Source organism: Lichenostomus cassidix, chromosome 4 (genome assembly GCF_008360975.1).
Source record: "Lichenostomus cassidix isolate B80296 chromosome 4, HeHo_3.0, whole genome shotgun sequence".
Classification (NCBI taxonomy): Eukaryota; Metazoa; Chordata; class Aves; order Passeriformes; family Meliphagidae; genus Lichenostomus; species Lichenostomus cassidix.
In genome coordinates, this window is record NC_139484.1 from 34,211,075 (window position 1) to 34,499,432 (window position 288,358).

Here is a 288,358-nt window from a genome sequence, read left to right on the forward strand (position 1 = left end):
TGCCTTAGGTCAAACTTTTGGTTTTAACTTAGGATTTTTTTGTGTGATACAGCACCATGTTCTTTATTACCTTTTGAAGCCAGCGATGAGTTTTCAGCTTTTTTTTTTTTTGTTCTGTTCAGAGATTAATGTGGGGTTCGACCCTTCCATGAATTTTTTCTTTATTGGGTTAAACTTTTGTTTGCCTGATCACTTCAACTGACCAAACTAAATTAGGTGCTCTGAGAATACACTCATAGAAAAGCATCTTTATATGGTTTCTCTCATAAAAGTTTAATGCACTGTATAATTAGAAAAGGTTGAGTGCTTCCATTAATTCTGCAGTGTTTTCCCACCCGTTTATTCTGATAAACCAAATATTTTGCTGACAGGATGAATATGGGCTCAATTAAAGGGTTATGCAAATACATATTTATCACTGTACCCCAGAAACAACATCCCTCAGGAAGTGAAACAAAGCAGGAGTTTTATGAGGTTCAGCTGACATTTGCTGTCCTCTCAGAGCTTTAGGGATGATGGAGCACTCTATGGGAATGTTGAAGTCTGGGAATCCCAGATATGTGGTTAATGGAGTTGAGTGATGTGCAGATCAGTAAAATGTCCCTGAGGAATTGGGGCCTCTCTGTTTTTGTTGCCAATCTCTTCCACTAAAAGCAGAGCCTGGGCAGAAGCCATGATGTTGCCACAGTTGTGTAGCACCAGCAGCAGGATAAAATTTGTAAGAGTTAATCCTGCTTGCAGCATCATTAATTCCTAATGGGGGTTGTGGAGAACAATATTGTAGAGATCCTCTCCTGTTTGAAATCCCATGCAGTCTAATCCCTCAGTGTACTTGTAATAGTAGTGATGGAAAACTATGCATGGATCTGGTTTTTTCTCTTCTATTTTGCTCTCTGTTTATCTCTTATTATTGAAAATTTGGCTAAAATTAGGCTTTTTCAGGAATTTTCAGAAAGATTTATCCTTAGGATTACAATTTCAGGATCCTGAATACTATGTATATTGATGCCTGATGGGTTTTTTGTCCTTTTTCATTATACTTTTATACCCTTTTTACATACTTTATATACTTTCCTATTCCTGTACTTTTACGCCCTGTACCTTAGCCCCACATGTTTATAACTCTTATACTATAGCCTAGTTCAGAATTCTTTGGAGAAGATGAAACATCCCCACAATCTCAAGAACATGAGGCACCAACCTTGAATGGAGCCTCATCCCTGGAACATGTTTTTGTAAACTAAGTTGTAGCCTTTTTGGAGGGAGGTAATTAGAGGGGGCAATTACTTCATTTGTTAGGTTTCTTCTTGGGGAATTTTAGGTAGGTATGCTAATTGGTGAGGTCCATAAAATTGTATACGTGTGGTACCGGCCCTCTCTTTTCGTCGTGGTTCCACCTTTGACAAAGGTGCACCTGGGATCCTATTAAACCAAGGTAATACCCTTTTCCCTATACTGCGGTGTCTGTGTCTCAATTTTTACCAGCATTTTAGGCATCAATATTTCTCCTGCACTTTGCGATTATAACAGCTTCCAATAAATGTTGTAGAGTACTTTATAATTTCTTACTGAAATAATTTTAATACAGTTTCCAAACAGCACTGTTGTATTCAGAAAAAAACTAATGTGGAGCAAATCAGTCTATAAATATGTCTGTCTTACAACACTCCCCCTCTTCCTTTTTTATTGTCAAGTTTCAATGCAAGATTTCACTAGAATGCGTACATTTTCATATTTTAGTACACAAAGATACAAGGTGTCTTTAACACAGACACCTTTGATCATCTCAGGGAGATGATTTCATAGTCTCTGTTGGGTGGCCTCATAATGCATGTGTGAATTCTTGACTATTCTGAACACAAGAGAACAGAAGCATTTTACCTCTCCTTAAAATGCTTCAGAGTCCTTGGCAAAATAACACTTCAGTGATTCCTGAGCTGGTAAATTGGCTGCTGCAGCAGTTCCTGGCAAGGTCAGCACTGCAGTGTGTTGTAGGTAATGGAAGGCAGCTCTTACAGTGAATGTACAGAGAGTCCCTTAGAACTATTTCCCTCTTCTGTGCTTGTACCTGGGGCTGGGGGGTGTGTGGTGTGTGCATGCACTTGCATGGGGAGCTTTCCTCCTTAGGTTGAGTTAGCTCATCACTGGACTATGAATGTGTGGAAGTTAAATAACTTCATACCTTTAATAAAAATTCCCAATAAGTAAGCACTAAACATAGGGTCAGATTGTTCTGTGCTCCTTAGTGCTTTAAAAGATGCCTGTCCTGCTCTCTCCCCTATCTTACTCTCTGTGCACATACAGGGGGACAAAGGATACTCAAATGAAATTATCTATCTTTAAAAATATTTCCCATTTTTTTCAGAAAAAATAACTATATTGCAATATTGCTGCAACAATATAATTCTGTTCCCTGGACATGCACCCAGATTTTCTGAAGGGCCAGGGAAAGAAGAAGCAAGGCAAAATAGCCAACTGTCTTCCTAAGAAGAAAGCTGGCAATATTTTCCTAGAAGAAGTGGAACATTAACCCACAGCCAGATGTCCCAATAGCTAGCTGTTTCTGTGGATCAGGTTTGTGAGCTTATTCCAGTGCTTTTAATTTGTTGCAGATGATCCAGCACATAGGCTATAATAATCTCTGCCATGATGCCATTGATATTCTTCAGGGATATCAGGAATGGATTTGGCTCCACTGTTTGTTGGCCTTTTGTACTTTGTCAAAAAGATTTTCCATTGTCCTTTTCCCAAAACAGTTGTGTCTTTCCATAGATGTTGTACTGAGTCCAAAGGAGTGGCAACAGATGCCTCATCATCCACTCCAATTAAAGAGTTTTTAGAGGGAAGGAAATCCTGCCATGGTGCTTGAGTCACCCGAGCTAACATAAGGGACCAGGATCTTATTCCCATTGTGTATTGTATAAATACTTCCTGATATAATTAAAATTTTATCACTTTTCCTACTCTTAAGGATGTGGAAAATTTTTCGTGGTTCCTTGTTGCATTGTAATGGGTGTCTTTTACTGAAATTTTTGATAGAACCTGGAAGTACAAATATTCATGTGCTTTCTGATCAATTTTTCTTAAGCAAATTTTGTGCCACAGGTTCCACATGTTTGTTTCTTTTTAATTTTGTCTGCTTTACCATGGGCTGCAGAGGAATCTTGGCTTTGGTGCCTGGAGCACCTCCTCCCCTTTCTTCCTCACTGACCTTGGTGTTTGCAGAGTGGTTCTTCTCACATGTGCTCACTCTGCTCTTCTCCAGGTGGAAAATTACAACTGTGCCACAAGCTTTGTTTTGATTTCTTCTTAAACATGTTATCACAGATGCGTTACCACCATCTCTAATTGGCCCAGCCTTGACCAGCAGTGTGTCCATCTTCAGAGCCATCAGGGATTGGCTCTGCTGGACATGGTGGAAGCTTCCAGCAGCTTCTCACAAAAGCCACCTCTGTGGCCCACCCACTACCAAAAACCAGATTATGGTAACCCAATACAAAAAAAAAAAAAAAATTGGAAAGGAACACACAGGAAAAAAACCCCTAAATTCCTAAAGCTCTATTTGCCATGATTATGAAGAAAACCTTAAAAATATGTCCCAGGCTTGGTTATATGTTGTTGTTCAAGAACGGCTATTTCTGAATAACTCCATATGTGGGTATTCTTGTTCCATAATTAGCATGACTCTCATTTTTAGCTTACCTCCTTTTCAAAGTACATTAAGTTGAGCAAGAGCATATCTGTTTGGTTAAAGGAAGTGAAATTTAAAACTAGCCTCCTGAAGAATGCCTTTCTATCTTAGTGTAGTCAGTTTACAGGATGCTTTGAAGAAAGAAGATGTGAAAGATCATACCAAACCCACTGTGAGCCCAAAGCAGTGACATTATTATCATGGTTGCCATATCAAGCTAGTAATAAACTACACAGTTATTTTTTATGATAAAAATCTACAAATATGCAAAATGGACCATAAAGTTTAGTTGAGAAATGCTTTGAACTGAAACATGTAGTGAGTCATCAACAGGGACAAGGGAAGAATACTATCCGTTGTTGACAGAAAGGGCTGTGTAGTGGATTGACCCTACCTACCAGGTGCCCACCAAAGTGGCTCTGTTACTCCCCTCCTCAGATGGACAGGGAAGAGAAACTATAATAAAAGTCTCTTGGGCTGAGATAAGGAAAGGGAGAGATCTCAGCAATTAGCTTATGGATCAAAGCAGACTCAGATTGGGGAAATTAATTTAATTGATTGCCCATCAAATCAGAGTAGAATAGTAAGAAGTAAAAGCAAATCTTCAAAAACCTTGCTGCCACCCATCTTTGCATTCCAGGTTCAGCTTCACTTTTGATTTTCTCTACCTCCATCCTACCAGCAGTGCAGATGGATGGGGGATGGGGGTTGTGACACATTGTTTCTGCTACTCCTGCCAAGAGCCTGCAGTTTCTCCACGGCATCACAGCCTCCTTCAGGAATCCACCTGCTCCAGCGTGGGGTCCTCTGTGGGCTGCAGGGGCACAGCTGCCTAACCATGGTTTTCACCATGGGCTGCAGAGGAATCTCTGCTCTGGCACCTGGAACACATCCTCCCCCTCCTTTTCCACTGACCTCAGTGTCCGCAGGGCTGGTGCTCTTACATATTCTCTGTCCTCTTTCTGGCTAAAATTGCACAGTAACTTTCCCCCTTAAATTTGTTATCCCAGAGGCACTACCACCATCTGCAGTGGGTCAGTCTTGGAGTTGACTGACCTTGGCTCTACTGGACACAGAAGAAGTTTCTAGCAGTTTCTTGCAGAAAGCCACCCCTGTAGCCCCCCTGCTACCCAAACCTTGCTGTGCAAACCAAATACATGCTGTTAGGCATAGCCAGTCAAGCACAGGACATGATACCTTGTCTAGCAAAGAGGTGTTTTTCCACTCCAAGGGAGTCAAACTGTGCTTATTTTAACAAAGTGGAAATGGTCAACTGATATTGGGGATAAGGTGGAAAAAAATATGGCTTATGACCACTGGCTGGATTTTATATGGGAGGTAGCTTATAGAGGATATTGTTCCCCAGCATAAGACACTTTTAAATTATTTTTACCCAAGATGTGTGTGTTACTGAAAGAGGGAACCTTTTGTAAGCAAAATCTGCCTACTATTCAACTGAACAATGAAAAAAAAGGTGTAGGTAGAAAGATGCTTTCATGTGCATCTTTAATTTGCTTAGTGCTAAGAGTGATTCTGAAGTAGCTGGGTAATAAGGAGACATTCCACAGCCAGAACTGTGGTGCCTCTAAAGTCATCACACCTATAGGCTGGGGCATCAGGGATGTTGGAGCGAGTGCCTGTGTGTTTTGCAGTGCAAAGGGCAGCAGCTGGCCCATCCAGGTTGAGAGCATGGTTTACTGGGGTCTAAAGAAGAAGAAAGGTTTTCTGGTGATGGGTCAGAGTTGATGGCAGAACTCACTGACAATCAGAAAAATAGTGGAGAGCACTTTTGGACTCGGGCTGCCCCAAGGAGAGTTTACTAGTCAGCAACTGCTGTCAGCTGGCACAAACTGCATTTTCAGCACCTCCAGTTTGCCTGAGCTGTAAAGAATATAAGTATCACAAGGCACAAAATACAGACTCCACACTCCAGTATGGAGGCAACAGAAGAGTGGTTATAGGGAAACACCTAACCCTCAACACACACAACAGAAGTATGTATAGCACAGGGAGACTTTCAGAGTTGGCCTCAGTGTCTTTATCAAGCCTTTGGAGACTCTGTAGTGGTTTTCATGTGTTGAAGCAATTTTCTGCTGAAGTGATGAAAATAATCAGGGGAACTTTCATGGAAATAACATGACGAAAAAACTCTGAAAAACACTGACCCTTGTTTTTTGAGACTGTACTTCCTCTTTATCCATGAAACAGAAAAAGAGTAAACATTGCTAAGAAGTGAGGAGTTTCATACAGAAGGAGGTTTTATTTTTGTATCAGTCTGTTCCTCTTTAGCATATTTTAATTGTTTACCTTTTGCTACTTTCTTTCTGTTGCCTGGAAACATTTAGTAAGTTGCTAGCACCACAGCATCAGCTGATTTAAGATTCAACTCAAATGAACTTTAACACAAAAGCTTATCATCTGTTTTTTTCAAAATATCCCAGGAATATTTAATTAAAGAGCTTTGAGAAACTATGAATTAATTTTATTAGGACAACAGCACTGAGTGTACTTTTACAGTAATATCAGCTTCTTGTTCTTGACCTTGTATGCCTTGCTGAGCCAAAATTTCTCACCAAAACCATTATGCCTTTCTCTGAGAACCAGACTGGCGATGTTGCATGCATTACAAGACACTAATGCAATGCAATTTTAAAAAAAATTGATCTTTCAACTTTCTTTTCTGATTTTAATCTCAGAAAGCTGAGAAATCTGCTATGTGATACCAGCACTTTGACTCTGCAAGGCTATGAACTATGCTTCCTGAGCTATGCTGGTAACTCCCACTAGACTTTATGAAAGTTTTTGACCAGCACTGGTATTTCTGCTATACTTATAGTATAAGAAGTATAGCAGACCATGGTGCACTTTCACACTGAAATCATCCAGTGTGAACTTGCACCATGTCGGGCACATCTGTAAAGAGTTCACATCTGGCAATTCCAGAGTAAATACCACAGCAGCACTTATAAATGTCTGCTTCAATATGTGGGAATCTCTAAGATTCTGTAGCCAAAATGATGATATTTGAAATTACTTTATTATATGAAGTTGTTTCCAGGAGAATTCATGTTAGTGATCAGTCTCAGTTAATACCTAACTGTAAATGTTTATTTTACTTATGGGACTGTTTGAACTATATTGATATCTCTCCATGAAATACACACCACTGCTCATAGGCGAAGGAATAGGTTCACAATATCATAAAATCCACACTATTTAGTTTTAAGTAGTTTTGGTTTAGAATATTTTGTGCTTAATGTCCCAACTATATTGTAACTCATAAACCTTCCCTACTTCTTCTGCAGTGGTATTTCCCTAACTAAACAAGCTACCAGAATGAGCTTCCTAAAGTTCAAGTTGAACTAGCAATCTATCCAGCTGTTGTTCTGGTACATGTTAATTGGTTGAGATGGAAAACAATGCTGAGAACTTTCTGACATCTCATTTTAAACACAGTTGTATGTGTATTAGTTCATCTTAGCTGAACACGTCTTAGTTCATCTTAGATCCCACTCCCTTCAGTTCTGAGTATGATCATATGCATAGACTGTACCTGGTTTTGAATTTACAGGGAAATCTTAGAATAAACAGGAAGGCCACATGCAGTAGTGGGGAACAAAGAAGCAATAGCAGGGAAAAGACTGATGGCAAATATTGGGGAAAACCCTGCATACAGCACAATGGTGCTATTCATAAATATAAATCATGTGCTCATGTGTTTTTCTGGATCTGGGCCTAACTGCACAACTGGATTTCTTTCAAGTGGCAAGTAAGTGCAAGAAAAAGCAGAACACGAACATAGATTTCTCTGGTGGAGGATGTAGCTCAAGCCCACAAATTAGAAAGTCATGGACTATAAAGGAAAGCTGAAAAAGACATAGAAAAGAGAAGAGAGCAGAATGCCACTTTGTGCAACAGTAGTTTATTGTTAGTATTTAAAACTGAATATGCTTATCTGGAGAGTTTGAAGGTTCATTTTCCACCTTGTGTTAATCTTTGGTTGTATTTTAAGAGAATGGGACTGGATGTGGACTAAAGCCCTTCTGAGGTAAAGAGCTAGGCTATACTTTGGTCTCTGAGGAGGATGACTACTGTTTCAGTGCCGATTAAGGTTTTGAAAGGTTTTGTAAGAGTGCATTATGAAACCCTGAATTGGTATTGGATGGTGACTGTGAAAGATATCAAGAGTGTGGGATGTGGTAACAGATTGCTGAATATCCTGAGTGCTGTGCACTGTAGAAGTAAAGCACACACAGGTCACAGCAGATCCCCTTCAGATCTGAACAGTGCAATTAAGCAGAAGGCAGAATAAAGCTTGTTCATCTGATGGATCAGAGATCCTGCTACCTTGCTTAATCTGTTGTTTTGTCAGATAGCCAGTTGGCAGTCTAAGCTATGAGCCATAGATATTCTTATTTTTAATGTTTTGTGTTGCATAATAAAAGTATAAGAGGTGTGGAAATAAAATTGCAGCTTGGTCAGCTTCATTTTGAAGCAGATCATCTGAGTGGAAAATCAGTGGCTCTTCTACATACTGTGTATTTTCCTCTGCACATACATACATGGAAGTAGAAGAAGTTTGTATTAATTGATGATGATACATTAATCATAATCACACATAATCATCTAAAGATATGGTGAAACAGGAAGATAATTGGATTAGTGAGTAAAATACTGTATTTGAGCCCAACAGATCTAACAAATGTGACACTGTGCCTTATCTAATAAGTGTAAGTGGAATCTCTCATGAGATTGGAGAACACAGTACTTTGTACTGCATAATCTTCCATTCCCATCCCTACCAGATATGGCTATGTAGCCATAATCATAAGTCATTCATGACAAAAATCAATGATCTTAGTTTTTCTGACAGCTTTTGTTCACTGTTCCTAGGCAGTGTTTTCTATCTTTTCTCAAGAGGGTATTTAGAATTTAAGCTCCCTCTCTCTACTTGTTTATGTACAGTGCTGTTCATCTGCCAAATGATCGTGGTGCCAAGTTCCAGCTTGGCATTTGTGGAACATTTTCCTTTCAGCCCCTTGAGAATACATGCTTTGGCCTTTCTAAAGCCAGCAAATTTTCAACACTCTTATGAAGTAGCATGGTCTAGGCTGAAGTGGACAAAAAAGTTATCAGTATCTGTCTCATTGTTTGTGGCTACAACATGGCAAAAACTACATACATACTACAAGAGCTTTTGAAAAAAAAATATGAGGGGAGAGTTTTTATGATTCTGTAATTGGATGGGTAGAGCAATAAAGTTTTGTAGTACGTATTATGTCCTATAGCAGAGTGTTAAAAGAAAAAATGTGCAGCAGTAGGCCAGACTTGTGAAAGATTGTGTAATTCCGCTCCAGTAAAATTGGCCTTTTACAATCCGTTATATGGTAAGTCAATATAAAGTCAACAGAACTCATTTACAAAATGGGAATCCCCAGTGTAGTTACTTTTCAAACAGGGTACCTGATCAAAAGCATTTGCTATCAATTCTGCTAATTGCCAGTTTCTTAAAATCTTTTATTCTGTTACCTGGAGGCAAGCTGAGGACAACCACCATCACTGAGAAAACATTGATTTTTCTAGGATATCCTGCATTTGTTCTGCAAATAGCAAATAGACACAGAATACAGTTTATGTCATGGTGATAAGAAAATGTTGTGATTAAGTCTAGAATCTGTGTTCTCTTAACCTTTCAGTGCTCAATTTTTACAGGTTAAAAGAAAAAATATAAAACACTCTGTTAAAACACAGCAATAGGTCATGTTGTACTTTGTTACATCTGGCCAGTATTCTTCCATTACAGAATGAGAAGATGAATAAACACATGGGGCTTAACCAGAAAGAGGCTTTAAATCTATTAATTCATCTTGATGAGCTTAGCTTCTGAACATCCTCCTTGAAACAGAATAGTCAGTCTTTTGGGTCTCTGAGGACTGGCTTTTTACATGCGTGCTGCCAAGTGAATCCCATGCCTTCTTGTAAATTAGTAATAGGGAGAGACAGGGCAAGAAGAGTCATAGCAAATATCTATTAGGATTAGACAACCTTGTAGCTGCTCAATAAGAACTGAAAACTGGTTGGTCAGAGCCTGAATAGGCAGGACAAGGAGCTGTTGCTGAGCTGCCAAACTGACATACTTCTTCAGAGTAGAGGGGATAGGGAAAGGGAGATGATTTTGCTGGAAGTGTTTTTCAGTAATAAGCGTGGGACTGTCATCTTAATTCCATGTCTATTGAACTGCCCTAGTCTGCCTCCAGCTCAATCCCTCCCACCTGTTCTCATCTGCTCCTGGTTTGTCCAGATTCACAGCATCACAGTCCTTTTCCACTTGGATGCTGGCAGGCCTCTGGGAGAGTCTTTATCTGGTATGGTACAAAGGCAAGCGCACACTTGCCAGTACAGCTCTTTCCTCTGTGCATTCACGGGGTCTTCAGCAGTTGCCTCACTGAAGAGCCCACGTTTAGTTCTCCTTGAAGAACAACTATGAGGTAGTGCTACAGCGAATAAAGAAGGCAGGGGTACTTTGGCCACAACATCAAGCCAAAAGGAAAGACTAGGAGTCTCGCGCAAGGGTCTGACTCCACCATCACAGCAGAGTCTTTGGTGATGCTCCCAGTGCCCATCTCTAGTCAGGAAATGAGCTTGAGTTTCAGATGCAGCACAATCACCTGAGCAGTCTGGGGAATGCATCTTGCACCACTGTCCATAGTGTCCTGGACACTGCTTATTTACATGATCTAGGATAACATTTGTCTCCTGACGGTATCATGGATTACCCTAAGAAGTGTCTGTAGCTACTGACAACTGACAGCTGCCTATTGGGATGAGCTTCCCTGCTGCAGTCACCTTCTCTCTGGAGGTGACCTCTTGGGTGATATTTTAGCTACTGCATCAATTTTACAAGGCCCCCAATAATTATATGCGTTTGGGTTTTTTTTCCCCTGAAAAACATGTGAAATGTTAAGTCCTTCAGAGGCTTTCATTCCCTGCTTCCCTGCAGAGAAGAGATCGATTTTTTTTAAAGTTTTTTTTCTGAAATTGGTGTAGAGTAGGAACATAGTGCTCAGTGGTGTGTATCATATAACATTTGGCTAATGCTCTGGGGCTATTTCTGGTAGCTGCAACAGGAGTTACAGTGTCCGGGTAGGTGTATTATATGTTCTAATAAAATAACTAGTAGTCAGATACATGAATAACAGAGATTTGGAGCCTTTCACCTCATTTGGGGTGCAGATATTAAAGTATGAGCTCTGTGCTTAACAGAGATTATACAGGGATTATGAAATGTAGAAACTGTAGTTGCAAAAAGCAGTTTTATTCAGCAGCAGATTACTGTCATTTTACTGCATGCTTATGAAAACTGGAGTTTTTAGTTAAAAACAGACTCCATTAGCGTGTAAATATTAGCAAATGTAGAAATACAGCATTTCAGTTAAAAAAAAGTGGAAAAGCATCTATCAATTCATTTGAAACTCTTATAATTTATCAAGTGTCATGAAGCTGCTTGCAGTCTCTTCAGAAATATCTGATGTAGAGAGGCCCCTGCACTTGGCAATCTATCCAATGAATAAGATAAACCAATCAAGGTAATGGATAACTGATGTATGAATGATGCAAATGTGCTATTCCATCCGTGATGGAAAAAGAAATGTGTTAAGGCAGAGATGTATCATATATTACTTTTTTTAAGTGAACACACAAAGAACATAACATGCCCGTAGACCCACAAATGAATGAGGGCATTTATTCCACTTGTATCTAGGGAATTATGGATTTACCTTTTCTCTTGATGCTGTTCTGCAAAAAATCAGCAGTCTATTGATTACTTCATCATGCTTTAACTTGGGAGAAGTTAATTGTATGTCTGGCTGATTAAAATTGGATCACACAATTGGGTGTGAGTGATCCTGCCCCAAAACAGGCAACTGAAAAAACCACTAGAATCGTCTGATTTATTTTAAAATGGGAAGAATTTTAGGGCAAACAAAACAAAATCCAAGCAGTAAAAAAACCCCACAAAATAAGGTTTTGGACTCGGAAAATCAAGCAAGAAGATAAATTCAATGGAATATTGATTTTATCCACAAAAAGAGATCACACAGAGTAGAGAATATTTAACCAAGAAGCAGAAAAGAAAGCACTTCCACCACACCCATAAAGAAGCTGCAGTCACCTAAGCAGAACCATAAAAAGAACTAAAAATATCTTCCCTGATAAAAGGCATCCTAAGAGAAGGACTGGGAAATACGTTTCATAGTTTTGTGATAATTTATTTTTACATTGGTGTGTGAAAATTTCATTATTTTTAGGAATCTCCTTTTTCTTCACTTGAGTATGTTTATGGTTAAACAAGTTAGAATTTAATATACTTTGAAGATAAATCACCTCTGGATGTTTCCAGTGAGGAAAAGAATTTTCCATGTTAATCTTCTTAAATTACTCTCTATTTTTTACTGCTTTTTCCTGAGGCTGTTTACTCTGCCGATATTAGAGAGAAGGATAACAAAGCATTTTAAACAGGCAAGGTCTATGCTTGTTGCCTTAGAAGGGAGCTTTTTTTGGCTGGCTTTTTTTTTTTTTTTTTGAATCCTGTTTTCTGACTAAGGTAGTGTTCACCAGCAGGAAGGAGTTAAAAAATACCCAAACAACTCAGGAGCTGTCTGTCAGTTAGGGCTAATTTTGAGGCAGAAGCAATAAGAGATTTCAGAAAGAGAGAAGTCTGACTAGGATTTATTTTTCTTCTCTATGTTTATCAATTGAGAATGACTGGGCCTGAATTGTTAATAAATACAAATGCTTTATTGTGTGGTAAAATCAAAACATATGCAAAAGAAGGCAAATATATTTCAGAAGGGCCAGCTTCTTCATCTTCAACATGAGATCTCAAACTCTTTGGCTCCAAACAGGACAGGGTGGTAGTCTGTGAATGCCATTTGATACATAGCTAAATAGTCCTGAAAATGATTTTTAAAATGGCAGATAAGGGAGACAAGGCTCTTTTTGATAACTCTGGTACTATTGTCATGCCTAAGGTCCTTATCCACCATAGGAAAGGTTCTGGTTAGAGTAGGTATAACAGGAGTCTGTTCTCAAAATAGAAACTGGCTATAGAATGGCAAAATGATTTGATAGTGATGCTGAAGTTCTACTCAATCATAAGCAAGGTTTTACGTGTATTCTTTATGCTCTACTGGCTGACTTTTCTCATTTTTGCCTTGTCATGTGATATGAAATAGCTTCTCATTACATAATTTGAGTGTCCTAAGTCTGCATATTTATCATTTGCAGCCATACATTCTGATTTCGAATAAGAAATTGGTAAGTTAGCTTCAGTTTACATTACTGTCTTTGCCCAATTTATAGACTTACACGATACCATGGACTAACAAGTCAGCCTTTACTGTAAGAGTAAAATGACTCAGTTTGGGCCCAGGAGCCAGAGTGCTAAATATAGTACACAGCATTAGAGCCTGGTACAGCTTGGGGAAAAAAATCCATTTGGGGACTTATAAAAGGTCAGTTTGGAACAGAGGTGCCTGGGGTGCAAAAACACTTGCCCTGACAACTAACTTCATTCTGTTCTCATTTGAGAAGTGGCACAGCAGAGCTGCTGGGGATAGAAGAAAGTATAGGAAGGTAAGACAGGGAGAGGAACAAATGGACACAGAAAAGGTCTGAGCTGGTTGTTCTAATCACTGGTGCAGGATGTGGGCTATTAAGTATCCACTTCTGTAGGAAAGTGGTGTTGTGGCACTGCAAATATCTGGGGTACCAGCTCTGAGCTGTGCACAGCTTTCTCGTGCTCCGGTCTTGGAGAACACTGTGCTCCTCTTTGACTCTGTGGACACAGTACCCACCAGCAGCTTTTAGTTGTGGAGTGCCTTTGTAGTAGTGATGTAGGGCAGTCTCCTCCATGTGGTAAATATCATTGCAATACATACTGGGACTGAGGGCAGCCTGTTTCAGTATGTTCAGGTGCGTAGTTCAGTGGGACCAACTGTTTGGTGGCACTCTGCCTTCATGAAAAATGCTCCAACAAACCTGTTGGAGGAGTTCAGCATGCTGGAAGGGAGCATCCTGAAAGGTGTGTTCTGAATAAAAAAGCCCAGGCATGGCATATCAAACTGCCCCAGTTACAAGACATGGTCCCATATGGCTCTGGCCTTGTGTTCCAATTTTATGATCAGTTTGCAACCAAACTACTTTTCATTGATATTTGTAAGTAATTTGCGGCCATCTCAGTTTATCTCAACTAAAACTATTGAATAAAAATGCTTCTGAAATTATTTTTCAAAATTGGAACCCTCTTGAACAGAAGTGTTAGAACACGAAATAGTTATAATTTTCCTGTTACAGGCCATGTTTTTCAGTCTAAAACAGGCAGCTGGCAAGAGCAAGTCTTTCATTTGTGAAAGGGCAACCACCCCCAGCCCCCCCACTCCATCTCTATCAGTGACTGACTTTGGTTGCTAGCTGTGTAGCACCAGCAGAGCCAGGACTAGGTATTTGAGTGTCTGCTTCAATTCAGTCTCACTGAAGATAGGGAGTGATACAGCCCAACTGCTGTGGGACAGGAAACTCATTTCACCTCATCCTCTTAGGGTGGGTAAAGAAATGTTTGCAGGAATGGCAACCTGCACTTCTTTTGTCTTGTTACTACTGGGAGAAGAGATGTTTATTTATTGCAGTGCTCTGAGACACAGTGCAGAAAGGACACAGCAGGCAAAAGAGTCCTTTGTATTACACATGGAAGTGCTGCCATGTTTCCAAAGGACGCTACACACATGTGGAATCTAGGCTATTGATGAAACCAGCAATTCTATATACTGAAAATGACAACAGCTCCCTTTCATAACTTTATTAAAACTTCCTTTCCAGGCAAATAACTGTTTCTCCTAATCAAAGTTTCTGGAATTTTAGATGATATACAATGAAAGACATAGTTTACTTCCATTTGAACTGGAGCCATGGCATACACTTACTAGGAAACTATAATCTTGTTGAATGTGTACAAACTCAGCATACTCTGTGCAAATTCTTTATTGAAACAATGATCAATGCACAAGCTACATCACATTTCATTTTGCCACTTCAGCATGAACTGCTCTCTTTGTGGTTTACGGCTGTGAGCTCTAAAATCATAACAGTTATTTAAATCAAAATACAGTAACTGCTTCTCAAAAGAACACATTCATATTTGTCATACATTTCTTGTAAAATCAAAAGGATTTTATAATAAATGAAATGTAACTTACAATACTTTAAGTGCAAGCATTTCCTTTGCATCTAAGAAGCTTTCAGTTGTCCCACTACATATGGCATACTTAAGAGGCCAACTCTTAAAATAGCATGCTGCCAAGATAGCCCATGAGAACTTTTAAAATTCGACATTGTTAACATTTTCTAGAAGTAGTTAATCTGACCAAACTGAAAGTCAGAAAGCCCTGGTTATATGTTACAGTACTTTTGTCAAAAGATAACTGCAAATCAAGGAACTGACATAGTATGTACATTAGAATAAAACAGGCACTGATTTAAAAAAAATCAACATCTGCCCGTATATGCCATTTTGCAAGTCTTATGATTATACAGTAATTTTTAAGCACAGGAGCATACTTTTGTGCCTTACCAAGTACCAATAAACCTGCACAAAAATGCTGATCTATGGGTTCTTTTAAATTTTTTGTATGACAGACTCAAGAAATGACTGAAGGGTAGGTTTCATCAAGAACATGCTCAAATCAGAGAACAAAAAAAATCAGCAGTAAAAAAATGCTGCTCAAAAAGCAAATGTTGAGTAAACTGATAGTGAATACTATGTTTAAGTGGTCTGATTAATATGGTCTTCCATTTACTGAAAAAAAAAGTGTAAAAATCAAACACTGATTTCTTCTGCTGCAGAAATCTAGTAATCTTTAATGAAGTTTTGGCAAAAATGTTTGGAAATTGTGTGAATATATTGTGCAAATCCCTTTTCCTTATTAAGCCTGGCTTGGTGTTCCTTTGCTTTTAGAATGCAATTTCAATTAGACTGGATTTTCCAGATTCTGAGTGTTTTAAGAACCATTAGTGTCTGGAGGTACAATAAATAGAACAATGTAACAAAAGGTGTGCATATTCCAATGATGGGAATGGATTAATGTCCCTGAAGTGCTTAAGGTGCATGAAAATACATAACAAAGCAAATGCTAATGTTTTCTCAGAGCCATTATTAATTTTATATTTTAATTGTGTTCTTGGACCATAAAGTAGCCATTTGCTAAGAAATGCTGCAACACACAATTGTTTGCTTTTTAATAGCACAGCCAGAAAGTGTGGAACAAGAAAGACAGGTTTGGGTCTTTCTTCCCATCTGTCTTCCAAAAACGAAGTTTCTGAAAGCGTATAAAAAGCTTTAGGCTTAGAAGTGTCATATAACGGATGCATAAGATACTGAGCAGCATACATAAAAACACAAAGAAACCACATAAACCAGAACCATTGGTTCTGTAAAAAATCTGTATTTTCTTCAGCTACGTTGCTGTTCAGTTTTTATTGCGATAATAACACAAAGCTAAATGTCCAAAGAACTTATAGCAGACTGGTTGGAGCAATCCTACCTGTGAACTCTCAGCTCTGAGTGGCTCCAGTTCCAGAAAATTCAAAGGTTTCCTTTGACCTTGCAACAGCAGGAATCTAGCACTACATGTATTGCATGTACCTAATCCAAGCACCAGTTGCTTTATGTGTGGTTTGCAATGTGCATTTGTGTGTACTTCAAACGTGCCCTTTGTGGGCAACCTCTAGGGAAAAACATCATCTGTGTCTTCAAGGAAGTTTCCACAGGGATACTGAAGAAATCTATGGGGACTGTTTGCTCTCAAATGTTTCTCAATAAATAATTAATAAAGAGACTGAAGGACAGCCTGAGGGAAGCAGTCAGGGTCAGAATTGCCTAGTACCAAACACCATAGAAATACATGAAGGGGTCTGATCTCTATTGTAAAAACTTCATCGTTTAATGAAATTAAAATACTGTCATTTAATAAATATATTTTAAAAAATTTTAAAGTGTAATTTAAAAGTTTTTTTATGCTTTCAAGGAGAACATCCTTGCTTATCTGTGCAATCTTTGTTGGGCACCAGGTAGGTAACTTAAGAATGCATGGGCATTGTTCGTAAATACTAGACAGGCAGAAAAACCAACATGACTCTTCTTAGGAGGTTAAGGTGAATTAAAGAGGCTCAGTGCAAGTTCCTGCTTTTGTTTCTGCCCTTGTCCTTTTTCATATCAGAAGCAAATCAAGTAACTTGAAAAACTGATGTGAACACTCAACAGAAATGTCTTTTGGATTCAGACGAGAAGTTTACAGTTTGCATCAATACTATTGTCAATCACACCGGTCAGAAGTGAGGTTTTTTATGGTATTCTCCATATCTAACTTCTGTTCTACATTTATATTGCTTTGCTGGAACTCACATATTTCCAGTCACATTCCTAAAGGGACTTTGCCCTTGCATGTTTCCTTTTGTGAATGTGCAAATGCATTTTGTATAGAAGCCTGCCACTGTGGTGAGCACAAAAAAATATGAGACAACTGAATGCTGCCATTTCTCACAAGCTAGTTGCAAAATCTGAAGTCCATTATTAAACATCTATTTTTTTAGTAACCACAGAAAGGTACATATGGAGCCTTCTCTGCATTACTTATGTAAGTAATGGGGTATTCCTGTATTATGCTGCTAGTGAGTCTCTGCACTTTAACATAAGGAAGTGGACATAAGAAGTGGACATCAGTTCATTATCAAGGATTCTTTTAGGTATCTGCAACATTGACTTTGTCTGGTCTTGATTACCTGTGCAGTTAATATAACTGACTTCCCCCAACATACACCTTAAGAAGATGTGGCTGCTTCACTGAAATGTTCAGAGAGCTATCCGTGCATCATCTCCTGTTAGACCTAAGGGACTTCTTTTTCTAAAATATACTTGATTCCAGTTACACTACAATCCTTCTTAAAGACTATAAGGTGATATTTTGTTCATTAGTTCCAAATTAAATGTGTCAGGTAATTAAGTAATATGCTATCAACCCTACACCAACTCCTTGTAAGTGCTTTCTTTTCAGATTCACTGCAGAGAAGGTCCTTTTCATTGTCTGTCTGCAGGAGAAATTATCATTTCCCTTCCACTCCTGGCATTTCCTGGCAGAAATGTTGATCCTTTTTAACGCCACAATTGCTGTGATCATTAAAGCTTTACTAGGATAGAGTCACATGTACTCAAGCAATGACCATCCCACACGTAGGAGGTTCTTGAAATACCAACACAATTATATCACATTGAACAGTTTGCATCACTGTCATTGCAATTTCATAGGACACTTGATTATATTTTTTCTTTCAGTTTGGATACAAGACTCTCAAACTGAGGCTTATATATGAATTTAGGCTTGATCTTCAGAATATCAATTTGCTCAAAATTAAGAAGCCAAATAAAAGGGTATTTTGCCATTTCAGAGTTATCATCAACTGATTACTGTCATTTGCAGGACTGTTATGGAACCTGCATATTTATTTTTTGGTAAGGTAGTACATTGTTACTGCTTCCAAATTACTTCAGAACAAGATATCTCACATATTTGCAGCTGTTTGCCATATAAACTTCTGGCAAGGTAGAAAATGCTCAAACATTTGCAAAAAGCCCCTGCAACGCTGTTGGACTGCAACTTTCTGTAACATGTTTATGGGCTTTCCCATCTGTAATATACACCTCAAATTTGTTTCTCCATGCGAAACAAACAATTGTTGGCATCTTCATTTCATGAAAAAAGGAAAACTATTTCCCATGTGGCTAAGCAGTGTGGTCTCAAATGAAATGGAAACATTTTAACTTTCTTTAATAGCCCTCTAAATCACAATGCAGCTGAGCAAACAGGCTTTGTAAATGGGATCTATTAGGATTTTATTTGGCTACTGGAGTGCTGCCTCTTGGGCAATATTTCAAATTCACAAGCTAATATTTGCAAAAATACAATAGACGGAAAAAAACGAGAGTGAAGGAGGAAAATGGAAACCAGTTTTATGTTTAGTAAGTTCAAGTGTCCTACGTCAGACTACCAGTGACTTCCAGGAGGCCACTACAGGTGACTCCAACCTAGAAAATGCTGAGGTAAATGTTTCTTGGAAATACTCCTAATCAAAAAGAGCAATTAATATTAATGTAATAGCAATTACTCTGCCATACATCATGGTAAACTAAACTCAAACTGAGAAGAAAGTGCCAAATAATCCACTTACATGCTTTTGCTATGATAGTCTCCAGGTAAGGCTTAGCGGCAAGTACAATATGTATTTTTAAAAGAGCTCCACCTGATTTTCCTGCTATGCATAGATTCAGGAGTAACTATCATACATGGCTTTCATATATAACGCATGTATTTTTGTCGTTTGCCAATGCTGTGTCATCTGAACTGAGTTCAGCAGAAGGCTCAGGAGGGGGCTCTGCAGGAAGTGCTGGTGTTTGAGAAGTGTCTTCTTCCTTGGTGTCCAACTGCATGCTTTCCTGTGACTGACCATCCATGCAGTCTTTTTTGGACAATGGGTGAACTGACACTTTTATTGCAATCTGTTGAGGTGGCTCATGCAGTGATGATGCGTCTGAGTCAGCTGTGGGAGATTCACTGCGTGTCAAAGCATTTGGGATCATATAAAGCTCATCTGTTTCAGTGGTCTCTTGGCCTTCTGCCGTCTGACGTACAAAATTCTGTCCTTGCTCCTCTAGACCAACAACCTCCATAATTTCTTCCATTATAGTCCTGCAGTTCATGATGAGAGGTGGCAAAGGTACGCTCCGAGCAAGCTCTTCAATATAGCGAGCAAATTCCATGGTTTTGAACTGGGTTACTTTGGCAAGCTCAAGCGTTTTGGCTGATGTGATAATTGGGATACGCTTTGCAATCTCAAAGGCCTTCTGAAGTTTCTCTGCCCCTTCTGTTCTGAAGAATTCATTGATTGCTTTCTCGGTTTTCTTCAGATGACTGCTCATCATACATAACCGAGTAATGTTCAGTATCATAACAATAGTAAAAGCTACAAGGCAGACAATCATGTAATAGATTCCCATATCTCCAGAGGTAAAAACAACCCTCAGCGTCACAGTATTGTTAACACTGCCGTACGTATTAGATGCAACACATGTGTATTTACCTCTGTCTTCAAATGACACACGGGTAATGTTTAGTAGCCCATTGTCAAGAAACCACCATTTTCCTGTTGGAGAGGAAACAGAGTAACACTTAGAAGGATTTTGTTCACACAATCAGCATAGTCTTAAACATCATCTGTCAAAGTGTCTTCAGGTTTTGGAAGAAGGAAATAATGTTCACAAGAAGACAAAAATTTACCATCATAAAGGCCTGAGATCCTAGCTGTGTTACTATCAAATCCCTGACATCAACTGTGGATAGTCAGAGCATGCCCTAAAAGGGCCTCATAAAAAAATGCTAATACACATGACAATCTTGTGGTCAGTTAAATTATAAAGATAGGACTACTTACCCCAGAGAGCCTCCCACACACAAGTCACACTTCCACAAAGAACAGGATCAATGGAATTGTGAGGCAGAAAAACCTACTAAACCCTCCTTGTTTTGTTCCCTGACAATGCATTTGCTTACAATTGGGTTATTTTTGGTATTTTGTTACAGTATCTCATATAATTCTGTTAATGCAAACTTTAAAAACCGCAAAATTTCAGACATCATATACTACTCTGCCTGCCTTCTAGGTGTTGAGAATCTGATTCTGAAACATGACTTTAAAGAAAGGAAAGTAGGATAGCAGGAGTAAGATAGATGGGAAGGAGAAAAGCCATGACAGGGAACGTCTTTGTTTGTCAGAAAGAACTCTACACACCCTGACAGAACTTTTACCTTTAAAAGTAATTTCTATCAGTGTAATATAACTGATAATTTTGTCGGCTGCATGGACTTGTACATTTCATGTACATGAACATTTATTCTTTGAACTTGGCACAGCAGAACAATTGAGGTATGAAACTGCATCTGAAACATGTTAAAATTCATCATTCCTGTCACTCCTAAAGTGATTCAAGATTCAGCTAGTTATTGTATTTGCCATTATATATTGGTAATGAATTCAGATTTTTATTCACTCAAGCGAACTACATTTTTATTCAAATATCACGACATTATTTAAAGTTGAGGACATATATTTTTGCTTTATTTGGTGTCATATGACTTTTAAAATTGCAACTTTGTTATAAAAAACATAAGTCAACTCCAACAGGAAAGCCTGGCGTCAATTCAATTCTAGTATAAACCCACTCCTGAAAGTGTTCACATGGTGGAGAACAGCCAGAAAGGGGAGTGCCTGTGCCTTCCGAACACTTCATACAGGGAGATGTCATACAGAAAATTTCCTTTTGAAACAATGACAAAGGCTGATACAAGGTAACAAGATCAGCAGGTACATACTACTGCTCAGAGGAAGACTCAACTGTTTTCAGTCTCTGCAACATAATCTCAAGCCATTCCTGACAGATATCTGCTGCATGTAGTAATGGAATTTCAATAACCTTCCACAAAAAGGAACATCAGGTGTTCACTTGGTTTTACCATCAGAAAGCTTTTTTTCCTTAAACCTAACCCAACCAGCTGCTATTTATATCTATTAAGGCAGCTGAAAAAAGACATAGAACCTGCACAAAATCCCTGTGAAATCATGTAAATCACAAGGCACAATTGCAGTCGTGCCACAGGTTGGTGCATACCTCGCTTCTACATTTATTTTATCCTTTTCACGGAAGTTCTTTCATTGTTAAAAAAGTTGTTCTATTATTTTTTTCTTTTATTTCTTTCAAGGAAGAAACTGTGGGCAGTTCTGAAACTCATTAGTCAAAATCCCCTTTAATTCAGAATAGTTATGGGCTTTTACCATGTTCAAAGTTTTTCTAATTAAACATGGCTTACCCAAATTGTTATTTTTAAATATTATCTCCAATAGAAGCCTATGTAGAAAGTATTCCCACAAGATCCCTGCCTCAGTTAATGTGCACAGACAGCTCTTAATTACATCTTTTTATCCACTTACTTAGAAGATTTAACTTAACTGAAACACTATTTTTTACCCTAGCATAATTCTTGAAAACAGCTGAATCACTTTGCCTGAAATTAAAAATATAGAATAAATAAAAATCTCAGTCTAAATCAGACCTTCACATTAAAAAAAAAATCACCCCAATCTGCTAAATAAGGCAAATTCAGAGGAAAACTTTACAGATGAAATGTTAGCATCTGTAACATATGACACTTCTTCCTCCACCTCTAGAATAACAAAAAATACAGAGTATTGGCTAATCAGTATTTCTCTGAATTGCAATGCTGGTTCTTTTTGCAAAGTAGGTTTCTATTAATTGTGAAATAACAAGACGCCTTGTGATGTGCCCTGGCTCCAGCTGTTATAAATGACATAATGGCATTGAACTGTGACTCAATGACTGGGTCTGTGCCAGTGGATCCTGACAGATGTATTAAGCCAAATAAGAAAACAATGATTAGAAAAGGTATCATTGCTGGGTTTTGATAACTATTCAATGACATACTTAATACCACAAAGAAAGGTCTCAAGCTAGGAAACATTTCTTACAGAAAGACAGTTTCTTAAAAGAGGTATTGCACTGTTGAAATTCTAAGTTAAAGTGATGTCTTAATACTACATCCACAATTTTTACTAATTTGGTCAAAGTTTTGGCTCACCTACCTAAATGTTTGTTTTAGCTACCTCTCTCAGCTGACTCCACAAAGACCTAAATTTAGATGCCTAACTAAAGGGGAAATTTTCTGTTAGTGAACCTTAGCAAAACACTCCAGCACACTAATCACCATATGTTGCCACAACCACACAAATCATATTTGGAAGTCTGCTTGGTAGCTCAAGTAGTTCCTTTCTCTAGCTTTACTCAGAAAATGATGACATGTTGTAATGTAAAACAACCAGTTATGCAGTAAGCTATAACAGATAAACATTGCTGTTGCACATCTAGCTGGGTCAATCGTTACCCCTGTCATAGCAGAGTTCTTTGTCAGGTCAGCCATTAGTTAGGCACGCTACCTTGCAACTAAGACTTTATTTCATCACTCTGTGAACAAAGCAGTCACTATGGAAGGATTACATGAGAAAAACACCTTTCATATATCCACACTCCCCTCAAACACTCCCTAGAAGTATAACTAGGATTATCACCCAAACATTCCATTTAAGGAAAATAAGCTCATGTGTAATTAAGGTCTCTGGCAAATGCCACCAAAGAGTCTTAAGCAAAGCCAGGAAGGCTCAGGGTTGGCCTGTCCTTCTGACTGCTGCCCTATATAGGTTTTACACTTGGTCTTTTAGGGCATCTCCTGTTTCTCGCACTACCATGGCACTACACATGACAGCAGGCATATCAGGGAGTTAGCTGTGTTGAGTTCACACCAACAAACTATTCTCATATGTCATGAGAATCCTCCTTTGATTTGGGGAACAGCTTTTTAATCTTTTTTTGGTGCCAGAGAAGAACAAAGGAGGACAGAATGAGAAACAGGAACAAACCCGACCTCTTCCAATGAAAAGAAGCCTGTCTACACCCTCTGTTAATTGCTTCAGCTTCTTGCTATGTGTTGCTATAAATAACACATAAAAAGTTACTGTTTTCTTCCAAGGTGCGCATAAAAAATTTATAACTGCCAGCAGGCTTTCATTTATTTTCACACAGGAAAACACCATAGCCAGGCCATTACATTGAGGCTCTTTTTCAACTCGCTGAAATCAGAAGTGTCTCTGGACAGGCTGCATCAGTGCTGCTACTAAGATCTTACCTTTATTCTCCTCCTCTTGGAGCAGGCGGCCATTGGAATTATACCATCTGTAGCGAGGGCTGGGACTCCCTTGGACATTGCAGTCGATCAAGGCACTACTGCCCTCCTTGACTATGATGTGGTCGATGCGGGAGATCACCGCAGGCGCGGCCCCTGTGTGTGTGTCAGTGCGGTTGAAAGTGCTGTTACTCACATCCTCAGCAGTGCTCAAAGCTGCTAATAAGATGACAAGGCGTGTGGTAGGCAGAAAGTACAAAAAGTGGTGGCTGTTCAGTATGTCCATTTTTCTTCAGTGGTGTACACACTGGCTGGGAACTGGTTCTGCTCAGTGCAAGTCCTTGAGGTGAGCAGGTGACAGGAGAGTTCTACTTTGATCTGTGCAATTTGACGTTTAAAATATCCTATAAAATAAATGAATAAATAAATAAAGTACAGTGAGACGGCATATATAAACAATCCATTAGACATGCTCTTTTAAAATAGTGACACATCCATTAATGCATTTCACAATCATCAGCACAGTGTCTTGTCTAAATGCTAATGTTATTGCAGTCCCTATCCTTACTGGAAAAAGATGCATACATTTTCCTGACAATGGTGTTGTTCAGAGTGGCAGGCGTAGGAGAAGGCTTTTATCACCTAGACACTTAGCAGCAATTTAGCTACAGTAGCAGCTACAGTTTTATGCCAAAAGTTCAACAGATTTTTCCTTTCTTTTTTCGTTTTTTTAAATGTTTGGAAAATCAACAGGAAAAACAAAAGTACACCACATTAAAAGCTGTCACTACCAGTTTGGCGCTGCAACTCTGTCACGTGCGTGGTCTTAAGCAAACTGTGAAACATGGTGTAAGAAAGAACTGCTCCAGGAAGAGTTTTTGGATCTAATGTTGGAATCCTTGACATACACAATTTTTCCCAAACACAACAGCACCTACAGTGAAACATTTCAGACCATTCACTTTCCTTAAGCTCATGCTGTTTGAAATAAAACATAGCAGGAAAGAATATTCTTAAAAGAGAGTATTTCATGCTTGATGAAGTAATTTCAGTGTTGTTATTTTTAGAGCAGATTCGTAAAGAAGAGTACTTGCTAGTGACATAATTATGGGTAATGTTCCTTTGAGATACAAATGAAGTTAGACTTCTCCGTTCCTTATGTGGCATTAAGCATTTTGCCTGTGTACTTTTTGCACACTCTCCCTACAGCATTTTCCCTCAACTAAACATCCACAATGAGGCCTTTCTAAAGCAGTGATTTCAGTTTCTGGACAGAGGCGGGGGGGTTACAAATGTGCTCTCTATTGGCCTCATTATGCTCCCAGTGAACACAATTGGCATTCAGTACTGACTGAGGGCACAATGTTGGCCTCAAAATGAGCACCTTGGAAAATTTCTCTCAAGAGTCTGAGGGCCACAAATCATGTTAAATTCATGTCAGGGTATCCAACTACATTGGTTTTACTCACATGTTTCTAAGTAAGTAACTGAAACTTAGCGAAACCTATTAGTTAGAGGAATCTATCTGGAATCCAAATACGGAAAACTATCTAATGAACTTCCTCCAAATGAACATCTCCATTTCAAAACTATTTGTATTTTCTTATATATACATTTGATCCCTGGTAATTCATCTGCCTTAGCATAGAAAATGACTGCTGACAAGATCAGTTCCCTAGATCAGTTCCATATATAAAGAGAACACCAAAATAAAAAGAAACAAACAAAAAAATCTCCTTCCTTCTTTTCTTCTGTATCCAAAAAGGAAAGAAAGCAATATTATTAACTTTCACTGGTAATATTTGACTTAGATTGTTTTCTTATCCATCCCCTCTTCTCTGTAAAGCAATGAGCTTGCTTTCATACAAATAGATACAACTGTTATTGAAAAAGCAAATTAATTCTTCCATTATACAGGATGAATCATTACCAGAAATGAAAAACTGTGTTTTCTGAGATAAATTGCATGCATGGTGTAGAGGTCTGTCCCAGCTTCAAGCCTGTCCTTATTTTTTCTCTGCTTCTATAATTATTGAATGTGGAAATATTTCTCTTGAAGAGACAGAATAATTTTTAACTTTAAATTAATATGCAAATCTCATTTGTCATATAAAGCTATATAAACAATGACTTCAGAAATCTATTTCCAATTATGCAAAGCATGTAGAGTCTGTGTGTTTGAAGATCTGTATAGGTACACTGTCTGAGTCAGCAATTTGGAAAAAACCCTTCAGTTCTGCCTATTCACTTCAGTAACTATTTACATCTCATTTCTACTACTCCATTAACCTTGGAGACTGACATTCTTCATGATTACATATATTCAGTCTATAAAATGTTTCTGTACAGTGTCACAGATCTGCATTGCACCATACAGAAATGCCAAAATCACACTTCCTGGCAAGGGAGCAAAGACAAAGAGTGCCTGGACTAAGACAGTGGGAAGGGCAAAAGAACAATATAAACTGATTAGGCTTTGTGTTCTAATTACTGTCTGTGGCTTGTCATTACTGTATTTTAGTCTATCCTATATTTTTACAGGAGAAGAATCAGTAGCAATCAAAAAAAGGTGTTTATCATGGAGAGCAATTTGCATTCCAGAAGGAATGCTCCCAAAAGGGTGAACAGAAAACCTGTAAGAAGGGTCCAGCAGTGTATGAGGAGGCTCAAGGCAGCTGATGGCTCACTGATTCCCTACCGCACAGGGAAGTGGGTGGGTGTTTGGAAGGTGTGTGATGGCAGTAAGGTGTTGCCTGTTCTCTATGTTTACCTGTTTTGAATGCAGAGCATATGAAAGTAAAAACTGTACCTTTGTGTAGTGTTAGCAAAAGGGACTGGTCCAGAATATGGCCAAAGGGTTGATTACTTGCCTGAAGCTAACACTGACTGCCCCATTCTGGCATAGAATTGAGCCATAAATACCTGCAGTAAATTTTAAGAAATAGAGACTAACCATTTATGTCTACTGTGTAAGATTTTTACCTACTCCTCCTTACTCCTGGGAATGTACTTTCTCATGTGTCTTTCTGGAATGTAGAATATTAAGAAAACACTAAATACCTCTGTAGATATATTTCTATTTGAAATGAATACAGTTTGATGGCTAATATGAGGAGTAATCAGGCAGTAGGTTTAAAGCAGAGTGTTTGGAAATGGAGGCTGCTGCTTTCATGTGCCATCCAGGGAAGTGCCTGAGTATGTTTGAGGAGACAGGGACAGATGTCTCTTAAGAATGGTGTTTTACGATGCAAGTATAGACAAATGTTCCCAGGGCAACTAAGAATCAGCAGGCAAGCTTTATTTTGGTGTGCATCCTCTCCAATGTTAGTGAACAAAAAGAGATACAAGAAACCAAAGAAGGTTTTCTTAGCCTAAGCTGACACAAGAAAGTTACTGGTTACAAGGGTGTCCATGCTAGGACCTGCATGTCTAGGACCCTCTGCCCACCTGCTGGGCAAGCCCAAAAATGCTAGAGTCAGGTTAGGAAAGCAGGAAGAAGCAGAGAGAGAACTGAAAGGGTACAGATTGTGCTCACACTAGACACTGATGCAAAGAAAGATTTGCTAAGAGTTCCTGTCCTCCTGCTTTGCCATAGGCACAAGAGCAGCCTGAGGATATCAGGGAAAACATGTCTGGGAGCCAGTTGCTTTGTTAAACATAAGTGATGTATTGAGTTATGGTTTAATCACACAACTAAATGGGGAGAAGACTGAGACTAGAATAGGACTGCTAGTGATGTCTGGCAAAGCAACAGGAGAATCCAGATACTGGAGAAGTGGGTACAGTATTGTCACCCAGGATCTTGGCCACGAGAGGCAGCAATTAGCTGTGACCCATGATAAACCTGATGAAGGCAGCCAAAACTGTAACCTTTTATTCTGACTTAAGTCAGAGAAAGCTGGATTGCCTAGACTGAAACAAAGATTCCTGTAATAACTCCTCGGGACCGAGAGTAACACAGTAATGTAAAGGAGGACATCTGCAATCCTGAGAATTGCTTTGTAAGAACAGATTGAGTTTCTCAAGAGCTTTTTTGCCAAGAAAAGGTGATTATAAACAAAAAACTAATTTCTGGTCATGGAAAGAATGTAATCCCCAAAGTACATAAGCTACCTGTAAAAGAATTACAAAAAGTAAAACACTATATAGTTAATGTGGCTACACATACTTTTTTTTCTTTTTGCTACTTCTACTTTTTTTACTTTTGTGGTGCATGAAATGGAAAAAGAACACCCTTGACTATTCTGAGCTATCTTTTCCATCCAAAGTTGTGGGACAGGGACAGGCTTACCTCCAAAGATGGAATAAGAGGAATCCCCAAACTCTCCTCCAGCACCTAGAACATGCATAAAGGAAACTTTCCTTCTGTATTATATCTGGAACAATATTTACCACTCAACAATGCTTCCCAGTGGTCCATAGATTATATAGTTCCATTTTTTAATTCCCCAATCCAGATGTTGTAAATTGAAAATATTAAAGTAACAGATTTACTGCTTGTGAGATTAACTTCCAAGGAAAAAGACTTGAGCCACATGAGAGCACATGACAAGCTTTTCTTTTAAGCTACATGACAGCCAGCTCCAGCATGCTCTCTATGCATTTCTATCCAGACAAGTCCCCTGGAATGTGTGCCAGAAAAAGCAGAGCTGCAGCGTGATAGGTTTACTCCTAATTAACATGAAACAGGGACAAAAGTTACAACTTCTCTGTCCAAAATCAAGCATCAGTCTAAACAGAAGACACAGCCTAGAACATTAATGAGAGACATGTTCTCACCAACCATTTATTGGTTGTGTTATAGATGTGTTTGCTTCCCATACTACTGCTACCAAAGAAAATGACTGTGGTTGTGGGGTCATGGTTGTAAATGCTGTATTTGTAATGCAGAACAACATGATGACAGAGCACAAAAGAACAGAAAAGGAGGTCAATGATGCATACCTTTTCCTGGCTCACTCACTTCTGTAAGACTGGCCTGTTCTTGTTCTTGGAATAATGTGTAATCCTATTAACTGTGAGGTTATTCAATTCAGAAGTGAAGCACAAGAAGCCAGCTTATTGCATAATGCATAAATTGTGCTCCTATAGCTTTAACATCCCAATGCTATCTTCCTTGGCTTGTAAGTGACCCAAGAAATTGAAATTATTTTCATTTTAGTTCTCATTTGTCTAAAATAAGTATAAAGACAAATTCTACAAAACAAAATTAAGGCTAGGTTTTTTATTATTCAAAAACTACTTGCTACTTTTCCTAGTTTCCATAGGAAATATCTTTGAAGAGTGGGCAAAAGTAAAAGTTAACATGTTTTAATGAAATAGGAACGCAAATGAAGGACCTTAGGCAACACAGACAGTGAGAAGCTCACTGCCAGTTCATAGGCTTATAAGTGAGAACCACCTACTGAACAGCTCTAATTATTAGGGTCCAGACATGCAGATGAAAAGAAATGTCACTCATTTACAACTAGCAGAAAATTTCTGACTTCTTTTTCTACTCATTTGTCAGCTGATAAAATATTAATGCTTGGTTCCAGAAGGGCTGCTCTGTTTATTCTCTTGGAGTGGGGGATTTCAGTCCTTCGTAACTTCATGGCTTTCTGTTTCCCTGGCTATATTGAATACGTGACCTGCTGGTGATGTTTGTACAATGAAGAGCTTCCTTCTGCACATCTAGACTGGGGCTTCCCACCTGAGCAGCAGCTTCCAACTATATGCTTATTTAGTCTCTTCAGCTGCCTTCAGCTGCCTGGGAGCTTTAGGAAACATCTCAACAGAGCTGAGCCCTGGCTGTGTGTGCTCAGCCACCTGGTGTCACACTCACTGCCTTCAGCCACCTGATAGGAGAGTATAGAGAAGACATATGTGGGCTCCTCTCAGCGAAGTGCTGTAAAAGGACATGAGACAAGGGATACAAGCTGCAACAACAGCAATTATGATTATGAAAAATGTTTTAAGCAGGAGGTCAGTCAAGCCCTGCAACAGGTTGCCCACATGGGCTATGGAAGCCCCATCCTTTGAGAAGTTCAAAACTTGGCTGAGCTGGTATATACTGGCCCTGCTGTGAGCAGGCTGTTGGATCAGATGGTCCCCAGAGGTCCCCCCAACATAAAGAAACTCTAATAATCCAGACACACAAATACAAGAATTGCCTTTAGGAAGTCAATGTGAAAAAATATGTCTGATCTTGAAAACTGCTATATGGGATGCTGGAAAATTTTCTTCATGATCCCCTTAGTAATATTTTGAGTAGCAGCATTTTAGAATGATGAGACAGGCTGAGAGTGTTGACTGCAGCCTGAAAAAGATGTATTTGGCCTTCTGCATTGTACTTACATAGTAAGTAAGTAGAACAGTACATTTCCTCTTTACCATATAGAGAAGACATATTTCTAGCCAAGGTAACTCTGTCATTTAAGTAAGACAAAAATCTTTGTTGCTTTCCTCTGGTCTTGCTTCAACCCATCCACATCTTTCTTGTGCTGAGGACCCCAGACCTGGATCCAGTACTCCAGGTGGGGTCTCATGAGGGTAGAGTAGAGGGGAGAATCATCTCTCTCAAGGTGATTGTCTCAATTTCTTGACACAGGATAAAATAAGGGCTGGGAATCTATGAAGATTGAAGAGAGACTGTATATAATTTACAGGTACAGATTCATGGACTATGACAGTTTATGATGGATGTGGGGACTTAACATCTGTTTACTCATTGTCCTCTGAGTGTATGACCCTGGGCAGTGAACAGGAAGGGCTGTCTGTATGGCAACCTGGAGCCCTTTTCTAGCACTCCTGTCTTAAAAAAGAATTATTACAAGGAAGCCTATAAATTAATTGTATGTTTTGCAGGCATTGGTAAATTCTTACAGGAAAGCATTTGTTAATGTGTTTTGTAAGATGACGATAAATAATGAAAGAAAGAAAGAAAGAAAGAAAATGGAAAAATCAAGGGCTGTAGCTTATTCTACCATTAGTGGCAGGACTGGAGCAAAACTGAGTCATAATCAGTTTTTGTTTTCTAAAATTATTTTGGTCTGAACACACACAACACTGTAAGTAAAAAAGTAATGTTAAGCCCCATAAAGATACAATTATCTTAGTTTCAGGGTTCTATAGTGTAACAATACACTGCAGCAAGAGAGCAGCATGCAATAGGTGACTAGATATTTTATATGTGTAATTGAAAATTAATGCTGTATCCAGACTTTTCATTTAGTGAAAGAAGCATATGCCATTCTATTCAGCAGTGGTACAGTGAAAGAGTTTCCATGTTGCCTTTACCAGTGGGTAAATGTTTTAGAATTTTTTTACTGTAAATTTCTCCTCAGTTTTGTTCCTCTTTATCCTACTTCATGTCTCAATATTGCAAAACTAGCAAGCACATGGCATCCTCGAGCTTCACTTTAAATATCTGAATGGACCCATTGATTTAACCATGTCTTTGAATAGTCTGATGTGCACTCTCCTGGTGTCAATGAACACTCAAGAGATGCTAATCCATTAACCTAAAAAAGAATGAATGAAGACTTTTGGTGGGTAATTATTGGAGAGGTTATTTAAAAGTACCTTAAGAATGCCAAACCTCTGGAAAATTCCCTTTTGATGCTATAGCACCTGTAATTCCAGCACCTCTGCTGTATCAAAGGAACATCTTGTGAAATACATAATTACCATTCAATATAGTTTTGTATACAAAGCTCTTATTCCAGAAACATTCATATGGCTTTAAGAGTCCCTTGGTTAACTCCTTGCAAACTTTCAGCATAGGTGATGGTTTGCTGTTGCAGTAAATGCAGATGGATCAATTCTTTAAAGTTCTCTCTGTTGAGAAAGGAGGAACAATGAAGACACACAGAGAATCTCTCCCACACTGCCACGTACATCTGCGCTCTTCCTGGCCTCATCAAGTTCTACATATCTTTCAATTTCTTTATGCACCTTGTAGCTTTTATTTATTCCAGCACTCTGTAAGCATTATTCTGCCAACAGTTTAAAGAACAAAAGTCAGCAAATGCAACAGATGTCATATGCTCTTGACAAGCCTTATGAGACTCTGCTAAGAACATAGCAATGCAGAATGGGGTCCAATTCACTTCTTTCCACTTCCTCCTTTGAGCTCTGCTTGTCAAAGATAACTATCCCTTAAACACATCTAGTGGTTTTCATTTTCCAAAGAAGGAAGGAAAGTTCCAGATGTAGGACATTTAAGTAAGACATAAAATTAAAAATTAAGTTTTGCTTACACAAAGATATGCAGGACTTTGCAAGCTAAAAATTCTACTTAAAATCTAAGTTTTGAACAACTGAACATTTTCAAGGCATTGGTATAATTTTTATTATGTTATTTTAACAAAATGCTGCCATGTTAGTTGGAACATAAAGGAAAAAAAGAATAGGAGAAAACAGATTGGAGTATGGCTAGTTCTTCTCTATCCCTACAGAACTGTATGATGGATATAATTTTTAATGACTGGCTCTCACGTTTCTTGGTTGCTGGGATACAGGGCAAAGAGGTTACACGTGGATGCCATGATTAGGACAGGATTAACCTTGTCAGAGGGGGAATTTAAAGGAATCTAACCACTCATGACTGATTGCAATGGAAAGTGATCATTTCAGGTTCAAAGTGTATGCAACTCTTTCCTCCACAAGTAACAAAGGGGACAGCAGATGGATTCAAACAAGCCCTGCACCATGCAGCAGCTTAAGTCTTGCTTGTACCCAAATATGATCAATTCAGCCTCTCCAAGCATGACTGTATATTGCCGTGTGTATGCAATAATTTAGCTGAAGACCCTCAAGAGTTTACTAAAGAACCTCTATAATTTCAGACTTGTGTGCCAGTTATGTCGATGTAGCATTGAAAAGTGTAACATTAAAGGCACATAGCCTTCTCAGCACCCAGTACTGTGTGTGTACCACACAGTCACACACATAGGTCTGGAGACCACACATGCTTGTGCAGCTGAGAGGCCATATATGTGCCCTGGTCCCCACATGACTTAAAAATATCAGCAAGGATCTTTTCTTGGAATAAAACTCTCAGTGTGGCAGACCCATGCCAATTAAATGTTAAATCTGAGCTAGGTAGGTTATTCTCAATGCAATTCTTCCATGTATAGTCGTCCTTTTCCAAAATAAGGTATTTACACTTATCTGTATAGAGGCTGTTATTTCTGATAAATGAATTCTACTCATGGCAATTACTTTGAAATAAGAGAGTCTACTACCAAAATTTCTCAGATAGCTAAATCTAAATCACTAAATCTGTACAAATTCCTCTGTACCTTCACAAAATTTTGCTTGCTCTTCACAGCCTTACTGGCAGATAGAAGATACGATGCTCTAAAATGTTGCTGTGGATGATTTAACTCAAGTAACTGGTGAAAAGTAATAACCTCTCCATTGTCTTGGAAATTATATTTCTAATGTGGGTCTGTATATAGGCAGAAAATGCCACTGCTTAATTGTCAAAACTAACAACATTTATAATAACAAAAGGATTCAGAGAGACATTTACAAAAGCACTTATATCTGCATTAATGGATGGCAGCTCAGAATCACAGGAATAAAAATTCCAGGAAGTATCCAGGAACTTGGTCTTATGCCAGCCTTCTGGTGACATATTAATGTGATCTAGGACATCTCAAAGTAGGATCATAAGCATTTGTGCCTGCAAAAACTTCTAGTAAGGTGCAATTTGCTGACAGAGAAAGAAGACCCTGCTAGCAAAGCTTGGTGCAGGTTGCTTTAGGTGCTGGTCAGCTCACTCTCCCCACTGTAAATTGCATCCACACCTCACTGGTGCCTTACACTGAGCAAGAAGCTTAAACCGTAAAAGAATGCCAGTCCCACATTCCAAACCTTGTAGACAAGAAGTGAAATGGAGATTGATTTTGTTTCATTTAAATCCTTCCCCAGAACCCCTGCCATTGTGGCACAAATGTGACTTTGTTGGTTGGGTTTTTGTTCCCCTGGTTAAAACAATGAATGCACTTTAGCCAGGTTCTGTGCCAACTCCATTCTCCTCCTCCATGTTCATGCAAGACCTGTTTAATTGCAGGGAGGCAAAGGGGACAGGGCAGGAAGGCAACTGGAGTTGCACAATATAGATCACTTCAGAATTCACTACCACTGTCCCACCATGTGTTAAATATTTTAAGAGTAACTGATTTTATATCTAAACTTTCAGAACTTTCAGGACTGGAAATATGCACTGGACACAAAACATATATATATTTTTTGTTTGTTGTGGATGTTCTGCTATTTGTCTAGGCCTCTGAAAACTCCAGATTTTTCAGGAAAAAATGGGTGCACAATGTGGAATCCAGCTGTGTAAGCTGCACTCAACATCAATTGATGTTAATATAATGCAGTCTGAATGAGAAGGATTTCTAATAAAAAAGGATTTCTAGTACAGCAACCACAAGTATATCAATGTTGCTGTTGCTAACTGTACATGCTAAACCAGACAAAGGATTCCTGCCATGCAAAACATCATCTCCTCTGAAAAAAGATCTGCTGTATTTTGTCCTACTGCAGTGAAGAGAGGAACTCTTCCACAATATATTTAATGTCTCTAAAGAACTAAAATCCTACATATTTCTCCTGCTTTAACTCCTTTGTGTTCTTTCCTTTGAAATAATTTTACAATCCTTCAGACAAATATGTACCAAATGAGGTCACGTTTAGGATTTTGCCACAGTTGGTGCTTTTATTTCCCCAGGCAGGGTTATCAGGGTAGGTCTATTTGAGATGCTTCAATTTAACAAATGAAAGAGGGCTGTTAGGATGTGTAGTCTCTTACAAGACTCTCCAGACAAATGCACTAGGAAAGTGCTCATTCAGTAGCACTCTCTATTCTCTTAAGCTCTCTTGTCTGATACTGCTCAAATTGGCCCTATTAGGAAACACGATTCGAAAGATTATTGCAAGACCACTCCGAAATTTTAGATTCATGTTCCCTCAGAGCACTTCTGAAATTAAGTTTTATCTTATGAGGCTACGCCGCGAAGCAAAAGGGTAATTAAAACAAAATATGAGGAGGAATCTTTTATTTTAAATTTAAGGCAGCACAACTTAACCTCTGTTAGAAGTCAGCTCCATCGAAGAGGTCTCTACGCTGAGGTGTCACCTCCCATTCCCCTTCCCAGGGCGGGACAGCAGCGAGCATCCTGCGCGCAGGAGCTAGAAGGCTCCAGTAAAGCCTCGGGATCATTAGCTTTTTTGCCTAACGAAACCCACTTTCCTTCAAGCCCCGGTGCTGATTTGAAATAATCTCCTTAACTTTCACGCTGAACACAGCATTACTCCGCTCCCGTGGCGCGGGGAGATACCGCGCTCCACGCCGGGTGGCCGCGAGCGACAGCCGCCGCGGGAGAAGCGCCGTGCCGGGCTGGCCAGGCTGCAGCGCTCCACCGGCACGGCCACCGGATCCTGCTCCGGCCCTCCAGGCTCCCTCGGGACCGCTGACGGGACAGCGCGCCCGGGGCTCACCGCGGAGCTCCGCAGCCACCGCGGCACCGGCCCGGCTCGCAGGTCGCCGGCAGCCGCGGCAGGTGCCGGCGGCGCGGGCGGTGGAGGCGGCGGCGGGCAGCGCCTCCCCGGGACCGCCGCCCGCCCGCCGGGGAACCGCGGCCCTCGCCCCCCGCGCCGCTCACCTGCCCGCCCGCTGCTCCCGCTCGCTCGCTGCCGCTGCTGATGCCGCTGCGCTGCCGCCGCTGCTGCCGCCGCCCCGCGGCAGCGCCCGCCGCCGCCGCGCCCCTCAGCGCGCCCCGCGCAGCACCATGCCGGGGCCGGGCCCGCGGCCGCGGCCGGGGCCGGGGCGGGCGGAGCGCGGCGCTGCCGCAGTGCCGCGCCGTGCCCGCGCCGCGCCGTGCCGTGCCGTGCCGTGCCGTGCGCTCCCGCCGCTCCGCCGCTGCCGGCTCCGGCGGGGAAAGTAGGTCAGGGCGGCACTGAGCATGCTCGGGGCCGGGCCGGGGGGCGGCCCCGGGGCCGCGGGGGGCGCGGGGGGCGGCAGAGCCCTCGGCCGTGGGGTTGAGACGAGGTCGGGGTTGTGCGGCGGCCGCAGGCGAGGCGGCGAGGCCGCTGTGCGGAAGGCAGGGTGCCGGGGCTGCTGTGCCCCGGCCGGCGGGATGCACATGCCGGTCATCGTGTCCCTTCTCAGAGACGCTTGCGGAGCAAGTGCTGCAGGAAAGGGGTAACACCCCAGCACGCCTAGATAATCTTGAGAACCAAAATGTTGCGCTTCAGAGGAATGGCACACGTGCGTTCCCCAAGGGCTTTATTCCTAACGGGATTGCAGCACCCAACTCCAGTCTAAATTCAGTCTAATGAGGTCCCAGCCTGTGGGAAGCTGACACTGACTACAGATGTGTAAGTGCCCTGTCAGCTGTCTGACAGGATAAAGGTGTCTTGTAGCAAAACTGCTTGAATGTGGTTGCTGCTACCTGTGCAGGCTGTGGAGCTGCCAAAAAATGGATTAGGATGTATGTGGACAGCTGCAGGCAGGAATCTGGCAGGGACCTGATGTGTGCTGATGCTGTCCTGTGCTACTACCCTATGCTTCCTCCCTGACCTTGTGGCTTCCATCAGAAGAGGATGCAGAGCGACCTTCAACTGAGTGGCAAGGCCAGTGGGTTAAACCATGGCAGCCTAGATTTCCAGATGTTTGTAGTGCTTTTATAGCCAGGCTTGGACCTTGGTCTTGACATCCTCTTCTGATTGCTGCCAGGGAGTAGTAGCTGAAGCTCCTCTGCTCATGGGAAGAGTAATCAGATGAGAAAACATTTGCTGAAACTGCCAGAAAAGCTAGGTTTAGGGCTGCATGTCATTGCAGGGGGAAGCTTATGTGAAGTGCACTGTGGTGTGCATTGAAGAAGGTCTCCAGCATGCACAGGGAAAACTGAAGAGGGATAGCAACAAAGGATTCAGAAAGAGAGACGCAGACCCACTCCAGGGAGCTGTGCTAGTTATGTCAATGGCCTGGGATCCTGGTCCCACCACCTTGCATGTAAGAAGTGCAGGGGTTGAACATGGATGCAGCCAGTGCTTGGGAGAGGTACTGGCACTCGTGAGATCAGGCTGTTGACAGCCAGGGCTTCCTGTGTTCAGTGTCTCCAGAGGGGAGAGAATGGAAGACAGTAAAGAAGATGCATCTGGTATTGTCAAACTCGGCAAGTGAGGGAATAGATCAAGGAATGTGCTTCTTACTCAAACAGTCTTCCAGCGAAACATTTACTTGGTGGGAGGAGCTGTTTAGGTCATAGGTCTTTGCTGGCCACTGACTTGTGGTTTGTGTTAGCTTGACCCTACTTACTATGCACTTGTTCCTTCTTCCTATCTTGAAGGACTGGTTTCGAACACAATTGAGTGGCATTTATTTATGAGTTAATGATGGAGCAGTTAGCTGAGTCCCCAGTCTTACAAACTCCTTTAAGTCAGGTAGCACTCTGCCAGTGTCTGGATGCTTGTCAGATCTGTGTGGGATATTAGGTTGAATTTTTGTATTTGGAAAAGTTACACATCTTTCCATCCGAAAGGGGTTACTCTTTCAGGCTTCTCAGGTTTCGGTGAACAGAAGCCTGTGTTGCTGGAGCCAGCCACCACATTATTTGCTCCATGCCCTTTCCTGGGAGATCACTATCACCTGTCAAGTGAGCATGTGGTTTTTGTGAAGCATTTTTCCATCCCACCTTTCAATAGTGCTTGCACCAGTTGCATGCAGAGGACTGGCACACTGATTTCAGCAGGGACTATAACATGGGTCTTCTGGATGTGTACCCAAGCTTTAGTTAAGCTATAAATAGCTCCCTAATTTACCTGAGATTAAATTATTCTATAAAATTATTACATATACGTGAAAATGCGTGGATGATAAAATTGGCACTGTTGGGTTCCTTTTATTTTTTTTATGATACGTGTTTTTTTATGATAAATGCTGACATTTTATACTTAGTGCTGCAGTGACCAGGTTCTACTCCTATAAAACGATAACATCATTTAATAAAAGGCAGCCTTTTACCTTAGAACAAACAGAACTTGGGTATTGCTAATAGCTTTATCTGAACAGTGTAATCAGGGAAGCCTTGTAATCATGCTGTTAAAAATCTAAGATAAGATTAAATTGTACATTTTGTGTGGTTACAGTCCCTCCATCCACTAGGTGGAGCAAGATACGGGAATGGCTGAGACAAGCTTGTGAGCCACACAGCATAAAAAAACAGGAGAGAAACTAAAGAAAAAAAGAAATTTTTAAATAGTATTGAGCAAACCAGCTGTATTAATATGCCAGTCAGCATAGATACATGAGGGGATATTCCATTTAGGAATTAGCTTGCCATATTTCTTATCAAGTAGAAAGGAAATTTTGATAACGAAAAATATCTTGTTTCTGTAAGGTGATATTAATCTTTTGTTTATTTTTAAAAATTTCTAGACCCCACTATAATTATGTCTTGCAAGAATACTGATGAGATGATGAGAAAATACTAGATTTGTTTATTATGATACATATCTTAAGCATGCTACTTTAACTCAATTAAATTGTTTTCTGAAATACTAACAGCATTTTAGTTTTAGTTGTATCTGTCACCTGAGATTGTTACTTTAGTCACCGTAATCTGTAATCATATTATTCCCATCTGAAAGACTGCAATTCCAAGATAGACCAGCCCTGCTTTCTTTGTTGAGTAGCATCTCATTTTTTGGGAAAGATGTGGACAACTGAAAGACTTGCAAGTGATCTTGGTTGGGGAGGAGATGGAGAAATTGTATGGTCCTGGGAATGCCTGGTCTGCACCAAACATGCCAGACTGGTGTGGGAGGTGTCACAGGAGGGGACAGGTGTTCCTACCTTGAACGACACAGCTGGGGTGTTAGTTCAAAGCACTTTATTTATTAATTTATTTTAACCAGCATACATCCTTGCAGCAAGGACACATTTGGTACCTTGCTTTGGATCAGTTCTTTCAGAAACGTCTTACTCCAAGTTGTGTCCCAGAGCACTGTGGCTTGTGTTTTGTTCTTGTTTCTCCTCCCTATCTTTTGAAATAACTCAAAATAAATTAAAAAAATATTAGGCATGAAGCTCATGAACTTTTGGTGGTTTTGATCTGTACCTCATAATATCATATAGTGCTAACTATTTCTCTTTTGCATTTCTGGATTTGTAACTTTCCAGTTTTGTTGGTGGTTCCTTTTTTATTCTCTACAAGTGAAGAGGAATGACCAATTACATTTTATTCCTCCTTATGCCTTATTTTTTAAGACACAGGGTTACAAAAGTAACTTGTTTTTATACTTTTACTGTGACTCCCTCCTTTTCTCCTCCCAGAGAAGGAAAAATTCTCAGCTTGTTTGAGTGTGACTTTCTCTACAGTGATCCACTTTTGTCACTCATTTCTGGGGGAAATTCCTTCCTGAACTGTGTCATAGACAGAGTCTGAAAAAGAAACAAAACCACTGATTATGTGGTCACTATAATGTTATCTTATGTAAGTGCATATATGATTCTGCTTGAAATTAATAGCTTATTGTGGTTTAATTTCCTTTTTGAGGTTCTCCTGGCTTTGCAGTATATTCTCTTGATGGAGAGGTCTCTCCCTGTCCTACAGCATGTGTGTGGACAGTATATATGCTAGTAGATGTGTTGGAAGTGTTGCTCAGGTTCTGCAGTGATGTGTGCTGCAGAAAGTCTAGCTGTGCTGATGTGTTAAGGCAAGGGCAGATATGTCTGCATAAATCATTGGCAGCTGAGGAAAGGGTGAAATCCACACCTCTTGTGATCTGAAGGGAAAATTCCACAATGATGTTACAAAACTGGATTCAGAGGGTTTGGCACTACAGTTTAAAGGCTATCAAACTCTTTAGGACATGAAGAAATAAAAGAAGGTCTCATGAGAACCTCTCTATCCCCATTCCTTACCCCAGCACAAAAAGCCCAGCGTAAGCTGAGGCTGACAGAGAACACTTCATACAGATAAACGAGTTTCGGTTCCTTTCTTTCTCTGCATCTTGTACCACCTCCCTGCCCCATGATTTCCTGTACATTTCCTACTAGCAACTGAAAACTGGAGACAGAGTATTGCTTCAGAGAACACTGATGAGATGAAGCTCAAGGCTGGAAATGAAGTCACTGAGCTAAGCATAGAAAAAATTCAGTTCTCTGTCAAAGCCCGAGAGGCTTGACAGATATATTAGACAACAAAAGGATTAGTGTGGATGCTGGATGAGCCAAAGGCCTAAGAACTGTTACCTTAATAATGTCAGATGTCTCTGATTCCTTAATTATTTTCTTTTCTTTTCTTTTCTTACAGAATAATCTTATTTATTTCAACTTTCTGTTGTATGAAACAATGATCATTTCTCTAATCGCCTTTGCTGACCTCGCCTGGCCCATGGCTTTCCAGCTGAATAAACTAAGATAGGGCAATAAAAACCAAATCTTCACCACTAATTAGCTTTTGAAACATCAGTGTTTACCATTCGCTGCATGAACTATCAGGCATTACACCACAATGAAAACAATCTCCAACTGCATGTCATGAATGTAAAATAATACAAGGCATAGAATACAGTGCTGATTGCAACTGAATGAAAAGATACTTGGGAATGTTGCATGACCTTCAGCAAGATTCAGTGTTTATGTCAGTTAGAAAGGTGAGCCAAATTATTCATGAGGCTGAAAAGGGGAGAAAGGACACGTGATCTTGGCACAGTTAGAGTTATGTTATTCTTGGGGGAAAAGATCAGGATGATTATGTTAATATTACCATTTATGTTACTCTCTCACTAGAGTCAGAGTTTCAAGAATGTGTCAAGTTTTGTGTGTTTTATCCAACTGCAAAAATACAATAGGATTTTAGAGCATCAGTCAATACTGGGTTTATTTAATTTTGGTTTTGTATCTTTTATGAAACAAATGCATTCAGAAACAAGGTGAATCAATAGGTGTCAATCATCAATAAAGTGGCTGTAGGATGAAACTTTTAAGAATTATGATATAATCATGCATTAATATGTGAAAACAAACAAACAAACAAACAAACGTCAAAAAGCTATTAAGGACTTTATAAAATAAAAGCAAAACCCAAAACTGTTTTCAGTGATGTAGTCTGAAGCTATGTTTTTTAGTGATGCTATACACTTACCAGAGGAAGTTGAGAATATTATTGTAGGAAATAATAGAAAATGTGTCTTTGAAGATACTGTTTATCATTAGGAATGAGAATCCTGCTTTTCAGCACGGTCTACAGTTGAGTGGCATTGCTGAGATGCATTGGTGCAATAAATGCAGAATATGTCCTGACAGAGATGGTGTGCCACGTTGGGCCTTTTTAATTTCAGAAACCATGTGTCATCAACCCCTGCATTTTCTTATTAGATGTTCACAAAAGAAAACATGTAACTTCTTTTTATGAATAGAGTATTTCAACTAATCTTATGATTCCACAGTAGAATAGTGAAATTAAATACATGGGTAATTTCAGTGAGGCAAGCCAAATTTGGCACACACAGAATGAGAAGTAAAAGTATTGGGTGTCTGATGTCTGAATATTTTCTGCTAAAGAAAACCATATAAAATGTAGGATGGTATTTTTTCCTGCTGCCATTTCATTCCACCTGCAGTGTACAGAGATTTGACATTAGCAGTTGTCCACAAATGTTCTCAGACAATGTTGACACAAACAGAGTGACCACCTTTATATCTACCTCATGGAAATCATCTATTCTTCAAGGAGGAGAAAACCATACAACCTTGGGACACTTACAAGGGAAGTCACTCACTAGAGTCACTGTGTTTGAAATTTAGTGGGGCATGTTTTATAGCCCTGGCTGGAAAAGTTAGTTCAGAGAATTGTAGTTTTCAGAAACTGAAACCTCATCCATTTGCACCCAGTCATCCTAGGCTGAGCAGTTTGGTTTATGGCAAGTAAAAAACCATTTCTGAGATCCTCAGGGTGCATCAGGCTTTTCTCCTGGCTGTTTCTGTGGGGGGTCCCAACCTGTGCAGCTGTTCTCCACCCTGCTTAGGTCATGATTTCTCAAACTGACAAAAGCAATTATTCCCTTAATGGGGAATTCCCTTAAAGGGGTGCTCACTTTTGCACAGTCCCTGAAAAAATGCAAACACTACACTGTCCAGCTGAATTGGTTTTGGTCCTGAAAGCCACTTTTCATGTTAATTTTCATTAATATTTGCAAGGGCTTTTTGCTTTTCTCCTGAGAGTGTTCTATGGCTGGTAACTTCAGTGGTTTCTCACATAAAATACTGTGGTTTGTGTCATGTCAGTTTTGTGGTATAAGTGGTTGTCTCAATGAAGCTCATTTTTAATGAAGCTCATTTTTAACAAAATTCATTTTTAATACTTATGTTGAGCTTTAAGCTTTCACTGCCTTAAAATATAACTTCTACATTTCTGGCATCACATTCAATTGGTTAATCCAATGTGTATTTATGCCTTTTCAGATATTAGTTCATTATGCTAATTAAATTTACTTAACCAGTACTTGAACCTTTATCCAGGAGCCCTTTCAACTCAGATTTTCAGCGTTGGCACAACGTAACCCTGCCATCTACTGGAAAATATTTAGTAATGTTTTTTGTCATTAAAATTGAGATGGGAATGTCTACAAACTTTAGGTACAGAAAAGGCCACCTCTACTCTGAAACACACTGGCTGATTCCCTTTTGTTCTGGGGAAACATGCATATGAAATGCACAGAGTTACATGGAAAGGGATCAAATATGTAATAAACAAGCGCTTTTTTTTCACACTCAGACAGCCAACATTTTCACCTTCAAAAGTTACCAGATCTTTCATCCTCCCCTCCCACGACTTTTTGGGTGGTGTCCCAGGACTAGGGAAGTTGGCTGGGTAGTCCCCTGGCCCCATGGTTCTCTGCATGATCTGAAAGCTTTGGAGTGGGCAGTAAGGGGGTGCACAGCTTTGGTAGATCAGAAGGGTTTTGCACGTGTGAGTCTGATTTCTGGTTGAGCATGCATCTGTACCCTCAAGATCACCAGGTTTTCATCTGGAGGGAAGAAAGAAATAAGCATCTGGATAGACCAAGTGTAGACCAGCTGTGCTAGAGGATTTGTGTATATGTCTGTGTTGCCAACCTCTGCCTGCAGGTGATTCTGTGAAACAGGCTCTGGGGCTACTTGGTCCTATTTTGTCCTCTGTAAGTTACTGGTAGACTTCTGGCATCTGGAAATACTGGATTCAGTTAAAGACAAAGGCTCTTCTTAATTTGCAGAACTCATGTTTTTCTTGTCTTGTGCATTTGTGTAGCTGAGAGTGGAAAGAAGTTCTTGCAATGTGGTCAGACATACACCGTGGTTCTGGGAGCATCTTGCCTCAAAGGCATCAGAGCTGCTATCTCTAACAATCTCAGATTATCACTTCATGTCATGCTCTTTCTATTCCCTTTTTACCTATACCCTTCCTATACCTCTTTTTGGATGGGTTTTGGTTTAGTTTTTCTACAAGAAATTATCTCCTCTGAAATAGAGGGAAAGAAAACACAACACAAAAGAGTAAAGTAAAATTTGCTTCATAAAAGAGTTGAAGGAATTCATAAGTCATCTTGCATTGGTTTCCAAGGACTGGAAGCTATGTTCCAGTTTGCTGAACTGCCATGCATTGATTCACAGCCAAAGCTGTCCATACAGGGGTCTGTACCCCATATCACTATATAGGCAACTTCACCAGCTCAGGTACAGCCACATGTGTTGCATAAGTTGCATCAGTCCTAGCAAATACACCCAACAGCAACTTCAGCTATGCTGAGCAGGGCATAGTGCTTGGTCAGACTCATTCCCAGACATCTGGGATGCTGTCACTGGATGTGCCTCCCTGCAGAATGAGCTAGGTTAGGTGAGCCAGCAATGCAGCTAGAAACAACTAGCTTAGCAACCGTGACGGCTCCACATTAGCAAGCAGAAGTTTCTTCAGAATGACTTTTCTGTGGAAACAGCTTTGAAAATGAAGTATATTAAGTATCTGCTTCAGTTTTCGTTTCAAGTCTAGATTAAAAAGCAAGATACAACAGGTGAATAGGTGAATAATTTTAACGATTATCATGTAATAGCAATAGAAGAGATGCAATCAAAGTCTCATTAGTGCTTTCTCTCCTCCATGTACTATTTTTCAAAAGAAATTATATTTCTTGGTAGAAGACCTTTCTATTATGGAAGAAATTATGTAACTTTCTCTTTGATAGCAGAAAAGACCAAAATTGTTATCTACTCTCTGTTACAATTGTCATTTTACAGCTCACCTCCTCATGGAAAGCCTTTGAATAGGGTTGGTATTACTTTCTGATATCAAAAGAAAAAAAGTAATTGGTACCAGCACATTGTCAGGATGTTAATAATATTTCAGTTTTACCTTTGTCGAAAAAATAATTTATTCCCACCATATATTAGTAGGGAGGAGATTTGGCACATTCAGAGGCTTACTGTGATTCTGTGGTAATACTTACATTTATGCTCAAAACCATTTTATGTTATTTGGTTTCATGGAGGATTGTCTCCTACACTATAATAGATGGAAGTTTTAGATGTCAAGGTTTTAGAGCCCCAGACATAGGATATCATTTATCTAGGAGTGCAATGGGATGAGCTGCAGAGGGTGCTCCACCACAGATGGGACTGGTGGGGTCAGACTCTGGGCTTTGCAGAAGAATCTTAGCACTAGACATAAACCGGGCTAGTTTTACCGGGAAAGGGCACAGGAGCTGCTTGAGCTGTTCATGATCAGAAGACAAGAAAGAAGGATGTTTTGGGTGACTGCCAGTGAAATAAGTTCTAATTATCTGCTCTAGCCCTGAACTAGAACTACTTGTCCTTAGGCTGAGAGATGGGTGAGATGAAGTGGGACGAGGTACTGTGATGTTGCTCTATGCTCCCGTGAACACCACGTCCCTTTCTGTGTCAACCAAATGGTGTGGATTGGGTTATTTTTTATCTCCAGCTACAATACATTTCTGCATATTTCATTGAAGTATTTCTTGAACAAAAGAGGGACAATTTCAGTCATGGCTGAATCCTAAAGGGAACAAAAAATATTCTGGTTTAGCTTCTTCCGTCACACCATCATAGTGTATGTGGCAGTAGTAGGAAAAAATCTTTTCCACCTACCTTGCCTTTCACATCCTGAAAGAGCAGCTACTGTCTACCCTATTCAGAACATGTTATATTTTTTCATACATACCCCCTTTTTTCCTTCTGGTTGTTTTTAAGCACTCATTAAAACTGCTTCTTCCTTTTCACAGGACTCAGATATTTATGCATTGTAAAACTTTCCTTTTGTCTACAACACAGGTTGATTTTACTGCCTACTTTCATTGTTCCCAAGCCTACATTAATGAGACACTCTAGGAGAAATCTTAACAGATAGACTGCCTAGAAGGGAGAAGATGGTATCATCTACTAGAATAAATAAAATTGTAAGAAATTCTAAGACTCATAGACTGACAAAATATTAATTTTTGCGGAGTTAAATAAAATTATTATTGTTTGTGGAAAGTTTTCTATGTATTTTTCAGAATAGACAGAGGTACTAAACATATTTGAAAAACAGGAAGAGCAAAGCAGAGTATCCATCTGCCCAGCCTTCCCAAGTAACCCTTCCTGCTCCAAAGGTGGGAGTGACTGCTGTGAATACATTGAGCATGGTCAGGAAAAGGTAACTCCAACTGGCAGAACAAACAGGGTGTATGTTGTGTTTCTTACGTATTCTGTAGAATTTATTCTGTCTCTTACTTTCATTCATGCCAAATACCCATCAACTTTAGCACTTCTGCTGAGTAGCAATTAGTTGTCCCTCAGCTCTGAACAGAGGGACTCTGTCAGTTCTTGCTTAGGGAAGATGTTCTGGAGGCGACCAATGCCATGGCAGGGGCAGTACATCCTGAGATGCTCTTTCCCCCATTCCTCATGCACTTAGAGACCAGGAGTCATCTTAGATAAAGCCAGCTGGTGTGAGGCATGTCCAGCCACCTCACAGGTCCAGTCAGGCAAATATACTGGAGCTATACACACTGGGTATTTTGTGGGAGATGCAGCTGTGCATTTCAAGGACATAGGTAATTCAAGATAATTGAAACAGCAACAGGAGCACATGGCTTTCTCTTCACTGCACTTGATATGTGGGTAATTGGTTTTTCTTTGCATGATATATATAGAGTTCATGTATTGATGACAAGTAGCTGTTGAATGTATTTGCAGCTCTGGAGAAATAAAGTTCTTCCACTGTGGGTGTTTGTTGTTTGATGAAATAGACATAATTTTGCTTGAGGAATTTATTTCTGGAGTCCAGAGAACAGCTTAATCACTTTAGAAGGCTAATTTATGAAACTGCTGTAAAATACCATAGTCTGTAGAGTAACTTAACATGTGTACAACACAGTTTATAAAATAACAGTATTTAAGCGTAAAAAGTGAGAGAATTATTTGATAGTATACCCATTATTAAAAAAATAGGAAATGAAGATGTATAAATCAAAAATGTTCTTATTCTATTTGAAAAATGTAAATTAGTAATTTATAAATATAATTTGGTAAAATGAATTAGCTGTAGAATATATTGATTTTAAAGTCCACTGAGACTTTTAAAATATAAAAATGAAATGGTTACTCACTCAAATGCATTTCATTCTCATAAAGATAAAGCAAACTCAGTTCATCTGAGTGGGGATTTCCTATTGTTTGTTTGATTTGTAAATAGTCTACAGAGACATTTTCAAAACTACATTTTTTTTAAGCACCTTCTGTGCTGTGAAAGAGATTTGACTTTGGCAACACTTTATGGAATATTAGGCCAATGCATCAGACTTCCTTAGGTCCTGTGTTGAGTTACATAGAGGTGCTGCTAGATGGCTGCAGGCTGCATTCAGATTTTACATGGAGAATATAGAATTCATAATTTTGTGTCTACTCTTTCATATTTCAGGATCTCAGAGTTCTATAAAAAGGATATGAAATCACTGGGTTTATGCAGCCAAGTTCTTTAGTGTTACAAACCTTATGGCTGACAAGGAAGTGACACTGCTGAGCCGCCGGTGTTTCTTGTTGGGCTGTTTGTTGATGAACATAAACACACTTTTTAAAAAAGAAACAAAATCTTTGTGCACTTTGGTCACACAAAGAGCCAATAATAGTCTTAGGTTACATGTTCAAGGGGCTGGATGATCTGAACTCCTGGGATCTCAGTTGGGTGGGCTGTATCCTTCAGCAAATTGCTTAAACACTTTGCCCTGAAATACAGCTTATACACCTCCAACAGAAGGGTAGTATATTCATTATTAGGTTACAGGGAGACTTTCAGGAGATATTTTCTGGATGTTCTGTTGTTTGCATGTACTGTGCGAAGTATTATTATTTAGTGTTATTGTGCAATTCTCAATAATTACTGAAGTTAAGATTGTTACTATCTTTTGGTGTCTGAGTAAAATTAGACACATAATTTTTACACATCAATAAATGCAGGTTTCAAAACGTTCCAGTTGGCAAGAGAATTTTGTTTTGATCTCTTCCTACAATTTCTCCTACAGTTTCTCATAGTGTCCTAAAATCCTGCTTTTGAAAATATAGGAAAAAACAGATAAAACAGGTGTCTTAAAAGAAAAGAAGCTGGAGCTGACTTAATCCAAATACCAGCAACTAATATACTGACCACTAATATCAAGCTGGAATACTGGGCTTGTAAGGAACTTCAGGCAGTAGAGTCATTATACATTTCAAAAGCCCTGGGCAAACATTCCATCTTGCTCCCCTCCATGATGTTCCACTTGATTTTGAGCCTTCATTCTCTCAAGTCACAGCTGACTTGACTCACTTGTTCAGAAAAGCACAGAGACTGAAGTCTTAGGCTCCAGAATTTACACTTTAAGGCACCAACTTGTCAGTGTCTGAAATGACTCAGCTCTGAAACTGAAGCAAATAATCAGTCTGAGGGAATGGGGGAGAAATGGGCAGCACTTCTACTTGCCTGGGATAGTCTCCAATATCTGTAATCAGCAAACATATTCTTCTAGTGTTTCACATATTTTAATGTAGAAACTGTTAAACTGCAAAAAGTTCACACCATAGTCTTGCTAATCCTGAAGGTGAAAGAGTGATACAATCCTGAGTACAAAGATTCACCCATCCTTGCATTTATACATTCTGGGGAGACATGCATTTCTCTTTTTATTATTTTAACAAATACTTTAATAATAATATTTTATTATTTTATCTTTATTTTAAGGACCGCTTCCATGCCCTTCTCATCGAATGGATTAAAATTAATTTTCTTATATTACATTCCCAAGGGAAATGTCATGCAAATAACTGATCAGATCCAAATCATCGTAGTAACCCTGTGATTTCCCCTTCACAGCCCTTGAAATTTTATTGTCTTCTGAAAGCAAACTTACTTGACTCATAGAATATTCAGAATATGAAAAATTCACAATACAGGTCAAATTACTTAAAGAATAATTCTTTTCTCCTGAGTGAATAGTTTTTACTCACCCCTGTCTCTATGTCTTCTTCCATGATCAGCTGTTGTGTTTTGAAGGTTTCCTTAATTGTAATCCATGAAACCATTCCAATGGAAGGTCAGTTTTTGTCTGCCAAGGCTGGCAAAAGAAAAGATGTAAAATCAATGTTTTATTGATCCTGGAGCTCTCCAATATTGTCACGCTGAAAGTACCTTCAAGATGGGCAAGACCTCATCTGCAATACCATGGGTATTTTTTTACATTTCTTTTACAGCAATGTTTTATGAGATGACCAAGCAATTCTCTTTTTCTGGACCCTGGGCTAGGGTTCCTTTTTTCAGTCAATGATAATCCAAATTTGTTATGTATGCAGTTCAGCATAACTTAATCAATGTTTGTTTTAAAGTAAATGTTTTAAAATAATTTAAAAAGCATATTTATCCTGCATTACTATGAGATGTATACTGTCAGAAAATGCAGAGAAATTCAGTAATGCTGTCTTCATTTGCCCTGCTATTGGTCATACTAATTGCATCCTTTTCTCTGCAGTGTGTGTGTGGGTGTGGGTGTGGGTGTGTGTGTGTGCAAGGGAGCATACAGCTGTAGATGCTCTGGACACATATGGAGAGTCCAGCAGCTTGGTTCTTTGCCTCTTTCCATTATTGCATTATGTGATCTGAGCCTGCTTCTAAACCATTATATTTGCAGCAAACCATGGTACCAGTTTTTCTTGTATTTCACTGTGAAAGCTATAACCCTCTTGAGAGCCCTGTCCTTCCAGATATCCAGACAGCCTACTTGCAGCTGGCACCTTTCAGTGGGGACCTGCTAACTTCATTTGCTATTGTCTACTTTTACAGAAGTGGTGGGCTGTAAGCTCATTGACAGATCAATTTTTTCATTATCAGCATATGCAGCTGTTTGAATACTTATTATTCCCTCATTCTTGTCCATTTTCTGCTTATTGTCAAAGAAGCTAAAGTGTTTTGTGGAAAGCCCAGCTTACCAAGTCAATTTTGCATGGCAATTATTGTTTAAATAAAACAGACAGCATCACAAAAAACTTCCTGGGAACATACATGTCTTGTATAATTACCTCTGAATATAATTATGCTGTGAACATAAATCTGAACTGCAGAGTTTTTTGATGCAGTTAGAAATCTTTCTAAATTGCTGTAATATTTATTGCAGTTCTTAAAAAGGAAAATCCAGACGTTTTAGCAACAAATACCTTGCATAACATTTTTACTCCACAGTTAGTGATTACCTCTACAGATTATTAAGTAAAAAAATATTTCCCTAATGGAAATAAACCCACTGTAGTCTTTACTACTTGTATGCAAGCTCACAGTCTGCAAACCAGCAGACTATTGCCTTAGCTGTTCACTTGAGACACTGCTTATCACACAGAGCTACTCTGAGTCAAGCAGCTGTTGGCCCCAAGGCAGCAGGACAGGCACAAAACTTCTTTCCTGGACAAGCTGCAGAAGTTTTGAGTTACTGATGATTTTCTCTGCCAAAAACTGTAATCTTAATTTGAAAAGAAAAAATAAGTCTTATTAGCTTGTGTTTTATGCTTTATTTGAAAGCCATGACTTACCTAGAGAGAGGTGAATGTAGCAGAGTGCAGTCACTTCCCATTCTCTGAGTGATCCAAAGTTTGGTTCCTTCAGTTGCTGCTCTCTCTGTGAGGCTCCTGCTGTTTGCAGTGTTTTACTTCCTCACTAAGCAAGAGAGACAGCAGGACAACCCTTGGCAGAGCTGAGAGTGATTTGCCTTCAGATCCCTGTGATGTTCCTGCAGCAGATGAGTTGCCAGCTTTGAGAGCACTGCAGACTGATGATGGGTTTACATGCCTGGCTCCTGCCTGCACACTGCTCTGAGAGCTTCTGGTAAAAGTGCAGGTAAAACTTACAATCTGTGACAACCTGGGTGACTGAGGCTCTCTGCTCTTTGCCGGTGACCAGCCCACTTTTTCCTGTGGGAAGCTCACTGAAGATGCATGGCAGGGTGTCCCTTTCAGGATGGGCTCCCACCTGAAATCTCCCTAACTCTCTTCTTCAGAAAGGTGTGAAAATTGTCCTGGAGTTCATCTGTGTGTACTCCTTATTGTCCAACTCTTCCGTAGTGTCCTTCTGTGCTTCTAGAGAGGCCTTGTGCTCCAGGTACAGGGTGCTTCTCTGTCAGTCAGGCTAATTTCTGGTAGCCTGGTGAGGTGTTACCACGAGTTTGACATGTAAGTTTAAATCCAGAGATGATTATGCTAATTTAAATGTTTTCAGTTTGGCTCCACGTGTGTCTAAATGTACATATGCAAACTATCACTTCCAAAAACAGGGAGAGGCTGCATCACCTCTTTCCCTCATCTGCTTATGTGGCTCACTGCTGCTGCAAATGGATTACATTTTCAGCTATTACCGATTGCCCTTAGATATAATTTAGTCTTGCTAGACGTAGGAAGAAAATAAAACAAAAAAGGGCAATTTGTTATCAGATCGTAATACCCTTGCCACATAAAAGCTTTCTGATTATTACTTTTAAGTTAGTCAATAAAGCCCTCTGACGCCATAATCTAATTGGAAATGTGGCATCCAGAATAATATGAGACAGTACATGTGCACGGCAGACATTGTCTCATTTCTAAAACATCACTGTATCCCTACTGCAAGAAAAATAAATAAATTTTCATAGAAATTCAAATAAAATCTCTGATTCTTGTCAAGCTCTGAACACTTTAACTTGTTTGAAGTTCTCTTGGCACTGCTTCTGCCCTAATAAAAGACACAGTTTTCTGCAAGATAGGCATATATGATAGGCTGGTGCTCATGGCTGTATATTTCCTTCCAAATTAAAGTTATGTAGCCTTCTGGCAGTAAACAGGTTTTGCATGGAATTAGAAGTTGTTTGTGTAAATTTATAAAGTCATATAGCAATTAATAGGGCCTGTTCGTCTAAGCTGAGAGTTGGTGTGAGCCAGTGTCATTGGGAAATAAACTCTGAGATGGGAGGTTGGATCACTGGGTAACATGGGTAAAGTAAGGTTTGACCTCTAGACATAAAAGAAAAAGGGCAAAGCTTGAGTTCATAGCAGGTTACTGGGGAAGCTTTTCAGGTAAAAAGCTGATCCTAAAGCAGTTTTTAGGCTATGAACAGCTGTGGCTGGAATGAAGGTCAGAAGCTACACTGAGTAAAACCATGATTCATGCAAACCTACTCCAAACTCCACCATAAGCCTACTTCTAATTTCTATCTAGCCTGGAAGAGAAATGGGGCAAAACTCTGTCTGGGGAGAAGAAGTGGGGTGCAAAGGCTGGAGCTTGAGTTAGGGCTTGAATTCACAGAGCTCCAGGGCAAAGGAGTGTTTGCAAGGGAAACAGAGCTGATCTTCTGTGTTTCAACTGTCAGGTCAGTGGCAGGCTAGGATATCCCACTGTGAAAGGGTGGTGGTTAAATTACAATATATGTTCAGTCAATCCTAAGGTGATGCCATGTTTCAGATTGACTTAAGAAATTATGCCCCATTTACTTCCTGAGACACCTTTTGCTCCAGGGCTTAACTGCAAGGCTGGGGTAAAGATCAATCTTAGTGTTGGAGCACAAGCTGGGATTTTCCATTGCTAGTGCCAGGAAATGTTGCTGACAAGCTGGTTACACAGAGCTGGCCAGACTGTGTTGGGTGTCAGTGCCAGTTTGCATTCTTGTGATGTTCATACATGTGGATCTGGATGGTGTCACTAATTTAGGGGAAGAGCTAGGCTTGTACTTAGAATCAGAGTGAGTTTGCTAAACCAAGTGTTCGAAAAACTCAGATGCCAGCCTGTTTTAACTCATGTGGACTGACTGTGCACAAATAAATAAAAGTGAGTAATGATGGGTATTTTTCAGGAGGCTGAAAAACTTCAGATAAAATGCTCTTCAAATATAATTTTCTTCTTTGAGTTTGCTTGGATCTTGACAAATGTAGCAGCAGGACAGATGCTACCAATGTGTACTAAGTACATTGACCTTTCAGCAATTTCCCTGTGTGTCAAGCATTGTATTCTTCTGGGCCCCGGGGAATCCCAGGATGCTGGAAGCAAACCCAAGTAAAAGTATAAAAAAATCAATGCTCTTGATTTCAAAGAACAGCAAAACACATGAGTCAGTCACAGGGACATAATGCCTTACCATCCTCCTTGTCATGCCCAGCCATCATTTCATTGGAAATCAATTTTAAGTGCTATCCTAGATGGGGCTTCTACTGACTACATTTTTCACAAGTGCTTTGATTTTTTTTTTTCATGAAAGCTTTGAAAAAGAACAAAGTTGGTGGCTGACTAGTGGTAACTGATGAATTAATTGAATTCCTGGCTTTGAAGGGATGCAAAAAAGTGTAGCTAACCATTACCTGGGCACTGGAGAAACTGTCCAGCCTGTTTGCATCTCGTGATGGAGCTGCACACCTCTGGGCAATAGGTGTTTCTCACAGTGTTATCTAAATAAAATAAGTAAAATAAAAGGCAATGTCAAATTCTGTTGTACATTACATATGTTCTATAAGTGTAAGTTATGGTAGGCCTGGGTTGGTAAAGCACCACCCTGATTATGTGCCAAAGAAAGGTGTCATGGCTGAATTAGAGAACTGGAAGTCAAAAAGTCTGGGTTTTCTTCTTTATTGCAGACTTCCTCAGGAACTTTGGACAACTCATTATGTTTGTGTCTCAATGTTCCAAACTACAGAATAAAAATATTTAAACTTTCACATAAATGCACTATTTTTGGTAAAGAGAATCTTAGAATAAAATACTTTTTCTGGGTTGCCAACATGTTGCATCCATCTGGGCTTGTGGGCTGTGGCATGGGACAGTTCACTTTCTTACCTGAAAACAGATACTTTTCCCACTTTTGCTCTGGTGTTGTGTTTAGACATAAAGAAAAATCATTGAAACCAATACGTATAATCGATAGCAGTTTATATTAGTTTGTAATTTTGCTTCATTAGAATCAGACAGCTAGATTTCATGTTTTTGGGAAGTTGATGAGTCACTGCCCTTGTGATAAGTGGATCTTTGTGGGTTAAATTATTGTCTCCTATTTCATCATAAGCACATTGCACATTATATGAAGTAGCTCTGCCTTAATTTTCTTTATCATTAATCATTACATGTAAAAATTAAGGAAGAAGGTTAGAAGGAGTTGTCATGCACATGGAGTGTAAAACTGAGAGGAGATGTCAGTTTAATGTTTGCCTTTGCTAAGTAATATAAAGCCAGCTTGCCAAGGACAAGCCCCAAATAAACACAAATCTACAGATTTGCTTTTAAAGTACAATCAGTAAGAGGCCATTCTGTGGTCAGTCCTAGGCAAAGAGAGAAAGAACCGTGGTTGATTCCTCAAGGAGTTGTAAAGGAGAAGGACTATGAAAATCAGCCACTGTACTTTGAAGCCCCACAAAGAGCACACTGCTCAGGAGAACAGTGTCAGGCAGAGAAGGAAGATGTTTCCAGACCTGGGTAATGAAGCACTGCTTCTCCACTGATCTCAACTGTGTTGAGAGGCTTGCTTTATACAGCACATGAGATTACAGCTTTAAAAGAATTTTTCAGCAAGGCTATTGAAGACTTGAGGCTCTTTGCTCATTTGAATAGTACAGAAATCTTGGGCAAATTCTGGAAGTTGGTAGTAAGAGAAAATGTTTCTAAGTTGTGCTTGTCCAGCAGAGATGATTTTGGAAAAAAAATTAAACATGACCACTTTACCATCAATGTTCATGGGGAGAAAAGAGAGCATCTCAGGCTTTTAATATATTTTTTTAATTGCCCAGATGGCCTCAAGAATAGCTTGGGTGGCTTTTCTGGGATAGTGTAAGGGGACAACCTTTTTGACTTTGTATCTTTGTGGATGGTCAAGTGAAGCATTGAAGAACCTCACTATGCTGAGCTAATGTTTCTGGGAACAGAGCTCCAGAGAAACTGAGTTTTAAGGTGAGAAGCTGATCAGAGGGCTGGAGCACCTCTCCTGTGAGGAAAGGCTCAGAGTGTTGGTGTTGTTCAGCCTGGAGAAGCCTCCAGGGAGACCTTAGAGCAGCCTTCCAGTACCCAAAGGGGGTCTGCAAGAGAGCTGGAAAGGGACATTTTATATGGTCTGCAGCGATGGGACATGGGAGAAAGGCTTCAAACTGAAAGAGAGTAGGTTCAGAAAAAAAATAATGAAAAAATTCTTCACTGTGAGGGTGTTGAGGCACTGGAACAAGTTGACCAGAGAAACTGTGGCTCTGTTTCTGGTTGGATGGGGCTCTGAGTAATGTGGTTGGATGGGGCTCTGAGCAATGTGGTCCAGTGTACAGTGTCCCTGCCAAGGCAGGGGGGTTGGAACTAGATGACCTTGAAGGTCCCTTCCAACCCTAAGCATTCAATGGTTCTATGAAATATATGATTGAATACATTTCATTCTTGCACTAGTATAAATGGGTTTTGTGAGCTCAGATTTGACCAGTGGTGAATGACAGACTTGGTGTGGCCTCTAATTGCCAAAATATATTTGAAGCAAAGGATTCTTTCAATATGTTTTACTCTTTGCATGTTTTAACTGGGGCAGATGAAAATACATTGCTCATTTTGAAAGAAAACTTGTTCATGACAGGAATACTAAAAACCAGAAGCAAGTACTTACCTATTCCTACTGAAGAATACAATTTGGGTCACCCTCTGTCACAAGGAAATCAAAGTCGTGCAAGCAAAAAGGAAAATGTATTTATAAAGTAGTTATATTCTACATTTTCTTCATTCCACCAAAGCTTACTGACAGACAGTGTGTGACCTGTGACCGCCAGCAAGAACCAGTGGAATTAAATTGGATTACTCCTGGAGCCATTTAATTCTTTTCACCATACACACACTAGGGAAACTGAGGAATGGTTATGAGCCAAGCAAACTGGAGGGTTTTCAAATAACTTCACATGCAGAACCTGTATTTTTCTGTCTGAATTATATTCTGGTTATATTCCCCTGCAGGAGGGACAGAAAATAAACTGAACTCTGGTCAAAGTTACATTACAAAGTTGTCAATGACAAAAGGTGCCTTTCATTTACACAGATTTATCACTGCAAGTTTTCTGTGACTCAGCAAACTGTGGGGTTTGGCTGTCAGAATTAAATAGTCTCTTGTGGCACAATGCCAGAGTTCAGTGTGCTTTCACTTAGCATTATCAGGAACTGAAAGTCAATAAAATTTATAGAAGCAAAATTTTCCAGTGTGTCCATGACCTTGTTGGAGAAAGTTGTGCATTCAGCAGTGGAAGCTACTGTCTCTCATTGTTCAGAGGTGGTCTTCACTGTGGTTTGTATCTAGACTTTTGTACAGGACGAAAAGGATGAATTTCCATGACATTTTAAATTCTAGTCTTATGATACAGTGCAATTTAAACTAGATTACATTATAAACCCACCGTGTCCTGAACTGGTCTTTCCATCTTGCTTTCTCAAAAGCTGCAAGGCAATAGCTCTCCATAAGAACTTCAAAAGAGATAATTTTCATTTTTGAAGCATTCATGAGGTGCAGAAATCTGGCTTATTTTTCTGGACATCCTGTGTATTGCTTTCTAGCTGGAATAAATTTCATTATGTTATTATAAGCCCAATCCTTAGGTTCATGAAGGCATTTGCTAAATTTTCTGAAAATATTCTGGAGAGTTAAAACAGGAATTTAAATTCATATTCATTGGTTTCACAGCCTCAAGAGTGCATATCTTATCACTTCAACAGTCTAATGAAACAGATCCTGCATGGCCTCACTTCAGGCTTCATGACATTGGCTATGTCTCACTTATAGGGTTTCCAAAGCTTCCCATTGCCTGGATGCTCTGTGCTCTCACTGTTCTGTTCTTTTTCTTTCTCAATAGGATAATTCCTCTCTTGTTAACAGGACGACTATTCCTTTATTTTCAATAAACCTGATACATCACTCACAAATCAATTGACAAAAAACATCCTGTCTGTTTCTGCTGTAGAAATACTGCAGTGGATGCTAGGGTTCTGCTCCATGTTTTGGAACCTTTCCCATAAAACATTTAATGATGTTTTCTTTTTCCATGATTACCTTCACTCTTATCTCGATCATTTTTCCTGGCTGCTTCACCTGTCTGTATAAACTAGATAGCAAAGTGGCATAATCCTTGGGCTGGAAATAGAGATATGTGCTGATAAAGGACCACTTATTTAGTAAATAATGAACCTGGGTCCTGAAGTGCATGCTGGTTAAAAAACATACTGTTAGACATTAACAGATAATACGTGTCAGAGCTTAGCACCAAAAATCAGACAAGGAAAAGAATAAAAAAAGTGGCATCTGCTTGTAAATTCACTTGAAAAGTCCCTGAGATAAGGTGGTCCTTAAAATAGGTCAGTGTATAACTTCAGTGAATAATGAAGGCAATTAATACACATGTGCAAAATCACCTTCCTGAAGTCATAGCTGTTTCAGCAATTGACTTATTACCACTTCAAACCAAAGCAAACCAGACCTGGTTTGATGCTATCTGGTGGAGAAAAGAATATCTTATTTTGCTGATAAGACTGAGTGGAGAAATAGGTCCCTAGAATACAATATAAATACAAATACCTTCCCCTGAGAAACATTATCAGATGCACCTGTTCACCCAGGGCAGTTCATATTCAGCAGCAGTATGCCACGTTTATTGTTACTTTGAGTTTTATGTACCTATGATGGTTTCAGCAATGGAGAATCAAAACTTTATATAGTAATACAAACCCATCATCTACCTACATGATTCAGGAAGCCTCTTTTTCATATATGAACAGGTTGGAATAATGGTACCCAAGCAAGAAGCATCATTATTACTCCTTAATAATTTGAATGATACTTTCTCAGCAGTCTTGTCTACTTTTTGAGAGGCAGGCCAGCAGTCCTACAGGCTAAGCTCTAATTAAATATTATCACCTGGAGACTTGATAAAATATTTTATCTTTCTGCTTCTTCACTGAAGTGATGAATGACACTCTAGTTTGAGACCACTCATTGCTTTCTAGCCCATTTTATCTTTTCATATGAACACCCCAAGGTTCTACATATTTATGCTCTTCTAACACAGCCATGTGGACCATATTCTTAATGTTGATAAGACTTAACATAAAAGGCTTCTCTCTTTTAAAATCTTCCTTTACTAGCAAAATATTGTTTCCAGATGTTCTGCTTTTGACAGCACTTCAACTCTGCTCCTATTTAATCTCATGCAAGAAAGTGAAGCTGGAATAACTGGAAAGGAAGGGCACATTTGTACTCATCTGTGAGAAAGTGACAAGATATTCTCTGAGGTCTGCATTTGTAGAACTGTGCTGATAATCAGAATGTTGGGATAAGTTAAAAGACCCAATTTTATTCTTAATAAATCTCAGCTATGTAGAAAAGTGAACTCTTTAGGCCTGCTGTAAAAAGGTACCCTTAGTTGCAAAGATGACTGGTTGAGTGTATGAGTTTAACAATGTGACTAGAATAGAGTTGTACCATAAGAAGGGCATTACAGAGTGCTGGGAGCCACAGCTGTCTGCACACAGTGGAGTTATTTCCTTGTCACTATTCTGGAGCTGTGCTTATCCAGGAGGAAACATAGCAGATGTATCAGGCCCTCAGCTTCCACTAACAGAAATATTGGTGCTTAAGTCATGAAGGGGAAGATAAAGTTATAAATGAGTGAGCTGTATTAACACCAAACCTACTATTATCTGCTGTCATTAATGAAGAAAAAAAATTGCATGAATTTCTTAAAACTTCCATTAGGCTGCCACTAACACACATCTCCAGCAGGAGATGCAGCATGGCTTGAAACAAGAAGAATGTAAGGTCATGAAAAGAACTTTGAAAAATGAGATTCTTTTCATAGAGCTTTTGGAAGCTAAAATATAGTCTCGTGTAATGAAGTGGGTCACTGGCTACAGAAGGGAAAAGGAACCTTAGTAATACAATTCATCTGACCCAATTTTGAACCTCAACAATAGAGAAGATTAATTGTATCAACCAACATGAATAATTTAGATGAAGATATGTACATTGTGGCCTTCATAAATTGACATTTTTGTAGATGAGTTCCCAGAGTCACATCTAGTAAATAAGCCAGTTAAAAAAGCATTGTAAATATTAATAACACCTCATAATTACTGTTATGAGGGGTACTGTATTGATGGTTTTCCCCCATTTCCTGCCCTGTGATTCAAATGGAATTGAAATGAAAACACAGGACCAGTTTTTGCAATAGCTCCAGTGTGGGAGATGGTTTTAGGAAGAGCGTATGAAAAGATCTACAAATGACAGGCACTGTGATTCAGTGACAACTCTGATGCTCTGCCATAGTAAGACTTCTAAGGCAAATGCCACTTCAAAGTCAGTTTGCTTAAGCATGTGAGAACCACTGTGGCAGGTTGGGAAGCATGTAGCACGCAGCTGCCTTATTTAGCACAGGATCACCTCAACTGCATCTCAGAGTTTCTGCCTTCAGACCTGTGCAGTACAGGAGGCTGGGTCCGTGTGGGAGGCTGGGTCAGGAGGTTGTCCTCCCAGGCCTCTATGTCCTTGGTGGGGAGAGATGGGGCAATTGCCTTCAGTGCAGCTAGAGTGACTCAGAACAACGTAGACTCCTAATCTGAAAGCACCTCTCTTTCTCCACTGCCCCCAGAGTGACTGGAGACATCACCCTGCTAGCATGGAAGTGATAGAAGGGCTACTAGTTTAGGTTCTTAAAGACAGAATGCATACGCTTATCTTCCTTCCCTTTCTCCACTGCCCTCAAATACTAGTAAATTCAGAAAAGAATTTTTACCTCTCTGAATAACAAAAGATGAAAGGGATAATCTCCCTCTTTGCAGCTATGAAAAAGATAATCTCACATGAATTTGCATTCTTTGTCACATTCTACTATGTAATTTGATGATGTAAGTACCTGGAAATGTCAATACCACCATTGTATATCAAAGTCCTTTACAAAGGATGTTAGCTGTCATTATCCCTATGGGGCTAATATAGACCAAAGAGACTCATTTGCAGTTACTCAGAAAGGAGAAGGAAGTCCAGGTAAAATCCTTTTACAATCCTCTGCCCATGTGGTGACACCATCAGGATTTTTTTCTCTTTGGTACAGACCAGTATGTTGTTCCAATGCAGCTGTTCAGTACATCTGTATTCTACTGCAGTTGGGAAATTAGATATTGTTTATAGACTCTCTATGATGATATAGCCACTGCCTTGAGCTGAGCACAAGACTGCAAACAAGATGTGACCTTAAAAGCTTGAACTCAGCAGTAAACTGACCCACTACCTATGCATTAATTGGGGATTGCTCTAGAGCTTGGGCCTAGATTTTAATTCTCACTGTCACTCACTTCCTACGCAATAATATGTCTTAGCTAAACAGTCCTTGCTAAAATCAGAGACAAGCTAACATGAACACCTGTATTGTCCCATTAGTTTAGACCAATTTTCTTTGGTCCAGTATAATGTCTCTGGCAATGGCCAAAGCAAGAGCATGAAACATAGAGAACTATTTAGTGATCCTGTGATATCCTTCCCCATTCAGGCAATCACTGGATTAGGAAATCCTGGTATAGACCACAAAGATCATTGTGTTTAGAAGTCTTTTATGGTGGTCTGCCAAATAATTGGATTTAATCCCTTTTTCAGATCCATTTGTATATCCAGCCTGCACAAAATCCTGTGTAATGTTAAGGTGCATGTAACAGTTTTCCTGTTCCATCAGCATCCACTGGTTAAATCCCCATCCACTAATTAAAACCACTGGTTGTCTGCTATGAGAACAGTGCACAACTAGTATGTGAGAGTTTTGCCTGTGCTGTTGCTCATTTTGTGTATCTGTCTTGCACACCTTCAACCTCTTTCCAAGCTGCAGTACCTGGTCCATTTTTTACATCCTTTATGGAAATTGTTTCATATCCCTGTATACTTACAAATGCTGTGATGCTGGGTGCATATATAAAACAGTTCTGATTCTGGTTTTCTGAATGAAAAGTGCTGCATAAGAGCAAGAGCAATGCTTTGTTTTGGGTTTCGGTTTTTGGCAGGGGCAAAACATTTGTGTCGCTCGTTCATCACAGCATATTGTATCTTCTGTGGTCTGTGAAGCTGCTACTGGAAGCAAGCTGTGACAGCTATTGAATGCCTAGTTTGGAGGCAAAGATGTTAGCAAAGATATTAGAATAATTCTCTTACAGCCTGGGGAACAAACAGAGTAAGCCATATTTTCCATGAGATTCTTCCAGGTGCCAGTAGTTACATAGTGATATATGGTTGTTTTAGCCTGGTGTTTATCATCCTTAATATACAATTTTATACAAATTTTAGAGAGGTAAAATATTTTGACCCTTGATAAAGAAGGCTTTTTCACAATCAGAAAGTCTGGTTAGAACCATGAATGAGTATTAAAACTCTCTCTAACAGAGCATGTCTCTCTCAACAATTTGTGTGTGGCTCTGGGGAAGATTTCTACTTGTCTGTTGTCACTAGGCTTTTCCAACATGCTTTGTCCTACTCTCCTTTCCTCCTCTGCTATTGGACTTAGTCCCAGTGGCATCCTTCTTACTTAAGTTGTCCTCAGCATCACCAATATTTTACTTTAAACAGCAAAAGAAAGGTCAGAGCACACTATTAAACAGTTTGTAAATATATTTTCCACTGTTACTAGACCTTAGAGGCAACGTGTGGGTGTATGTATAGTCACAGCATTGCAACACTTCATTCAGGAAGCTTGTAAGAATGTGGCAAAGATTTCCTCTTGCCCTTACAGTTTTGAATCATGAAACTTTTTTATGGGATTTATCAAAAACATGTAATGGTCTTGGGAATTTTAGTTCCATTTTAAAAATTAACTTGTTCATTTGGGAGTCTAATATTTAAAAAAACCCCAAAAAAACAGTAGGACTTCACCTCCCTAAATACTTTACCCAGTCTCAAACCCAGTTTTACTTTCAGAAAGAGTTAGGGGATTGTATGAACTTTTTACCCCATCCCACCTTCATGGCTTTGGTACTACAGATAAGGAACTCCAAATTAGTTTCCTGAATGCCACTTTCACAATGTAGCCCAAGACCTGAATTGTCAGGATCCGAAACAAGGCAGATCCAATGGCCTTTTAAAATAAAATGCTCCTGACATCAGATGCCTATGCTGTTTATGATAATACAATAATCATAAAAGGCTAAAATGTGATTTCATTATTTTTGACACCAAACAGCAAAGAGTCATTTGCCAATACAGAAACTATTTCCATTGGTATCTTTTCCTATCCACTGTTTTATCTACTTTACAAAACTTTCTGGCCTTAAAGGGAAATATCTTTACCCTGATTAGGATTATGGAAAATCTTTTGAAAACTCATTAATTAGGAGTGTAGCTCCAGACTTTTGAAATATATCCTTTTTATCCCTTACTTTTGGCTTTAGGGAAATAGCTGAATTAATACAAGTGACATGACTGGAGAGAATGCCATGTAATGAAGGGCTCTTTAATCCAACAGATTATTCTGGTGGGTGTTCCATCATTTCAAGTTTTAAAACCAAGATAGGATATCCTTCTCAGAGGTAATGAAAATGCATGGCCTGTCTTATAAAGCTGATGATGATTTTCTCTGTCTTTGAAACTCCTGAGTCCCTGGAACTCGTTCACCACTTGCAAATGTGACTGATATCCACTCAGTCTGAATCATCCATGAATGCTGCTTTCTAAAAGTCATCTCTGCACATCTATTATGTGGGAACTAATTTAACATCTATGGCTTATTACAGGATTGCTAGGGTAATAAGTAAGAATAACTAAATAAAAAGAAATAAAAAGATGCAAATGGGAAACATTATGCCAATTAGGAGACAGAAAGAAACAACGTATTTATTAATTTGGCGTAACTCCTGTTGGCATAACTTGAAGATCTAGGCAATATTATATTCCAGATAGTAACCCTTCTGAGTTACATCTTCCTAAAGTTAGTGCTGGTCTCCTATAGTGATGCTGACTGCTTTAAATGAAAAAGTGTTTTAAATGATACAATCCATATATGGCAATAAAATAATTTGATATTGTCAGAAGAACTTTATCTACTCTGTTAATGCTTGATTTATTGTATGAAGCTGAAAAAAAGTATCTTAAGTTCATTATTAGCCAAATGTAGAAAAAGGTCAAAGTTCTGTTTACATCAAGGAAATGAAATACTTTCATGTTAATTTTTTCCAGACCACATCACAACATATCCACTTGTTAAGTCAATCCAGATCTGATATAATTTCAAAGTGAAAGACAATATAATTCTGAAGGTATTCTCCAAATTTTGTACAGGTATAGGGAATCTTTTAGCTGCAGTCAGATTTGCTAACAGGTTTCTGGGATATCAAGTCTCAAAGAGAATCAGCAAGGCCTTTATTCTTCTCCCTCCCATTGTGTCTTCTGCGCTTTGCAGGGTTACACAATAGTTTCCATAATCATTAGCAGACAAGTGAGATACAGCATGGTATTCCTGGGAGTAATATTAGAAGAATGAAAATGTATTTTTCTTTGCAGTTTTAATTCAGAATGATTACAGTTCAAGCACTGCAATTGTTCTATTCCCACCTAAGACTGTCTAGAGTGGGCTGCTCAAAACCTGTTATTAAGTAATAAAGAAGACAGATTAGGACATGCACAGCACAGCTCAATGGAGTTCTTTTATATATTTGCCTCAGTGGGTCCCAGTCCAGATTGCAAAGGCAGGACTGAAAGAACTGCGGATCTGTAGGTCACAATGTTTTAAAATACAAGTACAAATGAAATACAAGGGGATTTTTTAAAATACAAATAGAATTTCTAGGTGTCCAGAGTTGGCCCAGAACTTCTAGGTGCTTTTCATCTGTCAAAAGCATGAAAATGCAGTGGAACCAGAGTGCAGGTAGAAGGGAACGTGCAGCTAAATGCTCACTCAGAAGTAGGGCCCAGGTTGCAGGGAAATACCTGTGCAAGCAGCCCTCTCCAGCACTGCAGCAACCTCCTCCTCAGCTGCCCCCAGCAGGGCAGAACCAGAGCTGCGCTCACCACACCAAGCCCTGCCCTTCCTGTGTCCTCTCTTCCCCAGCGGCAGATGGTGTCACTTGCATCGGATGGCTTAAACCCAGAGAGTGGTTATTTGCTGGTGCATGGATGAAATGGAAAGGGAAAACCAAAACTTCCATTTGCCATGTCATTTCCTCCTATGTGAACGTTACCCACCCTTTTCCTTTTGTCTCAAGTGGCTTTCTCCATGAGCACTTAATAACAGTGAATGCTCTCTCCCAGGAGACCAGAAAATGTGCATTAAGAGGTACAGGGAAACAGCATGTGCATATAGGATTTCACTGTCATTGTTCGATTTGCCTTGTTCAGGATATTAATTTAATTAAAGAGGCTTCAACACAGTCAGAGAAAAACTCTCTAAATTAAATTAGCTGATAACAAAACCAGGTAATGTGGCACAAATGGAATTGCATTGTGCTTACATGCAACTAAATTAACATTTAGATCTCTGAAAATTAAGAGGTGTTTGATTCAACACATCACTAATAGAAGGCTTGCTTAATAATGATATTTTGATTGTTTTCCTAATTCAGGTTTGTCTGAATGACAACATGACAAAACTATTTGACAATGACTATAGCATTTACCTGAGAATTAAAATAAGTCTTAAATGATGTTTACATTTACTCCTCTATAAAAATATTATTTTAATGAAAAGACACAATTTGTTGCTGTATAAAATAATTTTTTTATTTGAGCCCCAGACAAAAATTGCCTAATAGCAACCTCAGAGTTTTCATAATTTCTACACATGCTTATGAATGCAAGTTGAGATGTGAAAACTTCCTTATTTTATCTGACATTTATTTTATTTTATCCTTGTTTTATCTGACAAAACTGCAGTGAAATTAAATACTAATCCTCAAATTGTTAAAATCAGATGCCATACAGTAGGACAAGAAGGAAAGTGACACATGAGACAATTCCAAAATAAGATTTTTGAGGAATGTATCAGTTGAGACTATGTAATAGTGGTTAAGACCACCTCAAATTCAACTTCCTAAGTAAATGATTTCTGTTTCCCAGCTACAATGGAAAACAAAAGTCAGAACAAAAATCAATTAAAATCTAACAAAACCAAGGATTTTACAGGAAATAGAGCATTTTGGGTTTGAGTGTTTTAAATGTTTCTGAATTGGATACATTTAATAATGTAATGTCCTGTCAAAAAAATCAGGAAAATTGTTTTTCACTTTCATTTTTTGTCTTTTTTTTAGCTGGAAAATCTAAGGAAACATCCACTGTATTGTACTTGCTTATAATTTGTTCTGATGAAATCCAAATGTTAATAAATATTTTCCGGAGATGATTTTAATTACTGCAAGAGCTCTATTTAGCTTTTTCACAAAGATTCTTTTATAAGGTCAGCCAGTCTCTTGAAGGCCTGCAATGACAAATATGATTCACATTTATATTTCAGCACAATACAAATAGGCAACACATCAACCCTGTAAAGCTACTAAAACTGCCCTAGCCATATACAATCAATATTTTATAATGCAAAGTTCTGTTGATATGCTATCTTTTCCTTTCATAAAATCATGTATGGGCTTTGACTGGACAAAGCATCTGAGTCTCTGATAGAAAATAAAAGGCAGAGATTTCTGAAACAGAAAAATGCAAATATTGATGTTCAAAGGTTATTTGGAGTTCAGATGTAACTTTTAACACAACTAGTGATCCCCGGAAGAGTATCTCTTAACTTAATATAACTACCTAGAGACTCCAAAAGTGAAAGAAAAAGAAGAACAGTTGAGCGGGGAAGCATTCAAAAAATACAGCTTGACTGTCAATAGTATGGTCATGAATTACTTTTACAAAGAAAAAGGAAGAAATGGAAGAAATACAGAAGATGAAATAAAAAGGCGATAGAAGCACTGATCTGTTACAAACCTTTACAACTGCATAAAAGTACAAATAGAAATACTGAACTGTTTCAAGCACTCAAATCAAATCATTATTAAATCTGCACAAATAAATGTCTCCTATCTTTCCTCCCATTAATTTTATAGATAGAGCCAAATATCATAAAAAATACTCCTAAAACACATGAAAGATTAGCTCCTGAGAAATAAAACATGTATGTAAATTGTATGAAAGAAAAACAAGATTCTTTCTTACAAAGAATTGCCAACACACACAAAAGAACACAGGTAATTCAGTCTCAGAATCTTGGGAATGGAAAATCTAGAAGACACATGATGCCTGCTAATGCTTAAGCAAATAGCAGGACTTAGTACTTTCTCTGACTTCAGTGAAGCATTTATAAATAGTGTCTGGGAGATTTAAGTGTGAGACACTGCATGTATGAGAAACATAGAAAAATTCTAAGTGGCCCTGAAAGTTTAGTACCTTTCAGGTCACATAGATGAGTATCTTGCTTAAGGAACAGCTAATACTGCTGCACAAGTACTGCTTAATCACCTACAGACAAAAACCACTACACTAACATTCAAAAAAAAATATAAGGAGAAGCATATAAAAATAAGGGAGCATTACTGTGTGAGAAACTGTTTTGATAAAAATGTAAAAAAGAAAAAAATCTCACCAGATCCATCTGGGCAGGAGAAGACAAAGAGAAGGAGGCTCTGACATAAGAACTAGGCTCTGAACTATCAATATTGAATGCTCCACCAGGAACCAGTAGTACCTATGAAAAATTGATTAACCACACAGTTATTACCACTTCCACACTATGTTAAATTAAATCTCAGAAAGCTTAGTGCTTACACACTTGTATCTGAACATGGTGGAATATGTTCTCTTCTTCAAAATGAAGAGAAAAAAATATGCAACTTGTAATTAGACTTTTCATACTAAAACCAAAGGCTCTTAGGTTTTGATTACCAGGTCTGGCTTATATCATCACAATGCTTAGGAGCACCTGGGTGTAGGTCACTCAGTACACAGTGCTGGGTCTTATAAATTGAAGAAATAAAATCAAAGTTAATTTCTTTCATTAAAAAGATTTGGTGAACAGCCATCGTACATAAAGATACATATATTAATATTATATATATGTCGTATACATAACATATTGTACCATATATTGATTTAAATTTAAGTAAACTGATTAAGTATCAGCATCTGAATAGAGTAATGAAAATATTTTGTTAATGAGTAACTATGCCACAGTGCCTGACTTGCAGACTTAATTATGGTGCACAGCAAGTTCCCCTGGTTTTTCATGTGTGCAGGTGTGGATAGATACAGATATTTTATCCCTCCATTTTTTCACTTTAAGATCATAAGTCATTAAATCATATGTCATACTTCATTCTTCAAAGCCTTTTCCATTATCAGCTGGTGTGTATCAGAAATACCCTTAATTTTGATCCATAAGAACATGCCAGCAGCAGGAGGGTACCATTCTGCCAAGTCTGGAGAAAGAGAGAGAGAAAATGGAATCAAGGAAGAATCTTATGCCGCACTTTTAATGGATTCATCATAGATTCAGCAATGTTTCTGATTTGCTGATACAAACATTATTATTACTATTGCTCTAGTGATTTTTTGTATCTTCTTTTAAATAAAGGTCACTATTTCAGAGATTTTTAAAGACAGACATTTTAAACAACAAAAGTATAAGAACATAATGAAATTAAATACATGCTCTTTGTAAAATTGCTTTAAATACTAATGTGGTGAGTTTTTTCCATCACCACCTATCTCCTTGTCCTACCAGAAAGCATGAAAACTCAGCAATAGACAATTTGTCCTAAGCTTAATATTTAATGTAATTGATTTGTTTATAGTGCTTATCTGTCACTTCAGTCAAGAGGTGAATTTAAATGATTTTTCTTGAGCACAAAGATGATAAATACCTAGAAAAACAAGATAAGTGATTATCTGTGTTGCACTCTGACCTTTTAACCACTTGTCAGCAGCAGTGAGCATTGCATCCCTCTGGATCCTGTAGAAGTCCACCACTCTGAAAGCAAATTATCAATTGAAAGTCATGAACCCATAGCATTTCAGAGTCCCTTGGTTTCCAAAGGCAGAAACAAAGCTTTTCTACTTGAACAACCCTAGTGCACATTTAACAGAAATATAAGCACATCCTAGGTGGGCACAACAGAGTCCACTATGTGTATAAAACTTTGTGTATACGTCAGAGAAGTCTTTAATGCTTCAGTGCATTTCCAACAAAGCACTTATCAACCAGACAGAGGAAGTCCCTGTGTGCCTGCTTCTTCAGCTTTACATATATCATAGAAACCTTTTATATATTACATCCATTCTTTTTATTATAGCAGTAGGTACAAGTCCTTGTTAACAGTATTTATTGCATAAAGCATATATACTGAAGCAAATTAGGGACTTAAACATATGCAAAAGCACAGGCTTGATATTTGTGCATTTGGGTTCAATTTGTGTAACAGGTACACATGGAAATGGCATTTGACAAGGTAAAAAGCAAATCATATGATAAACCTGTCATAACTATCTGGCAGCTTCCCCTTTCTAAACTTTTGAACCTATCTTCTTCATACTTTCAAACTTCAACCTTTCAAATAGCTTAATCTCTTACTGGGAGCAATGACCCTAACCCAAGTTTTACCATTGACAAGTCATGTGCAGTGGCTTTTGTTGACATAAAATGACACAGCTGTGCAATGGAAGACACAAGAGAAATGCCTGATACTGAGTTCATAATTCAGATGCAAATGTGTTCCCATGTCTTGAGAAAACATCCTTAGTGATTTGCATAATTTACATAATTGCACATTTGTATTTTTAAAAATGTTCTCTAAACCAACAGCTTTGATTTCAGAATGTATTTTATTACACCGGATACACAAACACCAACACCTCCAGAGACTTACACAGTTTTGGGATCCAGCTATACCTATTGCTACATTCTGTATCAAAATGGTCAATCGTCTTTGTGCAGTTTTTATTAAAATTGCAAATTCTGTTACAAAGTTTTTACCTGTTACTATTCTAATTACATGTTGAAATTATAAGCATTAGTAAGACAAAACCTCCCCAAAAATGTAGCTGCTCTGAAAAACAGACAGCTTCTACTCTAAAGCCTAACATCTCAACCTTGTACAAAGAAATCAACTGGAAGCCATTCCAATCAGCTTTGAGGCCTCATCAATTAGATTATAAAGCATTGCAGCTGCTCTCCTGCAACCCTATTTTCATTACTTCAAGAACAGCCTTTGGGCTTAAGCAAGGCTGCCTTTTGACCTACAAGAAAGAGGTAAGTGAAGAAATGCATTTAGGATTTCTTTTTTGTTTGAACTACTGAAAGTTGGGCTAATGTGTGGTCCAAGTATCTCTGTGAGACTTATCTTTATGTTTGTTTGGGATTTTTTTCAAATATTGCTCTTTACAGTATGAACATCAGGGGACAGAAGAGACTGTTACAGTGAGATATGAGAACTTCTTGCATGTTTTGCTCATGCTTCTGTTAGAGGCCTTTGCACAGTGTAGCAACTTCAGTTCCCACTGAAGTGGGAAGCTTGGGGCTCTAGTGACATTCAAGTACAGCATATAAAATGAGGCACTGATAGTCAGAAGAAACTATGCTCCTCCTGCATAATGAAGGGAAAGTAAATGTGTATCAGTCAATATGCAAGAAATGCCTTGCAGAGTTAAATGGTAGTCCCGTGCTCTCTCTCCAAGAGTGGTGAACAAGGCAGTGTTTAGTGGGTGTAGATGAACCTCTTTGTTCTCTGGAGTTTTTTCCATCAGTATCCACAATCATGAGATCAAGGATGTCGAGTGTGAGTTCCTGCAAACTTAGTGAGGCAAGAACTCCCTTTATAAGGCCTATGCTGACTCTTTCTCAATAGATTTTGTGTTCAGAGATCTTAGCTTTTGCTATAGACCCTAGCACATAAGCAGGAATCAAAACTTTATTGACTGTCTTGAAGCTTGCAGGATCCTCTCAAGTTCCCTGCAGATGGGAGCTGCATATTGTCTGTGCCAGTGGACTGGATGATTGTCTGCCTGTAGTGGTAGGTGACACGGCCTGGCCTGCATGTCTGCAACTTCACAGTGAGTCTCTTCAGGGCTCTTGTGTGAACCCAGTATTCTTGCTGACCTGCCTTATCTATTTGGCTTAATACTGATGCATCTCCTCTGGCTTGTTTGCTACAATGAATGCTTGATACAGGCAACAAGCAGCACAAATACAGATGATGGGATTCAGCATAGGACATAATCCTACCTGTCTATATGCTCCAAGAAACCCTTTTGTCCCCACTGCTGAAGCAGCTGTGATATCATAATCTAAAGAAATAAAACACATCGTCAATACCACATTTTAAGCAGGACTGTTCCACAATCATCAAAAGATCCATAGCCAGATGCATTATTCAACATTCCCCAGACATGAAATTGCATGCAGTGTCTCTTGGAGCCCTTTATAAACAGAGATGCCAAGGGCAACAGATCATTACAGTCCATGTTACTGGTGTCTCCAAGATAATGGCAGTTATTTGGAAGTTGGGCTGGAGGGAGGGAAAAATGGATGAAGAGCTAAATATGATAACTGGGGAGAAAGAGGAAGGTAATGTATATTGCTTTACCTTCCTGTCCACATCGGCCTCTCTGCTTTAATAGTGCCTCTGTGACGAACTATAGAGCTGGAAGATGGCAGCCATACTTAGATATGTTCAGTGTGTCCTTTTCTTATTACTAACCATAAAGGGGCTGTAGTTGGCAGCTTGTTTTGTAATGTCTTTGTGGGCTGCCAATATTCTTTTAATTGAAAAGTAGAATACAAAATAATAAATTAGTGTTTCTTCTATGCTATGCTTCACATCGAGGTTTTCCAAATGAACCTACCATGAAGACATAGAGCATTTCAAATCTTGATTCTTGAAATCTGAGGCTTAAGGGATATCAGCTGTACTACCCATGCAGTGAGACAACCCTCTGGCTCTGGTTCTGAGTTCTATGGTGGTCTCTCTTCCTTTAGCAGAATTGACAATGAATATGCATAGACAAAACTGCAAAAGTGCAGAGCAAGTGTGAAAGTACAAAGCTGTTTGCTTGTGTTTTCTTATAACTTGGAATACGTTTTCTTCTCTAAATACAATTAATTTAGTGGATTTGCACTTGCCTGTGTGAAAGTGCTGGTGTGCATTGTAGACACTTGAATGTGTAGAATAACTCTGTCAATGAGAGGCTTGGGACCCGTCAGAAAACCTATTCTTAAACTAGAAAACAAAGAAAAGGTTACTATAGAAATGCAACATGCTAATACTTTGAGTTATATGTGGGAAAGCATGCAACCACTGTATTGATAGTGTAAGGATCTCTTATGCTTTAAAATTTATCTCTATCTTAATACTGCCCTAAGATTACACAGTTCAGAAGCTGAGTATCAAAGTCATGAAATAAAAACATTTAAGAGATTTTAATGCTTATACTAGCTTCTTAGTTATGAAGCTTCAGAACAAAATCTGTTTGTAAACTATCTCTCTTCAACCATAAAGATTACATGACTCAAAGGGAAGGAAAGATAGGTTTTCCCATAATGAAAAATCACGAATATTCAGGCTTTACGACAAACAGATAAGAAGTGGCAAATGGCTTTACTCTTTCACTCCCTTTCAGTACTGCAGAAGGAATGGAATTTAGATTTGATGAACTAGTTGGTTATTTATACTTCAGTTCTTATTACCTGTCTTTAGAGATTGGCTGAAGTTTTTATTTGAAGAAAAACTGAACCAGTAAACTCACGTGTCTTTGGCAAAGATATTACGCCATGCCATTCTGCAGCGTCACTTCTGAAAATGCAGTGACAGTTAAACTTATATTGTCTCCTCACTTTCTCTAGGGTGGGTTATAATCCACCAGCTGCCAGTGCAGAATTCACATTAAATTTTATATCTATTAGGATAATAGACAAAGACAAGTCAAAAACCAAGTATGTTGACTTGTGTGAAATGGAAAACAGCCAACCTAGTTTTTTAAGGCATGTGGAAATGACCTGAAAGAATTGGAAGGCTAGATTATCAGTATAACCCTATGAACAGTTTATGTAGAATGATTGTTTATTTTCTGTATTGCAAGTTCAGGGAGCTTGCAGGAATGGTAAGAGATAGATGGAAAGAGAAATGGAAAAATAAGAGAGAAAAGCTCCTAAGAGTTCCAGGAACAGAGCTGGAACCCAGCATGTCTTTCTGCCTAGATGGTGCCTGCAAGAATGAGCTGCCTGGGCAGAGAGGCTTAACTATCAGCATCAGAAGAGAAACAGAATCTGGAGTTAAATCACTGCCAAGAGATGACATGAAAAGTTATGACTGCGAAAAGCTGTTGATTCAGAAGTTAATTCCAGAAGTGGACAGCTATTAAATCAGAAAACCATGACATATTTCATCACTTTGTATGAAATCTTGTATCTTAACTGATTAGGCAATGCTAAGTAGTCTGCAGCTGGCCTTACCCAGATGAGAGAATTTTAGAGAAAGAGTCGGTCCTAATAACTCGGCCATCCACATCCATTGAGAGGAAAGTTGGAGCCCATGGCTTGGAACAAAAATAAAAAATAAAATTCAAGGTGCTAGTAAGGGTTATGATGGAATTCTTTTCTTTACTATGAAGACACAATTAATTTCTCAAATATGTACTCCCAGGAAAACATTGCAGTAGCTTGCTGGCAAGTGATTATTTCGGCTAGCTGTCTGAGATGCGAGTACAATATTCTGTGAAAGTCTTCAAGAAATCAGCTTTGTTAGTTTTTGATGCTTACTTAGCCCACCATTCAGCATACAAGTGTTCAATTTAAGTTTTGGTAAAAAAGGAGAGAGAAATAGTGATTTTTTTTCTGCCAACATTTCTTTGGGGAGTAAAGAGGTACTGCAATTTCTAAAATGGAGCCTTGCAGCTTTCTGCTTTGCTATATTAAAAAATGAAATCAGGAGATATGACCAAATTGTAAAGATCTGAGTTCAGCACAATTTTTCCTTATCAAGAACTCTGCTTTTACACCTTCTCCCCTACACCGTCTAACAAAGCTACACTATGCTATGGAATGAGTAAGTGAAGCAGTTTTATTGTCTTCTTCCTAAAAACATATTTCAAAAGAGAAAATGCTGACCTTTACCTTCTACCAATGTTTTACTGCTTTCTAAGACCAGTTTTATTTCTGAAGTTAGGTAGTTTTAAAGACTGCACAACTGTAGATTCATGTAAGAAATCTGGGGAAAATTTACATGAAGAAGGGAAGCTGCCTATCCAGTACCCCTTCCTGTGATACCTGGGAGAACTCCTGGATTCTCCAAAAGGCAAAGGGATAAAAATGAGGTATAGTAGATGGGGAGCAGGCAGTCTTCTGCTGAACGAAAGAAGAGACAGGAAGAAAGGAACATTAAGAGAATGCAATTTTCAAGTGCTGCTTCAGTGACATACTTGCTTTGCTCTGAACACAAAGTCTTCATCATTTTCTGATTACTGAAGGAAATTCTATCCTGTATGCGGCTGGAGAAATTTGAACCACTGATAAACAGAATATAAAATGCCACAAAGAGGAAAATAACTGAAGGAAGCACAGACTATGAGGCCTACAACTACCTTGGTAGTTCATGAGCAAGGAGCATGTTGGAAGGTCTAGGGCTCAAACCTTAGCTCTCTCCTGAAAACCTAGTTTCTCTCCAGAAAAGAAGGTGTTACTAAGGTTTATGGAAGACAAATTACCTTTTCAAATTGTAGGAAGTAGTAAGGATCATCTTCTATTATGAGAAAATCGTATTTTCTTGCAAGCTAAACAAATTAATAAAAAGTAGCAAAATGAATAAGAAGGAAAAGGCACTGTCAATTCAGTCAGGTTTTTTTTCCCTAAACCAGGACTATATTATGATTCCATTGATTGGTCCTTCATTATATAAAAGCCCCCATCATGAGAAGCCTTCAAGTGCTCAATTTAGATTTCAAACAATTAGAAGAGCAGACATGGTAGGTGCAGTATAAGGACCCACATATGTAAGGGAAGCTCTGTTCCATGTGGCATTCAAACTGTGCAGGCAACTGGCAGGAAGTGCACCTAAAAGCCCAGGCCAAAGGTACCAGCCAGCAATGGGCTCCCATTGCAAAACAGTTTATCTAATGTACAGTCTGCCTCTGAAGAGTTGTAATGAAAGAGATTCTACTAGAAACAAGTTCTAGGAGGAATGTCTATTGACCAGTAATCAGCCCAAATACTACACATGGGGTACCCTCAACTGAAACAAGACTGGCATTTATCTGTTTCCACCTACAAGGCTCACAAGACCCCAACTCCATACCTGGTAAATCTCCTTCTTGCGCTCTGTTGTCAGTGAGTTGCCAGTTGGGTTGCAGCCATTTGGAATAGTATACAGGAATTTGGGGAGGTGATTGCTACAATTTTTTACATCTTCTGGGCTCCAAGCAGACAGAATTTCTTGTAAAGCTTTTGGAATAATGCCATGTTGGTCACTAGGAACATTAATTATATTACAACCCAAGGGTCTCAGCTGTTGATAGAAGGAACAAAACTGTCATAATTGTGTAATTCAAAGGTCTTTTTTTTGTCATTGGCACTGTAGAATTTCATCAATACAAAGTTTTTCTTTTTGATTTTATACCCACCTCAAGCTCTTTTTGATCATGAGTCAAATAAAAGTTTGCCTGAATTTGCTGTAAGGCTTGTCAAACTTGGCACATTACTCTTTATTTGTCCTACTAAGCCAGCTGAGAAGAAATGGGTAACTTCTATGTTCAACTGCTGCGCTTCTCTAGGAAATCAGATTTGGTTTTTCAAGCAGAAAGGGATTTTGTAAACTTGAACTGTTCTCTCAGGACCCCTTTATGCTCTCACCACAGATAGTTAAGGTCACAGCACCTTTGTTTCCTACTGACAATTTATACTCCACTTTGTGAAGTGCCAGAGCTTTAAGCTACTCTTCACTGACAAAGGGCAAAGAATCTGTTCTCAATAGATATATTCAGCAATACAAAGGAAAATGAAACGATGCTACTGCAATGACATGTTGACAGCAGTATGAAAAAATATATGTAAAATTCCAAGGAAAAAGCTTGTTGTCTCTCCTCTGTGGAATTTCAATTTGTAGCACATAGTGCTCTGCATTTTTAAATAAAATGGCAAGCTGCTGCATTGTCAAAATACATTCCTAACAAAGTACAGCTGATTAGACTATATATTCAAATTTAGGACAGCAAACATTAACAATTTAATTTGATCCAAGGGAAGACAACTGAATTTGTGGTGTATTTATTCTAACCCTTCTTGCAGCTCTTAGGTGTTTTGAGCTCACACTTAATTTTATACTGATTAAGGGACTTTTCAGAAGTAAACTTGCTATTTCTATATAATTCTAATTCATATCTTCCTAGTCATATATGCATGTTTCAGGTCTATTCCAATATTATATTATTTACAGCTATTGTACAATCTGACCATGAAATACTTCAGGTAGATGTGCTGACATGTTAACACACCCACTTGTTACAAACTTAATTCAACCAAACTAGGTCCTGATAGCTTTTCTTTTTTTCAAACCCCATATGTGATCTTAGCCCTTGAATGAACTAGTATTTGGAAGAGGAATTTCTAATAGCTTTTATAGAACTTTCAGTAGAAAAACCTTCTATGAGTTAATATTTTTGAACTTAACTGGTTTAACACTAAAATCTTGAGTCTTAGATATGTTTTTATAGCAAATATAGACAGTGTTTATAAGACTGCAGATCAGGCACTAAACTGCTGTTTAGTTCAAATGTAACATTCACCATGTTTTGTAGCTAAAGAACACTTACAGCTGCTAGTGTCCCAGAGTATGTGGGTGCATCCAATAGGATGTTGTCTCCAGGATTAATGAGCATTTCAAACACCTGCAAAAGAAAAGTCTGTTTTAAGATTGTTCCATTTTTGTACATGTGCTTCATAGTTGTGATTTCTTAGTGGGATTAAAAATCTTGATTAGGTACTAGTAATTCCCATACCACATAATTATCCTTTCTGTAACAAAGGCAATGAAGAGACGAAAAATCTGCTTTAGAGCCAAATTAAGATAAGCTATCAACTAGAGAATATCAACTTGACATGGAAAGACAGTGCTCTGAAGCATGGTTTCTACTGTATCAGTCACAAAAAGGATCAACTAAACAGCAGTGAGAGGGTACTGGAAAGGGTTATTGTTTCAGGAAGCGAAAAACCCCAAAAAATCAGGAAATAAAAAAAAAAAAGAAGAAACATATTTAGAATGGAGTTATGGTAAAGCATCTATGCACTTATTATTGCACTACTTGAGTAACATGGAAGGTTACCTTATATATAAGGTAATGTATAGCATATTTTCTACACGAATTTCTTTGGTTATCCCAACTTTCATGCAGCACTGACAGTCTAGAATACTACTGCAATTTTGCTTAATTTCCCTTATCTTGTATTGGTAATAATGTCAGATATGCATTGAATAAAGTACCCTGCATATAATTATGGAGGGCACTTAATGCTGACTATAGCTGAACTGATGGAAGAATAAACATCTCTCTGAATGAAATGCTTCTAACACATGAATCTTTTGGTCTTACTTTACACAAGCCTTCCTGGCTGCCAGTTGTGACACACACTTCCATCTGTCCTTGCTCAGGGCTGTAATTGGCTGTGGGGGGATCATGTAGGTTCCGCTGGAAATCTTTGAGCCAAGACAACAGCTCTGGAATCCTGAAACATGAATAAGAAGGTGTATCTAACACCTTATACAGGCCAAAGTTAGGCTGTTTCTCTAAATCCCTGCCAAATCTAGCATCAGTCCTGAGTCTGATTTCAACTGTCACATAGATACACTTAGATGCAATTGTTATGACTGCTGTATCAAATGAAGAAAATGAGATGGGCATCTGTGGTCCATACACCAAATTATCATACTGAAATCTGGGCAGAAATTATTTGTCAAGGATGAAACAGGGTGAAGGCTGCACAATACTCACTCCTAGAATTGATCATTCTATACTCCAGTGTGGCATGTGGCAAAGCTCTCAATGCTCCTAGTAACAAGTTGCAGATTATAAGGATTTCTAAAACACATTTTCCCAAAAAAGTCTTAAGATCTTGTAGGATGTTCACAAATGGCTGGGTTCATTTAAATACTACGAAAAATCTGAACTGATGCCCCGTGTGTCTCTGTAGGTACCCAAGCATTTTTGCAAACCTGTCCCCACCTGACTCAGTGCTGTCTGCTGGGGAGTTTACATGAGCAATAAATTAATGTAATTATATGCAGTTTTTGTACCAAAAATGACAATTCTATAAATACCTCCACTCAACTACCACAAGCTGTACATGTTGACTTTAGTATATGGTGCCAAATGAAAAACATTACTCCAAAATGCAGAAACTAAGTATTGTAATGCAGTATTTTTTAAATATCTGATTTGGGAGTCTGGATTCTCACATACGAGCAGCTAGGAAATGCTCTGGCTTAAGAATTACTAGCATTAGGGTTTTAGGTGATTTTTTTTTTTTTTTTGCATTACTCATTGCAAAATTTTCCACTTGAACTGAAACGTAAATAGTGAGGCAAATAGAAAAAAAACATAGGTTTTGGAAAGAACCCATTTTTTGATAAAATGGGTTTATGAACAGATTTTAAAGACACAGGTGCCTTAATGCAATAATAAAGGATATTCTGATCCTTAGCTTGTGGTATCTTGAAGTACAAGCAGCTGTGACAGATACCCTGCTGAGGCTGAGTACTGGAGAGCTCTCTTCATCAGATCTTCCCCAATCTCAATAGGAGTTCCATGTCCAATGTCAACAGTTGCCCTCTTAAATGGAAAAACATTAGGATTTGGTACCCCTCCAGCCAGAGAGATGAGAGATGGAGGAGACCTCTGCATCAATTCAGCTAGAGTAAAAGTAAAACACCTTGGTTACAATTTGATTATTACAACGGTGATGATATCCTTTTATCAATAGTTAATGATGGTCCAGAGAACTTGTTCTATTTTTCAATTTACTTGTTTAAGTATCAGGAATTCTTAAACTAATCTTTCTGCTTGGATTAAATAGGTGTTTGGGGGGCACAGGGAGGGAGATACTGTTAGGATGAACTAACACAAAAAATCATTTTAAGTTAAAAAATCTACTTGTAATTTATTTTAAAACAATCTGGACTGTTCTACTCTTATAAAAACTTCTGTGACTGATGTGTTTTGAGCTTCAAGAATTTAAAATCTTAATGATCTTCCGCTTAGATTGACTTGAAATGATTGGCTTTGTTTTTTGTTTTGTTTATTGTTCAGTCTCATTTCAGCTGATCTGGCAGTTACACTGACAGATGATTATAGCTTTCCTATAAAGGAGTGGAAATGTTTCTGGCAGCCCAGTTTTAGTGGCAGAGGCACTGTGCAAGTAATTTGGTACAAAGAAGATCTTAATTCCTGCTTTTAAGTCACAGTTTCACAATCATTCAGATCCAATCTATGCAGTGCAGCCTGGACCTTAATAAAGCAAGGGCACTTGACTGCATTAAATCTGAGAACTCACAATATGGCATTCATGCTGGCTTGACAGTTTTACATCAGGCACATGAGGACAGATGACACCAGATCTGGCTGAATGCAGCCTGTTATCGACTTTATTTCCCAGTACATATTAGCAGACTTGAACACAGGGAGTTAACTCTTATCAGTTCACCAATATGGGTTGTGCCCGTGACTTCTGGCCTGGTAAAGATTTACTTTGTCATCAAAACTGTAGTTGCAATGTGTCTTTCTGCAGGAACTGTGCTACTTAATATTTTTGTTATGATGCATATCAATGTATCACTTGAAAAACAGACTGCCTAGAGTGAATTATTTGACTTAGCTGTACCTGTATGAAGCATTTAAAGCAGAACAGCAAATGCTAGCCCCTTACCAAGAGGGGAAATTGACCCCTGAAGGCTTAACTAGTCTCATGTTTGGATTCTGTCAGGTCTCTGTAGCTTTCAAGTAAACAAGTAGGCAGTTAAGCTCTTCTATCAGTCACATGGGACACTATGTAATGTGGTAGCCTAAAGATAGATCAATATGGAAAAGGAAGCTGAGGGGGTGTGGGTGGTGAGACATTTATGGATGTGAAGGGGTTACAGGAAAACTAGGTGGAAATAAACATGCTGGAACTGAATTTTGAGTCATTAGCAGTTGCTTGTTCCTGGACACCCAGCATAAACTCAGCTGCAAACTGTGCCAAAAGCCCTGATTCAGAGACAATGGCAGAGACTTCTCAGACACTTGTTAAAGTGATAATACTAATTTGTCTGTCTGGATGGGTTTCTGAAATAGCTATTCTGAAATGGCTAATGGTTTTCAAGGCTATTCATTTTATTTTTTTTTGTACTTCTTGGCATCTCTGCTTGACAAAAGTCAAGTTCTCTGGCCTTGCATGTCAGCTTACAGCACGGTTTTTTTCCAAACCTTTTCAAATCTTAGGCCGTGATACCCCAGCAAAGACCAGAACACAGAATGATACTCTTTTAGAGAAACTGGGATGAAGGGACATGTACTCACTCAGAAGTCTTATTGGAGATCCTTTTCTTGCTGCACTCACAGTGGTGATGAACCTGGAGTAATTCATATCTATGGAGAAAGAGTAATTAGTTGGACATGAAACTAGATAAGGGAATAAGAACTGCAGTGTGCTTTTGGTATGTGCATCTCCCACAAGTAATGCTTTCATCTGGAAAATTTGTTGTATGCCAGTGATCAGGAAAAAGCCCTTTTCCCCTCCCTTTACTGTCAGCTCTGGAGTCTAAAAGGCAAATTACAAATTTGAAGATTTGATGGCTCTTAAATAACCATCAGCTCTTTTTTATTTAGTAAGAATCCAGCTTTATTTAGCTGTATTAAGCACTGCATTTGAAGTGCTTTTAGGACTGCCAGCCATCGTTATGAGTCACAACAGTTGTCAAGTTAGGGGTGGTTTTTTTTTTGGAAAGGATAATTAAGAACGCCTTTTAAATGTTTCTGAGTAGCGATTCCTCTCCTTTTTCCTGGTACCCATAGAGATTGAGTGGTTAGTGAACTACAGGCCGGCAGGAAGCCCGAAGGGAAGGAAAGCACAGGAATGAAATGGAAGGGCAAAGAACAACCACAATACCACGCATGTGGCGGCAGTGACTAAAACTGATCTACCGAGCAGGGCCGCTTTAAAAATCCATATCGAGCTTTCTAAGAATCCCTCCTTAACTTCGCTCCCCGTTGGGCCCGGCAGAGGCGCGGTGCTGGCTGTGCAAGGGCTCGAACGGGGCTGTGTTTGAAGGGACAGCCGAGGCAGCGCTTTGCCACCCTCCCCGGGGCGATTCCCCAGACACCCCAGTGTTCGCCCCGCAGCCCCTCCGGAGGGGGCACGGAGCCCTCAGGGCCATCCGGAGCCCTCAGGGCCATCCCGAGCTCACGAGCGGCGGCCTCACTGTCCGGAGGGCTCGGCGGCGGCCGCGGGCACCTACCAGCGGAGGGTGGCGGCGGCCCCTCTGTGGGCATGTGCTGTGCCGTGCTGTTCCGGGCCGGGCGGGGCTGGGAGCGGACACGGGGCTCTGGCCGGCGCCGCCGCCTGCGCGCTGCGGGCAGCTCGGCAGCGAGTCCTGGCGCGGGCCCCAGAGCGATCCTGTGCGGCTCCGTGCTAAAGGCCTTAAACGAGCGGCTCCCCGCCGGCTCTGTCTGTGTAGTGCCCGTGAGGCGAGGGCTGGAGCCCCACAGTGCGGGGACAGGCGGGGGCAGCCCCGGGGGCGGCCAGGGCCTCCCCGGCAGCGGCGGGGCGAAGCAGGGGCTGGCGGTGGTGGGAAACGGAGACTCACGGAATGGTTTGGCATGGAAGGGACCTTCAAGATGATCTGGTTCCAACCACCCTGCCACGGGCAAGGACGCTTTTCCTTAGAATTCATTGCTCAGAGCTCCATCCAACTTGGCATTGAACACTTTCGGGGATGGGCCATCCACAACGTCTCTGGGAAACCTGTCGCAGGGTCTCATCACCCTCACAGTTAAGAATGTCTTTCTAGTATCCAATCTAAAGCTACTCCCTCTCAATTTGAAGTCATTTCCCCTTGACACTTATAAAAAGTCCCTCTTCAGCTCTCTTGTAGCCCTCTTTGAGTACTGGAAGTTGCTCTAAGGTTTCCCTGGAATCCTCAGGCTGACCAACCCCAATTCTCTCTGACGGTCTTTACAGAAGAGGTACTCCAGCCTTCATGGCCCTCCTCTGCACTTGCTCCAACAGGTCAATATCTTCCCTTTGCTGGCGTGGGAGCACTCTGGCTCATAAGAGTGGAGTAGAGGGGCAGAATCACCTCCCTTCTAATGGTAATGGTCGCACACTTTAATCAACTTTACAATGTTTCTACTAAATATTCTCCTCAAAAAAGGAGGCAGTATTTTATTTAAAATTTGAAGTGGGACATCTGTAAGTAATTTTTTCTCCCCACAGATGAGTAGGATGAGTGGAAGGAAAAGCAGGTTGGTAGTGTGACATGTCCCTCCTTGCTGGGTGTCACATGCTGTTGCTTGTGCAGCACATGTAACTGGTGGTATAGCTGCTGCTGCTTAGGAAGGTGCACAGTGTCATCTTCTAGTCATGGCTTTGGACTTCAGCACTTTGAGGTTGCCATGGCATGGCAAAATCAGTTGTGCTTTGCAGCAGACCTTTGCAGCAGGTCTTTGTAGTTAACTTGGAGGCAGGAGAGTAAAAATACTGGATGGGGACGAGCATTGGAGCATTTCTAGGCTTTAATTCAGTAAATCACCAGGCTTTATGGTGCCCATTGCTCAAAGCATGTTTTAATTGAAACCTTCCAAAACTTGCTGAAGGCAAAACTGAGATATGAGAGCAGAATGTCTCTAGAAAAAAGATGAGGTGCGTTAACAAGATACCCTTCCCCCCCACCTTTCAGTTTGGGTGATTTTATGCAGCATTTTGATCTGCTGAAAGGCTTCATTATTAGATGGAGTAGTTTGAAATGGAAGTGGAGTTGCTGTCAAGTTTGTACTGCAGTGAGGAAGGATTGTTTCCCTAGTTGGTGTGTGAACGCTCTTACACTGAAAATCAAATTTTATTAATAGCTTTAATGATCTGAAGAATTTATAATTTAGGTAATTGCCTTCTAGTAGTGTGATGTGCAGGCAAAAATAAAAGATGGGTGTATAAATGTGAAATAGGAAGTGGAGAGATACTGAACTTCTGTAGGGTTCTGGCTGTGAAAGACTGATTGAATTTGAGCTGCTTTTTGTGTAAATATGTTTTTTCATTTCCTGGCTGTCAGTGTTGCATTATGTGACACAGGCCAAAGCCTAGAGAAGTCAAGGGAAGGTTTTCCATTTTCCATTGATTTTTGTGGGCTTTGTCTGGTCTCTTTACCAATTATGGTGTCATCCTATTCAAACAAACAAAAAAAAAATTACTGCACAATTGTTTGGATGCTTATCCCAGCCGGATTCATGTGGCAGTACTCTGCATCTCTGTTTATATTCCTTAGCAACCACAGGTCGAGTGCTCTGTTTTACTACTGTGTAAAAAGTTCTGTCTTTTCTGTCTTTGTTTATTTTGTGCACACTTAGAACAATAATGATTTGGTGCAAGTCTTGCATAATTCATGAAGCATCGTTAAGTTCTGCATGTAGTTGTTGTTAATGTCTCCTGTCATCTGAAACTGCACTACCTCTTCCTAAACTTGCTACATGCTATATCCACTGATGTGTTAAAAACCCCAAACAAACAGAACAAAAACACCTAAAGCCATTTGATTCGGGAAGAACAGGGAGATTAGCTAAATATTATTACTTCAGTTTCCTTCTCCCCTAAGGACTACAGGATATTTCTTTTCAGACGACCGAGAGGAGGACAAAGGATTGAGACAGTAAACACAAAAAATTAACTGAGTTGCTGTTTTTGCAACTGTGTCAACAAAGTGTGACTCTCTCCAAGACTCTGCAGTACAGCCTGCGATACTGTACATCTTTTAGTTTTATAGCATCTCCATTCTGTGATGTTTGAGTGCCATATTTGAAGCGATCATTTCACATCGATTTAATGTGAGTATGAAAATCACGGTGCTGTCGGCCCAGGACGGCGCGGGGAGCAGAGCAGCTCCCGAAGGGTTAATAGCTCGATGAGCAGATCCAATAACGCAAGCACTCCTCGGCCGAGCCAGGCCCGCAGCGGCGCTCGGCGGCCGCAGGATGGCGTGTGCGCACTGCGTGTCCGGCTGCGAGCTCCAGCTCCGCGATAGGGATTCCAGCTAAAATCATATTGCCGTATTTTATTTGGCTGGCAGTTGTAGTTGTGATCAAGAGTCCTGCCTGAACGGCCTGGCTGCCCGCGTTTCAGTGAATGGGTTAAATTTCTGCAAGTAATGCTTCTTGCGGTTTGGGGACAGCAGGACTGGAAAGTGGTCCTGTCAAAATGGCCTTACAATGTGAAAGTGGGAATTTTATCGTAACACATTGGAACGGCTGAGAAAATCGCATGAGACCGGAAAATGGAGAAGTGTGAGATCAGCCATTTTAAACATTAGAAGCAAATTGTTTCTGCCAAGAGCTGCCTTCCCCAGGAAAAATGCTGACTTTGGCAGCGTTTGTGTTTGCAGAACACCCCCTGTGTGCAGCAAGCCATCGCTGGTGTGCAGCAGCCACTGATATCAGGAAGATCTTAGCAGTACAGGACAGTTTGAATCTGGGATGTGAACATCCACAGACACAATTACTGCAGAGATCAGAGGTATCTTGTTTTCGTTTGGGAAGCTAAAATGGCTAGGAGTGTGTTGGCTCTGGCTCTGGAGACAATTAGTGGAAGAGATGTGAAGTTAGTTGTCCTTTGGCTTGCAGATTACTTAAGTTACCAAATTCTGACTGTCTTTACTCTAAGCTCTTGCGGAAGTAACGCTTCTATTCTTCCTTTATGTTGTGCCTTTTTCAGTGAGGTCCTGATCTTGCTGGACCTAATCAGAGCTGCTGCAAAAGAAGTAGAATGCTGTCATTTGCACCTCTCCCTCTCTGAAGCAATTGCATGTAAAACATGTTTACTGCATGTTTATGCAGGGGTTTAAAACTAGTTGCATTCTTAAAATGGGAGAGATCTTGGGGAAGAGTGAAGATTGATTCTCAAACAGTTACAAATCCTGCTGCCTATCCAAATAAAATTAAACAGCATTCTAGTCTCACCTGTATGTTTGTTGACCATCTCAGCATTAGGAGGACATCCTGGTGTGCTTTCTGCTGCTGTTCATGTTATTGCACACACACCTACCCCCTTTTTTTTTTTGGTAATAGCTAGCTCCTTATTATGCTTCAGAGAATGTCAGATGAAAGAAACAGGACATCCATTATACTCATAAGATTTGTAGCAGCTGTCAAATGATACTGTCTTAGAGTGGAAGATGTGTGGCTCTGCAGAGTGACAGCTGTGGCTTGTATATGTTTGAAGCAGCCCTCTCTGCTTGAAGGGTGGTTTCACCCTGGCACCTAGATATATAGCAGTCTTACTCTGATTGGCAACCTTTTTTATTCTTCTCTTTTAGTTTTTTGAGTGTACAAGGGCTGTCATCATTGCTTCCATCTTTGCCTTTTCATCCAGTCAAGTAGAGGGAAGAGCACAGTATCTAGAACAACAATTTTCTGGATATTCTAAGAGAACTATAGAAAAGCTGACTTTCACACTAATATATTCCTCAAAAACAGTTGTTTGTTCCAGAATGTATTCCTTTGATAGGATTTCTAATACAGTGAGATGTTTGCCCTGGACATGCATGAGACATTCCTGTGTTTCAAAATAAAAAAAAAAAAGAGGACTGATATTTTTCAGATTACTTTGTCCATGCTATAGAAGCTGAAATTGGATGGAACAAAGATCAATAATGTATCCAGTTAATACAGTAACGTATAAATGAAATGAATCATAAGAAATGAAATGACTTCTCTTGACAATCTTGAGATAAATGCTGTTCCATAATACCTCAGTCTTGTCAATTTGAATTTATATTATAGACAAACAGTTGCTGACGTGTGAACTCTATTGTGTAAATCTCCCAGGAAGCAGGTACTTGCTATTATTTGCGACATATGTTATTCCTAGGGCTCAACCTTTGTTATCCATTTTCATTTAGTGAAGGCAAAAGAGTTTTTCTCCCCTGGCCTTGACTGTTCCTCTGTTCCTAGCAAGGTCACATGTTTGTCTGGTGCAAGTGTGGCATGGAAAAAGGAATGATCCTAAAGGCAGAACAAGATAATGGAGAAGTGAAATTGTTCCTTCATTCTTGTCATTGCCTGGAGAAAATATGCTTCTCAGGCGTGGTGACAACTGGTACTAATGATGTGTTGTGTTTCTTTCTTTATATTGAAGCTTGTCCATTCAACATGAAGGAATTTGCTGGTTTTGCATATAGTTGTCTTCAAACTGATGAAGATACATTTTGTTGTCATTCTTGATTAAAATTTGGCCTTTTGCCATGAGAGTAATTTGGGCATTTATCTATAAATTTTAATTTCTGGGCCTTACTTTTATAAACAAAACAAAACAAAAAAATCAGGCTATTTTTCTGTATCCTACTGCAAGTCAGATTTTACATTCAGAAGTTGCAATAGAATTATATTTCTATTCCATTTGGTTTTGTTCCTAAGAGCTATGTTTCTTCCTGTTCAAATCACATCTGTAATAAAAAGAAAATTGGCACTTCTGAGAACAGACGTCTACATGTGTTATCAGAGCAGGTGTGGATAAGCAAGACCCTCATATCAATCTGTCTTACAGTGCCTATCTGCCTGCAGTCATTACGTGGCTCCAGAGATGATACAGAATTCCTAAAGCAGCCTGAAGGTGCTTCTGTCACTCTCAATAGACAGGGAAACTGGGAGGTAGCCTGATGTAGCCTTTTCCTTTGAAGCATGAAAATTTGCTCCTGTGTTATGTATCCTATAATATGCAGACTTAGCTTGATATACTCCACAATTGTTGCGTGTAACTAGGACTCTAAAATTTTTGGAAAACTTGTGAGAAAGCATATTTTATATTTGTGGAGACTTATTAAATGGACCAACTCCATCTCCTGCCTATTGTTCTAGTGGCTATTGTTCTAGTATATTTGTCTTGACATATTGTATTACTGTGCTGGGCATATCATACTTCCCCCATTGTTGGCCAATGCTTTTGAGATTCAAGCCTTAAAACAGATGAGAAGCTCCAGAAACTGCAGTCTGTCATTTGATATAAAGAGTCTCTGTAATGTTGACAGGAAGTTAATCTCTAAAAAAGGTTAAATGTTCTTCAGTGTCCTTGAAGAATAAAAAAACTCCAACTAGGCAGGAATGGGGAGGACTGAGAGGGTGCTTGCCATGTGTTTATGGGGTGCTTCAGGGTAATTTTTTTCCTCAGACCATCTCTCATTTTTGTCTTCCTTTTCTCTCTCTTAAATGAGAATATTCCCAGAACATGCTCAAAACCTGAATTTCTTTTCTGTGGACAATTGCTACATATAGCTGCTCTTTCCTAATGAAATTTCTAAATGCACTCTTGTTCTGATAGTGCTCATTTGTTAATTCAGGTTGAAATAAAGTCTGTTTTAATTATGCCATTTTTTCTCCTCTGTAATCCTTATTCAAACAAATGCTGTGCCCTGCAATTCCAAGAGTGAAAAGTATGCATTGTCATGCAGATTCTCAGGCTTCTTTCCATGCAGGTGGTCAAGGTGATCCTTCCTCATGAAGTATATTCATATCTGCCTGAATGCTGAATAGCTGTGGGATCTTTGGACATAATCTCAATATTTTTCTTCTTTTCCTTCTTGGACTCTTTATTCCTCAGAGCTTTGTTTCTCTGTCCTGCTTTCCTCTTGTACCTGGAGCTCAGTCTCAGTCACTGGTTCCTTGAAATTCTCATTATAGTTCCTTTTGTGTTATGTTATTTCCTATTACATGGAATAACTTCTTAGTTAAAGCAACCCAAATTTCACTTCTCAGTTCAGAGGAGATCCTTAGCCAAACTATTGGGGTTGTAACCAGGGTATATTTTATTGTCTACATGTGGCTTTGTGCAAAATATAATTTTTTTTTTAAACTAAACTCTTCCTTAGGCAGTGACAGTGTTTTGCTGCTGCTATGTCTAATGCTGTAATGCGTAATGGAACTTTCATAGGACAATCAAAATGATGTATTATCTGTTGGAATAGCAAGACAGATGAAAGCAAAATCATGGGTTCTACAGGTCTGGTGATCTTGGAAAATGCTCCTTTAGAGATGACAGATTATGATTGAATAAGGTTATATTAATTTATCATCAAATAGCAGAAGTTCTAGGAGAGACAGTTTTATATTGTTTCTAAATAGTACGGCCAGTTTCTTCTGATGTTGAACTCCTCACCTTCACTTTGTGAAACAGCTTTATTTCTGTGTTGTGAGCCTTGATTGTGCTATCATTGTTTAACATATTTTGAACTTCAGTGTTTGTGTCCCAGACAAGTTCCTCATCCCTTTTCCTTCTGGCTGATCCGGGGCATGATTCAAAATCCTCTCAGAAACAGCCAAGTTCATTTTTATGATCTTGATTTGTAAAGCACACTAGCTTTCTGTGTTTTTTCATACTCCACTAAATTTAAAAATTATAAACAGTTCTGCAAGCACCAACAATCTGTGGACTTGTACCTCTCTGTCAGCACATTCAGCGGAAGCAATTGCATTCACAGAAAGAATTATAAAATTTACTGTATCATATAGACTATGAACAGCATTTTAAGGGCCTTTTAGCATTCATCAAAAGCTCTTAGCTCTGCAGTTGCTTTTGTTTTGTCTTTTGTTTTTATTGCATTCAGGCTATAAATCACTGCTTTTAAAATGGGCTTAGAAAGTACTTTTTTCTAAAGCTGTCAGCAATTAAACTGAAAAAGTTAACTTCTCAGGAATTAAATTATATAAATTAGTCAGATTAATTATGAAAACTGAGGCAGAGATTGGTTCAAGTAAGATGAACTGTAGAATGATGGAATTAAATCTAGAAAACAAGAATATTCATAAGGCAAATTCAGTAGATGACATAATAAACCAAATTTTCATCAATCGAAAATATCTGAATTTCCTTAATTTCTTTGAAGTGTTGAAGTAACTGTTTATACAACCAGGCCATGTTTTTAGAGTAACTCTGGCTAATGCCACATCTGTATCATGGAGCTGGTGAGAAAGATGGAGGGAATAGTCTGTTGTCAATGCTTATAGGTAGATATAGGGCTATATTGCCTATAAAAGACAAGTTGTGTTTGTGAGAGTGTCCTTTGGATTCTGGAAATTGTGAATTAAAATTCTGATTTTTCATATGAATTTAGAGAAATTCTTTGTTTCTATGGTGTGCAGGAATTCTTGGGAGTGTTTATCACATAGATGAGACAAGTAGCTGTTTGGAAAGGTTGATGTGATGTAGCAGGGTCTGCGAGGGTGGCACAGGCCTACTCCCCCCCTGTCTGAGGTCCCTGGTTCGTATAATCCCACCAGATCTGGGGCGGGCGGCCCCCGAGGTTCCGCGGCATGGCGGCAGTCTCCAAACCACGTCAATTCAGCAGGAATATAGTGAGACTAAGAAAAGAACTGGACTGCATCTCTGTTCTGGCAGGGAGGTTTATTGGGGGTAACGGGGAAAAGGGTCGCTGGGAAAGGAGAAGGGGAGGGAAGCAGGAATGGGATAGGAGCTGCCAGCCCAGAGATGCAGAGACCTCGAGCTGATCTGGACATCAGCTTATAAAGGGAAAGGAAGACGGAGGGACTGTCTCCCCCAGAGCCAGTCCTGGGGAGTCTGAAGGGAAGACAGGCATGGGGAACCCACCAATAGATTTCAGGGTACAGCAGAGCATATTTCAAAATGAACCAATGGTATACAAAGCAGAGGGACAAAGAAGCACATGGAATACTAACACCCCACGTTGCTACATTGATGCATGTTCTGTGCTTCCCCAAAGTAGCTGGAATTAGGATCTAAATGAATGTACTTTTGTGTTTCAGAAAACCAGATATTTCCCAGGCAGGTACTCCAGGCTGAAACTTGCAGTAATATTTTAGAAAACTGGACTTGTGTTAGGCACAAGGCAAGCATACAAACTTGAAGAGATATCAGCTCTGCTCTGACTAGACCTATCACAGAGGTAAGGGTGATGCACATATACATAAAAGTATTATTTAGAAAACTAATCACCTTACTGAGTGTACTTGGGATTTGCCCATGTGTTCTTGGCATCTGTCTTTTTCCATGCTGTAGTGTATTATGCATGGGTCTTAGGGATTTATGGTTGTTTTTCAAGTCACTAGAAAACTAAACTGCCAGTCTGAAGGAGCTTTGAAGTTTTCCCTACTTCATGCTGCAAATCCCCCATTATTCCAAGAAGGAAGTATGTGTCTGATTCCTAGCTATCTGTTTCTGAAAGACTGTTGACATGCTGTGCTGGCTATCTGTTGTTGGACCTTAGACTTGTCAAGCTTGGTAAAATATCAGGATTTTTAATCTCTGTTATTTTGAGGGACAGCGTTGCAGCTCCCGAGGTTACCAGGGCTGTGGTGTGTTGGATGTGCTTTGAGGATTTCCTATGGGATGGCTTCAGCCTTCCCCAGCTGTTTGTTCCCTTGACAATGTTGACTTCTGTGACATGAGTGTCTTGGCACTGCAGCATCTAGAGGTGGTGAAATGCTCTTGAGAAGATTCTGTAGCTGAGCTTTACTTTTTTGGGGGGTGGGGTGGCGAAAGACGAATATGGCATATACCAGGGTGTGAGCCTGTAAGAGTGAAGGAATGAGTGTTATAGGTGAGAAACTGTAAACATTTCCATTTAGACTTCTGGATTGTGGCCAACAGTGAGTGGAAATAAATGTGAGTGCTGGAGGTGAGAGGAATGTAATGTGTGAGATACTTAAACATTTTTTTAATTGAATGAGTTCCATTGTCAAATGCTTTCGAATATTTTTCTCACTCAACACGAAAATTAACAACAGTTTCAAAATTGATATGTTACCACGCATTGATCTGTTTATGATAATACTTCCTATACCCTGCCTTCATTCTTACTTAGGTGTTGCTGGAGTCTTCTAAAGGTTTTTTGAATTACCCACCCAAAACATAACTTTTACTAATCTTCCTCTGTAAGCTATCAGTATCATGTCAAATGAAGTTTTTGATTTGGATAAAGCTGCATCAAAATTTTGAACTTAGTTTCATGGGAAGCTTAAAATTTTAACATCCCCCGCTCCGCTCTCCCAAATCCCCCTCCTTGGTTTGGTGGCTCTCTGTTTATTTCATTTAGTATTAAATGATTACAGGTTTTTATATATTTTGGGTTTGTTTGCTCTTAGTAGATAAGAGGAGAGACTTGGATACATAATATTTCAGTATGCTTCACCATGGCATTTACAGATATAGCTGAATATTGCTGAGACAACCTGAAAGCCTGACGAGTTTTCCTAATTATTCTTTGTCTCTTGTAGGAGCAGTGAGCATACTCTGTAATTCTGGGGCTGAAAATTAAGTGAATCTTGCAGAAAGCAGCAGAAAGGTCTTGACATCCATTGGGTATTAAAGTCGGTGGGGGCTTAATGAGAGATTTTAAAGCCTGAAAGTGTGCTGTGCAGTGCTGGATGGTTCAGAGGAAAGCTGTCCAGCTGAATGCTCCTGCTTACTTAGCAAAAGCTATTGTATTGAAGCAGAAGTGGGAAAAGCCTTAACTTCACTGGCATGTTTTTCAGATCCCTGTGCATTTTTGGTTATTTCACAATTTGCAGAATATCTGAAAGAATGCAGAATTGCATGATAAACTGGTATTTAAAAAGGTTTTTTGTGTAACTGGTCACTTCAGAGGGTTTTTTTTCATCTTCAAAGGATACTTTTTGAAGCTCTGAAAAGCATAAGCCAAGTAATAGGATTTCCACTCTTGTTTTAAAGAACTGATAGGAATTGCCTTGGTGGAAGCAGCTTTTAGACACAATTGCCCTTTCTTAAGGGAATCTTCTTACAGTTTAAGGCAGAAGCTTCTTTCCCCACCTTGCAAATAATAGTGTCAAGGCTGGGAATGTTATGGTGCTAAATATTCAGAGATCTGAGGTCCAACCTAGTAATTTTCCTCCTGTAATTTGTATCAACGGCATTTCATCCCATGAAAAGAAATTGCAGAAAATGTAAATTCAAACCTCTTGCCTATCTGTGTTTTCCATATGAGTGCATAGCTGGAAAACGGTGCTGAGATTTGCACTGGAAACTAAATTTCAAGGAAAAAAATCAGTTGTCACTGGAAGAAGCTGCTATGAAAATTTGATCTCATAGCTTACGAAGATTTTTGGTTGCTAAATAGTATGCATACAGATTGTGGGACTAGTATATTTTTCTTGGCTTGAGAATGACTTATAAACTTATTATGGATTACTTGTACCAGGCTGAATTAATTTAGAAGTTGGTTGTATTTTGAACATTTTAGACAAGACTTTCGCAACAGTGCAGAAAGTGATTTTTCACTATTGCACTGTCAGTTTATATTATTTCTCTATTTTTCAATATCCCTAGAAGATGAGCTAACTATGGTCCTATATGTATTATCAGCCATGTTACTCTGCTTTCCATAAAGTCTCTTTTGCCTGATTGTCAATTGACTTTGTCTAGGTATAATCTTGGTTTTAAAAGTTCCTGCAAAACTGGCAGTAAGGTTTCAATAAATAAAATTGTTGGAATGATGGTTTATTTAATGTCTGTTGCTGTGTGGAGAATCCAATATTATATGAAAGAATTTGAGATTTGAGTGATGTATAAGAATATTTTGAAAGTTTCCAAAAGGAAAGAGGATAAACTGCATCATCTTAATAGAATTATTGTTTATAACTGATTTTGCAAGTTCTTCTCCTTTCATCCTGGAGATATTTTATGCTTCTCTCCTCAAAAATATGCCATTAGCCTATTTTGCCATTTGTCTACCTTATGTGCTGACATTGTACCAATATTTTGGGTTAGGAAAAGTCACTTAAAAATGCTTCTTGTCTGGTGAAGTCTTGGAATTTTCTGAGAGGTTTTCCCATCTTTTTAGCTGATATGAACTTTATATGGTAGTTTTAATTTAACAGAGCTTTGAGTAACATTTCTTTTTATACTTCTGAAGTGGTTTATATTGCTTTCATCACCAGACAATTGTTGGTTGTACTGTGGTCAACTCCCAGACTAGATTGATCTGGAAGTGCTGAGTTTTCAGGCTTGAAGTGCTCTCAGTGCTTTATAAATTGCACTGTAGTACATTCAAAAATAACTTTTAAAGATCGTGTAATCCTTTCCTGTGTCTCAGTAACTTGCTAAAGATGGGAAATGGTGGCCTTATGTCACTTCTCTGCCTAGGAGAGAGCAATGGCTGCAGTGGCTAGAACAACAGTGCTCACAGCACCAAATATTATTTGGAGTGCATACATTGCCTTCTTGTTTTGCATTTGTTGTGGCATCTGAAGTACCAAGCACTAATTGCTATTGACGGCAGCATGCCAGAGGCTGGATGTTGGTTCTTGTGTTCAAGGTAAGCTTTGTAGCTCGCTTTCTGTCTAAATTCTTGAGTCCTACTTCTGCATTTGAGAGGTTTTGTATAAGACACAAGTAGTAATCCTACAAGAATAATTAGAATATGCCTAAGCTGCAAAGACTGAATTTCATAGTTGTTTGTACTCCAGTGTTTGCTTACAATTATAAAGCATAAAGTGAGAAGGCTTGGTTTTTAGACTCATGAAATCAGAGTAATTTAACATTGAATTCTCTCATCCCCAATTTCAGGGATGCAGTGTGCTTTGGTGAAGAAAAAACAACTAATTTTTCTGGAAAATCTTTGAAACAGCTTAACACAGACTCTAGATGCACATAAAATAGCTTTGTCCCTAGCACCTTCTTTTCTTTTTTTTTTGGTAAAACTTTTAAAAAATTTTTCTGAAGTAGAACTTGCAGAAAGATAGTAAATGTACAATAAAAGAATGTTTTACCCTCCTTTGCATCCAGATCACGCTTTTCTTCATGTCATCTGAAGATGCAGCTGTTCTTTCACATAGTTGATTCATGTCATCCACAATTAAAATGTCCTTGCTATTTAAAAAATGCTTTTCAGCGTGTCTAAAAAGGTTGTCAAAACAATGGCTTGTTCACAGTGAGAGAAAAGCTCTTGATGCTTTATAGAAGACTGACACAATGACTTGACTAGAAAAATCTGGTTTTATCTGATTTCAGATGAAGTAATATATTTTCTTGTGTCTTGATGGTTAGTTTAAAACCAGATCTTCTTGATTTGGAGCCAGAGATGGTAAGCTACACCTTATTTGTGATTCTTGGGTGATACAACTTATTCACAAGTCCTTTCAGATTGATCTCATTCAATGTTGCCATTTCTATCAAACACTGCCTTTTTTTCCCCCCACAAACTGCATAACTTCACTTGTTAGAGGTCCTGTAGGATATGCAGTCCAAACTTTCTAAGTGTCAGACAATTGATTATTGATAAAGAAAGTTGTCTTTTTTTCTGGTCTTAATGAGTCCTTTGTGGAAACCAATACTTGTTCTTGGTTACTAGGTAATATTTGGGCATTTCTAAAATATTGGAAAAAAAAAAGCTTCATTCAACTTGATGAGAAGATTGAATTGTCACAGCTCTTATAATAATAATGTTTTAGTGACAATTTAAAGCTTCTTGCTTTCTTCTGGAATTCACTCTCTCAAAGTGGACACACAGGTATCCTGTACAATATATGGGGAGGGTTCTGCTTATGAATATGGGGTCCTGGTGTATGAACTTCTGACTAAATTACTAACAGCTGTATTTTTGTCTTTGGTACTTAATAGGATGATTACCTTGTAGGGCTGCCTAGCTCCAGAATGTGGCAGGGTGCTTTTGCTGTAGTTCAGAACCCACGCTTCTCTCTGTGAAGCTGCCTGGCAAGCAGGGGTTAGACTATTTTCTTGAATATGGGAGGGCATAATCCCATTCCCTTTGTTAGTGAAACTTCTTGATTGTGAAGTTACTGATGGTTTGTAATTTGGGGGTGCTTTATGTGTGTCAGTTTGAAGCTGTTTCTCTCTAAATATTATCTGTGTGCACAGACTGGATGTCTGTTACTGTTTGTGGATGGCGGGTTATATAGATCCTTGTTGGTTAAACACAAGCATGCACTGAAGCCGGAACTAGAATCCAGCTTGTTGCCCTAATCAGTAGGTCTGGGGTATGTGCTTCTAGCTTTAGTCTTGTAGAAGCTATTATTGCCTTCTAAACTGAAACAGCTTCAACTGAAGGGTTTTGCATTTTGTAGCAATCAGCGGGTAAGAAAGATCCCTGCAAGCTGTACTTTTGTAGCAGTTGAGTAGCTAGACCACCTGCCAGCTGTACTTCAAATGAAGAGAGTTGCATGGATTTTTTTTGTTTGAACTGTTTCAAAGCATAATTCACAATTAAAGATTGTGAATTTCAAATGGAGGAGGCCATGTTTTTTTAGCAATGTAGAAGTAAGATGCCTGAATTGCACTCCCAAGTGGGTTTATGGTAGAGGCATCTATTTTCCTTTTTCAGTGGTCTGGTCTGTGTGAGGAGATTTGTTAATCCTCTCTACAAATTTGTAATTGCCACCTGTGTTGTTAAGGGATAAACATAAAAACCCTGCGGGGCTCACGTGATTTATGGTAGTTTTAAGATGCTTAAAAATTGAGCACCACAATTGTAAGCATTGCTATGTCTGGGCCCTTCAAAACACCAAAGTACCTAAATTCAATTAATATTTGATCTGGTGCACCTGTGCCTCTTAAGCCTGATGATTTTTTTTCTGCTTCTAAAGGGCTAAACCATTCATCCCTCTCCCATTATCTGTTCTGTGCACAGATGTGCTCAGTGTGATTGTCGTCGTATTCCTTGGAGATGGTGGCAAGTCAGTGTGGCAAAGGGTTTATGACATTGATGTAAGTTTTACATGAGGACTCTGAACAGTTGAGTGCTCTTGCTGCTCTTTGAATCCCAGTGACTCTACCATTTTCATGTTGCGCATGGATGGAAGTTTATTGATACAAACAGTACTGAATTGTCACTATTTATCTTTCCCCTTTCCTTCTCAATCTTTTGCTTGTTGATAAATAGATGAGGTACATGTGGCTTGACCATTTTTTGACATAGGCATCATGGTGATAAAATTCCATGCAAATGAAACTGGTAGGAATTGGCTTAAGATGACACATTTTACCCAGAATATGTTCAGAATAATATCTTTCATATCTTTGGAATATGCATCTTATGTAGGAAGACCTGCTCATATGCCAATTGTGTTTTTCACAGCTATTTTTTCACCTTATCTGAAGCCAAGGTGCTCATGGCCTCATTGTGTTAGATATCTGATTTCGTCACTTGTATGTGATAAGTTACGCTAACTTGTAATGTGCAATAACAAAAAAGTATATCTTTCTTCATGCATGGGGCATAGTACAGGTGGCTGCAGTCTAAAGGAATTTACACTTCTGAGTTATAAATGCAGTATTGTCATGAAAACAATGGAGATGTTTCTCCTCCTTCTTGGAAGTACTTTCTATAGCATGTAAAATAAACCAGCCTAAATTTAGTCAGATTTGTCTAAACGTGTTCTAGGGTGGCAGTTTCGTGGTCTCCTGTGCTTCATGTCTGTCACAAGATTAGGGAAGAAATGAAGAATCACAGGAGAAACATAAAATCAGTGTCTAGCAGGACAATTAGCAATCTATTCAGAGCTCATCACTGTACAAATTAAGATCAATTGCATTTTGCTACTGTCTTTAATTTAATGAGGGAAGCAGCTGCTCAGCTACTTATAGGAGTCACAATATTACAACACTGTGCAGAGGGGCTTTGTTTATTTTTATCAGCGCAGAAGGCAGTATATTCAGCAAGTAGTATTTCAGGGGAAAAACCTGCCTCTACTAAGAGACTCTTCAATTACTCCCGTAGCTCCACAGGTCTTTCTCCCTTATGTCTTCTCTAGTCTTCATTATTCAAAAACTCAATATACTAGCACATTATAAGAAAATATTTTCCCACAGATAATGGAATTAAAGAGAAGTCAGGGACAAGTCAATAAACCATTATGAGAATCACAAACATAATATTTTCACAAAAATGGCACCTGGCCTGCTGAGGACTACAGTTGTGTTGTTTTTTTGTGAGAAGAATAATGGTTTAGCAGTTATCTTACTTTTGGTTTTGGAGGACAGTATTGTAACATTTCTAGTTGATTTTTAAGTTCTTCAAAGGAGATCCATTTTAGTCAGATTTAATCTAAATGTCTAGGCTTGGTTAATTTTCAATTGCTAGTTCTTTCTGATAATGAGTTAATGTGTTTAAATGTGCCTTTTTTTTAATTGACTCCCATGGAAGAACACTCTCCATATACACAGGCATGTGGGCATTTGTAAATTTTCCACAAGTGAGTTTTGACACCTTAAGTTTTATAGGCTCATGTAGCATGTGCTGAGATTCCTTACTTTGACATAACTAATATGTGTTACTAGGGGACTAACACTAATAGAGTGTAACTGGGGAAATAATTGGGTTTTAAGGTTCTGATAAGGTTGGAAACTTTTCCCCACATCTTGAGTAAGTCAGAATGGAAACAAATTACTGTGTAAAATTGTCCTAAGTGTTTAATTAACATCAGGTTTAAGGATTTCATTTTGATGCCAGATGTTTCTCAAAGTTTTTATTATATATATAAAAATCTTCTACATATATATACATTTTTAATATATATATATACACTTTAAAGATTAAGGAAGCATGCCACTTTCAAAATGGTAGAATGTTCTTATAAAGGTTTCTATAGTATGAAAAAAATAATATAACCGACAAATTTGCAAAGAACTTTATATTCCATTTTTTTCTAAGAGCTTGGGTAACTTTTTTTTTTTACATTGTGTAATGTAAAGTCCTAGGCTTTAGTGTATATATAGTGCCAAGATAACACAGATATATTTCTGTACTGTGAAGGAAAGGCCTGAACCCCCTCTGTTGCAGGTATTGTCTCTGCTTGGGAAGGATTATGGAGTCCTTTTTGTGTTCACTCTCATGAGTAGTTCTTTATCTCAAGGGAAGGCAGCTGTGGGGACAGGCTGAAGCAGAGGACTTGGGGTCTAGGCTATATTTGGTATGGTCCAGAGAAGCCCAGATGCAGTCTGTCTTGGGCAGATAGTTTGACACTGAGAGTTTTGTTGCTTTCCCCTCTTTTATGTACTTTTGTTGAAGTAAAAACCCACAAAAGAAAGCGAATTGTCAGTTCAATTTGGGGTTGTTAAAGATGGAGCTTCCTCTGAGGCCTAGAATCTGTTTCTACACAGACTGTAGGCAAAGTCCAACCTGGAGAGGCAGGTTTGTTGGCTAATGTGCTTTTCAGCCCTGGTTCCCCAAGTCTGTCTGATGCCTGATGAGTTTTTTGTCCTTTTTCTTTATACCTTTATACCCTTTTTATATACTTTATGCCCTTTCTCATTCCCTGTACCTCAGCCCTCCATGTTTATAACCCTTACACTCTGATATTAGCTTACTTCGGGGTTCTCTGGGGAAGACAAAGCATCCCTACTTATCTCAAAACTAGAGGCACCAACCTTGAACGAAGCCTCCTTTCTGGAACATGTTTTTGTAAACTAAGTGGTAGCCTCATTTGGGGGAAGATAATTAGAATAGGAGGACAATTACTCCATTTGTTAAGTTTCTTTTTGAAGAATTTTAGATATACTAATTTGGGAGGTCCATAAAATTGTATACGCGTGGTACCTGGGTGCTTTGTCGGCATGGTTCCACCTTTGACAAAGGTGCACCTGGGATCCTATTAAAACCAAGGTAATACCCTTTTTCCCTATACTGCGGTGTCTGTGTCTTATTTTTACCAGCTTTTTAAGGCATCATGTCACTTTGGGGAAGTGGCTGATTAATGCTTTTCTTCTCATCTGCATGTTCCTATTTCTTTCCTGTGAAAGCCCAAGGGCAGGAGCTGTGTGTGAGATAGGGTCTGAGTGCAGAGTAACACTCCAAGGCTCTAATTGTTGCTTGTAGTTGGAAGGAAGTGAGCAGTGAGTCAGAAGGTCTCTGTATGTGTAAAAACTTTTTATTCCGTGTATAAGAACTCCATCATTGTGGATGAGACTATGTTTTGGATGAAAGTATGATAGCCAGTTTGACATGGAGGTAAAATACCCTGGTGTTTATTATAAGGGAAAGAAATTACTTCAATATTAAGTGACAAAATGCATACCTAAGTAGAAAAGAATAGGAGCATTGTGTTGAATGCAATTCTAATTCTCTTCAAGCAAGTAGCTGGTTTGATCATTTGTTTAACTGTTGCTTTTTAAGTCAAAGATGGAAAATAACACAGACTGTCTGACCCCTGAGGTAGCTTCAATCTCATCTTGAAAATAAGGCTGTTCTGTTCGATACCATTTTCTTGACCATGGTAGCACTTGTGTTCAGATCATACATTGTAACTAATCACACTATCCAGTGAATCTCTTCTGTCCCTGAAATTAAAATGTCAGCATACCCTAAGCCCATTTCTCCTACTTGAATTACAAGTGTTAGTTTGATTGTTGAATCTGTCCTTTCTCTTTGGAAATATTTGGATTTTAAGCTTTAATTTAAGCTTTTAAGCTTAAATATGTGGTTTTAAGCTGTGGGACTGCATCTCCTGAAAATGTTCATCAGACGTGCAGCATATGCAGACATTTCTCAGGGTGAGTAGTTTACAAAATGTAGGGCAGAGCAACCTTGTCCTTGTAACAGGAAAAAGGTGTACAATAAGTTTTTAACTGGCATAATTTTATTTGCCTGTATAATACATTTAGTTCTGTTTATACACTTCATATAGTGATTATACCTATTTGGACAGGAAAGGACTTCATGCATAGATTTTGCAAGTCCTACAGGTTCCTTCTGATTTGTTTGAACTCTCCAAAAATAGGAATGTCAAGTATAAAATGTATTTTATGTTACTTAAATAATCATCTTATACATGGTTTTCCCTTAAACACTTTTGATGATGTGCTGCAAACACTTTTGATGATAATCTGCATATTATCCCTTGTTAGGTCTGGTTGTAAGATAAATCATAAACAGTGAACTTTGCACTACACTGCTGAAGTTAGTTGGAGGTTTGTAGTTTATAGCAAAGGGCTTGCGGGATCAGTAGTCACCTGATCCTGCATATACTTTTAGCCATACACTTTTAAATAAATTCATAATTTCAAATAGAGACATATTGACTATATGTACAAACCTCGAACTGTGCTGGAGCAGAACCTTTGTGTCTTTTCATTTTGCTAAATAAACATTATAGAGTGGTTTGGGTTGGAAGGAACCTTCAGGACTATCTAGTGCAGGGGGTGCCATGGGCAGGGACACCTTCTACAGACCAGGTTGTTTAAAGCCTTGTCTGACACATCCACAGGTACAGTCTCCACAACTTCTCTGGGCAACCTGTTCCAGTGTCTCACCACCTTCTCAGTCAAGAATTCCTTCCTAACATCTAATCTAAACCTACCCTCTGTCAGTTTGAAGCTCTTCCCCCTTGTCCCATCACTGCATGACCTTCAGAAATGTCCTTCTACAGCTCTTCTGTAGGCACCCTCACCACCACAGAAGGTTGCTAAAAGTCTCCCTAGAGGCTTCTCCTGGCCAAACAACCCCAACTCTCTCAGCCTGTCTTCTTAGTAGAGGTTCTCCAGCCCTCTAATCATCTTTGTGGCCCTTCTCTGAACTTCAACAGCTCCATGTCCTCCTCATGTTGTGGGCTCCAGAGCTGGGTGCAGCACTCCAGGTGGGGACTCATGGGAGCAGAATGGAGAGGGAGAATCACCTCCCTTGAGCTGCTGGCCATGCTGCTTTTGATGCAGCCCAGGATACTGTTGGTGTTCTGGGCTGCAGACATGCATTGCTGTTTCATGTCAAGTTTCTTGTCATCCAATACCCCCATGTCGTTCTCCCCAGGGCTGTTTTCAATCTCATTCCACCCAGCCTGTATTTATGCTTGGGATTGCCCTGACCCAGGTGCAGGACCTTGTATTTGGCCTTGTTGAACTGCATAGGCTCAGCTCTCAAGTGTGCCCAGGCCTCTCTGGATGCCATCCTTTCCCTCCAGCATATCAACTGCAGCACACAGCTCAGTGTTGTTGGCAAACTTGCTGGGAGTGCCCTTGATCCCACTGTGCATGTCAATGACAGTGATGTTAAAATGGCACCTGTCTCAATACTTACCCCTGAGGACACCACTTGTCACTGGACACTTGACTTGGACATAGAGCCATTGACTGCAACTCTTTTTGTGTGACCATCCAGTCAATTTCTTATCCACTGAGTGATCCATTTGTCAAATCCACATCCCTCCAGTTTAGAGACATCCTTCTACCCTGTCATCTTATATCAGAGTAATAATAGCATTGTAGACAAGTCTTGCATTTCTGGCCAGTAAAATTCCCCAGGAAGTGTCTATAATTTTTAAACAATTATATTCAGGTCAAATTTTACTAATGAAGCAGCCTTTAAAGCACTTTTTCTTGAATGGCTAGAATGAGGACACTAGTTTCAGGCATTTTCTGTGCCATTCTCTGAAGCCTGCTTATCTGCACAATGTCTGCTTTCCAGGAGCTGTGAAGAAAATATCTTTCAAAGAGTTTGTAACCTAGTGCCCTAAACCTGCATTGGAATTCAAGGAGCAGAGGGCTGCAGAGTTGTTTCTTATTACTTTGGTATTTGTCTGTGTAGATGCCTATATAGGTCAGGCTTTCCAAACTGATTACAGTTTGGAAATGGGAAGGTGGGAAGTGGGAAATGGAAGAAATTTTGCTGCATTTAAATGTGATTCTATTTTTTTTAATACCTTAAGAGGCCTTGTGACTTTTCCTTCCTTTTTTTTTTTTCCTTCTAGGATACAGAGACTTGATTTCATCTTGCAGTTGCCCCTGATGGTGTAATGGCTCAAAATTAGGTAAATGAATGTAAAATTTGTGACAAAATCCACATCACTGTAGGAAGACAGGGGACCTGAGCCTATACTTAGAGGTATGTTTATATTCCAGTTTTTAGAAATAGTGGTGCTCCAGGAAGGACCTGTCTGTTTTAGGTGACCATGTGAAGGTTGTATAGTTTAGATCAGATTTATCAAGCAGCTGACGTTTGTTATTCCTTAGAGTGGCTACTCAGGAAAGTCTTTGTGCACGTTAAACCAGAAATCCATCGTGTGACCTGTTGGCCAAGACTTCCAGCAAAAATGGCTTGTCATTTTGTTTTATTTGTTGACATTAAGACATTTCAGTTGTTAAGTGTTAGGGAAAACTGAAGTTTACTTGCAGTCACAAGAAATGAGAGCTGTGATCACAGTAGAAAGAAATAGTTGAACAAATTAAGCAATGTTCTTAAAGCAAGAATTGCAACTGGCTGGCATACCAGTGGGAGATGCATTTGGTTTTTTACTTTGGGCTCAGTATTTTTCTGACTTCCGGTGAATGTGGGGGAAAAATTCTATTATATGACATTGGTATAATTTACTCATCTGGTTGGGAAGAAATTTTAACTAAAAAAGAAGTCATCACTGAAAGAACTTTGGGGAATGTACTTTTGTTACTGTTCAATACCATTACTTATTCATGCAAGTAGGTCCCATTCCACTGTAGAATCTTTCTTGCAATGAAATTTGGTAACAGAGCTGTACTTTTAAAAGGAGAAACTAGTTAATTAGGTGACATTAAAAATGCTATTCCTGTTGTGGCTATGATTTCAGTGGTGCCACTGTGACACAACTGAGTCCCTAGGCTGTTTTGAGTTATGCTGTTATACAAATGTTGACTGAACTTTTGACTATGACTATGATGTCAAAAGTACTGTAACATATGTGGTGAAGCTGTGTATATCCATTATTTGGTTTATAGCTTATCTCCCATGTATACCCCAACACCAACCACACCAACACAAACCAAAAAAACAAAACAAAAACACCCCCACAAACACACAACCCACCCAACACACATGGTAACTTTTGCCTTGGAAGGAAAAGTCCTGTTTGGTAAGGAGTGGGAAAGATTCTCAGTTTCCCTATACAGCCTTGGAAAACTGCTTTTAGACTATTGTGAACCAGCATAAATCTTTATGTTTAATGTAGAATAATATGTGAATGCTACTTAGTTTTCAGATACCTGACATTCACGGAAGATTGTAAAGCTTGTCTGCTATGTTGCAATAAACCTCCTGACCTGCTGCTCTCCAGCCATTAGATCTACCCAAGGGCATGCTTGCTACTGTTATTCTTCTGTTTCTCCTCCATGAACAAATTGGCACAATGTATGAATAACCTCAGCCAAGCAGAAATAGAGACATGCTTTGCTCTTCCCTTTCTTTCCTGGGGCAAATCAGATACCGAGATCCTTACTGTAATTTTTGTATACCTGTAGGGAAAATGCATGAAGAAATTCAGCTAGAAGGAGAGCAATTCAGGCGTGATAAACCACTGAAAATCAAACAATTCCATTCCAGTGACACTTGTTTCCTGTCCCCATTTTCATTTCTGAAGAAGTTAAATGATGAAAGGACTGTCCTCTCCACCTTCAAATATCACATAAATATTGGGGAAGACTGTCCCTGTGTTTCAGTACCTGTGAAAGCACTGACAGTGCTTTCAGTGTTCTTTTTAAAACAACTATGAAGAGTAAGCCTATCAGGAAAGAAAGAAACACAACTTTTCTGATGGACTGTGCTTCATAATGGTTGAGTATAGGAGATTTTGACAAAAGTGTCTTTACCAATAATAATAAATTTAGTTTTCTGGTTATTGTGATGCAATTCATAAAGAAAAAGGTGTGGATTTCCTAAGAAGTTTTGGTTCTGAGACTTAAGGCATCTGACTTTATTGTTCTTGTAACTTCCATCAGCTATGAGTAGAGACTCATTTTTGGGCCAAATATGTTATCCTTTCACAAGTTTTGTAGAGTGTCTCTGTATACATTGAATCATATTCATATAAATTTTTCGTGAAGCTTACTGAATTATTCACTGAACTGCTGTGATAGTAGGTTTCATAAATTTATTTTGCAGTGCATAAAAATACAGTTCTTTTTATACATCTAATATATATCACAGGTTTCTTCGCTAACAGAGTTTGTGCAACACCCTAGCTGCCCACCATTGGACAGTGAAAGGTGAGGGGCAATAGACTTTCCAGTATTTTCTGTCCATTGTTGTAAAGTCTCTTTCTGGGTTGATTGTGGACCTTAACAATTCTGCAGTAGACACATTTTTCACACTGAAGTCTCTTTTTCCTTTAGTAAGCCAAAATTTTGTATTGTTACGCCTTTTAAATTCTTTTTCTTGTTAAAATTAGTTTCTAAAATACCCATATTCAATAAATCTTCGTAGGTAATCTTTGCACGTTACTGAAATGTATACTAAGGTAATACACATTAATCACACTGTAAAAATTCTATCCTAACAGGATTGAGGTGTCTATTTTGTAAGCTAACAGAGCTGGAAACACCATGATTATCTACTTGATACGTGCATGAGGAGTGATAAGATTAAAATTGAAAACCCTGTAACACCAGGGAATCATCTTGATTTCAGAGGCTTACATCTCAATACCTGAAATGTGAGTGAATTCCAATACTTCTGTATCAGATCTCTACATATGTATATTGGATATCTATATATATTGTATATCTACATATCAGTGTATATGAAGGTAGCTACCTGCCAAAACATACATTGGCTTTAAAATGTTGGTTTTGAGGGAATGGTCACCAACCAGAGTTGAGTTGAATAGCAGTGTTATATCTAATTTTGTTTCCTTTTAAATTGCTCATTATTTTAGGTGTCTGACCACTTACTTAATGTTTGTTATGAGTGGAAAAAACCTCACCAAAATGTCTTGTACATAGATTATGGAAGACAGGCATTTAAGTGGGGCATTTGGGTGAGTAATTTTAGAAGCTTTAACTCTTTAAAAAGGCAGTTGGTGTATTCTTTTTTTTTTTTTAAGTAGGCACACTTTGATATTGATTACAGGTTATCCCTTATTATTAGCAGTCACTTTGAGTGATGCAGGACACAAAATGAAAGACATTTCTCTTAATGGTTTCTATGCAACCAAGATGTTTTTGGAAGCCTTACTATATATCATTACCCTGACATTGTACGTATCAGGAGTGACAAGTCTAAGATGTTTGAACAAATAATCTTATTTCACAGTGAACTTGTATATTCCTCAAGAGCTGCCTTTTCCCAAGAAAGGTTTCAATGTACACTTGCCTAAGAATTGTGAGGGTTCCTATGGTTGCAGCTGGGGTAAAAAGGCTCTGTCATTAGAAGGATCTGTCTATGAATACCAAGTGCAGTATCTGCTACTTACTTGTGCTTGGCTTGGGACATACCTAGTACTACTCATCTCGTCCATCATTAGGGATACAAGTATCAAGAGTGATGCAAGCTCTGCAATACATTTGGAATCCAGCTGATGTGGAAATACACATGGAGGCACCAAAAGCCTAGAAAATGTGCATTAGTATGGCACTGCTAGTCCTCTTGATGGGATCCTTGTAGTCAGTGCTTATGGCTCACAGTCATTGCGTGTAGATTTCTTTTTTTCTTCTCGTTCCTAATTTGCAAGCCACTGTCACTGCTGCAAAGTGATTTAACATGTGCATTGATTTTTTTCTGAGGATGGACACATACATGTGTTGTTGTTCCACATATCAGTAGCAATGTCTGTTTCCATTGTTAAAAGATCAGGGGTAGAAGCAGCAGCTGTGTATGTGCGTATAAAGGGAGTCAGCATGAACAGCAACTGAGGTAGCTGGATACCTATGAAAGGAAAGGTAAGACAGTTAGAATAGATCCTGGCTCAATTGCCTTTGACCCATCAGCTGCTGCTTGTCCTTTCAAACTTAAGCAGAACTATCTGGGGGCCTAGGAGAAATGGCTGTACTAGCCAGTCCGTGTTCCTGCCAAAGTGAAAATGCTCACTGCTTCCCACTTTTGAAATTCTTATCTGTGGTAGTCTGAAGCAGTTTCACAGTATAATTATTTCGCTGAGGGTAGATCTCCATAAGGAAATTCTTTCAAAAGTTTCTCTCTTCTGGTCTTCATAATTTTACTTCAATTTTTTGTGTGTCACACTAGATCGATCTCCTTCTCCTTAGAAGTTCCATCTATCAAATATTCATAGATGCTCGTGCTCGCTCTTCACTATTAGATAGAAAAATTCCATGTGTTTAACTCCTAATCTTTTGCCATAAATCAATATCTCAGTCTTATCATTCATGCTACTCTTTGCAGCCTGGTGGTCAATATTACCAGAGCTGCACAGAGCCTTTCAAGTGGAATCACAGCTAATAAAAGTAATGGTTATTGTTTTTCTGCGGCGTGGTTTCACCTTCTGTGATCACCAGGAAGGCTTTATAAACCAACAGTAATACATCTTCAGTTCTTCCTACATTCCTTTGTCTGGTTGGATTATTTGGCTTTGTTTCTATTTCACTCAAGTTTAACCCCTTGCGTCTCAGCAAGATGCAGAAGTGATATTGCTAATAATAATAATAATATTATTGCTAATAATGCTAATTAATAATAATAATATTGCTAATCCCTGGCTTATGGCTCTAAGGTGGTACATTGTTCCTTACAGCAAGAAAGAACTAGCACTCCTAATATTAAAAATAGCATTAAACACCCTCAAAATCAAAGTATTCCATTTCTAGTTTAACTGGACAGTGCTATTGTTATCAGTTGAGAAAACTTTCCTGTAGATTTTGCATCTTATGAATGAAAAATACTAGATTACTCTGTCTTGATTTTATTACACTGATGAATTGGACTGATTTGTAGTTAGAAGAAACTCAGGGTTTCAGTGTGCTGCCTTTAACTCTGCTTCTTCTCTTTACTTTAAATGGGTCATTTTCCTCCTTTGAAGCTTAATATTAAAGTGTATTTAATTTTGGTTTCCATAAAGAATGTGGTTTTTGTCAATGTATATTTAAAAATGTGGGGAAATAAGCAATCTAATTTTAATTTTTTTCTGTTATTTGTATGCCAAGGATGACAGCCACTTGAGTAGTAATTTTAATGTGTTCCAGGTGTTCAAAGCTGTTGTGACTGTGATAATTTTACATGGCATTATGCTAAAGCAACCATCCTTGAATCATTCCCCCTTCTGGATTGTACAAATACTGGTATTTCCAGATATAAGTCTTAAAAGCAGTCATTTCTGCTTGAGTAGCATTTCAGAACTAATAAAGAATGACTCCGATGCATTGTCAATTTGATTAGTGTGTATTTTGCGGCTCAACATGCTTTTAACCTTGCCATTGCAATGGATAGAACTCAAAGTCATAGTCACAGCTCCTCTCTCAGTCATGAAATAAGTTACTTAAGATACATCTTCCTCTTTACACACTTTCTTTCACTTGAAACGCCCATCAAATTTCATCTAATTTTAAATATTTACTCTTTTTCTCTAATAACACTCTGCTGAGCACAGTCTTGTCTTGGTAGTAGCTTTTACCTTTTTGTAGGTGTTTTGGTATGTTTGTCAGTAATTCCCAGATTTTAACAAGAGCAAGGAGTAAACCATCAGGGGAAAAGAGTGAGTCAGAGAACTTGTTTCTGGCTTGAACAGGTAAAAGTCTCTACTGAAAAGAAGGGTGCATAGAATTGATATTTGGTCAAAGAATGAGAATTGAGAAGACAAGAATGAGTGAGAATGAATGAGGATAAGATGAATTATTGTTGGAACAAAATGCATGTCTTTCTGCAGACCTTGTTTTCAGGAAGGAAAGCTATTCCTCTTCAGAAATGTCAGAAATTATGTGTATTAGCAAAGAGAGCATGCCACTAAGAAAAGATAAAATATGCAAAGAAAAGCCATAGTGATGTGGAATGCAGAATGCTGATACTTTATTAATAATGCCCTGAAATTTTTGGAGCTCTCACAGTGCAATTGTTCAGTGCTAGGAAGAACTCTTTGAGAGAATTATTTAATGGAGCAAGGAGATTGTTTTTGCGTGGCATTGGAGCCTTACACATCTACCACATAGTGAGATAGCATGTAATGAGAAATTTAATGAGAAACTACTTTCTAGTGTAAATCACTTTGTAACGACAAGAATGGTGTGTAGAAATATACCAATTTTGATATCTAGACCATATCAAATAGGCATGGTGCCTTTGGGAACTACATTTTTCATCCAGTAGGCAGTCTTTTTTGAAGCTCCACTCTGAGTGATGCAATTTGCTGCTCTGTCTTCAGTAGTTTAAACTGAAGGGCTTGGGGCTGACCTTTGAGAGTGATTGTCTTGTCATCTGGTGTGTGGAATTGTTGAAGAGAGATTCCTTTTGATAACAAAAGGGACGAGATGATAGGCAGGGGATCCTCAGTTTTAGAGATACTATGCCTACCCTTTGTGTAAAGCTCTGACCTTTCAGACCTGCAGGTAAAGGGTGGGGTGTATTTTGTTGCTGTTTTTCAGATAGCCAAGCCTTAGCTCACACGTTTATTCCACAGCAGGAATGTGCTTGGAGGTGTTTTTGTGAGTGCTGCTTCAGTGTCTGTTCCTTTGAATTGTTCAAGTTCTCAGTTCTGGTTCTTTGCTTCACTGCAGCTCCCAGACACAACTGTAAAGAAATTCCTGATAATTTGTATGTTGAAATAGATTGGTGCAAGTGGCATCTGTCAAAGTTTTGACACCATATCTCTAGCTAATCTTCATCTTCAATGTACACAGGTGGTGGAAACAAAAGCTGAATTTGTCTTAGGGGACCGTTACTGTGTTATTACAAGTTTTGGCTGTGGATCATGTGTGTGCTTGAGATTTTGAGTTTTGATCTGTCCAATTTTTGGCATGGAGAAGGTACATGAGCTTCAGCAGTGATTGCATTGTTTCCATTGAAATAAAAAAAAAGTTTTACCCATTCAGACAATATTTTAGACTTGGACCCAAGCAGTTAAAATATGTGAAAAATTACAGGCAACTGAAAAAAATTATGGTGAAGGTAGAGGAAGACTTAAATATTGTCCTCAGAAGTCTATTCTGTATTTGAACGTAAACCTCAAGCAATAATCAGGGATGCTGTAACCTTGGAAGCTGACAGAGCTTTACCAGAAGCTGAAAGCTTGCATTGCTGGTGCCTTTATCTTATGAAATGCTCACAAAAACGCTGATAAGCAGTGCTGCTGATGAGAAGGGATGGAAGTGGTCTTATGTAGTGGTGTATGGGCTGCCATCTAAACTTTGTCTTTGCATTATTATGTAAAAAACCCTCTAACCTGCAAGGGGAATAGCTTAGTCTTTGTAAATATCAAAGGAGCTGGGTCAATCCATTTGCTGACAGTTGCTGAATTTGAAAGTTATCGACTGTTGACTGTCCAACAATGCCTAGACATTGCATCTGTTTTTTCTTTTAAAACACTGAGCCTCTGTAGGAAAATTTTGACTCTTCAGCAGTGTGTGATGAAGATGAGTAGGAGTTTATCTGGCTGTCTAAATGTGGAAAAACATGCTGGCCTGCTCATTCTTCTTGATCTAGCCTTAGCATCAAAGGAAATTTGCTTTGCATTATGAAGCTTGCTGATGTCAGAAGGAAAAAAAATAAGGCCCAGATGGCATGATGCTAAATAGAGCTGAGTACGAAGTGTGCGTGGAGAAAGAGGCCAATCAGTTTTTGCTGATCCTGTATAAGTGTGAGGAGGAAGAAAAATATTGGCTTTTCAATTCATCTTCCTTAAAGAGGCACAAACTGTGTATATGTTATAGCTGAGCAGAAAGCTAGATAAACACTGCTTTTTGCGGGATGGTTCAGTTGTTAGTTCTCATAGTTCCTATCTCCATCATGTTTTAATATTGACTGTTATCTGGAACCTTAATTTCATGAGTAAACATGGAACAGCCCTCTGCAGATGGGAAAAAAGTTTAGCTAATTGCAAGTTTAGTAATTGTTCTTGATTTGTTAAAATCTTCAAGTAAGCAAAATTTTTTTTACATTTGAGTAGGTTGGCTACTCATTTATCTAGAAAGGATAAATATATCCAAATATGTAGGCATATATATTTTAAGCTAGGTTACTAGTAGAAAATTTGTTTTTGAATAAAAAGTGTTGATGCCTATAAAATGACACTTGTAAAATATTCAAGGAAGAAAAGCCTTAATATTACTTACTTTTCACATTTAAACGAGGAATACCAGGTGCTTTTTCTGTTTCCATCAGTTTCCTGGAAACAAAAACCCAGGCAATATAAAATGTCTTATATGGAGCTAAGTTTGATTTCCTTTATGCAATTTAGATTTATTCCAAGGTAATTCTGAGTTACATTCTGGTTTCTTTGCATATTATGGATAAAAAATAGAAATCAAGCTTACATTATTTATTTTGTACATTTCTACATGTAGAAGTGCTATGCATCAGTGCTCTTAATCTTTAGTGTGAGTTTATAGTGTTACATGCTCATAGCAAGATCTGTGTTTATTCTTTTACTTTGGATATGAAAGGTGAAAGTTCAGACCACAATTTTGATTCTTCTTCAGTAAAATTATAGTGTTGGCTAGCAGGATTTTTGCTATATAAAATTTCAGTTATTGTGCTCATTGTTATTGCTCTGAAATGTTTTGTCAATCAGGTCACTGCTTGTAAAGGTCATTACTTCTTAATAAAAGGTATTTTATTTTTAACAGACATGAAAATCCCCCACACACATTTGCACGGTCATTCATCAGAATGTTGTTGTTTCATCTCTTTTGTTTGCTCTTTTTATCGCTTTGATTTAAAGTGAATCTTTCTGGTGATATGTGTGTGTATTTGTGCTCTGTGCATATCCTTATATATGTGCACTTTTTTCATAGAGTATCTGGTATTGTTGTGGTTGTGGTCTGAGATTTCCCCTGCCCACACTTCAAAGAAGGTGCTGAATCACAATCCATGTCAAACAGATTAGTTTTAAAGGTTGAGTGGAGGAAGAAACCATTACACAAATAAAGAGGACAAAAGATCTTCCATACATATGATATATTGGTGTTTTGGCTTTATTTAGTGTCTTGTAGTGTATCTGAAACTTGGAAGTGTACCGAGTAAGAAGGTGAATAACACAGGATGTTTGTGAACTACAGGGATTCAAAGACTCAAATAGGTTCTCCATCCATTTCTTTGTCTAAAATATGGGTGTTACCCCTTTTATTCTCTAGGTTGCATTGTTACGACATTCTATGGGTGGCAACCTTTTCAAATGGAGAAAAAAGGTTGGAATAAGATTTACCCCATGGCCCCCTCTACTACTCTATGGTAGCCACAACTAGTATCATTGCTCACTAAGGTTTCTTCAGGCAATAAAGGTCTAGGCTAATCCTCAGTCAGTAGAAAACCTTTAAAATATACCATTTCCAGTAATTCTCTTCTTGACTTTGTAGCTCAGAATTGATTGCAAAGAAACAAGATCAGAACAAAAGGAATAAGTTGAACCTAACAGTGCAGTGCTCTTTCAGCTGAGAAGTTAAGAAAAAGCAAAAAAGTTTGGTTTTGTCTGGTACTTGCATCTGTACTTGCATCTGGAAATTTTGTGTAGGCCTGGAAACAGATGACGCAATAACCACTTTTATAACTATTGATTGCTTTTTGTTAGAAATAGTCCAACAAGGAATATATGAGTTGCTTCCCTAAAGTTTTTAAAGTCATGGTATCTGACTTCCACAGGTATTGATTTGGTTTGCTATGATATTTAGCTCCCTTAAGTGCTCTGGCACTTCTCTGTCAAAAATTTGTTTTGACTGCTTAAGTTTTGTGTCCTCTCTATCCCCACTCCAAAAGAGACAAAGGTGATAGTGTCTAGAAAACAGCATGTACAGTGTGTTACCTAGATTCATTCTGAAACCTGTTCACTCTAGCATGGAATATGACTCTAAGGAAATATTCTGTATAATGATCCAGTGAAGAAAACAGATTTTTGTTGTGACCTTTAAGCTGAGCTTTTCTGTTCTGAACCACATTATTTTGTTAAATACAAGGGAGCTGGAGCCAGCCTGTGACCTTTTGTTACCATGCAGCTTTGAGAAATGGCAAAAGTCATTCTGATGCTCAAAAGTTCCATTACAGAGATACTGTTGTTTTTTTTTAAGAGGGGAAAAAACCCTACCACCAACCTTGAAAAAATTTAGAATTGTAGTCCAGAAAAATGGAACTGTTTTCAGTATTGGCATGAAGTTACTACTACAGAGACAGTAATGTCTGAAGTTAATCACAATCCATGTTTTCCTCCCCCCTTTTTGATACCACAGCTGCTTAATACCTCTGAGGAATGGATTTTCACCTCATCAGTTGCTTCAAGAAAAGAAGCTGGAGCAGAGAACTTAGTAAATTATTTATCCTAATTTTCAAGACTTTTGTGAATCTGCATTTGTAGTTCTGTATCTTTGCTGCCATAGGATAGTTCTCTTTCAGCTGGTGTATCACTACTATCTTACTAATTGAGAGATGCAATGTCCAGAGGAAGCAAAGGTATGCTTTGTTTTAAATATTGATGTTGCAATTTAATCTTCCTTAAAACCTTTTCCCTCTCTGGTGCTCAGTGCACGTTTACCAGAGAATGATGATGACTTTCCCTGGGCTGCCAAATCCTATAAATGGGGACCTATTCAGAATCAGTCCTTCTTCTGGACTGGAGTATTGGGGCACGCATACCACTCTATAGTGCTTTGCAAAACCCTTCTCATTAACTATATGTTGGGATAGATTTAGAGCTCTAAAAATACTTTGTTAGAAGCTACTCATGACTCAGATTAGCTCTGAAGTATTCCTTTTATTTATTTCATGTACATTCTTCATGTAGATATTCACTTTATCTCCTTTACCAGCGAGGATTTCACCTTTGTGCTTGTGACATTCTTCAGCTCTGATCATTAACCTGCTTCTGAGTATCTCTCTTCTGGCCTGTTTTTTTGGCAGGTGAAGTTGCATTGTAATAAACAGATGAAAGAGATGCTTTGGAAATGTGCTTCCAAGAAGGTGGGCCTCAGCTAGCCCTGTATCTCTGGAGTGTGAAACCACAGTGTATTCCTCCTGTGCCACATCTTCCATTTCTGGGTGGCTATCCTTGTATCACTTGTATTCTTTGTGTCATGTACAGATTTAGAATTAGTTGGATAACCCTGTCAATGAGAGCAGGCAATCCAGTCAAGTTTTCTAAAACTTCTTTTACTAGATTTTTAAAATTACACCCCATGAAAAAAAACTAGTGTTTTTGATGATACTGTTAGAATTGGAGCTGTGGAGCTTTATGAGTGATGGATGTTCTCAGCAGTGATTCAAGTTGCACTCAGACCATGAGAGAGGTTGTTTTATTTTGATCAATGTGAGTGTGCTTTGTAGAAGGAGAGGACTTCAGAAACACTGCCTTTTTAAGCACTGTCTAAAGACTAAAGTCTTCTGGATAGACAAATGGGAGTGAGAAACTTAGAACTGGACCAGTTTGCTACTTGGACCCATGCTGTGTTTCCAGCAGATGGGCTCAGAGTTTACAGATGATGGAGATAAATAATGTACATGTACTGTGTCACTGACAACTGATGATGTTCCATTTTTAAGCCTCAGTTCCCCCCATTTACCACTGCAGTTCTCTTCCTCTTCTGCCCTGGGCTTTCAGGAGGAGTGAAGCACTGGAAACCATTAGCCAGATACAAGAAACACATCTGAGTTTTTAATCAAGGACCAAGTAGATTGAGGGCTGGGCAAGAAGCCCTAGGCTGCCAAGTTTCCTGACACAATCATGAATGAGCAAAATCTGAAACAGCTTGGCCAGCTGTCACCACCTGGAAGTGGGCATGATGTTTGTTCTAAATTCTTGTTGGGCTGAACAAAGACACTAGCCCATGTGTCAGGGAAATCTTATGCTTTATTGTATATTCACTTTTATTACAGCAACTAATTAGTCATAGAAGTGTTATCAAATTTCATAACTATCTTTGACAAACTCTCAACTCCTGCAACAAACTTCAGGTACAGAGTGAGGGGTAGAATACAATTGCTGCACTTACGAGCATAAAATGAGAGGAGAGAAATCAAGATGGAATAAAGCTGTATCCCAAAAATACCTCAGAGATGATGGGGCAAGGCAGCTTCATAAGCAATTGTGAAAGGCTTGTGTTTTCAGTTAAGGAAGTGGCTTTACGGAGCTTTTGTTCACTTTTAGGAAGGTGAAAAATGAAAGTGAAAAATGAAGTGAAATGGACAGGAAAGAAGCAGCGCTAGGAGAGTTGGGAGATGCTTTACTCTATGTGATAGTGTGGTAGTAAGAGGCAGGGGAAGCATAATCTCTACTGATTAACAATTAGTACAGATAGATGAAGGCAATGAAAACAAGGATCATCATGTAAGGGAGAGTAGTATTGATGTGGCAATAGTGCATGATGGCTTGGCAATAAAGGAAAATATAGGGGAATATGGCAGGGATGCAAACACAGGTCTGTTAGAGCTTTTTAGCTTGCTGGTTAAGGATCAATACCTTATTAGAGAATGTGTCTGAACTATGTGGATGTAGGAATATTATCTGAGCAAGGAAACTGAGAAGGTTTTCTGGCAAGATCTATCATCCAAATGATGAAGGAAGCAGGATCTTTGGTGTGCTCTGGAGCACAGCTCCCTATTCATATTGATTTAGAGTTGGAGGTAGCAATTATGATGTGTTGTACTCACATTGATGTAAAACCTACCAGGTTTCAGTCTGAGCTTTTAGTGTGCCAGTTAGTGGAGCTGCTTCAGTCTGTACTCATTTACCAGTTCATTCATTGAAACTTTTTATCATGACATGAGGTACCTATCTACTGATCTGCTTGAATCCAGCTGATGTCTGATGTAGAGAGGAAGCCTAATTTGTTTTACTTGCCATTGACAGCTCTAAACATGGCAATAAAAAATTGTGTGTAATGTCTGTAGACCTGAACCACATGTGAAGACATCCCTTTTTGTCTGTCTGCTTGCTTGCTTTCTTGATTACCTTCTTTCCTGTGATGACAGGAAAAAACCCCCCTATTTACATTCTCAGAGTGCCTTCCTTTGATTTTGTGTAATATGTATTGTAGGAAGGTTAAGTGAGACCCAGAATTGACATACTGAAAGATTAAGGTCTCTTTGCCTAACTTAAATCTTGTCTGTGATTTGGAATTTTCATACCATTTAGCGAGACCCCTGGAGAACCAATGAAGTGCTGTTCTGACACATGAGAAGATACATAAATTCCTATCTGGTGAAAGAAGATTTACTAAAATAATAATTTAGGGTTTTATAGTTGAAGTTTTTATAGCAGTTTTTATAGTTGAAGAAAAATCCAAGAGCTGCAGCTCATATTTTACATAATAATGCCTCACTTTGTTTTGTGCTGGTGGTTTCTTTTTTGTTGTTTTTTTTTGTTTTGTTATTGTTTTGTTTTGTTTTTTGTTTTAACACCCAACACCAAATTGAACTCCAAATTATTTGTTTAATTTGTGTGAAACAAGTGCAGCAAGAAGGTTAGTTTAAGTGCTTGGAAAACACAAATGATATAAGTTCTGCTGCACCTAAACCAAAATGTAATCTTTGGAATGTTTATAGGAAGGACATATTGTGGCTTAGTTCTGTAAGATTTCCAGTCCTGTTTGAAAAACTTGGAGAAAAATTTTTCACTTATCATTATTAGGGAAAGGTGCACCTAATCTGACCCCTAAAAATGGATATTGGGTAAACAATGGCATTGCTTTTTAGCTTCCTGCCAAAATTCCCTCTACATTGCTGTGTGTTTTCTGAACATACAGAGCTACTGTTTTTCTTTCAACCCTATGTATCAATTCAGGTTCATTGTTATTTTGCCTCGATTTATTTTTTTCATCCTCTGTTGATACCTTTAGGTCCTTTCAAGGCCATTTTCCTTATTTGTGTGATCTGGCAAGGAGGGTCTTTACATTTGTCCCAAAGCCTGTGTCTGGTAGTTAAATCTACAACATGAAAAGATAAAAGGAAACTCCTTTTTCATCTCACTTTGCTACACAAGATATTCTTAGGAGAAACCTAGGTATTTGCTGCTGTGAATTGGTTGCTTCATTGTATTGAAAGTCACGTTGAAATATTTCATGTATTTTTGTCTTTGAACGATCGTGCTGCAGTGTCCCCATTTATCTGTCCTTCCGCCTTACAGACAAACCTATTCACATGGACTGCAGTAATGGAGATTAGACAGAATCTGTTTGAGAGTGTTAAGTTTTAGATTTTGTTTCCAAAGTAAATAACTACATGGCACTGAAAGGGTTTCCCCATTTTATCAGAGTAGGCAGTTAATCACTCATGGGCTACTGGGGCTGCTTTTGCTGTTTGTTTGCTCCTGGGCCACTTCTTGTTGCTTGGGTTGTTTCAGCATATTGCATCATCCTGTCCAGAGCCCACGCAGAAATGTTAGTAATTCATCTTAGCATTTTCCTGTGTCAGCTGAGGTTGCAAACCAAACTAACATCATTTTTCAAAATGCCACTTTAGGTGGCAAAGAACTGAATCCTGTAGTCCTTACTCAGCCAAAAAACCCCAAAAATCATGTTTGCTGATTTAACAGTATTGAATCAGACCCAACTGTCTATAGAATTATAGTGTTCTGAAGTTTACTACTGATTTCAGTTACTTTAGTTATTTTCTGCCAATATTAAGAATTAACTGCAGTACACTGTAAATTGTTTTATACATTCGGGTAATATCTGAATGGAAATTTGAGATGTGAAATTGTATGTGCTTAGGTACAGATTCTAATTATATAATTGACTTGGAAATGTTACAAGCAGTAACACGTTTGTCTTACATTTGTGGTAATTGATCCAGTCATGAATATTTTCTCTGTCTGGGGTTTGTATGAGATTTTCTTTGACCTGCAGTCTTAAAGTAACCAGAATTTTGACTGAATAGTTTGCCAGGGTGAGGAGCTAGAAGATAATGGTTACCTTCAAATTTCATTAAAATAGCTCAGCAATGAAAACATGCTTTTAATGTTCCAGGGATCTGGCTGTTCACAGTCAACACAGCCCTATTGTTTTCAAGAGAGTTCATAAATAGAAGTTATTAATAATGACCTAAAATTTTTAGATCACAGTAAGGCATGCCTTTCCATTTGCATTCTTTACTATTGAATAAGGTTTGTTTGCTCAAAACTGTGCTTTTCTTTCAGAGGTATCTCTTGGCCTAATAAGGTATTACTATTCTGTATAAACCTTGCCATGCTTTGTTAGAATACAATTAAAAATATCAGTCAGTCATGAGACCCAAATCTGTAGAAGATCATTAGTTTCTTTCTCTAGGGAGAAACAGCGTTGTTTTTAGAAGGAGTTATAACAGTTAAAGTTGCTATTGAAAGTGTAACTGATACAACTGAAACCATCATGCTTATTGAAAAGCACAGCAATGTTTTAATTTAAAGGGAAGGCTATGAGAATGCAGGAAATACCTCCATATCTATGGGTAAAAGAAATGTCTTGCAAGAGTGATTTGTCTTCCACTTCCATAACGTCACAGGCATTAATAAATCTTTCTCACTCAATTGGCAGAATGATGACCTCCATTTTATAGACAGGTAAAAATGAAAAGGTCAGAAAATTTAGGAGCTAATTATAGCAGGCTGCACTACAGTATCATTTTGATTTGGAGAGAGTGATTTTTTGAGTGATTCCACCAACTGTTTCCACTTACTCTTGTGGATTTAGTTTGAAAGACAGTTTTGGGGTGCATAACTAGGTACTCTCCAGTACAACCTGTTCTGAAAGGAGCTGTTTGACGATCTTAGCAAAATCACAGATTACTGTATGATTGAATAACTCATTGAAATGAGTTATTGAAACAGCCAGATGCTTAGGTGCATTTGGTCAGACTATTTTCTCAGCTGCCGTCTTACCTTGTAGGTTCTTCTGTTTCTGCTGTCAGTCATGTGTTCAGAGGGCTGATTTAACTCCCCAGGTCTTGCACTTCTATAGCTCAGTCTGAAGGCTGAGGTTCCCTGAAATAGGATTCTTGAACTCTTAATTTTAGCCAAGTCATCTACCATAAGGTAGTTTAAGAAGTAGCATTTGCATTTGATATGTGACCCTGTGGTTTTATGAAGGGTCAAAATCAGCTATGTAAGATTTGAAGCAGAAATTTGGTCTAGATTTTCTCTATTCCAGACAATTAAAGCAAATGCACCACCAATTCAAGACATGTTCTGAGATATTTTTTCTCATTATCTTCTATCATCTTTTCTTTGTTTTAAAAAAGTATTTAGGACAGGGTCTTGAGCCTGTGTTTGTGCCTCAGGGAGATGCTGGCTATGAAACTAGTATGAGGGAGTCACCTTGGCTGCTGTAAGTAGATCAAAGGCCACGCTTTACTGTGCCCAGTTTTGAAATATGTTGGAGGTGTTTTTTTAATTTGTTGGTTTTTTGGTTTTTTGGTTTTTTTTTTTTGGGTGTGTCTTTGTTTAGTCCTTTTGCAAATTGATTACTTTTAATATTCATAAGGTGGTATAACTCTGCCCCTTCACTCATCAGTTGCAACAGATTAAAAACCCTTCCTGATTTTAATTGTTTTCCAAGCAAGGCTGAATGGACTAACTTGCATTAAAAAAAGTGTAAAATGAAAGAGATGATCACCTGCCTTTGCACTGAAAGCAGAATGTTAGATGAAATCAAGGATTTTTTTTCAGGAAAGCAATGTGGAGGTTTTAAGTCTTTACTTTGATGGGCCTAATATTTTAAGGGCATCAAACAAAAGCAGCATTGCTTTTCCACAGACAGCAAACGAGTATGCAGTATTTTGAATGTGTATAAAATACTTAAAAATCTGGGTTTCATTTAGTGCATACTTTAGCCAAGGCATATTATTGCCTCATTAAAGAAATGTGTGAACTGAAAATGCAATATATGGAGTCTACAGAGTGAAATCTTTAGTAGATGGTCCTAATCAGTTGCAAGTAGTGAGCCATGGGAAATCACCTTATGAATGAAATTATCCATATATGTGATATCCTGTCCATAGTATTTACGGTAATTTTGAAGACAAAATTGCTTGTCTCAAAAATACTGAAATTAAGAAATCTATATCTAAGGTGGGAAAAAGGACTGTGTGTTATACAAAACCTTTGTGATGTATCTCTGAGTGAAGTGCTATATATAGGGGAGGTTTCAAAGTGTACCACTGCTATTTTCTACTACTGCCTGTACAGAAATGGAAGTAGAGCACTTTTTTCCTTTTGGGAATGAGATCCAAAAGTCCTAATGCTTCAGAGTATTCCATCAATGACTAAATTAACATGAAGCATTATCTTCCTACCCAAGACTCCATGACTTATAACAGCATAATTGCTTGGACTGTAAGAACATGTAACATCACGGTATTTTAGGGAAGTATATTTGATCCAACAGGTGTCTTACTGAAAGCCCCAAGAGCATAACTCACTCAAAATGTCTGAATTTATGTTCCTCAAAGCTTACAATAGTATAATTTAGTTATACTGTGGAAATAGTGTAAAATGTTATCTAAGTATGTAAAGACTAATATGATTAACAGTAGATTTTGAGGTTTTCTAAAGCATGGAGTAGGTAGAGCTTTTCTGCTGCACTAAAATAAATATTAAAATGTGGTTTAAAAGTCACTGTACTCAATAGATATTCTTCCCCATTTTAGGGGCAAGGGGTGGTTAGCCATCCTTTCTTTACTGTCATATATGCTGTAATTCTTTTGATAGTACATCTGGGGAATGCACTCATTTGAGAATCATAAACAACTGACTCCAGTTTTATAATGGTGACATTATGAAATTGTGGCAGCTAGAATAACTTCATATCTGTTGCTGACCTTTTCCAAAGATATTTAGTGTTAGAATGCTATTGGAATAATTCCTTGATTAATACCACATGAAATTTGAAATTGCTTGGTGAATCAGGGCCTAAGGGAGATATTTAGAAACTGATCAGCAACTGTGCATCAGCCTCAAGAAGTTCAGTTTGGAAATTCAGTTTAGATCATTATTTGTTGTCAGAAAAACAGAGGATTAGCTAGAAGCAAGACATGTTTCCACATGTGGAGAGCTGTTCTGGTTTGTTTGTGTCTACTGCCCTCTGTTACTACCATTCTTGTTCTTCAGTGCTTCTGTTTCAGACCTTTCTATTTCTCCAATGCAGAGACTTTGTTCCAGTAACCTGAATAGTATATAAATACTATTAAATATCATATAAAGCTTGATATTCTAGGACTATTAAATAGTAAAAATTTATAAAAGTGACACAGGGTGTTTCATTTGCTTTGTTATACACAGAAGTGTGTTATTGTGCTTACCTGTGGTTTTTTGTTTCCTTACCATGGAATTATGTGGGGGGGGGTAAATGAAATAATAAAGACTATTTACATTTGGTGGTGCTAATTCAAGTTACAGACAAAGATATTACTTTCTTCCTTTCATTCTGCCTTCAAAATACGGAAATCTTCTGATTTTTTGCTCATCCCCTCCACAGGGATGTGCAGGACAGATTATCCATGCTGGCATTGTAGGAATCCAAGTGATGTAGCTCTTAGCTACCACCATTGAAGTTGGTCTTGGCTTTCTGTCAGCTTCAGGTCTCTTGGTATTTAATTTCATATTGAAGGGAAGAATAGAACAAAGAGTAATGATAATCTGTCATGCTTTAGGATGGCTGTTGCTTTCAGGTATGCTCAGAAAAATTTCATCTGTTTGAAATGCAGCAGTTGTTTCCTTTGGTGCCTTATAATGATTTGAGCTCTTTGCCTGAAGATATTGTCCCAGGTACCCCTCTGACATGGGGTCATATTCAGTGTTCTGATTTTCCTCTTCAAAGCACCTAGCAGCAATGTGTCCAAGGAGGCACTGCTTTGATGTGGTATCCAACTGACATAAAATTCTGCAGTAGATCATGACAAAACCATCAAATCTCATAAGAAGACAGTTGATGGGCTTTATTGCTGACATGATTGTGAGCAGCTGCAGATCCACTGCCTCTAAGATCCTAGTATAAAACCCACTTCTCTTTAAAATTTTTCTGGTGTCAATGTCTAATAAAAAGAAATTCTAAATGTGCGCTCTTGTCTTCTAAGGGAAAACCCAATAGCAATGTCAATAATGCTCTTAATGTGTGGAGGTGCCCTAATGATAAACCTGCCATCAAAACTGAATATACAAACTAAAATGCCCAGAAATCTTCCAGGATATAAAGCATATCAGGACCTATTTCACACCTTCCAGAAGAAGGTGCAGATAAAAATTCTGTGTCTTCTGTAAATGTTGCAAGACTGAGCAATGCAGTAGTTTGTTACAAAAATGTAAACTCTAGAATTTGCTAAACTTTGAGACAAAACAAATAATCTTTTGACAGTTTGCTGATTCCATGCTCTGTACAGCCAAAGTGCTGTGTGTTGCAACTTGTGGTTCAGTTCTTCCAGTCCTATTTTGGTGGCTTTCAGGCACATGGCTGGGCACTCTCCCTGGATGCAAACTGAAGTGTGCTGGAAAACACTGGTCAGCTCTGTGCACCTCTTGCATGGCTTTGGGATTGGAGAGCCCTCACAGAGATCAAGTTCTGATGTTCAAATGTAAGCTCAGTGAAAGCAGAACTGTTAAACAGTCTCACAGTGTAAAAATTGCTAAATAGAATTTCCAAAGAAAATTCAAAGTATCCTTCTCACCTACTGGTTAGCAATGAAGTCAAATTGACAAGCAAATAGTTCTCTATTTTTTGTTTGGCTTCTACTTAGGTGTTGTGGTCCTTACATAGGAGTTAAAATGTGGAATGTAAGGTCATATAATGTTAAAAGTATCTATGGAACAGATTCTGCCTCAGCATGAGTGTGAAGTAAATATTTGGAGAAGGCTGATGTCATTCTGTGATGAGATTGTCTTTCATGTGTCTTTGCCCTAAACTTGTATCTGAAAGCTTAGAAATATTTGCATTGGTCTTTTATTGTTAAGGTTTGTTTGGTTTTTTTTTTCTGTCCAGATTTTTCTGTTGTGCTATGGATAGTTTTCCTAGGTATCATCTACATTCCTTCCCTTTTCCTACTTTTCTTTTAATTTTATTTATTTATGCATATCTGAAACTCCATGCTCATAGCACCTTTTATGTTCCACAGCTGACTTAATTTCAGTTTGTGAAACATGCTAAGTCCTACAAAACCACCAATATGCAAAATATAGGTGGATAGGTGGGCAAAAAGATAGGACAGTCAGCTTACAAAAAAACCCCAACCAAATGTTGTCAGCAAACAAATCACAAGTCCCAACACATCTGAGTTTTAAAAAATTTCTGTATTTTTTACGTATTGCTCAATATTTTTCAGTTTCACCAGCCTTGTAATGGCAACAATTACTTTGAAAAATGGATTCAGGTTATTTAGTTTCACTCTACTCCCTAAGTAGCAATGTGTCTTCTGCTAAAATGCTAGTTTTTAACTTGAAGGAGGATCCTTAGAGAATTATGACCTGTGCCCTCTCTGTCCCATGGAACAGAGGGAAGTGCATGGTTTTCTAGCAAAGCAATACTTTCCAAAATATCACAGTGTCAAGCCTTTCCTTTGTCAGGGGAACACAGAAATCAAAGTTGTAACTGCTTTGGTCTTGCAGCGTGAATGTTAGTATAGTCTAGACCTGGTTTGGTAGAAATTGTAATTTGGATTAAAACTGTAGGCTCAGGCATAAATAAATTCCTTGTCCATAACCATTTATGTCCTTGTGTGTGAGAAAGGATTTGTTGAAGGGTTTGTGGCATGGCTGAGGCATATGAATGCCACATGTTCTGTGCATTATTGATGAACAATAAAAAAGGAAAAAAAAAAGGCTGGTATGAGAACTGATACAGATCATGGCATATCTAGTGGAATAGTTATTGGGATCATTCTACAGCAGCCATTTAGGCAGACAATTTGTCAGATATTCAGCTTACCCTGAGCTTTTTCATCTGTCAGTTCTGAGCCTGTAATGTGCTAAGGCTGAATGAGCTTGCATTGAATTTCTTTAAGGAATACCCAACAGCCCAATATTTTTGTCTCCCAGAGTTACTGACTTTGAATTTAATGCAATTAACAACCTTGACTGGGCTTGATGGGCAGGCTTAGTAAAAGAAGCTTCATGTCTGGGAGATAACTTGGAGCCATACCACAAATACCTTCAAACCCCACGCAAACATCCTCTTGTGCCCACTCTGCCTTGGCAAATCTCAACCTTTTTATTACCTGCTCTGCAGAGCCAAGCCATGTTTTATACAAAGCACACTCAACATTTCTTTTTCATTTGCCTTTTTTCTGTGGTTTTTTTTTCTTTTTTATTTTAGGTTTCCCATTGATATGAATTTCTTTTTTTTGGGAGTTGTGTGACTGTACTGCAGTTGTGCGACTGTACTGCAGTTGTGCACATATGTGTGATTACAGGGACCTCAATGCATTAGTGATAAAGTGCACTAAGATCAGGACTTTGCTGTTGAATTTTTAAGTTCTTCTAGGAAATAAGATTTTGCAGAGGCACACCATCTTATGAACAAACATTAATAAAAATATGTTTACTCCTAATAAAGTGAACTTGGGCCTTGATCCAGTTTTGACACCTATCAGCAATGCCTTTGCAAACTGTCAGTGTACAGGATTGTTTCTGAATTTAGCTGACACAGTATATATTTTCAAATCTGCATTCTTATTTGGATCCCAAATGTTAGAAAAGTAAATTATCTGGAAAGTTAAAAAACAAAAGTAACTGCAATGGAGCGGAAGAATGTGATATTGAATATATTCTGGATGTTTGTGGTATTGTTTGTAAACATGACCAATCCCATTTATTGTGCAAGTTAAACATATCTAAATCTGCAGGGTTTAGGATGGGGTTTTTTGGGTGTTGGATTTTTTTTTTAATGGGAAGCTTCACAGACTTGTTTTATTTTGTTCTATTTTACTACTCTTTCTCTGAGTAGTTCTGTAATGACAACAGAAACCTTACTGTTCTCATAAAGTACCTGTAGCCTAAATAGTTAAGAGTTGTTTGTCTTTGGTCTGGGAGTCTACCTACCCTTTCAATCCAATTTTATATGATGAAATATTGAAGTTTTGAATGACATTTATCATCCTTTAGCTGAATGATTTAATTTCTGGCAATAAATGCATGCAGCCATACTGCTTGTTGCTGAAATAGCATCTGCTTATGGGACACACACACACACACATGACTTTCATCCAATATTATTTTTCCCTACATCAGTAGGATTACATTGGAAACCATAACTTTTTTTCTTCTACATAATACTGCTGAATATTCTCAGCAATTCAAAATCAGCAACATTTTTTAAATGAGCATATCGTATAAATTCAAATATGTATTCCTTTGGACCTCTAAATCCTGCTTTCAGCATAAAGACAGATTGTTGGTGTAGTAAATTAAAGCTGCCTTACTGCAGCTATTTTGTCCAATGTTCTATCACAGACCCATATTAATATTTTATCCCCTTTAATATCATTACATGATGCAGGCTTAATTTAAATAGATTTGACGGGCCTCTTGGTTGGCTTGACAACCAGAGGGAAAAATTAATGTTCTGCATTTAATCTCAGCTCAAGGCGCTAAATTATTTTGGAGGTCGAAGCTGTCATGCATATCATGCTAAATTATTGAATGTAATAACTATTAGCATGATGTCTATTTATAGACTTTTTTTTAAAAATTATTGTTTACTTCATGCATCTTCAGCTAATTTTGAAGGGAACATCTTATATTTTCCCCATGCAGTACAGAACTACTGTATCTTCTACAGATGCAGTATTGGAGGTTGTTTAACCAGCAACCGAAAAGGAGGTGATGGAGTTGGCAGTCTTTAAAGCTATGGAAACAAAAGAACTTTTCTGCTGATGAATTGTGTGATGTACAGAGACTGTATAATATACTCTTAATCACTTCAGAACTAACATATTTAACTTTGAAAGTTCATAAAGGAAAGAATTGTTTTCTTGTTTTTACTGTTACTGAAGAGACATAGATCCCAAGGAGGAATGGAACTGCTAAGCCCATGACTTAGAAACCTTAGCTTAGAGCTTAAGGGCTGTTACCTGAAGAGAACCATAAGCTTTAGGAAACGTGCAATGCAGGATAGACTGGAACATAAAATGTTGTTAGCAATTGTTTAAAGACTGCTATAATAGGAATTGTCAAATTAAAGCTTGAAATAATGGAATTATTCTCACTGATGGTATGTGTTTGCATAGTTTTGTATCTCCTCTGCTGTCCTAATTTGTCATGCTAAATAATGTCAAGAAGTGTGATAATACATATCTTCCCAAAAATGTTAGACTTACAGGTCTGTTTGTGTTGTGAGGGCTCTGAGGAAAACTAGTCTCTAGTGTGTATTACACATCACTGTCTTCTGTATTGCCCCTTCCTGGCACAAGAATCATGTTCTCTCTAATCCCACTGTCTGTGTTCTATTCTCATCTTTTAAAGACGAAAATAAGAAGTACTTTATCAGTATAATTTAATAGCAATCTCTATATGATGCTTTGTGAAGTCAAGCTTCTCTGTTTCTCTGAAGTAGAATGAATTGTGGCCAATGGATTATAAGGAACCATGAACATCTGGAAGATGGCTCCATGCCATGAGTGGTGATGGACCAAAAATATTTATGTGCTGCAAAACTGAGTGTGCTTATCACAAAGCAATACCATTGTACTGGTTGAATGAGCTGCCACATTGATGGTTTGGATGTATAATGAGAGAGAAGTCATCTTATGTTATGTCTTGTAGGGTACATTGATTCAATATTAGAACAGTTAACATAATATACTGACTCTTTTAGACACTGGTGTAACCAGAGAATAAGGCAGCATTCCCTTGTTATTCTGAAAAAAAAAAAAAAAATTAGATGCATCCTTGTACAAAAGCCCATATAAATTTTTTTTTAATTTGTGTTATTTTGGACAAAGACAGGATAAACAAGTACTTTCTTTTAAAATGTAATTGCAATTTAAGTAGTCCTGCTGTTCCCTGTTTTAATGGCAGTAGAATGACATTTGTTTCCTTAAAGTTTCGTTTTTCTTTTATTTTTAAACAGCCTTCTAAACCTCAGCCCTTATCCATCTCACACCAACTGTTCAACTGCTGCAAGTTCATTGTTGTAGCATAGGACTTAAAACTTTCCTGTAGCAAACTCTATTGAATAGCCTGAATTATAAATAGGAATTGATAGATGAAATAATTGCCTTGGCATCCATCCACAAATGCCTGTAGCAGAGCTGGGGATAAAGCCTTAGGCAGCTCAAGTCAGTGTGCCTTGACCACAGTCTTCATTGACTCCGGGGAAAAGAGTTGTGTCCCTTCACTTCAAGAGCCAGATTGCCTTTTCTAAAGATTTTCACTTATTTGTTACAATTTCTCTTCTTTGAGATTGGAAAGGGAGATGGGAAGAAGGAAATTCTTCATTTTCTCTTGGACCCCTTGCCCTGCTTTTTAAAATTTTGTTATTTTTTATCTGATAAGTAGAGAAAATAATTCTAATCCTAGCATTAATCCTTTATGGACTTGTTCCCTCTTTTCTCTAATAGATAGGAAATGGAGGAGAAAGATTGGGGCAGGATTTTTCGATACATTACTACATCCACAGTCCTTTCAGTGTTCCCAATATCACATCTCAGATGGTAATGAATGCTAGGAACTTCAGAGGGGTTTTTTTGTAAAAAAACCCAACAAACCAAAAAAAACCTCAGAACCCAACAAAACCCAAACCCTACCAAAAGCAAAACAACAGATGCAGATCCAGCTAAATGGTAGGAGCCAGTCTTTGCTTTGTTTGCTTTTCCACCTTTTTTTTTTTTTTTTTTTTTTTTCTTTCAGTCTGAATTACCTAAAATACATATTCCAGGAAAGAGCTTCTCTTTTTCCTTACATGGGGTTTCTCCTCTAAGTCAAGTAGCTTTTCCTGCAGAAGTTGCTAGGTGTTTAACTGTAAATAGAAGAACCAAAGATCAAGAACCGTAGATGAACCAAAATAGAGTTTTGGTTGTCTGCTGGGGAGTATTACAGCTACTTATTTTACTAAATTTCTTCTTATAGTTCTTCTTTTATTCTATCTTTAAATGTTATTTTTTGTCATATTGCTACTCTTTAAATTCCTGATCCAAAATGCAGATATAAAGGTAGTCCACTAACTAGGAATGAAGTAATATTTATAGTTTTAGAAGTGTGGGAAATTCAGTCTTTAGCAAAGATTATAAATAGCCTATAGATTCCTTTATTCATCACAGCCTGCCTTTTGCTGTGCACTGTGAAATGCTGATGAAAAAAAAAATCTATGGCTCTATAATGGGCTAGAATAGCATTCTGGATGCAATATATGTCATAGCTTTCTGTGTTGCCTTTCTGTTACTCTCTTTTCCAATGAATTAACATGACATGCCACTGTTACACAGCTAGGGTCTGTCTTCATAAGCAAATAGGAGTCTGTACTTCAATCTTGTGAGCAAAATTGCATGAACTGAATATGATTAAATAGTGTCCTCTTTAGTTCGATTGGCTAATGTGGCTTTAGGCTTTCTAGCCTGCTCCTAAACAGTGTTTTTCAATGATATCACGCTCATTCAGCTGAGTAAACATGACTATAAAAGTACATTGAGTTTTTGGCTCATGGAGACCCAGCCTTAAGTAAGTTAGTTGGGAAAGGGCCTGAGAATGTCAAGTTCAACCTTATTTACTTTAAAGTCAATAGTATTTTTGCTCTTAACTTCCACAGGATCACAAACATAGTATAAGAACATGATTTCTCAAGCTATTTTGCTAATTAAACATTGATTTTTGGCTTTGTGTGGATTAAAGTTGCTACATACAAAGTTGTAGGTGGTTTTATGTTTCCACGCTGAAAGCCCCATTGCCATACAGCTTGTACAAGAACTGAGCTGGGAATAGTGGTAAATCTAATTCTGCTTTAAAACAACAAAAAATACTGCAAACAATTGTACAACAACTGTGTACACAAATATCTAGTACCTGCAAGAATTTCACTGATTTTAGGATATAACACTTAATAAAACTGCCAGAATCAGTGTTAGCTACATTTTTTCCCCCAGGCAAAATCCAAGTTCTGACTGCAGATAGATTTCTTCTGTTCTTCTTTTGGCTAAAATTCTGGGGCTTAAGTACTTTTTGGGCTGCCAGTTTACACTATCCATGATGATTTAAATTAGTTCTTCCCAAAGGGAAGCAACAAACACCTTCTGGATTTGATTGTTCCTTCTCACATGCAAAAACATGTTAGGTGTCAACAGACTACTTTACAGAAACACTGGTGCAGGGCATCTCTGCCAGCTTCTGTTCAGCAACATTTGGAGTCTATGCAGATTCGTTTGATTCTGAGCTGCTCCAGTAAAAATTTCTAAATGAAGAACCCTTTATTGTGACCTATTTTCAGTTTGCACAATGCATTGAAGTTCATACTGAGCTGAGAGGATGGGCTGTCTGGGCTATAAACTTACAGTACTGCTTTACTATTGAACAATTCTAATTATTTCTTTAGTAGATTCTCAGGAATGAATTATCTTAATAATTTTTTTATTCTTCATTTTTCCAGGCAAGTGCAGGCTGGCAAGTATACAAGAAGCCTTCAGATCTGCAGTAGCAGTGACACATGGTGAGTGTACAACTTGAATGTTGTGAACCTAAGACTGCCTAAATCACGTCAGCTAAGCACTTGCATTTAAAGCTCATCCAGTGTAGCTGCCATTTTTCCTCACTGTGTCTAACACTGAAGTGGGGAGAGTGTGAGTTAATCAACAGGGTGAGTTGCAGGTTGTAAGCTGTGTAGCAAAGGGATGGACTGTCTGGGGAAGCTGTGGACCCTTTGGGGCATGTAAGAGGTTAGACATGCAACTCAGGATGCTTCAGTTATTTTTGCTTCTGGCTTTGGACAAGGATTTGGACTAGATGCCCCCTTTAAAGCACTGCCAAGGCTATTTCCTGATGGTTCTGCCTTAGCCATGTTATACCTTATTGTGAGCACATCAGTATGGGTGAGTGCAATATAACAAAGAAGAGAACTTGAACTGAATAGAATGTACTTAAAGCAGTACAATGTATTTCTGTATGTCATTCGGAGGTAGGACATCTGTGTGGTTTTTAACTTTTGACTATTGTAGGTATACATTGAGAGGTTGTATTTGCTCAGGTTATAGCATAGAATTGAAAAATGAAAACAATGGGAAAAGTACTGTTGCCTCCTTATAATACGTGGAAATATGGTGTATAATGATATTTGGAGTTAATCAGTGAGGCTGTAGACCAGATGTGGACCAGTATCATTAAGTTGTTGACCCCCAGGAATATTTCTTTACCTGCTTGTCTCCAGTGTAGCAATAAAATGTGTGGGTGTCTAGAAATGTGTCAGAGTCATCCTGCTGCAGTGTCCTGTAGTGTTACAGGATATGCTGTCCCTATAAGTAGCTAGCTTTTGACACTGTTTTTAATGATTATCTGCTTAGCTCCTTGATTCCTTAGCTTAAATAATTGAAGTAGATTATGCAGGCTAAGTTCTATCACTTGTTTGTAGGTGGAAGCTGATGAAAATCCTTCTCATTTTGCAATTTTTCCTCGGGAAAGGGACACTATTTTTCATATTTCCTAGAGCAGGCAGCCTCTTTTCTATGGTGCTGCTCAATAGGATGAGCTAAACTCTCTGAGATCAGCAAAAAAAGATGTTTGAACGACATAGACTATTAAAAAGGATTTTAAAAAGTAGCTAACTACACATTTTAATAGAATAGACATTCTGCTGGTGAAACATTCCTGCATAAGCAATTCTATTTCTTGAAGTCCACACACTTTTAATGCTCCTTTCATTATTTTCTATAATTTCACATCATATTTACATTTACGTAGAATTCCCAATGAATAAAACCCAGTTTGCTTAGATTTCTTAGAGGTGATCCTCCTATGCAGTCTTACCTTCTGTTGACCTACATTTGAAGTGCAGCTCTCTTCTGAAAAGCTGACACTGTCTGTTGAAAAACATAATTTAAAATGGACTTACTGCTCAGCATGCCCTCTTAGAGTGAGAAGTCAGCAAAAAAAAAAAGGCATTTCTGCTTTTTCCTGTGCACAACTTGGAGGGAATAATCTTAAATAGAAATACAGGACATTTGCATTGTGTATTGCTGAGGACTGGTTGTTGAGCTTCTGTAAGAACATGGAAGTGTATAATTGCAGAAGGTGTGGTGGTGATGGCTGCACAGGCACCAGCAAAGTGGGGTTGAAGGGCTTGTACCAGAAGAAAGCCTCTCCTCATCTGGTTGAGATCAGTTCAAAGGCAAATGAGAGACATATTCCATCCTTCATGCTGCACAAACAGTGCTGGTGAGTGGCACTGGAGCAGGGCCTGAAAGATGTATCTGATTTTTTTAGCTTTCCTGTCTGGCTCACTTTTCTTTGAAGGAAGCTTATTTGAATGTGGCATTTTTGTATGTATTGACTGGCGAGGAACAATCTGGATGGAAACACTAGCAGCTGTGGGGCTAGAGACATTAATTTCTCCTCTTATTTTCTTTGAATGTTAGCTTCCCTGTAGGTAGAGTAATACTATTTTTGGTATCAGTTCTGACTCAGAGTTTTCTTTAGTCATTATCAGGGCTGGAAGTAGAAGCAGTAGTGGGAGGGAAAGAGAATGGAATAACAAACTTTTGAGTATCTTAATCAAGAATCATTGGAGACAATTGGGGAGGGATCAAGAATAAAAGTAGTCTCAAGCAAGTGAAATTATGGAAACTGATATGTTTAATAGTAGAAGGACACACAATCCATTTATCAAATTGTGTTGAAGAAATGGTAATGATGCTGTGCTTTGTGGAAATAATTTGCTGAGAGGGATTTAAAAAAGAAATAGGTTGTATAAACTTTGAAAATATTTTGAAAAATTTGAGACTTGCTCAAAGTTTTCTAAATTGGTGGAACTCCTAATTGAAACAGTGTTATAATGGAGCACCATGGTAAGAAAAGACTGCCAGAAGATCCTGGCAGGATGTGGAAAAAGCAGTGAAAATTTGCATGCTGTGGAGTAAATCAGGCTGTAAACTGAAAAGGAAAATAGAACAATGATATCTTTGAACCTAGGAATGAGCTTGTACTTTATTTAAAAGAAGCTTGTAAGAAATAATGCATAAGATTTCACAAATCATGAAAGAAAGACCTATCTTATCTGTGTCCAGACTTTGGACACATAACTGTCAGAAGTGAAAGAGGTGTACTGAAGCCTGAAAGTAAAAATAGTACGTGAGGAGGAGCAGTATATATTTTGTGCAGCAAAGAATAGTAACTGTGAGAAGTGTTCCATAGGCCTTTCTAACAAATGAAACTTAGATGCTTCTAACTTTGCCCAGTTATGCAGAAACCAATACTCTGTAATAAAAGTTATAATAAAAGATGTGTGACTCAGTCACACTGGATCCAGAGTGGAGTTTGTGTCTTAGATTATGTACTGGGGGAACATGCTTACTAAATATGTCTGTGAGCTAAATGGGATTGCCTCAGGAAACAAAACTATGTATTCTAGGGCTGAAAAGAAGCCAAAAATTACTTCAGAAAGATATGCTGTCATAGAATAACATTAACTGCTGTAAATAAAGAAGAGAAAAAGCTAAACTAAGTGAAAATATAGGAAATACTCTAGGACAGGTCAGATTTTCAGAAAGGAGATAAATGAAATAAGCAAAAGGTAAAACTAGTATTTATCATGGATCAGTGTGAGAAAGAATTATTACACATTAACATGTTTAGAGAAAAGTAAAAGACTTGGTCTAAGATGAAAGCATTTTTGCATCTTAAAATTACTCTATGGTCTTTCATATGGTTGGTAATTTCCACATTCTAGAAATAACATGCCAGGCTGCCACTCCTAAACATCTTGTTTGAGCCAGGAATTCTGTGCTGAATACCAAACATGCTGATTGCCCATAATAGATGTTTGATCCTCATAACTTGCCCTTCCCAAAATACAAGGCATTCAGGGACTGTTTTAGTGTGTGGTGCTGCCAGCTGAAACACCCCTTTGTGCAAGATGTTCTCGGGCTCTTGGTTGTGAGGTCACTCCTGTTACGAGTGGAGAAACCTCAGTCAGATCCTATGCTATAGTGAGGGTTGATGTGACCTTCTTAGCTGAACCTGAGGACACCTGGTGACTTTTCACCACTGGAGATGTTAGAGGAGTATCTGGGACTTCAGTTATCCTAGAGAGCATTATCCATGGGGAGCCATGTGAGAGGAGTGTGAAGGGCTGAGCAAAACTTCAGAGATTAAAACTGCAGAGGTACATCTTTTAATATGGATGGTACTATCCCTGACTGCCTGACGACTTTGATTTGCATGTTGTTTTATCAAGACTCCTTTCTTTCAAAGAAGGGAATGATTAGAGCTTGTTAGAGCCTAACAGATGGAGTTCCTTCCCTGCCTCTCATGTTTCCTTTTCAAAAGTAATTTTGGTTTTATGTACCCAATAAAAATATATAAAAATCATAGTCACAAGATTATACTGAGTGTTTTTCTTGATTGCTTTCACCTAAAATACTGCAGGATGTAATCTTTAAGGCTGGTATCTAATATTACAGTGCTAACTGGATGTGTTCTTTTCTCATCTGTATTTCCTCCTAAATATCAATGAAGTGCTTTGAAAATTTAATCAATGATATCAAAATGATGCCAAATCAACTTTTCTTCCATATTTTGTTTTTCTGTTAAAAAAAACAACAAAAACCTGCTTCATCTGCTAGTTCTAAATTGGCTAACTGCTTGTGCTCCTATAAAAATGACAGTTATAAGAGACAGATGTGAAATCTTTTCTCCTCTCTTCATTATTGTTAATTGTTATGGCAGTTTTATTTGCCTCAAATTAATGTGGCCTGTGAGTGGCCCCACTCAAAAAGAAAATACCAAGCTAATATCATGCTAATTCTTGAGAGAAGCTTGAAACTGTGCAGTTTGGAATACTTAAATATTTTAAAGTTTCCACTTGAGGACAAAATTTCTCCTGGACTATGAGGAAAAGCCAAGGGATCCTGAATTTTATAGCACTGTTTCCTTGATCCTCTGATATGATTATTAGAGGTAACGTACCTCTAATCTGGCTCACCCAATTATTTTTGTACAGTGATAGTATATATAAATACAAAATCCCCCAACTGCAGATTCAGGTAACTCAGCAGAAGTTTCATTGTCTATTTGATGGCTTTTCTGTGCCAAAGTTTCAGATTCTTATGAGGAGCACATCATGATCATATTTTTTTCCCCAAATGATCTACATTTAGATACTTTAAAAATCTGCATAGATATTTATCATATAGAACTTTTAATGTCTTTACCATTATCTCTTCTGGCTTTTTAAAATAATTTCTTTTCCAAACAGAATCCTACCCTGTCACTTTCCATCTCATTGTGGTGGCATAGCAGGAAAAACACATTTTCTTGGAAATTCTGAACTATGATAAATTGATTTTGTAGAGGAAGCATCTTAAGGCTGTTAATTGCATAGCATGTTTTTACACATTGAAAGGCATACCTTTAAGCACATGGTACTACAGTTTGAGCCACTGGAAAAAATGGTATGAGTTTTGTTGTTCTGAAGAAGCAGCATTGTATTCATTGAGAAGTCCTATGAAGTAATATCAATGGCATGTTTGAAGAAGATGAATTTAAAGAGGAGAAAGTTCAAGGATTGCATTTAATTTTATTCAGTTCTCTGGATATGTGTGGTCTTGTGCAACCACATATATAACAGAATGCTTCTCTTCAGGGAAAGGAATATAAGATGATGATTTACATACTTTGGGATAATGAATATGGCAGATAGTGGAGGATGCCCTTACTTGCAATGGTCTAGTCAGATATTTTCATAACAGCTCTAATTCAAAGACCTGTAAATCAGAAATGACTAAGTCATTGCCATAAAAATCTGTATTTTGTAAGTGCACTCTACTGTTACAGCTCAAGGTGAAAATGAAAAGTGAATTTCATCTTGTAAGAAGTGTTTAAAAGGATGTTTTAAGAAAAGTGATATGCAAATATGATTGAGGTTGGTAATTAGCTATAAATGCTTGTCTTCTGGGAAACTGAACTAGAGTAGAAACCAGAATGCCAAAGACTATCCCCCAAAAGGTTATAAAACATCAGTATTCTGAGATCCCAAGTGCTGGTATTTTTGGCTTTCATGAAGATTACTTCATTTAATTATATTTAATTTATTGATTGAAATCAATTTAGTTGATTTAATTGTATTTAATTACAGTACTCAGTTTCTTGTTCTGAGTACTTTTGATTTATTAACAATTGTTGAAAATATTTGTCATATCCAAGATGAAATTCTGTCCACAGAGATGAGTGGCAGTATTGGCTTGGGCTTGAAACAAATCGATCTCTTATCTACTAGACCCTCCTGTAAGAAGTAATTATATTATATTAAAACAAGTAGTCAATGAGCCAAATTTTCAGTGAAAAGATGAAATACTTGTTAAGTCAGATCTTTGCTTATTAATATGTTAACAGCATGGCTGACTTTAAAATAATAATAAAGATTCAGAAGCCAAAAATGGCAGATCTTAGTCTTGTAGGTTTGTAATGTAACAGTTCCTGATTAGATTAATAGGTACTGTCTCAGATCATGCCACAAGATGTTTAGCTGTCTAATTTATTGGTTAGATTTTTTTTCAAAAAAATTTTGTTCTTTATATAATTCAAAATTCATGGTTACATGCAAAAATCTATGTAATGTATAGAATCCAAAAAAAGTAAGAAATCAAATCTTACTTATGGGGAAAAATGTACCTTATCTATAGAGATATCTTTTACAAACTCCCTGCAAATGGATCTTTTTATTTCCCAAAAAATTTATATTGACTCTTTTTAGTTTTTTACATCTTCTTTATAAAATGAACCTATGACTGAATAAAATGATTGTAGTTAAATTATGAAGATTGACACTTTACGTATGTATGGAAAGTGGATTTCTATTGATACTTTTCTCTTGACTCTGGCAGCCCTGCATTGGTGGTTTCCTGTGTTCTCCAGTAACTTAAAGGGAGGTGAGGGTAAAGGTGGGAATAATTACTTTGCTAACAAAGTGTAATTTTATGGTACCAAACCTCCATCAAGAGATATCTAATTCTCCTGAAATGGATCCCCTCTCCTCAAAACCCCCTTCAAAGCCAAGTAGTAGAGATTGGCACTAATGGCCATATTAGTGTAGATTGTATTGGAATGTTGAATGGAGGAATGGCAAGAAGGGAAAAAGACATTGATTTTTATCCATATTCACAGTAACTTTGACCTCACAGTGGTGGTAGTGAGGGGTAAATATACTCTGCATGTTGTGGAAGGCTGCTTTTCTCAGCTGTTACTGTGTTGGTGCTGGCTCTTTGATGCTTGCAATTCTAATATATTAGAGGGGTTTCTGTGTTCGATTTTTTGAAGGGGTCTGAAACAGAGCCAGAACTCAGATTTTCTCACTGTGTATTTTTATATCTGATATGAAGCCACAGACACCTTATTTGGAAGAAGAATCACACTGATGCTTTACGTATGTTCATGCCTGTGATTAAAAGCTTTTTACATATGCATCCATCTCCTTTAGCTGCTCTGCTGTCTCTGTCTGAGAATAACAGAGCTATCAAAGTGACAAAGGCTAGGTTGTTCTCCTAAGGGAAGTAATTATAGCAGCACAGAGCAGAAGGTAAAATTATCATTTGTTTGCCATTTTATAATGCAGTGCCAAATATTTATCATAGTATTAGTAAAAAGGCCATAAACTTTATGTAGATTTTGGAATATAACAATAAATGAACTCATACTGCAATGAAAACTAGGTTTTCATGAGGCCCAAAAGAAATATGTTCTAACAATGGTTTAGTCAGACTATAAAATATTCAAGATGTAGTATTCTGCTGTCTAGTTTTATACAAAACATTGCTACTTTTATCCATGGGTATTCTCACAAGTTTGGATAGACCGTTCTCGGGCTAAGTTCTGTCAGAGCTTACTGTATCAGAAGGGAGATGGCAGACATACATCAAAAGCAGTGGTTTTAGGGGAAAATCCGGTTTTAGGTATCTGAATGGTTTCAGAGTTTCTATATTTACCACTGTCAGTGTAAAGGAACATTTTTTTAATCTGCAGTTATTTGGTATAGTCTGGACCATGGCAGTAACAAGTTTGATCTTTCACTCTGTATGCACTTTGCAAGAGACCGCTATGGTTTTGTGGTTTTTCCTTATTTTCTTTGGGGCCCTTTATGCAGTATACACTGTGCTCAGCACAGGTAGTTAAATATTTGTTCGGTGCATGAATTACTTATTTCAAACAACACAGAGTTGAGCTCTTATTGTAAGTTAATGCACAGAGTGATTATCCTACTTTGAACAGATATAGCCATGGGAAAGACACAGACCTTGGTCAAATCGTATATTTTGTTCAAATGTGCCAGCCTCAATGTTTATCCATCGCAGGGAAGGCAGTGGGACAGGTTGTGCAGTCTGTGATCTGGCACATCTGCATCTCTTGGGAAATGTGCAGGCTTTGTGGCCAAGAGGGGCAGGAGGGCAGCCCAAGCCTTGCCTGTATGTGAGATGGGGCAGCCCTGTCCTGTGGTGGAACAGCAACAGCATAGGTGGTATCAGCTCTCTGTTGAGATATGATCTGATGAGGGCTGCACTGCATTTGTTCTCCTGTTCTACATTCCTTGGAAATCTTATCTGTCTGGCTGGTAAAATGTGGAGTTGTAACACAAAAGATCTTCAGTGTGATTCTGGTACAGAGACGGTAAAAAACTCCAGTCTGGGTTTCTTCTACCATGTTCTCTACAAATACTCATTGTGGCTCTGTGGATAACATATATGGCTCTTAGGCTGAGTTAAGGGGGATAAAAAAAGGCATAAATAAGAAGAAATATGAAGTTCATAGGCAACATTAGGATCCATATGTTGAAGTATGTTATTAGTTGATAAATTCGTGCTTGATGAAATCTTTGGTAAACATTTATGCCAACTGTTAACGAGTCATGCTCATGCCCTGAAACCAAAACCTGGAAAATAATGGTCAACTCTGTAGACCATTAATGATCTGATTCTTGCATCGATTGAATTTGGTGTATTATGCTAATATGGATCACAAAATATGGTTTTATATTGATTATACACCACAATTATATATGTTTTATCGAATGTAATTGCTTTTTGTGCTTTTTTAACTTGGTTCTGATATTGACTCATAGAAGAATTTGCTTTTGATAAATTTGGAATAAAAAATATTTAGCATTGCTTGCCCATAACACAGTCCAAAGTACACTCACCTTTTATTTAATCAGTATGCATGTATCCAGTAAGAAAAAAAATCTTGATTTCCAGATCACTGGGTTTACACACTTGTCTATAAATTTTTTATTGAATTCTCTTGATCCATGAAGCATTTCTCAATTATGCTGTACTGAAAGATATTTTTTAGTCCCTTTATCCAGGTGATTAATGCATTTTCATATGGATTGGGCAAGTGCGGTAAGCAGTGGTAGATTCCAGGTTGTGCTCCCAGATGGGGGCAGCATTGCTCTAGAAAGAAAACCAAGAGTCAGGTAGTCCTGGACTGTTCCCTGAGGAAGCCCTGACTGGACCCTGATAAGCTCCCAAATCAGGCTAATAAATCTGTGTGTAAATAAAATCTTAGTCAGATTAGCATGCCACATAATCACTGCTTGTTGATCCATTTGTCTGTCTTTAACCAATAAAATGATTTTAACCAAGGGTTCATCAAAGAGGAAATTTTTATAAGAAAAAAAATTCGGAAAAGCTGAGAAAATCAACCATGCTTTTTTTCTTCTTTAGCCCTGGTAGATAGTATATTCTTGGCATTGCAATTTAGAATATTCTTCAAATATCACCCTGTGCTTTCCCAGAACTTCTTTTTTCCTATGTTTGGTTATGTAAAGGATTGGGAGAAACAAGGCTGGTGATGTAAGGATTGAAGATGACTGAACTAAGTGCCACGAGCCTTCAAAAAGACTGTCCTCTGGGTGTTGTGGTGCATTTTTGGGTTTTCCAGACAGAGGGAGTAGTTCCTTCAGTCAGACAGGTGTTTATGCACACTCATCTCCCCTGCCTCAGAGAATCACTGCAGCACGTGGAAAGGTATCTTTATTAATCTGAAAACTGGGAAACACCTTGAGTAAATGGCAGAAAAAGGAAAAAAGATAAAAGAGCAGTTAAATCATATTTAGAATCTGTTACAGGTACAGCCCAGGCCAATTTCATTGCTTGGAACTAGAGCATCATATTTCTTCAGTTTAGTTGCATTGTCAGTGTTTCCATAGTGTAAAGATAAAAGCTGCACAAAGTTGTTGAATTTTTAAAGGCAATCTGAGGAAACTTTTTTGCAGCTTATTTTTCTGTGGTTAGAGCAAAATGAGAGGAGAGACATCCCATGGCTGCTCCTGTAGAACTGCCGGAAGAATTAGTCTTGAAACCTGTTGCCAATTGCTTGTTCATTTGTTAACTGGAGGAATCCATTCCTCATTCAGTCTGAAAATAGAGGTGTGGCAATCAGAAGATTTTCATCTTTCTTTGTATTACCAAGAATGGTGATCAAAGCCTTGTAAGAATAATTGGTGACACTTGCTGCAGAAAATTTCTTCTTTCAAACAGGGTAGCTATCAGCTATAAAATTCCCTTCTGAGACAAAAACAAGCTGTACCTGTAAAACTTTGCCTTTGTGTGCATGAAGTTTTTGTGAAAGTGTACATTACCCAGGGTGTTTGGCATATATGTAATTAATATGTACATTTTAACATGTACATATTATATGTATATTTAATATATACTTTCATATTTAAAAGTGTACATTGTTAGGATTAAAAAAAAGCCTCCAGAAATGTGTTATAATGGGGATGGAATTATGATTATGACAAGTATGGAAATTACACATTTCTCTGCATGTCTGCCTTCATAATATCTGTCACTGTGTTTATAGGTGAAGAATTCCACAAAAGTGCTCATGGCAATGGCTTTTGGGTTTATTATGAGTGGGGGCAAGGTCAACACAGCAAACACCCTACTCTTTTCCCTCCAATTTTTGCATTAATTAATTATAAAGGCGTGTTCCCATGTCAAACACTATCTGAGAAAACTCCTGTGCTGCATGTTATTTGCCCCACATTTTCAGATTCAGAGATGCCCACTGTGTGTTCTGGGATAACTCATGTAATGAAAATACATGTCTCTGGTATGGCAAAGGGGAGTGAGGTCTAGATAAGGTTGAATGAGGCTGAAATCTTTCTGGATGACTGAACAAATTAAGTGCTGGACATGCAGGATTGCCTGCAGGAGGTGTAAAATTACATTATCTTCAACCTTTGTGCAAGAATTGCAAAAAGAGTAATTTTGAGTTGCAGTTCGAAGAAGACTAGATCCAAATACTTCCTAGGGAGAGAAAAGCTAGAGGCAAGGTGTGGAAGCACCATGTTCATATTGCTTATTTCATATCTGAGTCTGCATTGCAGAGACAAGTTGTAATTATGGCATGCAAAGGCACTCCTGAGTAGTCTTTAGCCAACTCAGCTGAACACTGATGCCTTAAAGCCATGGTAATATCATCTTAAGAAAGGGAGGGAACATTGAAAGAAGTTGGTTGTGGCCTTTTTAGTGAAAATAAGTCTGAAACTGTGAGAAGGGGTATTAAAAATGCATACTAATATTCTTTAATGTAAGACAACTGATGGTAAATTTGAGAGCCATCTCCCTAGATGGGTTTCTTGTGCATGTGTTATTCCTAATACAGCATAAAAATGGTACTATTTACGTGGTCACTGTTAGAAATGCTCTCAAATTCTCAGAAATGAATTAGAGAGTAAAAAAAAGGGGGTTGAAATAACAGTAATAACAGCATTTCTTCTTGTACCTGATTATAGTAGATAGGCTGTGGTTGTAAGAGCTGTTTATAAACCTAGTAATGTGCTGGATTTTTTTCAAGGTCAATAAAACCACTGCTTTATTTTTGCATTTGCTTCAGGAATATTGTGTATGAAACAAAAAATGGCTGCAGATATTTCAAGATATTTTGTGGCTGTGCACATGTGCAAAAAATGGAGGACCTAGCTGAGCACTAAATATTAAAGTACACAAGAACAAGATTTTCTTGCTCTTCCCTTTTTTTGGTACATTCTTATAATTGGAACAAGTGAGCTATTAAACAGACATGGTTGTTTTGATTGCTCAAAATATTCCTTATGTTTTATGCATGCAGGTGGATTGCAAATGTATCATGACTAATTTATTTCTCAATTAATGTTAGTCCATTAACTAAAATATTTGTCTACTTGGACATATTTTTTTTTTAGATAGTAAACTAACTCTGCAGATGCATTTCAATTTCCTCATTGAAATAATATTTGTAGAATGAAGATGCTTTTTTGGATTTATCTTGGTGAAACTCCACTGACATTGGCCATATCTGACTGTTAAAGTGCACCAAGTTTTACTGCATGTAATTGACTATTGTGATCAGTGACTGAACACTAATGCTGTGTTCTTTATATTTTCAGGATGTGAATAACATTCACCAGTGTATATAGCAGATAAATGCCAAACCAGATCTTAGTGTCAAAAAGGAAATTTATGTAGAACATAATTTTTAAACCATATTTGCTGTATTTTACACTTATGGAAGCTTCTCTTTACTTTTACTGTTCAGAAAACCTGTAGTGCCAAAGCATAACAAATTGTTCAATTAAGCCCAAAACAGATTATGAGGAAATTTATATGCAAGGAAGATATGACTACCTTGACATCTTTAATTTATGACATGTTTAGTGCTAGTAACATATATAACTCTTGACTGGGGAATAGCAGAAGAGGGTTAGCTTTTGTCATACAGCCTTTTACACTCATATAACGGGGCAGAAGTATGGGCAGCAGGGGCAGTATCTTGCATTTAGACCTTTTATTTCACCTTTAACAAAGAAGTAGAGCTCATGTCATTATAGTATCTTCTTTTAAGCTACAAACTGATTTCCTCTTTTCATGATGTGTACAAGGCAGAGTGCTGGTCCTTTCAGAAGATGTCATATTTTTGCTGATAAGTGAAAGCAAACATGTGTGAGATGCGGTGTGATGGTACCATGATGTTGTGAAAGGTATCAAGAAGTTAATTAAATATAGAAAACACCAGGGAATTCCAGGTGGAAGCTTTTTCATCACAAAGGGCTTAATAGTGTCAGTATTAATCAAGGATTTTGGTGACTCCAATCTGTATTTTTGCTTCTGGTCAAGGAGCAAATGTTGTTAAGGTATGGGAAATCTGGATCCAGGTGAGTGACCAAACACTGACTGCTGCTCTTGCACCAGTATCTCCTTAACTTTATGCTAAACTTTCTGGAAATTCCTGTTTTATCCTCATATAGACCAAAATAAACTTCTCAGCATTGAAACATTTTCACTGAAATAGTATCTTTATTTTCATATCTGCTTTTCTGGTTTTGGTTGAGATAGATTTAATTTTCTTCATAGTAACTTATATGGAGCTATGTTTTGGATTTGTACTGGAAACAGTTTTGATAAGACAGGGTTGTTTTAGTTACTGCTGAACACAAGAGTTAAGGTGTTTTCTGGTCCTTACCCCACCCTAGCAGCGAGGAGCCTGAGGGTGCATAAGATGGTGGGAGGAGACACAGTCAGGACAGCTGACCTGCACTGACCAAAGGGATATTCCAAACTCAATCCATGAGTTTTCTCACTTTTGCTCTTCAGATTTTCTCCCTGATCCTGCTGATTTGGGAGTGAGCAAGTGGTTACATGGTGCTTACTTGCTAGCTGGGATTAAACTACACCACCTGCCCAGTCATTTGCATCTTGCTAGTACTTTCAAGCTCTCTCCAGGGCAGCATCTCCTCTCCTAAGGGCAGGAAAGCTAGGCCATATGTTGTTGTTTCTTGTATCTTTATCCTTCAGCAATGCAGGCCTCTGACCTATATTGTTTTTACATCTCTTTGCAGCCTTTCCCACTCATGTATTTGTGTGGAGAGCTGCTCAGTAAACCAGAATTAGCAGTCAGATTATGACTGGAAAAATAAAAAGTAGAAATGCCTACCCCCTTTAAGTCTCTCCTACTTGCAGTCTGTATAAGGTGCTTAGCCTGACAAACTCTTTACATATCCCCTAGGTGGCAGGGTGAAATGTAATATCTTAATGGTAAAAGCTATATGAAAATCCCAACCTGAACAAAGCTTAGTTTAATGAGGGTTTTCTTCTTGAGACAAAACTCAGCCAAGTGCTTTCAGGAGGACTTGCTCAGGTGCAAAGCTCTTTGATTTTGCCTGGAGAGCATACAGGGTGCCATTCATGACACCTGTCTGTGCTTTGTATTTTTCACTAGTTAGTATTCATTAAGTCTGCTGACTGGAAAAAAGTGTAGTACCAGTTAACAACTGTTCACTTGGGACAATCTCAAAATTAGGTTCTGGGATGCTTTTTGTTGTCTTTAGAAGCAATGAATTTGAACCAAACTTATTAACCCTCCTAAAATATATGTTCCACTTAAGCTCTAAAGCATTTTGAACTGTTTCTCAGTTCAGGAATAGACTTTGAGATATACTTTTTGTTGAACTTGAACAATTTTTAGCTTGATGATTATTTTTTAACCAGATGTTTCCTATTCTCACTTAGCTTTCCACTTTTCTCAAATGATAGTGAGTGCTTTGCAAGACAGGAGGAGAATAAGCAAAAGTTCTGTGAGCAGTATCTCTTGTTCTCTCTATTTTTCCTCTGTTTTTCCTTGGAAATCTTTAACAATATTACCATTTTTGTGGCTTGACTTGATTTTAGAGTAAAGTAGAGAGCAAATTTTCTAAGCAGCAACTTTTCAAAGGATTGGAACCATGCCCATAGAAACCATTCCACTACATTTCTCAGTTTCTTCCCAAAAGTGAATATTTCTATGCCACAAAGAAGAGAACTTGTAAAAGAACCTGGAAAATTACTGGGCACACTATTTCTTATAGGTATAAATACCAGATATGGAGTAGTGAATTTCCTTTACCTTTGAAGGTCCTTGTTGTATACATACGGATTAACTCACTGGTGGTACCTGTGATTCATCATTAAATAGTTCTGCAGTCTCGCTGAAATTTTATAGTTTCATGAAGTACCTAATTAAGTCTCTCATTGTTTTGTGGACTTTTTAAAATGTAAATCTTTGCCTCTCTGTATACATATAAGTAACACATGGAAGACAAAAAAGTGTAGAATTCAGAAATGACATGATTTGTGAGCTAAAAAAGCAGCCATTTAAAACTACGGGATGACAGTTTCATAAATGAATATCATGGTAGAAATGTCATTATCTAAAGAACTTCAAAATTTTGGTTTTTTATTTATTCTTTATTGGTGAACATGAAGATTGAGATTAAGATCTCCAACAGAAATTGTACTACTCTTAATTCCTCTCTTTATGTAAGGAGATTTAAGTAAAACTTGTGCCTTCAGTTTTTGAAGGTGGCTCAGTAGTAAAGTATGGCCTTTTATAGACTTATCATGGAGCACGAACTACTGTGTGGAACTACCTGAAGAAAGAGTTTTATATGATGCCTTGAACGTCTAGAGTTGGGGGAAGAGAGATAATATTGGAAGTGTCTTAAATGTTTATCAGAGTAAATTTGTGCAAGGATGGTCCCTGGGGGAAATTTGGCTGATGAGTGGAGCTGCTCTAAGTCTGAACAAATATGTGGCTCCATTTCATGTCACATTGAGTGCACCTATGCTTAAACCAACCAGGAAAAGCAAAGGAACAAGCAAATGATCTTTCCATCCATTTTCTTTCAGTCTGCTGATCCTTAAGATGGCCGTTGCAGGTATGGGCAAAGCTTTTGCGGTGAGCCTGATATGTGCAGTGCTCTACTATATGCCTCAGATGTTGGATTTTGATCTTACTAGTTATCTTTCTTGGGATGAAGACAAATATTTCTTCTCCATAAATTAGACATTTGATAAATTTTAAATTTTTTAATATATCATTAGATTTAAATCTTAAAAAGTATATGATGTGTTCTGTTTGTTACCCTTACTCAGCACTTTTCATGTGCCCGTTCTTCTAAGCACAGCAAAGAGCCCATGACTCTTACATGTTAAGGGTGTTGTCAGTGCATATCAGTGTCACCCTGGTAATGGTGTATGTGACTGAGCAGAGAAGACATGGTCAGTGTGAGTAGAAGGGTGAGGGTGTCAAAAATTTGATATGTGTTACTTTTCAGACTCTATCTGCTGGTTCTTTGGTTGGCTTTTTTTTGTGACCCACTGCGTGAATCTTATTTGATGTCTCTTGCAATCACTAGTGAAAAGTCATGAACCACTTTGCTTATTGGACGGATGATCTACAAGAAAAATGCCTTTATTTCAATGCTTATGGTGCATAAAATTTCTTGACCCAAGTTTGCTGCACAAGAGTAAGGGACAAGAAGAAAGTGCTACTTAAAAACTTCCAAACCAATACCCCAGTGCTTTTAAGAATTTGTGAAGCCTTGTGTGGCAAAATTCACACATACAAACTCTGGCATTTTCACATATGCCAGGTATATACACAAGTGCACTGGAAATGTGAAAGGTGGCCTTATTAACTAGGCGTCCCTAGCCATTCTAAATTGTATTTAGAACAAATGTCTTTTTGTCTGTAGGAATGGGAGCAATGCTGCTGTTTGGAGACCCAGGGGAAAGTTTGAAGCTGTGGGCTCCAGTGAGTACACATAGCACAATGTGCTCTGCTGTGGCAATGGGCCCTAAACAAAAGAAAAAAATAAAGCCTTCCAGTCTTTCCCCATAAACAAAAATAATGGATTGTGGCTTGCCTGGTAGTTTTCAGGGGCTCCAAAGCCATATTACGACCTGTTGGTTAAAAAGAAATATTCTTTACAAAATTCCACTAAGAAAGGTCTGCTGTTGTGAAAATGCAATTCTGTGTTAGTTTATATATTATCCAATACCAGAAATTTAATATGTAATTCATCATATGCAATTGATGCAGTATTGTGTTGCCACTCCATGCAGCTAGGGGCAGCTGGCGTTCCTTAGATAAGCTTTGTGTGAGTAAAGTAGATGATATTAACAGAATATCCCGGATGAATCATTGTTAAGAAATTAGGAGCCCAAAAAAATGAAAGGAAGAAGCATCTAGGAAAATGATTGCCAGTTGTTAGATAAAAGAATTACAGTAACAATGTTGTCCATAAATTTGGTGTCTGGCTAATTATTCATAATATTATACTCCAAGAGGAAAATGGAAAGGGAGATAAAGCAAGCTATTACAGTAAATGTTGGGACTTACTGCAGGAAATGTTCTGTTTCCATTTTTCCATCTTTGCTGTAGACTTTCTACATGTGGAAACCCTGCTATCACTCCTCAGAGCTGAGCTGTATCAATGAGGCTAGTAGTTTTTTACCTGAAGGTGAATGAACAAGGCCTTCATGGATATTCATCAAAAAATAAAATCAGATCTTAAATGGGGAGAGCCATATCAGTTTATTGCTTTATGCCACCACAAAATAAATGGATTAATAATCGATACAATGAAAGACTGGATAAGAAGCCTTCTTCTGGAGAAATAAGAAGAAAATTCAATCTTTCTTTGACGAACATGTCTGAAAGCAGCCTGTTGTGCCCAAGCTTTACAAGTTGTAAAACAAGTTATATGGTGGATGTGCTACAATATCCACAACCTTATGACTGAGCTGAAGAATGAATGTCAACTGTGACTTCAGTTTTCTTGCCTCTGACAATTTTTATCAGATTTAACCTCCCTTGGAGTCTACTTCTCCAGTTGGTTTTTAGGTTAATATACACAAAATGGATGTAGTGTATGCTTACGTGTTACTTTTATGAACATTAGTTAAATATCCATGCTCTCACAGTCATAGTCCAAAATATTCTTGTTAGAAAATACAGATAATTGGTACTCCAGGAGCAGGGAAATCATATTTAGAACTGAATAAGCTGCTATCCCACTGAAGTGTCAAATGTAACTTATTTGTGCAAAAGCTTGGAATTTGATCATGGTTCTGAATTGATCAAACCTTTTGACCTCTTATATTCCATATGAACTCCACTTTGCAAGGAGGTAGTTACTGATGATGGTGTTAAAATGCTAATGTAAATTTGACATAAGCTTTTTCTCATCTCACCATTCTGCTCATGCCTTTTACAGTCAATATTACTGCAGCTGCCTCTTCTCATTAAGTGCAGGTGTCTTAAAGGAAAACAAAGTTCTGAGGGAATTCTCACTTGAGACACAATCTGCTCAATCAGAGCCTGGATAAATTAGAAATGGCGAGTGAAAAATACAAAACAACCTAGTGTAGGTGAAGATTGGGTAACTGCAGTATACATGAGCAAGCAAGTACTCAGACTTGGTCACTGACTGTCACAAAAAGACAAAATGAAACTAAATGGCCCAATATCCAGAAACAGGAGCTCTTTCTAAGTGCATGCAGTTGCACATGCTAAACTAGTTACACAGACAGACTTGTGCCTGCAGATAGCCATTGATATACTTACCCTACTACCTAAAAGGCATTCATCATTGTGGTAGACATCTACAGTGTAGGATGTAGAAGTGAAATGGAAAAATTGCTTGACCAGAACACATTAACTTTTTTTAAAGTTTGCCTTGAAGCAGCAAATTATGACAATAGCACTTTTGCTTTTTTTTGTGTATCTTAGTTCTAAAAATGAGAGGTATCTGCATATATACAATTGTATCCCAGATGTTTTAGGTTCTTTTTTATACAAGGAAAATTGTATTGCAGTGAAAGTATATTACAATAATGATTGTCTTTAGTGATGGCATGAGAACAAATGAGGGACACGTTTGCCTTTCCATCTAAATGAACTTCTCTCACAGTTTTAAGAATTGTGATTTTGTGTAGTCTTTTTTTCCCCTTTTAATCTTCTGGGAGCTATTGATGTCAATGGAAGATAAAGCTGTTAAAACTAGTGTAGCATATGACTCCAGAAATAAGGGGAGTAACTGACTTTAACACCGTAAAATATTTATAGGTAATTCTGCATGCTAGTTACTTTCAAACTTTGTGCTTTCTGTTCAATGTGCAACACCAGTCTGAGTTACAATCCAGTTAATGACGTTAGAATATGGTAAACAAGCATTATTCTACTGTGAATATTTGAGCTAAACTGTGAGCTTGAATTTGGAGTTCCTGCCATTAGAACTGACTAAGCAGGTCTTCAGTAAGTTGCTGTTCCTCCACTACAGCTTATCGTCACATTAGTAATTATTTCATCACATGTCACATTGTAATGCCCTGGTGATGGTTTTCACAAGCCAGTTTGGGGACAGGGGAAGTAAAGCAGTCAGAAGTCAGTACTGGGGAAGGGGCACTTGTTGACAGGAGCGATGCATAACAGCCAACACCAGTGACTTGTTCAAAGCAGGTCAGTGTGCTCACTGGTGTGATCCTGGGACCTTTAGACTTTGTACCAAACCTATTTCTAGCAATTGTTGAGCCATGTGTAAGCTATCCAGCACAATCACACAGATGGAAAGTAACTCCACAGTGGAGAAATCTTGAGAAACATTTCATTTTGGCAATGTTTGGGGCTTCTCTAATGTTCAGCCTGTGGGGAGGCCAATCAAAGGAAGTGCAAGCTCCAGCGAGAGCTTGGCTGTGTTTGGGCAGTGGCTGTGAGGTTTATTGGATAAGGCTCAGCCACTGCTTGTGGTGGAGAGAAAGCTTTGGGTCTCAGTCTTTCTGGGGCTGAACAGAGGCTGTCAAATAATGTCATGCCGTTCTTTACAAGCTAGTAATTTTTTGAGAGAAAGTAGTAAAGAGAAACCAGGGAAGTCAAACACAGCTTAGGTTTTAGAGAAATAGGATTGATTTTATCTCCATCATAACCATGTTGAATTTTAGTGGATTTGTCTTAAGTCAGATTCATAAAACATTCACTCTAGATATTGTATGGAAAAAAGGAGTGTGTGTGCATTCAAAAGTCTTTCTGACATGCATTTTCTCATTCTTGGTTTTGTCTGTGCTTGTGATTTTATAAGGTTCTGAATGTAATGTTCTTGGTTCAGATGGGATTTTTTTTTTTCTCTTTTATGTTGTGACCATGTGATCTCAGCTGGAGCCTGAGATGTGGCTATGACTGACAGCATCCCTTAAGCAAGGGACAGCGAGTGAGAAAAAACTGATTACCTTCACATTATTGTGTGATAATTAAAGCTGTGATCTAATTAACCTTCATTGCCATCATGTGGTTCTTCCGAGAAAACCACGTCTTAGTGGCATTCCCTTGCTTAATCAAAATTGCAAGGAAGTGGATAATTCTGGCCTAGGACTTACCTGAATGGTTTTGAATATCATTTGCTGTAGCACTGCTATGTGCCATCATCTTCATTACCTCTAGTATTACAGTTTTAATGTATTTGTCATCCTAAATTTACACTGGAATGACATATTTACTTTAGAAATAAAAAGCCATTTATGTCCTCTGAAATTTTCTTTGCTTAGGAAGAGAGGTTTTTAATGCCTCAAATGGGATGGAAGCAGAGGGAATTAAGGAAATGCACATTTCAAGAAACTGCCTTAAAACTGCTCATCTATGTATTGTGATTGTAATTAAGCTTTTCTTGCCATACCTTTTCTCTTATAGTTAACAGGATTCAAAATCATGTGAAATTTCCATTACTGAGTCTGTTTCTGTCTTCCTCTCTCTTTTTCAGTGTTTCCATAAGGATTTAGAGAGGAAGAGAGGGATTCATCTTTAATGACACCCTTTATTCAGACTGCAGCACACTGTTTTCTAATTTAGGGTGCATTGCCAGAATCCGTCTTAACTAAATCCTGAAGTGCCAGCTTTTAGATTTAATGTCGGTAGTCAGGAAAATGATTCAGAGGAACTCAACAACACATATACTCAGCTTGGCAGAATTCAGCACTGGGGATTCCAAAGCAGAAGGAAGAGAGTTTGAGGGTATCTAATGTTTAGGGGAAAGTGAAAGAAGGAGTAGAAAGGCAAGCAAAATGATATGAAAAGTACAATTGCACATTTTCAAGTGTGAGAAATATAATTTCTTTATTGTGGGAGAACAAACGGGAAAGAGAACATGAAAAGCATGATGTCTTCCTGTAACTAAGCTGATTCTAGGCAAAGGCTGTGACTTATTTTTATTTTTATAAATCACTGTATGATTACTTAGCACCAAAAAAAAAAAAAAATACAGAAAACTCTCCTAAAGAATGCTAGTGTTGCTACTTTTAGTACTGTAAATTCTAAAGAGAAGTCCATTGTGGTTTTGTTCTGTAGATAATGTTTAAATAGAGAAGTACATGTCATTAACATCATTACACAATGGAACCTTTCAACCTACCTTCTAAAGATGAGAAAAAACATAAGAGTTCAGCTGTATATGAACTGCATAAAGTGAAATCCCTATATAAAATGACAGTAACAGTGACACATTTAAACTCCTGAGTAGGATGATCCTACAGCCTTTCTTCAGTCCAGTAATGCCAGAAGGAACCTAAAATATGCTTCCCATTCTGACCTGCATTGAGCAAAGCTTTTAAATACATGCTTCATATTAATACTGCGATTTTATTTCCATAGTGCTTTAGGGATCTCTGTTAGTACAGAAAATGAAAATAAAACTGCAAGCACAGAGTACAGATCTGTACTCTGTGGAGCAGGGGGAGCTGACAGAGCTCAGCTGACTTTGTTATGCTGTCTGCCAAGATAGGCTGCCTCCAGGTAAGCCTGGCAGCCCAGGCTGAATAGGTTGTACTACTCATCCTGATGCCTTTCTTGTGCACTGATGTGAATACACTGATATAACAGGCCTAGTGTTAACATTTTGGCTAACAGGCTCAGCACGGCTGGATCTTTGGGCTTAATCTTGTGGGACTAAACTTCTGATGGTGAAGGTGCAAAAACATAGGAAAAAAATATTTGTAGGAAAAAATCGACTTTATAAGAACTATACAATGCCAACCACTTAAATACAGTTCCAGATAGTTTGTTTATTGCATCCTGACTTGTAAGAACCAAGTTCTGCTCTATTCTACTAAGGAAAAACAGTAAACTTCCCTATGAGCTAAACTGATGGAAGAGAATATCTGATGGATTTTTTTTTTAACTGTCTCCAAGTTATTTTAAAAGATGAAACTACTTTAAACTTGCGTGACATTCTTGTATGTTTAGATGCTTGTGATGTGTCCTTAGTGACTTGTAGTATACACCTATTTTAAATTTAAATTAGATTATAAAAGGAAGCATTTAATAATTGTTTACATGTCTTTAGAACTAGAAGTAGTGTTGGGTATCTGCCACAGCGGGATATTTTAAAATATGTTAGATATCTGATGTGTTTATGCCTTTGAAATTTTTCTCTAAACAAGTTTTATTTCTTATGGCTGCAGGATGTGACTAATCTTTCTTTGCTTCTTGCCTCTGTCAGAGAGATCTGCTGTAATCAAAGAGCAAAGAAAAACCAGAAAACCTCTTAAAGGATTTTTAAAATCTGAAAACATGAGAAGAATGTGCTGTTTTCCTTTAACCTTTAGGGCTGACAAAGGTCTAAATTGTTTGAGAAAACTTGTAGATTTAGATGCCCAAATGTATATCTGTATTCTAGTAAATCAGTATTATGGTCTTGCCTTCCATTGGTCTTTGGCTGTACTAAGATACTTCTAAAAGGCCATGTCAGCCTGTTGAGTCCATTCAACACCTGCTGTTTTGCTATGGGAAACCAAAGTAATACTGAAGGTATTCTTTCAGATCTGGGAGTGTAATGGCTCTTTAGAAATGATGGTGTAGTAGCAACTTACATTACACAAAAGGAACAGGACAAATCTGAATAGTGTCAGGAATAGTGATTAAATCTTTCTTATGCAGCCTGTTTCTTATGAAATGGTGAGACCTGTGAGCAGAAGATCATTGGTAATTAATCAGCATTCATTGCTGGGGCAATGACATGCTTTTGCTCTCCTGATCTTAGCATTTTGATTTTCATTGCAACCATGTTTCTAAGAACAAAGATTTGCATGGGTGTAGTGTTGCACATGAACTGACATCCCTACAGCATCTGCTGCAAATGGGATTCCTTTTTAAGCAGTAATATTTTCTTATTGTGTGGCTGATAATAAAAAAATCAAATTCCTACTAATCATGCCAGAAGTTTTAATAAGTAAGTTATTTATAGTTTCCCACTAAGAGTCTGCTTCCTCAATGATATAAATCAGCATGATGCTTTTTTGCTGAGAATGTGTGTTCTCATGTGACAAAGCCATTTACTCAAATCTACCCTTAAAAGAATTTTGTACCCATGGCAGCCTAGCAGGACAAAAGTCCTGAGTCTTGATAAATGCTTTGACATCGAGTTTGAAACATTGCTCTACTGTGCTGGAAGGCTGTCAAAAAGAAGCTTGTCTGATTATTTTATGGATGTAGGAATGGTTTTCAAAACAAACCAATTCCTGCAGATCTGGGAGGATGATGAGGGAAAGGGGAGAAATATTCCAAGATTTAGTATCAAAAATTGAGTGCTTAATTTACCAAGAATGAAAATGTGTAGTGTGACTTGGTTAGTGGAGTCACTGAGTACCCCTCTGAGTGTACTCCTCAAGCCCATTTGGGTGCTGGAACTGAATCTCTGCCAAGCTTTAGCAATGTAGATGTCTCTGCCTTTGGCTAGAGGAGAAATCCCATGTTTGACGAAAGCGAACAGACAAAACCTGTTCATTTCATGCCAGCCCTGGCTCTGGTAGGCTAATAAAACTGGTCTGTTTGTATCTAGAAGTAGTGGCAATCCATAATGAGATGATTGGATGTTGCTAGGGATGCTAATCTTATTGAAGTCAGGTATTTGAGAGAGCCCAAGGAATGCCAAAAGTACCTCTTTTCTATATACTGTTATACTGCTATAGTAAAGGGAGAGAGGTTAACATCCTTCTCATTTACATATTAATATATGAGCAGGAACACCATTTAATCACAGGAAGAAAAACTCTGCTGACTATTCCAAACAGCCAATTGCTTCAGGATCCGTGTTCAAGCTGTAGTCAGTTGCTTATGGTAGTGGGGAAAAGGTTAGGCTCACAGCACTCCTTTACTAGAAGTTATTTTTGGGAGAGGAGAGAGATCAGAAAACAACCTCATCCCTTAATAGAGATTTCATAAAATATTTATTATAATTGTCCTAACAACCTATAAGGTCATTACACCATTTTGGGTAAAATGAAGAGTCTATTATCCAAAATGACATAATATTATCGGGGCATAGATTGGAATTGAGATTCCTTGCCCAAGCAGCAGGCCAAAGGCTATCCCAGGAAAGCTGGATCCAAGCATAACTCTTAGTGGAAGAAAAAATTAAAATTCTTATTTAAAAATAATAAATGCACTATCTGATGTAAGCTGTTTGAGCATTTAATAATTTTTCACCATTTGTTTGGAAAGTTTACTCTTTCTGCTCTTTAACTCTGTAAGCGCCAACTTGCAATTACTAGTTTTTGTATCCTTGTCAGCAAATGCTAAATATGTAATATACCCTCAGTAACAGATCTTTTTCTTCACATAATTCTGTGTCAGGTGATAACCAGTACACAATCTTTTCTTGGACAGTGGAAAAAGCACCTGAGTTAAACTTTTTCTGAAAAACTTTCTGGCAGTGCTAAAAATTATGACTTACAAACCCATATTTCTGTTATCTTGGACAAACATTTATTTGCCTGACATCTAGATATTCAACTTGGCAAGTTCTGATATTAAACTGGTCCTCTTTTGTGCATTTTGTATAACTTCTTTAAAAGACTTCCCCCTCATTTGAGCATGGGATGATTTGGGGTATTTCATACGTTCGAAGAGTAAACAAAATTCTCCACATCATTATCTGTATTAATGAGAATGATCTGGTATGCTTTTAAACCCACTGTTAAAAATATCCTGGGAGCAGTTCAAGACTTTAACTCAGTGTCCTTATTATGTCATTATTTTTCATGATCTTGTCAGTGTGGTGAGTGTACTCTGTATGTATGGATATGAGAAAACTTTGAGAGGTTTGGTTGAAAGAGTAATGGAAAACATTTCAGTTACTGAATGAAGCCACACAGGAGAGATTTCAACAATCCAGCAATTTGCTCTGTAGTGGGAGCTCCTGGTTGGGAGTAACTGCTAACAGGAGAACTTGTATTACTGCAATTGCAACTTGCAGTGTTTATGTGAAAATTACAGTGACTATTCTAAAAGCATGATATTAAAATATTGCTCTCCTACTTTTCCTAACAGTGTGAAATTTGTACTTTCAAATTCAATGATTGAGACAAACTCAGTATTAGAAGCATGAAGTCAAACTAAAATGTATTCAACTTAAAAATAGAGTCAAGCCATGTCAAAGAGGATGTCTGCTCCTCTTTTGTCTATGTACTACAGTGCATTTTCTCACCTTCATTCTTGTGAGAAAAGAGACAGTGACTAATACACTGCTTCTGTAAGGAACAAGATATCTGTTTAAATCTAAGCAGATGAAGAATCTTACTGACGTTGGGACTATTTGATAGCTAAAAGAAATTGAGTTTAATTTTATAATGCTCTTTTTTCCTATAAAATGGACTACATATTTCTTGATAGTTCTTATGCTTAAATCAGAGTAATTTTTCTCAGCTAAGTGTCTAAGACCAATCACTAAGGGAAAACAAAATAAAATTTGAAATTAAATTTTCTAAAAATGTCTTATGATGCAATGTTTCAAATATTCCCAGTGAGATTTTTCTTTTATTCATTATACTCTTTCGAGGATCTTTCAGTGAAGGGAGAAGTGTAAGCCTTCTGGAAAAAAGAGGTGTTTTGTTCTTCTTACTAGGTCATATATTCAATGCATCATTTTAAAAAAAGACATATTCTGGCAGAAGTAATTGGCGACAATGTTGACTAATAACTCCTAACCCTTGATTTCTGCTGCTATAAATATAGTTTGGTGTTATTTCTACTTTTTTTCCCTAACATGTTATTCTTAGTATCAGTGCAGCAAATTTAGAAATATTTTTTGAGTTATTTCTTTGCCTTGACAGATTATCCAGCACTTTTCTTAGTGTAATAATGCTGCAGAATGTAATGTAGTATTGATGAGTTTATCATCATGATGTGCCTCCAAATGGCCATTCATTTACAAGAGCTTCTGTTTTATCTGATGGAGTCACTGAAATTAGATTTGGCCACCAAACTTCCACTTAGAGAAATAAATGCAGAGTTTTTTTTTTTTTATAATGGCTGAAATGTATGAAGTCATATTTACTTTCACAATTTTTGCTTCTGACTTGTGATTATGAGATCTACTTGTGTAACTAGACATTTATTCTCTGGCTGCATTTGTTTTTACTGAGGAAGTACAATAAAGCTAGGATGCCTAGCAAAGCAGCCATGGCCTTAATGAAATAGAGATATGCTAGGCACAAGAATAAAAGAAAGTCCTTTTGCCTAAGTTATTAAATTCAGGAAAACTGTGCATAAATAATCTGCCACTATAGGCTGCTCCTTGACAGGTTATCAGCAAGCCCTTTATAAAGATCTGATTATTGAGAAATGCCTTTGCCTGAATTAAGGTGCGAACAGGACCATATGCAGCACTACAGATTTTATTTAACGGTAAAATATGAGGTAGAGAGACAGAAATATAAAATAAAGGAGATGGGGAGCGAGAGATCAAGCAGAAGATACTCACCACCATGGATCCAGTGGAATCCTATTGGTCCTTCTTCACTGCAGGTTTTTTGGTAATGGGAGTCCCCAGGCTGTTCAAAACTTTTCACTATTTATATATTTTTGCAAACAAAGGAATTAAAGATCGTTGGCTACACAGTTTTCTTATTCTATGGGTTATACAATTCCCTTGTTTCTAATGCTGATTTGTTCCTTTGAGTCGGTGGGTTTCTTGTGTTGGTGGGCTGCATTGTCACCCTGCCAGTATTGCCTTTTATGCAATCAGCGCTGATTTTGGTAAAGCTGTTGAGTTGGCTTTCCTTGGGTATTCTTTGTGTCCATTTTGAGTGGCACTTTCTTCTACCCCTTTGTTTATCTCCTCCTAGGCCTCAGGTAACTCTTGGCAATAATGCCACATTTATCTTGTCACAGTGGCTTTGCTTACAGTCCAAATTCCAGGTATCCTTGGGGCATAACTGGGGGAGGCTGAGCTTTGTTGGTCTAAGATGAGCGCTTGCTTCTTTACACAGTTTGTCACAGTGCGAGTCAGGCAACTGGGATCTTTAAGTCCTTACACCCTTTTAAGCAAGGAGGAAGCCTTAAGCCAACATGCTTGGCAATGAAATTGTCAAGTTCTGGTTCTGGTGCATAAATGACATCTGCTGGGCAGTTCTACAGACCTGGCATTTAGGTATCCGTATTCTATTGGTTGATACACTGCAAGAAAATTCTCTTTGTACTTTGGCTGCTTTTATTTAAATTTCTAAAGATAATGTGAAATGTAGTAATTTGTACTCAACAGAGTACAAGGATAGATAAAGGAGTAATTTGCCATTTGTAGCAGATTAAATAAGGCTTTTACTTCAATCAAAACCTCTTGCAGCTGAATGTTATAATCAAAATATCTGACATTGGGAGAAAAATCTGAGCTAACCAAAAGGCCTTGTCAGGTTCTCTTCATGAAATATAATTATCAGTTTCTCTCAGTTGTTGAATAATTTCAAATTTAAAAAAAACATCCCTCTCCTCAAAAAAAGTCCCCATCCTCAGCTTGATGGCTGCATCAAGCATATTGCATATTGGAAGTTAATGAAACTATTGCTATAATGCAATATGATGCTGCTATTCCATTGAGATCGATAAGGAATTCGGTAAACATGCAGTTAGAGAGTAGGGAAGGCTACTTTTGACAATTATATCTTGCAAATTAATAAAATGCTCTTGTAAGGTTATTTAACTGAAAACGTCTGGTGGCACAATCATATATCTAATAATGCAGTATTCTGATTTTTTTTTTTTTCTTTTGAAAATTAGAACGAGCACATGCTCATACTTGCTGATTTCTTATTTTATAGTTTTGACTGTGGCTATTGAATGTATGCCTGCTTGCTTTCTCTTGAGTTTATAACACTGTGGTTTCTTAATTAATCTGTTTTTCCTGCTGCCACACTTTCATGGTACATTCATGACAAATGGTTTGCAAAGTTATCAAAACTCTTTTGCGGATGTCTTTCATAGCAGAAATAATGTCTGTTTCCTGTGTGACTATGTAATTTAAAAAAATATATTAATGCTGAACTCCTGCTCCTTGCACAGTGAGCTGACAGTTTGCAAGTGACAGATCTGCTGAATGGCTTTGCAAATAGGAAAAGAATTTCAAGTAACTGAATAATTGCTTCATAGCACCTTTCGTGTCAATAGGAGTAATTTCATAGAATACTGTAATCTTTGGATCCAGCCTATATAGCCCATTTAATGCATTTAAAATATTGTAAAGGCATAATTAAATCTTGCCATACTCCTATGTTCCTTGACAATCTCTCCCTTTAAAGTTGTAATATCCTATTATCTGAAGTAGGTTCAAGTAGGAGAGAATCTTGATGTACTATTTGAAGTGGTTTTTGTCCTATGGGAATAGTGGGCCAATCATGTCAAACCCTTTTATCATTAGCAGTTACAAGTGCTTTCTAAAACTATTTCAGATTTAGTGATCAAAAAGATGAATATGTCATCTTAAAGAGTCTCACTGTTGACTGACCTTTTCTCTGTCCCAACCAAGAACATGTGGGATTGTAGAAGGGGTGAGTATTCAGAAGAAAATGATTAGAGGATTTTCTCTTTTTACTTTAATTGATGTCAAATATGATGTAGTCAATGTCACTTATGCTATGGTAGTCCAGCAGTTCTAGAGGTGACAAAACCAGAGTGCTACTGCTGTGAAACAAGGTAGGATAGAGTCTAACAACTGAATGGGAAAGGACAGGACAGAGTAGGATGGGATGCTATGGTAGCTCATTTAGGTGATTGCATCATTTTAATTGAAATTGGTGAGCTTTTCTTTGAGAGATTAGTGCAGCAATAGGGGAGAAAAAAACATCTTTAGGATTAAAAAATGTAAATATTTGTGCAAAGGCCAAGAGTTCATTGAGCCTAATGAGTTGAGATCATATCTTAAATTATTTAAGTCTGGTATTTTCTTTTTATACAGATGTGTAGGCTTTTTGCACTATGGCAGGCCACTCTTTGGAGGTTGTCATTTATTTACAGGAAATTTTGTCTAGCCCTACAAAATATTTTCTAAGCACCACAGAGGAATACTATTTCTTGCCAACATAATCTAAGTAATTTCTGTGCTTATGTCACTGACCAGGTTTTTAAAGAGTAGTTTAGTTCCATCACGATGGCTGTTTAGGTAATTGTAGAAAAGGTGTTACAAAATGATTAAAAATAAGTATGGCATTTTAAAAAGCAGCATGCATACAGTTTTCAAGTTCTTGATATGGTTAAATATTTGGAGATGACTGAAAATAAGAGTGTGGAGTTTGAATTTAGTTGAAACAGCCATTATTTACAAGAACAAAAAAAACCTCAAGTTTTTTAAAAGTTGCAAGTCTTGCCAGGCATCAGTTCCAAGGATCTGCTAATGAATTATTAAACTGAACTGTGGCCCTGAAAATAGATTTTTTTTTTTTTTTTTTTTTTTTAGAGAAGGAGAAAATGACATCTCTTGAATGATCTGAAATAAATGTGACAGTAATCGACTTTGAAAGTGTTGAGAGGATATTATGGAGATACCATCTGATTCATACACTTCTGCATCAATTCCATGGTCTAAAGTAAATGTAGAGGTCCCTAATTACATATTTGTGCAGCTGTCAGGCTACCTTTATCTTTATTTAGTGTTATGCTTTCAGTCTGTGATAAAACACCAATTATTATGGGTATAGAGTTAGGGTGAAGAAAATGACTTGAAATGGACCAAATTGTTTGAAAACAATTAGGTATGTGCTAAGTAATATTTTTCTTGGGACTAGAACTGGGCAAAGGATGCACAGTGAAAATGTTTTCCTAAATGTTATTCCCTGCTCCCCCACCCCCCAAAAAAAGAAAAGGAAAAAAAAAAAGAGACCCCAAAAGTAAAACACTTGGGAAAAAATTATTAATCTGGAGAATTAAATACTAAGGTTGCATATTGCTTCTTTTAGGAAAACTGGTCAGACACTTTGAGCATGCAGGTATCTGAGAACCAAAACACAGGCACACACTCTCACACTGTGTCTGCTGTGTCTTTTGCCTCTGTGAAGACTTGCACCAATAAGACACCAGAGTCTGAAATAGTATTGCTGTACACAAATACCTCACTTTCCATTCTCCTAACCTTAATATGAATTTATTTTCTGTAACCTTCATATAATAAAACGAAATATAGCCCAGTGCAAATTTTGAGTAGGAGAAAAATAACAAAGGTAAAGTTTCTTGAGGAGACTGTAGCTGTACCATCAATGGGAACAAAATTACTGGGGTGGTTCCATACAGAAAAGAATGTCATAGGCCCCCAAGGAGGTAGCTGGAGATCAAAGAGGATCCTTATCTTCACATAAAAGTCTCTGAATGAGCACAGGCAAGAAGGCAAGCAAGTGAAGACCACCTGAGGGAGAGAGAATAATTACATGGGTATTGAGTTATGCTGCTTCTCCTTTAAAATGATGAAAGTTACTAGAGTTCATGGGGATAAAAACTGTGAGAAAATTTTGCAAGCAATCCTGATAACTCTTACTTGATGGAGAAATAAAACCGCTTGTTTTTGGAGAGGCTTGAGTTATTCTATCACTTGCACTGTAAATTTTATCTGAATGTTCAACTGTGATGCTATGAACAATAGCTGGAATTGCCTCGCATGTGGAATTTAATAAGAGATATAATCATAATTCCATGAATCCTCTGCCTGGAGAAGCCCTATATAGATCTTTAAAAATTAAAGCACAGAATCCCAGGTTTGTCACAGATGGGAGTGCAAATATACAGCTTCTTCCATAACTATGACATCCTTTAAACCCAGGTAACAAGTACTAACAAGGACTTGTTCGGTTTTTTGAGAGGCCACAGAAAGTATCAGTGCACCAGAATTTAGGTTTCAAGTTTATGGAAAAGTGTAACTTCTGGCTAATATTTAACTAGCCTGAGTCTGATCTTCTTTCACAATGCATCTTAGATATGAGCATTTCAGCTGAAGTGAAGGCATTTCAGTTTCTTCAAGTTTTCTAATTTTTTGGTTGAAAAAATTGTTTTATCTTAGTAAGGGGAAAAAAAAATAATCCACTTTCAATTAAAATCCTACATCCTTTTTCCAATAGGGGTAAAAGCCTGCACTGAGACAGCAAGAAAGGCCTGTCTCTGTCCTGTACTTTCCTTGTAGTGTTTACTTTTCCAATTACACTCAGTAACTCTGATTTTTTTTTAGATGAACAGTAATATTTAATAGGGAAATATGAAATTTTAAATATAATTGAAAATATTTTATTTTTAATATTGCTACCAAAATTGTCGGACAGCTGGTGAGTTTACAATGCCTTTGATTCCATTAGATCTTCTTGACAGCATAGCTCTTAACAGCATATTGTGCAATGAACTGCATGTGCTGCAAATTAATCTGTGGATGCAGGTATCAAACTGTGTGGAATTGAGGACTAAGGATGCTGTGTTTTATATATACTAGTTATGGCTTCCCAGCTATCGAGGTTTAAGATATATCTGGTAATTAAATTAGTGTGTGGTACTCATAATACTTCCTTTATAACCCCTGTTATCGCACAAATCTACAATACTTCAGATTTTCTATAAATAGCTGTATCCTGTGGCTAAAACAGCAGACAAAATGCTTGAACTAGAAATTTTTTTCTGCCTTAAAAAAAGTGAAGATGAATAACTAACTTCAGGTTCCATCTAGTTACTTAGATTTCCTCTGTAAATAAAAATAATTAGGTCCTTTCAAATACTCTGCTTCATACCAAGGCTTTAATTTCCTGAAAAAGGCTTTTCTCTGCTATATTTTTTCTGTGTTCTTCAGTGACTTCTCTAGATAATCCATGAGATAGAACAAGGAAATGGTGACAGTCATTTGTCTTTTATAATAAAAACTAAATTAATGATAGAAAAAATGCAGATATGTGTAGCAGAATATGTCAAAGAGGTGCCATGTGAGAAATGTCCATAATTCATTAGGAAATGTTATGACAGAACATACAGATACTGATTTTAGTTGCTCTGATTGATCCACAGGTAAACTTCTATTAATCATTTTAATGTACTGGGATAAAGCAGCCAGAATTTTTGGACTTTCTGGAATGTGCAACAGTACTGAAACCCATAAAGACAATAAAAACTCTCCCAAGTGATTTCCTGCTCATCCCTGTTGTTTCATATATCATATTGTTTAAATTATACAATCTGGAGCAGGTTTTCTGAAATGTTTGAGTTCAGTTAGAATAATGCTCGAGGTAGCTTAGGGGATTCCCCTGCAAACATCTCTCTTGCTTGTCTTTCACTGCATTTGTTCAGATTACGAAAATATTGCACTCCTTTTAGTCTCCTACAGTTTGTTTGTTTTGTTGTTTTGTTTTCTATGTAAAGTCTTGATTTAATTAAATGTTTTAAAATACCATTTAGCTGCTGAGAAGTGTTTGGGTTCTTTGCAGGGCAAACTTGGTCTATCTTCTACAAGCTACAGTAGAAGTCAGACTCTTGGATGGATCAAAGCAAAGTGCTTCACTTATTTCCATAGAGCTTTCATCACTAAATCCCATATTGCATACCTCCTGTCTCAGTTCACCCGGGTTTGTTCACCAAACCCTCCTTTCCTGCCCTCCAGCTTCCATCCTTACTGCAGTAGAATTAAATCCAAACCCCTTTTTAAGGAGGGTCATCTAAGTTCTTCAATACAAGGTAATAAAATCCTTTCTAGAATTGTTCCAATATAACTAATGCAAAATTTCTTCCTAAATAATTTAGCTCTATTCTGCTTCTACAGAAATGGAGATATAGGCTGATAACCGTGGAGATTAGAAAGAAGAAATTTGCTTGGGGTAGATGAAGAATTTAACTAAAACCATGTATAAAATGTTCAATTTCTTTAATTATTTTTGTGTTTTGGTGGTACATGTTGCCAGAAGTCCAGGAGAAACTCTGCAGTAAGCAATTTTCTTCAAGTCATACAACATATATGGAAATTCTTTGTTCTGATTTAAAAATGAAATTTTTACTGGTCTCTGAGAGTTGTTTTAGAGGTACAAAAACATGGGTTATTTTTCCAAGTTTTCAGCTCAGGGATCTACACTGCACTGATTACGTATGTTTTCTTTTGTTGTGCTAATCCTGCTAGTCATTGCTTGCAGGACTTTTCCTGGCATGATTTTCCTTTGACAGCCATGGATTAACAAGTAAGAATGAGCAAGCACATCTAATGTTCAGGCAAATAATCAGTCCTACTGTGAAACAGCTGGACAGTCTAGGTGTTACTCTGCAGGCTACAGTGTACATCTCGGTACAGCCAAATTGCAGCATGGCTGATTGGAAATTGTAATGAGAAATGAAATGCACCTCTGGTACATTTGAAGCTAAATAATGTGATCTGGTGGGCAACTATGGCATGCAGAATTATGTTTTGGATGATGTTTTTTGAGACAAAATTTTGCTGAAGGCTCTAAGTTCAATCCATTCAGTTTGTGCAGTGGAAAAAGTCCTCTCAGTGCTGCTGTCTTCCCTAGTTCACAAAGCTGTAAAAAGGCAGAAGAAACTGGGTGGTTTTTGAATGACTGTTCTGAGGTTGCTGTGTACATATACACACCTATACACACTTTTTATCGGCAAATTGTTGCACGAATTTTCAATACCATAGTAGCAGAATACATGTTATCACAATCATGTGTGCCTGTCCTTATCTCCATGCTCTTTCTACCTTTGCTGTTTCTCATCGTGATATGTAGTTAGCAGTGGAAAATCACTGAGATCAAGTGTTTTCTCTGCTCTCTTTTAGCTTTCCTGTGCTTCCAGTTGCAATTCTATGTATAATATGTTTTCTTATATCAACTGTAATGCAGAAATATCCAAGATTTTTTTTTGGTGGGTGTGTTGTCAACTATAACTGCAGTACCAAGGACCTACCAAATAAGAGAAGCTCTTGGGGAGTTCACGGATTGTAATTACTAAAAATAAAATGAGTCATGCAGGTTTCTCATTTTTCATCCTGGGTATTGATGTACCCATGATAATTTTTACCTGAATAGATTGTAGAAAGAGAATGATTAGTCTGACTTCCTAACAGGATACACATAAGTTGCATTCTCCCTGGTGAGTCCTTGGTAGTATTACAAAAATGTCCAATATTAACTTTAGAATAGCCAAGGACAGAAAATCAATGGTTTGTTTAGGAAACCATTCTCAAAGTCTTTACTCTAAAAATATGTGGATTAGTGGGTCTAATGGTACTTCTCTTTTTTCTTTTGTGTTGTATAGTTCTCTGTCAAATTTTCCTTCCACTTTTTATATACTTTCCCCCTTAACTAGGTTTTGATTGTTCTTCTAGTGTCTCTTCCTAAATGTTCTGTAATGTCTATTTTCTGGTGGTAGAATTGTTCTTTGTTGATAATTTATGAACAGTTTCTTATGAATTTTAACAATGTGAGATACCTTATTCTGGTTCTGATTATGCTGTCACTGTTGCCTCACAACTCTGACTTGATTCCTTTGGTTGTGCACACACAGACTGCAGTAATCTTCTTATGGTGCAAAGATAAGTCTTTTGCTCATTGTCTGATGAAAATATTGGTATTTCTTTTACAACTGGTCTGCTTGGCTATATTTTTAAGAAAGTAAGTATTATCTGTAGCAATGTGATTCCTTAAGTTCCAGTCATTCATGTGCTTAAACATCTGTGGTATCTGGGCATTAGCTTTTCTCTCCTCTTCTCTGAAGAATAAAGATTTTTGGTATTAGAAATACCATCCTTTCCCCCTTCCCCTCTCCCTTTAAGTTTGGGTTTAGTTTCTAGTTTCTTTATTCTCTTCCACTTTTAACCATAAATCCCTTCTCCCAGATTCTCCTTGACCCTCAGCATTTTTTCATTTAGGGGCTTTCTAGTTTCTCCTTGACTAATCATCTTGTATTTTTTAATAGCCTGAAGAACTTTAACCAAAATGCCATTTTTAATCTCATTTTTCTGTTTCCAGCATGCATTTTAGTAATCCTCTTTTCTTATACGACTTGCAATTAATGTATCCCATTAGTGTCCCAGACTATCAATGTGTCATTTGCTCAAAAGATTAATGTTGAAAAATGTATTAGCACTAATACATAGTAAATGAGAGGGATTCCTCTTATTCCTCTGACTTAAGCATGCTCACTGGAAACAAGGATGCTGCTTTACCTGGAATCCTAACTAGAATGAGCATAAAATACAAACAAGGACTGCTTCTCAACAGATGGATTCTCCAAGACATTAATTAAAACTAATTTCCAGTAGTAGGCAATATTTTCCTGAGGTCTGTTGAGAATCCTCTTGCGGGTGTGTGCTGTGTGCTTTATGGTGACAGTCTTTGCCAAATCAGCCTGCAGAAGTAAAGGTTAACTCATTACTGAAATACTGCTCTGAATTAGCTTTATAGCTACAGTTTTGAGAGGAAAGAAGAGTACAAATATAGATTTCTGGTGTTCTTGGGCCTCTTCAGTTCTGATTGGGCCCTGATAGGAGTAAAACAAGCCTTCAGGAGAATTATGCTCTATTGCCTTGGAAAAATGCTTTCCTGTGGTGAGGTCAGGTACCCAATGGGCATCCTGGTCCATGCAGGTTTGAGTTAATTCTGTACCTTCTTAGGAACTATATTACAAGATGGCAGAGTAATTTCTATTTCTTGGCCTAGACTGAAAATATAAATATACACACACATACACTAAATGAAGAAGACTTAAATGTCTTCTGTATTTTGGATGCCAGTGGAAAACGATAAATTGGCTTAATCTGTGCATGGGAGTGTTTTACCTATGGCCATTATTGTTTTCCCAAACTATGAGGACAACATGCTGCTTGTGAAATTGCTGTTCATTGCTGGGCCAGCCAAAGATTCAATATTTTATATTTATGTTGCAGGAAGATCTGAAAATGGATATATTCTTCATTATGCCTTGGTACTGACAGAATGTCTTCTATAACAATAATAGGCTGTACTGATATTAGCCTGAACTTTTTTGTTTAAATGGCATTTCACTGTCCATTTTTGGACTTTTTTAATCAATATGCCTGTGCAGATTCAGTTTCATAACCTGTTGAGCTTGCAGTTGTTTATCAATAAAATTAACTTGAACTGCATTGCTGCGGTGGCTATGGCTCACCTGGGTGCCCCAACCCCCTGGGAGAGAGATGGGGATGGATCCTGGGCTTGGTACACTCCCAGGACCCCCTGCTCTCCAGGCCAGTTGGAAGGTACCCAGGCTCCTCTCCCCCTCCCCTGGTTCCCTATATGGTTTCAATTCTAGAATGTTCTTCGTTGTTCGCGTTTAAGCAGTCATTTGGTTGGTTTTCTTTTTATGGTATTGTTATTTGTTTGGTCATTTTTGTTGTCACTCAAAAATCCCCCTTTCCCCATTTGCTCCCCAAATCTCCTCCTTCCCTTTCCCCTCCCCCTAAAAAAATTGTTGTGCAGAAGGGCTCGGGGCCATTTTGTCGCTGCCCCGAGACTCCTCCAACTCCCCTCACCCCTTACCCTAATAAACCCTCCTTGGAGCACCGACAATCTGGACTGCATCTCCTGTTTGCTTCGCCGACCTGCAGACAGCACCTGCGCTCCCTCGAGGCCCCGCCCTCTCCCGCAGTCTCTCCCTTCCCCGAGCTCCGGGGTGGTGGGGCGCCCACGGACGGAACCCCCACGCTGCATGAATTTTGGTAACAATCTTCTGGGCTTTGTACTTGTAGATTTTAGAAAGATAAGCTTCCTAATGAAAATAGGACTTTATTTGTAAGGTATTCGTTTCACTCCTGCACACCATGGGAAAGGAGGTTCCAGGGAACCACAGACAGCTCAGTCCTTGGGAAGGAGATGGCTCAGAGGGGAATGTCATCAAAATGTATAAATATCTGGTGGGACTAAATAAATGAAATGCATCAAGGCTCCTCTTAATTTTGTCCAGTGAGAGAAAAAGTGACAGTGGGCACTGACTGAAATACCAGAGTATCATAAAGAAAAGCTTTTTTTTGTAACTATGAAGGTGATCAAATATTAGAGCCAGTTGCTCAGCTGGTGTAGTCTCCATCCTTGGAGATATTCAAAACAGGACTGTACACAGTCCTGAGCAGCCTGTTGTGGCTGACCTTGGTTTGAGCAGGCAGTGTTAAAGCAGATGAATAGATGACCTCCAGCTACCCCTTTCAAGTTTGGCATTTCTGTAATTGTTCCGAGGATGTGAACAGGACATTTGAATTGGATTTTATAACTGATGAAACCTTAAAATGAATAAGTAGGTTGGAAAGCATTAACGGAAACACTGGGAGTCAGGCTCCTGGTTTTGTAATAACTGAGTTCACTCTGGGATGTCTGAGAGCCCTGGTGCATGAGGATGATTTTGTCTGTTGTTGCTGTTTGCCTGCATGATCTGGGTTATAGTGGAAATGGGAAATAATGGCTTTCTTTTGTCCTATGTGTCATTCTGCAAGACTTTTAACATCAATTCTCAAAACACCCCCTAAATCCAGTGATCAATGTCTTTAAAAAGAATATGTTGCTAACAGTTGATGGTATGGTGAATGCCATAGATATTCACCTATAACATTTTGAAGACAGTTGAAACTGTATCAAAAAAGAGTTCAGTCAGGGTCTGAATTGTGTTTTCACCTCACAAATTTATTCTTACATATGAGGATTCAGGGTGGACAGATGGGAAGTTTCAACCGTAAGATCCATCAGCAGAGACAATCTAATTCTTCAGGCCAGTTAAGGCAGCGTGATTATAGAGCTGAATGGAAAATGAAAATATGACAATTAGGTAGTAAATCAGAAAAGTTAATTTGATTGTTTAAAGTAGTTATTGATGTTATTAATTGATGATTGGATCCCTTCCCAGATGGTATTGTTGAAAAAATTATTTCTTCCTCTGTTATGCAGAGGAAAGAAGATGTACTATTCCCATCACTAAATTAAAAAGTACCTGCATTGAGGAAGGAATTCAGAGGAAGATTGAAAGGTACTCATTCTTCCAAAGGTCATACATGTCTTATGTTTTCATACTTTCAAAGATATTTGGCTTCAGCAGCGCACTTGAAGAGTGTGATAGCATGGGAATAGATGTTTCCATTTCTGAGATTCAAGATGTATATTTTTTGGGGAGCAGATTTGTGCCTGTCTGGATTTCATGCACAAGTGTGAACTTTCCCTATGTTGGGAATTTGGACATAGTATTCTACAGAGAAATTGAATCTTTTCCAAGCTCTTCCAACCACCAGTCTTAAAATTCACTAGAGTGTGCAAGTGTGGCATCTGGATCTCCTTTAGAACCAGAATGTGACACACTGCAGAAATTCACAACAGTCTGGATAATATCAATGAACATTTTTGTGGATGAGTCCTTTGTTTTGTCTGTCTTTAAGCTTGTTATATTAAATAGAAATATTTAGTGTGTTCATTTCTTATCTTGCAAAATGACTTGCTGTATGAATTGACCCACATTTCTTTAATAAGAAATAATTTTAAGCCAACCTCAATGTGCAGCTTGATATAGATCTTATAGTTGTCACTTATTATCTGGTACAAAGATAGTGCTAGATTTATGGCTGTTGATGCAAGCCGTTAACTGGCTGTTAAGTGAATGCCATTTCACATAGTTCAATTACTGTTTTGTTGACATAAGGAAGTAATTGAAACAATTTGGAGGTTACTCTTAATGGACAATTATTGTCTTGTCTTAACTCATTGCTTGAATATGATTTGATATCATTTTCTGAGACCATGAAGTAACCTTATGTCACTGTGATTGTTCTTGTGATTGTCACTTTTGATTTTTATTGCTACTATTTATTTGTTCAGTTAGGCTTTGATTTTTTTTTTTCCTTAGAAATGTGAAATGCCACAGTTTTCATTTAGGACCTCTGGTTTGTTTTTTTTTTTAATTTTTCCCTGCCTCTGTTCAACTGTCTTTTGTGAAATCTGTTTTGACTATAGACCTTTACAGCTTGCATACAGTCTAAGTTGAAGAGAAATGTGCTGGCATTCAAGAAATACCGCTTGTGATTTTGGCCTGTTGGTTTCTTTGCAGCACCCTGACACTGTTGCTTGTACATCTCTGCTACATATATGCTCACAGGAGTCTATTACATTCTCACTATTTCCAAATACCTGTTTTTGTTCTTTTTCATTCTGCAGTAGTTAGGATTTGGATCTTGCAATGGAAGTTCTTCAACTTATTCTGTGGTAATTGAAAGGCAGCACATCTTATCCCCTTCACTAAATTGCAAAGCTGTTTCAAAGACCTTGCAGGACTAAAAGGTACCCACAAGCATTATTCTTCAGTGACAAATTAGAGTTCTTACTGACATCTTTTCAAATGTGTCTGGCAGTACAACCCAGGAGAGACTTCAGTCAGTGGCTTTCTTTTGAACAAGGTTCTCTCATGATTGATTTGAAAACATCAGGGAAAAAAGAAAGAATGGGAATAGTGTCTAATCTTTTTTCCTGAGTGCTAGTAAATTAACAAAAAGAGGCATTATTTAGGAAAAAACGGTGAAATGTATGTACCTAACTCCAAAAGTGTAATCCTGGAAACCTGAAACTTGGTTATTGATTAACCCTGAAAGCACAAATCTGAATAGGGGCTTCATTGATAATTTCCCTTAATTTTTTTTTTTTTGTGTGTGTGAGAAAACACATTGAACACATAGCTTTACTTGCTTGCAATATCTCGAAAAGACTGGAAAACTTTAATGCAAATCAAAGTTTATATTACTTACAGTCATCATCAACTTGTGGTTGCTTGTTCTTGATTCCTTATAACTATTAGTTGCTTATCTTGTGATTATGCTTTTAGGTTTATTAAATACATGAACAGGTATAGGTTGTGACAATATAGCTGCAAAATTAAGGAAAAGGAAAAATTAGTTCACGAAGAATGAATTAACGCCTTGCCATTCATGAACTCGTTTTATAGCAGACAAAAGCAATTCCACTCCCTTATATTTCAGCCATATAAAGTCTTTGGAGGCTTGTTCACATCAAAGATTCAGTGAGGTTTCATAGTTCCAGAATAGCTCCCAACCTAGCAGGAAGAGGGCTCTGCTGGGGAAGGGTAGTATGGGTTTTAACAAAAACAAAGTTTTGATCTCAGTGTAGAAAAGAAAGGAGCTGGCCTTACTTCTAAAATATGACATATGATATCCCTTTGCTTAATCCCTGAATGAAGCATAGGAGATGGAAGCAAGTATGAGGCAGGAACTGGGTGGTAAGGAAGAAATAATGCACCAAACCAGGGTAAATAAGAGAATAAAGGTGGTATTATCTCTTTTTCTTTTTGTTAATACTCTTTTTTTTTTTTTTTAACTGACTATTGGGATTCTATTTCAGGATCCCTGTTTCTCTAATCTGTATAGGAAACATGAATGTCTGATGTGAGGTTTTAGAGTGCTTAATGCTTACATAGAAATGCTACAAAAATTCATCTTCATGGTGCCTAATTGATTTCTGGACCTTGTTGCAAAGGGTTTTATATAAAAACCACTCATTTCACTGACATGCTGCCTTTTCTTAATTGAGATCAGGAAATCAAGTGCTTCCAGAAAGTGGGATGCTGCAAGCCTGTATTAAAGTTGTCATTTATTTCTAGTGTTATTTTAAAAGCTTGTATTGACCTTCTTTACAAGGACTGATATTTAAAAGGAAAACTAAACAGTTAATGGCATTACTGAATTATCTAATATGGAAAGAAAATGGTTTGTATTCTATGCAGTCTTGGTTACAGGAAAATTTCTATCATTTTGTATCTATTTACGATAAGACGCAAATTCCATTTTTTCTCCTCCATTTTTTTCTGTTATGTGAGAGGTGATATTTTTCCTGAAACTTTTTGATTTTCCTTTCTCTACCAGCCAACATTGATCAGAATTGCTTTATGTTAACCCTTGTATAAGCAGTTTCAAATGATGTTTGTATCCTTCTGTGTTTCTTCCTAAATACATGCAGAGGCAGACAGAAAACACTTTATAGAGAATTTAGAATTCCAGGCCAAGTTGTAACAGTACTTAGCAGAATTTTGTTTGAAGGTATTAATCTAAACCAGGGAATTTGTTTGGTGTTGGCCTAGTAAGTTTGAGTCAGAATCAGTATTGTACCCAGATCTCCTCAGTGTGAGTATATTACCTTTCCTGCAATATGTTTTTTTCTCTTAATTAAAATACATGTGTATATGCATACATGTGTACACACATATGCACAGACATGTTTGCATTTGAACTACAGTAAAATTACCAAGACACTGGATCATAAAGGCAAAAAATAATTCCTACAGGTATCTAGCTTTTGGACAAGAGACTTACGTGGAGAAAACAGATGTAACAGAGCCTGACTCCTTGGAGTCACTATATTTCGTGACTCCTGTGGAAGAATTGCGTGCCTACTTGATAGCAGTTGTAGCTATACAGAAGCACAGTCACTGCTTGTGTGGCACAGAACCTTTCTGAATAGTGGAGGGGATGAGAAACAGAAGACACATAACTTCTGAGGTCAAAGTTCATAAGTTACAAGTACTACGACTGGCTTGTTTTGGTCTTGGATTTCTCTTTTCAAAAATCAATGGATTGTGATTTTTGGCTGATTTATAGCTATTTTCCATGTGCTGCTCGTTTACCTTCAAAGTCTATTCTCTCAGCTGTTTTAGATAAATGTTCTGCTATAAATTGTTGATATTTTTGTAGGAATGCATAAATAAAATCGATTCATTAAGTATTTTTCTACCAAAATAATCTTTAAAAAAGGCTGCATTTATTACCTGTGGGCTTTTAAATTTTACTTTTTTTGGAACAGTTTAATGTCAGAGAAACCAACCAATAACACATTAAAATGTTTATAGGATTATGTATAGTGCTTAGAATGCAATAATTTGTGACTTACATTCCTGTAAAATTAAAAAGTTCAAACAAATGTTTAAGTTCTTGATATCTAGGCTGCTGGTAGATATAAATTCTTTCAGGTTTCAGTAAGTGTAGGTTCATCTTTGGGACAAATGGGGTGTAAGTAGTTGTCAAGAGGGTTGAGAAGTTCCCATGTCCTGGTGCATTATCACGGTAGATAAACCCTACTCTAGTCAGTTACTGAACATTTCCTGTATGTTTTAATACCATCTAAAAGCTGCACTTAGCAAATCAGATTCTTCTTTCCTCTAGCCCATTTATTAGTGATCCAACCAAGCTGCAGGATTGTAATCTCCATGAATATTTTCCATTGTGTTTGTCCAATGTTCAGATCAAAAGTTGACTGTGTGGGTATGGTAGTAGTTTGCCCTAAAGGGTGAGAGATCTGGATGAGCAATAGCAGCCATTCTCCTAGATGCAGGAAAAGTGAACCAAATATAAACCTTTCCACCTTTACTTTTTGTTTTCCATTTTATGTTGGTGGGACAGGGTGTGATACGTTGCTTCTGTTCTGAAGCTTATGTGAATTTTTGCTCATAACTCTGGCGGTTACAACAGTCGTCTAAAGTGGTGTGATGTGAGCTGGATGGAGGGGAAAAGGAAGAAATGCTAGGAAGATGTGAGCATTCTTCCCCTTACAGGAAAAAAAGACCCAAATTCTCCTAGTGTTCCAAAATTACCAGACTTCATTTCCAGTAGTTCCCAAAGCTGTTAGAAATCTGAATCTTGGCCGTTGTCTTACATTATTGCAGATGTGATCAGGCATTGGTGTTAATAGTTCAGATGTTTGTGAACAATAATGTTGGCAAAATACAAAATCTGCACCTTGAATCCTTAATCTATTTGAATAAAGATCCTCTAATCTTGCAGTCTAGTTATAGCACAAAAATCTTAGTGTCTGTACTGCATTAAAAATGCTATTTTTCAGATATCAAAGTAAAGCTTGAGGCTAAAAGACCTCTGGCTTATTTGCAGTTTACATCCATATGCCTTCCTGACTCTTACAGTAAGAAACACTCTATTCCTCCATCCCTGTGGCTCTCTTGTAATTTATTTACCTGGGGAGGATCTGCTTTTAGATGCAGCATCTGGTTTGCAATGATTTCCTACTCTTAGCCAGCTGAATTGACTGAACTAGAAAGAGGTCAGGTCTGTTGCCTGAGGTCACACATTGAATGAATGCCTGAACTTGGATTTAAAGTGAGATCTGGAGTATTCCCTCTTGTTTCTTTGCTACTTGCAGTAAATACTTATTTTAAAATGTCAGGTGTATTTGGGAATAATCAATCTGTATTATACGAAAGCAGGAAATTATAATGCTTAACCTGGTATTTGCCAACTACTTACATAGTTCTTGCAAATGTTATCTGTCAAAGCAGCTAGAGAGCAGGAAAATGGTAAAGTATTTCACAGTTAGAAAATTTCAATATATATAAAGCAATAAAAAAATACTCTTAACTGGTAAATGATGAGGCACTTTTTAAAACTCAGATAATTATTTATATTAATAGCAAATTTGGTATGATGCTATTTGCTCTAATGATATCCAAGTGAGAAGAAAATGTGTTCTTGTTTTTAATAAATTATACTGTGTGTGTCTTTATAGAATCTGAATTAGAAGACCATGCACTTCTGTGCAGAATTTTCCAGGTATTCTGCTTGCAGAATTCCTTTTTTATTTTTTCAATTAATTGTTATGTAAATTGTGTATTAGAAATTGTGGAAATTCAGTCACTACATCACTGTATTGCAAAACTTTAGTTGTGATTAAGGACATGGAAAAATGAGTTTATAACTGATAGATATGAAAACTTTTGTCACTGATTAAATGTAAAGATGTTTTTCTGTTTCTTCTGTGAACAAAGAAACCAAATGTGTGTGTCTACAGAGATGTTTTATTCAGTTTGGGAAAAAAACATTGATGCCATCAATGGGACTACTAATGTCTCAAATCAAGCTAATTCTGAAATAATCTTTCAAACTAAGAACTAAAGTAATTCTGACTGTTTTGAATTTTTCTATTAAAAAAAGTACTGCCGCAGTCCTGTGCAATTATAACTGCAGCTTCTAGATGGAAACAGGTCATCTGAAAAAGGACTCCTTTTTCTGGCTATTGTGAAGTTGGATAGTCATAAAGCACCTAGGAGAGTAGTTGAAATGACAATCCAGTCTAAATGGAGTAGTAATAATTATGGTTCCAGCTCCTGAAATGAACTTCACAGTCGGTCAGCAACAGCACTTAACCATAATAGTTTAAACAGCTCCTGGGAGTGTTAAGAAGTCCTCTCCATCACGCAGAGGCTGAAAGAGGAAAGAAGCTGGGTCAGTCAGGCAGAGTGACACAGTTCAATGAAAAATAGCAGAAAGCATTGACAGGAATTATTTTGACCCATGACACTTTTTTATTTCCTTTTCTTTCTGGAGATAATGAAAGGGACCCTAAGAAGAAATGCATCAGAAGTTTTATCTTCTCTTCTGGCTTGTAGAAACAGTGTCATGTTAGGAGTCCTATAAACCCAGAAATAGGCTGGAATGATCTAGCAGATGGTGTATCAGTGAAATCAGGAGGGGCTTTTTTTTTTTTTTTTTTGAAGACCCGAAGACCCCACTGTCTTTTTCATGGAGTCTGGCAAGAAAACAAAATTATTTCTGTAAGGGGCTCCCTATTTTCTCCACAAAATGTCCCCAGGAAGGATGGGTGCTTTCCTTAATTGTAGTGTCCCAGGAGTGTTGTGAGTAGAGAGCAAGGAAGAGATCCTGAAAGTGTTATGAGATATAGCAAAGCAGGGACAGGAAAAGCCAAGACAGGGGCCCAGAGTTGATGGCAAGGGGATCTGTGCAGCCTGTGAGACAGAATCTGACTGTTTCTCTGAGCTGGCATTTGGAATAAATAAGCATTGAATTTGGAGACTCTTAAGGCCATCTTTTATCTTACCCTGTTTTGTACATGGAGGAAAGCTGTAAGATTTTCCTGCTGCTCTTACGTAGTGAGCCCACAGTCAGATTGTTTTTATTGAGGCTCTGCTAAAGGACTGTAGCATGAAATAAGCTGTTTCAGTCAGTAGTTAACTCCCTTGCATGGATCTAAAATACAGAAAACAATGAGTTTGAAAAAGCTAATGAGCAAGGTATTGATGGAATAATTGACTAGTTAGGAGTAGGCTTCTAAAATTCTGTATTGTAGAGGGAAAAGCTTTTTCTCGGTCTCAGTATTGTTTAGAAAACATGGTTTTTTTTATTTGACACATCAAGAATATATAGAACCTTTCCACTTAATTTCAAATAGGCTTCCTTCTTATCACTCCACTGAAAATATTTGAATTTATAGCAGGGCATTTAGTGAATAAGAGAGCTAGTGCTTCAGTAGAAAATATTCAGCTTGGCAGATCTAAAGAACTATTAGGTCATTCATGAGAGGAATAAGTGTTTTCTCTGAGTCTTCATTTGGGCATAGCTTGGAAATATTTGCATAATCATGTGTCAGCTCTGCTCTCCAGCAAAGACAGGAGATTCTTGGTTCTACCTATCGTATGGATAAAGCTGGAAGTGTCATAGGCATAATAAAAAGCAAGGATTGCTGTTAATTTAAAACGATGGCCAAGCTGCAGAAAAAAGGCATTATTCAGATACTTCAAACATGTTTTGAAGCAGATGTTTTAAGTGTTTCTGAATATTGCATTGTTTTGAAGTTGGAATTAACCAATTGCAAAACATTTTCTGCCTATATACTGGCATAACTAATAAATAATCTATAAAGTGGTATTGACTTCAACTATGCCTGGACTTGGACCCTTTTAAAAATTAAACTTTCAGCAAATACAGTATATAGATTCAAATACATTATTTTTCCTTACAGTTTTTATTGGTGTTTTTAGTTTTGTAAAGCTCCTCTTGAGGGTGCATTTTGCAATTACTGCTTTTTAAAATTTTCTGCAAGTTTCAGACCTATTCAACAAGTTTCAGTATAACTAAGTTTACTCAGAAAGAAGTCTCTCCCTTTGCTACTTCAAATGCACAAACCCCATATGCTGTGTGTATGCTCTGGAGGAATGCCAGGAGTGGTTGGCTGTAACTCCTTGTAGCAAATGTGTGCTTTATGAGCAGTGTGAGCACAGGAGTACCAAGCTCTCGCTGGGCAGGGATGCACTTCTTAAATGAAGCAGAGTGGACAGCAGGGAAGGCTGCAAAATGTACTTGAAAAATAGAAACAGATTTGTTAGCTTTCTTCCATTGTGGCTACAATGAAAGCAAGCATCAATTAATTCTTGGTTATGTTGGTGAAAACTATACCTGTGACAGAGCATAACCAAGCCCTATGGAACTCCCCAGACCTGCTCCTTTTTCAGAGGTGTGATCTGTCCTGTAGTAGTCATAGCTCATCTGAAAACCTTTTATGATGTTTGCTATGAAGTGTAAGTGGTCCTAGAAGTGTCTAACACTGCTTTCCTCTGAAGAGCCAGAGGGAAGCTTCTGGATTTTTCGTGCAGTACAGTGTTGCTTTGGAAGATTTCCATCTGTTTGTTAAGCGGCACATGGCACCATCTGAAACATGCCTTTTGTCATGAAATGCACAGCTGTGATTAAAAGCTCTGTGCTGGAGGAGTAAAAATATTTCACTGGTCTGGAAAATATTAGTAAATAGAAGGTTTATGTGTTTCCTTTCCATTGTCTGCTTTTTGAAACTTTATTCTTATCACTTTCTCTTTTCACTTTAGTGTGTCGTTAAACATCTTAGATGCAACAGTGCATACCAGTACCTTGTTCCTTTTTCACTGCCTCACACTCTGCTTTTGAGAGCTGCTTTCATTGGTGGTTTTTTACAGCACACCAGATATTGTAATGCTGTCCCTTGAAGAGTCAAAAATTGTTTCTTCGAGCTATTACAAGGCTAAACTTGTATTCCACACTTTGTTTGTATACCTGGGTTGAAGGAAGCAGGTTGGTATGTGGAATAATTTATTTATTCATAAATTCTTAGTTATTTATGTGGTTCCAGCAGGTGGACTTAAGGACTCGTTTGATACACATAGAGCTGAAGAAAAGTCTGCTTCAGAGAACTTAACCTTTAGGATGCCCATGATATCTAACTGCAAGATGGGCATTCTTATTTTAGCTTCTAATTCTGTTAAATTTTGCATTTGTTTTCTCATTTATAAAGCACTGTTTTGGAAACAGGTCCCCTATACACAGGCTAGCAGTATCAGAGTTTCTGCATCGTGATTTATTTTTTTTTCCTAGTTACTTGAAACCACTCACTTCAGTTAAATTTCCATCAATTCAAAATTTTCTCTTTCCCTTGAGCACACTTTTCCCATATTTTTCGTTCAAAGTACTATTAATACCTTCTGATTATTCAGCAGAAAACGAAAAATGTCTCTTGAGCTACTCAACCTGATTTAATTGGTTTTGGTGTGTGGCAAGCTAAATTCAGATCTTCATTTATCAAACCCCAAGTCTCTCCTCCCCTCTAAAAGTGAGTGGTACTCAGGTGAAAAAAAATCATGAGACAAAAAGTCTGTTTGAGGCTGTGCATAAAAGATTTTGTAACATTCACAAGGTCACTGAAGCCCAGGAGTTAAAGGAAAATTGGTTACTTGTATCTCTGCTCTCCCCCAGTTCAGTGCTTCTGTAAGCCCCTAGACTCTTATTCCTGACAGCTTTTCAGGTTCCTCTGAATTTGTTTCAAGTAATATTTTTCCTTTGTTCTTTGTTTCTCTGTTTTTAACTTACGCTGGAACAAAGAAAAAAGGGTGGGGGAGTGCATAAGAATATAAAATATGCTTTTCCTGTGTACCAAAGACAAGCAGTGTATTCAGAGGGTCAAAGTTCCTCTTTTTCCTGAAGAATTTAAATTCCTAGGCCCCTTGAGGGATGTGCAGTTTAGTAACCATCACCTTAAAACCTTTGTTTTCTGTTGAAATTTAACATGCTTTCCCACAGTTACCTTCCAACATCCCCTCTCCTTCTTCCAACCCCTCTAAAGTCTACCTGATAAGCTTTGCTTACTGTAGACTTCTTAAACTTCAGGTGAATACATTCATTTAATTTAAATTTATTTGCATACTTAAATAAAATATCTGGCATGCCTGTTTGTCCTGATCTTGGCTAAATGTCAGCCACCTAATTGTTCACAGTTTCAGAACGTAGACATTTTAATTTCAATTTTGTGCTGTTACCACCCCACATGCTGCTGGGTCTTGGTTTATTTTTCTAAAAGTGGACAGAAGACAGAAAAGGTTCTCAGATCAAAGGCTAAGAGAATTAGGATTGTCCGGCCAGGAGAAGACAAGGCTGTGGGGTGACCTAATTTCAGCCTTCTAGTATCTGAAGTGGCCTACAGGAAAGATGGAAGGAAACTATTTGGAAGGGCATGTAGTGACAGGACATGGGGGGAACGGCTTCAAACTAAAGAACTTAGGTTTAGATTAGAAGTTAGGAGGAGGTTCTTTACTGTGAGGATGGTGAGGCACTGGCACAGGTAGTCCCAAGAAGCTGTGGCTGCCCCATCTCTGGAAGGGTTCAAGGCCAGGTTGGATGGAGCTCTGAGCAACCTGGTCTAGTGGGAGGTGTCCCTGCAAACAGCAGAGGGGCTGGAACTAAATGATCTTGAGAGGTTCCTTTCAACCCAGGCCATTCTGTGATGCTGTAATAAGGTGACTCCTTTGTGGTCTTCTCAGTTGTATTCCTGTGTTAGGTCATCGTCAAAATGGTTCAGCAGTGTAGGAGAGAGGTAAAGTTTGGGTAAGCCTTTTAGTCATATGCAGTTATATGACAGAGTGATCTGTTAAGGATGCTGAATACCATCATGCCTTCACCAAAAATAAACATTTTCAATTCTTGATACAATTTTTTTTTTTTGAAAGCATGCCATTTATTTTGGGGTGTGAGAGTGTTATTTGTACACTGCTAAACTGCTTCATTCGAAGTTTGTAAGATCAAAAATGCTGACATGAAAAAACTAAATGCTAACCGTTTGAATGCAGGAGGCAGAAATAAATGAGAAACAATATTTCTAGCAAAATCTCATGAGCAGAACCCCTGGAGTAGGCTGGGGAAATATTTCCAGTTTCCACTTATACTGTTCATTTATAGATGGGACTGTGGTGTATATTTCTCCCTGAAAATTCCAGGCCTGGCTGTTTATGTAATGAAGAGTTTGATGGAAGTGGGAGACACAGGAGAAGCACCTCTGCATATTTAAACAATCTACCTTGTGAATAATGCTCACTTATGGCAAAGACACACCAGGATTTAAAAAAAAAAAATCATTCCAATGCCTGTATGTACAACAGAAGGAAGACAGAAAATAGAAAAAGGATAGAAATGATTCCTGGTATATTTAGAGGCTTCACTGAAGTTGAGCAAAATGTGAATCAGGTCCTGAGCTTGGAGATAAACATGCTGTTCAGATTTCTGGGAGATCATGGAAAATAACTGAAATGATTACTAGGGTAATATGCAGACCTGAATGTAAATCTTAAGAGCTTCAGCTCCTTAAGCCCATTTGTAGGACGATTCTGCTATGGGAACACTGGCTTGAACTGAGTTACACAAATCAGAGATGTGTCTCAATAACTGATGTTTTGGCTAAAGTCACAGGATTGGAGATGAGTGGGTGAGCTTAGCTGACTGGAACACTTTCCTACTCACATGCTGTGCTCAGTCTGTATGCCCAAGTGAGGTCTGTTTGACAGATGCCATATGAGATGCTATACTGTCAGGCTCTTGAGTGGGACAGGTACATCCCCATCCAGTAAAATGCTACTGAGGTGCTCAGGGACCAACTGACTACTAGGGACAACAAGAAGAGGAAATTTGATTGAAGGTTATAATTTCTGATTATGATCCCAGAACCTGATACAAACGGTATTCAGGGTAACTTGAAGAGGCTGATGGGGAGAAATAGTGTACCAAGGTATGTTTTGTCAGCAGCTTTGAAAATGCCAACAAAACCAAAATTGCACCTGTCTGCCTTTTTAGGTACTTAAGCATGGCTTAGAAAACCATTGCATCACACCTGTGTGTTTTGTAGAGTATTCCTGTATAGGTCAGACACTCTCCTGAATGCTCCACCTTACAGAGAAAGCCCTTATGTCATTTGAAGGTCTAATTTGGGGATCTGTGGTAATACTGGCTGGGGCTGGCAGGTGGTAGGGGTGGAGTTCAGTAAGATGTGGTGTTCAGTCATCAAGTTATTAGTCATAATTCCCAAAACAGTGAAAATTAGAACTCCTAATTCCTAAGATAGTAAAAGAACAAAAAAGGGAACATTTAGGTCAATGAATAGACTTCTGTTCACATCAGAGTAGAAAGCTTAATTAATGGAGAGTTTTATGTCATTTGCAAACATCATCATACAGACTCTGCTCAATTGTACATCTGTTTTGTCAGTGCCAAGGGAATACTCAGGGTTCAGCTGATCTGCATCTCTGGAGTGCTCCTATGTAGTAATCTTCTGTTACTTTTAATTAATAATACAGACAATCATTAAAGAGTTCTTTCATCTTAAATCCTATGACTTGCAGGCTAAGACATCCTGACTGACATCTTTAGCCTTTGCCTATCTGCTCCCTTTCAGGGCAGTGAGGAGCAGAGGCACTTGCCAGTGCCTGGGGCAGAGCCTAGGGGAGAGGCTGAATTGCCAAGGGTCTGTTCTCTGCTCTGCTGCTGCCTCCTGCTTTGGAGTACTTGATCTCTAAAGGAGTCCCAATCCACAGCCCCGTTTGGATCTATAAACAATATAATAAAAACCTGATGTGCTTTTTAAAAAGTTTGATTATGTAGGGAGAGCCAGTCCTTGCTGCCTACAGGCTAGATATTGACTTTAAATACAGCCCCAAGCAAGTGAAGCACTGCTCATAAATAGCCTCAGGAAGTACTGACCCCAAAGTACATCTGCTCAACACAATCCATCTCCCGTTTACTTTCTATTCTGAAGGCTAATACCTCAGTATTGCCTTGTACCAGCAATATATTACTGCTTTCTATTGCTTTGTTTTCAGCTATTCAGCTCCTTTAAGTGATGGTGATATCTGTTCCATGCCCCTCACTTACAGTCCAAAACAAAGAAGTACATGCAATGTCCTGCTGATCCTGGGCTACTTTATTACTGCTTATGCACGTCAGCTGTGCACATCTGCAGTGCTGGGGTTTGGAGTTTACACTAAAATTCTTCATAAAAAGAACACAGACAATGAGAGCAGTAAGAGCTGGGTTTGTTTAAAGTAGGTTGAAGAAGCTTGCCCTCTCAGTAGTGACCCCACCTTGGCTTTGTCTATGACCTGATGCTTGCACTGATACTAAATTAACAGTATTAATTTTCTTAGTGCAGGCAAGGTCATAGTCATCAAGTGACTTAAATAGGTTTATAGTCCTGGGTACAGTGACTCCTCATGCTTGATTTTTATTCTAGCCAATTTCTTCTGGACATCTAATACTCATGAAAAATCAATACTCAAACTCTCACTGTAGATAACTTGAGATTTTTAGGAATATAGATGAATCTGTAAGGTGTATTTTAAGAAGTTTGCTAAAGCAGTTACTGGAATGTCACTCGTTCCTCAATTCACAATTATTGAATATAGCTGTGGTTGAGGGCACCATTTTAGTTTTAGTGCCTAATAAAAATTTTGCAGAATGAAAGGACTTGTGAAAAATGTGGAGCTACTCTCAATGCAAAATCTTATCTGGCAACATAAGTCAGGAATGGACGTCATTAAATATATTGGCACAGTAGACAGTGCAATAGGAGAGAGCAAATATATTGAGTTAGGAAAAGATTTGAAAACAAGAGAACAACTTTTGAACTTTATATAGCTGGAAAAGGGGAGCAATGGTGTGAATGCAAGTGCAGTGACAGTTTAAATAGGTGGGACTGGGAAAACAGAACTGTGGAAACTACAGTTTGAATTCTATGGAGATAAGTTAAAAGAGAGAGTTGTGTACAGAAGGTTACACCTTTAGTCCTTGGGTCTTTTCACTTCTGTCCAAGAGTGAAAATCTTCTCGTGGTTTGTGTTCACTATGATGTCAACATGGTCAAAACTGATCACTGCACTAAATATGCATGCAGATCAAAGACTGAAGGTAACTTAAATTCAGTAGTGTGTAAACCATAATGCTAATAATAAAATATATGTATTAGGGCTGTTTTCCCTATTTATGTCACAAGCCCCAAGAAACTTAAACTGCTCCTAAAAGCCACTGGGCATAGCATTGCATTGGTGTTCAAAGAAGGAGGTGCTTTGAAGAAATCACATATTTCTTCAAGGAAGATTTGGTGTCTTGATTCTTGCTGAACTAAGTTTAATTCAAAATCACAGTTCATTCCTGTGGTATAGAACATGATTTATTTTTCTGAGGTTGGTGACATTTATTCCCTCGTAGTATATATTTTGCTTGCAGTCTTTGAACTTCATTTATTTGTCACAGATGTTACCATTATACTGCAATGCTGAGTACCTTTCCTCATAAAAGGCACGAATCATTTACTTATTTTTCTAAGTGGTGGTGAATAGGGAAATTAAATGAGTTACATTAAACTAGCTAGGTGACTGGACCTCAAAAAGAGCCTCAACGTGTCTCAGTCAATTGGTTGGGTTAGACAAGCATGCAGCCATTGACTTAATCAAGAAATAATTATCGAAATGTGCAGAGGTGTTGGTTTCTTTTTTTTTCAGATTTTTTTTAGCGCTAGTATTGTAGTATTTAGGACACTATGAATTCATACAACTTTAGGGAGAAATCATAAAAACTTTCCTACTAAAAATACTGATAGTCTGGTATGTCTGCTAAAAATACTGATAGTCTGTAAGTCTGCTGGTAGTCACTGCAGGTTGTTTCATGAAGTGTAACCCAACGCTCCACAATAAAGAATCCACCCTAACTGAAATGGGATGATCCTTGAGGGGGAAAATTGGGCACAATGTATTCTTTAGATGTTATTTCTAACCTCTCAGGCTCCTTTCAGATAATGAGAATTGAAGCATTTTTGCAATGTTTTCCAGTATAGCTTCTGTAAATTAATCTGGTGTTCAAAATTAAAGCACTTGTCCTTGTAAGCCACTCTTTTCAAAATAGCACCTTGGATCTGTTTTTGATGATTGTGCCTGGAGTGGAAGCAGAGATGTGTGATGGTTTTGGTTGGCGTAGAGCTAATTTTCTTCCCAGTGGCTGGTATGGGGCTGTGTCTTGGATTTGTGCTGAAAACACAGGGTTGATAACATAGAGATGTTCTTGTTATTGCTGAGCAGGGCTTACATAGAGCCAAAGCCTTTTCTGCTTTTCATTCTGCCATGCAGGGGAGGAGACTGGGGGTGCATGGGAGGCTGAGAGGAGACACAGCCAGGAGAGGTGACCCCAGCTGACCAAAAGGACATTCCAGACTATGTGACATCATGCTCAGTATATAAACTGGGGGGAAGAAGGGTTACATTTGGAGGCATGATTGTCTTCCCAAGTCACCATTACCTGTGGTGGGGCCCTCTTCTCCCAGAGTTGGCTGAACAGCTGCCAGCCCATGGGAAACACTGAATTCATTCCTTGTTTTGTTTCGCTTGTGTGCTCTGCTTTTGATTTCCCTATTTAAACGTCTTTTTTTCAACCCACAAGTTCTCTGGCTTTTACCCTTTCAATTCTCTCCCTTGATCCTGCTTGTGGGAGTGAGCAAGTGGCTGTGTGGTGCTTAGCTGCTGCCTGGGGTTAGGGATGACAAACACCATACACCTTGAAACCAAATTATTTGTGGAATGTCTGGCATAATGAATACAAGAACTTAGCTAAAAAGAGCTTAACATTTTAAATAAAAGCATTTTTTGCAAAATTAGATCTAACAGCTTCTTCCAAGCATGAATCAAACCACAAGCATTTAACACCTGCAGTATAATTTTCTTCCCTCTTAATTCTGTTGATCTTCCCAAAGTGCAGTGCAAAACATTGATGGGTTAAAAGTGGGCCTGTGTCCTAGACAGAAAGTAGGATGGAATAGTACAATAATAAAAAGAAAGTAATGCCTCAGGTTTTATGAAGAGCAACATGGAATGCCTGACCAGAAAGCTAAGAACTGGAAAAATTGAAACAGAGGAAGAACAAGAGAGGAGATATGAAAAAGGTGGGGAACGCAAGTAGAAACTTTAGTTTGTGTACCCCTGAAATTGATACCTTATTTGGATGCTTACTATTTTGATTTTTCTTGGGCAAAAATAGGGTGATACAAGCCAGGGGCTTGGCTTTTCACATGTCAAAAGTCAGAAAAGATATATTGAATGTCATTTAGGATCTTTACTTGTGTTAAACTCAATTTTCATTATTATCTTCTTCCAAGAGGTTTCTATCAAATTTACTGTATTTTAAACATCTCCACAATATGCTGACTGGTGCTTTCAATGAAAAATTTTTGATGATGGTATGTAACATAATAAATGCAGTTTTGTAAGTTTATGCTTAGAGGGTTATATACGTGCTAGTGGCTATACCTTTGAAAGAATTGTCAGGTTATTTTAATTATCTCACAGGTATTCTAGGGACAAAATAATTTCACCATCATAGATGAAAAAGAATTTCTCTGTTTATGTGAGGTTTCTTCAGAGTTTTTCAGATAGAAGAGCGCGAACTCTTCATGGAAAGCACTTTGTTGTCATCATCTGTGAAACTGACTGATCAAGTTTGGTCTCTGAAAATAGGGAAAAAGATGAAGACACCATATAAATGGGTTTTGTGTTGTGGTGGTGCTCTTTGTGGTTGGGGTCTTTTTGTGATTTTTTTTTTTTTTAATTAGAAAATGTTTCTTATGATTGCCAAGTTTTCTTAAAGATATTATAGTGGTCCAAAATATTCCATAGCTAAGTAGCACTGACTGTTTTCCTTGAGGCTGTAACAGAGTGTTTTCTAAAGCCAAACCTTTTAAGAATGGAAGAAAATAAGTGGTAATTAGATTCTAAAGATTGCATACTAAACCCAACTTTGTATCAGACAATGCTAAGACCTATTTGTTATAAAATGTGATCTTGCTTATTGCTTTTAATTGTTTTGGCAGCATGTGAACCCAGAGTGTAATTAAATTTTGGTCACATCATTTTTTCATTGTTATTAAAAGGATATGTGTGAATGTGTTTGGTAATTCTGTAGTGTTTAAAATCCAGATTTCATACTGTCATGGGAAGCGTCATGCTTTTGCTTCATAACCAGACAGTGTATGTTTTCAATAAAAACTTATTTAGGAAAGTACAACAGATTCATCCTTGATATTTGAGCAAATTCACATTGCAGAATGATTAATTGCATTCAGCCTTTTCATCCACTTCTAATTTTTCAGGAGGCATAATTGGATGCAAATTGGCCAGTGTTAATCATTAGATACCACTAATTAAAAACAGAAGCTGTAGGTAATGGTATGATTATTGGTAGAAATAAATGAAGCAGATCAGGTAACACTTTTCTTCAGGGACTCATGACTTGTGCCTGAGCCTCATTAAATTCCAACATGTGAAGGTGCCCTGCTGGTAGAGGCTGCAGGACAGCTGTATTTATAAATAACTTAAAAGTAACATTGGAGGGCAGTGTCTGAAAAAGGAGGTGTGGAACATTCCTGTGGCTCAAGGGCTTAGCAGATTAATGAATTAGAAACTTTAAAAAAGCTATTTAATTAGGTAAAAACTGATTTTGCATAACAAAAAGGCAGTTGAAAGAGAAACTAAGGGCATTTATTTTCTGACATATCTGAAGCATACTGAAATGCCATGTTCTGAAAATTCAGTGGGTTTTTTTTTGTGTCCGAAGAATTATTTCATACTTTGTCTTTTAAAATGGATTGTGATGTTAGATGACCTGTATACTGACTAAAGTGGAGGCTCACTGAAAAACTGTGATCATTCATTCAAATTGATAACAGTGTTTTGTGAAGGGATTGAGAGGAGATAATTTCCTCATGAAGAATCTTCTGACTTAGCTTTTAAAATACACTGATAACCAATGAACCCTTTCAGTCCAGTGCTTTGGGTTTTTTCCATCATAATCACCAGGATTCATCAGGAATAAAGGTTAGTAATAACTCCCTTTGAGGGATTCATACAGTGATGGAAAACACCACTTACATGATTAAAAAGACTGATACCAAATAAAAGATACTAATAGTAGATAGTACATGCTGTTCAGTCTTTTGGACAGAATTAGTGAATAGGGTTTTTTGTGGGGGCAAGAGAGCCATGAATAAAAACATTTTAATTTTCACTGTTCTTCCAGTTCCCCACTGATGCAATGTTCACTAGTGATGTAGGCAGCAACTGGGAGCTGAGATCCCTTTTTTCTGGATTATGCATGACTTCTGCAGCAGCTTTGGTCTGGCACTGGTCTTCTCTCTGCCAGATGGAGTGAGGGACCTGCATAGATGGCAGTGCCCCAGCCCTTTGGAGGTAGAGACTGAGGATGGAGCTGTAACCATCAGAACTACAACCTAAACTTAGAGCTGTGCATACCACAATTTTACATGTGTACCACATTTCTTCTTTTTGATAATGGCTGCTATTATATATACTTAGAGCAACAACTGCTGCAGTGAAATCAACATTATATTACCACTCATCCAAAACCATAAACGATGGCTTCAACATAAAAACTTACATTGAAAATAGATGTTTTAAATTTGATTGTTACTGTTTTAATGGCATAAATTTTATCGTATCCAGTGAGTTTGCTATCGTGAGTTTACTATCTACACAAATAACTTTCTTCTTCAGGGCCGCATTCTTGTGTTTGAAAGAAGTATTTTATATTGCACAATGCTTATCAGATCTGAACAAATACTGGGTTAGTTCCAGCAGTACCAAAACCTGAAAGAATATAAATGTAAGTAGTTTCTAGGACTAGTGTCAAACCACAAAAGGATCTTTTTACGCTATGTAACTGCTGGATTCACAAAATAGAGGCCATCAGGAAATACAACTCTCTGTGTGCTACTATACCTGATTTCAAAACAGTGGAATTGTTTCATAATGGAAGTTCAATTAAGTTCTTAGAGTAGTCTTGCTTTTAATGTATGAAGTTTATCAAAAGTGAATTAAATTTTACTAAACTGTATGGATAGATTTTTTTTAATGACTGTGAAGCCTACTGCATACATCATCAAGGTATTTTTAAGAGATAATACTGTCCTCTGAAACAGTCAGTAGAGCAGATAAACTAAAAATTCTGTTTTTCAATTAGAATGTCAATTGTAAATCCGAAGTCAAAATGTTCTCATAAAAAAGGATGGTCCTGAAGGAAAGGTATGTATTCAGTGGGGCACTAATAGAAAAATTGGAAAGTATCTATGAATAGGTGTATCAGATGAGTGAGGGGTAAGATACTTGCCTACTTAAATATTGTGAACTAAGTGCTCTTATTTCAATTTTACCTTCCATCTGGGTATTTCATGGTCACAAGAAACATAGCATTATTTATTAGCAGCTGTCTTGAGGGTGGTCTGGGAGTTACTGTGAATCACAAGGTAGCACAAACCAAGAGTATCATGTGAATATTTGGAAGGGCTCTGTCTAGGTAAGGATTCAGCTGCATGGTAATAGTATTCAGTTTTGGCCTCAGCTCTGTGCAAGAGATTGCTTAAAGAGAGCTGAGTAAAATGAGTAAAAATGAGCAGAGATTGGGAAGATATCACTGGCCTAGAAAAATTTGTAGAAGAAGAGAGAATGGTTGAAGGTCTTTCAGTGTTCAGGTGTTTACAGGGTTGTGACAAAGAAACAGTAGATGATGTATGCATCATGGATTAAAAAACTGATAAAGTAGTTGATTTGCACCTCACAAGGATGATTAGATGATAGCAAAACCCTTTTTCAAATGAAGAATTAAAATAGACTGTTCAGCACTGAAATGGGAGTTCTTTTGGAGGAGGTTGCACCTTTAAGGGGTGACAGAAATAAACTATAACTAAATATGTCTTAATGTAAGGGACTAGATCAGGTTAGACTGTGACAGTGTGGCTATTGATAATCTTTATGATATCGAGAAGTAGTTCAGAAAAACAACTGTGCAACACAGAATCTGTATAGAATATGTTAAAAAGCAGGTAGACAAATATGGCTGTATGAATTAGGAAATTTGGAAACTTAAAAATGAGGGAAGCCAAAAGTCATCAACATTTGGTATATAGTATAATATTAATTCAGTTGTAATAAGAAGAAACAGTGGCCATCTGCCAACAAAAAGAAGCCTATCTTTGGAATAGAAAACTTATTTCTAATTTGATTTTTGGAAGTTTATTTAACACTTTAAAATAATTTCTCTATAAATACATACATTTTTAATTAACATGTAGAGTATGTAATTTTAAAAAGTATACTAAAATTCCAAGCTCTGCATGGGGGATGAACCAGCGCCATAGTGACAAATATGGCTCTACTTTACATTTGTTAATATTTCCTGTTCATTTCTTCTATATATATGCAAATAAGTGTACTGGTGCAGATGAAGCACTTGATTATATGGTTTAGTGGTGAACATGGTGGTGCTGGGTTAATGGCTGACTCGCTGATCTTAGAGGTCTTTTCCAACCTTAATGGTTCTATGGTTCCATGATAGCTAATTTTGCACATGTATGAGCTACAAGGAGATGTTGATTTCCACTACTGTTATGTTTATCTAATGTGTCTTTATACTAAATACACTACAATTCCAGAGCCTCATGCTCTTGAGGTATTTTGGGGTTCCAGGGTATGACTGTATGCTTGGGACAGTGTAAAGTGTGTGAATGGGGCGGTCACAGCAGAGGTTTTTGTGAGATAGTGGTCTGCCACCCTGATAAAGCTGTTTCTGCTTCTTGGGCTTGTGGCTTCCAGGGGTGTGTGGGAGGGAATATTGGCACCTTGGTGGTGTGCACTCTGCCTTGGGAAGAAGGTGGCCAGGCTGCGTGGAAGGACTTCTGTCAGTTACCATTTTAGATACACAGACATACTGTGTTTGGTATGTTTGTGTCAAACTGTGGGGGACCCCTTGCTGGCAGATACTTTTGTTTCTTACCCAGAGGTACTCTTGGCAGCTTCTGCTTTGTGTACTGCAGTTGCCTTTACATACTGTGGGATGCAGAGCTGACAAATACTTCTAACCAGACTGTGTGTGCTGTCTTGTATCAAAAAATATCTGACCCAGGCACAAGCATGTTTTCCTTTCCGGCTTCACAAGTAGAAAGAAAATTGACTTTAGCTTTTGCTCTGAGTCCCAGCATCCAGCAGTGTGGTGGAACTAGCCCAGAGGATGGGTCCTCTGCCTGCCTTAGCATGTTACAGTGGCATTGCAGTAGAACCCTTGAGGAGAAAGGCTCTGGGTTCTCATTGCAGGGTTAATCCCTCCAAGTGGTCTGTTCCCCATGGTCACCCATTCAGGGCAGCTCAACATTCAGGACAGCTGTGCCAAGTGACACTGGAGTGGCAGTATCTACTCTAAGCCACAATGGGCACACCTTTCAATATTTTTCACTTCCAGTACAGTCTGAGGGCGGCTGCAAATGCTTGTGCAAATGACAATTGTGATTTGATGTTCTTTGCACTGGGCCTCACCCAGCTCTTTCCCTCATACTGCTGTGTAAATGAGCAACTTAGAGATCTATTAACCTACCATGGTGAATGGACATGTTACAGCAATGCCAAAGGTGGGTTGAGCATGATCTGACCATGAGGCCTGCTCGTAGATTTTGCCGCAGAAAATATAGCAAAGTAGCAAGGAACCATTAACACACAAAAAAGTGGAAAACTCTATCCTCTTTGTACCTCTCAGCAAGCCTGTCTCTTGAACCCTGCCCACAGGCAGACTTTTCTGCCTATGAATTTAACCAGTTTTTAATTTTCATTCCAAGTTAAAGGCAGTAAGTAAAAATGCACTGTTGAAATGAATACTGATTAATTCTTCAACGTGCAAACTCAATACTGTCAATGCAACAAAACATTTTTGGTGTAAACAAAGCTGTTATATATCTGCATGTGTGTTTTATGTCTACATGGTCAGTGTAACAGCTGCTGCTTTTCAGGTGACAGTCTAGAGTTAAACAGGCTAATGAATCAATCCATCATCATCAGTAATCAATGGAAAGGCTTCCATTGGCTTAGTGAATAACTTCATCAGGTGTCATCATAGCAAATGATCTTGACCTGTGCATTCAGAAAAACAAAATAATGAGCTCTAATAGCACCCCTTCAAGCACATCTGAGCTGTTCCCATTGTACAAAAAGCTTACCAAGTAGAGAATGAGGATTCAGGATGTCTCTTCTGGAACACTGCCAGGCTGCACATACCAAGATGGCACAGGCAAGTAGTATTTCCTTTTGTTGTGAGATCATCAAAAAGGTGGACAAAGTCATGTGTTTGTTTTTCCAAGCAGGAACATGGGTAAATCCCATGCTGACTGTATGAGGTTTCATAAACCTATTTTGGTATAGTGCTGTTAAACAAGCACTAGAGTCACCCAATATATGTTTCAGATCTCTGTGGCTTCTATGACATATGACTCTCTCCAGTTAAAAAAAAAAAAAAAAAAAAAAAAAGCATTTATTAATCCTTATTTTTGTGCTAATAATTCTACATTGTTTCTCTGTAACTGGGAAGAATGAACAATATTCCGGGTGGTTTTCCAGAACAGTCTGCCAGTTTCATGACAGTTGTGACATTGCACCGAGTAAGACAGTATTCTCTTTCTCAGAGATCAGCAGATTGTATCATTCTGAGTGATCAGCATCTTTGAATTTTTCTGAAGAAAACTGCAGCAGCCCTGTTGGTGGCATGAAACATTTAACATTGCTTGGAGGTGATGCATGGCTTTATGCACCTTGTCATTCTTGCTTAAAAATCACGAAGATGCGTTACAAGTGTCAGCCTCATAAAGGGCCTACCTTGTCTTACTGTGACCTAGAAGTTGATGCATGTTGTTCAGTAGCAGGTCTCATTGAATTTTTCATGCACTCAACAGAGACTTTATTTACATTTTCTAAATTGTTTTGAACTCATATCATTAGTGCCTCAATCACAGAATTTCAAACTTGTTCAGCCCAAAGAGGGGAAAGAAAGATGGTGCCAGTCTTATGTCAAACGTAATTTCTTCTCTTTTCTCCTTTCACTTTCATAAGTATTCATCTTTGTCACAAACTGCACTGAAAAGCTTTTTCTGCCACTGCAATGGCTCAAGTCAAAAGAAAGTGTGGGAGCAAAAGAGCTGTGGAAAGGCACTAAAGCCCTGAAGTGACTGGGAGCTGAGATCCTGCTACGTGAATCCTGCAGGTCCTAGTTTCAGCTGGCTCTCCGCATTGTTCCTCTCTCTGCCTAAACCAAGGAGAGGGAGAAAGAAGGGAGTAGGGTTCTTTCCTTTCAGGTTCTTGTTTTTCACATATTTGTAGTTGTATAATGTGATTGGTAAGAATGTAAATGTTGATGGAGTTAAACCTGAAGCGTATATTAAAAGAGGAAAAAATGTGGTGCAACGGAATATAAATATCAAAATACATCTTGCACTAAATGCAGCCAACATTTCAATGTTAATAGTCCACCACATAATTCAAACTGACTCAAAATGAGACATTACTGATGATTAGGTTAAAGTCATGTTTAGAGGCTTGGATCTTCTGATAATTTTTTTTTCTGCAAATGATAATCTTAGTATTGCACAATCTATAGCCCTTCCAATTTTGTGCAAATGTCATGCTTTTGAAGTGCAAATAGCAGTGATTTCTTTGCTTTATCCACAGTAATTAAGTCAGGGCTTCTTTGCCCTGCTGTATATGTATAGCCTCTATTTTATCTTTCAGCAAATCTCTTTTACTGCAATAGCCTTGTAATTGGGACTCTGTGCTTATCTACCCATGCCCTTCTTTTTTCTTTTTCAAAGATAGTAGTATTTAATGTTTGAGATTGCTTCACTGTTTTGAAATTTATAGCTGTGGATAAATATGAGTGAATTTTCTAGCTTTAAAAAAAGCAGCTTTTTGAACTATACTAAACACTCATAACATTAAATTTACATCATTATTAAATAGTCAATATATGCAGTTTTAATCAGCAGAAAGTGGATACCTCAGGTGTCCTGTTCTGATTTCCAGTAAATTGCTGTGTAAGCTCCTGTAGATTTCATACCTTTGTCAGATACAATATCAGGTGAAATAGTTCATGAGATTAAGTGAATTTATTTATTTATTATTTTTTAAATTTTTTTTAAATAGCTCCCTTTCTTTTATATGTCAGCGAAATTAAGCTAGCTGTATCTAATTTCAGACACGAACCACCATGGCCTATTTTTCATACAAATTTAATCCAGTGTAGTGTATATTATCCATGACTCAGAATAGCATAACAAAAAAAGCCATCAAAGATTTCCATTATGAATAAAATAGCTGCTAGATAAGATAAATATTCAAGACAGATGACAGCGGAAATTAAAATTTTATAATTGGCCTTCTACAATTAAATTCTAAATTGAGAAAGAGTTTCTTCCCATTCCATCTATTCTTCCTAGACACCATTTATTACATCTTTGTAATGTAATCTTCGTAGAGGAGAAAATTCATTAAAGGGTTTTTTTAAAGGATTATTATGATGCAAATTGCTGCTTGTCGTTGTGGTGCAAAGTACTGCTAAGAAAGAAGTTAATTAGAAGAAGAATGGACAGCTCAGTGGACCATAAATGGGAAAAGAGGCCTTTTACTTGGAAAGAAGGCCAGTTGTAAACTGGCTATGTGTTGGTGATCTCATTTATTTTCCAGTATAGACAAAAATCACCATATCTGATAAAAATGGTCACTGTTTATAACAGCAGTCTTTCTTCCTGGGTCATTAATTGTAAGGAACATAGATTAATAAGAAATACCAAATAAACATTACATGACAGGTGCTGTGTATTCAGAAAGTACCTTTGCTCTTTGAATGTGTAAAAAGGAAACAAATAGGGAAACAAGAGCTTCCTAGCTCATGTGGAAAGAGGAATGCAGTGATTACATAAACCCCAAAGTGATTGTTCTGTGCTTTATTTAGCAAGCTGTTCCTGTTGTGTTTTTTAAGGGCTCAATGTCTTTCCTTCTTAGGTCCTATAAGTGCATAGAGCACAAATAACCTTTCTAATGATCTTTTATAGTTTTTTGCTTCTTTGTCACAATTTTAGGAATTAACAAATCACGGGAGTGAAAAAATCCTTGGGGGCAATGTGGGTGGAAAAATAATAGGTACTGAAAGCAGTATATGGAGAGGCATTTCTCACATTTGGAATGGAGGCAGTCTTTAGAGACAGGGGAACATGATGGACAGGAGACATGCACACTGGAAAGGAATACAAGAAAACTGGGGCCAGGGGGAACATACAAGGAAAAAAGTGAAGTTTCACCATACTGATCTACTGGAAATGATACTAGAAGACTGGATTACTAGGTAACTCTGTACTGTGGAGAAGAAATGCAGAAATACCTGATCCAGTGCCAGAGATATGAATCCCTCTTGCTTTTTGATTTTCTAGAAATTCAGATTTTCAGTTTTGCATAAATACTTTTCTATCTTCACCTCATCCATTACCTTCATCTCTCTCAGATGTGGAAATACGGAATATGTATCAGAAAGCTCCAGCCACAGAAAAAAATTGCAACTGTTTTTTGATGGAAAGAAATAAGGTAGTAAATACTGAATAACTAAATCAAAAAGTGTAGTCACTGTAGCTGGGAGTAAGACATACTAACGGAGCTGTCTGAATTGTCATGCTCTCTTTGCATACTGTTTTGGCTGTGTTTTCCTGAGAATGTAGGTGATTTAATGCAAAGGTAAATGAAAACAGAGATTCTCAAGTTCTAACAGGCAAAGGGAGTTTGTAATGTAACTTACACTGATACATCTTTTCTCAGCAGTGACTCTTGCATAATTTATTGTTCCCTTTATTGTTTCCGGAAAAGAAAAAATCTTGCATACTCCTATCACATTAGATGAAAATGCTTACTGAATAATGTGTACATCAATACTGATTAGTCATCTTACAGGCTAAATTACAAGACACTAAATTTCATTTTCATGATGATGGTGTTTCTGCAGTCATTAAGGAAAAGTCTCTTAATGAAATGTGAACACCCCAGAGTGCTGGCCTACAGTGTCTTTGAGCAATGGTTCAGAGCATCCCTCTGTGATGTCCCTAGAGCAAGCAAGGCAGTGAGGAATTCACTCTGCAGCTGGGGATGCTGTGAGCCATGCTGTCACCTTGCTGTCACTCTGCTGGCTCTTGTGGGTCTGCTTCTGCTGTTGCAGCTACATTTGTGATACTAATTAAGATGTGGTCATATACATACATACATACATACATATATGTATATATATGTATGTTATATATATATATATATATAACATATATATATGTATGTTATATATATATATATTTATGTATATATGGGACTATGCTATAAATGTTACATGGAGTCATTGTTCATGGCATTCACTAGAAGATCTTTTGCAAGGACATAAATTAGCGAAACAGAATTTTGCTGTGTTGTTTTTACAGTTCTTATGCTGGTCTGGATTTTAATGTACAGGACATAACTTCTGGGGATAATTTTTGAGATAGTACGCATACAGAATTAGTTGACAAAGCAGCGATCTGTTCTCCTCACTAAGGAATATTCTTAGGACTGATATCTGTGATATGAAAATGGAAGAATTTTTTGTTGTTATTTGTTTGTTTTTAAAAGCAGCAAAAACTACTCTTCCAGTTTAATAACCCTGATGAAAAGTCCTGTTTTGAACATACATCAAAAATTCATGCATTTACAGGTATTTGAAGTATACAGGCTTAAGTATTCATTTAAAAAAAAAAGTTTCATCAGTCAGCTCTCTGCAAGACAGCTAAAGAGGTTTACTGACTTGTAGGGAAAGAAATCCTCACTTCTAGAACCTTTAAGGAAACTGTCTGCTTAATGATGACTGTTCTGAATAGCTGTTAAAGATACTGAAAAGAAATTTATCTCAGAAACCACACTGTGATGGCAAATAAGCAAATATAGCAGTGCAATTTTGACTATGTAGAGGTATCTATGATTAAGAATTTATATTGTTTTGATACATATCCTACTCTTTTTGTTTCCCGTGCATTCTTACTGGTAGTGACAAGAAAAATATTAAAGATATCAAGAAAAATACCTAATTTAGATAATGCCAAACACTGAAAAAAATAGATGAAATGCTTATACTGTTACAAGGACAATGCAAGTTATTCATTAAGTTTTCTTTTTTTTCTCATTGCAAAATTGACTTGAAAGAATAATAAAATACAAGACCTTACTGTGTTTTGTCTTGAGTACAATCATCTAGGCTTATTGTCAAAAACTTACAAGTACTAGACAGGGGATGCCTTGGCTGGAATAATCTGCAAATCCATGCTTGAGTGAACCCAGGAGACCAAAGAATTAAAATGGTGAACCAGGTGAATTAACAATGACAGGCCATTAAAAAGCAACACGTTTATTACATGTCAGTTTTGGGCCATCAGAATAAGATGCTGAAGGTTAAAACTACAGTGAGGTTCAGGCTCATGCTGTGAATATATAAGTCATAAATAAGTCTCTCCTGGCAGTGGTTGTCTGGTGTGTCACAAAAGTGAATGATTGGCCCTGAGGAGCAAAGCAGGGAGATTGCAGAGCTGTGTGAGGTCCTGCTTTTGCACCTGTGCAGCACTACTTGAATGGCTCTCCTGGTAGGAATGAATAGTCTGTGGCTACTATAGCTTGTTGGGTTGATGTTTGTTGTCCTTTGGGAGGAAGTGGCATGGAAATGTATAAATTTCTTAGGAATTTATATTTTATTTCATCTAATTTAATGCAAAATGTGGGCTGAGTTAGCATGGTAGGAAGTGTTGCTAATAGACAGTGGCTAAAACATGGCTAAAATCATTATTCCTCATTATTTCTGTCATGTGCCAACAGTGGATTGTTCATCCCTGCTCATTTCTAACATTAATTAGTAAAAATTACACTGCATTCTTCCTCTCTGAAAGATGACTGAGGTTCAACCATCATTTTTAGGCTTCTAAGCCAGTGAAAGAGAAACTTCTAAATGAATCTGAGTGACCCAATAGTATTATATGTGCAACTTACAAATGACCTTCAAAATGTGAATGGGATGCAAAAACGGTTGGATACTGCTTTTTTAGATAATGACTCTTTTCTTCTTCCTGAAAAGGACCTGCCACAATTGGATTGCTCCCTGGTTAGTATATTGACAGAACACTTTTATATGCTTAAAGCTGAGAACAGCTAATATGTATAACAGCATTCATTTAATAATTTAACTAAATAATTATATCCCCAAGAAACAGCCTGATGGGATGACATGCCAAAGAAGACAGAAAGAACTTTTAAATCTGCAGTGATTTAATTAAATAAACACATTTAATATTTGCATATAGAGATTATATTATTTATAATTAACTTTACAAATAAATTATTTTGCAGCCTTTCAGTTTCCTTCATATCATTCTGCCTCATTGATAAATCCAGTCACATTTGGCAGCCAGAATCTTGCATTTAAATATGACCACAGTAGACAGAACAGTCATTCTTTAAAGAACTTATCCTGAGTGACATATTAAAAAAATGTTAAAATCAGTGCCAACAGCCGCTTTTGCTATAGCAGTCATAGATCAGGCCATTTTGAGGCCAAAACCACTTCATTATTATGTATATAGAGGTTACTGTATTCTGATTAATTTTATCCACAGCTTAAGGAGAACAAAACTCTCTGGATGCCTTCCGATAGGAAGTAGTCACCAGGAAACCTTAGAGACAACAGAAAAATTTTTCTTTTTAATGGTAGCAGTCAGTGCAGGAGTAAATTCTTCATGAGTTACTTTAAATTTATAGCAAAGACAACATACAATCTTATTTTATTTACTTTACTTATTTACTTTATTTAATTTTATCATTCACTCCATCTTACTACCTAAATTCTTCTCTGCCTCCAGTTCAGTTGCTGATCTTTTCTTCTGGCTTTCCTGAGAACTACAAAGGAATTTTACCATGTGACTTGTCTGCTTTTAGCATCTCTGTTCACTCAGCCTCTTCTCAAGCATGGAAAGTGATGTGTGCTTCTTTCTTGTGAGTAGATTTCAGTAAAGCCCCTGTAAAAATTGCTGGAAAGGTTACAATACAGTGAGAATTGAATTGCTCCTCATCAAATTGCCTTTATTCTGGTATGTCCAGGTATGTCCATCATAATTTTTCTTACTGTTTGACTTCATGATGTGACCTAGTTCTCTGTTGTCAATCCTCTTTCAATGAGCAAGAATTGGTGAAAGAGAATTGCATGTGAAAAGAGACAGAGTGGGGCATGCAGCAAAGTGGAAGCTGCTCTGGAATCAGTGTTTCTCCTTTTCACCCTCATTATGCACCAGCTTGCTGCTGAAGTTATTAATATTAGCCTTTTTTTTTTTTTTTTTTTTTGGTGAGTAATGTTACTTTTTGCCTGAATGGCCTTATGGCCCTGTGAACTTCATATGCAATGTTCTCAAGATGTTGATGTTAAGTGTTGAGAAATACATGCTCTCAGGAGCAAATGTAGAATGTAGAGGAGAACTAGTTAAACACAGTCTTTCATATCTGGACTCGAGATACAAGTTCTACACCAAGAGTCAAGTAATGGTTTCAACCAGACATACATTTCCATGACTGAATCATGTATGGATGCCTGGATGCTTTTGCCATCAACTCTTCTCTCAAGAACCCTTACCCCTTTTCATCACAACTGTTTCTCTCCAGTTAAATAGATTATAGGGTCCTGGTGGGCTGTTGTGAGTGGTCCCTCCCTATCAAATGGGTTTTCTATTTTTGCTTAGTTGTGGTTTTAGGCTTTCAACAGCAATGTCACTGCTGTTGACATCTTGGTTGCCTTTGTCATGTGATATTGAGCCACAAAATGTTTAGCATATGTAATAATATTAAAGATAATAGTCAGTTCCATTTGCTTAGAAATATAACACTTTTTTTCTGAACTGAAACGACTTTTAACTTAACATTGTAGTATTTTTCCATTCTGGATCTCTACCCAAACCTGTATTCATTTTCAGTATTTGCATCTGGTAGCAATACCACCCAAATTTTGCTGAGTGTGATGAGTGTTTTGAATGTGGGTCCACTGAATCTACTGACATTAAAAAGTAGAAAAATTTAGGCTGTTTTGACTGTCTAATGAAAAAATATTGACATACTGGCTGCAGAAAAGCTTTCTGCTAACAAAAGAAATAAATAGCCCTACTGAATTGGGAAAAATAGTCATGATTTAAAGGTTCAGCTTCACTGAAGTACCATAAGTCTTCTGGAAGTGATGGAGCAATCTTGTGAGACCTAAATCTTATCTGTGATGGCTTCTATTCAGATATTTAGTGCGTGAAATACTCATCTTGTCAGAATCATGATGGATTCTATGATTTTTATGTAGAGTGTTGCTGTAAGGAGCTGTATTTTTTGACTGTCGGGTGGGAGTGTGGTATATATGCAAAGTGATTTTGTAAAGCAACATCTGTTTGCTTTTTAGAGCCTTATTCTGGTAAAAACCTCTGCAAAGTCATAAAAGAGTTCAATTTAGGGTAAAGCATACTCTTCTTAATACAGCCTAAAGGCAATAATTAAGCTTTTCCAAATGGAAAGAAATTGTCTCAGAAAAGTTATGGTAAATGAAACATCCTGGTGTGGATGAATATGTTGGATGTGTCAAAATAGACTTGGTCAGGTTAATGATACAAATCTTTACATCAAATCTTGACCCAAGTTTTCTTATATATTTTTTTGGAAAATGGATTCACCTTTTTCTCTATGTCTTGAATTTTTTTGTCTTTCTAAGCAAACACACTGGAGTTGGTTCACCTTATTGGACAACAATTTGGGGCTTTCCTGTTGAGAGTCTTCTGAACTTGCACAAGCTCTTTGGTATTTCCATATTCAGTTGATGCTCAGAGATACACTGAACAATAGATTAAGTATTCAATTACTGTAATTTCATTAGTCTGTCAGAATATGAAGAAAATATATATTTAAATGTTTGCAAAGAATGAAGGGTATGATCCAGACTTCAGTGAAGTTAATGGTGGTTTTTTGTTTAGGGAGGCAATTTTCAATTAACTCAGGCCATGCATGAAAACCAGATATAAAAGTTAAATGGGAATTGGTACTTTCAGGTATTGATATCTTGCTCTCACTGAATCCTGTGTCAGCGAACTCTTTAGTACAGTTCCCAAGTACTGTATTTTGCCATTGCTTATCACTGGTGTTACCATTTCTCACGTTTTGCACATGATAATGAGATAATGAAAAATAATTCCTCGTGGGCCATATATGAATAACTGTGGCATAAAGTCATACTAAAACAGTCCTGTTAACTTACATTAAAATTATAGTTATATTACCATACATCAGCTATTATGCCTTTGTAACAAAAGAGAAACCAGCTCTATTATTGCATATACTCTACTTTTTTGTTGATTATAGTAGTAAAATGCATTCAGAACCATACGAACCTCTGATTTCAAGCCTAAGGCATGTGACCATTATACCAACCTGCTGCTTTCCAGAAGTTAAGTGTGTGGTAAATCCCTGAAGCGTTTCACATCCACCATTTCCTTTGACAGTCTTTCACAGGACTTCACTGATTAATTGTCAGACTGAGTATGCTTGAACTAAGTCATTAATTTTGTCTGAAAAGGTATCATTCCAGAGCACTTTCTCTAGCAAGATGATATTGCCTGCATTATTAAATACTTTCTCTAGTGTCTGTCATACATAAACCCTCTGCTCCCTAAGCACAGATCCCTTCTATTTACCTGCAGTTCACGCACAGAGACAATAAACTAAGATGAGATTTTGTACTTCAGGTGTCCTTTGATGAAACAATTTGTTTTTCTGAATCTAAAATAGCAGTAAATTATGAAATTTGGGTACTTTGAAGGTTTTAATTGTGTTAGAAGTGCTCATAATTAACTTTTTGTGCACAAAATTTTGCATAATTTAATCAGAGTTCCCCATTTTCCCTGAAGGAACACCCAGGCCTGACAGTGATGAAGTGAATAGGAAGAATGGGGACATACAGAAGAGAAAGGGAGTTAAAATGTACTTTCGCTATAAAAAATTCATAGCATATTAGAGACTTTTGGCAAATAATTTTAAATTAAAGTATAAATAAAGGTTTTGTTCAACTGACATGCACAACTGCCTTAATTTTTCTGGTGTGGTCTTACATGAAGCAATAGATTGCTGAGGCTTTTTTTTACAAGTGTGTTACCAGACTAATATAAAGTCTTACATTCAATAGAAGAAATAAGGTTCCTGAGCCTTACTCATTTAGGGAGTGTTCCTTGGACAATTGTTTGCCTGAAAGGATCCATATTATTTATTGGACAAGGTAAACCAGCATAGGACATACACTTGGCATATTTAGCACGTTATAGGTGTAGTGTGTATGATTTTAATCCCCTAGTAATGGGCATCAGATCCTGAGGGAACTATGGAAATCAAGAAGAATAATTCAGTTTCTAAAAACAAAATGAGCTTTAGTTTGCAAGATAATATACTTTTCAGGGCTAAATATCTTTTTAAGAACCAAAGATAGCACATGGACCTGAATTAAGACCTCTCCTTCAGTTTTTTCCAGGGTAAACTTCCTCTCAGTCGCAAGGACTTCTATGGAAATCAGGCACAAGTGGATTGAATGTCTGTGAGATAACCCTCCTCAACTAGAGCTACAGATTATTTTGCACAGTTTTTACATTGCTGTCAGTAATGTTTGAAAAATATTACTTCTTTTACCTTTAAGGCAGGCATGGATTGCCCAGATTTGATCGAATATATAGAGTGGGCACCAAAACCAAGCAGTGTGATGGCTGAGAAGACAGGAATCCACCTTGGATTTTAAATTCTAGATTGCTTGCAGTGCTGGCTTTTGGAAACATCCCCTTCTCTACTTTAAGTGTAGAAAAGGCAGACATTGACAGCTGGTGCTGCTGGCAGAGCAAGGAACATGAAATCCCTTGATAAGAAATGTGAACATTCTTTAGAGCAGACGTAGACCTTAAAAAGATCCTCAAGTGGTGCCATGAATGTAATAATCCTTTAAATGTGATGAATAATTAAAATCTAGACTACCTAGGAAATAATGAGGGACATTTCATAAAAATGGATATTCTTATAAGGAACATCACATGAAGACACCAGAAGGTGGACTCCATATAAGAGTGGGCTGAGGCGAGGGGATTAATTTATAGACAAACAGTAGAGCTCTTGCCAAAGATAGAGAGAGGCAAAGGACCACATGTAGTTAAACTGATCCCAGTTAACCTTTGAGTTTAGTTAACCTGTAAATGAAAGTTATCTGTATCTGTCTCAGTAATTCTGTGAACTAAAATTACAAGAAGTTGTAAGGTTGCTTTGCAAATAAACTTATCTGGTTCTGCTACTGCTTAAGCATTCACTTTGACCACTGTAGAATAGTATATTGGTCTAAATGGGCTTCTGCTGTGAGCCTTTGGCTTGTATGTACTTAACTGACCCAGAATTCAGTGAGGAGAAAAAGAAGGTAAGTTTTTTGAGTTAGTTATAGTGAAAAATATAGCAAGATGAACCCATTTTTAATTATATATTTTGAAGAAACGTTTTTTTCTTAGAAAAGGGCTAGAAAGAAGGAACACTAAAGATTAACCTGCTGTTTGGTATACTGTGTGCTCTAATATGTGCTCATTATATGACCACACAACTACAAAGAATATTTTTCAACACATCATCTTAATATTTTACAGATATTAGTTGGAAAAACTTCAGTTGAATTTGACATGCCTTTGTCACTAATGCCACGTTAAAATGAGGCACATGTTCAACTTTGACATATATATTTTATTTTTTTAAGGTTTTAAAATTATTTTATTATTGTTTTATTAAAAAAAAAAAATAGATCAGACCGGAAAAGCAGGGTTATCATTGTGGGAGGTTTATGGCATGGCCAATTGGAAGGCACAGCTGGCAGACCTAGAACATCCTTTAAAACCTTAACAGTTTTCCACTTGCAACACATGTGGATTTACAAGTACAGGCACAAAAAGTAGGGTGATTAAGGAATTTATTCTCATTCATTGTACCCTGTAGGCAAATGTCTTCAATATTTAACCAAGAGATGGATGAAAGCAAATTGTTCACTGGCAACTAGCTAGTTACTTTCCTTTAGGTGAAATACTGCTCTAAGTACTCTATCATTATGAGGTCAGTAGTCTCTCTTTTCCATTACTTCCTGCATTTCTTTTCCTCCCTGTTTTTATTACCTCTCCTTCAAGAGTCTCCTTACAAGATAAAACTGGAATTATGTGGAAATACAAACCAGCCAGTTGCTGCTGAGTCATATGTGAGGCTCCAGTAGAGAGATACATGTTTTGGTTTCATGTATGCTGATAACTATAATTTCAAAATCAAGTATAGAGCCCAGATGTACAAAATTATTTCAGGAGGATCTGCATGCAGTCTCACCAACTGGGCAGTGCCATTTCACCTGCAACATCATTTTATCCTTCATTGGGCTAAGAATTTCCGTAGTATCACTGTTAGACAGTGCTGGAGGGGGCACAGCCCCTGTAAAAACTATGTCAGTATTTCCAAGGAGGTAATAATTCTTTCTCAGTGCCATAAGGTCGAGTCTGATGTTCTGTATGATTTTTTTCTCACAGAATGCAGGTAGCAATGAGAGACTTCTCTCTTCCCATAGCAAGGAGAGGATATGACAAGTGTGACAGTAGTTGTGAAAATCTTTCAATAGCTACCAAGCTGGGATGCACACAGTACATTTCAAAAGCGGCTGGATACCTTAGAAACTTACTATCTTTTCATCTTTTGTGCCCTTATGGCTAGGAAAGTGGAAACACATTGTCAACTTACAGAATTCTACATGAGAATTATTTGTTGAGCAGTTGTTTTTTCTGGGAGTCATAGATAAGGAGATTTTGATTCTTTTTAGACATATTTATTAAATCCTAAATTCCACCTGTAAACATGGAGAAGCTGACCCATGTGGTAGACAGTCAGCTTACAACATCACACCAGTATTTAGAGTATTGGCAATCTCCTATCTCTAGCATTCTACATATTGCTTTTGTCAAGAAATGGCCTTGTTTGTATGAGGCCAGCTCTCATATGCCAATTTCTGGTACTAGATTCTGACAAATCATTCTTCTCAAGGAGTAAACTTGCATTTTCCACCTGTCTTCAGCAGTTACTCCTCAAGGTGCAAACAAGGAAACACCAGAGAAACAGTTTCAAATAAAGAAAAAATGAATTTAAATATAAACTGTATCTGACTGTTCTCTATAGATATTCTGCCCTGTCCTAGAAGGTTTTCTGTTTTCTAGGATCCTATTGTGCTTTGTTCTCTACAAACACAAAACCAAAATGTATTTCCTGTAGCATGCTTTGTTATGATATGCCATTGTCTGTTCTAAAAATCACTTTATAAAAGACTTTTCAAAAAATGTATAATCATTATTTGTCCAAATATGCTCCTTGCTTAATTAAGAGAACTCTAATGAAAATTGAGTTCTCAAAATTTTTATAGAGAGTTTTGGGGAGTTTATTTTCAGATAATTTTCTTGATTTTAAGAAATATGATTTCAGAGGAAGTGTCTTTACAGGACTAGTAGCATTAATTCATGAGCAAGAAGTAGTAGTGGAAAAAATTAATGTGCTGCTTAAAAAACTTCCTAAATGGGCTCTGAAGATGTGCCTATAAATATGAGAGGATACTAGAAAAGTATTTTTTTAAATTAAACATTTATCTTTAGACTTCATTATGCATTGCAAATATTTCCCCCCTAAAATGAAAGGTTACACTTCCATTAATTTTAATAGCTTGGTACTCCACCTTGTTGATTATTTATCAAATGCTGTGATAATAGCATGGTAAAATAGACTTTGTCAAACAGATCTTTAAGGAGACATATAAATCAACATGGCAATTTTGACAGCAAGAAAATTACAGCAGTTCAGATACACTGAGGTTTTATCCCTATGTCCTGTGTCTGTTGGTTAATTCTCAATATGTCTTTGGAAATTTGTAATCATTATAACTATCTGGAATGCTTATACCTACTAATAACAATGTAAGAAGAGTGGTTTTGGGTCAGGTCAGATGTTCATGTAGTCTGGCATCCTGTCTTTGTAGCAAATGCTACAAAGAACAGCAACAACAGTGGTGCTTCCCCTGTTCATGTTACATATTCATCCAGTTTCTGGTTTCAGTAGCTTAAGTGTTTAGAATCACAGAATAGTTTGGGTTGAGAGAGACTTTAAAGGCCACCAAGTTCCAAATCCCCTGCCACAGGTAGGGATGCCATCCACTAGATCAGGTTGCTCAGAGCCTAATCAAACCTGACCTGGAGCTTTTCCAGGGATGGGGCATCCACAACTTCCTGGGAAACCTGTTCCTGTGCCTCACTACTCTATGATTAAAGACCTTCCCAACATCTAATCTAAATCTCTCTTTTAGTTTAAAGCCAGTCACCCTTATCACTATCTGATGGTGTAAAATGTCACTCTTCCTGTTTTATAAACCCCTTTTAGGTATTATAAGGCTGTTCTAAGGTCTCCCTGGATTATTTTCTTCATCAGGGTGGACAACCATCGCTCTCTCAGCCTTCTTCATAGGAGAGGTGTTCCAGCTCTCTGACTATTTTCATGGCTCTCCACTGGACTCGTTTTAGCAAGTCCATGCCTTTCTTGGCTTTCATGACATAGTTCCAGTCAGTTGTTTGCAGGCTATTAGTCTGAACACTAGACAGAATGTATATTAGACAGCAGCCAACTGGGCTGGTAATCCATAATTTGTTGATAGCAATAGACACGAGGCATTAGGGAATTGTAAATGAAGTGCTGATGTAGCAGTAATTACAGACCCACCAGCACGGCCAGAGTTAAGGACCAAAGTTTGCTTTAAAGTCTCTTTCAGTGGTTTGTGTAACTCAGCTAGGGTAGTTTGCAATTGAATGAAACCTGGCGTGGAAATCATCAGCTCAAATACAGATTTTCTTCTGAAAATAGTTTAGACAAGAATTGAGAGCACAGCAATCATTAGAAAAGAAGTTTGTCCTGCCAGATATGGTTAGGTAATTAATCAAACATAAGCATTTTCAGCTTCCAAGAGTTTATTTTTTGAATTATTTGCATCTTTGTTTTTATAATATATTATCAATGAAATGGTACTTGTTACTATTTTATGAAGCTGTCAAACAACAGTCCCTCCCCATAGTTTAATGAAATGTGGTGCCGAGTTGCAGGCTGGTGTGAGACCACAACCAGAAGAAAGTTGAACTTTGAAATTAGTTCTGGGTCCTCGTATGACTAGCTCTTTAAGACTAATCCTGGTAATATTCTTCATTCTTTTGGATGACACTGAAAGCTTGGTCTCCTAAAGGGTCACAGCAGGTGAAAGCAAAAGAGGGGAAATAGCAGATCCTATAAAAATTCAAATGGATTTTAAATGAAACTTTCAGCATTGTTGGGGCTATATTTATTAAAATATCAGATTATGGGCCTTCACTCACTTCATCTGGGGCTTTCTCTGTATTCCAAATTCAGAGGCCGAAAAAGAGGTTGTTGGCCAATCAGCACAGCAAATAGATTGTAATTACTACAATCCCCAAAGGTAATAACATTTTCCTTCAAGTGACAGGTTTGCATAGCCTTGTGGTAACCAAGGTCACCTGAAAAACTGTATTCCCATCTAAATATTTCACCACGAGAAAGGAAGCCCTGCACTTGGAAGACTTTTTTTTTTTTTTTTTTTTTTAAACCCTCTGGAGTTCAACATTAAGTTCTGCTCAGTTCAGATCTGCCTTTGGTGTACTTGTCTTCCAGTACTGTATGCCTGTGCTTAGTATTATCTATTTTTTTCATAAAATAAGTAAAAGAACAGATTAGGTATTTGATATTGAATGTTATTTTTACTTTATGAGGTGTAATCCAGTGTCATTCTCTGGATAATGATTTCTGTTTTCAAGATCTCATGGCTGTATTTGGATTGTTCATTTTACAGGTGTGTTACTGAATTTCTAAGGACAGATAGAATTACAGAACCATAGAATGGTTTGGGTTGGAAGTGACTTTACAGATCATCGAGTTCCAACCCCTGTGCCATGGGCAGGGTCACCTTTCACATGTTTAGAGATCCATCTAATCTGGCCTTGAACACTGCCAGGGCTGGGGCATCCATTTCTTCTCTGGGCATATAATATGCTACTTTAGTAGTGAACCATGCTAAAGCCAAATAGAACAAACTTGCAATAATTTCTCCTTGGCCTCAGACCTCTTTAGATTCAGTCTCAAGGTTCCTAGGTTGTTGGCATTCACCATGATGGGATTTACTCCTCAGAGATTGTAACATGAAATGGAAAGTGTTATAGGCAATAACATTATTACTATTTGTTGACCTGAGCAGCACAACATTCAAGCTTGTTTCAATTATAAGGAGAAATTAGATGTGTTTCCTTGATGTCACTGTATTTATAGAAACTGTTTTCCTGAATATGGGATGAATTAAATAAGGGCATCTTGTGTTCATAACTTCAAGATTTTTTTCCACTAGCTCCTGATACAGAACACTCTTGTTATTGGTTCTGAGGTTGCATTGATGATATTAAGCACTTCATGGGAGTCTAGGTTTCATTGGTCTTGAAATGCTCAGCCCTGGTATACTGCTGCATGAAAGGAGTTTTATTTAGATAGACAAACTTGAATTCTGTGAAAGCAACAACTACCTTTGTGGCACATTTTATTAATAGCTTTTCTTGGTCAGCTTTACCAAGCTAAGTACTCAGCTATGAACATGGTCTCTCCATGTACTGACTGACAAAGCCCCAGTAACCTCTGTCTTCATTTCAGCTGGGATAGAGCTCATTTTCTTCTCAGCAGCTGGTACAGCACTTTGTTTTGGATTCAGTATGAGAATAATGTCAATAACACACTGATGCTTTAGTTGGTGCTTCATAGTGCTTGCCCTGGGTCAAGGACTTTCCAGTGTCTTGTGCTCTGCCAGTGAGGAAGTGAACAAGAAGCTGGAAGGAGCATAGCTGGGATAGCTGACCCAAAAAGGCCAAAGAAATATTCCATACCACAAAATGTCATGCCTAGTGTAAACTAGAGGAGTCACCTGAAATGGTGACTTGGGGGTGGGCTGGTCATCTGTCTGCAAGTGGTGAGCAATTGTATTGTGCATCACTTACTCGTCTTAGCTTTTATCTTTCTCTGCCTCTTGTTTTTATTACTATTATTGTTATTTTTATTACTATTATATTTCACTTTGTTTCAATTATTAAACTATTCTTATGTCAACCCACAAGTTTTACTTTTTTTTTTTCTTGATTCTGCTCCCCATCTCACTGGTAGGCAAGGGGGAGTGAGCAAGCAGCCTTGTGGTACTTAGTTGCTGGCTTTCATGCTGAAAGTCTTCAAAAATAATATAACCTGCTTGACACTCCTTCCACTGTCTTATTCTCCTCTCCCTCCCTCTCTGTTAATCTGCATTGCTGTGTGCTTTTCTCTTTCACTCAAGTGCATTCTGTCTTAAATGGCTAGTACTGTATAGCACTTAGGGTAGTTTGGATTCTAGATGGAAATAGTATAAAATTTTTGAAGGAAATCAGGGTGAGTGCTGGTGAAAAATTGTTATTTGTACTCCACATTGTTTCCTATAAATTAAGAATAGGTGGAATAGATATTATTGCTGCTAGTTTTAAGTGGGATATTCAAACTAACATCATAATTTCTATCAGAATGGAAGAGGGAAAAAAAATAAATGTGGGAATTCCCAAACAGTCTTAAGGTCGCTGTTTTTCAGAACCTGTTGCAGAATCTGAAACTTGAGATCTGTGTTGTAGGTTACCCTACTGGTTAACTACTGTTTGTGAGACCTGAGCTCAGGTGGCTTTGGTTCTCTTCTGGACCCGAATTGCAGAACTGGAGATCTTGGAAAAATCAGGGCCCTTCAGAAACATGGGCTGCTTGGGAATTTATATTTAACACGGTGCAAGAATTCCATACTCTGAGCACAATTCAGTGCGTCGGTCCCTGCTTTACTGTGGCTGCCCTTGGGAAGACTGCATAAATCTCCTGCAAAGGGTATTCATGGTGTACCTAAGGGAACTTGACAGTTTTCCCTTCCAGAGCACATGAATAAACTACAACCAATCTGACTGTAGAAAGGTGCTCACTCTTCAGAGATGTATAAATCACATTCCTTCTTGATCATCTAATTGATAAATGGAATGAGACACTTATTCTTCAGGTAGAAAGGAATGAAAGAACAGAGTTTATCGCGATGCAAAGCCTTGAATTGGGTCTTTGTTTCCTCTCAAGTTCCCACTTAGTTTTGAAAGCTCTTCATTGATACTATTATTTACTTTGCATCAACTAGTTACATATGTTCCAAGAAGTTGGATTTCTCTTGGCTATGTTGCTGTGAGAATTCTTCTTGTTACCCTGTCCTTATCTGTTCAATGAAATACTTTGTAAATTACAATTTATGTTCTTCCCACCATGGGGACAGCTTCTAAACTCTGCTACTTGACACAGACTTGTGTTCAGTCAATACAGCTGAAGCAAATGTGGAGTTATCAGAAAATCTTTGTTAATTTACAGTCTTCACTTAGGATTACAACTGCTTATGCTGAATGAACTAGGCTTAGACAACAAAGGATACCATGCTTGAAAGCTGCTAGACTGTTACTGTATGTTACTGGGAAGGAGAGGAAACAGCCCCCCCAAATCCTCCAAGGCTTGAAAAATACTAAAATCTCTCAGTTCTTTGTCCATATGACATTAGTCTTTGTGGGTGATATAGGCTTTTCAGATTTCTGCACTCAATTTCATGGCTGTTTAATACAAGTCAGGATTTAAACATACCCTGTGGAATAACAGGACTTGTGTACGAAGGGGAATTACTGAAGAAATAAAAAAAATATATTCATCTATGTAATTTGTTCTAAGTCCTCTCTTTATACTAACCCCTTTCACAGACAATTTTAGAGCATGTGTCCAACATGGACAGCACAAAACTGCCCATGCTGGCTTCAGAAATGGCAGCAATGGCAAGGATGTAGCTATGCTCCTTTTGGCTTGAGCTGGTTCATAGCTCTTCATTATGTTGTGTGCATGTACTGACTTGGTTGGAGATAGCTGCAGGCTGGCTGTGCTGTGTGCTGCTGAAGGGTGTAGATATGCTCTTTGCATGTTTGTCAATAAAAGAGTATGTAATCTTGCTTAGATTAAATTAGAACTGTTTGCATTAAGAAATTCTCACAAAGCATCTTGCACACTGCCTGTTTCACACAGGTTAGTGTGCAGTGTAGCCTCTCTGTGTGGGCAAATCTGCAGCCTTCAAAATAGAGCCTGGGTGTTCCTCATTGCCTCTTCAGATTACCTGAAGGCTTTTCTGGGACCAGAGGCTAGAAAAATGTTAGATTTTAAATTCACAGCATCTCCCACTAAAATGCTGCAGCTGTTGAACAGTTAAGAAACATTTGTATAGTGGCAGGAGAGTATCTTATTCCTCTGTTTGTTTAGGATCCAAAGAATGATTTTTTTGTGTTTGTTATATATTAATGAAACTGCACAAACTATACTTTATGGTGCACTTGGGTGCAATAACTTAGCTGGATGGTTGAATACAATTTAAATATGCAAAAAGGATAGACTAATGGAGTATCCTCAAGGACTAGCTAATATCTTTATTTATAATTGCCATACTATCTAAATTTGAGAAGATTTGTGTTTGTCATAAGCATTACGCTGTTGAAATGCAACATTTTAGATTTAACTATGAAAGGATGTCAGTATTTTCTCTGTGGAAATATGTTACTTATATTTATGTTTATTTCTTTTTCTTTTAAATCTGTAACCCACCACTAATCCAAATACCTCCTGGCAGTGGGCTCTGGGAGTGCTTTATTGTTCTGCTTCTCTGCTCAGAACAACCCTACAGACAAAATGAAAATACAAACCTAAGCACATTTAGAGAGGAAAGGAGCAATGGAGAAAAAACCAGCCTAGTTTGATATCTAAGGGGAACAAAAGTGCTTAGCCTGGGAACTTGGAGTAGTCTGTGAATTTGATCTGAGCTCAGGGAGTGACTGTCTAACAAAACCTGCTTCATGTCACCTTTTCTGCTCCCCATCTGCCAAACTTCACCTGTCAAGAGTGAAATGTCTTGAGTGCTCTGTTGGCTGATCTTGTGAAGGCATAGGTTCTTTTCCGGGGCTCCATCCCCTTATTCTGCTAGGGTAAATGTTCAGGTAACTCCTTCAGGCTTGCTAGTGCCAGTAGTATGGCACTTTTTTAACAACAGCTGACTTCTGCCATTTCTCCTCATGGAACCTCACTGCAGGACCTCAGTTAGTGAGTTCTGAGCCTCACTTACAAAGCTTAATGTGAGTCCCTGTGTTCAGAGGAAGAGAACCAGTACTATGTAGGAATGCTAAGTGTTGGCCTCTGTGGTGGGCACTCCTTCTCTTCTGAGAGTTTAATTGGCCAAATTTGGGTCTTACAGGTATTAACTCAAATAATTTGTAGATGAATATCTTTCTAACCTCTGTAAGATATTTACCTAGAATACTGGATGGACAAAAGTACCAAGAACTCTGGAAAGCTCCTTATTTCTGAAAGATTAACTGCAACATTACAGGCAAAGCTTGTCTATCTTTTCCTGAAAGAATATATGGCCTGGAACATCTAGCACATGCACTTTCTGTCAAAGAGCAATGAACCAAATGTGTGTGTTGTGGTCTCAATGGATAACTGCTGCCCTGAAGGAAATTTCTTTTTTTCTTTATTTAAATGCAGTTTATTTTGAACTATTCATAGGTGTTTTCACAGAAAAACCTACTCATTTGCAGTGAAAGATGATAGTTTTTCTGATATTCTCAATCAATATGATTGTCAGCTACTAGTTAAATAATGGACTTGGACATAATGACATCTTTTTCATCTGCAGTCTGCTGGGCTTGCTTCTAATGGTCCCCTATCTGCTTTTATTCATTACAGGAAATTTAAATACCCTATTTAGTGTGAGTATAATATTCATTTCCTTTATATCTGTAAAAGCACTCATCTTAAAGAAGTCATTAGGCTTCACATTAATGTTTAATGTGAAATGTGTATATGATGAACTGTTCTGATACATCTGAAGTTTGCATATGGTATTTCTTTGTTGCCAGCTCTGTCACTGACTACCAATATAGCAGTGCATTTACAGTTTCAGGGCAACATCTCAATTTTCTGATATTTTGTGGATTCTTCTTGTGAAGTAGTTTTGGTCTTGCAGTGCTGTATTTATTGTTCTGTATTCTTTTTCAACTAATATCAAATATGATAGGACTCTAGCTTGGAGTTCGAGTCCCACTGCTTACTAATACTATAAACTTAAGTCTCAAGCACTGTAACACTTTTTCTTCCTTTCCTCCTTGGAGAGCTGGAGGCATTAGACATTTATCACTTACTTTGCAGTACCTTATCCTTCCAGCCTTCACTGGGCACTCTGGAACATGAGCTGGTGTAACTAACTGCAGCAAGAGCATCTGCAACTCAATAGACAATCTGCTTAATAAATGTTTATTGATTTCAATTACAGATTATACACGTGCATGAGATAGTGAAATAAATGAAATTAGAGCTGGTTGTGCATCTGTCTACGCTGAAAAGGAGGGGCTGATGTTTCCTCTCTGGTGACCAATGACAGGACCTGAGGGAATGGACTGAAGTGGTGTCAGGGGAGGTTTAGGTTGGATATCAGGAAAAGATTCCTTACCCAGAGGGTGGTTGGCCACTGGAACAGGGTCCCCATGGAAGTGGTCACAGCACCAAGCCTGACAGAGTTCAAGAGGTATCAGGACAATGCTGTCAGGCACATGATGTGATTCTTGGGGATGTCCTGTGCAGGGTCAGGAGCTGGACTTCATGATCCTTGTGGGTCCCTTACAGCTTGACATATTCTGTGATTCTGTGATATGTCTAAAAATTATGACAATATTTAAAGCAAGGCAAAAGGATTAACTGGTTGAAGGAGCAGCAGTTGGATTGCTGGGTTTCTTTCTGAAGGTCCTAATCAGCTTCAGCACCTTTAGAAGGTGCTGAATATACCCCCAAAGGCTGAAGAAAGTTTTTCAACTGCTTATTTTTTTAACATTTTCAAGGACCTTATGGGATATTGTTACAGACCACAGCTGGTGCATGTCTAAAAGTAAAGGCACTTCCTGCATGACTAAGCAGTAAGTTTGACTTTGTGTCTCTGGTTTGTGACATATTTCTATGGCCAAATTATATGGGAAATTATTTTTTCTCTTCCTCAGAAAGCTGTTGACTCCATTCAGCTGTTAGAGGTACAGCACATGTAGCTATCCTAAAAGGTTTCTGATACATTTTGTGCACAATTACGGTGTTCCATATTATTGTTCCTGACCTTTATTTTTTTCCCTCTCCAAGCCTCCAGTTGAGAGCTTGTTCAGCTATAGAGGATCTTGTTACATTCATAAGAAAAACACATCTGAAAGCTCCACATTTAAATAATTGCCTTTGAGCAATAATTTCTGGACATTATTGCCAATAACTTCTCTGTGACTGCTATAACTATGTGAAATAATAAAAAAATTAATCAGACTCGATTTACCTGTATGGTTTAGTTTCAGATTATCTGTTTCAGAAGCTCTATTCCTAAGAGAAGCTGTGTCTATCACAGAGCTGTGTGTGTAGATAGCAGTATTATTTTATATCAATTTTATGAAGCAGCCAAAATGATCTGATTTTGCTGATTGACGTATTCTGCAGTATAACAGAGTGGATCATACTTACAGTTGTACTAAAAAATGGAAATAAGTTTGTAGTTCCATCTCTGTGATAATTTCTAAAACTAGTTTGGCCCCAGAGTTCTGTTAACCAGTCTGAAGGATCAAATTTTTAGGTGATGATTAGATGCTTCAGGATGTAGATATCTGCTTTTTTAAATTTCAGGAGCCTTGTACAGATCTTATACAGTTAAATTCTTAAGCAAATGTTTCTGTCTGAAAACTTCCTATTAGTTTTTTTCTCCACATGTGAATCCATCCTGTGGTTTTCTAGCCTCAAGGTACTTTCCGAGGGGAAAAAGGGGGATTTTAGGATGCTCAGTGATGACTGATGTGTGATATACATAACAAAAGAGTTTCTTACTTCCTTACTGTTCACATTGATTCTCTTTGAGATGTTCAGAGATTTGACCTACACATAAAGAACCCAAATCTCACAGCAAGGCGAGATGTAAAACGAAGAGTCGTAAGTATTTCCTTGTAATTGGCTTCAGAGTTGATGTAGGCAGGTCAATCAGAGCAGCATAGCTGTACCCAGTCATACACTTGTAGAGCTTATGGGCCCCACTCTGGGTTGGGGGTGTTGTTACCAGCACCTCAAAGTGGCATGGATACAATTCAGGGTTTTGCCTAAGGATGAAGGTGTGGCCAATTCAGATTTCTTTGTGCTGCCAGAGCTGCCCAAAACTGTGGTTTTAGTTTTTCTCAATGAATGTAAGCAAGAGCCAGCAGGCTTTGGGGGTGGGAGGTGAGGGGTGGGTGAGAGGCCACGGAGAGATACTTAATGTGGTTCTGTCTGATCATATTTCTTGCTTGTGTATGTATTGCCCAGGGGAGAGTACTGGTGAGCTTGAGCAATGAGCTGGGCAAAAGAGCTGGTCCAACTGAAGAGCAACCATGTCAGCTCCCATCCCTGTTCTTTTTTTGTTTGGATCATGTGTATTTTAATATTTTACTAAAAAATAAATCTGGATCAGTTTCACTGTCTAGTTTACCAGGCTGATGGTGGAGAAGCTGGAGTGAGTGGGAAAAACAGCATGCAGGTGGGAAAAGAAGAAAGGCAATGACTAACAATGGTATTGGATATGTTCTCAGTATTTTAATAGACTTGCTTAGTGGCTGCAATGCTCCATCTGACTTGCCTTTTTACACAAGAGAATCTCATTAACTCATAATTATTTTACATTTGGTTTTACTTAAATTTGGTTTGTCATAATCTTGCACTGACTGCAGTCTAAAGAGGTTCCTCTTCAATACGTATAAATACTTTGCTTACTTGGTATTTTTGATCTGAATCTCTTGCTTGTGGCTATATTGACTTACTGAATGGTTCATTTCATTTAGCATATCAAAATGATTATTATGTTAGCAAAAAGGGAAGTTCAATGGTCCCTGTTTAGTTGGAGAACTATTGTATCTTTTACTAATTATGCTGTCCGACTGCTGAGTTTTGGGAATGTCAGCTGCCTTCCATGAATCTTCCATTCATAATAGTAAATACTAATAGCTGCTACTTGAGAAGGGCATTGCATGGTTACATTCATGTTTGTAAATTATTCTGAAACCAAAAGATGCCAAATTGGCTGATGCAATAATTAATGTTGCTAATGTTAAGTATCCTCCAATTTCTCTATTACATATTCATGTCCTTTAACAAGAGAAAGAAGCAGAATGTAATGCTCATTGATGTTTTTAAGTTCTTCATTGGAGCTAATGTCTTATTAATAGCCTGGAAAAACTTCTTCGCAAGTATGAGATTTAGCTCCTTTTCCTCCTACTTTTGAAGTCTAAAGACTCTACAAAACAGCAATTACTTCTTCATAAACAGTTTCTGGGATGAATTTTCAGATTTACTCATGTATTATCTTGGGATAGTCCTATAGATATTATTTCATGAATATGTAGAGCATGTTTGCTATCTTCTTTTTATGTTGTAGATTTATGGCAAGTTCCTAGTTTATTCAGCAAGTGGCTTTCTCTGCTATATTCTCTCTATATAACAAATGCTTGTTTCTTTGGCAACTCAGACTTCATTATTGATATGAAATGAGTCTGCAGTGCAGCATTATTATTCTTTGAAAGCATTAAGGGGCAATTTCAGGTCTTCTGTTCTATTACAATGGATACTGGATTTTTTTTTAATGATTTTCTGACACCAGATTTCTTTCTATCATTCATGATTTTGCTTGCCACACTACAGATAATTTTCTGTTCAACTAGCTCCTTCCCTCATTCTTTATAAATACATATGCTAAATCCTTTTTGCACAGATATTTTTAGAGCTATGGACAGTTTTGACAGTTTTTAATCTTTTTAATACTCTTTGGTTCTCATGGCCACGTTATAGTGATATATATTTCAGTTTCCTTCTCGCTGTCATTTTCTCACAGAAGATGTTCTAATGAAGTTGGAAATGAAATATCAAAAAAGACATTTTTTAGTTTGAAATTAGCTGTAATTTAGGAAAAGAATGAGACAATTTTGCAGATGAGATAAAGCAGCACTTAGAAGAATCTGTGTATTTCTACAGATAGTCTGAGTGGCAGAAATGTCTATGTGAAATAAGAAACCATTTAAAATAAGTTTAACAGAGTTCAGTGGGCAGGAGTGTCATAAATAAACTTGGAAGGGAAAATAAAGAGAAATTTGCACACAGTTCAAAATATTCATGCAATAGAAATGGGAGGAAAATATTTTGAGGAAAATACCAGCGGTTATGATAATAAAATTGTTCTCTAAAATTGTATTCAATAGGCTGCTGTAGAGAAGACCAGATATGTCCTAGAATGATAAAGAATCCCTGAGGTCATTACAAAAATTGGATTTTAAATAATAGAAATAGTCATGTTGTTTTAAAACCAGTAAAACATACTGATAGAAGAATCTGGAGTTCTGCTACAATGGATATTTGCTTCCATGCTTATTTGACACACTTAGTTGTAGGTAGATCCCTAAAAATTAATTCCATCAATAGTGCTGAACACCCCCTCCCCCACCCCAGATATTGAGATAGTAACAAAAGTTATTGTTGTTCACGTGTGTGGGAAAATTAAAGATGGTAGTTTACAAAGGCATCAGGAAGAGAGCAGTACCTAAAAAATTATATGGTTTGAGTACAAATGTCTTCTAACATCATTAAATTACTATATAACATGTTTTCCAATATAAAAGACTGGAAGTTGTTACATATTTTTGTAACAGAAATTGTTTCACTGAAGAGACTACCTGGGATAGAAATCTTCCGAAAGCAAGATTGAAATGGAAATATCTACTGATACTGCGCTTTAAAAAACAAATGAAAAATAGCCACAGAAGTGGAAAAAGAAATAACTTGTTGGATGTAGGCAGAAAAAAACCCTCAACCCCACAATATTGATCTTGATTGCATAATTTCAATGTTTAATGTGATGCTGCAAGCATTAATAGAACTCAGGTTGTGGGTAACTAGCCTTCCCTTCCATGTGAAAGTGTAATTCTACTGGGTGATTTCCAGTGATTTTATTGAAAAGTTTGTGGGTGTGATTATGGGGAGATGTTTGAAGGTATGTACTTCCTGCTAGCCATGAATCTCATGCTCTGGCTTCTCAGTGTAAAAAGGAAAAGTTATGTTCGTTACCTCACACAGTGAAGTGAACTTCCACATTGCAAACTGAATCACTTTTGAATGGTCCAGTGACTCCAGAAGTGAAATTTCTGCTTTCTATAACCTGCTCACCTGCCTTTTCAGCAGTCTGCTGGGACAAGTACAAAGGACTTCTGTAAAAAAGGAAATTTCTGTTGAATCTAGTCCTCCTCTGTCACAAGTAAATGCATCATTTAATTAATTTCATTGATAGCTTTTATTAGCTTTTTCTGTTGATACCGTACTGTTTCACCCCTATTATAGGCTTGTTACTTCAAGAATGAGAATGGACAAACTGTCGATTCTCTTGCGTGTCATAGTAGGAGGGAAGGTTCAGGATGCAGCATGAGTGCACTGTGTGCTGTTCAGAACCTAGAGGGGAAGTTTGGGTCATGCACTTCTGCACTGGAAACTCAAGTGAGAGACAAAATCAGTCAGGAACTCTAAAACTTCTCTAAATTATATAGATGCTCAACATGGCTACATTAATACTATTTTCAGTTACAATGATTCCTTGGTTCATTTTGAGACACATTTTTCATTTCACCATTAACATCTTTCTTTTATACTTCATTTCTCATTTTCCTCCTTATTATTTATTCATAGCCTTTATATTTCTATGATTAGCACAGGTTACAACATTGTCTTTCTTTTTATCTTGCTCATTTTTACTACAGCAATGATATCCACAATAGTTAGACTGTAGCAAATTCTTCATCCTCTAGTAGTTTGCGTAGCCCTTAAGGCAGATTTTTCACTTTTTTTTAGAATACACTTATTCAGTCTTTTCCTGTATAGTAGATATAGTTGCAGATAATTTAGGCCCCATGCATCCATTTGAGTTAGACACATCTCCTCAAAACAGACAAACTTTTCAAATACTTCAAATTATTAATGGTAAGGTCTTTCCCCACCTTCCTTTTTGTTAGTGTGACTTAATTTATTTCTGTTCTCATTTTTCTCTCAGTTTTGTCTTCAATATTTCAGTTTAACTTCTTCCCATCTAGTAAATGTTAGTGGAGTTCATGGATTTAAACAAAATTTACACAAAGTTCAAACAAAGTTATATGTACAACTTCCTCCTCCTCTTTCACATCATCACCACTCCTTTTGTGGAGCAAAATTGACTTCAAAACTCAAGTGTAAGTATATGTTGTACCAAAAGCAAATGCATTGGTTGGCATTAAAATTTCAAGGTAGCTTCTGCAAAATGGTAGGGTAAAACAGAAAACCTCCATATAAGTACTATGTAGAGGAATATTTCAGTAAAAACTCTCAGGAGCCTCATAATGAGATGAGACGAAAGTTGTGGGAATCATTAGAGTGAAGATAAAGAACATTAGGACTAGTAAAAAAAATTAGGTACTTTAACACAAAGATGCTTGCTAGGGATCCACCAAAAGTACCAAAAGGTTCAACCCTTTCCTGGAGCAGACATTGCTTATCTCCAGGTCTGATAGCCTATGACGAGGATATCTGGCTTCCTGGAATGCAGTGTTGTGAAATTAGCTAAACTCAAGTCCACAATAAAGTGTGTGAATGTGTAGCTTTCTCCCAAGTTCACAGGGGTTTTGCAAATATTCTTCTCCCATCTACATGCAGTCAGGAAATAGAATTCAAGATTTACCATTTCCTCTAAGTTTGGCCTGCACTATTTGTAGGAACTTTTCACATTGTTGTTCTTGGAACTTGGAATCAAGGCAATATGCCAAAATTAATCAATATTCGTATACATAATATACCCATTTAGAATAGAACAGTTCCTTAGAAAAGTAAAATTATTTAAAGATGGTTTTTAATCCAAGAAGAATCTCTTTGTGCTTGTCTCTTCCACAGATATCTGTGGACTCTTGCAAATTGCCATCTTGTGGTATAAGTGATGGTGAAATGCAGAAGTTGTAGGAAATGGGAAAAGAACTAGAACGGGTCAGAGGTAGAGGGGTACTCTGGATCTTGCTGTGCTGCTGGTACTTGCTTTGACAAGCATTGCTGCTAATCAGTTTGCTTTTGGAGGTTGTTTGTGAAAAGATAATTTGCAAAGGTATGTAGGTGAAAATGCCAGACCATAAACTGTTGATGTGCCCCTGCCCTCTTAGTCATTCTTTTGGCTTGCTAAGTCTTTGCCATTTGCCCCAAAATGAGGACTCTACCAAGTTTGAGCTGGGGGAGACAGAAGTGCCCTAGAGCATCTGAGCCTCTCCTTCAGTGAGAGGAGTATGAGTAACTTCTACTTGACTGGAGGGAACTTACTTGCAATTAATTTCTCCCCAAATCTTCCAAGGCAAAACCTACAGAAAGATCTGAGACTGGCATACTGGATAGGGATGACAGAATGCCTGAATTATTTTATTAAAAGCCATTCTAAATATAATTTATTTATTTATTTATTAAGGACAAGGCATTTGAGGATGATTAGTACTATACTTGAAAACCATCACATTAATTTACCTTTTGTTTCAGTATAAAATTACCAAGAGCATTGTTAGGTCAGATGCTTGTTCCTGCATGGCATTAGAATTTTGAATACCAGATATAAGTGTTAGTGGTTTTTCTCAAGATAGAAATATGTGTCTTTCTCTGTGCAAACCTTTGGAATTTATCCTGATTTTCTGGTTTTGTTGTGTGTTTCACTAACCTCTGTGCCTGTCTTGTACTGCTTTATGGAAAACAGTGTTAAGAAATACACACATATCGTCCAGATGCTTCTAGTCTGCTTTTCGGAGAGCACCCCCAATGTCAATAATTTGCTGAAAAATGATTTTTAAAGAAAGAAAATGAGACCACAAGTACAGAATTATATTAGAGAGAAACCGGAACTTCATGAAGTGTACTGATGAGTGCTTTACTGGGGAAGGAGGCTTTCCAGGTACGTGTCAGGTATGTGAATCAGTTTTCACTATAGAAAAAGGATTTTTAAAATTTTGCTCTTAGATGAAAATAGAAAATAAGTAGTTACTTCTTCATATACCAGCATACTGTTTCCTTGCCTGGCTATAGCCTGGTGGAGATCATAATCTTCTGAGAGTTGTAGGTGCTGGGCTTTGCTTCAATGAATACCAAAGTGTTTTGCACAAAATAGTGCACCTTTGACAGCAAAGACTGAAAAATACTCTAAAGCTTTTAAATAGAATTTCATATGTTCTTCTCTTTCTAAAGTGTATGCTAACTTATAAATTGCAAGGAAAATAAGGTCTTTTTAATATTCTCAGTGTTGCTGTATCAGCCAGCAATGTTAGTTTAGCATTGAGGAGGTATCTACTGTGTAAAGCTCTGAAAGAAAAGGTAACTCCTGCCTTAGGAACTAACATATGGTAGGGTTAAAAAAAAATCAGTTTCATTAAATCAAACAGTGTTCTAGTGAGTATCACTCAATATTAGTACTATAAAAGCTTTAATAAGATAAAAGAATGCACCATATATGTATATATATATATATAGTGTGTGTATATATATATATACACACATACATATACACACATTTATAACAGGTTGACTTCACCTTGAATTATTCTGTCATGTGCATGTGATTCCTGCAATTAGTCTTGAATATGTTGAACTTCTTTCAACTTTTCTGAGTGAGGTTTGACAAATTAATTAACTCAGCCTTATCTTAATGGCTTTGGTCCTAGCACTTACTCCTTGCTCCAATACTGGTGCTACTTCTCTTTGCCTATTGATACCTCTTATCATAATGCTGTTTTCAAGTTACTGCAACCTTTCAAAAATCGTAATGGTTCTCTTTTTGCTTTCTCCATGTCTGATTAAACCTCAAAATCATTGCCAGGAAGATTTTAAAGAAATGTTTATGCTTATTTTTTCTATTAAAAATAGAAAATGTAAGTTCTCAAACCTCAGATTTTAAACTTGGCTTTCTTCTGTGGAATACTTCAGGTTGTTTTGGAACCTGCTCTAATAGTTAAATGACATTTAAGTAGTGCAGAGACTTTGACCTTCAGTGAATGGTCTTCTGAATAAATGAGAAAATATATGAGTGGATGAAAAGATAAATGCAGTGCAATTTTCCTGCTTTGTGCATAGTCTTCAGAGGATAATATCTGGTATCGGTGGCTAGACTAATTTAGTAATATGACAATTTTATTTCCTGGCAAATATGTATGACTCTGTGAGGATAATGCCTACTTAATTTAAAGGGGCAGATCCTCTACTACTATGTAGGACATTCTAGTTTGAAGAATTTTGCTGTAGAATTAGTAAGAAAAAAATTTATCTTTTTTTATTATTCCTGAGTTCTAAATTACGAACATCGTGTCTAGATTTTTGACCAGTTGTTTTTCAGACATCAGTTCCTTGTTGCTGAAGCACTGTGAGTGTTTTTTTATGCTAACAGAAGTAGTCTCTAAGACAACTTCTAGATATATGTTGAAGTGCCATACACATAAAGCGGCAATCCAAATATCCCTTTACACATGTATAATATTGCTGTCATTCTGTGCCATTAAAATTTTTAAATATAAACAAGATGGAGATATATGACTAGGTCAGCACAGGACTTTACAGGACATGTCAAGTTATGAAAATAATTTCAACCATTAAAATAAAGTGCATTTCAAATGCTTAGCAAAACTCCCATTAAGAGTCAGTCATTCTAAATAAACTGTATTAGTCCAAACTAATTTAAAATCAAACAAACTGGAAGTGTGTCTGGGTTTTGCATAATGATTTGCAGCACATTATAAACACTCGAATTATTTTCATTCTTCTATACTGATGAGTTTTTAACCATTTAACTTGAAAGGGAGTTTAATCATAGAGCTGCATGCTGTATAACAGCTGTTAGTAATTGCCTGGCCTATAGAGCTGCCGCAGGTGGAGATCTTGCTGCAGTTCCTTGGGAAGTGTCTGCCAGGAATTTTACCTGGAGTGCTTCATTGTCAGGCCCAAGCCAATGCAGCAAATGAATGACTGAGGCACTATCTCCCTCTTTCTTTCTAGTGCCCAGAGACAAAAAAAAAAAAAAAAAAAAGAGAAATATGTACCACAGGAGTGGTAGTAGTAGAACATGAACAAACATTGTTACAAGCAGTTCCAAAGAGATTTTACAGCTTAATAAATATGCTGGCTCTAAAAGGCCTCGTAAACTGTACTTGAGATGTATGCTTTTTATTACAGAGAAGTTAGGTGAGGTATTTATAATTGCTCTTGTGATCAAAATCCAATGGGTAGTAGATTCCTACAGTTGACAAAAATATTTCCATTAGTGCGTCACAGTTGACATTCATACAGTTTGTTAATTCTTGCTTAGTAGTGGTAGCAAAGACCTTGTTTTGCATTGTCACTGTATCTAGCTAAAAAAAAAGTCTTGGTATAGATATGTTTACAGATGAAAAAACAAGATTTGGCAACTTAACATTCACCTTATTCAGGATAATTCTCTTTCACAGTGATAGGGTTATGAAATTTCACTCTTTTTGATCATGTACAAACTTTACACTTCTCCCTAAAAACAATAATATTTTTGACTGGTACATGGAAAAGAAAGAATAAAAGTAATTCAGAGGGTTATAAGACCTGTTAAAGCACTAGGTATGAAATGGCTGTCACACTTCACTTTCACAACTTCAGACATAATTATTGGTGCTTAATGGTTGACAGGCTAGGGTCAATTATTTACAGTCTAAATGTTAACAGTGGATGATTGTAGCAATAAATACCTGTCACTGAAAGCTTTTGAGTAATAAAAAGAAAACCCACTTGTATCTGGTCAGAGTGATAGAAGCACATGAAAGTGCACTAATTAAATTACTTTAAAAGGATTTGTCAGGTTAGAGCTGCTGAACTTCACTATTTATCTCTTTTGAATAATATTTGTATCTACAAATTAGCAATTATCGTCAGAGAGAATCAAATCAGAGATAAGGAGACAAGAAAGTATGAGTTTTTTATCCACATTTTTTTAGGCTACCTCTATTTATGAATAGTGTATGTGGGACTTGGTGATAAAGTATTTGATCTTGTGCTGATGAGGCAAGAAAAAGTGTTCAGCGGCAGGTTATGAGCCCAGCTCTCATGTCATCATCAAACATGTTTAGGATACTAACATTTTAATGTATTGAAACTTAAATGCTATTACTTTAAAATATATTTCTTCTGGCTTCTATTGCCTTGCAGTTTGATACTGGAGAAACAAAAGCCAAGTAGTATCTGACACCCTGATTAACACTTAGGTAAGGCAGCTAAGTGTTAATAAAGATTAAGGCACCTAAGTTAAATAGGTAAGGCACCTAAGTTAAAGATTTCCAAGTTCCTAAACAGACTATGTCTGACAGCTGCTTTGTTTACTTTGCCATTTGGCTTTAGATCATGGTGGAAATGTGGGAGGGAGGGATGAGGTGCCATTACCAGAGATGAGTGACAACCAACCTGCTGCCTGAGAGGATGTTTCTGCCACTGGATCATCTCAATGTTAAGATCTAGGCTTTTAGTGCAACAAGATGCGGCCAAAGTAGAGGCCACTGACTTTTACTCCCTGCACACTCTTCCGTGTTCTTACTTGCTCCTCACCTGCACTGTGGCACACATCCTCCATGCCCACTCCTGACTTCTAATATGCCAGCCTTCTCTGCCAGACTTTTACTGGGCTGCAGACATGCCTTTGTTCTCTGCACAGACCAATGAAGCCAGGGCTCATGTAAACCACCAATTGTACCTTTTCACCAGAAGGGAATAAAAATGTTTTACCTCCCTGCTAGCAACAATTCTCTCATATTAAAAGCCTCTTCAATTTTAGGCATCAGGTTTAACTTTACTAGACTGCACAAGCTACCTATACCAGACCATTGTTCCCAGCTCAGCAGTACCATCCTTTTTAGTTGCTCTTTTGGATCTTCAAAGGATGCAATCTTATTTGTGTCTCCTAACCAAAAACATGTAGAGCCCATAAGCGATGAGCTGCTGAGAGACCATTCACTCAGAGATGAGACACAGTGTTTCATCCGTTCAGCAAGCTGTATGTCTCTCACACCCAGAGGCCTGACAGTTTTCAGTCTGCTCTGTGCTTCAAACATGTCCTGAGCTGTTTCAAACCTTTCTTTTCAAAATCAAACAGCATTTCTTTCTGCTAGAAATTTTCTCCTGACAAACATTTCCAAACTTGTTTCCATAGCACTCTCTTGCCTTCAAAAGAAGCTGCTGGTCCCTCCTGTTTTCAAAGTAGCCGTACATTTCATGGGCAGGGTACACTGGTTGGGCCACTGTAACTTGTATCTGAGCTCTTGCCAAAAGATTTCAGTAAAAATACTCTTCCACATTTTGAAAGCTACAAGAGTCCAGCCTGGACAGCTTTGGAAAAATGCTCTCAAAAGCCATGTTCCTCATAATACAGATCAAGCCTTTGTACACAAATGGGCAGGAAATGTAAGCCTTGTGTTACAAATATTCAGCTGCCCAGTGCACATCAGCTGATCATTTATAGAGGCATTCATACACCTGCAGAAATATGTTAACTGGTGTCAATCTAGTCCAAGTGGAAACGTTTCTGCCGTTACAGATTTCATGAATGTTGCTTTCCAGTCTTTCATCAGATTTACAAATTACTGTTCATTTGCTTTTTTCTTTTGCTGTTATGTTTTGAACTGTTTATGTATTTGATTTATATAACTTATATTGCTTTTGCATTATTTATACTGTGCTTCATACTGATTGTTACAGAGTCCTTAAACTATGTGCACTGCCTCACAGCTCAGCAGACTTTGTGGTTACAGCAATAAAAAGATTGCAAAGGTATTTTTAGATTCAAGTTAAAGTTGTTTAACTTGACAAGCTGCGTTTGAGTTAAACACAAAGAGATTTTCACATCCCCTATAATCAGAACAATATTAAAGACCTTCCCAACCCATTAATTTATTTAGAAGAAACCATCAACATTGTCCCCTTCAAATTGTACTGTCTTGACCTGGTCTTGAAAAAGGCCCACATCTTAAGAGTTCCCCTTTTGCCTGAGGATGTTTTTTTGACACCCTGACCTGTATTCAAACCACTTGCCTTTCAGAGAAGACTTAAAGGTGGAAGAGAGTGAAGGTTAAGAAGCAGTCCCACAGCTGTGTCCCAGGCGTTCAGGTTTCCCTAAGGCTGAGGGTCTGGTCACCAGCACACTCTCCACCTCCCCAGAAAAAAACTGCTCCTTCTCTACAGACTGCCATCCTCCATGGCTGGAGGACAGCCCAAGCCCTTTGGCTCCCGAGCTGCAGTGCTTTCTCTTATCAATTATACTCAAGAGCAAACCACTGTTATGTTAAAGGTATAGAAATTTAGCAGAAAATAAACTCCACTGCATTCCAGCTGGTCCTCAGAGATCAAAGGGGCTGGAAGGTCTCAAAAAAAAGAATCTTCTGTTAATGAAGGAAGTTTTGTTTAAACAAAAGAAATGTAACTTTGGAATGGCAGCTTCATGTTTCTGGACTTAGCATGCCAAATAGTGAAAATGTGAAGCAATCAGACAAACAAAACAGAACTGAGACTCATGCACAGGAATATTCAGTCTGAGCAATGATAACAACATCACACAAAACTGGGAAAAAGGGAAGCTGGGCAGTGAAGGCGATGTTAAGGCACTGGTTTCTTCTGTATGATGAATTTCAAATACAGAAAAACTGATGTGTTTCTGTGCCAAAAGAAGAGCTAAAGTTTGCAAGTTACCCACAAATGCTATTGCTTTCTACTGGAGTAAATGTCCTCAGCCTTGAAATTTATTCACTGATACCCAGGTTGAGAGAAGATCTGTGCCCGCAGGTTGCTCACTCTCTCATAGGGTGGGAGACCTCAGGGCTTCTGCATAAGTGAAGTGAAAGATTTACACTTAGGCCCTTAAGATCTTAGGAAGAAACTGAAAAACAAGCACTGCTTACCCAGGTGTTTCAGTCAATTATCATAGTGGTTCAGATATCCTGAAGGGAAGAAACAAGTCTGAAATCTCAACTTTCTTGGTTAGTATTCTAACAAACCAAATATCATATATAAGTAGACTGGACATTTCCCTTCTTGCATTGTAGTACTGTTTACGTCAGTATTCCTTTAATTATATCTTCTAAGCTTTCTGGAGTTTTTCTATTTACTCATCTACTGGATTTGATAGTTCTCAATTTTTTTCTTACGTGTGCTTCGCTTCTCTAGTTAGACTAGGTTTGTTGAAGTGTGAGTAGCTACTGGGATGTTTCTTCTGTTGTTCTCACTCAAAGTTGTCTCCAGCTTTTTGTTCTGTTCCATGCATATTTGGAGTACTTCAGTTACTTAGGGCTTATTTTCTCTTGATGAATAGCTTGGATTAAAGTTATACATGGCATGTGCAGGACAACCAGGGGATCAAGCCCAGCTAACATTGATTTATGAAGGGAAGATCCTGCTTTACCAACCTGATCTATGACCAAGTGACCTGCTTAGTAGAATAGGGAAAGGCTGCATGTGTCATCTGTCTTTTGTCTTCAGTAATGCATTTTACACTGTCTCCCACAGTATTCTCCTGGAGAAACTGATGGCTCATGGCTTGGATGGGTGCACTGCTCACTGGGTGAAAAACTGTCTAGGCCCAGAGAGTGGTGGTGAATGGAACTAAATGCAGTTGGCTGCTAGTCACTCATGGGGTTTTCCAGGACTCATTACTGGGGTTTGTCCTGTTTAACATTGTTATTGATGATTTAGACGACAGGATCAAGTGCACCCTCAGTGTAATTGCAGACAACACTAAGGTGGGCAGCGGTGTTGATTTGCTGGAAGGCTGGAAGGCTCTACAGAGAGATCTGGAAAGGCTGGATTGATGTGCTGAGGACAACTGCAAAAGGTTCAACAAGGCAAGTGCTAGGCGATGCTCTTGGGTCACAATAACCGCATGTAGTGCTACATGCTGGGGGCAGAGTGACCGGAAAGTGGCCAAAAGGAAAAGCGCCTGGGGGTGCCAGCCATCAGTGCCTGTGCCAGCTGTGCCCAGGCTGCCAGGAAAGCCAATGACAACCTGGCTTGGATCAGCAATAATGTGGCCAGTAAAACTAGGGAAGATACTCTCCTTCTGAATTCGGCCATGGTGAGGCTGCACCTTGAATCCTTTGCTCAGTTCTGGGCCTGTCACTACAAGAAAGACATGGAGGTTCAGTGTGTCCAGAGAAGGGCAACAGAGCTGGTGAAGGGTCTAGAAAACATTTCCTCTGAGGAGCGATTGAGGGAGCTGGGGTTGTTCAGCTTGCAGAAGAGGAGGGTCAGGAGGGACATCGTTGCTCTCTTCAACTGTCTGAAGGAAGTTGTAGCAAGGTGGGGTTGGTCTCTTCTGCCATGTCTCAAGAGAAAGGATGAGAAGAAATGGCCTTAAGGAGGTTAAAATTAGATATCAGAAAAAATAAAGTTCACTGAAGGTGTTTTGGTGCTGGAATAAATTGCCCGGGAGGGTGGTGGAATCACTGTCTCTGGAAATGTTCAAATTCATCTGGACATGGCACTTGAGGATATGATTTAGGGGTAATTATGGTGGTGCTGCATTGATGGATGGACTAGATGATCTTGCAGGTCTCTTCTAGCCTTGATTATTCTGTGAAAAGGATTTGGATAATTGTCCTAGAATAACAGTGCTTATGAACTACAGAAGTGCCACAATGGTTTATCTCAAACTGTTTACAAAATAGATCATGTTAAGCCAGATGTGGCAGTTTTATCATGGACCAAGAGTATTCACAGATTAATTATTTAGGGACTGCTGTTTCGGAAAAAACTAATTTTGGAGTATTTCTGAGAAGCTCACACATAGGTTTTTCTGCTGATGCTCACCACAATTCACTCATCACTCACAACATTTAGTGTAGCAGCAATCTGGAAGCAGAGGTGAAAAGAACTACAAATCTCACTTGATGTGCCATGTGGGTTGTTTTTGCTGCAAGCAGTTTAGCTGTTCCTTTATAGCCATTAAAAGTGTATTAAAATGCATGAGAGACATCCATTATAAACCAGAAAAAAGTCCATTAATATTACATATCAAATAACAGTTATATTTACACATTCCATCCCCAAAACTCTCAAACACCTAAAAAACCATATTTAAATGTAGAAACTTAGAAATGTCAGGAGAATATTTTTATCCTGTGCTAAGTAATTGATTAAACTGTTAAAAAGTGGATCAATAATAAGACCTTCTGCCTAGAAATCTGACGAGTTCCAAACAATGCTGGCATAGCTCTAGGACATTATGATTCAGCTGACATTTCCTGACCTTGCATACTTTGAAGGCAAATTGTATGGCCTTCCCACAGTAGTTCTGGGAAGAATGAAAATACCCCATAAATATTTGAAGGTCAATGAAAATGAGGAAGAAAAAACTGCAGTGATTCAAATGGATTTAACAATATGATATTAAAAGAAAGGTGAAATGTAGATGTACTATGAAAATTCTTCATAAATTACTCAGCTACATATATTTAGATACAAAATAATTTCTCAAGAGAAATGGGGATATAACATTCTTACTAGTTTCTTTTCATGCTGGTCTATTTACAGATTATATTTGCATGCAGCATTAATATGCTATTGACGGAGTGTAGATTGTTTGTCTAGTTTACCCATGAGGTCTTCTTTCAGTTACATACTGTGAAACTGATGTAGAGTGAGTTTCACAGGTGTGTAGAATATGAAGAAGTGAGCAAGCATAAACTGGTGTCATAAAATAATATTCGTTCCTGTCTGCAGCTTTAAAGATGTTACTGTTTTCTTTGTAGTCAGCTCTAGCTGTGTTTTAGCTTTTTAGCCCCATAGGAGACTTTTTACTGCAGGGTCCTCTCAAAATTAGGTATCTCTTTTCCAAGGTATGTGCAATGTTAGTACATCTGTGTAATTCTTGCAGTGCAGCTCAGCAGGCTTTTGCCAAGTAGTAGCTTTCAAGATAACTTCCTATTGGTCTCCTCTGGAAGCAATTGATTAGTAACTTGGCTTTAAACAAAATATTTTTTCCTTAAGTCGGCTTTTCATAGCTCGTAACCACTTTCATTCTCCTGTAAATTATAAGACATACATTTTTGGGGGAACACTTTTATCATTCTATACAAGGCAGTCAATATGTGCTGATCTCAGCCAGCAAAGCCAAAGGTGTCTGTGAAACATGCCAGGTGGATAAGCTGCATTGCAATTAAAGATGAGTCCTCATTTGTTTGTATTTATTCACTCATGTCTTAAAATTGGAATCCTAAAAGATTACGAGGAAATAAATTAGATTTTAAAAATATTCATCTTTATGACAACTTCTGAAATTTTACTGCAGGACTTAATCCTTCCTTGCAGAAGGAGCCCAATTTTCACAGCACCCTCAGGACTGCAGCATCATATTTTATGTTCTATTCTCTAGCTAGAAGATATGAATACAATTTTCAGTGTTGATATGAATCTGCTAGTGCAGAGTTTACTTGATAGGTCAGGAAATGTTATTAATAACTTGTCCATTGAAAAAACACAAAACTTTCACAGAGCTACATGAGCTGTATTATTAATCACCAAAAGTCTCCTCTGTCTTTGAAAAATGCTCTGTTTTCTTCTGCATATGAAATTAGAGAAGTGGACATTGCAAACATATGCAGAATAACTTAATACTACATTTGCAGTGCATTTGAAATGTTTGGGATACAATACATAAACTCTGCTTACAAATTAGATTCCAATCACTTTTTTTCCTAATTTTTTTACTTTCACATATGTATCAGCCAGAAGTGAGAGAACTAGCTGATGTACAAAATTCCTGATGTTTTTTGTTGCCACTGTTACATATGTGAGTGGTGTCCTACTGCAGCAACCGTGTTGTTTAGGTTTGAATAAAGAAGAAAAAATACACCTTGCTCCTGAAGAATTGTACAGTTTCTTTATCCGTGTTTGCAAAATGTACTGAATATGCTGTAGCAGATTTAACATGTCCAGCTGTTTCTGTGGCATAGTATTACAGAGAGGGGAAGAAGCCAAATATAGCCTTCTGTGAAAACTATAGAACATTTAGACTGCAAACTATTTTGTTATGATTGTAATGTCGGTATTAATTGAACCAAGAGACATCTTTTTGATAAAGGTTGAAGTCCTTCAGCTGCAACTTAAAAATGCACAGTTTCAACTTGTCATAGTTTAGGTGGAAAGGGAACATGCAGTTTGGGGCATATAGCTCCGGAGTACTCATCGCAAAAATTGCCTGCTCTGGAATTCTAGTACACATACATTACACATCTCCCCTATTCTTTCGCAATCCAATGTTTGACAAGTCAAAAGAGCCTGAAAATGGACTTCACAGAGTGTTTCAATGCATATAGACTGGAGACCCTTGTGTGTAGAAATCTGCTTAGCACTAACGTGTGACTGAGCTGTTGAATTATATAAGCAGAAACTTTGCTTTATGATCAGATTTAAATCCTGAAACTAGTTCTGTCAACAGTAATACATAAACTATAATGTTATCACAGTTTTCCATGGGCTGTAGAAAAAACTAGTGGCAACTGGTCATCTCCAAATTTATATGCATTTAATCAAAACCTCTCTTTACTGGTAACTACAAAGAAATTCTTTGTTAACTCTGCCCTTTATACATTTCTGTAGATTTTACCCCAATACGTATGGTGAAAATATGTGCTTAACTGCAGAGAGTTTTAGAAATTTCCATAGCATTTTTTTTTGAGTGTCAGGCTTGTTTTTATATGTCTGAATTTCAAATTTTCCTGCCCTATGGCTTTTAAATTAACTGTAAAAACATGCATTAATAAATCCTTGTTTTTTCCCCTCTAGATAAGTAAAACTGATTTGAACTTGTTTATTCTAGAAGTCCAGAGTATTTCTAATTAACTTGTAGCTCCTGTATTTCGTATATTGTTACATTTACATTGCACTTTTGAATTCAACTTTCAGGCACCATTTATCCTGACCAAAAAAAAAATTAAATTAAATTTTAAAATAGGACAATGTATGTTAAAGAGCATTAAGTGTTGGTTAAATTATAGCTGAAAGGTTAAATGTTTGTGTCTGTGAATGTGTGACAGAGTTATTCTGGGAACAGTTTTGAAAATGTGTCCTATGTACCTAATTTCCAATGATTTTCAATAGGAGTCAGTTTCTTGTGCTCTGCAGATGTCACAAAACTATTTAAAGAATGTACCTGAATCTGTAATGGAGTATCATTGATTCACAAGGATGTTGCAGTGAACTTGAAAAACAGCAAATCACTCAGTGAGAGTCTGTGGCACAGAGTTAATATTTGGATAGTGTAGGCATCTACGTTTTATGACTTGGGCATTACTAGAGAGAGTTGATCACTGAAATATAGTAAAATTCATGGTAACCTGAAGACTGATAACCTGTTATACTTTCCTCTTTTGCCTGTTTTTATATCAGGGTTTTACTAGCCCTGTGGTATGAATAGATAAAGTAACATAATTTAGCATTCTTCCAAAATCTGAGCTCAGTTTTTTCTACTGAGACATGGTTTGATGATAATTATTTTTTTGTAGTGTCATTAATTGCATTAAACCTTCTTCCACTTCTGCATAAGAAATAGCATTGGTAATTAAAAAAAAAAAAAAAAAAAAGACTGCATGAGAATTGTTAACATGGAACCATGCAAAGGGAAAATAGAACATAAGACATGTATGTAGGCTGAAGAAATGCTGTAGAATTGTATATCTGAGGACACAGAGAACATATTAGAAATGTGTTGATTGAAATAAAATAGCAGTTAATCAATGTATTAATAATGTTAATAAATGAAAACTATTTTTCTGCAAAATATTTCAAAAATTTTGGAAGTGGTAAAATTGTGAAAGGCACATTTTTTTGGTCAAAAAGCCAAATTCTTTTTTAATCAAAAGTGCTGTAGAAAGAAGAAAGTTTCCAAATTAGGAAATGTAGCTCTTAGTGGTGAAAGGGAAAAGTCAAGTAATCAGGAATGCCTCTGGAATATGAGAACTTCTGCAAGGGCCAGATTGACTACTGAGTAGTATTGTCAATTCTGTATTGGGAATTACAACATGTGTTGGTGTTGGGAAACCTCCCAGGTTTACTCTGGATTGAGGAAATGCAAATGGACTGTTCTGCAGGCCTTGTCTGCCATACTCATCTGATGTGTTGGTGATGAGCCAAGCACTCTCCCTAGAGCATCTTTAGGGAAGAAGATTTCGGAACAACAGTGGTGGGTCAGATATAGTGGAGAAAGGGAGCTTATTTTGTGGTTTTAGCCTGTTAAAGAAACTATTTTATCATCAAAAGCAATTCTTCATCAGCTGGATAAAGACAATTCATCAGTTGGGATAATTCTCATACTACAGATGAGGTAGTTGTAATACAGTGGGCAACAAACCTTTGCTCTGTTTTATTTTTTCATAATTACTATGGCCTTCATAACTTTGTATATAATGTGATATTGTGAAACTAATTTCCAGTGAAACCATTAATTTCAAGGCTTTCTTTCAGCCTTTTCTGATTTTGTTTGTCCTGACTCATTAGTAGTCAGCTTTTTATAATGAGATTTTCATCAGGATAGTTCAGGTTTATTCTTTAGTACTCCTTCAGGGATGAAACAAAGCTGCTTAGGCTAGCTTTTTGGTGCCAAAAGGGGTCAATACTTGCTCTGATAAAAAGAAACAGCTAGATCAAATATCTTATTATTGTTCCCTTGCCTGGATGTTCCTTGCTAGTATTACTTGTTCTGTTTCATTTTAGTAGTAGTAATTAAGTCTTTGTCTACCTGGACAAAAAAATACGATCTGATGAAGTACCAACTGCAGACACAAAGTCCACCTGAATTTTACCCTAAATCTTGCAGAATTTTGAAAAGAAAAGTTGCAGGTCAAGCACCTCAGCATTTCTCATCAGTCATCTCAATCTTCAGATAAGATTATTTTATACTGGAAGCTTTATGAAATACTAAATCATATTTGTAAAAATGGTTTCTAACCCAAAGGGAAGGAAGTCAGAGAGAAAACTTGCTGTATGTATCCTTTCATATGTCTCTCAGGCTCCACCAGGCCTGTGCTATCATGCAAAAAAACCAAAGTTATACAATCCCCCCAAGCCATTCCTATCCCACAGTGTTTATGAATTGTTGCAATTTGTTCTTTGTAAAGTAGCAATTCAATGCCAACAAAACAATTCATGTTTTTTTTGGCAGGCAACTGTCTTCAAACTTTTGATGCCTGTAGTGTTATTTGTTGCTCAAAATATTCTCTAAAAATGAGTAAAACCAAAAAAAACCTAACAAAACAACAAAAAACCCCAAACCAACCAACCAACCAAGCAAAAAAACCCCAACCCCCCAAAAACCAAAACAAAAACCCCAAAAAGTTAATGAAATCTCAGCTTTTAGTTGACAGTCTTTCATTAATATCAGAGCTCCAGCTGCTGTAACTGACAGTTTCCACTGCAATCTCCACTTAATTAAATAATGTAAATTTCTACCTTTTCTGGTGAAAATAATACCCTAATTGCAAGGATAGAAAACGGATACCCAAAGTGGTTTTCTCCCTGCTAATTTTATGTTACATTTTGGTAAAAAGAAGGGATTAAGAGAGTTCTGATTCATAGTCTTGAACATATAGTTGGCAGTGTTTAATAACAGAGTATGGCATAAGAACAGTCTTCCATATTTCTGTATGCATTCTGCTAAAAGTTTTTGCAATGGAATATTTTTCCAGATGAAATTGCTGCCTAGCCAAAATGAAATTTGTGGGTGGAATTGTGCTTACTTTCACTAACTGGCGGTTTGCCTGATTTCCTTACTTGATTTGGGCTTACCAGCAAATTATTAACATTAATTAATTTCCTGTTTTTTGAATAGGTTCTAATCATACTCCAATTTAATACTTTTCACCTTGGACATATGTAGCATCCAGACAGAGACTGTCTCTGACCAAACCGATGTACAAAAAACATTGCTACTTTTGTGCTTGGTACATGTGGGGTAATTCTTTTAAGCTATTGAGAACATGGAACAATTTTAAGCTGTTATTTGCGAAGTGGTAGGAATTCCCTATTTCCTTATTTCACCCCCAGTCTGCAATAAACCATATATTAAAGAAAAGGTAAGCAATTTATACCTTAAAGTGAAGCTTTATGCCTAGTGTGTTTCAGTAGGAATTGACAAGATACTCGAGTTAATCACAGAATCATAGAATGGTTTGTGTTGGAAGGAAGTGCATGGATTCTGATGGCATAGTCATGCACGACTCAAAGAACAGAAGGCTAAATGTAGCTCAAAATATTAATATGACATTTTTCCCATTTAAAGGAACTGTGGATGATCAGAATGTTATCATGTCAGCCTAAGAGGTCAGGAGATAAATTCATTGTATACTGTTTTTAATATTTGTTTATGTTGAAGTAGATGCATAGAGCTGTCTTAGCATGTTTTAACTTTTATGTCTACTAAACAGATTTTCTGAAGTAAATACCCATGATTGAATCACATTTTATTTAAACATAACAGGGCAAAAATGAGGATATTGTCTTCTATTGCAGAATTACATCACAAGATTGTGATTATTCTCTGAGCTAAATAATGATGTAATAAGATTAATTTTAATATTGAGAATTGAGGTATTTAACCTCTGCTGTTTGCAAGATGATCAAAAATGTTATTACAACTGCTAAAGGTCTGAGCCAGAATTTATTGTAAGTAATGTAGCCAATCTTCAGCAACTCCTGAAAGATGCTGAATTCCCATTTCTGTAACATATTTTACCTCAGGGGAACTGTGATATGTTCTTGCATTGTAGTCTAATGAGATAAACTGAAAATAATGTAAACAAGTCTTAACTCCCACCCACATCCTTTTTCCTTTCCCTGGCTTTTGATCTCTTTTGTACAACTTCTAATTTTTCTTATGCATCTGGAGCAGAATCAAGCAATGTATTTGAGGAGAAAATAGAATATACATCACTGAGTTACAGAAATAACAAACTTGAATAATTTTTTAAATACCAAGTTTTAGTTTGGAAATTTTAAATTTGGAAAATTCTGTCTAGGCTTGTGGGAAAAAAACTCTCCTCTGTTCCCATATTAGTTTTTCACTTCATTAGACATGTTAAGACTGTGGTGGTTAGTGAGCTATCTGAGGGTATACTCCAGGTGCCAGAAAGAAAAATTGCATTGTAGTCTGTCTGTAGATGCTGACAACGAGATACTATTGTCTGTCCCCTACTGAGTGTGTGTGTAGATAGGAAGAGGAGGGAGAGAAAAGCTGGCCAGCTTTTGTTAAGCTTTACTTTCCTGCTTTTATACCAGGCATGTTAATATCCATGTTCCCAAAAGTGCTCTCAGCATCCCCACAGGCAGCTGCCTGCCACTGCCCATTTGTGTAGTAGGTCTCTTTTGCCTTGCTTGGTGCCTATTCCTGAACCTGCACACCTCCAGTGCTGTGCCAGCCCTACTGTTGATTGAAAACTCATGATTAAGTGTTTTGTTGCATCAGCACAGTTACAAGCCTGACCTCAGCTATTAATAACAGCTCACTTATCAAAAATGTTTCTTGAAACAAAGGTGCAAAAACATTATACAAATGCTTGATTGAAATAATTTTTTGTCATTTATTCACTCCCTCACTATAAAATGATGTATTTTCTTGTTTTTAGTAGTTTCATTGTGGAAAGGGTTCAATAGCTTAAATATTGAAGTACATCCAAATATATTCTGCGTAAAGTCAATGTATATCAATAGGCAAATATACTTCATGTAAAACTTTGTGTTTAAAGCTAGGAAAGGAAAAATACATGAGAACATTTTAATTGAAAATTAATTATTATAAGACCAGTACCATTACTAATAGGTATTTGACATAGGAACCATTTGCTTACACAAAAATTGTGTTTAGTTTTTTAACTGTATTCTTGCATTTTATTTTCACCTTTCATCTGGAAAATAGTTTTCACCACGATGTATAATTGCCATTTTTCCTGGCTTTGCTCCATTGTGTAAACCATAAATAACAATTGAGCAGGGGCTTTTCTAATATTCCCTGCAGAGGATTCATCTTGCCAGTGCTGAGTGTTTCAAATTATGATGAATTTTCACACTTCCAGGGGTTGGTTGGCGAGCTTTATGTTGATATTTTTGCCATACCATGTTTTACCTAGCCTCTGTGAATGAAAGTATGAACATCCATATATATATGTATGTGTGAAGCTGTGATGAAACACTTGCTATGTCAAAACTGCTTCATAGAATTTTGCATGTTTTGATGAGTAAGTTTGAGATAGTGAGCTATTACATAATAACTTGTAAACTGGGAGTAAAGGTGCCTACCTGGGAAATGGAAGAGAGATTCAAGTCCTTGCTTTGCGGAAATGAAAGCAAAGACGTAAACCTGAATCCTTGTGTGAGGGGAGCTTCTTGTCTCAGTGCATGCTGGGAAGTAAGCTAATAAAGTTCTTTTCTAAGCTTACTTCACAAAGTAGGCTGACTTTTTACCCTTCTAGTCCTCCAGTAAATCACTGTCTCAGTCAGAGTGAACAGAGCAGAGCAGGGTGAGCATCACACTGCACCACAGGCAACTTCCAGGAGAGACATCAGCTAGTGCACTGCCAGCATGGGCATCTCCACATCCCGATTCCCTGAGCAGTATGGACATACTCTGTTTCTGGCCTTGAACTGTCAGAAGTGGGTGCTTAAACGTGGATTTCCCACTGTATTATTGCAGCCTTTTGTGAATAATGGACTGTTCGGGATGTTTTAAGGCAATAAGATTGTATGACTAAGCATTGGAAAATTTCAGAACAGAAGACTTGTAAAGCTAATAATAATAACAACTCGGTTAAAGAAAGGAAACACTTCTTTCCTTCCAGTAATACTGGGGGCATGTAGCAGAGAAACTTCCTCTCAGTTCAAGGATGTTCAGGACTAGGATTTGGCTTCTCATGGACTGCATAGATAAGAATTTTTTGTCAAATAAATCGTTTAAGTGGCTGTTTTGTCAGTTTTGTCCGTGAAGTAGCTGGAGCAGTAAAGCAAAGCACTTTGGGCATGTACATAATGTGAATAAAGATTAAAAAAATCTTTAGGGAAGAAGAGAATGCTGAAGCAAAAAGCAAAAAAATCCTGATTATTTATTATATATCAACTTTACTAGCACTTCAATGGAATATCACAAAACAAGATGATAACTAAAATGATTTTTAAAGCGTCAGTTTACAGTAAGAGGAATTAATATAGAAAGGAACTAAATGCCCACTGAATTGTACTGAATTGTCTATATGGATTAAAGCTGATTTTTGTGATGCACTTTTTTTGCCAAATAGGTGTGTACTCACCTGCAGGAATTCCTATGCTTAGGAAGTTATATTAACTGTTTTCTTTATTGTTAATTAGTGCTATTAACCAGGCTTTCCTGTTTGTCACTGTGATTTCATTGTCCTTAAGCCAAGATCTGAGGTCCTTATATTTTAAAAGGATCTTAGAATATACATTTTCACTAGCTAAGTTTTAATTGATGCAATGGAAACAGTAACTCAGCCAAAATTCTTGTTGATTTCACTAGGAAGAAGGATCCAGTCTTTAAACTCAAAGTAAAGGATTCAATAAAAAATACCTGAGCAGGCCCAGAATTATTTATGGTGACAGCAGTGATGAATTATATATAAAATGAAATAATTTGATTCACACTGGGTATTTTATTTACAGTACCATTCTCATAAATAAATACTTTTGCTTTAGAAAGCAGAGTAGATATTTCTGGTTTGCATGGATTTTAACTCACAGCTATCTCATAGGTAATAAGAAATTTGCAATTAGCTTTGGGAACAAGTAAGTTAAGGTGAAGAGAGCTTGGAAATCCTTCTAATTTCAGGCTGAAAATCATTTATGCCAAAGAGAATGAATTGTGTCAGATGAAGATGGAATAGCTTAAGATACTAAGCTGTTTTCCTATTCTGTAATTCTGCTTGATTCTGTGAAGACTGAGTTGCTAATAAGACTGTCAGAGAACTAAATCTTATCTAATCTTAAAACAGGCTTTAAAAAAAACCCACCAATGTCTGATGGCAAACTGGAGACAGATTTAAAGAGGTTTTGAGCTACATGTTGTTGTCTTTTTGCAGAGATTTAGCTACTAACAAAAATATTAGTATTTGTCTTTTCAAGCATCACAGAGAGCAAAAATCTGAATATTTATCAAGTCTCTTTTTCAACACTTTTCTTTCTGTCTGGACCTACCTTGTGGCTCCCTGTTGTCTTGAATCAATGCTTTTCAGAACTGTGGCTTCTGTCAGTCACTCCAATGCTTCTGTGTCTGTGCATGCTGATATGTAACAGTGGGAAGCTGACATGGAAATGGCCAAAGCAGAAAGGAGCTCTGAGCTGCATTTTCAAAGATAACTTGAAAAATAAATCATCGTTATGGGAAAATGAATATTCTCTTAAAGCGGGGCTCATTTTTACCTAGACCTTTTCTGTACTTATTCCTGAGTCATATAAATAGTAAGCATTATAAAAATGGAGTAAGTAAACGTTATGACTGTCAAAATAAGATGCATTTGGATGAAGAATCTTTAGAGGAGTAGATGGTATTACTTTATGTATTGAAATTGATGATATAACCTTGTCAAATTACCATGAAGAGTTTATTTACATTTGGCTTATTTCCTAGGCAGCATAGCTGCCTTCCTAGTACAGACAAAGCTTATTGAAATCTTTGTCACCGGTTTTTCATGTTGGAGAATTCCGTAATTAAAAAGAACATTAATTATGTTGTCAGCAACACATGTTTTTAATTTAGCATTAAAAAAGACAATCAGAAAAAACCCTCTCAATATGATATAAATCCCATGAGAGGTTCAAGGAAAGAGTTTCTTATTTATTCCTTTAAGTAAACATGTACTGCAGGAAGAGACTTAAATTTTGCTCATTACTTCTCAGAGCAGAGGAAAAATTTAGTAAACCCACTAAAATTACCCCAATTTTTTAGTAGAAAGCAAAAACTTGTGACCTTCTTTCCTAATTCTGATTTTTCCTAATAATGAATAATTCTCTCATACATTTAGACTTCTTTTAAACCAGGGAAGTGATGTTTTGCATCTATTGCAAAAATGGGTGTTCAGTATTGGCTTGATTACAACTTAGTTTGGAAAAGCAACTTATTTAATTATCTACATATTCCCAGTGATTTTGGCTTGCTGGCTATTTTCTTGCACGAAGAAACTTGTGTGATGTTAGGGTTTTTATCAGAGGAGTCTGCTGTGAATAATAGCATCAAGTAGCAGAGAAAAGGCTTACAGCAATAAAAAGGGAGATAATACGGATTTTACAGGTCACAAGCAATGCGCTCTTTGTCTTTATCTTGGTGAGTGTGGGAAAGATGAGAGGTGTTGCCAAAAAACCTTTGACTTCCTTAGAAAAATCAGGAAAAAAACTGAGAGTGAATTTATAAAACTGGATCATAAGTGAGAATTGGCTTGGAGAGCTTTCACTAAGTAAATTAGACAGTGGTGAAAATCCAATGTATTCAGTCTTCTGCATGAGAATAACTGGCTGAAGCACAGGAAAACAGTTTAGTCTGGGATAGCTGGACTTTTTCTGCTAAATTATTTTTGCAGTGTAATATTTATCTCATTTTACATTCCATGGTCTGGAAAATTCTTACAGATCAAAGTTGAGGAACTTGCGAGAGCAGGTAGCTTTTGGGCAGAAACTTTGCTAATTTGAAAAGAGAAGGAGGAGAAGCTTGGGGCAAAGCAAGAATATTAAGTTGTTACAAATCCTCCACTTTATTTTGCAGCAAACTGAAACAAAATTTTATATTTACTGCAAACATTATGTTTAACAAATACCAGTGAGATTCTAGATCATGATAAATACTGATACTAAGAATGATGACTATGAAACCCCATACACAGTAAATCATGTTCTTAAATAGTTTTTTTTGATCAATAGGAAATTATTTGTGTAAACATATGAATACATGTAAATTGCCTATGTTATGTTTACTTCTAATAATAAAAAATAATCCTATCAGAGGATGAGTAATTTCCTGCAGAAAAGGAGATTCTTCTTTGCTGCTTTATTCAATGAATCTGGGATCTGTGGAACACTAGGGAGTAGCTAGTGCTGTTTTCTTCTTTGCCACTGTGATGACGTTTTCTTCCTGAGCTATAGGTTTTGAGACTCCAGCAATTTTTAAAAAAATGTTTAAATGGGAGTCAGTTATTTTACCTGTTTATGGGAAGAAATTGATCTTAAAATAATTGGTATTGGTCTGAAATTATTTTAAAAAGGAAGTGTAATCAAGTTATATATTAAAAATTGTGTCTCGTTGTTAGTATGTTTCCCGTCTGTGCAATGAAAGATATAGAGCTGAAAGTATTGGAATAAATACTTCAGTGGGATCTTTGTAGGCGCCTGAATGTATTTTCCGACACAGAATCTCATTCTTGAAGCAAGAACAATCTTTTTTAGAAAGTAATGTGTGGTGGGTTGACCCCAGCCAGCACCCACAGAGCTGTCTGCTCATCTACCCCAGCAGGACAGGGGAAAGACTAGGAAGAGCAAAACTCATAAAACCCATGAGTTGAGATAAGGATAGTTTAAGTGAAGGGAAAAGAAGGTGGAAAAACCAACAAGTGATGCAAAGGCAATTATTCACCACCTTCCACAAGCAGAATGATACCCAGCCAGTCTCTGAGAGATAGCCGCTTTTGAAAGCTCACCTGCCTTTCCCTTTCTTCCCCAATGCCCCAGTTCTACTGCTGAGCATGACATTGTGTTGTATGGGATATCCCTTTGATCACTTTGGGTCAGTTAGCCTGGCTGTGTCTCCTCACTACCTTTTGCCTACTTCCAGCCTTCTTGCAATTGCTGCAATGCCTTGAAAACTGCTACTGGTTCTAGTATGATAAATGTTGTCTTTGTCTTTTCCTCCATCTAATACTGTTAGTTTGAGGGGCAAATGTTTCTAAGTCTGAAAACTTACAACATGCAGACAAGCAAGCCAGGGAGTGTGTCAGTTGTTATTTTTCTCTCTGGACTCCCCCCATCACTATCCTCAGAGCCAAGTGAAACAGAAATCTTGGACAGAGTCACTTTTATTTCCCATCCATGTTGAGATAGAGCTCCTCTTTCCTGCTGAAAAGGTTTTTTGTTTTTTTTTTTTCCCTATAGTTCTTCTCACTTTTCTTACATGAAGTGGCAAAATAAATGTCACTGCATAGTTTTCAAGCAGCAAGTTTGTTTCATGTTACAACCTCTCTTCTTCTCCAGTAATATGCTCTTTTATATCACAATAAAACATGATCTGGCTAAGGCTTTGAGTCAGGGGAGATGGACTGTCAGAAGTCTTTGACTCTTTTACACTTTGAGCCTTTGCATGTGCAAACATGTCAGGAATTAATGTGTTCCATTTCTGGAGTCCCAGCTGGTTTTTTAAAGATTTACCAAGTACTGTAACATTCAAAATGCCTTCAGGCTTGCAAATGAAGAGAGGTTGTACATCCAATTGGAGAGCAGGCTGATGGCAGATGGAAGAGACCCGTCTGTGGAGGGTCTTTGAAACTCCATCAGTTTCACCCTGAAAAGTCTGGCTTTGTCAGATGATTCAGGGTTATCCTGTGGACTGGAAAGTAAGGTCTGGTAAGTAGTGCATTAAATCTTCTTAGCCTTCTGCATAACAGGATCCTGACTTCTGCTTTACCTATTTAAGAACGTGATTGAATGGAAACTATTAAAATATATTTTACAACTAATTAAGAGGTAAGCATTGCATCACTTTGAAAATTACCCTGTAAACTTGACAGCATCTGCACATGGAAAACTTTGGAAATTACTCTGTTCATCTTTATTGGCTATATGAAGAACCTTATACTAGGATGATGTAAATTGATAGAGCCTCACCAAACATAGTTATGCCTCCCTTGTACCAGCTACAAGTTTGGTTTGGAGTTATCTTTGATGTAGTTCAGGCATCCTATTCCTTCTCCAACCACTCAGCTTCAACAGTCCCATTATCTGTCTCTCACTCAGAGGTCAGAAATCAGCCCACTGGAAAAGATTTGCCTTCCTAGATATGGCTCTAGGCTAGGCTGCCATGGACGAAACACTGAATGTCTCTGTCTGGGGTAAAAGATGAGGGCTAGGTTTTAAGATACTCCTTCCATGTAAGGGCTGGGACCAGACTTCCATGCTGTTATTTCTCTCCCAGAGGAGGGATGTGGAAGGGAAAGTTTCTGCTTCTCTAAGTAACAAATGTTGTCCAGCTTCCCCATGCTGGACTATGTAGCAGTGGCAGCAAAAGAGAGCCCTCCACATTTCCAGACTTTTCTGTCATATGAGGCATCTGTTTTTCTCTGCCTACAGCTGGAAAAAGGACAGCTGTTACATGTAGTGGTAATTAATGGTAACAGATCCCAGTTTACAGAAGGCATATAATGTATAATATTCATCTGCTTCCTCCCTCAGTTACTAGTTTGTAGTACTTTACATCTAAAGAGTAAATCACAGTTGGTCAGAATATCTAGAATATTAATGTATTTCAGGAACAAAAATATTTTCCCATTCTATCTATGTGAAACAACAACTTCTGCTTTACCAGTTTGAAAATCCAGGGACATACTTTGAGTTTTTCTTCTGGTTTTAGCATTCAGGTTAGTGACAGTCATGATCCTGTCCACCCAAGTGAACTTAAAGGTTGTCTGTCTTCCTTCCTTTCTTTTATTTATAAAACCTGAACATCTGTAAGAGTTCCTTTCTACTCAGGAAAACACTTAGGTACCTGCTAGAAATTGCTCTCAGGAACAGCACTGTCATCCACAGAAAAAATTAATTAATAATGCAGAGGGTTTGAAAACACCTTTGTGATAGTACAGAACTAATAATTTATGTGGACATAACTGGGGGATATAAGTTTTTTTTAAGTTAGAATTTTAAAGTCATAGATTTCAAAACCCCAAAAGTGGCAAATATTCTTTATTTAATCTTTTTGCCATATCTAATGACAGAGAGTACTCTGATCAGTAGGGTAGCCTTGGAAAACTTACCTTCTTTGACTATCAGCATAATTTTCATTGTTTTGTAACAGCCTAATAGTTTATTGCAAGTAGGAGAAAATTATGTTTATTGGTTCCTTCCTATTAAGAGGTAAGGTGATTACAAGTTCTTTTTTAATTTATAAATGTGGGAAATGTAAAAAATTAAATGCTCTTTGCTATATAGTATTTGGCCCAAATTCTGATTGTATTTCATTAATTAGCATAGATCAGACATACACTGTGGACGTATAATGTTCTTCACATCTTTGAATACTAAGACCTACACAATGCATCAAAATATTTGAGAGCTGGAAACTTAGTTTTATTATTGATAAAACGCAAAATTTTCCTAGCAGGAACAAATTCCAAAACACATGCTTCCTCTTACATATACATTAGTGCCAACTGATTTTTATAATCATATGTCATGGTTCATAATAAATGCTTCTGAAGAAGATGGCATAATTTAAAAAGATATTAATTATGATTGGCATTTGTACTTTGGAGAACAAATTTTTTCCTATGCATATTGAGACACATTTTACCTGTAGGTCAAATCCATATTTCCCCAGTACTTGTGTATGTATTGGACTCTTTTTAGAAAATCTGCAGCTATTTAAGAAAATCCACAGAAAGCATTTTGTGGTGCTTTAATTCTGAATTTGTTTGCATGTGTATGAAATGCTGGTAATGCAAATATTTACAGAGATGGTGAGAAAGGGCCAATGTGAATTTTAAGACCAAATGTTATTTTCTTACACTGTATTAATCCAGATATTTTAGGACCTGAAAACTGCTTAGAAGTGTCAGCTCTGCCAGTAATGAAAATGTCGGTAGTTTGTAAATAATGGGTATTTATGTGTGGCCAGTTTTACATCCATTGCCGCTGATGTGCATTACATAGGTATGCAAACAGTTATCTTGGATAGGTGAAACATCTGCTTTTAGCTCTCTGAGTAAAGGGGTGTATACCTTTGTGTGCCAGGAGGGAAGAATGCATGGTTTCTGAGCCCATATGTTATCTATAATTTAGAGAGATTGTGCAGAAGCTTGTGTGAGACTGTCTACTCCTCTTCATATTTAGCAAATTCATTTCAGAACATAATCTGTTGGAAAAGTTGTATGCCCAGTGTGGGCTCGTTCATCTGACATAGATTAGATAAAGATCTAAGCACCAAAAAGACAGGCAAATTGTTTAGTACTTCCCATGAGTTATAACTTGAATGAATTGTATCACAAAAGAGCTTCAAATTGTGGTGGGTGGGAGAAGACCGTGTCAGACTTCAGCTCTACCCCTACAGACTACAAACTGTGCTGAAGGTGAACCACAGTTATTTCAGACTATACTTCCTCAGCTGAAATATAGGGAAGGACTATGCACCCCCTCAGTTTTGACATGACCTTAGAGCAAAATGTGCTATTTGTCTGTCAAGATTCTGGTCTCTGGGTTATAGCGTGGAATTTCACTCCAGTGGAGGTAGCCAGCTAAGCTTGCACACCATTCCTACCCCTGTGCAGTGTCAGCACCTGCTTGAAAATCAGTGAAGTCTGGATGCCAGCAATGGTGGGAGCAGACGCATTACCTGTGGTGAAAACTCTCAACTAGTGAGTCTAAAAGCAAGAACAGTAAGCTTGAAGATGTTGGCATGACCACAGAGATAATTTTGAATAGATGCCTTCTGTGGGCAGTGGATTAGAGTGTCAGAACACCTTCTGACAGCCAGCTGAGGAGTGAAGAGCATCACCTTTGCCATAAATGTACAGGGATGGAAGATGTGCTGTATGACTATGCCTATTTCTGTGACATGGTGATACATTTTTTACGTACTAAACTGAGCAAAATACCGAAATCTAGGGAGTGGAGGATGTCTTCTAATGAACTAGAACAGGATTTTAGCCATTATGTGCCAATGTTGGAGATTTCACAGGTGACACTCTGCAGAAGGCAAGAAGATAATTCTCACTTTTCTCTTGCCTCCTGTGAAATGTAGTAAAGGGCAGACATCCCTTCACTGGAGTGCATGCAGTGCCTTCTATGCCAGAAAGTTATGACAGACTTTTGTTGCCCTTGACCTCATCACAGAGAAAGAAACAGATTTGGGTTCTTCTCTAGTGAAGGGCTTCTGATCACTCACCAGCAGCTGGTACAAAGCTCCTGCAAACAGATTTAGCACAGAGATTGTAATGATGAGCTGCAGCTCCCTCTAAGGGGATGTGTTTGGAGAGTCTTGTGGTGGGAACAGGGCACAGGATGTTAGCCAAAGAGTGCAATTTAGACTGCACTGGTGGGGGCAGCACAACAGAGGGACTGTCCTCTACAGTGCATTCTACTCTCTTGAGCCTGGGGGCAAAGGTGGCTTACAGAATGCATATTCCTGATGCATAGCACTCATTGTGATAAATTGAAGCTTGAATCTAGGCAAGTCAAAGGCAATATAGACATTACTGCTGAAGCTGATTAGAAAGCTTCTACTCAGTACCATGCAGGACACCCTTTGAGTTTGATTGCAATGGTGTGATTATTTTCTAATACGAAAATCATATTTCTTCTTGCCTATTTATATGTCAATCTTACGTTCCCATAATTTTTGCGAGTGAAAGCTTCTATGCATGGATTCTATATGGAAAGAGCACAATAACTCCAGGAGATGGCATATTTCATAATAATCCCTTCAGTGTGGATATAAAGGCTCCTGGCAGTACGTTGATATGAAAATGCCTTCAGAATTTACCAGGCTTATGGTAATGCAGCCGTAACTCACTTTCCTGCCCTCCCCCTCTTTCTAAGGAGGTCTTTTTACTTTTTTGTCTTTTTTTAATATAATTAAATTTGTAACCCTTTTTCTCTGATTCACTTTGACAACTTTTATTCCTTTTGCTATTTTTGCTGTGTACATGAAGCACAGGATTTAAACAACTGAAGAGTGCAGAGCATTTGTTCATTGGTAAGCACACTGTGGACAGCAAGGACTAGTGAGCTTGTGGGTAAAGATTAACATAACCGGACTGAACATTACACACTCACCAATCTGATGAGAATATCTGACAAGCACTTGCTGCTCAGGTGAGGAGAGTTCAGTAATCTCTGCTTCTTAGATTGAGCTTGAGTCTTGATCTTGCTGAGTTGCCATCTTCTGCTTCTCCATTATTCTATAGCATTTTAAACCTTTTTATGTCAGTATTTTTCCTCTTGAGTTCTCACAGTGCTAACTATCCCCATATCCAGACTTCTTTTTTTTGTGGGTTTTTAGATTTCTGAACTCATATAGCCCTTTTTTTTTTTTTTTTTTTTTACTTCCTTGTGGTCATCTCAGCAGTTTTCCCAGCAGGCTGACCAAAGGTCACACAGCTTTACTGCCCCAAACTGCTTTTTGGTTCATAGACTTTGTCTGAGGGTTGCATATGAATGGTGTCCCCAGATACTTTCCTTTTCTGACTTGTTTCTTATCTGAAGTTTTTTAGAAAATATTAATATTTGCATTCATGGATTTAGCTACATCCCACTAAGCACAAAAAATATGTAGAAAAAGCCAAGAATGAATTTAATGTCTTTTCAGTATGCAAATCTTTACAGAATATAGAATGATAAAACAACATTTCATGATAAGACTGAGAATAATATGTAGGCTTTTCATTGTGTTTTGCTGTTCAAGGATGTACACAAACAATAAATAACAAATCACAAAATAAAGTATATTTAAAATACATAAAACACATCCTACTGTTCAGGAGACAAAGAACATTGGGCTACTGAATATGAATTATATGGTGAAAATTACTTGACTGAGATTTCCACAGTAAATCACATATTATTACTTATATTATTTGCTGTTTCCTGGCATGCAGAACATCCTATCATCAGCTAGAATTTCACCCCTTTACGCACTATACAAGAAAGACCAAATAATGATCTCCTGTCAAACAATTTAGAGTCTAAGCACAAAATGAGATACATTTAGGCTGTAGCATCAGTAGTGTCCTCCTATGTGACTTGCCTAACTTCAGCCTGACTTTTCTTGAAATTAAACAAAAGAGGTTATAAAGAAGGTATATATATATGAGTTTAAGGAGTGAGTGTTGCAGCTTTTTAAATAAAACCCAAGTGGCTGAGCCTGCTGCCTTTACTGCAAGACTATTCTTCTTTCCATGCTGGAAGAAATGTCAAATTAATTATAATCAAAATAAATTAAATTTTCCTGATATTTAGTTGCATTTTTAGAATTTGAAGCTGTGACTGCCGGCATTTAAACAGGTGTGTACCTTGGCTCATGTGAGCTGTTATCATCTGACATGATGAACTGAGTCACAAATACCTTGGCAGCTCTCCACTCTCAAAAAACATGGGTCTGTAGTTAAAATTTAGACTTTCTGTTATGCTGTGAATCTCCCACTATTAGGTCTTCAGGAGCATTTTGAAATAGTCTTCAAAGGTGTCTTGTCTGGTTTCTGCTGTGCTCTTTCTCTTCAAGACTGAAACTTTAGAAGAAATTTAAATCCTCCTTAGATGGCTACTATTCAGATGTCTCAGAATTCCTCTGGAAGGCTCCTTTGGTTATTTTCTGGCAGGCTTTTTGTGCTTCACCAGAGAAAGCTGATGGGGTGTCTTCTGCTCTCTTGAGCACCTCACCTATTAAAATAAACACGCATTGGTGTAGTAAAGCTTAGTCATCTAAGATTTACAATGATGCAGACAACAGGATTAAGGTGTGGACTTTATTTGCTTTTGGTAAATCCAAAAACTATCCGCAAAAATAAAAATCTTGTCATTGAGGGCTTGTATGGTTTCACATCTGTCTTTGATCCTTCAGCTCTCTTTGTACTCCTGTGTACAGACTGCAATTTATGTGCTGCATAGCATGTTTGTACTTCACCCAAGAGTAGAGTGAAACCATATGGGCAGACAATATCCCTGTCTTCTTTCCTGCAAAAGTATGTGATTAATGATCTCTAGCCTGCAAAACTGAGATGTGTCATGTGTCAGGATGTAGAAGGTTTTCCACTAAGCAGCACTGATTATTGAAATAAATGGATAATTGATGACAAAGAGGAAAAAACCTCACAAAACTTTAGGGGAAGAAAAGGTTTGAGTGTGTCTTACTCCATCTTGGGATGCAGAGATAGGCTGTGTAATCTCTCAGGACTTCTTTCATCTCTACTTTTTTAAATTTTGTTCTTCTGGAAGAAGAAATGTAGGATGCCAGGACTAGAACCTGTCTGCATACAATGCTGTCCTGCCTTGATGTCCCTGGGCAGCCTTTGCAGGCCCCAGGCAGGGGTATAGATCCAAGTCTGGAGCTCATTGCTGCAGTTGTTACATGGAGCAAACCCACCCTGCACACAACTAAGAGTTTGCACATCCCTCCCTTGAATACTTTCAGCAGCTGCAGCCCCATACAAGTCACAATGAATTTCATAAGAAAGCATTGAGGAAAACTGTGTATGTTCTGCATGACTGTGGCTAGCACAGGTCTTTCCCATGAGAACTTTCTCCTGTGTTTTATAAACAAAGATAAAGTTTGGATGTTACTAAAAACAGTGTCTCGAGATTTGGACAGTTCAGGCCTGGCCAGTCAGGCCTAGGAGGAGGTTTCTGACTGACCAAGTTGGGTGACCTCTGAAAAGTCTGTATAAGTTGGAATCAAAATAATAAAGCTCTCTTTTCTTGCCACACTGAGAACCCGGGTCTCTCTCTCTGCTAGCGGCTCAACAGCGACACATGACCATATTTAATAACAGAAAAACAGGGCTGGAAGGGACCTCAAGAGGTTGTGGAGTCAGTATTGTTCCAGTACAAGTCTGGTGTTCAGCATGTTTTCCAGTCTGTAAATTCTACAGTTTGTGTGTGTTACTGTCAGCACACATCCCAGCTTCTTCATATGGAAGTTTGAAATGTGTGGCTGAGTTTTATCCACTGCTTTAAGAATGGTGAAGAATAAAGGAGTAGAAATAACCTTGACAGAAGAAATTCCTTGTGTTTGTAGAAGGAGTTGATTCACGTTTAAGTTAGAAATACAATTTTCAACATATGTTGAAAGCTGATGGTATGTCAGTGTTACAATTCTTTATGTTTTTCTATCTTTCAACAACTTAAAATTTTTTTTCACAAGCCCGTTGTACCCTTATGTAAATCTAGCAGCCGTGTTTGATTCAAGTCTGTGTACTGTCATTTCCCTTGTGGATTTCTATCTGTGTCCAGAATGACTCAGAAAGTTTGGTCTATTTCATCAAGTTTGTCCTGAGGCATTTATGGATCAAATTGAGGTAAAAGCTGCTGGTGTCTGAATTAAAAATTTTATTTCTTTGGGAAAGGGAGAGGGCATTTAGAGAGAGACTACAGCAGAGATACCTCCCAGAGACTAAGGTATTTCTGCCCAGAAACAATGAAAGCTAAGCTACAGCGATGTGTGATGCTTCAGTCTTGCACAATTAACCTCACTATAGCTCTTGCTTTCAAAAATGGTTTCTTGTGTTACTTGATCTCCTAGAATTGTCTGACATTTCCACTGTATTTCTTTTCTTTTCATCACTTCCCAAGATACTGCTTGATTTGTGTCCTAACACAATTTTTTTAACAGTGTCTTCAGAACAGGCTAAACACATGGAGAGAAGAGAATTTTTGCAAAGACATGAAGACACTGAAATGTGTTTTGGTTTGTTCCTCTCCGCCCTCTCCAACCTCACCAATGAAAAAGCCCTAATGTTTTAAAATTTTTTGCTAGGAAAATCTAGATTTTTTAAAAGTTAGAATAATCAAAATATATTCTTTAAAAAACCTCATGTGCTGTATGTCAAAATTTAGACTTTTTATTATGCTATTATACAAGCTGGTGACATTGAACAGCTTGTATAATTAAAGGCCAATTTAACAATTAAAGGCCAGATTTTTTTTTCCTGCTTGTGTCTTGTGAGAACTCTATTTTTTTACTTTAAATTGCAACATAATCCAGTTTTTGTAAATGCTCTGATTTCAGCTAAGGAGCCTATTTTTCAGAATTTCTCCACCAGGATTTCTTCCATTAGCTATTGTTGAATGGGCATGAAGAAAAGAAATTCCTTGTCAGGAGAGGAAATACTATTGTTAAGCAAAGGCTTGTGCTAAATACTCACCACTGAATGTACAAAATCAATTTCAGTGTAGTTTTTAATATTAAAAAACCTCTGATGTAGTATATCTCCTGCAAGAATAATTGCTCAAAAACTCCTAAAAAAATTTCAAAGAAAATAGAAAACTTGAAAAAGATAACAGGCGTGCAACAAGCATTCTGAACTGCCAAACCAGCAAACTAGAGCCTGAGTTTTTCTTACCAATCCTGCTATCTAGGTAGTAAAAATTTCATATTTTGTCCAAAAATAGACAGAGATACATCTCAATAGTATTGAAGAAAATGGTGTTTGTAGTCCTGGCACTGGCTGGTGTGTCAGGTTCTGTGTGGAAAAGTCTTTGGGTTTTGGTGCCACTTCGGTTAAGTTAGTTGCTGATATGGATAACATAGTAGATGAGGCCTTTGATGTTGCACCACATATAGTTTGAGATAAAATGTTCTGTGGTAGTTAGGGTGATTTTTAATTTTGCCTCCTGTCATTATCTGTGGTTTGGGACATGATGAGAGATTGTTTGAGTTTCACGTGAGTTAAGGTGATAAATTACCTTTAACACTCTCTGGAAGACTAAATACTTTAATCCCTTCCTAAAATCCCTTTTATACCTTTTGTTTTCAGAGGTAAAATGAAGGGTACAGACTAAGAAACTCAATCAAATAACGCAGTTGAAATAAAAAGTAAAATACTGATGACAATGCCTACCTCCACAGGTGAAAATAAAAAATGTTAGAAGCATGATATAACGTACAAACCATTATAGTAGCTTTTAGAAATTAGAAAGGTGAATAGGAATAGGTTGTAAATAGACATGAACTGGATGTGGTTTTAATCCAGTGCTCAAAAATGTGTTGCAAATTAAAGGAAGCTTTTACCTTTGATACATGCAATTAGGAAGGCCCTGGGGAATAACTATTAATAGTGCAGAAAATCTTGCAATTGTAATGTGCTTAGTGTGTGAAGGCACTCAGACTGAAGTCTGTAAACACCTTTGAATAGCAGTAATTTGAAGTGACAATATGTTGCCTGCGTTCAGTGTAACTGAAATTCATACAAAGAAGACCTCCCCCTTTCATATATTAAAATAAAGCACTGTCCCAGAGCACACATTTACTCATAAGCCTTACTTCTTTAAAAATATTTTTCAACAAATGATTAAGAGCTTGGAGATATCCTTTTCTGAAATAAACAGAATAAATTTTATGCTGTTAGACTTGGAAGAAATAAAATTTTGTGTTGAACTAGGTTAAAAAACAAGATAGCTCTAAAACTTACTAAGAAATTGGCTTTTTTATTTGTCAGTCTGAGATTAGCTTGTGCTTAAGGAGCTCCCATGATACCTCACAGAATTACAGAGAATGCCCCATTGTTTCTTAATGGTAATATTTCTTGCAGTATTGCTTCCATATTTCACTATGGTCTGCCCTTTGGTGCCTGTGAGATACATCAGGAGAACAGCACATTGTGGTTTTATCCTCTAGAAGAGACTCCTGTGATCAAAAGCAATACACAAATCCTATACAATTTTGTGGAAATGTAGGAGCATGTCATATAAATGTTGAAGCAAGGCATAAGTGAAAACTTTCTATTATTGTGATGTTTCAACACCTCTCCTGACTTTCAGAAGAGCTGTAAAATTTCAGTAATAGATTACTGCATGACAGTTATTCTGAGTTTGACTAATTCTAGTGCTTATAAGATAATTCACCATGGTTGCAGCGTGACTGACACGGGAAGAGCCTTGTTGATGTATGCAGTCTCTCTGTCTCACCAAAATAGAGATGATAATGGTGATAAGCCATAGTTGGTATCTGTGAGGGAGAGAATAAAGAGAGAGGGTTCTTGATCAGCATATAACAAAATAAAGGTGAAAGTATACTGACTAGCAAAACAGAGTCAATGGCTCAAAATAAAATTCCTTATGAAGAAAATTGGATTTCTATATTAACAGAATGAAAACTTGCAGAATTCTACCAGTTGCCTCAAGATTGAAAGGTCTCTGTGTCATAATTTTTAAAATAATCACAAACATTTTGAATAGGAAAGAGTTCCTTGGCATTCTCACCTCCTTGAAGTATTTTGAATAATTCGAAACAGCACAGAAACATGAATCTAGGAAGCTGGGCAGACATCCAAAGGCACTTTGGAGTCTCACTTGTGGCACTTTTATTCTAAATATTGTTTGATCATTGTAAAGCCAGCACAGGTTTTTAGAAATTGCTGGAGAAATATTTTTTTTATTTTCAGTAAAATTCCATAAAAGGGAACATAATTTTTTTTTGTTATTTTGAGATCAGCACACTGATACATCATGGAACTGTTCTGCTGTGATGTCCAGTGATCCCAATGGTCTCGTTCATATTTATTACAGCAGGTTATAGACTGAAAAACAAATCATAAGGCATTCCAATGTAAGTAGATAAAAAATTAATGTAAAATTTTGTATAAGTTGCTTTGAGAATCAGAGTCACTTGCCAGGAGTAATGGCTCTGTATAATGGTTAGTAACTTTAAAGAGAATTTACAAATAGTGAAGCTTTTCTTTTAGTTATTAACAAGACAAATCATTAAAAAGTCAGTATTAGAACCAGTGAATTCAGTAAGAGAAGACCTATTATGCTTTCCTAGAGCACTTATGAGCATGAAGTTATACGGGATAGTTGGCAAACATTTCAGCTTATTCTCTGTAAAAGAATGACTTCTCCATGTAGACAGTATTGCTTCTGCTGTCCATTTCCAATATATAAATAATACCTGGGCAACACCTCACAGGATCAGTTATTCATACTTGCCTTTTCTTTTTTGAAGTTCTTGTGTGAGTTTGATAGATTCTTTCAGGCTGTTTTTCTGTGGAAAGGTTGTATGTATTTTTACTTCAAGGATTTTAGTAGGCCATGCCAAGCCTAGTGCTGCAAACACCAGAATGCTTGTTGCAAATCACAAAACATAAAATAATGTCAGAGAGCTTGTCTCACTAATGCTGAATGCAAAAATCACCAAGATGGATGAACATATGCCTCTGAAACTCTCTGGAAGTCTGACGTGATTTAACCCCAGCCAGAAACCAAGTCCCATACTGTTGTTTGCTCACACCCCAGTGGGATGGGCAAGAGAACTGGAAGGGTAAAAGCGAGAAAACTCACGTGTTGAGTTAAAGACAATTTAATAGGTAAAGCAAAAGCTGTCAAGCATAGCCAAACAAGGAATTCATTCATCATTTCCCATGGTCAGGCAGGTTTCCCAGCGAAGTCAGGCTCCACCATGTGTAATTATGACTTCTGAGGACAAATGCCATCCCTCTGAGCATTTCTCCCTTCTCTTCCCCCAACTTTCTACGCTGAGCCTGACACCCTATAGTATGGAACATCCCTTTTGTCAGTGGAGGTCAGCTGTTCCTGCTGTGTCCCAACACAATTCCTGGTGCATCCCCAGCCTCCTCGCTGGTGGGTGGGGTAAGGAGCAGAAAAGGCCTTGACTGTGCAAGCCCTGCTCAGCAATAATGAAAACATCCCTGTGTTACAAAACATCATTTCCAGCACAAATCCAAACCACAGCCCCATAGCAGCTACTATTAAGAAAATTAACTCTGTCCCAGCCAAAACCAGCACAAAGTCATTGTCACTGATTTCTTTTTCCTGATTCTCTATGTGGAGACCTCTTCATGTAGGCAACGGGTTGGCTGACGATGACCTGAATTCAGAAAGATGGGAGTGTGATGGAGATACAAAGAAGACTATAATTACAAGTCCTTAATGTGGTAGGACTGGAATAATTCAATAAACAGGATCCCAAAATAAGCAGTTGTACAGAAAGGTTCTGCTTTTGTTAATAGGATCCCCAGTACTTGTGCTGGCCCTTGGGGCATTTTAAAATGCAATTGAATATGTTTTCCTCACAGATGACTTAGAAGGAGAAAAATTGTGGCTGGAAAAACATAAATGGAGATGAAGATGTTAATAAATCTCTCATTTTGTGTTTTTAATACATTTATTGAAAGATAGTTACTGGTTTAATTATACTAAGAAAACAAATTACATTAAAAATGCAGTCACTCAGTTTTGAACCTTAGAAATGGAAATAGGTTTTTCACCTTCAGAAAAGAAGAAAATCCTATTTCAAAGACAGGAAATCACTTAGATTATGTCTAGAAATTTATTATGGATGCTTTTGAAATATTGTTGGTATTGAAATTGCCATGTGCTATTATTCTCCAATGTAATTATAATTGACTTGATTGCTTAATCTTACTCATCCACATAATAACATTTGCAGAAGTAGATATGGTCTAACTGAAGTCCAGGCAGACTTAAATTTTCTGGTAACACTGGTAAAAATCTACAGTAAATTGTAAAAGGAACTACATTTGCAATTCTGCTGCCTAGTTATAATCGCAATTTGATGTGTCCATGCAATGAGAAGAGTCCAGGAACATAATTTAAGTATTTATAAGATTGAATATTATGTGTTATGTATAGACAGCAGAGATTCCAGCAAAAGCTGCTCTCTTAAGAGGCTGAGTTAGAAATGGTTTATGAAAATATTAAGAATTAGAACTTTTCAAAAAACTATTGTATGGAGATTAAAGAATGCTTTAGAAACCTATGTCTTTTTTTTTGTTTTATTGTTGTTAATTACTTCTTCTTCATCCTTGATTTTCTTTTCCCTTTAAAAAAATCGGTTTTACTAAAGTCACTATTTTTATTTGAAGAAAGTGAATAAGTGATGAAGTGGAACAAAAGTGGGGGGGAAAAAGTAAAACATGTAACCCTAAATCAGAATTTTAAAATGTCTTGTTTTGGCCCCAAATTGAAAAATATGTAACTTTATATGGAAAAGCAGAATTTTAAAGGAAAGATGCTGACAAATGAAATGATTTTTTAGCATTCTAATACCAAACTTGCACTTGGTCACAGGATGGTTATAAATAACAAGCATTCTTATTGCTGCAGCACTGCAGAAGTGTAAAACCAGATAGTTTTGAACCATGTTTTTCCACTGTCATTGGCTAGTTTATTTTCTCCATATTGTCCTCTACAAGAGTTTATGTATACTTCTATTCAATAAATACTGTCTTTGAACAGTGTGTTAACACCATTCTTGTTTTGGTGGTAACTGCCATTCTCTCTCTAACTTTCACATTATGTTGTCTCACCCAACATAATCTTTGACAATATGTCTGTATGTTTTAAATCAACCATTTTTGCTTTATCTTGGGTTTCCTTTTACTAGGCAATGATTTGCTTCACCAGTGATGTGTCTTCATGCTTTTTGTTAACAAATTACACAGAATCAAAGTTTAGGCTGGAAGGAGCCTCTGCAGATCATCTAGTCCAACTGAGGTCTCATCAGATTGTGCTTCTCCGGGCTCTGTTTTCTAGTTTTTGGTATCTCCAAAGATGGAGATTGAGTAACTATCTGGAAAACCTAATATGTGCTTCAACCTGTGACCATTGCCCCTTGTCCTACCACCATTCTTATCAAGAAGGATCTGTGTCCACCTCTTCTGTATCCTCGTGAGTGCTGAGCGGAGGGGAAGAACCACCTATCTTGGCCAGTGGGCTGCACCCGTGTTGGTCAGGGCTACTGATGCTCTAGGACTTACATGTCTTTTTGAGAACTTCTGCTATTACTAGTGGCACATAAAGGCAGAATTAAAGCTTTGGTCAGATTTTGGCTTTGGCCTGTTCTGCTTTGCCTCATTTGTGGCTTCTTATTGAGAAATCGACTGCTGCTGTTGCTAGCACTACACTGACACCTGAAGTTATTGACTGCAGCAGAAGAAGCAGGTGCTCAAGCTTTAGCCAACCCCAGTTTTTTCCCCTCAAACAGAGAATTATTTCAAGAAAACCCCTTCTGTGCTTTGTTATGATGTGCGAGCCTGCAAACCTGATGAATATTGTGCTGTTGTATTTCACAGAACAGCTCAGTAAAGAGAAAAAAAATCAAACCTACAGTAATCCACCAAGTTCATTTCAGACTAATCTTTCTTTTTTTTTTTTTTTTTAAGGTACCTCCAAAATCATCTTAAGTGTAGCTCTGGCTGCATGAGATAAGGAATAGTTCTGAGACAATCCTGTTTCTTCCTTTCAATATACACATCCATACCTGTGAGCAAGGGCTTTGCTGGCAATATGAAACTTAATATATCTTGCTTATATTGCATATTTTCTTGAGCAGTTTGATGGAATTGGCAAGAAAGGAATGGACTTAAGGGCAGTATATAGCTGTTTACTACTATATGCAATATGGTCTGTAAAATGAAAATACATGTCTAAGGAAACAAGTTCCAGTGTTGAAAAAGGCGAGTAAAAATCTTCTATAATTTTCCGTTAGTGTTTTGATGTCTGCATTCACTTTACATATGGTGAATGTAATTTAACGAAACTGTTAGTACACCATTTTTTTCAAAGAGCTCAATGGAAGTGAAACTTGCCATTTCAAAAGTCTTGGAGAAAAACCTTTGACCAAAAAATATTCAAATATTGGAAAATGACAAGGGAAACTTCAATGACAGTGGGCTTCTTTCCTATTTGTTGTTCAAAAATTACTTCTCTTGGATTCCATAATCACATTCTTGAGCTTTCTAGTGCCGAGTGTTGAGGACAGCCCAGCTGATGCAGAGATTTTCTTCAGTCAGGCCTCTGACAAACTAAATGTGTAATTCATATGCCCTTTGTTTTTATGAGTGAATGTCATACATCTAAGCAGCAGAGTTTTTCAGAACTGTCCCTACTTTAGAGGAAAGAGGGATTATTAAGTTGTTTCAGTAGTTTAGGTACATGTCAGGCTGCCTATATTCTCTAACATTCTCCTCACTATTTTCGTAGACCACCTGCAGGAGATCCTGTAGCCACCAGTTAGCATTGCAATGGTTGAGGCAAACTATTTTATATAAAGCCTGCATGAACCTTATCAGTATATATTCTTTGATGCTGTTTTTTTGTTTAGCAATTGAAAGCATTTAAACTTAATGGAGTCGGCAGATATAGCAGCCTGTTTGAGTTTGCTGTGTCTGCAAGTTGCAGTGTGTATTCCTAACTAAGCTTTTGCCTTCTTGCTTGTCTTACCCCAGAATGTTTGTGTTTTCATAAGCATTTAGAAGCTATATTTAATTTTATGATTTTTAAAAATAAAGAATACGGAACTGAGATAAAACACTGTTAGCTTCTAAGTCAGAATATGACATAGAGTGTTGATAGCCAAACAGTATAGGGGATTATATCTGTGACCACAATATCCATAGTTTTGTTTCAAATGTACTCATCAAGTCTTATGACTACACCTTGGCCATAAGCTATGGAAGAAATATTTCTGAAGTTTTTCTGACAATGACTTCTCCCTTGAGAGACCAGCTGAATGAAGTACAGATGATATTTTTGTGATGTGTATCTCACTGAGAAGGGCTGCCCAATTCAAATAAACCATTGACCATTTCTGCAGTGGTCTTATGAACAGGATAATAAACTGAGGCAGCTATAAATCTAGGACTGTGAGAATGAATTACCAATTGAGTACACTCCTTCATGTTATTACAAATAAAAAACTGCTCTAAAGAGTCCTACTCAAACTAAAAAAGGGTTTTTTTCTAGACTTCAATTGATCTCTATATAACTGTCTCTCAAGCCAGCACCCTTCCCTGAAGTTAACAGGCTTCTAATTAAGCATTTAAGTGAAAACACAAGATCTCAACTCCTGGTATAAAATGACACTATGTGATGCTCTACCATAATAGTAAACTGAGCTGTGGATAGGTTGTGTATCTCTTCAAAATGTGGTTAAGAATAAGAATGGATGAAAATGAAAAGCTGGGAGCTCTTGAAGATTGCATTTTTAGTTATGACAGAGACAGCATTTTAGTTTTGCTATAGATGTTCAATGTTTTAAGATTTCTCTTTCATGGGAATAGTATTCCAGCTGAGGATAGTTTATTGATTTACCCTAAAATGAAGTGAGACACTGGAGAAAATGGAAAATGGGTTTGCTGACATGGTTCTTAAGGCTATGCTTCTTGGAAACCTTTTAATGGCATATCCAAACATTTACTGTGTTTTGGTTTTGCTCTAATGTGTTGTATTGGTTTGTATGGCCAGGGTTTGGTAGCAGGAGGCTACAGAGGTTGCTTCTGTTAGAAGCTGCCAGAAGCTTCCTCCATGTCCAGCAGAGCCAACATCAGCCAGCTCCAGGACAGTTCTACTGCTGGCCAAGGCTGAGCCAGTCAGGAATGAGATTAACTCCTCTGTGGTTACATATTTAAGAAGGAAAAGAAAGTCATTGCACAGATGGAATTGCAGCCAGAGTGGGATGAGAGTCTGTGAGAGGAACAGCTCTGCAAACACCAAGGTCAGTGGAGAAGGAGGGACAGGAGGTGCTCCAGGCACCAGAGCTGGAATTCCTCTGCAGCCTGTGGTGAAGATCATGGTGAGGGAGCTGTGCGCCTGAGCCCATGGAGGAGCATGGGGAAGCAGAAATCCAGAAGCCCCCAGAGGAGGCCACTCTGGTTGTCACAGAGGCATTACCACCATTTCTAATTGGCCTGGCCTTAGTCATCAACACATCTGTCTTTGGAGCTGCCAGAGATTGGCTCTGGCAGGCATGGAGGAAGCTTCTGGCAGCTTCTCACAGAAGCAACCTCTGTAGCCTCCTGCTACCAAACTCTGGCCATGCAAACCCGCTGCAGACTTGATTGGACCATTTTTAAATTAGAAAACAGAAAGTGTTGAATTTCTAATGAAAATACTGCCTCTGACCCCAATGAAAATAATTTCACTACCATTGAGATCTAATGTATAAATCAGAATTTTTATCGAAGCCAGATATTTTGGGTGGTTTTACATGGTGTTTTTTTCTTAGTATGAGGCCTGAGTGTAATGAATTTTGGGGTGTTTATAGTGTCCTCTAAATTAATTACTCTCTTGAAATGGAAATCTTGAGGTTTTGGTGTTCTCATCCTCCTCTTTCTCTCCTTACCCCAGCCTTCACCTTAGCTGAGGGCACTATTTTAGAATAATTCTGTGTATAAAGGCATCTGATGTGTCATTACTTTTAGGATGCTGTTTTTTACTGAATAATATGGGTCTGTACTCTATTTCCTGTCATTTCTCAGTTTTTCTGGGGAAAATGAATTGTCTTACCTGTAGAAAGAATTTGTTGATACTCAGCCCTGTATGTATTAGCCAGCATAACTGAAAGGAATTTAAAATACACTGTGTAAATATAAGTACTCTTATTTTAATTAGAATTTCTAAACCACAAACCTTGTTTACTAATCAGGCTTTTTATCAGAACAGTAGCTTGATTAAAATAATAAAAACAATGTCTGGCATGCACTGTGTTAGCATCTGATTCAACTATGCTTAAAAATTAACTTTGCCTTGAGGCTTATTTCAGGGATGTTGATGTCAAAAGCACTTTCTTTGCTACAATTTAGGGCCTCAAACTGAATGCCTACTGTGTTATCTGTCAGATGCTAATTGGCTAAAAATATGAGCCTTTCTTTTTTCTCCATGCTAATTCTCATTAACAGCAATATAAAGGTGTAAAATACGTGGCTAAAATCCAACTGGTTTTTAGTATACAGGCTGCACTTTTCAAAAGTATTAAGCATAATTATTTATTCTTTCATATGTCAAAGATGAGAAGGAATTTTCCACTGGATTTCTTGAGCTCTCTTGATAAGGCTAAACTTGCACGCAAAAAATACTACATGCAAGAGAAACTGAATTATCTAAGAGCTGTGAATGTAGTGTATGCCAGGTTTTTCTTAGTCTGGTGGGTGAGTTTTTGTAGCCTTTGGAAAGGTGAGTAGCCAGGTCGACAGGATGCCCAGCATATAGGAGAGAAGTGGCAATAAACAAACTGCAGAGGTCATGCGAAGTGGTGGCATGTGAGTGAAGGGAGGTTACTGTGGGCTCAAGGTGTTATGCAGGATAGCAAGAGCCTGTGACTTGCTTTTGAAAAGGAGTCGGGGATATAAACGATTGAATACTGAATGTCAGAGCTGTGAATATTATTGTGATGTTACGGTAGTTTTTCAGAAGGTACTTGGAGGAAATGTTGCGTTTAGTGTCTGTATTGCATTAAATAAAAATTGTGTATGAATTATTAGTTGTGCTTAAAATAATCTAGTATGTTTCTAAATGTCATAATGGTATACAGAGTAGGAAAATAGTAACAGAATAATTATAATAGAATACAATAATTATATTCCTCTTTCAAGTATAGTAAATTTTTGACATCTTGCATAAACAGATGAGATTAAAATCATACTTTTCATCAGATAGCATATTTTCCCTTCTTTTTAAATGTTTTCCCCACAAATATTCTTACTGCAAATGGTATTTTGAAGTAAAAGGTATTTTCTTATAATTTTTATTGTAACTGTTATTTTAGTGCTAAGTTGCACATTTACTTCCCTTGTGTGTAAGTATATTATGTTAGATTTCCATTTAAATATTGAGTTTCATAAAGGAAACAAATGGTAATGTGATGTTTTTATGCCAATGCTAATCAAATAGAACATATTAATGTCATTTTTCCTGCTTGTACCGTTCCTGGCATGTACACAAAAGCTCTATAACATTAATTTATGCATGCTAGATATGTATATTTCAGTGCTTGAGAGTATTTCCTACTACTACCCTTGCATACAAATACAGACATGCATAAACAGAGAAATGTCCTTTGTTATAGTTTTGGGGTTTTAAAGTGTCTAACTTTGGAGAAAAATTTCACCAGTATTTCTTAGTGCTGGATTGTAGAACTATTAAAGAAATCACTTTTTTATTCTTCCTGATAAACCACTACCACCTAACAATCCTTTTACATGAATGCAGAGCTCATTAATGGGATCAGGCTAAAAACGTTGTTTATGACAGCTTGAACAGAGAGCTCATATTTTCACAGTGTCTGAATAAGCAAGTGAAAACAAATTGCAAAGGAAAATCAGAAGGATACTAAGTCAACTATTTGTTTTAGAGAGGCAGCCTATTAGGTGATTTCAATAGTCTGTGTAAAGGACTGTGATGCTGCATGGTAACACAGTCTTAGAACACTCTTGGGTATTCCTGGTTTGTGGACTTCACTGCAGCTCTTAGCTGCTCTTTGCTGAAGCTTCTGTGCTCACATAGTATTTTGCAAAGTGATTGAGCTGTGTTTGTGCAGCTGAGGGAAAGGTTTTTGTTTCTGCCCAGCATCACTGACACTCACAGCCAGTAATTTCTGCTAGGGAGGGTGTGACAGGTGACTTCTCTAACCATAGTTTGGGGCTTCCTGGGCTTATCCTGCGATATGTAAGGATCATGGAGCAGTTTAGTGAATGAGAATGTAGCCACTTGTATATGAGTGGGAGCTTTATTTAGCTCATACCCTTTATCATGCTTAAATGTTGTAATCCATGTATATTGGTACATGTGATTAGAGGACAGTCACATAAGAAATTGGTCTAGCTGCCTTATATAAACATCAGAACCATCACAGTATCCTTTATTGCTCAGCCCTGTGCTACTGGCAGTGAGCATGGTTCCCAGGAACCATTGTTTGCAGCCTGCACACAGACATGAGACAAAAAATACAACCCAGCCCCAAAACAATAAATTCCTAATTAACCACTTGTTTTCATGAAATATTAACACATTAATTCTCCTGCCTTGTGCTTAATGTTACTAAATGAGTTACTGTAACTGAATGAGTAAATTAAAGATGTTATAATCTATGCAGTGCAGGGCATCACTGTTAGATGGATGAGTGCAAATTAGAGCAAAGGGTAATTCATACCTTTTTGTGGCCTCTTCATGTCATGTACCCTGAACAATTGATGTGTAATTAATTGATGATACAGGATGGTTGCATTCATGGAGGGAGAAGGAAAACACTGATGTGCAAACTTATGTATCTCTTCAATAAGTCATTCTGTGGCAAATAACATCGAGGGAATAACAAATACGCCACATCCATGAGCTTTCTAACATAATCTAGACTTCCTCATCATTTGGGATGAGCCTAATGATCCTTTGCAACTGTTCATGTATATGAAACAAATGACTCGATTGAAAAGACTTCATTTCACTTTTTAAACAGTAGTGGAGCAATAATCACAAACCAAAGGAAGGTATTTATAGCTTTATTTTTTTTTTCTGCTAGAAGACATGTAAGCTGTTTTTATTTTCTTTGCTTAAATCAGTTTTCCAAAAAAATATGTTAAAATGCCAATTACTTCTCAGACAAAATCCTAAACTTTGTAGCAATTTGTCACAGGTTTGTGTTTGATTCCTTAGTGATAATAGTGTAGTGTTCACCCTGTATCTGGAATGTGGGCTACTTTCTCCTGTGCTATTACTTCCCTTTTCGGCCAGACACTGAGAAGCACTCTGGAAACAATCTGCATTTCATCCCCTATTTTATGAGATTGTAAATTGATGCTTTTCTGTGATATTATTAATTTTAGCAGCTCCTTCAAAATGGCAATCCTTGTTTTATTCCCAGAATGCTCTTTTTGTACTTACAGGGGTTCTTACATGAGAAATAAGTGTGGTATGCCTTGTATGGTTTGTGTAAGGGTTAGATCCATAAATAGTAGAACTGTTCTTTCTCTTTGTTCTGGTATCTGTGGTACAGAGAAAGTGAAGAGAAATGTTCCTTATTAAAAAGAAAAATAAATCTAGGAAATGGTGATGCAATGAAACATCATTATGACCAGGGAAGAGAAAGGATATTAGACTTTTAATGCATATAGTTTTGATATGAAATACTTTGTAATTCATGAATGGTTATTACAGCCTTAGCTATATGCAGTATTATTGAAGATTCCTATAGTGCATATGGATGTCTGTACAGAATTAGAATGCAACCTTAACATTTCTTTTACCTTTCTGTAGGTACCTCTCTCTGTCTAAACTGAGCTGATTTGCTTCTTAATGTAAAATTACAGTTATGAATTTTACTCTTATGTGCTTCTACTATTTTAGAGTACAGACTTAACATGTGCTGATAAGTGTTCCATTATGTTAAATACTCATAAATTTTATAAGAATTTATAAGAATTTTATAAGAATATAAGAATTTTATAAGAAAGCTTTTACTTGGTCTGTCTTACAGAAATGCCAAAACCTCTTTGCCATGCAGAGGGAACATGTTTGCATGCTGTAGTGCATCATTTAGGAGTTTTCTATGGATTTTCATTGTCTTTGGAAAGACAATAGAGTTTTAGATTGATAAAATAGGTTGCAAGCATTAGATAATGAATAGTGAGAACTCTAATTTTTGCTAGCTCTAAAGCTGACAGAGGTGGAAAAATCTCCCCAATAATGTGTGCATTAATGCTTTTTTAATGGAAAATAGTCAGTCAGTAGGGAGTAGCCTGGGGGTAGAAAGGACAAAGAGAAGAGGGTAAAGGTCTCAGGGTTATGTGGGCTGACATTACCAACTGATGGTAAGGATGCTGAAATTCACAGGTAGTACAAGTGAAACCTGATTTGTGAGTGTCTGTGTCCACACATTAAATCCTCGAAGATGTGAAGCCTTTTGCCTCTTCTCACAGGAAAAAAAAGGATGTGGCAGAGGAGGAGCAAAGTTTTTTTTAAAGTTTTGTGTTTGTTTTCCACTTACCTGAATGCACTATAGGGTATGAGTGTCTGGAAACAATTCAGTGAGGCTGGTGAGATGGCTAATCTTACATGAATTTATACTTTCACAAAGGGTTAAAACTCTTCATTTTCAGACATTCAGCTTTAACTTAAATAGACTAATAGAAAGAGGTGCTACTGTTAGGCTTGAAGTACTTGCTGGAGGCAGATGGTGGCCAGGTGCAATTGCTTTATAACTCTAAGAGTAAAACATTAGATTGTTTTCCCTCCACAGCAGCCCAAAATTTCGGGACTCAAAGTACCTGGAATTAGATGGCCCCAAACTCAAATAATAAATTCAGTGTGAAATTTGGGAGCCAGGTAGGGAAAGGGAAATTTGAAGTTATTCAGAAAAATGTGTAGTGATAAAACGCAGGGTCATATCCTTAGCACTGTGAGACCACACATTAGCACAGCTTTATAAAACTAGCTGTCATCTGAATACAGCAGCAAGCCTCTATACCTGAAGGTTAGAAATAAATACGGAGTAAAAGGTTCATTATTATTCTCTTTTATGCTGCATGATTTCAAAGAGCTGCTGTAAACAAAGACGTTATTAAGGCTTCTCGAGAAATGAAGTTAAGTATCTATTTTAGTCTTCCATAGAGGGCTAGAGACTTCCACAACATTAAGAAAAGGAATTCTAAGTATCATTACTTAATTTTATAATGAGACTCACTTCATTCTGAGAATCTTATTTCCTTAGCTCAACCTTTATTTTTATCTAGGACAGTGATTAGACAGCAAACAGGGCCTATTTATTATTGTCAGATTTATTATTGAAGAGAAAACATAGGAGAGATATTTTTGAAGCTCTTTGGAAGGCTAAAGGTAACCAAACCAAACTAGTTTTTTTTACAAAACTAGTGAGACAGGACTACTAATATTTTCCTTTCTGAGATGGTCCGCATTAGGATCAGAAAGCCATCCAATTTAGTGAAGTAATTTCCTGAAGTGTACAGTTTATTGAACTGACAACATTTAAAATGTTAAGACTTACAGCTGGCCTTTCTGTTAGCATCTTGAGGAAAAAATAGGGGGTTATGGGAGGTTGCTATTCTGTTTTACACTTAGAAGGTTGTCTTTTGCTAATCTGTGGAGTTACAGCCTACAGTGGTGAGGCACTGAAATCACCAATTATGGATTCCTTAGATGTGCTCGAGGTCATGTTGGATGGGACTTTGAACAACCTGATCTACTGGAAGGTGTCTCTGTCCGTGACAGGAGGATTGGAACTAGATAGTCTTTAAGATCACTTTTATCCCAATCTTTTCTATCGTACTGAACTGGAAAGAAAAATTGTTAAGTTATATATCCTGAACTGTGCTTTTATTTGCACTGGTGAAGTCAAAGACACTGCAATTAGGGTTGTGGTGAAGACAAAGTAACACATGGACACTTCAAGTGACATGCCATAGAAGAGGAGAGTGTCTAATCTGAGGTCAGACTGAACATAATGCTGAGAGAAAAATAATTTAAAAATTACTTGCTTTCTTTTTATAGTTCCCCCCATAACTCCCCCAAGAAAATTTAAATTTGCAGCTAATAAGGATGTAATTAAAAAACATCAAGAATAATCTTTTATGAGAACAAAAGCTTTTATATTACGGTATTGCTGTACTCCCTCCTGGCCTTTTCTCCAGACTTGAAATACTGTCTTTTGGACTATGCTATGCTGTTTTACCAGTAAACATGCAGTGCCCGTTAAGCGCAGGGTTCTTGAGCAGTTTGTTCTCACCAAATCTGTCCATTGTGTTTGCACATCATTTGAACACATATCTATCCTTGAATTTGTAATAATTTTGTTTAATTGCACTTGGGAGGCCAGTAAAGCCAAATAATAATTAAGAAATTTAATTCAAAATAGGAAGGTTCAGAATTACAAAGAGGTGGAAGGAAGAAAAATGTAAGTGGAAGACATCCCATTTCACAGTCAGTGGTCTATTAAACTTTTCAGTGCAAGCAGAAGTGTTCCCAAAATAATAACTCTGCTCATGTCATTGCACAGTATGTCTTCTACACATACCAGTTTTAGATTACTTTGATATTTGCCCAACAAGCCTTCCAATTTCTCTTCAATAATATCTGAATTATTTAATGCTTCAATTTTTTTTCTTTTAGAGAGTGAGAACTTAAGGGATGTGCTGACAGTGTGACCCTGACCACTAACATATAAATAATGTAAGCTTCTGTATGCTCTGAGAGAGATGATTGGCTCTGTAAAGATATTTGGACAAATGTGTTTGCTTTTTAATCCTCATCCACACAAAACCTAATCATACTAGAAACAGCCAATGAAAGATAAACTAATATATCTTTGCAAGAACTATTGAGACCTACAATATTTGTTTTGAAAAAGTGGTGAATAAAGGATTTATATTAGTAGAGCAAAATATGGATAGATAAATCTGTCTTTTCCAAGGGCTGAAAAAGTACGGGTCTTAGACTTATTGATGCAAAGGTGATGGTCATTTTTATTTTAGTAGCAAACAATAGTATGACAAATACAAATACAATAGGTGATAAATCATGAGACAGGAGGATTTTCAAGTAGCAACTCTGAAAAAATGTTTTGTTTACAAAATAAAATTTAATTTGTTTAAATAGAAGTAGTGTATCTGAAGCTGAATACTTTTGACTGAAAGGTGTTCTCATTCTTATTTGCTAGAGGAAAGAATGTCAGGGTCTTGAGCCACAACATTTTTAGTGACCTAATTGTGAGGAAAGAGTAGGGCACCCCATATGTGACATTTCTACTTGAGGAAAATGGATTTTATGTTCTGGTTCCTTTAATTAATGACTCAAAATGCCGAAAAAACCCTATAATGGTTTATCTGTTCGTTGACTTAAAATTGGTGTGACCTAGATATGTAAAAGCCAGGCCACAGGTCTACATTTGCAGCTCTCCAACGATCTGATTTGTGACCTTGTCTTGCTTTGGCTTCCTTTTTGATTTGACCTTCTTTCTGCTTTATTTAGGGATTACTCTCCAGAGCAGTTGATGTAATCTGTTCTCATTGATGGTTTCTGTCTACACTGTTTTTTAAGGGCAGCTAAATCCACCATGCAGGTGAAACACCTGTCTGTGTTCAAATCTTCCAAAACCAATTTCAGGTTTGGTTGGAAAATCCATTCTTGTATATCCTTTGTGTTACGTTGCCAGATCTTCCAGCATAGGTGCATTGGCAGTCTCCAGATTGTACATGAGAAACTGACTTGTGTGCACTCACACAGAACACAAAGAAATTAGAAGTAAATCAACAAAAACTCAGGGGCATGGGCACTTTGAAAGTCACTATTAAAGAACGATGCACACCTAACTGTAGTGCTTACTACAGTAGGATCTTGTGGTACTAATGTATTACAAATAGTGAAAATGAGGCATTTGAAGTGTCAGGAAGGGATGCTCAGCTGTAATTCCTGCTTGAGACATCATGGTCCTTCTCTGCAGCAAGAGAGAACTCTGCTTTAAAACACTGAATGTCTATGTGTTAGACAGATGTAATATATGAAGTTTACTGTATGCTCCCATCTGTCTTGTATTACTTCAGTCAGAACAAGAATTTAATGAGGAGATCAAAGCTTTTTGCATCTGATAGTCTTACTGTGCAGTCAGGAGCTGCTTCACTCTAAGTGTGTTTCACAAAGTGCCAATGAAGACGAAAGAACTCTTGTCGTGGAAGATGAGGAGTAGCCCATTGTGTGTGTTTGCTGCTGGGGTGTCTTTTTAGAAAACAAGCTATGAATAACTCTGACATTTTTACACGAAGCCTGTTTTAATGTGAACCTGAAATATTGGAAAAGCAGGAGTTAACAGTCAGAACTTTGGTGTTCATTTGAATTGGTGACTGTTTAGGATAAAGATCAGCAAGACTTCCTCTGGGGTCCTGGGCACTCCTGCTCATTTCTTCCTAAGACTGCTGACACAGCATTGGGTAACTTGTTCAGAGAATTGGTGGCTCATGTGCTTGCTGACGAAACAGAAGGCTGAGGAGATCACCCTCTGCTCTTTGGTCTCTGCTGTGAGATTCACCTTCCTTGAGTGTATTCTTCCATATCACTGGACACCCTGTCTGTCACTGTTGTAAAAAAAGTCATGACAGCAGGTGAGGAAAGACTCATATTTATTTTATTAATACTAATTAAAAATTTAATGAGAAGTTGTGTGAATTATTATTTTTACTTATTCTCTGAGACCTGGTCTTGTCCCGTGGAACAGAGATTCCCCTCAAACGTGCTGAGCAGTGTGTTGGCAACATTTGTGTCCGATACGTTAGTGGAGTGGGAAGCCTTCATGCTGCTTGAATGCAATAACACACATTTTTTTCTTGCCAGCTCAGAAGTGTCTAATGTGATCTGAGAGCTTTTAGGACATCTAGATGTACCTGGAAAACATATAACTTAGGATCTGCAGGAGAGCTGTAGACTTCAGAAGTTGATAGGCAAGGTTTTCTAAAGTATCTGGATGCATTTCAGATGGCATTTCATGCCTATGTGTGGTAAATGACTTGAAGCTTAATTGTCTTGTGTTTCACAGGGATTCTGAGGTTTATGAAGATTAGGAAAATACCTGTGATGGCCAGGGCATATCAAACGTGTATCTAAAAGCACAGAAATCCTGCAAGGAATATATCATGTGCTCATAGGAATGCTGTAACTAATTAAATTATATTCTCTCTACAGGAGAGGATTTGAGAGTATTCACTTAATTAGTCATGTATCTTTCCTCTGTCTATACTGATTGTGAAATAAAGGCACCATGTATCAAGAATCACAGTCTGTGATGTTGGCCCCTAACCTGGGTTTGTTCTTCAGAGCAAATTTGTCTTATATTGAATTTTACATTTATCTTGTGTCCCCAGCCACAGATTTCTTTAATAGTAAACTTTGCTGGTTAATTATAGCACTATCTATCCCAGTCTCCATACTTTCTGTTTCCAAGCCAATTGATATTTTAATATTGATTTAGCTATTGGATACTTCTTAGTGTTCTAGATGAATTTATCAAGAAATAAACTGAGCATGTTTTTGCTTTGTAGTTTTCTGTGTTTTAAATTTGCAAACAGGCAAAGCTTTTCAATCTGAATAAGTTAGTCTTTGATTCGTCAATTATTCTCTTTTTCTTAAGTAGAATTATTATTTTCTCAAATTCTCATTATAATCCCATAAACTGTCATTTACTGAAAGTACTTTGGCAAAATCTCTAAAACATTGAAGATTTGAAATTAGTAATAAAGCATGAGAATGTAAAAATAACTGACCTGATTTGCTTGCATGACAAAAACTAATTTCATGGTGATACTGGCTTTTAATCAGAGGAATATGCTTGAAGTTATCCGATTTGGGCTTTGTATTAAAAGTAATAGTGAAACATTGAACAGTCACTAGATAATCTATAGTATACCTTTCAGAATTTGTAGTTGATATTCATTCACTTAACGTCTAAAAAGAGCTGTGCTGCATATTCATTTATACATACAGAAGTAATGTTTTAAAAATTTTATTACTATAGGAACAATGACCACCATAATGGCTTACAAAGTCTGTTTTGCACTTCAATCACTTGTTAATAATGTAAAAAAAAAGTTACAATTATTTCAGACCTTTGTTCACGCTTCCTAAGTATGAACTTACACAAATAAGTTTAATGTATTTTTCCTTTTTTGATTTTTTTTGTCGGGTGAAAAAATAGAGAGCAGCATTATTGTATATTTGACAGCTGGATAAAATAATTTAAGTCTGCTTTTTTTTTTTTTTTTGTTTCACTCATTATCATCACTTGATAATTTTAAAAAAATCCATTCCAAAAATTGAAGATTTTTTTTGCCTTTGTGTCACAGTATTGGGGAATATAACTAGTTGAGTAATGTAGAGGAAACATATTCTTATAAATAAGGCAGAGTGAAAATAGTGTTTCATTTATTGGAATAAATTCATTACCTCTTCTGAGATGTACATATAAGGAGCATTTCTTGTCTGGAAGCTGGGAGTTCCTCTGTAATGAACAGTGCAAACTCTTTTTCAGAATGAAAGCAGTACTTTTGCTGTGATAAAGCTCCACAATGTCCAGGTGATCCTAGACTAATTAGAAGTATGTTTAATAGCTTAAATGTGGGATTAAATTTCCACTTTATATTCATGATACAGGCAGGCAAGATTCCACTGGAGATCAAGGTACCCAAAGTATGCATTTTGAAATCAAGATAGGTTTACAAAGTAGGCATGATGCCTTACTTTTCTTTGGCTTTGCGTATATATTTTAAAATTTTAGTTCTGCTTTAGATAATTAATTAAATAAAATTATAGCTTAACAAAAGATAATGAGAAAGTGATACTGCCAATATTTTCTTGCATGCACAAAAAAGCCTTTGAGAAGTTAGAATAAAATCCAGAGGTCCCTGAAAACTTTTAAATTTCCTTTATTAAATCATCCATCCTTTGAATTCAATGACTGTTTTTTGCAATGGTCTGTGCAAAGTGTGAATGAAGACTGTAGGCTTTGAACTCCTGCATGCTTGAAGTTCATTGTGATGCATGCTAATGATTCTTTAGTAGCCTCAAAAGCCATTCTGATCTTACTGTTGTTATTGAGGGTTTATAACATAGCTGATCAGTACTTTATCTAGACAGTTTTTATTTTTAAACATATGTGGAGATTATTATGCAAATTTGTTTTCTTCATTGGGCTGGGGACAAGTTGATCCCTTTATAGTAATCTCAGTTATCTAGTCAGCTAATTTTTAAATCCAGAATGGGGAAAGCACAAGAGTGGATTTGCACAGCCTGTAGCCGCTGATTTTGTTGTCCAGCACCAGAGGTGGGCAGCTGGTGCTGAAGAAGCCCCTGCAGAAGCAAGAAAATGCTGTGAGGATGTCTATGATCAACCTCGGAATTATGCCACTGTCCTGCAGCATTTTCTTCTCAAGCAGGCATTCACTTTGTTCTCTCTACAGAAAAAGGCAACAGCCTGGATTTAAGTGTCCCTTGGGCTGGACAGGTTTATAGACTGCTACCAAAGATCATCCTGTGCACATCTGTATGCAGAAGCTGCTGTGACAGGAGGGAGGAGTACCATGGCTGGGCTGCAGTGGTACTTGAGTCACAGCCACTGCCCTGAGACTATAGATTTCTTCCTGTATAAAATTATTGCTCTATTAAATTGTTTAAAATGGACTAAGCAGTTCTCTGAGACATCAGCAGCCATGTATTAAATGCCCGTGGAAGGGCAAAAATTAGATTTAAGCATTTTTTTCTGCAGGTATTTTCCTTTTAATACACAGGTTGTGTATGAAGGTTTCATATCATGCTTGCAATACCTCAAATTAGCATCTGATTTCATTTACTAATTCTAAATTTCATTTTAGAAACAATGTGTTGATGAAATTAATTGGCAAATGGTTGAGAAATACCACTGAAGTTATTCCAGCCACTGCTCTTTCCAGTACTATTTTTGGTCTGAAAATCCTTGTCTAATCCACACAGTAAAGAAAAGATTTCAGTATCACATCTGACATGTTAGCATTCAGAGTGCTGTCTCTAGCTACATATTTTAGGTGTCTACATTAGGAATAGATGGGTGTGAATAATAAATTATTCTATTAATTTATTATTCCTGACAACTAGTCAATTATTTTAATGATGTTTACTGTCCTAGTCACGTGTTACTTGAAAGTGATTAGAAGCGAATTGCTGTCAAAAAGCCTTTGCAGCTGCAAAAAATTACACTTCTACTTTTATTGTATTCCCTTTACCCCCAAATAGAATACACTATTTCTATCCCTCCACTCGATTCAGCCCATCTGTCACTCACATATCTGCAGACAATTACAATGCATTTGCATCATATCCCAGCTGTCTCTGATAGACTTGTTTTGCAGTGAAGTGCATCCAGGATAATCTCTAATATCTGTCTCACACTGGAAACTGTTCTTTCATTGGCCAAAGTCTTTTTCAGATAAATGTTCTATGGTAAAGATTCCAGCATGTCTTAATCTAAGAAGAGTTTTGCATGATCTCTGTAACACAGGGCTGCTAAAATGAAAATCTCACTAATATTTTCAATTATTTTGTTTTAAAAGTGAATTGGAAATAGTTTGGTTTGCTTTGTAGAGCTTCTAACATCTCAGATCAATATTTTGTAATGAACATATTGTGTCAGTAACATGATTACAGTTTGAAGGGGGCCAGATCTAAGCAAACATTCTGACTGTTGTGACAGGAAAGGTGTGATGAGAGGAGAGGATCCCACGTAGGTGGGGCATTGCTGTTCTGAGCCAACATCCTGCTCCACCCTGAGACTCCTGCTCAGTCCCTGTCTCCCACTGCCCCCCAGCTCACTTCCTAGAGAAGGGCTGGGTGTGCGTGCATGAACAAAACAGTGCAAAACATCTTGTTTACAGCTGCTTTTAGTACCAAGAGGCTGCTTTGTAAAAGGCCCTTGTTTTCTAAGAACACATTATTTTCTCTTGGGATCTCTTAAATTGTGATGTTATTTCTTGTTCTGTTTTAATCATTGAGTTTCCACATATTTTGTATTCTTCTAAGTATGAAAAACAAGTCTATAAAGCACTATGCTGAAATAGGAAAAAAGTATGGTCTGGAGATAACAAAAGTCAGCTATTTTCATCATGTAACCCAGAGTGAGTTGAATCATCCAAAATTTTGTGCTTGTTCTGATGTCTTTTCTTCTTCTCTTAGGGACCAGATACAAAATAGAGCAATTATAAATGTATTAATCATGTGTTGGATTTTCTGTGTAAAGCAACAAAAAAAAAACTAGTCTTGGCAAAGGAGAAAGGAATGCTTGAGTAGAGAGGAAAGCTGAGTGAAAAGAAAGGTGAGTGGAAAGGAAAGCTTGTATTTCTCTTCCAGAAATTCAGGTAGTCAAAAGATTATTGGCCATTTTTCTGTTTATTTCAGACATAGTGTATCTAATGTTACAGATTAAATCGATTTGAATGTGAAACAAAATAGCGATTGAATGATTCCTTTTCAATAACATCATCCAAAGTCTTCAGCATTATTAATGCTCAGGGGATGAGTAAAATGAAGTAGATAGTTTGCCATACATATGGAAGCAAATTCTGAGGTTTTGTTCCCTGCCTAGGGCAGAGAAAGAGAGAGAATGGATCTTGTCAACTGCAGTGCTAACCCACTGAGAAGTTAGCATAGCTTTAAACCATGAGTCATTTTTGTGGTGTGATTTTTGACAGTTAGCTTTGTGCTGGAGAGAAATTCTGTTTTAAGGATTAATTCAGTAAAATCTCCAGCAGCATGGTGTACATTTCTCTCTATTATTATTTTTTTCTTCCTGTTTTTAAGCTTGTTAAAGCAATCTTTTTCACACCTAATGGTCTTTTTAAAAAAAAAAAAAATATTGCACTCCTGTATTCTCAAAAGAATTCTAAACTGCTTGGCAATACTTTATTGGTAATATCTCCCATTATCCATGGCTCTGAAGTAATTTACCAATTGCTTTAAATTTTTTCTTTTATGTGTATTTATATATGCATCTTCTTTTTATAATTGATTAGTATGGCATATGATAGAGTTCAACTATTCCCTCATTTTCAGTATGTTTATCAAAATATCAGTCTTTTAGTTCCCTTATGTGTGGTTGGGCTAAACTGTGGTGCTTTAGGAAGGCTTGAGTTTGAATGTACTTTACTACTGCAAAATGGTGTGTTCAATTTTCAAAAAGAACTGTTGCCTCCAGAGTGATTTTTTTTAATAGCAATGAGATTTACTAAACATTGCATGATTTTTATTTGTGCTATATTGAATTATGGCTTTAAAAATGCTAAAGGTATTAGTGAATAATCTACACTTTGTTTTCCTCCTAATTTAGAGTAATTGTGTTTCTTTGATCCTTTTCCTTTCTGAGGGATAGCTCTTAACACTCTTGATTCAACTTCAGGCTATGAACTTCAGTGAAGTCAGTAAATAATGATTTTAGAATCAGTTGAACTTAAATCATATGGTCTTTATTGTCAGGAAACGTAAGTGAATTAGGGCGACATCCAATTAACACAGCCTTTTGCAGGTTTAATGAGCAATGATAAATTTAAATCCTTTTTTTGCACTTTCAAAGTATGTGAAGTTACAAGTAGAACAAGCTAGCGAGAGATGGTTGCTCCATTGATTCATAATAAATTATTTTAAATATATTTTTACTGGGATAGGAGGCATCATCTGTGAAGATACTCATAGGTTAGTTATTTTGATAGGTGTCTCATCATAAAATCTGATTAAAAATGCATTCCTACAGCATAGGAAGTTACATGTTGGGTCATACTGTTTCAATACTTGTTTTTTTAAGCTTAAACATTTAGTTGGTACAGCCTATAACACTGATATGTGTGGCTTTCCTTGACAGTACCTATTAGAGAAAAGGTGTGTCTTCTTAATACATATTGTTTCTCTTATTAAAGGTAAGAGGCTTTGTGGATTTTTTATTTTGGATTTCTTAATGCAGAAAATTCAATAATTATTCAGAAATAGCTACAGTTATGGAATATAGTCTGTTTGATTATTTTGATTCCAGTTTGTGTAGACAATGGTTTGTGACAGTAGTTTGATAAGATGCTTTTTGGTGTCCCTGAACTTTTCCAATCAACAGCAGCAGAGTTACTTTTTATTGCTCTGTAAGTTGTCTTTCTGGTGAGAGCATTTCTGCTATGTTCTCCTTGTGTTTTCCTTGGGTTCTTCTATAAAGCCAGTCATTTCTCACATTAAGATGCACCAAGTGTAGGAGCAGGTTGGCCTATCTCATGACAAATCAAAGAAAAAAACTTACTTGCAGGACAGATTCAATCTTTATATACTTCCAGTGAATTCTGTGGAGCCTAATTGCCTTATTCCTTAGTATGATTTTATTAGCTCTAGGTGTTATGTTTGTGACCTGCATTGATATAAATAATATCAGAGTTAAGGTCATCAGAATTTCTAAGATTATCTCTGGGATGCTGAATTGAGGAATTTTTCACTCGTCAAGTGAAAAAAATCAATCTTCCACCAAAAAAAGAAACTGATACAAAGATTTAAAAACGAAACAAAACCCAAACCACAAAACCATTGTTTGCCTGAAATAACGCTTCAGTTCACTGTGTCTTCTTTTGAAACAAAAGTTCATGTATAACATGTGTATATGGATTACATTTCTGGTTTTGATCATCCTTATGATTATGCTTCATAATTCTTCATGTATTCCTCATGTATCTCAAGAGAACTGTGTGAAATGCTGCTGATTAAAGCTTGAAAATATGATGGAGAATATTAAGAAGATTCACATAGTTGCCATTTCCATACTTGCATAGTAATAGAAGAAACCAAATACAATCAAAAAATTACTGTCCTATCTTGGAGAATGAAAATCAAAAGGAATGGTGGGTTTAGCCACTATAAAACCCCCTAGAAGCACTTTGAAAACTCCTCCTGAAAGATGTGTTTTCCACCCATAGGAGAAGCTTGTGAGACCTTAATGGAATGCTCGAGATCTACAGTTTAAGCTCATGAACGATGGCCCTTGGTTTCAAGGGGAATGCTTAGAAAGTATTCATGAGTATGGGCTGGAAAAATTATTATTCTTCATCTCTGTATAATTATGTGATCATTGTACTCTTGCCAGTTGTTTCCACTCTACTCGATATCACTGATGTTCCTAGTGAGACACACATCAGTCACCTGGAAACTGCAAAGCAGGATCCTTTCCTTCTAAAATATTGCAGGGCTTCTTTCAGTTGACTCCTTGTAGGTGGAGTTCTTGATATAAGTAAGCCCCCAAATCCCATGAATTTACATTGCTAATGTTTTTAAATTTGAAGGTTTTGTGTGTTTAACGCCATTTGAGGGACCACCTACAAACCTTTTATCATGGGTTTAGGGTTTGAGACCTACTCTTTTCCTCATTATTTTAATGGGAAATATTCACTGCACACACTAGCAGCTCTCTTATTTATTGCCTTAGTTATCTTACGTACTCAGCTGAAGTACAGTAAAAAGAAAATAGGTGAGAAGGAATTAATTTATTATTTTACAATCTTATTTGAGAAAATACATTTAATATATTTTTCTTTCCCTGAATTTCCTATGAAGTATTTCAACAAATAACTGATAGTCATTGCTGTTAAACATTGTGAAACTAGACTTGAAGAAGGAAGCATTGTTTAGTTCACTCATACATATTTTGTTCATTGAAACTTTGCAAAACCATAGAAAGGGCTTGAACTTCTTTAAATAAAGCTTTTGTTATGTGTGATTATGATATTAAAAAAACCCCACAAAAATATATCAAAGCCTTTTCATCTACAATAACCCAATAAAATAGTAATAATGTTTCTTCTTCCAAACAATTTGATTTTTTTTCTCTTCTCTTTTTAAATATTTATGTCACAAATTTATATTTCATTATTTTCTGTGAATTTTGGCATTCTGTTACAGTTTTCCTGTGCTAACACATGCTCAGTTTACACAAATACCTTAATTTTTATAGTTCTACACATTTGCCAAAGCTGTTTCTTCCATGATATGAGTTAGCTTAATTTCCTTAGGAAGCACTATAATGCTTCATATCCTTTTAAGGGAGAAGACCTTTTTATTGTTGCTTTTTATTATTATGTCTAATCCTAAATTTCAGACCAAGGCTCATACCATATCATTGCTATACCATGTCACAAAGCTAAAGGCTTCATTGAAATCACTATCACTGAGTAGCTAAAACCCTGATCAATGGATCACTTGAAGAATTAAGACTTTGAATTGAGGATAGAAAAGCACTGAATCCATGGAAGGACTGGCAGAGAACAATGGAAAGACCAGCACTTAGAGAATGCACTTTCAGTCATTTGGCTCAGTGAGGCAGCAGGCAGCTGGATGAAGTGCAGACAGTGGATTCTGACTGCTATTTTCACAATATCTCCCTAAATAAAGTGAGCTATGGCAATGCTGTCTGAATAGTATGATTATATGGTTCATTGTGGTGATCTTAGCAGGACAGAATGCATGAAAGACACTGGGGAGCTGCTGCAACAGGTTCATTTTATCAATACTTGAAAGTCTGCTCAAATTAGTTTGAGCAGAACAGACGTGAAGAGCAAAGACAGGGAGAACTGGATAAGAACGATGCTTAGTTAGTTATCAGGGTTTTTTTTTTATTTCCCTTTGCCCACTATCACCTCATTTTTTTCACATGCTTTGGTCAAAGCTGAGAGTATTTCATCTAGCAATAGAGTGTTTTTCAACTTTGCATGATCACTTGGGAAAGTGGGAGCTGGTAGTTCCTAACTCAGAAGTCCAGCCACAGGCAGCTCAATTTGACTGTATTTGGGAATTTTCCTGTTTCTTAACTCTTCCTTTGTTTTCTTAACTTAGAGTGAGTGGCCTAAGGAAGTATTTCCAGGCATGTCTTGTACTATGCACAATTTAAAAATTTTTCTGTAAACCTCAGTTTAACTGAGTTCCCTAACTTCTTAGTTGGTGCCGAAAATTTTAAATTATGGAGATGGTTTTTCATCAGCATGATGACAATTCTGGGAAAAATATGACAGACTTTAGTTTCACAGCAGGAATATTCAATAGGACTATATCTTCAACTGATGTTGCTAGAGGAATTATAAATTGATCAAAACCTGCAAGCATCTTTTTTTCTTTTTTTTTTTACAGCAGTAGTTTAATGACCACATTGGATAGCCAGGTCTCTCCCCTTGTCCATCTCTAAATGGCAGAGGCTGGATAGGGCAGGGCTCAGTTCCCTGCCCAAGCACAATTTTCATCATAGAAAGTAAGGCTTCAGTACTCTTCAGCTTCATGAAAGACAGTGCTTCAGTCTATAATCCTTTTATCTGATGAGCTTTAGGAGGTTACTAGGTTTTCTGCTTTATGAGGGCCTATTAGATAGGTAATAAACCTTGCCTTGCGACCAACCAACGAAATTATAGACCAATAATACCTTAAAATCTCCAGTCAGACAAATTTCAGACACTTATTTCCTGAAGATTAAAGACTAACTGTAATCCAAGAGTCCAAATAAGAGGATGGGTGTGTAATAGTTGTTGATAGCTGAGCAACAGCTATATATGCTACACCTGACAAAATTTTTACTTCTAATATTTTTTTTTATCTTCTCTGTCCTTTCTTCATATTTTTCATACCAGGTATACACAGTCCAAATAATACGTCTTTGTAAAATCTTCCTTTCAGAAGGGCATTCATAGCCAAAAAAAAAAAAAAATAGGCAGATGACTCAGGAAAAATGTAAATCCTTCCTTCTTATTTTCTTTTAGTCTTTGTTCGCTGAAGCAATTCTTTGTAACAATCCCTTCCCTATGGTATTTATGGTATTTTTTTATGCTGGCCTTATGAAAGGTAGTAAAACTGTAAGTTGGGAACTTGTGTACAAAGCTCTTGTTCTGAATAATCATGTGTGCTCAAAAGGAAGCTGGATGTAAGCCATTTCTGTGCAAATAGGGAGATACATGAATTGATTTATCAAGGAGTAATTTCAAATACTTATTTAAAAGAAGTTGTCAATGAATATGAATGTGACAGCTGCTGAAATTTTTATACCATGCATATATTCTTATCCTGGTCTAAAAAACCCAAAACACCAATCCCAAAAAACTCACCAAACCTCTCATAAAACCTTGAACAGCTTGAGGCCTTTTTCTGTAAATAATTCTGGAGGTTTGTTGGTTTTGTTTTCCATATGTAATTTTCCAAGGTTATTGTGCATGGTTCAGAAGCAGTAGGATTTGTACATAATGAGGGCATCTTTTTAGAGATGAAATATGAATACTCAGCTTCCCAGGCCATTTGCTTTTTTGGTTACTGAAAAATTAAGCTAGAAAATACAAACTATATGGATTTAAGTCAGAATTATATATACATATATATAAGGTATGGATATTCTAGGAGTGTATATATTGGAGTTTATTGGAGTGTATGTATTGTATCCTTGGTACTTCTATTAACTATGACAGTTCAAACTCCTGACAAAATTACAAAATTGGGCTCTGGTTATATCAGGTAAATTACAAGCACCGGATTGTTAGAATTTAACCTTTCTTGTTGACTTTCATCTTATTTTGAACATGGGGAAATTTAACTAAAGCTAAATGCCTGGAGATCATAATATTTTTAGATCCCCATCATCTTGCCAAGTAAGAGAGTTTTGAATGACCTTCTAAAGAACACATGAGAAAATTGCCTACTGTAGATAACACAGTAACTGTGACCAAGGACAGAAAGGACATATAATTCTTTATAGTGAACTTTTTACTGGCTAGTGGCAATCTATTACTGGCAGTTTGGGGCTGAAATGAATATCAGACAGTTTCAGGAAAAACTCCATCTTTCACATCTAAGGAAACCATGCACCTTTTGATTAGTACTGCATCAGGCTGCTCACCAGAGATTCAAACGCTTGCAAATAAGTCTCTTTTAGATAAGGGCGAGTGAACTGGCCTTTTTGACGGTTCAGTTCAGTCTGCAGTTCAAGTAATTCATTTTATTTTGGGAAAGAAACAGTTTCCTGGAGTCTTTTAATGGAAGATAGAATCCCATCTATACCCTTTTCATTTACTTTTTGTATTATTTCATCTCAGCTAACTCAACCTGTTTGGACTTAAAAGCTTATCTTTTATCTGTGTGAAGGCATTGCTGGACAACTTGTTCATATGTTTCTATTAACGTTTATTAAAATACGTATCATAAAAAAAGTACTGGGGAGATTACAAAGGTGAATCCAAATAAACAACTCTAAATCACTAGGGATGGTCAATAGGGCAAATTCCATGTTTTTCACAAAAATAAATACATTTTATTTTTTTCACAAAAAAATACATTTTATTTTTAACTTCTTTACAGGCTGGTCCTTTAAGAAGCAGCTTAGTGAAAGAATTTTACATTTCATCTCTGCTGACACATTTCGGCTGATGTTTCTGCCAGTAACTTATGACTTGGTGGGAAACAGGATTTGGAAGGAGTTTTCAGAAATCCAGTAAAAAAATAACTCTATTCCCCCTTGACAAACCTTGAATCACAGATAAGCTTTGAGAAGCCTGTCCAACCTGAAGTATTCTGAAGGAAAGGCTGTGTAAAATATTTCATAACTGTACACAACAGATAAGAGATTGTGAAGCATAATCCAGGATATAGAAATACAGTTATTAAGAGGCATTGCAATCAAGTCACATATTAAAATGATCAGCATTTATGTGCTAGATAAAATTCAGATGAGAAAAGTTAGACAATCTATCTCAGCAAGGTCCAGAGTATTATTACAGCTATTCATCTCAGTTCATATGTTAGAAAGCAAAGTTATAATTCCTTGAAAATACCCTTTTTTGTATGAGTAAGGTTGGCTTATGTAGTTTCCTGTAATTGATAGAATTTCATCATCTTTTGTCTACTGTACCTACTCCTGGGGGGCAGTCAGGAGAGAAATATAAATCTCTCTCTAATCTTACTCTTTCTCTCTGGAATACATTATCTGAGCATGAGCAACTATGGAATGGCATCTTAGCAGTGTTAACTCTGCTTTTATTTTCACTGCATGTCACTTTGACTGATGAAAACAGGAAAATATGTATTTTAATCTAAAGACAACACTAGTAGGAAGAAGTTTGGAGCCTCTCTCTTCCATTTTGTCAGCAAACCTTTTGAAAGTGGCAAGTTTTCACAGTTAATTACCACAGAAAAGGGCTTAAGCAAAAAGAAGCTCTTATTTTTTCAACGGTCTTTCTGTGAAAATAAAATTTACCAAAGAATACCTTGTAGTTGCTTATGGGTTACAGAAACCTACAGATAGAGTGGTGTGCCAGGAGTCTTTGGGGTCTTATTCTTTTGCCACCGTATTGCATACTATTAGCAAAAGTGTTTAAAAATCTTTTCTAATGTAGGTTCCATCCTAGTAGGAAGATGATCTCAGGTACCAGCTGACATTACTCCTCATTCAATTATAATTGAGTAGTAAAATAAACAAAGCAACATGTAACTTCTTTAAAGCAGATAGAGATAAGGGGGGGAAATCACTAGTACGTAATTATCAGTTTGCCACAGAAATTACTCTGTGGACAACAGAAACATAGGGAATATTCTGCTGTGTTAAGGTCTTATTATAAGATATTGGTTTAACGTTAATCCCATAGTACATTCAGCGTTCTGGTAATGCATAAAGCCCAGCATGAGCACGTATTTCTTTTTACAGTCTCTGGTGTAAGTCATTGCAGTCTGTTCTTTCAGGTCCACTTATATTTGATAAATTATTTTTTAGAGTGTATTTATGTCTTGGGTGATCAGTCAGGGAGATCCAGTAGTAGTTTTCAGATCATCAGCTTTGGAAAATGGTGCCATCCTATTTTCATTCTTTTGACAAATGCTAAAATCAACTTAACACATTGCTGTTGTCATGGATGGATAAGTAACTCTAATTTCTTCTCTCTGAATATTTTTTCTTTCTATCCAGGAAGCAACAGAAGGAGGACTTCACATTTGGAAAGGCTAATTTCCCTGCTGAACTCTAAAGGGTACTGAATTAACACTACCAGTTTATCAGTCATGGTATTTGTTTTTCAAATAGAAAATTTTTTTTCAGTATTTAATTGGCACGTGAATAAAGTTGGTAGCTGTTGGAGAAATCTCAAGATTTAATTACTTTGAAATACTTCAAATGACTGAAGCTAACTAGTTTTCTGCTATCAAAACAAATATTAAGATAAGCAACAGTAGGATGAATCTGTAAATAAAATAATTTGATTCCTCAGTTTACATATCTAGAAAATTATGACACACTATGAGGATCTAATTCCAAAAGATATGATTTCTGATTTGTCCAGATCAAAGCTTCTAATGGTCTCTATAGGAATGTAACTCAAGTGATGGAAATTTTTTTGCAATGTACAAATTCCTGTTTTGTTGGCTCTTTTTATATTATGAAGCTTCTCCTTCCTATTTTTTTCTGTTTCCTTTGACAGGTTTGCTTTTCCTGTCTAATGAACTTTCCTTCTTTAATTGCACATTTATTTTTCTGCACTACAGATATGCTATCCAACTCCCACATTTCCAATAGTGTCCTTTCTTGTTCCTTAGCTCTGATGGAAGAGCTGTCAAGTTTCACACACTCTGCACACCTTTGCCAACACTGTCACACCTTGCCACAGCTCTCGTATCCAGCTGGATTACTGTAGTTCCTTTTCCTGTTGATAGCCAGACAACTATGCTCCATTTCTCTTGCAGAGACACGGTAGAGCAAGGTAGAGAAAGGGGTTTACAATTTTAGCTGTACTTATATTCTAAATGGTCAAGAAAGAAAGGAGAAACACTAAGAAACATGTTATGAAGCCAGCCTAAGACCTTGTGTGCTTAGGAATACAATGAAGTACTAATAATAAAAACAAGAAGCCTTGAGGGAAATTCTTTAAAAAGTAATAGAAAATAATAACTGTTTGAAAAACCTGAGAAGCTTGTGATGCTCTCTCTCTCCCACTCCTTTATGAGTTAAATTGTTGTTTTGTGTCTAAAATTTGATGCATGATTTTCTAGTGAGTGAGAAACAGTTTGTGGATATTTTTGGGGCAGTACTTGATTGTGCAGGTTTGATTCATATCCTATTTTTTAGTTTCTGAATCACTGTGTACTTTGACAGTGGTTATATTTTTGAACTCTCTAATGAATAGCGTATTGTTTCTTACGGATTTCAAAGGAAAACTATAAATTCTCCTGGAGCTTGTTTCTGTATTCCATAGGAGTTGTCTATAAGGGAGCCTAAAAATATTTTAGATGTATGTCATAGCTCTAACCTTCTTCACATCCTATTAAAGTCTTCATATACGTAGCTGTGTGTGCATGTGAGGGTAAGAAAGAGATGGTGGGAATAAAGTAGAAACTCCTTTTCAAATAACAAGGTATAAATAATTGGTTATAATTATGTTGGATAGAGAATGAAAGCTAGATGATGGGAAGATGATAACAAGAAAGATGGCTTATATTAAATCAGAAATGTTAATAAACAGTTTTACAGGCTAAATAACATGGGAAAAGAAGATATTTTGTTTATTTTTTAGTAAAACCTGATACGTATGAGGGTAAAATGCAAATATAAGATTAGTATTAATTAATCTTACTTAAAGAGGATGTGGCTTATAGGTATTACTAGCACTGTTAATCACAGAATATGTTGAGTTGGAAGGGACTTGCAGGGATCCTGGTGTCCAACTCCCAGCCCTGCACAGCACCATCCCCAAGAGTCACCCCATGTGCCTGAGAACTATGTCCAACTCTTCTTGATCTCTGCCAGACTTGGTTCTGTGAGCACTTCCATGGGGATCCTGTTCCAGTGCCCAAACACCCTCTGGGTGAAGAATCTTTTCCTAATATCCAACCTGAGCCTCCCCTGACACAACTTCAGGCCATTCCCTCAGGTCCTGTCACTGCTCACCATGGGGATGATATCAGTGTCTGCCCCTCCTCTTCCCCTCATGAAGGAGTTGTACCTGCAATGCAGTCTCCCCTCAATCTCCTCCAGGCTGAGCAGACCAAGTGACCTCAGCTGCTCCTCATACGGTTTCCCCTCAAGGCACTTCACTCTCTGTTGCCTTCTTTTGGATGTTCTCCAGTAGTTTAATGTCTTTCTTATATTGCAGCGCCCAAAAGTGCACACAATACTCAAGGTGAGGTTGACCCAGTGCAGAGCAGAGTGGGACAGTTCCTCCCCTGCGTGGCTGACAGTGCTGTACCCAATGGCCCTCAGGACAGGGTTGGCCCTCCTGTGTCACATTGGTGGCCTGAGGTAGAAACCTTGCCTGCATTTCCGGTCAGGGAGTCTTAGCTACTCTAATGCATCAATGTTGATTTATATTTCAAGCTGGTTAAAAAAAAGAAAGATGTAACAACTTCTGAATAGGAAAATGTAGAAAATATAAGCATTCATTGCAAATTGAGATGTGAAAAAACCTCAGGAAATGAATAAGGGATGGAAGACTGAAAAATATGAATCTATATTCTGGCTGATCTAAATAAAAAGAAAAATATTTTTTAAGAAAGCCAGCTCAGAGTTTAAGAACTTGATGGAATTTTTATCATCAGAAAAATAGGCAGAAACTTTTACATTTTTAAATCTTTTTTTTAGCATCTCAGACTCCTGAGAAACCCATTTGTCTTCTTTAATATCTTTAAAATGCCTTGGACTTTGATTGAGTGATGCAAGTATTAATCAAATTACAAAATCTAACTATAGCCTTTATTCATTGTATCTCATCCTATTCATCATAATCTATCCATATAGATTCTTCATGAAAGAAAGCATGCAGTAAAAAAGCTGACAATGTAATGGACACATCAAATATATGTTATTCATTGAAAGGACTGCAAGCTCAAATTTAAGTTCTGAGTCGAGTGGATTATGCCTACTGAGAATTGCATTTGGCCCCTCACGTCTGTGTTTCTCAGTGTCCTTACTGGCTTCACTAATCCTTTGATTCATGAAGACAGGAATTTCCTCTAGGATTCAAGTGACATGTGATTGACTAGAACATTCCCTGTTCATCCCAGCAGGGTATGATGCAGAACAAGATAGTCTAGAGGACTATAATTGATTGTTTTACAAGAGAAGAAGCTTTCCTCTTCCTTGAAAAGAGCAATAATATTATCACAGAGAAAAATTGTATTGGAGTTCAAACGCTTAGCATCATGTTGAGCTCTTGCAACTTTCAAAATCATATTTCAATGTTCTCAAGACAGTTATTTTTATAGTGAGATTGGTGTCTTAAAAATTAATTTAATGAAAATAAAGACAGCCATGTATATCTTCTACAGTCCACTTTGTCAAAATGCAAGCTCTGTGAATGATGTTTCGGTAATGCCATGTATTCAAACTTTATACTTTGCTTTTATCTTTCATTGTATTCATAACGACACATAATTCTCTTCAGCCTACTCTGTGTATTTTTCACCCCACTACCTTCAGCCTCTCATGTCTGGAGTCAATTATTTTTTGTTATTTGTTTCCTTAAGATGATTGAATTAAATAAAATACATTATTATTTATCACCTCAGAATATGAGGTTTTATCTCCAGAACCTTGATGTAATAAATTAGTTTCCTGTTGCAAATGTCACATAGGTCATTTTTGAGTACCCTCACTTCCAGCAAAAGTCTGGGTGTGCAAATACATAGCTCCAGCTACAGGAAGAGAAGTAATTAATCTGCAAATCAAAAGTCATTGCCACACAGTTAGAATCAAAGGCGTTTTACTGTAACACACTCTGAAGGTATCAGTCTAATTCCTTAGGTGAGATCTTGTTCCCAGCTAAACATTTTTTACAAACATTTTGGCCCTTCTTTTAAGGTTTCTGTGAAATATCCTTAAATTCTTCTCTTGCAGTGAGGCAGTTATGGCTACAACATTGTCAGGACTTTTTAGTATGGCTTTAGATGCAGATTCATTAGAAAAGAAACAAGCCAAACAGACCTGGCATGCTGGGAAAAAGTGGGATTAGAGCAGTGGACCAAGAGACATTTTAGGGGTAGCCAGTGAATTGTTGCAAAGCACTGGCAGTGATGTCTTGTTCTTGGAAAGTGTTTGCTTTGTCTAAGCCTTTATATAGTCGAGCTACCCTACCTCTGAAAGATGCTGCAGCAGCTATGGCAGCATCATCAATGGCACTGACCTCAGGACTTCCTTTGCTTTGTTTGGAAAGTGTAGACAACCAGCCGTGTGAAGGAAAATAAACACCCTATGAGGCGCCCATTTCTAAATCAAAGGAGAATTTAAAATTTTGAATAATCATTGAAACATTCAAAATTATTGATCTCTAACCTGAAGAGAAGTATCTATAAATTACTTGTACTATAGTATTTAATTATATATTGCATTTCAAATGTGGTAATTTTTTTCTTTTTTTCATAAGGAATTGTATGATTTCATGGTTATGCATTAATTTACCAGCTGTATACTGGGGCTTATGGTCTCACATAAAACTAATTTTTTTTCCACATTTTTTCTCAAGAACAACTTTTTCCATTTTTTTCTATGATAACTGGTTAATAAACATTTAGATCTATTGTCAGTACAGCGATGAGACAAGCATGAGTGGCTGAGTTGAAAATATTACATCAAATTGTTTCTGTGTGTTTTCAGTACTTCAACTTACTTGACAACAGCTCTGTCTATCCTTTGCAGGTATTCTGCTGGCCTTGCTTCTCCTTTTCAATTTCATTTTTTGCTTCTGTTAGCAGCTTGCAAGTGTCTGTCCTTCCCAGGCAGTGTTTGCTGTTCAGGTATGTTCTGCTATTTACTACTGCTTTGTATTTAACTAATGCAAGTGTATGTTGAGCTCACAAATAGAGCAATAATTTCTTACACCAAGGGAACAACAGCAGTCATTGTCAAGGGAAGTTTGGAGCATCACAAACAATGCTAAAACCATGCTATAAAGTACTTCTAAGTACTATTATGGGGTATGTCAGATTAAACAGGTATAATGCAAAGATGCAGAGGAATTCTAGAAGTGGACTGACTTAAAACCAGGATTTGTTGTCTATGCAAATGCTTACACTGATGAGTCTAAGCACAAAGTGCAAATAAACCTGCCAGTCTGATTTACAAGTTGTTTTCCCTTTTTTTTGTTTGCCACCCTTGCACTTATATGGACTGCAGAATCATGCCAATTGGACCATATGAGTGATCAAATTGACTTTCACTTTTTGCCTGACTGCCAGGTTTAACAGTGGGGGCAACAATCAGTGAAATCCCATATCTGTGACAACATCTGTCCATCTTCTTCACAGGGCAAGTTTAGTCTCTCTGCATTGTTTTATCCCACCTACTGGCAGGGCAAAAGGTATGAATATGGAGCATCTTCTTCCAGAACTGCAACAAGGGAGATCTTGAGCCTGAAGGCAACTTTTGCTTTAAGATATTGATGTAATTTTAGCTTCCTATATAATGGTTTTCATAAAATAGATATGCTTTGAGATCTTTGGCACATTCTATGCCTAATGAGGAAAAAGGGAAGAAAATTTTAGTAATACTACTATCAACTAAACCTTTAAAAGTCATGAGAGAACTTAGATAGCTCATTTTATGGCATATCAAATGCATACCTGGAAGTCAGTGAAGTCGCAGTTACAGTTGATTTTTGGCTTGGCATTTTACTGTTGAAAGAAGCGATGAGTGTGTTCACTTCCTTAAACTCACAGCGATTTTTGAACTCTGTAAGATTATTGTTAGTCAGTTAAACTTTGAAATGCTGTAAGATAAGAGATTATTTGAGCCAAAATGGAGTGCTCTGCAAGATTATAACTGTACTTTAAACTGCAAAGGTAGGAAAGTCTCAGGAGACAGTTCTATATCTATTCTGTTCACTCCATCAAATACAGTACTTTAAATTTTCAAGATTAACAGTCTTCACCTACAAACTACTGAAGGACAGGAAACTTTTACAGATTTCTTTCCCAGTGTGTGTGACAGCATCAATGCATTTGTCACTCTCAGCAGTAGTTTCTTCCTGAAACATTTTGACAGAATTGGGAAGCATTAAAATAATTTTTACCTCAACATTGAAAAAGTCTAGTAACAACTTGGTATTTTTCCACTTAATTCAAGGTATGAGTGACAATACCTGCAGTACATTTCCAGGTTACATGTGCATTGTGACTCTGAAAGACATCACTGGATTTCTGAGAAGATGCTGAAGGTCGAGGTACACAGACTTGATCATTGTAGGTCAAACTCTACATTTGGATTGCTGCCACTGAAGTTGTAAGAGGTTCCTGGGATAATGGTGTTTTGCTTCAGACCTAAATACAGTCAAATGAAGTGGCAATCCCACCTGATCTGTGTCACCTTTGGAATAATAGATGTGCATTGTTTTTGAGTAAACCTGATTGACAGGTGTGTGTTGTATTGCTACTGCAGGGCTATTAATTTAATTACAATTATGTATTTGCATGTATGATGTGTTTTCCCTAAAATGGGTCTGTGTTTTTTCTTTTTTGGTTTTGTTTTGTTTTGTTGGTTTTTTCCTTGTGTTTTTTGATTTGTTTGGTTTTTTTTTTTTTGGTTTTTTTGTTGTTTTTTAATCTCTTGTAGTTTGCCTAAACAAAAATATTGCAGGGATCAGTTAGCACCCATTTTTTTGCCTAGTAGATTACTGCTGCATTTGGGCTGCAATAATAAGCTATACAGGAACAGAAACTTCAGAGAAAGAACTTTTAGGAAGAGCAAAGAGTTTTCAATGGGAGAGAGAAGAATTTTATACCTTGTTGAAAAACCTTGTTATGTGAGAGCAGTGACTTTTAGTATGACATTTACATACTTGTGGAAGACAAAAACCCCAACCCCCAAATGCACCTTTCATTAGTAAGTAGGAGGATGACCATAATCTTTTCTGTGCAGTAAGAGAATAAAATGAGTTTAAGATAAAAGATACTGTCTAAACTGTTGTCAGATGTCCTGAGTACAGACAAGGGTGGATTACTCTGATTTAGAAATGCTCTTGTAGATCTTGGCATACGAACATGGAAAAGAGGTGCATATTGAGCTGGTTGCTCCTGGAATCAGCAGGGCATGGATAAATTACTTCACAGGCTCTGATCAGTGCTGCTTTGAAGAACTGTGACAATTGAACATCCATGGCCCCTTGCAACTGCTGAACTCCCCATAACCTTATACAAAGATGGTTTAAAGTCTGTTTCATCTGCAAGAGAAATATATTTAAATTTCGTTTCTTGAGCAGTAATGTAGGCTAAATTTTTTAACAAAGAGAAGAATTTATTGTGAGTTAGTATGTCCCTAGTTTTGCACACAATATCTGTTTTCAGAAAAGAGTAATTGTATGTGCTTAAGAGGTTAAATACAGTACTGATTTAGGATTATTGCTATACTTTCAATTCATTCATCTGTTTGGAAAAGGCAGAACATATTTTTCTACTGAATAAATTGCAGATTGTATATGCTGGGCTAATTTTTAAGAAACGAAGCTCAAATTTAAAAAAGTTTGAAAATTAGGAGAATGAAATGAAAAATGTTAAATGAATATTTACTTTTTAAAAGGAAGTCAGAGAAAATGCAAATTTCAGAAAATGTTTCTCCAGTTGCAGTTGAAAGAAATATTGCAAACTCAAACTTCCACAACCAAATAAATAATAAAGGTTTGATATGACATAATAAAATTAAACTGAAAAGACAGTAATTTTTTTAGGCTTATTACATGTAATTTTTGAAATAGAGGATTAAAAAGGGAGAATGCAGAATAAGGAAGCATGTGAACTCAGATTTGTGTCATGGTGAATAAAGTTCAAGTACTGCTTTTAAAGTTCTGTGAAGCTAAAAGCTTCTGAAATGCAATTAATTGAGATGTTGCTCCATTTTTTCTGCTTTCATTACTGTAAACAGCAGTCTAAAACTTAAAATACCCAAGTTCCCTATGCTCAATCTTGTTTGTTTATTTTCTTATTAAGGCCAGGTTATAACATTTTATTGTCGTATTCTCTTACTTGTTTATTAAATCTAAGTTTCAAAACTATTAAGTGATGCAGAGTGAATTTGGAAAGATGATGAACATTTGCCATTCTCCATGATGTCAATATGTATTGCAAATTAGCAGCTGTGCTTTTTATGGTATGTCCCCATAAGTTAGCAAAATGTAATATACACTACCCTATGGAACAAAACTTGGTGAAACTGGCAAACAACAGATGTGATTTCTTGGTCAGTGTTTGGTGATTTTTCTTGTTTGTTTATTTGTTTTCTGGTTTTGTTTTGTTTTGGTTTTTTTCTTTTTTTTTTTAAAGAAAATTGCTGGGGTTTATGTAGTTTGCACCATGACCCTTCTTCTGCATTAAACATTTGAGGAAACGGGAGCTGGATTGTGTAGCAGGCTGCTTACCAGAAGCAGCGCAGCTGTTCTAGCACATTAGGTGAGCCCACACTGTGTCATGACCTCCTGGCTTCCATAGCCATCTTACTCGAGATGAATGACACATTCTAGCAAAAGGCATTTGATTAGTGACTCTTGTCACTGACTGGCAGCACTGATACCTGAGTAACTGATAGCATACAACCCATCCAGAAACTTGAGATAGAGACTCACAGTATATAATCAAAGGGACACACTTTTCCACTCTCACACGTGTTGAGCAAATAGATGCAAAGAAAGAGCTATTCTGACTGTATGCATTTTCTAAAATATCTGAACATTGTAGTGTGATTATGGAATTCACTGAATAGTCAATCAATCAATCAAACAGTCACTGGAAGATGAAAGGTCAGCTTATTTCCCACTTGTCTCCTTCCTCATTAGCCTGAATACTGCTCCAGCAAGTGGTCTGATTGTCTTGCTCCTTAGGCTCTCAGGGCTTGTAGGAGAAGGACTGCTCACCTTCTTCTCCCCACTCTGTTCTGCACTCCTCAATCTGAGAAGAGCCCAACTAGTGGACAGGTTGCTATGAAGAGATTATTTAATTTCCCAGTCTTTAATTTCCCACACTTTTGCATCAGTGTGTTATAGTTACTATTCTGGTCCTGGAGGAAGAGACTTCACAAGGGTCATTACTGAACTTCAGTATTATTCTTTTAACTGCTGACCCTGTTCTCAGCTTGTATTAATCATGCTGGTAGCACATCATTTCCAGTATCTTGGGTCAACTGCATCTTTGTTGCTATGTGTTCTGCTTAGTTATTTGATTAATAATCTCTCACATTAGCTTTACTCCTCATTTTTCCTTCTTTATTTATACTATTTTTTACTTTGGATGATCAGCTCTTCTGCAACTGCACTTAGCAATCCATTTCTCAGTATCAGAAAGTGTGGTGCATTGGATGATCAGGCATCATAGACACTTAACTGTTAGTTTTCCTGGCTATCCGTGGAGCCATTTTGAATTTCTGAATGGGAGGGCTGGTTCCACTGTGTCTGTCTTCCCCAGCTGTATGAAAACCTGTAGTTTCTTTAGCATAATTTTGTTGTAATCTTTCCGTCTTCTTTGGATTTGGTGGCCTCATTATAAAAAGTAGCTCTTGGGTGTCATGCCTCAGAAGTGCCCAAGTCATTACAGACCCAATAGTTTCAAGAGAAAACTTCTTGTGACAAAGATTCTTTGCTCAGTGTTACTTTTGAAATTATGTCTTTGTCTTCAGGACTAACAAAACTGAGAGGTTTTAAGCAAGGCCATTCTCTAGCATTACAGGCAGGAAAAACAGATGGTGTGTGTTTCTAAAAAAGATTGTTTTAGGACCTGTACTCTTGAAGGAATAGTTTCACTTTACAGAATTATAACCATTTAATGCATTGGTTTTGCATATAATCACCTTATCTCCTAAATAGAATAGATTTTCATATTATTAAGAATTCATAATCATTAAAGTAAATGTAGCATATAAAATTACTTCCTACCAACTGAGGTGGGTGGCAGACACAGCAGGGTGAAGTTTCTTACCTCAAAACTTGAAATCTCCCTCAGGGATCTAGGAGGAGAGTAACACATCAGCATCAAACAGAACAATAACAAAAGTATTGTGCATCTTTCACATAAACACACTTAGATAGAGAGGAAGTAATTGAAATGCTGAAGTTTTTGTAGCAAGATTCAAACACTTTTTATTTTTTTTTTTTATTAATCAGCATAACTTTAATGGCTGGAATATAAAGCAAAATTCATTGCCTATAGATTTCAGTGGCAATTTCCCCCAGGGTATAATTAGTAGTGTTGTGAGATATTTTTTGCCTCATTTCAAATATGCAAAACCTGGCATTCCTTCTCCTTAAATCAATAACATGATTTTCATTAACTCTCTCCTGTGATAGCCTAGTTAAGCTCAGAATGAAGGAAATGATTACCAGGGTCCTTTATTCAAAGAAAAGGCATTAACTGAGATAAAAACCCCTGAGATCAGCTATAAAACAATTTAAGATTAATACACATAAACTAATTTATTTCTCTCCATATGACAGATGTCCCTCAACATTAGGATGTGGAATGTGGAATAATGAGTGTAACAACTGGAAAACTCAGATATGCAGTGCTATGTTAGTAAAGGGCTTTATGATGAGAAGTGAAAGAATATGATCTGGAATATCTTTTCAGTAGTAAAGAAGTATGTGGAATATACAACACCTCAGAAGACAAATGCTAGAAGAAAATTTATTGCTAACAGGAATTACTTGAAAGAAAATCTTTGGGCCATTATTATAATTGACCAGCATACTACACCCCTTAAAATAATTTTTTGTAATTATAAGTATTGAGAAAAAGAAACATTTTATTTGTTAGTAAGCCTTGTCACAGAACTTAACACCTCAGGCAAATTTATCTGTAATTTATTCAGATCTGGGCTTGAATTTTAAAGTTTAAAAAGAGAAATTTTAGTCTTTTTAGTCTTCTCCTCTTAACCAGGAGGGATTTAATCACTGTTTACTAGACTTTGTTCAACACTGCCAATCTAGTCAACGTTATATTTCTTCTCCAGCCCCAATTTTGAAGTACTCATAAATATTCTTGTTCTAACTACCCAGTCTCGATGATTTGTTGAAAGATGGCAAAGTTTCACCAGAAACTTTAATGTCAGGGGACCTGAGTACTCTGAAAAATTCTCAAGTATCCTGTAAAACAGCAACTGTTTCAAGGTGTTCATAAAGCCACATAAAGCAGCACTGCCTATTGCAATAGCACAAACAATGACAAAACATTACACATACACACCATGTGAAGTCTGGCAAAGTACTTTCAGAAGTGACTGTAGAGTTTTCATAACTTAATATAAAGAGAAACAGCTCATAACATACCAGAAAATTAGCAGACATTTAAATACAAAGCAAATATAAAAAGACTCAGAACTAAAACCCAACCTAAATCTAAACATTCTATTTCTTTTCAAATCCAGTCCATTTGAGCTTCTTGTTTTCCTACAACAGACAAGTGAATTAAATGTGTGAAAGTAGTTTGGGAGACACTGTGTGTATTGCACGTCTGAGAAAATATTATTTTAGAATTCATTGTCTGACTGCATATCACATTAAAAA

The 288,358-nt window shown here is 37.5% G+C and overlaps 2 protein-coding genes and 1 long non-coding RNA gene across 7 annotated transcripts; 1 reads left to right on the forward strand and 2 right to left on the reverse strand.

Annotated features, from left to right (window-relative positions):
- Positions 1-14,715: 14,715 nt before the first annotated feature.
- MFAP3L (microfibril associated protein 3 like) lies at positions 14,716-35,676 on the reverse strand. Its single transcript, XM_085058675.1, has 3 exons — positions 35,205-35,676; positions 23,551-23,951; positions 14,716-19,942 (listed from the first exon to the last, which is right to left on the reverse strand). The coding sequence occupies exons 2-3, from the start codon at positions 23,831-23,833 to the stop codon at positions 19,080-19,082; spliced, it is 1,146 nt and encodes a 381-aa protein (XP_084914801.1). The 5' UTR covers positions 23,834-23,951; positions 35,205-35,676; the 3' UTR covers positions 14,716-19,079.
- Positions 35,677-63,772: 28,096 nt separating this feature from the next.
- On the reverse strand, positions 63,773-79,627 carry AADAT (aminoadipate aminotransferase). Of its 2 annotated transcripts, XM_085058676.1 has the most exons (14): positions 79,542-79,627; positions 78,604-78,672; positions 76,790-76,958; positions 75,643-75,775; positions 74,866-74,940; positions 73,353-73,562; positions 72,766-72,831; positions 71,516-71,598; positions 70,187-70,283; positions 69,290-69,351; positions 66,975-67,039; positions 66,382-66,488; positions 65,657-65,758; positions 63,773-64,492 (listed from the first exon to the last, which is right to left on the reverse strand). In XM_085058676.1, the coding sequence occupies exons 1-14, from the start codon at positions 79,573-79,575 to the stop codon at positions 64,451-64,453; spliced, it is 1,314 nt and encodes a 437-aa protein (XP_084914802.1). In that variant the 5' UTR covers positions 79,576-79,627; the 3' UTR covers positions 63,773-64,450. The 2 variants fall into 2 exon arrangements, with proteins under 2 accessions (XP_084914802.1, XP_084914803.1); XM_085058677.1 differs by lacking the exons at positions 70,187-70,283; positions 71,516-71,598.
- Positions 68,257-199,626, forward strand: LOC146438236 (uncharacterized). 4 transcript variants are annotated; one of them, XR_014851705.1, is made up of 6 exons: positions 68,263-68,317; positions 88,063-88,202; positions 126,644-126,703; positions 164,211-164,289; positions 193,174-193,301; positions 196,846-199,626. It is a non-coding gene; the product is annotated as an uncharacterized LOC146438236 (long non-coding RNA). The 4 variants fall into 4 exon arrangements; XR_014851707.1 differs by lacking the exon at positions 88,063-88,202 and having other exon boundaries at positions 68,257-68,317; XR_014851706.1 differs by lacking the exon at positions 164,211-164,289.
- The last annotated feature ends 88,732 nt before the right edge of the window (positions 199,627-288,358 follow it).

Bases quoted from the DNA above. Each gene is read 5' to 3' on its own strand.
- MFAP3L (XM_085058675.1), bottom strand. From the start codon at position 23,833: ATGGACATACTGAACAGCCACCACTTTTTGTACTTTCTGCCTACCACA. The intron at 19,943-23,550 runs GTAAGATCTTAG...CCTCTCCAACAG, and splicing joins CCAAGAGGAGGAGAATAAAG to GAAAATGGTGGTTTCTTGAC.
- AADAT (XM_085058676.1), bottom strand. From the start codon at position 79,575: ATGCCCACAGAGGGGCCGCCGCCACCCTCCGCTG. The intron at 71,599-72,765 runs GTAATTTGTCTT...TTTTGTTCCAAG, and splicing joins ACTTCCTACAATTTGAAAAG to CCATGGGCTCCAACTTTCCT. The intron at 69,352-70,186 runs GCAAGTGCAAAT...TTATTTCTTTAG, and splicing joins ACACCAGCACTTTCACACAG to ATTATGATATCACAGCTGCT.